Genomic DNA, 286,187 nt, shown 5'->3' on the forward strand with positions numbered 1-286,187 from the left:
CACCTACAATAGTCTTGTCTATATTAGGGAGGAGCTGGCATAGCGTGTTCGGGGGCAGAGGCACTGGATCTGAAAGTGGGGTAGGCCACTGAAATCCACAGCTCCCAGTTGATGAATAGCTTCTTTTCAGTTGTCAGTCCTTGCAGACCTAGCCCGTGGAAGTGTCTAGGCCATGGTAGGGCACCCTTGTCTGGTGCCCTGCCTCTTGGGAGCTTGAGCTCAAATGGGGCTTAATTTGAAGCCCTACTGAGATGTATATTAGAAGATTACTGCTGGTCTTGACACTTCTGTCTCTTGCCTTTATCTTGCCATCTCTGTCAGGAATTGTGAGCAGCAAGACTGATCAGGACATTAAGAATAGAGCTACAGGTAGCTGTCTGCCACTATCCCAATGTACCCAGACCTGTCCCTAGATGTGCATTTGTGATAACGATGTCTCTCACCCACATAGAATGGGATAGGCATTGATTCTATCTCTGTCATCCCCAGTCTTGTCAGGGCCCAGAGATAGAACCAAGGTTTTGCTTTCCAGACACCAGTCAATGGGCACTTGCTGAGTTCTTTGGCTTAGCAAACATTGTGGGGAAATATTATATAAAGCTTCTTTTCTAATTGAGGGAATTTGTAATCAGTTAGGAGATATAATATTTATTCAACAATTAGAATATCAGAGATCTTTACCATGTCGATTACTGAAATAAACAAAAAGCTGCGTTTTAATACCATAGGGAGCTTTCTTGGAAGAGGCTGGATTTTTCTTGGTTTTTGGAAGTTGGGTGGAGTTTCTTTTTTAGGGGGGGAAGAGGTTGTATTTTACTGAAAACATTATTTTCTTTCCTTTTTATTTTTTTAGGTGATGTTTACATAGTCGATCAGGGTGGGAAGGATCTAGGGTTAGAGAGAAGTGGGTGTGATCATTGTTTCCAAGCTTACTGTATCTTCTTCCCATTTCAAGGGGGAGGGGAGAGACAAGGGCATAAGCCATATGCAGCCTCCCCACTCTCCCAATATCCGAGGATGGTGAAAGTCCACCTGATGTCAACCCAGGGTCACAATGGCACATGTTCCGAGGGTCCTGCCCAGGTGGGTGCGACAGTTTCAAAATGCTGTTGATTTCTCTTGATCTATGGATGAGGAATCCTTTCCAATATCCATTGGCTGACACCATCGACTTTATAGTCTCCAATCACTCAGATATTTGCTGTCATCATTTGGCTGGGGTAGTTGTCCATATGTTCTGTTCTCCATTCTCTGCTATGGTACCAGATGTCCTCTGCAGCCCCCAATGAGCTACCATGTCCTTCATGTGCACCATGGTCTGTCATCCAGTACTCCATCCTCTACACTGAGGAAGATCAGTTCTTCTAGGTGGGCTCATGGATCTGAGCCAGGTGACCTGAGCCATGCTGGAACCCCCACTGCTGGGGTTCATGGACCCAGCTCCCATCACGTAGGTGAGCTTGGTGACCTGAACCAGGAGACCTGGACCCCTCCAGGCCTCCTAACCCTGGGGCTCACAGATCTAGCACTCAACACAGGTGTGCCCAAGGAGGCTTCTGAATAGGTTTTGTCCTGCTCAGGATTGATTAGCACCTAGTGTCACCCAACTGTCCAGACTTTTCCCTGACCCTATACTTTCTCCCCCATAATAATTTAGTCTTTTTTTTATTAATAAAATTTATTTTGACATTCTTTACATACTTAGTTAGAGTAAGAAGGTTCAAGGGCTACAGGAAAGTGGATAATATTAGTATGTTTTCCATATTGTTACCTTCATGTTTAAAAGGGGGGTATTAAGGGAGAAGGCCCACCCAATTTCCCACCCTCCCCAAGTCCCAGGTGTAGGGCATGCTCTGAGGTTCTTGCTCAAGTGGTTTTGATATTGCAACAGTTATGAATCGCTGTCAATCTTGCCACTCCAAGCACTATGAGGTCTTTGAAAAATCCACTGATTGACATAGTCCATCATAGCTGAGATGGTTGGTTGACCCGTTCTGTCTTCTCTCTTTTCTTCGTTAGGGTTCTGAGTCCAGCATTTAGATTAGGAAGATCTCCAAAGAAACTTCTTGTATGTGCTAACAAGTACAGGGTCTGGCACCATCCATCGCCCCAATCAGCTGGTGGTTGCAATTGCTGGGTAGGTTCTGTTTTCACTCCCGACTTCCACTGGAACCAATGGGTGTTGCGGTCCAGCCTGGTTCTGCCCCGCACATACTTGGCCCTCACCTAAACCAGTGGGAGCTGCAGCCTAGTTGGAGCGACCCACACTAACCCCCACCAGGACCGCCCCTACCCTGATTTGCCAGTAAGTGTAGCAGTAATCCAGTCTGTCCCACACCCCATTCCACCCCAGCCGCTGTTTAGTTTTATGTCCTCCCGTGGAAGTGGTAACCCAAGAGGGATGAGCCCACTATTACCCTCCCAGGCCTCTCCCACTCCCAGATTCCAATTGATGCTGCCCAAACAAACCTCGCCCACTTTAATTCTGTTTGCACCAGTAGGAATAATCCGCCGAGCCCGGCTTTTCCCTAATCTAGTCCACATGAGGCGCACAGGTGTGGTAGCTCTGCCTAGTCTGGTCTGCCCCCATCCCAGCCCATGCTCTCCTACGGAAGTAGCTATCCTGCAAAGGAACCCTCCCTTATTCACCTGCTGGCTCTGCCTACTTCCTTTCTTGTTCTCAGGCTGGTTGGATGCTGCGGTCCCCTCCGGTAGAGGCAACCTCACCACGGCATTCCATATTGTGCACTAGTCTTTGTCGCGACTGAACCTGGGTCGACCCACACTGGTGCTTGGATTTGCCAGTGGATGACATGGACAGATTCAGCCTGGTCTTGCCCCCACGTCTGCCAAGTGTATGCCAGTGGGTAGCTTTCCATGGCCTTTTCTGGGCTGTTTCCTATCATGTTTCTTGCGCTTTCCTGCCGGGTCTGTGTCCTGCCAGAGGAGTTGCCCAGGCTCCTCCATCAGAACCTCTCCCAATGCCAGGTTACACGCTTACCAGTGGGTCCATGAGCCAGCCCTACTCAGTCCACCTCCTGTCATAGCAGGAAGGTGGCTTTTCCTGACTGGCCTTCCACCCAATCTGGTTCTTGCTGTTGAATGTTCCAGCCCAGCCATGATTTGTCCATACCTACGTATGGCTCACACATGGCTCAGTAGGGGTTTGAGACCTTGCCTAGTCTATCACACATCTGCCCTGGTCCTCCAGAACACCAGGGGGAGTCGGGGTCCAGCCCGGTTCGGTGCATCCAATCCCAGTCCACACTTGTGCCAAGGGAGACTGCAACTGTATCCAGATCAGAACGCAGCCCCCCCTTCCAGGCCACGCGCCTCTTTGTGGGAACCTCAGCCCAGCTAGGGTTGTCCCCTTTGCTCCCCAACCGGGTCTGTTCCCAGCCATAGCTCACTCGCATGCCAGTGGTTGCTCTGACTCAGCTTGGCACAGCTCCTCACCTGTCCCAACCTCTGCCTTAGACATTGTGGCTTCATATCCCTGGCTCCCGCAGAGCAGTAGGTACAAGAGCCTAGCTTGGAATGACCTTTGCTCCCTCCTGGTTTCTAGTTTTACTTGTGGGCTAAGGTTTGCTCATTCGTACCAGATCTACTCTGTTAATAATTTAGTCTTTAAAAACACTGCAGGGGGCCCGGCGCAGTGGCACAGTGGTTAAGGTCCTTGCCTTGCACGCCCGGGATCCCATATGGGCGCCGGTTCTAATCCTGGCAGCCCCGCTTCCCTTCCAGCTCCCTGCCTGTGGCCTGGGAAAGCAGTCGAGGACAGCCCAAAGCCTTGGGACCCTGCACCCGCATGGGAGACCCAAAAGAGGCTCCTGGCTTCGGATCGGCATAGTATCGGCCCGTTGCACTCACTTGGAGAGTGAATCATCAGACGGAAGATCTTCCTCTCTGTCTCTCCTCTCTGTATATCCGCCTTTCCAATAAAAAAAAATAATAAAAATAAATTAAAAAAAAATAAAAAAATAAAAACACTGCAGGAGCGAAGACCCAGATTAGAGCCTGCTTTCCATGTCTACTAAGGATGAAGATCATTTCTGACTTGTGAGAGTTGACCTAAAGTATACGCACTTTTTCATTAAGTATCTCAGAGATGTCCCGACTCTATTTAGAGTTCATCCAGTTTGGCTTCGTTTTTACAAATAGAGAGATTGAAGCCAAGAAAGGGTAAGGGACTATTCCCAACTCACAAACAATTTTGTGTGGAAAGCCTCCAGACCATATCGACAGTTCTGCAGTTGAAAATTGAGAGTTTTTAGAACCACTGGATAAGGGTTTGTATATGTTGGGTCCTTGTGGTTCTGAGATTCTCAAGAGTACCCAAAAATGATGTGTATGAAAGAGAGTGAATTGGGCTTTTTGATAGTCTGGCTAGTTTCCTGTATGGTGCTTTACTAAGGAAATTTCATGAGTAACTTGACTGTGCTTGGTCTTTATGTACTGCTGACCACCAGACCTCATTTTTTGTCTCTTTCACTATTTTTCTTGTCTCATTTCCTGCCTTCATTCTCCATTTCCTCCACACTCATCTGTCTGGTCTAAATAGCTTTATGTGTTAGCTTAGCTTGGTAAAACTCAGACATGACCACAGCGGAACACCTTGAAAGATTCTGTTTTGTTTGTGTTCCTGTGTGTAACTGACATTCAGGGAGCCTAGACAGGATTGGGAGTCATTCTAGATGTTTCCTCCCCTCCAGAACCAATCGTCCTCCAAGTTCTTAGGATCATCCTCCTTTGTTTCCATTCTCACTGTCTCAAGTTGCGAGAGGGGAGGCAATAGACGGAAAGGGATCAGGCAAGGGAAAGAAAAATAGAGAAGAGGGTCCCCTTGGCTGTTCTCAGAAGCATCCTGGGGAGTGTTCCTCTGGAAAAGTTTCTTGTGCTGCTTGTGCTAACCCCAAGCAGATTCCCCACAGATCGGCTGCACGGACTCAAGACAAACCAGAGAATGGCTGTTTCCTGGGACCAGGACAGACTGTGCCTTTGCCTGAGGCCGTAGTCCTGTATATGACTGTGGTGTGCAGCCATAACCACTGAATTGTGTTGCTGAAGGTGAGCAGCTGTGTATGCAGGCATTTGTGGGAGACGAAGCAAGAGATACTTGGCAGAAGTGAGGTTCCGTGTGCTTTTCCTAGCTTCAGTGGTCCTTTACCTGCTCTTAGTCAGACCCAGCCACTGTGAAGGCAGCAGCTCTTTCTAAAGATTCTTGAGGTGACACACTTGGCAGTGTCCGTCGTTGAATGTGATTGGACTTGTTCCTTTTTCTTTCTTTCTTTTTTTTTTTTTAAGAAACATACACTTGTGACTTTTTTAAAAAAAGATTTATTTATTTTGATTGCTAAGTCAAATATACAGAGAGGAGGAGAGGCAGAGAGGAAGATCATCCGTCTGATGATTTGTTCTCCAGGTGGCTGCAACGGCTGGAGCTGAGCCAATCCGAAGCCAGGAGCCAGGTGCCTCTTCTGGGTCTCTCATGCGGGTGCAGGATCTCAAGGCTTTGGGCCATCCTCGACTGCTTTCCCAGGCCACAAGCAGGGAGCTGAATGGGAAGTGGGGCTGCCAGGATTAGAACCAGTGCCCATATGAGATCCTGGTGCGTTTAAGGTGAGGACTTTAACTGCTAGGTCACGGTGCTGGGCGCTGGACATGGTCTTGATGTCTCTCCCAACTGCCACCCCCAGCTGTGTGGGAGCATTCTCACACAGAGAATGTTCCTCTGTCCTCCAGATACTGTTGCTTTGAGGCTCCACTTCCTCACCCCCAGCAATAGGTATTTAAGGAGGGCATGGACCACATGCAGAGTGGAGGAAGGATGTTTGGGATTTGGTTAATTGTTCTCATCTGGAAGGTTCTTCCCACTCTCCCCTGCCCATCCCTTCAGAACAGCCCAGGAAATCAGTCCTCAGTCTCTCCTCTGAGCCATCCTTCATAAAAACATGGCTCCTGTCAGACAGTGGCAACACAAACCTTCAAACCTCCCAGCCCCTCATCTTTGCCTCAGGCAACCCTGGCAGCCGGCTCTGGATCTCTAAGCCTCCAAGTTGGGCTGCTAGCTCTGCCTGCTATGCTTGGTGAAGCTCTGAATATACAGGAGGTAGACTGATGGAGTGCAGAGAGTGTTAGATCCAAAAGATCCCCAAACCACAAACAGACAAGTTCCATGTGCAACAATGCAAAAGCAAAGAAACTGCATTGCTAACTCAAGCGAGGGTCCATGCCTCATCCATCACAGTGGAGTCTTGACAAGGACCCCGCTTGTCTCTTATTCCCTCCTAGTCACGTATAACATCTCCAGCAAGCTGTGCAGTCCTTATCTTGGTCACGTATAGCTTGTACTGGTGTAGGCCACATTCCACTTGCAGATGTTCAGATGCCCCTGATTGGTCCATCTCCAAGGTTTCTGCCCCGTGCCCACTCCATCACTCTGAAGAAAATGAAACTTTGAAGTGAAGTGAAACTTAGGGCTACTCCCCAACCTTAGGCCTATCATGACGTCAGTCCTGTTCTTTATGTAACAAAGCCAAGCAACAATTATAGAAGCCAAATATAGCGGTTATGTACTATTTACCCCCAAATAACCTGTTAACACTACGGTTGTTAAGAGTAAATCCCTGCCACCCAGCCTTGTACCCCCAAGTGCACCCCCAAGAAAAGAACCTCACCTTGCTGGGTTCTCCTAAGCATCCCCTCGCTCCTGCACCTGTCAGCTTCTGTAGCCTCTTCCTCAACAATGCGGGCCGTGCCTTAGTGATGGCAGGTGGTTGACTCGTCTTTTCAGTACCCTCAGGACTGCAGAATGGTTGCCTTCCTTTGTTTGTTGGGATCTGAAGTAAGCTGCTGTCTCCCAGTTGTGGCATCTGGAGTCCACAGCCTAAGAGAGGAAGCTCTTATGTTGGCATTTGTTGGGTGGGAACAGTAATGCTTGATCCTTTGCTCTTTTCCCACTGTTCTTCTCCCAGTTGTTGGCAGTCACATGGGGAATAGGCAGTCATGATACCCCAGGGTAGAGACTCCTAGACATGAGAGAGAAAAGGTCCTTCTGATACCCAGCATTGTATCTTAAAATCCCAGAGTGCTCCTTCCAGGTCTCCCACATGGGTGCAGGGTCCCAAGGCTTTGGGCTGTCCTCCACTGTTTTTCTAGGCCATAAGCAGAGAGCAGGATTGGAAGTAGAGCAGCTGGAGTATGAACCAGTATCCATATGGAAATTTCCCATATTTGCTATTCTCAGACTTCCCATCAGATGGCCAAATGAGGCCCATGTCTCACTCTGCTCCATTCTAAAGTTCTTTTTGTCCTTTGGGCTTTTAAACTGATGTTGCCTCCGACCTTTCCTTCCAAAATCCTCTTCTCATCTCACCCATCTTCCCTTCCTTGTGGTCCTAGAGGTCTGTTTCCTTTCAGTGTATGTGTTCTACTCGGTTGCTCCTTAAATAAATAGACATTTTTTTCTTTTCACATTTTTTAAAGATTTATTTATTTTTAGTGGAAAGACAGATCAGATTTACAGGGAGAAGGAGAAACAGAAAATTCCTCCATCCGCTGGTTCACTTCCCCAAATGGCTGCAAGCAGCCAGAGTTGATCTGATCTGAAGCCAAGAGTTAAGAGGTTCTTCCAGGTCTCCCTTGTGGGTGCAGGGTACCAAGGTTTCAGTTCATCCTCCACTGTTTTTTCCAGGCCATAAGCAGGGAGCAGGCTTAAAAGTGGAGCAGCTGGATATGAACCAGCACCCTTATGGAATGCCAGTGCTTGCAGTGAGGAGGATTAGCCAGTTGAGCCATTATACTGGGACCAAGTAAATGAACATTTATAAACACCTCTTCTGTACAAAAAGGCAAACTGGTTCTGTTCTGCAGAGGGAAAATATTTGCACTGGGTATATATTAATAAGAAAAGAGTTAAATGGTATCTGCATTCTAAATCTAAGTTCCAAACCTCAAGAAAAGGAGAGTATTTGAAAAAAAAAAAAAAAAGAGGCATCTTTTACGGGATATTGCAGTTTATTTAAATGACACTCATCTGGGCACTAAGGCCACCTTCCATGTTCCAAGTTCAGGCATCGGATCTTGAGGAGCCCCTGCCCTTCTCTCTTGCTTAATTCTTAGGGGGAGTGCTTCAGTCTGCAGTGCAGGAGACAGGCTGATGTGTCCATGTCCCAACAATGTCCGAAGAAGCTGCGGCACTACATTCCTACCAGCTAATGTTTCAGTTACCATATCCAGAACCCTTGTCTTGGTTCCCAAGTGGCTATCAGATGACAGCTGAGTATAGAAAGTTAAAGCTCCCCAAGAATTCTCTCTGCTGGTTAAAAATACCCCCATGCGATTCTGATCATCGTGACCCAGGGTTGGGGGAGACAGCATCAAAAATTGTTTGGATTCCTGCGCTGCTCAACATCCTTGCCAGGGCTCTGGAGGCCAGAGCCCCTGGTTGGAAGGTTTTGATGTGAGCAGCCAGAGGGACCAAGGGCAGATCAAGCAGGGCTCAGCTGTTTTTTTCTTTGTTCTTTTCTTTCTGTGAGCATTCTTAACCTCACATAGTTCCCCAAGAGATGACTCCACTGGGATAAATGTGGCTATCTTCTCTCTCCCTGTTCTGCAGGAGGACTTAGGGCCTCTTTAAGCAGACCTTCTCTCACTCACAGTGTAATGGACACACACACAGGCTCAACTTCTGTTTTTCTTTAGGTATACTTGCTGGCCCCTGTGAGCATAGTGGGTATCTCCTGGAAACACTTCTGTTCTATCAGAATGGAACAGAGCAGGACACAGACCTCGTTTGATCTGAGCTCTGTAATTAGCTTCCTTAGCTAGATTCCAACTCCTTGGCCTCATCAGCTGACTAATGGGGAACCTTCCCACAAGTTTTTTTTTTCATTTATACCATCTTAATCCTGTTGTCATGCAATCTCCCCCCTCAACTTAAATGGAAAATTACACATTTTGTCCTTTAAGAATCTCATCTTGTTATGTTTAACTTGTGACTTTCAGGTTGTGGAGCCCTTTTCACTGATTATTACTAGTGAATTAATTTTTCATCCTGACTTAAACATGCTTAATAGGCATGTCATCCATCTCATTTACAAAATGACATGACCATACTAGAAATCTAGAACAACTGGGAAAATAACCCATTTGCACAAATAACTCAGATGTAGAAATCCTCAGCAAAACACTAGCAAACCGAGTCAATAGCATACTGAAAGGATTGTGCACCATAACTGAATGGGATTTATCACTGGAATACAAAGCTGGTTCAACACATGCCAATAAGAAATTACATGGGAAGTGCTCAGATTTCTAGAAATTTTAGAGAACCTGTTTCTGGGTAATAGTTACTTATTTTCTAGCATCATTGGTGCCTAGTTATTCTGAATTATCAATCTGTCTAGCTGCTTGTGTATCTCTTATTTTATCCAAAAGATGAAGAAAGAGTTTTTTGAAGTCTAAATCCAATGTTTTTGGCATCATTTCCCTCTTGTTTATGTGTATACCTATGTATGTGTATTTATATGTAAGATATATAATATGCAAATATAAATAACATAAATATGGATGCATATTACTGGAACTTAAAAAAAAAATCTGTGTGAGAAGTGAACATGCATCCAGATAGAGAGAAAGCTTCTATCCATCTGCTGATCCCAAGATGCCTGCAGCAGCTTCTGAACGGGGTAAAGCCTGGAGCCAATGAATGACAGGAACCCATGCTACCTGAGCCATTACTATCACTGCCTTCTACAATTTCCCTAGCAGAAATCTGGAATGAGTAGCCAGAGGCAGGCATTGAACCCAGGCCCTCCAATAAGGGATATAAGCATTCTTTTTTATTAACAATGTGCTTTTTTTTTTTTACTTTTTTTAATTGCATTTCATTTTATGACATCATTTCATAGGCTCTGAGGTTCCCCCAACCCCTCCCTGTACCCTCCCCCCATGGTGGATTACTCCACCTTATTGAAGTATTATAGTTCAAATCTAGTCATGCTTGTTTCATTGCAAGCATGTGCCATGCATAGAGTCCAGTATCTTATTGTCCAGATAAATTCAACAGTTTCTTGGGGAGACCATCTCTGGTCTAAAAGCAGAGCTGGCAGAATATCGTCCCGACCAATTAAAAGCCATAACATAACATCAACAACAGTTTACAACATTATGGAGTTAATTGACATGGTATTGAGTGACTGGTATGTTAGAAATGCAAGTTCTTAACTACATCCTGTGATTACTTCATTGACATTTCAATTTCCGTTTATATATAACAGACTTCTATCCACCTTAAAATGGCTATAGGATACTATTCAGCTGTCTCGTGTCTATTTTCATGTTTGTATTTAGCAGTTTATTGTATTGAAGCATAATTTTTACTGAACTTGGCGGATTTTAGGATAGTCCAAACTGGCTTATAACTTTAACAAGGCATATGTCAACAGTTGAGGCACAGAACAGTTTTAGGAGGGGTGTGCAGAGAAATCTTCAATTCCCCAGTGAGGAGTAACTTATTTTCGTGTCCTACCTAGTAAGGTATATGTGAGTCCCCGCTGACTGTTTCCTGTCTGGTTCTAAGCTTTCTTTGTTGTTCTCTGTCTATCTCTTCTAATTTTTGTTGTTGTTGTTGTTTTGTTTTTAGGGGTGGGGCTCCAGGACAACCCTGATAGTCATTGCAGGAAAGGGTGGGGATCCTAAGTTGGAACTAAGTAAGGACCAGAGAAAGCTTTCCTTAGTCCTGAAGGGAGTTTACTTTTCTGTTTCTGCGGACCATTCAGGGCTCCTGGCTGTTGTTCCGATGACATTGAACCCTGTGAGGAAGGATTTGGGCTTCTTCCAAGGTATATAAGCATCGTAACTGGCATCTTAACAACTAGACCAATTTTCTATCCATATTTTTATGTATGTATATATGTAAGATGGAGGAAAGGAGAGGCAGCAATCATTCCATATCTGCTGGTTGACTCACTAGATATTCCTCAATATCAGCAATGGCTGAAGCTGGGCCAGGATGAAATCAGAGCCCAGAACTCAGACCAGGTCTCTCCTGTGGCAAGTCTAGCTCAGTTACCTGAGCTATCTCCATTGTCTCTCAGGGCCTGAGTTAGCTGGAGGCTAGAGTCAGGAGCTGAAGCTGAGTACCAAATCCAGGCCCTCTAGTCTGGTACACAGTCTTCTTAACCTGTGTCTTAACCACCAGGCTAAAACCTTCCTTGCATATTAATATTTTCTGCATATTAATTTTTTAGATTCTAGAGTTTTACCATGCTATTGCTTATTTAAATAAACATTGAGGGCCCGGCGCGGTGGCGCAAGTGGTTAAAGGTCCTTGCCTTGCACGCCCGGGATCCCATATGGGCGCCAGTTCTAATCCCGGCAGTCCCGCTTCCCTTCCAGCTCCCTGCCTGTGGCCTGGGAAAGCAGTCGAGGACGGCCCAAAGCTTTGGGAGCCTGCACCCGCGTGGGAGACCCGGAAGAGGCTCCTGGCTTCGGATCAGCATAGTATCGGCCCGTTGCGCTCACTTGGGGAGTGAATCATCGGACAGAAGATCTTCCTCTCTGTCTCTCCTCTTTGTATATCCGCCTTTCCAATGAAAAAATAATAAAAATAAATCTGTAAAAAAAAATAAATAAACATTGAATCAAGTACTTGATATGTGTAAAGAAAGATGCTGTATTAAAGCTTATTGGAGATTCAATGATGAATTAAAAATGGTCCATTTGCTCAGAACTTATATTTAGTTAAAAATATGAAAGGATGAACCAGTGGTCTACTGAGGCGAAGGAAGAAAGGAAAAAGAACACCAAAAGGAATGATTTGCTGAAACTAGCATACCTGCCACATGTTAGAAGCCATCATGGTGGTGTGGTCCACATTAGTCTCTGTGCTGAGATGGAAGGTATTCAACTAATGGACAGTTTTAGATGTTATCCCAACACCATTTTTGGAGGGTCTTCCTAAGTCTGAAATCACAGGCATGTTCCTGGAAAGGGAGGTAGTGGTGGTGCTGGCAGGTGTCTGCTTCTGAAAGTAGGATGTAAGAGTTAACACATAGATCTGAGAATTAAGCCAGATAAACCATGGCATGCTAAAGTACAAGTTGGAGAAGTCTGAATGACACTGGAGTGGGAGACTGTTGCAAGGAATACAGGAGAAGGGATAGAGAATCCAGCCCAGCCAGGGAAAAACCAGGGCCCATAGACTGGGGAAGGTTTCAAGCCCTGGGCTCACACTTCTGTGGCCTTGTGCTGATCGTACTCTGAGGGTTACTTCTTCCACAGACTCGGGAATTCTTCTGGTTAGATCTTGGAAAAGCAGCTTGAGCACACATTCCTCTGTTCCTCATTTCTTCCATTACCTACTACTTTGTACCCTATCTCCAATCTTGGGTGAGTTCAAAGCCATGTCAGCCTTAAAAGCCCATGCTGAAAGGATAAACTGGTACTGTCAGTGGGAATCTTAGATATTGCTTCCTTTGTCCAGTGTTTCCTGGCCCCAAGCTTGTATTCATGGGACTGATGTTAACATACTCAGACTTGGGGCTGGTGTTCTGGCATGACAGGCTGTTTCTAGCTGTGATATTGGCATCAGAATGGATGCTGGTTTGAGACTTGACTGCTCCACTTCAGATCCAACTCCCTGCAAATGTGCTTGGGGAGTAAGTGTTTGGGACCCTATATCCACATGGCAGATGTGAATGGAACTCTAGGTTCCTGGCTTTCGTCTAGTTCAGCTCCAGTCATTGGGGCCATTTGCAGAGTGACTCTTTCTCTCTGACTGTTCCTGTCTTTGTAACTCTTACTGTCAAGTAAGTAAAATATTTCTTAAAAAAAAAAAAAAGAAGAAGAAGAAGAAGAAGAGATAAACTAAGGCCCAGCACAGTAGCCTAGTGGTTAAAGTCTTCGTCTTGAACATGCCAGGATCCCATATGGACACTGGTTTATGTCCCAGAGGCCCTGCTTCCCATCCAGCTCCCTACCTGTGGCCTGGGAAAACAGTTGAGGACAGCCCAAAGGCTTGGGACACTGTACCCATTTGGGAGACCTGGAAGAACCTTTGGCTGCTGGCTTTGGATAGGCTCCGTTCCAGCCGTTGCGGCCACTTGGGGAATGAATCATCAGATGGAAGATCTTCCTCTCTGTCTCTCCTTTCTGTATATCTTTATAATAATAATAAAAAAAAACCCCTCATATTTGAACATTGTGACAGCTACTTCAGCTGAATGAATCTAGCTGAACCTTGAGCTTCATAGTGAGAGCTGTGAGCTAAGTGGCCAAAAGGACCAGAGGACTGGCCAGGTAAAAGAGAGGGCTCAGCTCATTGTGAAGATGTCCAGGAACTGTCTTACCACGGGAATGTGGGACAGAATAATTGTAGGCAGAATTACACACACAGAGGCTTACAAACATATCTACATGCCTACATCAGAGCCTTCTGGTCAGAGGTGTGGATCGGAGGGGGGCTTAGTGGCAGTGGATCGGGGAGAGTAAGTGGGGGAAAGCAAGACACAGGAAGTGAGGTCAAGAGTAGGGACCTGGGAACATTTCTTATCCTGAAACATCATAACTTGAACAGAAAATATGTATTTCTCTCTTGTCCTTAAAGAATGTCAAGTGAAGTATGTGGGGCAGTAGCTGCCAAGCTGGAGGTCTTGCCAGATTCAGCTCCCTGGCAGAGAGGAGGGCTGGGACTGCCAGGCAGAGGGACACCTTCATTGTGTTGATCCAGTGCTCATAGAGCCCTGTAAAGACTGCTGGCTGTGCAGTAACAGATTACCTTTAAGAGAATTTGGTTGCTGTTTTGTAAAGGCAGGTTTGTCAGCTGGGAGCCGGGGTGAGTCCCCAACAGCGGCTCAGTCCAGTTTCAGGCACTTTGCAGGCCATTTCCAAAATGTTCCTATTCTGTGTTTGACGTCTTTCTTTCCTCTCCAGCCTTCCTCAGGCAGGAAGCCTAGACCACCCATCTTTTCCTCTAGGAACAGCTGTGTTTTGTTGGTGATGGTCTTCAGTCTGATCCAGACAGATAACTCCAAAGTCCCAGGCCAAGAGCTCTGCCGAAGGGATTGAATATAGGAGACTCGCAGACTTCGTGGCTCATGCCTGAGAGTGAGAAGTCCTTCTGTGGCTGAGACTTTGGAAAACTGGACGACTGCAATAGGAAAAGGCAATAGAACATTCACAGTAGGAGGACTCCTAGCAGATAGCTAGTCCAGCTCTCTTTATGGGGAGGACAAAGCAGGGACCCTAAAGCAGACAAGGACTCTGGCAGACCTTCCTACTCCAGAGAGTCCAGAGAGTGGAAAGCAAGACTGAGCTCCCCATTTGCTGACACTGACTTTCTATTCTCAAATTTAAAAATTTCCCCTTCTAACCACATTACTATTCACAGGCAGAAAGGGAAAAATTTTGAAGTCCTGAGGGGCTTTTATATAAATAGCCAGAGCCCTGTGCAGTATAAATGGTGCGGACATGTCAGATTCTGCCGTTTTTTAGAAGGAACTGTTTGTCTTCGGTGGAGATGCTGTAAGACCCCAGATGTAGGGGCACTGAGATCTAGGCTCTTCAGATGCATCTCAAGGTAGATATCTCTTAGGCAACGTAGGATCCAATCAGCAATAGGTGTACTACAAATTCACTACTCTTATTTTTTTAAGGATTTATTTATTTACTTGGAAGTCAGAATTAGAGAGAGTGGGGAGAGGAGAGAGAAGAGAGATCCTCTGTCTGTTGGATCCTCTGTCTGTCTCCAGATATGCCTCAGCAGCCGGGCTGAAGCCAGGCTGAAGCCAGGAGCATCATCTCGGTCTCCTGTATGAATGGCAGGAGCCCAGACACTTGGGCCTTCTGCTGCTGCTTTTCCTGGGCCAATAGCAGGTAGTTACATTGGAGGTAGAGCAGCCAGGACACAGACCAGCATCCATAAAGGAAGCTGGTGTCGAAAGCAGTAACTATCTGCTACAATGTTGGCCCTAGGCTTACTGTTTTTAAGATTGATTTATTTTTATTGGGAAGGCAGAGTTACAGAGGGCTCTCCATCCACTGGGTCACTTTTCAAAGGTGCTGCAACGGTTGAAGCTGGGCCCAAGGATTTGGGCTATCTTTCACTGCTTTCTCAGGTACATAAGCAGGGAGCTGGATGGGAAGTACAGCAGCCAGGACTAGAACCGGCACCCATAAGGAGTACCTGCATTGCATCTGGAGGCTTAATCCACCATTCCACAATGATGTCTCCAGGATTGAATTAAAAATATATATATCTCTATATATCATACATAAATATTTTATCTATATATCTATATCTATCTATCTATCTATCTATCTATCTATCTATCTATCTATCTATCTATCTATTCAGGGCCCGTTGTGGTGGCCTAGCACCTAAAGTTCTTGCCTTGAATGCATCCCTTAAGGGCGTCGGTTTTAATCCTGGCAAACCTGCTTCCCATCCAGCCATCCAGCCATCCAGCCATCCATCTGTCTGCTTGTGGGCTGGAAAAGCAGTTGAGGACAGCCCAAAGCCTTGGAACCCTGTACCCATGTGGGAGACCTGGAAGAGGCTCCTGGCTTGGGACTTCAGATTGGCTCAGCTCCAGCCATTGCAGCCACTTGGGGAGTGAATCAATGGATGGAAGATCTTCCTCTCTGTCTCTCCTCCTCTCTGTATGTCTGACTTTCCAATAAAAATAAACTAATTTTAAAAAAAGAGAGAGAGATATTCAAAAGGTAGAACAACGGAGGGAAATGGGGATTGGGGAGCAGGGTGGGCTCAGGTCTGTGGCAGAGGTAAGTGTGTAACTTGGCAGTGCTGGAGAAGTCAGCACCATGGTAAAGGCATCTTTCAATTGTTGGCGACTTGCAGAAGAGAACGATTCTGCCACGAGATGAAGAAGTATTTCGCAGAGTGATGATACCTGAGTTGGGCCTTGAAGGCGGTTAATACTTGGTGAAAGAAAGGCATTGAGGTGAAAGAGCATGAGCAATGGAGGGAGAGAGGAAAAGCATGGCAGATGGTAGAGCACCGGGCTGGGTGGTAGGTCATACCTGTCGTGGAGGGAGGGCATGGGGCGCAGGAGGTGAAGCCAGGAGGGACTGCAGATTTGAGAGGTAATTCAAGGGGAGCTGATCGCACTATTGTTGCTCTTATCTAAGCCTTCACTATTGTCCCCCAGTTTTGAAAGAATACTTTAGCAGTAAAGCCCTTTCCCACCCCCTAAGCTTTTGATGCCCATTTCCAAATTAGAGTGACATGAAATGATTTTCTTCATTTAAAATGCTTTTTTTTTTTTCTGGTGACATTGTGGCTTACACAGCTGTGGTGAGAGGAAGCATTTTTGTCCCCGGATAGAGCTGACCTGAGAACCCTGTCATGGTGGGAGTTGGCCCATGCCTGCAGCCGGCTTGGCTTGGCAGTGAATGACAGAGTGGTGGTGGAAGGCCTATGTGTGGGCACTCCAGTAACAGGAGAGGCTATAAAACCCTGGAGTGCGCCCCAGGAGCATGACCTTATGGGGGAAGTTCTGGGAAACAAACCACATGGAGACTTGACAGGAATTGCTGGTGGAACCCACAAGCAAGGCACAGGATGAAAAGAGATGTCATTACAGCTTGTAAGTCTATGAAAAGATACAGTGAGTGGCATGACACAGCTGTATGTAAGCTGCTGCTTTCTGGAGCAAAGGAAGCTGTGGGTTTTTATGCATTGGTTCAGCACGTAGTGGTCCAGTCCCTGCTGTGTGAAGGGAAGATGACAGCTCAATGGTGGAGGTTTGTGCTCTGGAGGCCCTTCTGGGGACAGACTGACCCCAAGGAAACAGTTGCACCAAGGCATAGTGACAAGTCCTACTGAGTGGTACTGAGGGTCAGGTTGGGGAGCATCACTCAGACTGGAGGGGTGTAGAGCTCAAGTGAAGCTGGGACATTGGGGACTAAGAATTACCCAGACCGACTGTGCACCAGGGAGTGTCCCAGACTGAAGGAAACAGCCTGGAGAAAAAACTGGCACTTTGGGAGAGCTAAAAAAGATTCTCTGTGGCCGGAACACAACTGGGGGAAGGGCAGGAAGTATGTCCAGAGGAGGCCGGGCCTTGCAGGGCTGGGTTAGAAGTTTGGGTTTGTCCCAAGCACACTGGGAAGCCACTGCAGTGTGTTAGGCAGGAAATGACATGATCCCATGTAAAAAGGGAGAGCTCTCTGGAGAATGCATTTGTAAGGGTGAGCTACTGTGAACTGTATATTTGGCCTTTGTCCTGTTTTCTGGAATCCTGGAATATCCAGACACCGTGTCTGTGTGTGTGTTGTTGAGTTGACAGATGATTGGGGGCTTCTGCACAGCCTCAGGCTGGGGCCTGGTTCCCAAGGGAACTAACTACTTGATTAGGGAATGAGAACTTTTTAAAGTCCCATCCCCCTTCCTTTAAGGAGGGGAGAGGGACTGAAGGATAAGCTGATCACAAATGATTAGATACAACTGATGATCATGCCTGTATAATGAAGCTTTCCTGAAAGCCCCTGGAAAGACTGGATGGCCAGAGGAGGTTCAGGGAGGGCAGCTTGTAGGAGGCAGCTTAGAAGCTCGGTGCCCCTCCCCCAGAGCTTGCATTATCCCTCCTCTCATCTGGTGTTCATCTGTATCCTTAACACACCAATAAACCCAAGTTAGTGTTTCCCTGACAAATTAACCCAACCCAAGGAGGGGATTGTGGGCATCCTGACCTAGAGCTGGCTGCTTAATAAGAAGCACTAGTCAAATGACCTGGGGCTTGGGGCCAGTCCTAAAGTAGAGGGTGGACAGTCTTGGGAACAGAACCCTCAATCTGTGGGATGTGGCTTTACCTTCAGGTGGTGTCAGAGCTGAGTTGAATTAGAGAACACCCAGCATGTGATGGCTGCAGAACCGATCACTTGCATTGGGGCGGGGAATCCTCTGTCCGCACCCACAGTCGCTGTTGGAATTCTGTTTTGAGTGTTGAGTGAGAGTAGAGGAGAAACTGAGTTTGATTTTGTCCTGTATCTTCAGAGAGGGCAGGAGTGGGAGCTGGGGCAATTAGGAAGTTTATGTATCTAACTAAGGTATGCAATGTGAAGCAATGGCAGTGGAGAGAAAGGACGTATTTTGGAAGCAGGATTGTTTGGAGTTGGCATGTGCATTGGATGTGGGGAGAAAGAGATGGAGAAATTTGAGGTTGTCTCCCAGGTTTCCGGCTCAGTTTTGCAGGTGAGGCTCTCAACAGATGAGGCTGTCTGGGAAAGGTCCAGGAGGACTGCCCTGCAGAGGCAGCAGTGGGGTTCAGCTTTCCTCTGGCTCTACTCAGTTCGAGGAGTTCCTTGCCCAAACAGGGACCACCGTTCTCCCATTAATGGTACCTTTTCTGGGTTCCTACTCCTGAGGAGGATGAGGCCCTGAGGAACCCTTCTACCCCAGCACGCCACTAGGGGGAGCATGGCCTGCATGCCGTGCCTGGTCTTGAGGGCTTGGATGCTGACTGTATGAGCTTTAGCGCTCAGCGTCTGAGCCCTGGCCCCTCATGCTGCTTAAAACCCTGTCTGACATGTTAGGTGTCCAGTAAATGTTAGTGACTGCTACTGTTACACAGTGAATACTGTGTTATAAAACTGGGTGGGATTACCTCTTTCTCAGAGTGGAGACTAGGAAGGTGGAATGTGCTCTTTGCAAGAAGAGCAGAGGGATGCCTGGTTGAGTATGGGGAAGGGAAGTTTGGGGATTTTGTGATGTCACACATCCTTGCCGGCTCATTTGCCCTTGTTGACCTGAGGCAGTAGGGACTCCTGAGCTGGGACTTGAGTGAGATTGGACATTGAAAAGCTCTGGTGGCCTCCGTGAAGCAGTCGCACTAATCCTTAAGAGTTTGTGCCATCCCATCACTTCCTGTTGCGTTTTTGAAACACTTATCCTACCTTAGCTTTGGTGCTTACTTATGTTTTAGAACTCAAGGCAATCAGAATCTCATTCTGAGAAATTTTGCAATATACAGGAGTCTAATAAAAAGGAACACTGAAGAATTCTAAGGGATGATTGCCTGAAAGAGCCCATTGCAGTGCTGCTCTGAGCAGCAGCATTGGGCTGTGTCCTCCTTGAGCCTGTCTTTGTCTGAAGGGGATGCCACGACCCCAGAGCATTTTGTTGGCCTCTGGTGAGGAGCTGCAGGGATGAGTGAGGGTCGTATCTCAGTGCCTGCCTGAGTTAAGCACAAGGCTTTCATGAACAGCAGTGTCTTAGGTTGAGAGGGTCCACTGGTAGACGCTGGAGGACAGGTGCCTTGTCCATCGGCTGGGAGTTAGTGGTGCAGTCAGGGGCTGCCAAGGCCTTCTCATCCCTGGGGCTCCTGTTACCCTTTCAACTACTCTGCATACTGTATGCCAGAGAGTTGGCTGCATTTTTAAAATGCGTTATTTCCTGGTTCTATGACCCAGGGCAAGTTATTTTACCTTTGTTGTAGATATTTTTATTTGAAAAAAAAAAAAAATCTGTTACAATTAGTATAATGCCAGTCCTAACCTTTAAGCCTCTTGTGATAAACAGATAGATGAACCAAGATTTTGTAGAATACTGGCGCAGTGTATTTCAAAAGGTGATAAGAATCAAAGTCATATCTGTAAAAGAATGTTACAAAGCAGGAATAAATGTCCCCATGTCTGTGTGTCTGTGTGTTTGTGTGTAGGGGAGGGGGCGATGTTACTAAATAGAGTCCGTTCCCTTACCCAGCCTTTGAGAGTTAGCGCTGTGACCTGGCTCCCAGGAAGCCTGGCTTTCCAGCTGCTGATCCAGAATGGGGCCAAGAGGCAGGCCTGTGTTTCTATCAAGGTTGCCCTCAGGGCTGCAGGGGCTCTTCCTGGTCCTGACCTAGTGTCTTTCCTTTGCAGGAAGATGAGAGACTGCTTAGGTGCCAGCACTAGTACCATGCGCCCCGGTACTGGTTAAAACCACCGTCGCCACCTGGAGACAAGGTAAGCAGAGGCCAGTCCAGGCGAGCTCTTGGGATGGGAGTGCACTTCCTCCCCAACTGCCGACCCGGAAAATCCCAATGCACAAACAAGTTAAGGCGGTGGTGCATCAGGGTCCCTCCTCCCGGGCTCCCAGACCCACGGGAGGGGCCAGCTCCCCACTCCAAGCACTCCAGCTCGCTCCCGCCCACCCCCCCCAACACACACCCCGCTGCCAGATTCTTCCAAGTTATAAAAAAGAGACAGACTGACAGACACTGGAGGGGAGGAAAACAAGCCCACTCTCCCTCTCCCCTCTGAACTACTGGAGCAAGTTCCCAGGAGCAAATCCTGAGCCCTTGTGTGACGGGAGAGGAGTTAGGAGGAGCGGAATGCTTGCAAGACCGAGCTGATCCACAGACAGTGCTGTCCCACGGAGGCCTCCTGGAAGTGAGAGACAGAGAGACTGGGAGGAGAGGAAGAGACACCGGAGGGGGAGGGGAGGCGGAGGGCGGGGAGCGCCTAGAATGTGCGCGCGCCTGCTGGCGCTGGAGAACCGGGGCGTGCGCGCCGCGGGGACAGGGTCTCCATGACAACTGGCCTGGCCGGCCAGCCGTGCTGGGCTCACTTGGCTTGGAAGGAGCAAGCGCCACGAAAGGTCAGAGGAAGGAGTCTGTGGGAAGCCCGCAGCAGGTATCGGAGCTTCAGCCAGTGGATTTGGGGGGCCCCAGGGGCTCCCTCACCGACTGAGGTGTGAGTCCGACTCTGCCGAAAATGGAGCGGACAGGAAAGCACCGGGACTTTCAGGTGAGCGGCGGCTCTCGGCTCGGGCAGTGGGATGCAGTGGGGCGCTGGAGTGTTCCCCCTCCTTCCCCGGCCCTCTCCGGCTGTTTTCTGGGAGGCAGATGAGTGTCTGCTGCTCCCCGGGTTCGGGGCTCAAGAATGATGTCATGCTCGACAGTTGGATCCTATTAGTGTCAGGAGGAGGGAAGCAGCCAATTTTCTTGACTGCAAATGGAGTTGATTTCACTCTTGATGAGTCTGAGGTGTTGAGATTTAACTTTGGCAAACTTGGTTTGACTTTTCCGTAGCACGAAAAAGGCACAGCGTCGTTGTGCCGGAGGAGACTTTGAGATAGAAAAGAGCTGAGTGCCGACAGTTACAGCTGTGTGTGTGTGTGTGTTTCCTACACGGGAAACTCCAGGGTCTTTTTGAGTCGCTTGGTTCCTTCCAGGAAACACTTTGTTTTATCATTTGATGCTGCAATGTCTGACCTATAATAATAATAGTAACAGCAACATCAACAATAAAAGCCAGTTCAGCTCTGTGAAGAGCCTGTGGTGAGTTCCAAGTCCCTCTGGCACTGGGAGGGGAGCGTATTGGGGGGAACAGGTCATATGGAGCTTGCCACAGGGATATCTGAACTGAAGGTTCGCTCTTCCCAGAGGACTGGCCTCCATCAGTCAGAAGGTTGTTCACAGCCACCATCCCAGGGCAGAGGGCGGGGGGCAGGAGGTAGCAGAGGGAGGGATCCCTTGGAGTGGGGGTGCCTGCATAGAAGGATCTTACCTGGGGTAAGCTGCTTAGAACGGGGGGAGATGCGAGGCTCCTTGCCTATGTTGTGTGGATTTCCTTGGTTAGTGTTTGCGCCTCATCTCAGGGCACATGCCGACCCTACAGCATGTGCCTCCAATTCGGGTGGCCCCAAGTTTTGGGGAAATTGGTTGTGGCCAAGAGGAGTGGTGTTTGTGTGTGTGTGTGGGTGGGTGAGAGAGAGAGAGAGAGTGAGTTCAGTGTGGCCTTGGGCTGGAGACCTGCCTGGCAGGCAGTTTTGTAGGTAGTTGGGGGGACAGTAATGTGGGGAGGAATACGAAGGTGGCAGAGCCCGCCCGCAGGAGAGACCACTTCCGAAGTGCTCCCGGAGAAGTGCTCCCAGCCCTGTCGCCTCTTAAACCTGCTCTTGACCGTAGAGCTCCGTGGATGCCATGGGTTTCTGTTTGGGGTGAGGGAACAGCTGCTGTCTGGTGCTCTTCGGTTTTCTTTCTCCAACCTCTCCAAACAGAATGCCTTTTGTATTCAGGAAGACAAGGGAGGGGGCCTCCTGATTAATTTCGGGTCGTCCTGCCAAGGCAAGCACTGTGTGTCCCCAGTACTGACTCCCAGAACCCATGTGGGTTTGCAACAGTGTTGTGGCTTGAGAATCCCCACCAGGTGGAAGCTCTGCATGGTGCAGCTGGGGCACTTGTTACTGCTTTTACTGCAATAGGGAATGGGATCCTTTGCTTGGTGGAAATCCAGCCCTGTTAGTATTAAAGAATGGGGACGGGGAGCCGAGAAGGAACCAGTGAGCCCTCTGTGGTGGGCCATGTAAATCAGAGTGGCATGTGGTCTGTGGTTGAATCTCCCGTTTTATCACCTGTATTTATAAAGACTAGCAGAATGTTTCAGGAACTTTTTATGTTTCAAAAAGAGCAGTGCTTCTGGGGTGAGAAGACTTGAGTCCATGGCCAGGTTTTACTACTTGCAAAGCAAATTCCCTAACTAATGTGAGTGTTACATGATGTTTAAAAATATATATTTATTTGCTTGAAAGGCATGATGACAGAGAGAGATCTTGTATCTGCTGGTTCATTCTCCAGTGACTGTAATGGCCAGGGCTAGGCCTGATGGAAGCCAGGAGCTTTTTCCTGGTCTCCCACCTGGGTACAGGATCCCAGGCGTTTGAGCCATCCTCTGCTTTCCCAGGTGCGTTAGCAGAGAGCTGGATCAGAAGTGGAGCAGCTGGGAGTTCAGCTGATATCCATATTGCATGCCAGCAGCCTGGCTCTGAGCTTCACTTTATTACTGGTGAGATGGAAATGACAGTAACTGCTTCAGGACTTTTTGGGAGAAGCAAGTGAGATGATTTCCATGAAAGTTTTAAACAAGGGGAGTCTTAAATAATGTGACAGTGTTTCCAGTTCCAGCCTGCAGAATGACCTAAGTTTCTCCTGGAAAGTCACTTTACCCCTCTTAATCCCCCCCGCCTTGCCCACATTATCCTCCCCCCACCCATGAATTTCTAAATAAAAGTGAGCAAACCCATAAGGGACTTCTTCAGTGTATTTAAGGACACATTTTGCATACTTTGGGTTGGGAAGTTGACTATGAGTGATGTTTAGGGTAGACTTTGAGCTTTCTGAGGGGATCCTCCAGAGATGATGTTTTCCTTGGACCACCATCCACTTACTTCCCACCCCGTCCATCCTCATGTGTTTTGGTGTAAAGGAGAGGGGTTCCAGGAGAGCCTTTTGCCGCTCCAGTGTCCAGCAGCCACTGTGGTCATGGTGTCAGGACTGCAGTCACTGCAAGAGAGGCTGAGTGCCAGGACCACTTCCCTGGTTCTGCTGGGTTCTGCCCAAAGCTTGAGTGTGGCAGGGGGATCTTTCTCCTAGGTCCAAGGTTTGAAAGACTGGGTTCTAACTGGTAGCCAGTGTTTTTGCTCTGAAAAGACTCCTTAGGGGATAGGCAGTTCTTTCTGGAACATGAAGACTACACAGCTTTACAGGGAAACAAAAAAAGAAACAAGGAAGTGGGAATTCCAAGGGCAGATACTTGATATGCTGTGGGACTGTGCCAAGGAATGGAATAGCAGGGGCGGGGAGACTCCAGGCAAGGGCGTCCCAGATCTGCCCTCAGCAGGTCTGTGGGCTAATGGCATACTGGGGCACCTGTACGCAGCCTCACCCTTCACTGTGGCTCAGGGGAAAACCTGCTCCGTGTACCCCGTGGTCATGTCTGGGAAAAGCCCCTGAGCAGCCCAACATAGACAGATTTTTTTTTTTTAAGCAACAGAGCTTTCCTTCCAGGTGAGATGCGTCACAGCAGCCTCTGAGGCCTGAAGGAGAAGTTGCCTACAGCTTGGATGGGACTACAGCTGTTCCCCACACCCCAGCAGAGTAGCTTTAGCTTCCCAGAGCTGACTCACTCATTGGATCCCTCTGTTCCTTAAGGATTAAAAAGTAACATTCTTGTTCTCACTCCCTCTCTCCCCCCTTTTGCTACTCCCTTTCCTGTGCTCTCTCCCTATAGGATCCCTCTCTAAAATTAGAATAATCACTCACTCAACCAAGTTGTAACTTGGAAATACCTTGGAAAAGGGCATCCTCATATTTGTCAGCTGGGCATCTGGGGTGTCCGGGTTTTTTTTTTTTTTGGTGGTGGTCTTTGGGAGAGCACCCCAGACTCCAAGTATCATGGTCACACTGCTGGCCTGGAGCTGGGAGGTTGTGACCTAAGAGAGGCAGTCCTCCACTTTCTGCCTCATCTCCAGGTGAGAATTACTTCCGGGAAGTGCTTAAGGAAGGAAGAAGCAGGTAGTACTGAAGAGACAGTCTTCTACCTGCATGTTGCTTTTCTTTCTTCCTTCCTCTCTATCTTTCAAATTATTTATCTTTATTGGAAAATCAGATCATATTTACAGAGAAAAGTAGAAACAAAGAGAAAGATCTTCCATCTGGTGGTTTACTCCCCAAATGAATGCAATGACCGGGGCTGAACTGATCTGAAGCCAGGAGCCAGGAGCCTCTTCCAGTTCTCCCAGGTGGGTGCAGGGTCCCAGGGCTTTGGCCCATCCTCTACTGCCTTTCCAGGCCACAAGCAGGGAGCTGGATGGGAAGTGGAGCAACTGGGACACGAACTACTGCCCATACAAATCCTGGCATGTGCAAGGCAAAGATTTAGCCATTATGTCATCAAGTCAGGCCCTGTATCACACTTTCTTTTAAGATTTAGTTCTTTTTATTTGAAAGGCCGAGTTTCAAAGAGGGAGAGAGAGAGATCAGCCTTCCATCTGCTGGTTCACTTCCCAAATGGCTGCAAGCCAGGATCCGGGACTTCATCCAGGTCTCCCACATGGGTGCTGCTTTTGTAGGCCATAATCAGGGAGCTGGACTGGCAGTGGAGCATCTGGGACTCGAACCAAGACCCATATGAGATACTGGTGTTGCAGGTGGAGGTTTAGCTTGCTCTGCTATGATGCCAGATTCCTGTCGCTGTCATTGCCCTGATGATTCCTGATTCCCAGTGTTGGGCCTAAGAGTTTCCTGAGGGAGCTGAACAAAGGGGGTGGGGTGAGGGGCACATATCTGAGCTGGAGGCCTGGCTGGCATCCCTTTTGCATCTCTACATCGGTTTGAGCGGAGTGTGTTTCGGGAAGGCTGGGGAGAGAGAATGGGGGCAGTCTGCAGGCAGATAATGAAGTTCTTTGACAGAGGGACGGTGAAGAGGGGAGCAGGGCCAGGAGGGCAGGAGAAAGAGAAAGAAAAGACCATCTGGCACTGTATGCAGAGATTTCTGTTTGAAGCCTGTGGGCAAATTTTGAGGGTATGCCTTCTCCTGGCGGCAGGCGGGGAGGTCGTGCCTCTGTTTTGTGTTCCAGGGCAGGTTCTGTGTGCCTCTGCCCCAGTAGGTGTGTTTGAGGGATGCTGTGTACATCTGTCTGCATTGTATACAGTATTGCACTGTCAAAAAAAAAAAAAACCCTGGGGCTCTGTAGTTCTAGTAATGGGCCCAAAAAACTGTGTGTGTGTGTGTGTGTTTCAGGGGAGGATGGGTGTTACTTGAGTCTAGACTACCTTGCCTCTTTCACTTCTCATACAATGAGTACACTGTTGTTGGGGGCTGTTGGAACTGTCGTAATACCCATCCTCGTCCAAACACTGCCTGACGGTTAGATTTCACGTCCCCACGAAAGGCTGAATTATATGCAGTCACAACAGAAATCCTTCTGAACCAAAGTGGGCCTGTTCCCAAGAGCTTATCATGAAGCCACTCCTGTTTCCCCCAAATCCAGACTCTTCCGTGTGACCTGTTTTGCTTTCGGAGTTTGTGTGTGAACCTAGAGATGGACAAATAGGAAGCAGCCTGTTTGATCAGCAGACTGTTTGATCCTGGGGAAAACAAGATATAGTGAGTGTTATGGGAGGAGACAAAATCAGTGACATGAGAAAGACCAAGAGGGAGGGGATGAGGGGAAGCCAGTGCTCAGGGGAAGCAGGCAGTGACAAATGGAAGGGCTGACTCAGGAGGTCTTCATCATGTGCTGGCTGGTTGGCCATATCCGAGGCACTCTGGGATCTGCTGTGCTGCTTCTAACAAGCATTGAGAGTTGGGGCGATGCGAGTGACTGACACTGGGGTTGCCTCCCCTGCCCAATTCATTTACTGTTGTGTTCAGAAGCATCTGGAATACTAACTTGTGTTCTCTTGGTCCATGGACTCATTTAGTCAGTGAGAACAGAGCATCTGGGCCAACAGCTAGGGAGGATCCAAAAAGCATGAAGAATGGAGCTTACTCTTGTGAGTGTTGTCTTAGATGATGTGTTGCAGTTGAGGCAGGCTGTCAGCATCTCATGGTGGCATTCTGGATTCTGATGGCAGTTGGTAACATCTCACACTCTTAGGATGGGGAAAAGGGGGAGGTCCAACTCGTAGTCTGGATTAAGAGTATTGTTTGAATGATGGATGGGAACCAGTGAAAGGACTGGAGATCTGAGAGGGTGAAGGTTCTATGTCTGTGTTCTCAGAGTGTCAAAGGAAGAGGGGCAGTGTGAGAGGTGATAGGAAAAGGGAAATGGGAAAATTGGAGCACTATAGAAGTCAACTGGCTTTTGGAATTTTTTAGCTTTGTTCAAAGAACCAAATTTTAATCGCTTCTTGGCCCTTTGGCTAAAATCAAGTGTAAATAACTAAATTTGTTGTGTCTCGCACCCAAGTTTTATAGATTGATTTTTTTAAAATGGATTAGCCTATGGTGCGTGTGCAACTTTCAGTAACTGTTAGACATCAGTGAGCATGTGGTGCTGCCTTGGGTGGAAGCCTTTGCATGCAATGTACGTGCGTTACATTGCAGAGCTCTGGTGAAGAGCTGGGGCTCAGAGGTCTGACAGCCTTAGGTTTGTGAATGGGGGCAATTATTTCATCTCTGTGTGCTTTAGTTTTCTCTCAGACATCTGTAAGAAGAATATAAGCTTGTTAGAGTTGTGGTACTAAATGATACATTTATCTACCAACGGCCCAGTACCTGGTACCTAATGAATGCGCAAGGCTTTCTGTTGTTGTTAGGAATTTAAAGCAGCATTTTGAAGAGAGGAATGCTGGTCTGTCTCTTCAGGTTGGGGTTACTACCTTATAGGAACAAACCAAATTCTTTGAGAAGTGGCTTATCCTTTGTCTTCTGTACTCTTTCCTTCACAGGCTCAGCTTTTTCTTATAGGATGCTTACGCTCTCTCCAGGTAGGAGGAGAATTCTAGAATCACTTCCCATTTGCTCCTTTCCTGCTAGCCAGCCTAGAGAGGACCCCTTAACTTCTTTAACCTTGCCAGTATCATGCAACCCTCAGTGGCCTGACATACGCTTCGGTCCCCTCACCCCACCCATGTTAGGTTTAGTATCTATGTCTTCTTCAGAACTTGGGTTAGTGCACAGGCTTTGCAACCTGCTCAAGAGGTGCATCATCTTACTGTAGTTGACCTCTAAGCCCCTGAATCTTCCTCATCCATAAAATAGGTGATAATGTTGCCCATGTCAAAGAGCTGTTGTAAGAGTTAAATGGTTTTAAATCTGTAAAGTATTCAACTTAGTTGTGGGAACTGATGTGCTGTCAGTAAATGTTTGCTGTTGTGTTAGGCATTTGCCTCCCGTCAGTGCCTGCCTGCACACAGCAGAACGCCCAGTCAGCTGGGCAGCAGGTCTGAATTCTAGTTCTGACTCACTGGGTGACCTTGAGAAGGTGATCTGACTACTCTAGGCTTGAGTTCCCTTATCTAGAAAGTAAAAGGTACAGATTGAATGTTGCCATTGACCTTCTATCTTGACTTTTCAGCTATGTTTATCTTAACTTTCCAACCAGCCTCCTTGAAGTTCTAGGAAACTGGGAGTAATTTTATATGCTTAATATTTCCTAAATGAACAACATATATAGTCTGTGCTTAAAAATATGTGATAACTTTTTGCAGTCCCCATCAATTGGATTTTAGAAAGCATTTAAACTTGGTTCACAGAACTTGGCTACTAGAAATTTGTTCTCACACGATCGGTTATAACTGCAGGGAGGGCCTAGCCCTTAGTAAGCCAAAAAATCTTCTAGGTCAGTAAAAGCGGATTGGGATGCTTACTTATCTTACAGACTTAGAACAGCTCTACGAACAAATAATGCATCTGTTTCTGTTTTTAAAACAGTTTATTTATTTACTTTTTTTTTAAGATTTATTTTTATTATTTTTTTATTGGAAAGGCGGATATACAGAGAGGAGAGACAGAGAGGAAGATCTTCCATCCGCTGATTCACTCCCCAAGTGAGCGCAACGGGCCGATACTATGCCGATCCAAAGCCAGGAGCCTCTTCCGGGTCTCCCACAAGGGTGCAGGTTCCCAAAGCTTTGGGCTGTCCTCGACTGCTTTCCCAGGCCACAAGCAGGGAGCTGGAAGGGAAGCGGGGCTACCAAGATTAGAACCGGTGCCCATATGGGATCCCGGGCGTGCAAGGCGAGGACCTTTAACCACTTGCGCCACCACACCGGGCCCTATTTATTTACTTTTAAAAAAGATGTACTTATTGGAAAGGCAGATTTGTAGAAGGAAAGAGATACAGAAAGATCTTCCATTGACTGGTTTACTCCCCAAGTAGCTGCAACGGCACAGTTGAGCCAATCCGAAGCCAGGAGCTTCTTTCTGGTCTTCCACGTATGTGCAGTGTCCCAAGGCTTTGTGGCCTTCCTCTACTGTCTTCCCAGGCCACAGGCAGGGAGCTGGATGGGAAGCAGAGCAATCAGGGCAGAGATCTGCACCTGTATGTGGTCCTAGCACATGGGAAGGTAAGGCTTCAGTCAGTCAGCCATTGTGCTGGGCCCAGATTTATTTATTTATTTATTTTATTGGAAAGGCAGAGTTTTTTTTAAAGATTTTATTTTTATTTTTATTGGAAAGTCAGATATACTGAGAGGAGGAGAGGCAGAGATGAAGATCTTCCATCTGATGATTCACTCCCCAAGTGACCGCAACGGCCGGTGCTGAGCTGATCCAAAGCAAGGATCCAGGAACTTCCTCTAGGTCTCCCACGCGGGTGTAAGGTCCCAAGGCTTTGGGCGGTCCTTGACTGATTTACCAGGCCACAGGCAAGGAGCTGGATGGGAAGTGGAGCTGCCAAGATTGGAACTGGAGCCCATATGGGATCCTGGCATGTTCAAGGTGAGGACTTTAGCTGCTAGGCCATGGCCCTGGGCCCAAAAGGCAGATTTTATAGAGAGAAAAGATAGATTTTCCAACGGGTTCTCTCCCCCAAATGGCTGCAACAGTCAGAAGTAACCCAGTCTGAAGCCGGGAGCCCAAAGCTTCTTCCAGGCCTCCTGCACAGCTGAAGAGTAGCAAGACTCTGGACCATTTTCCTCTGCTTTCCCAGAACATTAACAGGGAGCTGGATGGAAAGTGGAGTAGCCAGGACAGGAACCAGCAACTATGTAAGATGCTGGCACTTTCAGGTGGAGGATTAGCCAGTGAGTCATAGCTCTGATTCCTATTTCTTCTTTTTCTTTTCTTTCTTCCTTTTCTTCCCTGCCCTTCTCCCGTATGTGATGTCATACTGCATGGAGGATTAGCCAGTTGAGCTATTGCACCGATCCCTGTTTCTTTCTTTATTTGAGGAACTGGCAGAATTTTATTTTTCTTTTATTTATTTTTAAAATTTCTTATATAAGGAAGGGCCTGGCAGGATAACCTAGTGGCTAAATCCTCCTGGCTCCTGGCTTCGGATTGGCTCAGTTGTGGCTGATGCAGCCACTTGGGGAGTGACTCATTGGATGGAAGATCTTCCTCTCTCTCTCCTCCATCTGTATATCTGACTTTCCAATAAAAATAATAAATATATCTTTTAAAAAATCTTCTTTAAGAGTCAGAGAGGGAGAGAGGAAGATAAAAATATGCTGGTTCACTCCCTAGATTCCTGTGTTTTGCCAAAGTTGGGAGCCAGCAAAAAACCCATATAGGTTTTCCATGTGGGTGGCAGGAGTCCATGTCCTTGAACCATGACCTGCTGCCTCCAGGGCTTGTATTAGCAGGAAGTGGAATCAGGATTGAACTGAGACTTAAAGCCAGTCGCTTGCATCTTTACTAGCACCTTAACCTCTGGGCCAAATACCCACCACAACAGAATTTTCCAAGTGTCTCTCCTTTAGAGTTTAATGTGAGCCAGTTGAGTCCTAGAAAGAAATCTGCTAGAGGAGCAGTCCAACAAGAGAATGACATTTATTTAGAACCTGAGCTTTGGAATGAGACTGTTCAGTTCAGAATTCTGCCTCTCCCACTTACTGGTTCTATAACCTTGTACAAGGTACTGAGCTCATCTCAGTTGCTCTTCTATAAAATTGAGACAGTTGTAATAAAGCCCAAATGAAAAGTGCTTAGAATAGTTGTCCCTACCTTGTTGCGGAACAAAATGTTAGCAACTAGTTGTATTTAATGATTCTCTTGTAAACCAAGCAGTATCTGTTTCTTGTAAGCTAGTGTGTTTGATTGGTTTTGCTAAGTGTGAAGCTACGTTCTCTGTACATCCTGGGCGAGTATCTGATATCAGCAGAGCAGGTGTAAGTGTCCCAGTTGTAGACCAGAGTTTTTCAGTTTTGTTTTTGTTAAGAAATAGATAAACCTGAGGGGGAATCTAGTTCTAACCAAAAGACGATCTAGGCTGAAAGGCCCATGTCAGTAAGTAAGAAATGACACTGAGGTGGGACATAGGGAGGTGGGACATAGACATGATGAGAGTGGAGGGTGCAGGTGGAAGAGACAGGGTATTGGTGGAGAGAGGATGCTCCAGGACAGAATGAAGTCGTCAGTATTGAAGAGTGGCAAATGTCTCCGGGCCAAGTGGTTGAGGTGAAGACAGTGAGCTGCCCTTGTAGACGACTTGGTGGCCCTTGATTTTACCAAGGAGCCATCTGGATCCCAGCCCCAGGTAGGACTTCCCTCCTGGAGGAGTGATGGTAAGAGTTGAAGAGGTTCTAATCTGTTTCTAAGGAAAATGAGTAGTTCTTATCTCAGAATATAATTATAAAGAGATTTCCTTTTAACTTCAAGAAACAGGAATTTTGGCTGCCAAATTTAGCAGTGTGTTTTAAGTCCCTCAAATCTCCTTTTGAGTGCAACCAAAGCTCTCAGCTTTGTTGTTATCTCTTGTTGAAATGTAGTCTGGAAAGGTCATATCAACAGTGCCAGTTTATGGGCCTGCTGAACCCAGGCAGGCCTAGGCCGGGGGGCGGGGGTTGGGGGGAGTTCTAGGATTAGGTGCTTCACACATTTTTTTTTCTTCAATTGAAGCTATTTATAATTTAAGGTTCTCTGCTTTTTAGAAGACCAAACTCTGCAGATCAGGGTGAGACATTCTGGTTTTTGTTTGTTTGTTTCTGCAGGGTTACTCCTGTAGGATTCTGTAGGCAGGGCTGAGATTCTACAGTGACTTGCTATCTAATCAGGAGAAGGTTCCCAAAATGGCACCCCATCCTCTTTGTTGGAGGTAACATTTCTCGGTGCGAAAGTGTGCCATGATCTTCCTCCTGTGTGGTTTCTGAGTAGTTTGTGACCTACCTTGTGTTCTGATGGAGTGACTAGAAGCTGGTAAAGATGTTGATTTGTAGAAACCACAGGTGGAATTTTGTATTTATTTTCAGATCTGAGGATAGGAGGATCAGACATAGGTGTATACACTTTGTCACCTGGGGAAAAGGAATACAAACAAGGAAAGGAAATTCAAGAACTTGAACGACCTTGCAAACTATACAAAGATGGGGTAAGCATGTGTGATAGGAAAGCTGAGAAGATCTTAGCAATAGCAGTTACCTAGGTGGCAGTCCTTGGCTTGACTGACTAGCTATTCTGTTCACAGGATGAAGGCTTTGGATTCTAGAGTACTAAAGTTCCCTCTATTTTTTATTTCATTTTTACTGGAAAGGTAAATCAGATTTACAGAGAAAGAGCTGTCTGATGGTTTACTCCCCAAAGGGTTGCAATGGCTGGAGCTGAGTTCATCCAAAACCAGGAGCCAGAATCTTTTAGGTTTCCTTCCAGGTCTCCTACTTGGGTGCAGGGTCCCAAGGCTTTGGGCCATTCTCTTCTGCTTTCCCAGGCCATAAGTGTTTTTGAATGAGAAATGGAACATCTGGCACATGAACTGATGCCCATATGGGATGCTGGTGCTTGCAAGGTGAGGATGTAGTCAACTGAGCCATTATGCTGGGTCCTGAGGTTCCCTCTTGTCTTTGCCTTCCTTTAGCCTCCTGAGTTGTTCATTGCTTTGGGTTTCAAGGATAATGAATGAACCACACCCCCTGCTCTGGGTTGGTGTCGTCACTGCCACTGAGTTGAGCCTACAGCTAGCTCATGTGTGCTAGTAGAGCCAAGCTGTGAGGGTAGTGAAGGTAAGAAGGTTGTGGGGTTTGTTAACTCTCAGGAAGTGCCCAAGGGAAGTAACAGGAATCAGGTTAGAAAAAAGAATATATAGGGCCCGGCATGATAATGTAGTGGTTAAACTCCTTGCCTTGAAGTTGCTGGGATCCCATATGGGTGCCGGTTCTAATCCTGGCAGTCCCACTTCCCATCCAGCTCCCTACCTGTGGCCTGGGAAAGCAGTCGAGGATGACCCAAACCTTTGGGACCCTGCACCTGTTTGGGAGTTCTGGAAGAAGTTCCTGGCTCCTGGCTTCGGATAGGCTCAGCTCCAGCTGTTGCGGCCGCTTGAGGAGTGAACCATTGGACGGACAATATTCCTCCCTGTCTCTCCTCCTCTCTGTATATCTGACTTTCCAATAAAAATAAATAAATCTTTTTTTAAAGGAATATGTGAAAATTTCAGGGTTTTTTTAATCTGAATTAAATTGAGATAAATAAAGGTATATGTTTTTCAATTCAGAACTCATCTGTTTGATAAATCCAGGTGAGCCTCAAAAGCAGTGCTATCCAGACCACACCTGGAAAGCACCCAAGGTCATATGTCTACAGTGGTCTTGCTGGAAGAAGTTGCGTTTCTTCTGGGAAGCTCTAGAAAGTGAAGCAGAAAACCATGGAGGCTACAGTGTCTGATGGCTTTCTGGACGCCTGCTTGCAGTTCGTGTTTCGTTCGAGCAACCTTTCCTGCTTAATCTTTTTCCTTTCCCTGCAATCCCATCTTCTGTTGTCATCAGTTAGCCAGAGAAGGAAGGGGGAGAGTGGGATCTTTCTGTTTCAGAAACTTTGGATTTATTTACTCATTCTCTAAATATTTATTGAATGTTCTTTCTGTTCCAGCTGCTATTCTGAACCTTAGGCATGTAGAGATAACCAAGAGAGCCAAGACAACCAATAATAAAGCAATATGGTAAACAAGTAAACACATCAATAAATGGCAGAAAGCCAGTGCTATGACCTAGGAAGGAAGCAATGGTAATGCAAAGAAGAGAGCAAGACTATGAGATTAGGAGAGGGCTGTCTGAGTTTCTGACTTTTAAGCTCAAGAAGCCAAGGATGTGCAGATCTGGGGGAAGAACATTCATAAAAAGGGGAATAGCGCTGAGGTAGGAAAGAACTTGATGTCACTGTTATTAGATTATAAGAAGAAGAGAATATGGAGACATAAGATGTTGGGACAGGCTGATGAAGATAGAACCCTTAGGTCATTTTCAGGGGTTTGGTGAATGCACAATTGGTGGTATAAATTCTGTGCCCAAACTGAGATAAGATATGGACGTTTGAGAGTAATGGCTGGCCGAGAGGAATAGTGAATATTAGTTGTGCAGGAAGAAAGAAGATGTAAAACGGGAGGAGGGTAAGTGACTAAGATTTAAGACATGCATATCCTGCATTGGCATACTTAGGTTTGCCACCTGGCTCCAGCTCCCCATTCTAGCTTCCTGCTGATACAGACCCTGGGAAGCAGCAGTGACGTCTCTAATGACCGAGTTCTTGCCACCATGGCTGATCTCTGGATTGATTCCTGACCCACACCTCACTACTGGAGACACGTAGGGACTGAAGCAATGACTGAAGCTCTCCTGGCCTCTCAAATAAGTTTGAAAAAAATAAATGAAAAGAATATGGGAAAACAGTAGCTCTGGAGTAGGGATTGTTCTGTGGCCACTCAGCTAAGAGAACTTGAATGATTATATTCCACATTATTCTTGGGATCAGATCATAGATTTCACTAGTAAAATGTTAATTTTATATCAGACATCTTATATCATTTTAGTAAACCCTTACAGTAATCTGAGTGAATTTAAAAAAAAAAAGCTTATTGGAAAGACAGACAGACATCAATATCTGTGACCTGCTAATTCAACTCTGTAAATGCTCATAACAACCAGGAACTGGGCCAAGAGAAGCCAAGAGCTGGGAACTCGGTTTGGATCTTCAGTGTGGGTGGCACTTGAATCTTCAACTGCTGCCTCCAGGGTGTACACTTGAAGCAGGGCTGGGACTCCAGCCCGGGCATCCCAAGAAGTGTCGTAATGGCTGTGGCAAATACCTGCCCTTACAAATGAATTTTTTAAAAGAAGACTTATTTATTTGAAAGGCAGAATGACAGGAAGGGAGAAAGGAGAGGAGGAGGAGGAAGAGAAAGAAATATTTTTCATCAACTACTGACTCCCCAAATACTCCCCAAATGGCCACAACAGCCAGGACTGGGCCATGACCATGCCAGAGCCTAGAACTCTATCTTAGTCTTCTGTTGTCCGTGGCAGGGACACGAGAACTTGAGCATGGTTTCCCAGATGCATTATCAGGGAGTTGGATTGGAAGCTGAGTAGCCCACATTCAAAGCTGCACTCATTTGGGATTCAGGAGTTCCAAGGGGAGGTTTTACCTACTCTGCCACACATGCCCATGACTCTTTCATGACAGGTGTCTGTCGGAACTCAGAGAAATCAGCTTGCTTGAAATGGAAATCTAAACCTGCATGATTGCAGAGCATAGCTGGCTGTGATTCATGTGGTTTCTTTCCTAGAACTGTTCTGTTATTTACTGTCATATCGTCATTTCTATGCCTAGAAGTTAGAATGAATTTTGAATGTAGAGTTGAGTGGATTTCTCTCAGCTTTTTCTGAGAGCAGTACCCGCTACTGAAAATGTCAATGCATATCAGAAGTTGGGGACGGAGAGGGTGTGAGAAGACTTAGAAACAGGTCACCTGAATTACCTGTTTACCGGCACCCTAACTGCTAGGCTAGATTCTTGTTTTAAACTAGCATTTTTAACGATAGGTGTATTCTTTTTTATTTGAAAGACTGAGTTGCAGGGGAAGGAGACAGAAATCTTTTACCTGCTGGTTCATTCCCCAAGTGGCCACATCAGCCGGGGCTGGGCTGGTTCGAAGATAGAAGCCAGGAACTTCTTTTTTTTTTTTCCATTTTTTTTTATTGTTATTAACATTGTATTATGTGATACAGTTTTATAGGCACTGGGGATTCCTCCCACCCCTCCCGTACCCCTCTCCCCATAGTGGATTCCTCCACCTTGCTGCATAACCTCAGTTCAAGTTCCGTTGAGATTCCTTCATTGCAAGCATATACCTAGCATAAAGTCCAGCATCTTATTGTCCAGATAAGTTCAGTGGCCTCTTGGGGAGACCTTCTCTGGTCTGAAGATAGAGCTAACAGAGTAAAGTTCCGGTCAGTTAAAATCCTCAACAAAACATTAGCATCAATATACAACATTATGGAATTAATTGACATAGTATTGAGTAAACAATATGTTAAAAATAATGCAAGTTCAATTCTTCAAAACATCTGGGTTGAGACAGTATCAATGACAGGTTCAAAAAATAACAAACCACCAAGCAAAAATTACAGGTTAAATCAAGGCAAACATGTGGTATCTAACCTTTTGGGCTTCACTCATTTCCCTTAGCATTATAGTTTCCAGTTGGGCCCATTTAGCCACAAAGAACTGCATTTTGGTTTTTTTTTAATAGCTAAGTAGTATTCCATGGAGTAGATGAACCAAAGCTTTCTTATCCAATCTTCTGCTGATGGGCATTTCGGTTCCTTCCATGTTTTTGCAATTACTGATTGTGCTGCTATGAACACAGGAACTTCTTTTCTAACTCCCACGTGGGTGCAGGTCTCTCTAAGCACTTGGGCCATCTTCTGTTGCTTTCGCAGGTCATTAGCAGGGAACTAGATTGAAAGTGGAATACCTGGGATTCAAACTGGTACCCATATGGGTTAACAACACTATAGGTACTGACCACGAAACTAATATTTTTAAGTACTCTCTGACTTTCCAATTTACAGAACTCTTCTAAGATCTCCAAAGGTAGTTGAAAATATTTGAGAAAACAAATTGATCAGGCCACAGCTTTATTTCTTGAAAAATTTCTATTGGTACTTCATCCTTTTTCTGAAGAGACAGATCCTGTTTGGATTATATAAACCAAGGCCTAGGATTCTGTACTGAAAATTTGGAAGCTGTGTATCAACTCTCATCCATTGGGTTCATGGGTTGTTCGGCCTCACCAGCCTGCTTAGATGAGCTAGCTGGTGAAGGACAAAGCAGGATCCTTCAACTGTGTGTGTGTGTGTGTGTGTGTGTGTGTGTGTGTGTGTGTGATTTCTTCCTACACATAGGAATTTCTTGTAAAGGTGACTGGATTTGCCTTTCCTGTTTCCCCATCCCTGTCTGTTGCAGTAGCTACTTTGTTTCTGTAGGAAAAACAAAAACAAATAAAAAACATGGTTGGGAAAGAGTCATTTAGAAGATTTTTTTTCAGATTATCTTTATCCTTGACTCATTGAGCAAAATATCAAATGGTTGCCTGCCATGAGCAGGGACATACAAATGAATTATGAGATGAGGCTGAAAAGATTAGCTGAGCTCAGATCTCAAAGGGCTTGAAATGCCCAGGAATTAGGGAGCTGTTCTATTACAGAAAGCAGGAAAGAAACACAATGGGATTTGGTTTTAGACAGTAAACCTGTGAGACCATGTGGAAGATAGAACTGGAGTAGGAGTCTTAGTAGCCTTGTATCTTATTTATTGTGTGTGTATGTGTGTGGAGGGTGATACTCCGGTCTCTCCAAATTCATTGATAGTGGAAATAAAGGATGTCTGGGGGTGGTAGAGGTGGGACAGGTCTGACTCCAGATAGCAAAGCACTATGGAGCCTGTCAGGTGTGATTTTCACCTGGTGGCCATGCACCAGACTCCATTGGAGAGCTTGTTTCCAATTCAGGAGACCTGAAGTGGGGCCTGAGAATTTTCATTTTCAATGTTTTGAAAGCACTGCTGCTGGATGTGGTGGTGGGTGAGAACCCTACTTGGAGAGCCGCTACCTCAGGAGGCTTTGCAAGAGTGTGTGCAAGGGCCTCAATGCTAACTGTCTTGCTTGCTTCTCCTAACCTCGAACTTGATGTCTGCAGGTGCACACCCCTGACATGCTAGGGTGGCTTGCCCTGTGACAAACAAAGCCTGGGAAAGGTGTGTGTCCTCCCTGATGATAACTCTTCCCATGCATCCACATCCCTTCCCAGTGAGATTTCCAGACCTGGGCTTCTCCCAGAGCAGTGTGCGCTCTGATTTTTGGAAAACAGTCATCCTGGGCCCCAGTTTGATTAGGATGGTGACCTTTATTCCAGGAAAAACTCCCCGCTGGCCTAGAGCACAGCCTCTTGACTGGCAGGACTGTTAGAGGGACAGCAAGCAGGCTCTCGTGGAGTGCAATCTGTTGATTTGCCAAGTTTACACAGGACATGCCTGGGAGATTATCTCTTCAGCCCAGGAGTTGAATTTCAAGGGCAAAGTCCACTGTTGGCTGAGAACACCTGGAAGAGAGGATTTCACTCAACTTTCACTAAATGCAGGCCTCAGGGCTGCTTCCCACAGAGGTCGGGATTTGTACTTGTTGCAGCCCTGAAAGGGTGACCTTGGGGTATTTCTGGAGGCAGGTGGCATGGCTCCAGGCATTGCTCCTTACTGTTCATTTCAGTGCCTTTTTGCATCAGGTGTGACCTGGGTTGTTCATTCTCTCTCTTTTTGGCATTCTCGTTTATCAAATCCTTTCCTGGGCTTGCTTCTTCCTTTCATTGCCTCTTCCTAGTTGTACAGTTGTGTCTGAGTGGGAAGGGATGTTAAAGGTTCTATGACCAGTGCTGCCCAACCACATTGTTGTAAGGCAATAGGGGGAGGGGAAGCAAAGGCAAAGCTCCCAGCAGGCGGTGGTGACAAGCCTCAGTGTCCCCAGGGCCAGAGCAGCTCTCGTGTCTGTGCAGCGGTAGCCCATCTGGTCGTGCTGCCTGAGAATTCAATTCCAGTTTTAGATACTTCAGAGTTCACAGGCACCTAAAGTGGCAAATCTAGCTGGAACCTCCATCCCTTTGCTTGAGCTGCTTCAGACTAACCTTGCTGTGTGCCTGAGAACCATAATGTGTTTCCAATTAGTGAGCTTGTTTGAAACTGCCCCGGGGCTAAGGTTGTTTTGCTTTTGTTTTAATAACAGAAGTAACACATGTGTCCCAAAAACTTCATAAAATGGAGAATATATGTGAGCATTTGCTATAAGACCATGCCATATATATATATATATATATATATTCATTGTGTACAATTGGGCAACAATAAATTTATTATTTTATTGTTATTGTTAAGTTATGTATTAATTTGAAAGGCAAAATTAGAGAGAGGGAGATCTTCCCTCTGCTGTTTCACTCCTCAGATGGCAGTGGTGGCATTAGCTGGGCCTGTCTGGAGCCAGGAGCTTCCTCTAGGTTTTCTGCATGGGTGCAAGGGCCCAAGCGCTTGTGCGTCCCCTGCTTTCCCAGGCGCATTAGCAGAGAACTGGAATGGAAGTGGAGCAGCAGAGAGTCAGAATGGTGCTATATTGCATGCTGGTGGTACAGGCAGCAACTTCATCTACTATGCTACAGTACAGGGCCCAACGATACTTTTTTTTTTTACATGGCATATTTATATGTACCTTTACTTTAGCTTCTAGAAATTGTGTTTACCAAAAGAGGCACTCTAATTAAAAATTAGCAGTGAAGAGAATGTAGAGAGGTTAGAACCCTCATACACTGGCGTCAAGATTGGAGGTGGTAACAGCTATGGTGAGAAACAGTCTAGTTGTTCCTCAAAAAGCTGAAAATTGCCATTTGGCCCAGACATTCCATTCCGAGACATATACCCCAAAGAACTGAAAACAAGAACCTAGGACCTTCATGTCGGTGTTTATATCATACCTTGGTTCACGTAGTCAACAGGTGGGAATAACCCAGGTATTCACCAAGCCATGCGTGAATGAGCAGGGTCATCAGTGCATACAGGAAGTGCCATCCTCACCTCTCGTTGCATGCCACAGCACAGAAGAACCCTGAAAACATTGTGGTAACTGAAATAAGCCATGTATCGTATACTTGTGTTTATGTAAAATGGCTGGGAAAGGCCAGATAGAGATAGAGAGTAGATTAGAGGTTACCAGGAGTTTGGAAAGAGGGGAGAAAGGGGAACTATTGCATAATAGTTAAACAGAGTTTCTCTTGGGGGTGAAGGAAAAGTTCTGGAAATTACTGGTGGTGATTGCACAACACAGTGAAGGTGATTAATGGCACTGACTCATGCATTTAAAAATGATTACAATGTTGGATCTTACATATATCTTACCACAGTGAAAAAAAAATGCAATTCTTTGTCACTGAAAATGTTTTCACTTGTAATTGCCCCTAGGTTTTCATTCCCCCCCGCCCCCTTGCCTGTATATTACTTTTAACAACATTGTGTTTCTGCAGATGGATGTATTGGAATTTATTTAACCGGTCCCCCTGCCAACGGACATTTAAGTTGCTTCCAGTTTTTCTAGTGTAAACAGTGCCACAATAAACAGCAATATATAGCTGTCTTTCCCTGCATGTTCCACTTCTGGTATTTCCATGGGCAAAATTCCTGGAACGGTATATTTGCTGATCAAAGGGTATGCTCTTTTAAAAGTTTAATAAATATTGCCAAACTGCCTTCCAAAATTGCATCATGTCAATGGCATATAAGGTGCCTGTTTGTACCACACCCTTCCCAACATAGGTGGAATAAGTCTTTGTATTTACTCTTCGCCGATCTGATGAGTAAAGGAGGATTTCTTACTCAATTTTTTCTTGAGGATTTGTGAGAGCTTTGCTTCTGTGTGTTCATTGCGACTTACTGCCATCTGTGTTGCTGGTGTGTTTCCCCCCAGTTTAAAGTTTGTTTGACTTTGTGCTAGCGTTTGCCTTTCACATGTCTAAGATTTTTATGTAGGCAATTGTGTGTGTTCCTGCATGGCATTTTCCCCCTCTTTCATGGCTTTTGAGTTGAGTCTTATGTCATACTGTGAAAAATTCTCTTCACTCACCAGGGTTTTACAAATAATTCATAATTCTTTCTGATGTTTTTATGCTTCCAATTTTACATTTTGCTCTAATTTTGTTAAAAGGAATGAAGTATTAAGTTTACTGATAAATCCCCTATTATTTGTTCTTAATGAAAAGTTTTCAAGTATCTTTAAAAAAATTTTTTTTGAAGATTTTGTTTTACTTGAAAGCCAGATTTACAGAGAGAGAAAGAAAGAGATATTCTATCCACCGATTCACTCCCCAAATAGCCACATTGGCCAAAGCTGGGCCGGTCTGAAGCCAGGAGTCAGGAGTTTCTTACAGATTTCCCAAGTGGGTGTAGGGGGCCAAAGGCCTTCAGTCATCCTCTGCTGCTTTCCCAGGCCATAAGCAGGAAGTTTAATCAAAAGAGGTGCAGCTGGGACTTGATCTAGTGCCAAAGTCGCTGGTGTCGACTTCACCTGCCACACCATAGCACTAGCCCTCTAATCCTGGATAACTGTGTGTGTTACATCCAGATAGCTTTTCTTGATAGCTGGGGTTGTTCATCAGTCCCCTCTGACCTGCTTTATAATAAATCCTGTATGCAGGCATCTGGACACTTAGATGCCAAGTCCTGGGCACAGAAGCCTCCTTCAGCTTTGCGTTTGTGGAATGCAGGGAAGGGCGGGAGAATTCAGTGGTAAAGATGCCTAGAGGAGAGTCAGCCGCCCAGAGTCTGCAGGACCCTAAGACCCTGGAGGGAATGTGAGTCTGGGAAGCCAACAGCAAGAGGGAAGAGTCAGAGCTGCTTGGATTTAGGGAGGCTTTTGAAAGGAGGGAAAACAGAGGAATGGTGTTTATTGCAGATGTACTTATATCCCAGAAACTGAGCTTGTTAGGGCTCACCTAACATATATTTTAAAATGGAAGCTTTCAGTGCTGGATCAACCTAAGGTTGCTGTTACCTAAGGGTCATGAACCCAGAAAAGAAAACCTCATTCAAATGCCAGAGTGGAAGTAAAATCCTGGAACTGAAAGTTGGGGTGTGGGAGACTGAGAGCAGGAAAGAGCCAGCCATCACTGCTAGCCTTGTCAGCAGTTTAGACAGAAATATTCACGGAAACATGCTAAGTATGGAAGCAGAAGGAGAAACTGGGTCATCAAGCATTCATTAGGGGCACGCATGTAGGCATACAGTCCATACCATAAGGAACTTAGTAGTTCAAGTTCCTGATCAAGATATAAAGGCCAAGCAATGTGGTGCAGTAAGATTTATGGATGTGTGCACTGGTGAGAGGAGAGTGAGGAGGATGGGGGCAGGGTCTCACAGAGGAGATGGTGCAGATACAGATTCAGAAGGATGTGTAGTCACTTGTCAGGTGGACAGACAGGGAGGGACATTCCAAGTGGGAAGATGCTGATGTGCAGAGACAGCGGAGTGAGGCCCTCAGTGACAAGAGTGCAGGGAGCTCCCGGTCGGTCACGTGTGCCATCCTTAGCCGGGGAGAGTGGGCAGTGTACAGTACACAGCAAGGCTCTAGACAGAAGCAAGCCTCTGGGCTGGCTTCACCAGTGTCCTGCCTGAACAAGAACTACCCCTCAAAAACAGTGGATTAGAACAGTAGCCTCATGATCATCTTTCACGGTCCTGGGGGCCTTGTGTGGGATCTTCTCCAGTACTTTTTGTGAGATGGTCCCTGGTGCTGGAATCTTCTGAAGGTTAACTTGTGCCCATGTTGGTGCCAGGCCTGGAAAAACTCAAGCATCCAGGGCTCCTCAGGTCACTTGCTCTGCCCTCTCCACCCCCCTCCCCATCTCCCATCCCAGTTAATGCTCCTTATAGTCTCTGGTCGGCTGCCTCAGAATCTGAAATGCAATTCCTCTATAGGAAGAGTGGGCTCAGAACAAACACAAGTGGGATTGTAAATTCAGAACACCTACAGCAGGCTAATTTTAAAGTTTTGAATGTCCTGCACATTGTAAGTGTCCAAATGGCACTTGGCAGAAAGAGCCAATTCCTTATACCTACCTTAGAGACTGGCAGAAGTGGGGTGGTCTTCACCGTGTATCCTCACGAGCACCAGATTCTGTGTCTTGAAGTCATCACAGGGGTCCCTGGGTCAAATTTTCAGACTTGTTTAGAAATTACAACAGCCATATAGAGAAATTTAAACTAGAGGGTAGTTTTTTCCAGACTTACTTCATTGCTTACTGATCCTTAGAAAATTACCATAGCCTCTTAATAATGCCCAAATTGGGCCCGGCATGGTGGCTTAGCAGCTAAAGTCCTCACCTTGCACACGACAGGATCCCATATGGTTCATGTCCCAATGGCTCCGCTTCCCATTCAGCTCCCTACTTGTGGCCTGGAAAAGCAGTTGAGGACAGCCCAAAGCCTTGGGACCCTGTACTTGTGTGGGAGACGCAGAGGAAACTCCTGGCTCTCGGCTTCAAATCAGCTTAGCTCTAGCTGTTGCAGCCACTGTTGCTGCTGTTACAGCAGACAGAAGAATTTCTTTCTTTCTTCCTCTGTGTATCTGACTTTGCAATAGAAAATAAATAAATCTTTCAACAAATAATGCCCAAATTATTAATTTTTTAAAGCTTTGTTTATTTTTATTGGAAAGTCAGATTTACAGAGTAAAAGGGAGACCAAGATCTTCCCTTCACTGGTTCACACCCCAAGTGGTCACAATGGTCAGAGCTGAGCTCATCAGAATCCAGGAGCCAGGAGTGTCTTCCACATGGGTGCAGGATCCCAAGGCTTTGGGCCATCCTCAACTGCTTTCCCAGGCCACAAGCAAGGAGCTAGATGGGAAGTGGAGTAGCTAGGATATAAACCAGCTCCCATATGGGATTCCTGATGCATGCAAGGCAAGGACTTTAGCTACTAGGCTACTATGCTGGGCCCCAAACTATTTATTTTTAAGAGATTTATTAATTTATTTTGAAAGTCAGAAAAGGGACTAGCACCATGGTGTAGATTAAGCCTCAGTAGGTTAAGCCTCTCTCTGTAGTTCTGGCATCCCATATGGGCAACAGTTTGAGTCTTGGCTATTCCACTTCTGATCCAGCTCCTTATCCAGCTCCCTGCTTATGTCTGTGGAAAAGCACCAAAAGGTGGCCCAAGTGCTATGCCCCTGAACGCATGTGTGAAGCCAGAAGCAGCTCCAGGCTTTGGATGGGCCCAGCTCTGGCCATTCCAGCCATTTGGAAAGTGAACTGGTTGATGGAAGATTTCTCAGTGTTTCTCCTCTCTCTACAAATCTGCCTTTCAAATAAAAATAAATAGATCTCAGAGAAAAAAAAAGTAGAGGAAGAGATAGAGGCAGAGATCGTCCATGTGCTGGTTCACTTCCCGAGATGGTCACGGTGACCAGTGGAGGGAAGATCTCTCTTTCTTTCTGTATAATTTTGACTCTGAAATAAATGAATACATCTTTAAAACAAGAAAGGAGTGGAGCAGCTGGTACATGATTGGCTACCCCTATGGAAGCCAGCACAGGCTTTGACTTTTGCTGCCGTGCCACCATGCTGGCTCCTGCCCAAAACCATTACTGACATAATATTTTCAGTCTTTCATTGTCTCCCTGAAATTTATTTTAAAAGGAAAAGTTATTTTGTTTCTTGAGTATAAATCAGTATTGACTTACCATAAGCAGAAAGTAACTTAAAATAAATACAATGAATGAAAGCAAAAAAAAAAAAGTTTAAAATTGTACCCATATGCTACTACATGTGAAAACTTTCTCTTTTTGAAAGATTTGTAAGTACTCCAGATTAAGACAGCCACAAGTGGGGACTTTCTCCTTAGTCTAATGATAAGGTTTGAGAGTGGAAACCGTAGTGGCTTATCCGGTTGCGATTTCCTGCTCTCAGCTGCTGTGCAAGAACACTGTACCATGTGTCATATGTGGAGTGTTGTGGTTTTTCCTACTGCATTTTGGGAAGCATTGCTGTGGGCAGTTTCAGCAACCAAAAAAATTGGAGCCCTGGGTAATAGGGTCCCATTTGCATTGTGGAAGTGTAGAGAGTATACTTGGAGGCAGTTAATCTGGAGCAAAGAGGTCGTTTCTAGGGGATTGTTGCAGAAAGTGAAGCAGTTGAGTGAAGAGTGGCAAGGGGGGCAGACAGTGGCTCTTGGAACTCAGGGGGAGCAGGATGTTCAGTGCTTGGTGATATATGGACCTGGGGTGAAAGTCAGGGGTGACCTGCAGAGACTTGCCGCTGGAAGGAGGACAGAGGGGAATGTGGCATGAACGGTGAGGTAGGGGAATGGTGAGTTTACTCTTAGACATTCCTGTTTTGTTTTCAACTAGAATTTGCGTTTCACATACAGGGTTGGTTTGATTGTTTCTTTGAAAGGATTATTCAGGTTGTTGTTTTTTTCTGTGTTTTCTCTGAACTGTAAATTAGATACAGAAGCTTGATTACGTTCAGGTTAAGCATTCTTTTTTGAGGAAGGAAACCCATTATAAGTGATGTAGAAGATTAGAGGTACGTAATCTCTAATTGTGACACTATTGTTAGTGCTAAATTTGGTAGGGCCCGCCAGATTTCTTCACTGTAAAATTACAGTTTCCATGTTATACTTAGCAGGTAATCTGTGGGTGGCCTTTGGGCACTGTTTCCAGTTGATCTTTCACTTAAGTGGTTTTATTTTTAATTGTTTTATAATGGAAGACCTGAAACATATACATAAGAATAGGAAGAATAGAATATACTTTATATCCCACCCATCGCTTAAGCTCGACTTTTATCAGCACATGGACCAGCTTGTTTTGCTTCTGTCGTTATCCACTCTTCTTTTTCACTAGGTTTTAAAATAGATTCCAGGTCTCATAGCTTTTCATTCATAAATATGTCAGAGTATATTTCTTTTAAGATTTATTTATATTTTTTTTGAAAGTCAAATTTTACAGAGAGAAGGAGAGACAGACAGAAAGATATTCCATTTTGTTTATTTCCCAAGTGGCCGCAACTGCCAGAGCTGTGCTGATCCAAAGCCATGAGCCAGGAGCCAAGAGCTTGTTTCAAATCTAAAACGTGGGTGCAGGGTCCCAAGGCTTTGGGCTGTCCCCTGCTGCCTTCCCTGGCCACAAGCAGTGAGCTGGAAGGGAAGTGGAGCAGACAGGATATGAACCAGTGCCCATATGGGCTCCTGGGGCACGCAAGGTGAGGATTTTAGCCGCTAGGCTACTGTGCTGGGTCCTCAGAGTATATTTCTAAACGACTTACAGTTTTCTGATTAGCATTTTCATTGTAGCAACAAGGGATTGGAGAGTTCCAGTGGTTGAATTTCTCTGGAGTTAGTGCCTTATAGGGAGGTAAGGTGGAAGGACAAAGGGTCTGTGGGTTTTGAGTAGGATGACTCATGGACTATAGTTTGAATGCTGGTGTAAACTGGGGGAAAGAGGAAGCACTTAAGGCAACAGGAAGCAGGCCAAATTCAAAGAGCAGCTGTTGGATGGTTAAAAAAAATGGGCAATAAGGGAAATTGTGATGAGATACTAGAGTCTTACAGGACAGGATTTTGAGATGTGTTCTTGGGTGATGATGAGGTCCAAGGCAGATGGTTATGGGTGACTAATGCTTAAGTCAAGGAGTCAGCTGAGAGACCAGAGTTTTTGGTGGATCCCTCTAGACAGGTGTTGAAGTTGCTGGTGACATGGGGTCAGGAACGGGGAGGAGGGGCAGGAAGGAAGAATCTTCAGGGAGCACCCGGATTGTGGGAGGGCAGGAGAGGATTCCTGCTTCTGTGAAGAGTTTGAAGATGTGCAGAGCAGCTGCTTTGCAGTAGAGCTGGAACACTCTGCAGTAGGCTGGAAGCTGGTGGGAGAAGGAGGGGTGAGAAGGACATATAGGGAGGGCATCATTCTCCATACTTAAAGAACTGTGATGTGTGGGTGGCAGTGCAGCAGGAAATTCTTTGGAGCAGACAGACTTGTTCACTTAAAGGGCGCCAGCATTAGGGAGGTTGGGCAGGGAACTCCTGCTTATAGTTTTATCCTTGAGGAATGCCTTCGTGAAGGAGCTATTTGGTATTTTTTGAATAAGGCTTGTGCTATTAGCCATTATTAGTGAGCCTTTATGTTGTGTTCTTGATACTTTTGGGTGAGGGCAAGTTTGGCGGGAGGACTCCTATCCCTGCATATGACAGTGGCCCAACACCTTTTTTTTTTTTAATGATTTATTTATTTTAACTGGAAAGTGAGATTTACTGAGAGAAGGAGAGATAAAGAGAAAGATCTTCCATCTGCTGGTTGACTCGCCAAATGACCACAATGTCTGGTGCTAAGCCAATCCGAAGTCAGGAGCCAAGAGCCCCCTCTAGGTCTCCCACATGGGTTCAGGGTCCCAAGGCATTGGGCCATCCTCTGTTGTCATAAGCAGGGAGCTAGATGGGAAGCAGAACAGCCAGAACATGAACTGGCACCTATATGGGATGCTGGCACTTGAAAATGGAGGATTAGCTAGTTTAGCCATCACACTGTCCCCCTGCAAATATCTTTTGTTGCTGGTTCCCGGTAGTCTCTGAGACTTCCGATAACCCACTGATGCCCACACCTGGACAGTGAGTGATCCCTCTTCTGAGCTTACTTTATTCTGAATTTTGTCTCTGACCTACTAGGGAAGTATTTTTCTCCCAGGTAGTAACCATCAAACTGGGAAAGAAGCAGAGTTTTGGAGAGCTTTTCGGTTTGAAATCATGGGTTTACAGATGGAGTGTAAATGAAAACTTGTTACCGTTATTCCTCCTCTTAAATGTGGTGCTTTTTGAAATAATGTTTTGATGGCTGTCATCACCAAAGGAGAGAGATTAGACGTGAATTAAGAGAAAAGAGCTAGGGCCCGGCATGGTAGCCTAGTGGCTAAAGTCTGCCTGGCACATGCCAGGATTCCATATGGACATTGGTTTATATCCTGGCCACCCTGCTTCCCATCCAGCTCCCTGATTGTGGGCTGGGAAAACAGTTGAGGACGGCCCAAAGCCTTGGAACCGTGCACTTGTGTGGAAAACCTGGAAGAAGCTCCTGGCTTTGGAACAACTCCGCTCCAGCCATTGGGCCACTTGGGGAGTGACTGAAGATCTTGCCGTCTCTCCTCCTCTCTGTATATCTAACTTTCCAATAAATATAAATAATAGATCGTTGAGAGAGAGAGTGCGCTAAATACCAGCTTTTCTTCAAGTCTGAAATAAACAAGAGTTATTCCTAGAAGTGGTTAGATGTGGGAGAGTTTCTCATTCTATTACCAAATGTGCACGTTGAAGGAAGTGACTGACGCATGCACTGCATGTTTTATTCTAACACTGGGAGAAGTGTTTCTGCTAAGTTGTGTTTGGATTTCATTTGCTGCTGACTGCTGGGTTGTGTGTGTGTGTGTGCTCCTGTGTCTGCTCTGTTTTATCTGTTTTATGCATTTTCCTGGAGGATAATGTCCATGCTTCACAACATGTAAAACCTTTGAGTTTGTGTGCCATGATTTATTTGTTTATTGGACTGCCACAGAAGCTTGGAGCTGGAAATTCATTCCAGGCTTACATGTGGGTGGCAGGAATCCAGTTACATGAAACCCTCACTCCGCTTCCCGGGATCTGCATTGGTGGAAGCTGGAAGCAGGAGCTAGAGCAGGAGTGGGACCCAGGTGTCTTGGCCTCTGAATTAAATGCCACCTCCTCAATTCTTTGGGAAGGGGAATTGAACAGGATAGTTTATAGAACACACAATGAAGATAGTACCCCCAGTGCCTCCACAGTGGAAGGAAGGAGAGCTTTGAAATCAGGTGTGGTTTGGATGTTTGCTCCTGTTTTTCATTAGCTGTTTGACTTTAGGCTTTGGTTTCTGGTTTGATAAAGTTGAATTGGAAGCATTCATCTCATAGGTTTATTATGAAGCATTAAATGAATTAATATAATTAGTACATGGGAGCAGTGTTTGGCACACAGAGGGTCGTTGGAAAAGGGAGACTTTAATCATGTTAATAACGGATTATTAGCACCAAAGAGGAGAAGAGCATGCAAATGCCTGATCTTGTTCATTAATGTGATTGTCTTAAATGGCCTTATGATCCTGACTCAAGTTCCTTGGTGGTCTACATACCAGTTCTTGGAGCAGATGAAATCTGTCTTTTCCTTTTTAAGATTTACTCACTTTTATTTCAAAGCAGAGAAAGAGAGTTTTCTGTTCGCTCCCTAAGTTGCTGTAATGGCCACAGCTGGGACAGTGCAAAGCCAGGAGCTTTATCTGGGTCTCCCGTGTGGATGCAGGAGCCCAAGGACTTGAGCCTCCTTCCCCGGCTTTCCCAGGTGCACTAGCAGGCTGCTGGATCAGAACTGAAGCACCTGGGACTTGAACCTGAGCTCCTATGGGATGCCAGTGCCATAAGCAGCGACCTCACTTGCAGCTCTGCAATGCTCACTGTTCTTTCTCTTTTTAAGCTTTATATTTTAAAAAATATAATGATATATATATGTATTTTAAAAGATTTATCTTTTATTTGCTTGAAAGGCAGAGTTACACTGTGAGAAGGAGACAAAGAGTGAGAAAGAGTGATCCTCCGTTTTCTGGTTCACTCCCTAAATGACTACAACAGCCAGGGCTGGGCCATGCTGAAGCCAGGAGCCAGGGTCTTCATCTTGGTCTCTCATGTGAATGGCAGAGGCTCGAGCACTTGAGGCATCTTTCATTGCTATCTCAGGTATATTGCCAAGGAGCTGGATCAGAAGTAGATCTTGCAAGGGTATTTCAAGGTCTTGCAAGTCGTGAACCTGTATGAGATGCCAGTAATACAGGTGGAGGCTTAAACTGCCCTAATGCCAGGCCCTAATTGTAATTATTTTTAAAGCCAGGATTATTTTATTATTTTATTTCTTAATACAAATGTACTGAGTTTCCTTACCATTTTTTAATGGTTTATTTAATTTTCATTGCAAAGTCAGATATATAGAGAGGAGGAGAGACTGAGAGAAAGATCTTCTGTCTGATGATTCACTCCTTAAGTGACTGCAACGGCCAGTTCTACGCCAATCTGAAGCCAGGAGCCAGGAGTTCTTCTGGGTCTCCCATGCGGTTATGGGTCCCAAGGCTTTTGGCTGTCCTTGACTGCTTTCCCAGGCCACAAGCAGGGAGCTGGATGGGAAGCAGGGCTGCCGGGATTAGAACCGGTGCCTATATGGGATCCCAGTGCGTGCAAGGCAAGGAATTTAGCCACTAAGCCACCATGCCGGGGCCCATCTTTACCATTTTTAACAATAGGAGCCAATATTTATTTTTTTAATTTTTAAAAAACATTTATTTTTATTGGAAAGGTAGATTTACAGAGAGAAGGGAGAGAAAAAGATCTTCCATTTGCTGGTTCAACCTCCAACTGGCCACAAGAGCTGGAGCTGCTGCTGAGCCTATCTGAAGTAAGGAGCCAGGAGCTTCCTCCAGGTCTCCCACATAGATGCAGGATCCCAAGGCCTTGGGGCCATCATCGACTGCTCTTCCAAACCACCGAAGGGAGCCAGATGGGAAGTGGAGCGGCCAGGACACAAACTAATGCCCAAATGGGATCCCGGAGTATGCAAGACAAGGATTTAACCACTGAGCCATCGCTCCAGGCCACAGGTTCCTTGCTATTTTTACAACAAATACTTTGAGAAGTTTGGCTTCTGCTGTTGTTTTTGTATGTCCCATGGTGTTCATGAATGTTGCAAGCTCAGTGCCCACGCAGCAGTGTGAGCGGTGGGGCCTTTACTGGGTGATGAAGCCACTAAGCCTCTGTCTTCATAAATGCTTTAATGCCAGAGAGGAGTTCAGTTATCACTGAAGTGGCCTTGTTGGCCTGAGAGTGGGTCCCTGATCCAGGGTGCATCAGGTCTGCCTTCTCTCGCCCTTTCTGGCAGTGCTTTCTCACCCTCTGTCTTCTCCCATGAGATGACACTGTCAGAAGCCTCTCAGCAGATGTGGCTTCTCAGTTTCAGTCTTTCTAACCTCCAAAATGGTAAGAAATACATTTTTGGGTTTTTTAAAATGAGCTTACAAAAAAAAAATAACCTAAAAGCCCATTCTGTTAAAATGGGCTTAGACAGCTTCCTGCTAGCAGCTTAGAGCTGTGTAACTTGTACGTGGCTTTTCTTAAAACATCATTTGTCTATAGTAGGCCTGAGAGGAAGGGAGGCCAACTTGATGTTTACTTGATTCATCAGTACCATATATTGGACTTTTGCTCCATGTTTGAGTGGAAAACTGATTCAGTGCTGAGAGATCAGGTGAATAAGCTGATTGCATTTCTTCTTTTTTGTCTCCTCCCATTTTTGGTCATAAATGTTGGGCAGAAATTGCACTGTGTGTTATCTCTGACTGCTTGTGGACTGGAAATGGCTCTCATCACTCCTAGATAACAGCTAGACCTGGGCATTTTCTGAGTGAAGTCCAAATCACAGATAAATCATAGGATCGTATTAGCAGGGGTAGGGAACCTCTGGCCCATAGGCCATGTAAGTTTTAAGTTGATCGTTTTGTATGGCTTACAACTGATGTTTTGAATACCCAAATAACAACAATAATAACAAAAGGTACCCTGGATTCTAGGGACTTAGGGGGAGATCCTAGTTAAGAGGGGAAGGTTATTCCAGAAGGTGAAACACTACAGGACATGCTCCTTGGTCTGTATCATCCAAGAGAGAAACATGAGCCACAGAAGAAAATGTGCGGGTGTATTCTTTCATCCTCTTGTGTAACGGCGATCTGAAAAAAAAGGAGGAGAAGCTACTGTGATTATTTTTTAATTAAAAGTTTTATTTGATAAAGGGGAGAGAAAAGAGCCTTCCATCCACTGATTTACTCCCCAAATGCCTGTAACAGCCAGGGCTGGGCCAGGTTGAAGCTGTGAACTCAGTGCAGGTATCCCAGTAAGTAGTAAGGCCTTAAGTATTTGAGCCAACCTTGAGTGTCCCCTGGTTGTGCATTAGCACAGATTTCATGAGCGAGAGCCCGGAATTGAGCCTAGACACTCTGTGACAGACACTGGTGTCTTAACTGCAGACATTCACCACACTGTCAGGTTGTCATGTAAAGAAAAGCTAATGATAGTTTTTCATTGACATAAGGCAGATTCAAGCCTTGGCCCGGCAGTGAAGCTGACTATGGAAATGTAGGCTGCTGGTTCCTTGGATGAGATAGCGGATGCTGTGCCACAGAGCCAGCACAGGTGCAAAGTAGTTTAAAATCCATGCATTGTTTTCCATAACACTGGTTTTCCGTGTTTTTTTTAAAGAAGACTCTACCTGTGTATGGTGTGTGTGTGTGTGTGTGTGTGTGTGTTTTCCCTGGCCCCAGTTGTCCCCTGGGACAAGTGTATGATAGTGTCCACTTTACTATACCTTGCCTGACTCTAGCAATGTGCGTTTTTTTTTTTTTTAAATGGTCTTATCCAGTAAGATAGATACTTACCTTTGCTTTATACTTTTTCCTTGAGCATCTTACTTCTTTATTACAGCTGGATTTCAATTTTCCTTATCTCTCTCTTTTTAAATCAATTTTCCTCATTGCTCTCTTTGTTATTTTCTCAGACTTTCTTGAAATATCAAAGTATCTGAAATATATGCTGCAGTGATACTGAGACAAACCACAGACAGGAAGAAAGTAACCGCAATCCAGTCCATGTAACTGACAAATGATTAAAAACCAGAAAATACAAGAACTACTAAAATCAACTGAAAAATAAGTAAAATGATCAGAAGAGCCAGGGCTAGTCCCAAAGCCAGGAGCTTCATCCAGATCTCCCCTAGGGACTGTGGGGATACGGAGGGACCCTAGAGGTCTAAGTACTTGGGCCATCTGTTGCTGCTTTCTTAGGCAGATTTTCTGGGAGCTGTGTTGGAAGTGTAGCAGTTGGGACTCACATCAGTGCCCATGGGTTGCCAGTATCATAGGGAGCTTAACCTGTCATGCCACAGTGCTGGCTGCTTCTCACCTCTCTTGTGAGCTTCTCCAGTGAAACTCTTTCACCTCCTCCCATGACTCTCTGGTCCCCATCCCACCTGGTAACCTCTCCCTCTACAAGTCAGTGCCTTTTTTTCACTTCCAGCCTCTTCTCATCCTTGCCTCTTGGCTGTGCATTAATTGCTTGAATCTTCTCGCATCTGTTTTCTGGCATAAGTAGGATTTATGGGCTCGTGTTGAGAAACCTTCAGTGCTATGACTTCACAAAATCCTGCAATCTTTTCAAGTCTGAGGATTTCATCTTTCCTTTAAAAAATATCTATTTTTATTTGAAAGGTGGAGTTTAAGAGAAGAGATACAAAGAGGTCATTCTTCCATCCACTGGCTCACTCTCAAAATAGCCACAAAGAAAGTATCTGAGCAGATTTGGAGTCAGGAGCTTCCTCCCAGTCATCTATGTGGACACAAGGACCGCAGGACCTGAGCCATCCTCCGCTGCTTTCCCAGGCCGTAAGCAGGGAGCTCAATCAGAAATGGAGTAGCTGGGACACAAGCCAATGCCTATATAGGATACTGATGCCACAGGTGGAGGCCTAGCCTACTGTGCCACAGTGCCAGCCCACAACTTGTTTTCTTTTAAGGCACCAAGGCATGGCCATACTCTTGGCCTTATCATTTAGAACAGTTCTACTTTCAGGATCCCAAACACTGAGATGCCCTTCCTTCCTCCACCTCTGGTCTGTTTACACCTCTTCCTCTCTGGTTACCCCTTCCCAACAGCTGGCTCTCCAGCTGTTCCCTGCTTGGACAGCCTCGGCTGCCCTTGGCTGCCCTTAGCTGCCCTGGGGACTGCCCTATTACAGTTCTGTTTAGCCTGGACCTCAAAGATAAGAATTTCCATCATATGATTGTGTCCATTTCTTCCCCTCTCCTATCTTTCCTATAACCTGTAAACTTGGTGGGACTGTGTGATCGGATTTTTCTGGTATAGCCTCTAGACTGCTGAGTGCTTTCTCATCTTTCAGAAGCACATTTTGGATCCATCCTTCTTTTCTCAGAAAATTTCTGTGATTTCCCAGAGAACAGATAAGTTCCTAAAAGCCTGTAGGATCTGATATTCCTCCCTTTCCAGCTCCTTTTCCCTTTTGTACTTTCGAGTAAACTCTCATCAGATTGTCTTGCTGGTCTTTGTATGCCTTCTGCTTTCCTGCTCCTAAGACTTTGCTTCATGTAGTAGTTCCATTTGCTCAAGAATGCCCGTTTATTGTTTGATATTTGGTCTTTCAGGTCCAGCCCAAGTTCACCCTCTCTAGGAAGCCTTCCTAATCCTTTAGTTGAAAGTAATCCTATACTACCTAAATCTACAACATGTCATCTCTAATGGCATGTCTCCATAATGACACGTAAAATCGGCTTCCTGGGCCAAGTGTGGTAGCCTAGCGGCTGACGTCTTTGCCTCGCCGGAATCTCATATGGGCACCAGTTTGTGGCAGTCCCACTTCCTATCCAACTCCCTGCTTGTGGCCTGGGAAAACAGTCAAGGATGGCCAAAAGCCTTGGGACCGTGCACCTGTGTGGGAGGACTGGTGGAAACTCTGGGCTCCTGGCTTCAGATTGGTGCAGCTCTGGCCATTGCGGCCACATGGAGAGTGAATTGACAGATGGAAGATCTTCCTCTCTGTCTCTCCTCTCCTCCTCTCTGTATATTTGACTTTACAATAAAAAATAAATAAATCAAAAAACAAAATAAAATAATCTTCCTTGTAGTGTTCAGTTTTACTTGTGTGTTGTATCCACACTGCATTGGGCACATTGACCAACACAGGGTTGCTGTTTGGTATGTATTGGTTGAATGTACTCATGATTGTGTGCCTTCAAGGAAGAAAGATGGCTGTCCTGTCCACCAAGAACTATACTGGAAACCTTATCCTGGCCATTTCTCCTGTTCCAGTGAGTAAAGAATTAGACTCTAGCTTGACCTGAGCCAGCAGATGAGTCCAGGCTTATGACTCACCCTGAAGCTTGTCTTATCGTATGAACAGGAGCCTTGGGACCAAGCACTCCATCAGGAGATGTTGGATTTAGAGAGTTAGGCTGGCTGCACCGTGCCTGTACCCTATTTGTGGAGGAAATGTCAAAGTGGTTCAGAGGATAGAATGAGCAAACCTGTTCTGTACAGAACTGGATGCATTGGGACTGGAGGGAGAGCCAGGTGACTCCAGTGAGAGTTTTGTTTTCACCAGGTTGGCCCGTTTCTTTCCTCCTTAGCCTTAGTTAGATATGGGAAAACACTACAGGCCTGATGTTTGCTGTTCTCCTTGCTTTGTGACCCCAAGTCATCTTCCAGCTCTTGGTTTCAGACTGCCTTCTGTCTCATTGTATCCAACTGCTGTTTGTCCTTTACGGCCTGGCTTTCGTTTTCTCTCCCCTCTGGATGCTCATCTGCCCCACCCATTATCTTTCAGGGCCCTTTGAGTCTCTGTCCCTCACTTGGTCAGTTCACTGCTCTCATTTTTCTTAATCTGTGAGCTCTTTGAGTCTGAGAATCACTGTTCATATTTTCCCCTTTCTCTGCTGACAACAAAATAGCGATCAGTGATTCCTGCTGTTTTTATTGAGGAGCCTGATCTTGGAACTTAGAAGATTATCAGCAGAAAAACTAAAACTGGGAAAGGGCATGAGAGTAGTTAGCCTTGACTAGTTCTCCAAGGTCTGGGTCTGGGTTGCCAGTGCCTGTTGGCTTTTATAGTTTGTTGGTGTCTGAAGGAGGTCCTGGATTCTGACTTGGGAAGCTTTGCCCTCTGGCAGTAGTCAGTTTCTAGGCTGGTGGAGTGAGGTGTTAAAGGTGTGGCTTCCATGGAAGAAGAGTGAGGTGCCTGGGCACCCCACAACAGTAGTTGACTTGAGGGTGAGTGAGCACCGTGAGTCCTCCCCCTACCCCCAGGCTCCTAGTCCATGGGCACTGTGGTTGCTTGGAGGTGGACTCAAGCTAGAAGGATCTTTTACCATCCTTTTTTCCTGAGCTGGAAGCAAGACAGGGAGCAGTGAGCCAGTTGGCAGACTTGCCTCTTCTGCCTTAAAGTACTTTGTTCCTGTTGCTAACAACAGACATGGGTAGTGTAAATAAAACCCAGACACACAGACACACATGTGGAGACTGAAAATTTGAGTTGTCTGTATAGCCAAGTCCTTGAAGATGCTGGCTATGTCCCTGGTACTCTCTTTGGTCCTAGTGATGGGCCTACCATCACGGGCAGCTGGGTAGGAGGGCCTTCCAGAGGCAATTGAGAGGTGCCAGTGTCTGGATGCGACAGGATTGGAAGAGGTTCAGACAGATCACAATGAAGGTGGCTGTGAGTACTCCATTGCTGCAGATGCAAGGAGCAGTGGGTTAATTGTTCTCCCTCCTTTCCTTCTTTCTTTCTTTCCTTCCTTCCTTCCTTTCTTTCTGGGTTACACAGGGATCTAAAATTAGGCCTGGATAGTCTCTTTCAATTTGAGGAGAAAAAAAGTAACTATATTGATAAAGAGTTTTAGAGCTCCACAACAGGTGTGACTTTGAATTCATGGTTTGAAGATTCTCTGGCCCTGGGGATGAATATCCGAGGCTGTGAATGTTTGAAGTAGCTCTTGTCTGGGCTGTCTTCGCTGACTCACTGTTTTCTTGGGCCATGTGTGACAGGCTTGAGGCATGTCTTGCATATCAGTAATAAGTCAATGTCAGTTTCAGTCATTCAGAAGCAGTGAGACTCCAGTCCTGTCTGCGGGATGAGACGTGAACACGTGTGAGTATAGTAGATGAGCTCGGCACTGAAGTAGAGCATCTGTTTCCCCTGGGCAGGGAAAAGGGAATTAGGAGTGTGCCTTGGGTTTTGGCTTACAAATCTGCCTTCGAGTCTCATTTTTTTCTGACAGCCTTCCTGGGTAATGTAGGTGGTGCAGGCTATGACACATCAGGAGCTGGCAGCAGGTTGTTCCTCCTTGGCCATGTGAGGCAGGCATCCCTTGGCATTTGTTGGTACAGGAGTTACAGGACCAAGGTACATGTGAATGAGTTACCAATTTTTATAAGTTAGAAGGTATGCAATATTGTGCCTATAGTGATAGCTATCTGACTCAGATAAACTGTCTTGGATAGGTCAGAGCAGGGTGGAGTTACTGTCTGAGACTTGTGTATTGCCCCAGAAAACGTAAGAGAGTTGGCTCCCATGCTAGCCCCGTCACCTCTGTAATCAAAATGGCACAACGCCTGGGAATCTCTAAGGAGATCAGTGGTTATTGTCTTTCTGTTCCCAGTATGAAGCCCTGTGCCTGGACTGGTCCTCAGGAGAAGCAGTTGGTTAGCACTGTTATGGATTGGAACTGCTTGCAGCCTAACGCTGAAGCTATATCATCTGCAAAGCAGGACAGGGGACAGCGTTGATGCAGGGTGGTCGGAAAAAAAATGGTCTTGTACTGGAATCAATTTTAAACCCCCAGGCTTAAGTGGATTGTTAGAAAGTCTGAAGAGGAGGCAGAAAGACCTCATCCAGCTGAATTCCCCTGGCCCCAACCTCTGCAGTTTACGCTCAGCAAGCTTCCTGGCAAGGAAGGTTACTGAAGCCCCTCCCACTAGTCAGGAGCTGGGAGAACCACATCCTTTTCTTTCCTGTTCTCCAAGACTGGCGTGCCTGGCACAGAGGAGGTGCTTGGTCATTGTGGAGCAAGTGGTTTTCCAGGTTGAGTTTAAGGAGGACTTTGCCCTAGCTTTGGATCATGAATAGATTTTGGGTAAGTGGAGAGGAAGGAGAGCACACTAGGTTGGAGCACAAAAACATGGAGCAAAAATGGACACATTTGGAGCAGGGAGCTGTTCTACCTGGAGAGGAGATGGAAAGTAGGAGGAGGAGGAATTGGAACTGGGGAATTGCAGGTCTGGTATAATTGGAAATTGAGGAGCCTAGAAGAATCGAGGTTAGGAGCTGCTTCGCTTGTCATTTTGGAAATGGGAGGATGAAGGGGAACTAACAATAAAATAGTCATACACATTTATTTTGTGTCTCCCAGGGGCTAGCACTCAGAAAAGTGCGCTCTGTATAAGCGGAGGCCACTGCAGTAAACAGCATGAGGCGACAGCCAGAGGAAAAGCTGCAAAGACTATGGTGTAGTCAGCATCTTCATACTTGGCTATATTTGGGTCTTATGTGGTTAAATAAGAAATGCCTCCAAGGACATCTCCCTGGGCTCTGCTTCCTTAAACTTGTCCTTGAGCCTCTGGGACTGTTATCTGGACTCACTGGGGCAGCTGAGCCTTTGCATATTCCCTGCCAGGAACTCGTGTCCTTGGGCTTCAGGGTGTGTTCCTCATGCAGCCATCTGGAAGGTCAGAGAAATCAGCCACTAGAATGTGCCCATTAGTGCTTGGAGGGGTTGCAACCTGTCAGTAGAATCTTGATCCTGGGAACTGCTTCTTTCACAGGGCTTTTCAAAATTGGAACAGTGCTGTCCCAGCACTGACTGCTCCCTTATTTGGACACTAAACTTCCAGGGTGAAATTGGACTTCTCCTTTGTTAGGGGCAAGTTTTAAAAGTATCTACTATCCTTGTGATTGATTTTCAGAGACAGCGTTGACATCAGAGCCATACACCATTTCACATGATTTTTTTCTTCAGCCTCTACCTATCTCGTCCACTTAGAAGTGGTCATCCACTTACAAGACCACTGAGGACAGAGTTCCCCAAATGTCTGCTTACCTCTTTGTGACTAGGGGAGAAGTGGATGATATGACCATAAAGCTAAGAGACAGAGCAGCTGAGGCTTAAGAGTCTAGCGGCAGGGGCCTGTGCTGTGGTATAAATAGTAAGTTAAGCTTCTGCCTGTGGTACTGGGGTCCCATATGGATGTCAATTCGAATCCCTAAGTGGCTGCTCCACTTCTGATCCAGTTCCCTGCTAATAGCCTGGTAAAACAGCAGAAGGCGGCCCAAGTTCGTGGGCCCCAGCACCCACATAGGAGAGTCCCAGAAGAAGCTGTAGGCTCCTGGCTTCAAACAGACCTGGAGCCAGCCATTTGGAGAGTAAACCAAGGAATGGAAGATCTCTGTCTCCCCTTCTCTCTCAGTAAATCTGCCTTTCAAATAAAATAAATAAATGCTTAAACAGAACAAAATAAAACACAGAGTCTTGCTGCAAGGATCAGAGACAACTTCACACCCATCCTTGCCGCTTATCTCTTGGCTTTGGGAAGCTTGCTGTGCTCGTTGCCTTGATCAGCCAAGCTTTATGTGGAGCCAGGGCAGGAAGCAGAGTGTGAAGTGGTGGCGGGTGGGATTGCCACTAATAAGGGGGAAGAATCTTTTGTGACAACTTAGAGAGAATGCATGCCCTACCTGTCTCCACTCCCATGGGTGGACAGCTGCATCTATTAGAAGCCCAATTGAATCAATCTTAGTCTTTCTTTCTGATTGATCCCCTGCAGGTTCTCAGGAGAGTAGTTCAACTGATGACAATGACATTGGATCCTAGAGGAGGAAAGAAAAGCAGGAAGGAGAGCATGTTTCTGTTAGCAAAGGTGTACTTTTACCAGTTGGAACCTGCTGTAGGGTAACCTTCAGTGCCTTGGTGATTTGTGTGCTTTGAATGTTTTCAGTTTTATTTGATGTGAAAGGTAGAGAGGGGGAGATGCTGTGGGAGGGTTGGCCGTGGACTGGAAGGTGGTGGCCAGAGAAATGGATTGCTATTCCCCTGAGCATAGCAGCCGGGGCCTGGCCAGACCAGCTGCTGCCTCCTGGTGAACATGAAGTTAAAACCTGGGGTTCAGCTGCTGCTCAAATCCAGATACTCAATTATGGGCTTCAGGCATCCCAGGTGGCTTCTGAATCGTCATGCCAAATGCCCACTGTGATTGCTGTGCCTGGGCTTAGAGCGTTATGCTGAATGCAGGAGAGGCTGTAAATTGTAAAGGCAGGTTAGAACTGAGGAATGGACGTAGGACCTGCCACTGCACTTGTTATAAAGACCCCGAACTGGGCAGTTGCTTCCTCCCAAAGGGAAGGCTCTTTCAACAGCGCCCAGTCCCTTTCATGTGATAGAGTATCTTAATCTCCACACATAGTGTTTGGATTTTTCACAAGGGAGGAAACTGAAGCATAGAAAGATCAGGTAACTTGTGCAGAGCTTTGTGCAGAGTTTCACTCCCAAGGCTCACTCTTTTCCCATTATTCATATTAGAGGAAATCACAACAAGCCTTTTTTTTTTAATAAGTAAGCCATTTTTTAAAAGAGTAATTTTAGATTTACACATAAGTTGCAAACTATTATGCATTTTTTTTTCTTTTCTAGTACATTTTATGGGAATTCATTGAGGGATAGGGAACAGATTTGGAGTGAAGACATTTTTTCCAAAGATTCCAATTTGGTGAATTTTCTAGTGATTTTTTTGTTTGTTTTTTGTTTTAAGATTTATTTATTTGACAGCCCAGCACAGTAGCCTAGTGGCTAAAGTCCTCGCCTTGAATGCACTGGGATCACATATGGTGCTGTTTCTAATCCCGGCAGTCCCACTTCCCACCCAGCTCCCTGCTTGTGGCCTGGGAAAGCAGTCGAGGACAGCCCAAAGCTTTGGGACCCTGCACCCGTGTGGGAGACCCGGAAGAAGTTCCTGGATCCTGGCTTCGGATCGGCATAGCACTAGCCATTGTGGTCACTTGGGCGTGAATCAGTGGACGGAAGATCTTCCTCTCTCTGTCTTTCCTCCTCTCCGTATATCTGACTTTGTAATAAAAATATATCAGTCTTTTAAAAAAAGATTTATTTATTTGAATGATAGAGTTATAGAGAGGGAGGGAGGAAGGGACACAAAGGGAGCAGGGAAAGAGAACAAGAGTAAGAGAGAGAAACAAGGAGAAAGAGAGAGATATTGATTGATTGAGGTCTTCCATCCACTGGTTCACTCCCCAAATGGCCACAGTGGCCAGAGCTGGGCTGGTCTGAAGCAAAATGCCAGGAGTTTTTTCTAGAGGTCTCACATGGATTCAGGGGCCCAAGCATTTGGGCCATCCTCTACTAATTTCCCAGGCAGCATCCAGAACTTGAACCAGTGACCATATGGGATGCCAGCGATACAGGTGACAATTTTACTGCTATGCTACAGCACTGGCCCCTCAGTGAAAAATTTTAAGAGTCCAATCAGCACATATTATTTCCTCCCCATTTACCTTCTCTCTCAGCTCTACTTAAATTCTGCCCTAAACCTGGCTTTCCCATCTAGGTTCACAGTCAGCTAAGCTGCTTTCTAACTTAGTGGGGTTGAGTAGTAACAGAGTTCCAGAGAACTGAGAAAGGCAAGTAATGATGGGGAGGGTCTTCAGCAGCCTGGTTTCTGGACACTCTTCTGTCTGACGGGGCAATTACAGGACAGTGTTAATATTTTCAACTGATGTGGGGTGGCTGGGAGCCAGAGACCTCCCAAGGGACAGAGGGAGCGTCTAAGCTTTGAGGCCTGTTGACTTACATGCTCTCCCGAGTCTAGCCTTGTTTGGTGCCAGAGTAGTTTGCGGTGGTCGCTGCTGTGGGCATTTGCTGCGATGTGCAGGCAGGCAGGTGGCCGTGAGCAGGCTGATGCCCGTGGGCAGCTGGTGCACTTAGCTTTGGGGCCCAGGCACCTTCTCCATTTAAGGGAAAGGGGTCTGCAATCATTTTGGCTCCGGGTGTGAATGGGCTGGCCTGCAGTTTGCTCGTGGCCTTTGCTGGATGTGCTTTTTCAATGAGATCATTCCAGAATTACATTCCTATGAAATTATATTTCACTCAAGACGTGGAACTGGATTTGTGTGAAAGCATTGGCACTAAAATTCAGGGATCAGCGTAAAGCAGAAAGGAGCACAGATCATCAGATCTGCTTTAGAAGGTGGGGCAGGACAGAGAGAAAACAGTTGTTAAAGGATTTTGCATTTTAAGTTGGTACACTATAAGCATACCCAGGGAGTCAGGATTAGTGTTCATTTAGTCCACAGAAGAAAGGCTCCACATTTGTTGTCCCAGCTGCCTGCCACTCCCGGGAGTGTGGGCTCCAAGGTGCAAACAGGGAAATGTGCCTAGTCTAAGGTTGATGTAAAGTACAGGGAGCCCAGCTATCTGCATGTTGTGCTACTCAAGGCCCACACTTGTCTTTCTAGCCTCATTTTGTCCAGCCTCCCACAGTTGGTGGGTACCCCTCTCCCCCAACACACACATGCACACATACACACACTTGTCTACTGCTGCTATGATCTATTTATACTTGGCAACCAAATGTGTGGGTTTCCCCCAACCCCTTAAATGGCAGTTCTCCAGCTCTGAACATTAACTGGATATCTACAATTTAATCCAATTTTGACACTAGCTACTCAGAGTTCTCACAAACCCTATAATTTTAAGGGTTTAATCTGCAAGATTGACCTTACTTCAGATCCCAAACTCAAATTCAGGCTTCTCATATTTCTGATTGACTGTGAAGTTCAGAGGGGAGGCTGTCCCACAACTCCCTCCTTGAGTTTCATAATTTCCTAGAACAGCTTGCTGAACTCAGGAAACAGTTTACTTGCTGTTCCTAGTTTGTTATTATTTTACTTTTTTTTCTAATATTTTGCTAGAGGGGTGACAGGAGAGTAACATTTTCATCCACTGATTTATTGCCCTCGTGCTCACACCGGCCAAGGCTGGGTGGGGAACACCACCCAGGACAGAAACCAAGTTACTGAATCATCACTTCTGCTTCCCAGCTGGAATCAAAAGTCAAAGCTGGGAATACAGTCTAGCTAGGCACTCTTGGGCCCACTCCCCACCAGTTGATTAAGGATACAACCCAGGAACAGCCCAGTGGAACAACCGAATGGAAGAGGTGGTGGAGTAGGGTACCTGGCTTCCAGGCCCTGTGTAAATGTGATGCCTTCCCAGGGCCATGCTGTTTGTCCACCAACCTGGAAGCTCCCCAAACCCTCCAACATTTAGGAGTTTGTGTGGGGATTTTATAAGCACGATTGCCTAAATGATTGGTCATTGGTGATTCATTCAATCTTCATTCCCTTTCTGTTCTCCAGAGGTCAAGGGTTGAGGCTGAGCATTCCATGTAATCATCAGACTTTGATCTTTCCTGTACCCAGCTCCCATCTCCTCACACTCTAGGGGTCCACCAGAAGTTACCTCATTAGTAAAACCTCCTGTATGATTGACAAGGGACTGTTTATGAATAACAGAACAGGCTCTTCCATCACTGAGGAAATTCCACAGGTTTTTAAAGCTCTTCTTCCAGGAAGAAGACCAAATATTTATTTCTTACTGTATCACAGTAATACACACCCAAAGAGCCCCTGCATGCTGGTGCTGTGATGCCTTGTATCCCTCTGTTTACCCCGTTCTCTTAAAGGGCTAAAATGTTTTCTCCCACTGTGTGCTGAGAGCACTCCAATCACCTTCAAACCCACTGCAGCGCTGTGCTCCCTGAATTCTTCTGTGCTACCATGCTGTGTTTGCCCCTTGGTTGGCTTGTGTGTTTTTACAGATCCATTTTTTTAAAAATTTATCGAAAGAGTTACAGAAAGAGAGGGAGATTGAGAGGTCTTCCATCTGCTGATTCACTCCCCATTATAAGCAGGGAGCTGGATCAGAAGTGGAACAGGCAGGTCCCAGAGCAGTATCTGTATGGGAATGCCATTGTTGCCATTGCTCACAACCTGATAGGCCATGGTACTGACACCTATGCACCATCCTGTTATTCCTACACTTCTTATTGAGCGTGCTTTGGAGGACAAGGAAAATTACCCTAGTTCCTAGCACAGGGCTTGTTACAGAGTAGATGCATATAAAATTGTCGAAGGAGATGATCTGGATATAACTGAGTGTCATGTACGGCAGACAGGACAAGCCACACCCTGATGAGTAACATAGTCTAAGTATCCTCAGAGGTCAAGAGACCAGCTTTAACTTGTAGAAAAGGTGGGATGGGTGTGGGTATGGGTGTATTTCCCTGTGTCTGTGGGTGCAGAGAAGTCTGTGGAGTAGCAAGGTTTGAGAGCTTAGTGAGCTCTTAGTTCCATAGACAAATTTCAGAGATTGGGTCTAGGCTCAACTCAGCGTAAGATGAACCTACTTGCTGAGCAATATCTGCAGAGCTTCAGCAAGGTGGAGTGAAAAGAGCTCTAGGTTTAGAATTGAAGATTGTGGGAAGCGTTGGTGACAGTAGTCTTAATAATGTTAACAACATGGGAGCCAGCACTGTGATACAGTGAGTTAAGTTGCTCCTTTCAGTGCTGCCATCCTGTATCCGAGTGCCGGTTCAAGTCACTGCTGCTCTTTCACTGACTTGGCTTCCTGCTGATGTGCCTGGGAAGGTGGTAGAACATGGGTCCCTGCCACCCACATGGGAGACCAGCAGGGAATACCTGGCTCCTGGTTGCTGGCTCTGGTTTGGCCCATCTCTGACTGTGATAGCCATTTGGGGAGTGAACATTGGGTGGAAGGTCTAATTCTTTTCTTATGCCTTTCACATTGATAAAGCAATAAAAAAATTTTTTTAATAAATAGTGATGACAACAATAGCCTTTGCTATAAACAGACAGTATTCCGAGCACTTCACATGTGTGAGCTCATGTATCCTTATGATAACCAGGTGAGGTAGATGCTACTATTTGTTGACGTATGACGAAGCTGAGGTGACAGAGCTATCAAACAGTTCCAGACTTGATTTTGCAGCTACTAATTGAGTTGTCTTGGGACAAGACACTTAACCGTCCTGTCCCTGCCAGCCACATCCCAGCTGCCTCTTTGTGAAATGGAAAAAAAAAAAAACCTAATGCGTTTAATTTTGGGGGGTTATTGGTAGGCTCAGATGAGATAGCAAGTAAAAAATGTGTTCAGAGGGCAAAATGATTGCAGTTTAGACACTGGACTTACACTTAATATGTAAACTGCTGAACATGGACCATAGTTGTATTTCACGGCTTGCTGGTTAGCTAATGGCAGTATCTCTGAATATATTAGAATCACGCTTTTAGCTGCCACTTCAAAAATCAAGAAATTGAGGGTGGGTTGGGAGGAGTGGTTTATTAGGGTGATCTGCAGCCTGCAGTTTTGGTATCCTGTATAGGCCTCAGATTGAGTCCTGCAGTTTTGGTATCCTGTATAGGCCTCAGATTGAGTCCCAGCTGCTCCACTTTGGCCCTAGCTTCTGCTATTAGCAGCTGAGGATGTTTCAAGACGTGGGACCCTGCACTCATACGAGAGACGCAGAAGCAGCTCCTGTTCCCAGGTTCAGATCAGCCCAGCTCTGGCTGTTGTGACCATTGAAGGATTTGAATCAGTGGGTAGAAGATTCTATTTTTCTCTCTCTCCCTCCTTCTCTCCTTCTTTGTAACTCTAATTTTGAAGTAAAATATATATTTTTTAAATGAAGAAACTGATTTTTATTGGAGGCAAATGTGTGCATGAGTTGTCAGATTGTCAGTGGAGCAAATCTTGTATACTAAACCAGCACACACACAGAGATAGAACAAGGGGGGGGGGGGAGAGGGAGGGAGATAGGCAAGCAGGGGACAAGCAGGGTGGTGAGCAAATATTTACATGGGCAAGAATTACTGTTAGGTCCTTGGGAACCGTGAGGCCATGTAATAGCTAACTGCAGGATGTAATGGAGACTGTCCAGCAAAGTGACCTGTGGCTGGCACTAAGCACACAAGTGTGCAAACACTTGGGCTTCAGGAGTGAAGCTGTGCTCAACTAGGCACTGTGGATAAGAAGGAATAAACTGGATGGAAGGGTCAGTGTCTCTGTGAACAGCCAAAGGCAGGGAGGGCAGTGCTGTCCTTCGGCTGAGGCACAGTCACTGCTAAGAGTGTTTTTTGGACCTTCCTCCAGCCAAGGAGCTTCCTCTGTGAGGTCTGAGCTCATCATGCCTCGAGGCCTGAGAGATGCTTGGATGGGCTGTGATGCCTGTGTGAATAATTATAGATCACTAAACAGAACCACTAGTCAACTACATCCCTCAAAAATGCTTAATTGTAGGCTACAAATATGAAAATATACAAGAGCTTAGCTACATGTCATCCATCATTACCAAAAGCAATGGCATGAGTCAGCTGTGACTTGGGTGGCTTCTAGTGTGTTGGGAGCTGCTGGGTGAGCTCCGGCTGGCTAGCCTGGGAGAGGGAAGAGGCGCGTTCCCCAGGAGTACAGAGAAACTGCAGAGGGTGACCACAGCCTGCTGCTTGCACCTGCGGTTTCATGGCTGAGTGAGTCTGGCTATCAGAAGGTAGATTTGCCCCCTCTTGGGAAGTTGTCTCCAGAGCCTGTTCACAAACCACATTAGTGAAAAGCATGTTTGCGTTGACATTTGTGAGTCTAGTGTTTTTGAACTTAATTGTTTCTGATATTCCTGAGAGCCTGTGACACGTGGTCATTGATAGATAGACAACACTCAGGAATAAAGGTTCAGGCCTCTCGGGACTATTTTAAAGGTGATAGATAGCCTTTGATGTATCTGTTGAAAATCTGTTTTGTTACTCCCAATTACACTAATGCCCTCAGGTGTTGGAGCCAGGCCTGAAGCCAGAGCACAGCCCAGGCATAGGAAGATTTTTGAATAATTTCCTTGCAGGTTGTTCAGTAGCAGTTGGGCTGTCATCCACATGGTCCTTAGCTGGACAGTTGCCTAAGGCTAATAGGGACATTTTAAGCTCCTTAAGAGGATCTGAAACACCTTTTCCCACCCAGCTGGATCATGTTTATTTCTTGCTGGGTTTAAGAGTCCAGGTTTGTCTGGTGGTGGGGTTGGGGCCTTGACAGAGGCCCAGCCTGATTGCTGACTGGTAGTGCTGCTCCAGACTCCTCCATGAGGAAGACCTCCAGGCTTGCGGATTGGGACTGGGTGAGGGGGTGGAGGGTCTGTGGCCTGTGGATCCTTACTCCTTTCAATTTTAAATTTTTTAGTCAACTTGAAGAGTAGAGAACTATAAACACTAGAAGGCATCTGAAGTGGTACCCATGCTGGTCTGCCGTGGGGAAAGGAGAGGGAAGTTGGGGAACCAGCCCTTTCTGCTTTTTTTTTTTTCGCTGTTGTATTCCCATATGTAACTGAGTGAGTACAATTAGGTAGAGGATGAAAAAAATGCTCATGGAAATGAGTGTCTGCAGCTACAAGGCTTGTATCATTACTGAATTTTGTTCATTTCCTTAATCCATAGCAATAAACTCCTTCCATGCACCATTTATTCTTATATTCTGAGATACCATAATGAGCAAGAGAGTCCATATCCTCAAGAACTTTATGAGAAATCAGAAATTAAAATGCATTTATGATTGGAACTTAATGAAAAGTTGTTTCTCATTTGGGCCTCTCAGGATCTGTTTGAAGATTCCTAGAAAACATAGCTAAGCCCCCGTTTACCCATGAACCTTTCAGAGTCTTGTGGACGGTTACCACTGTGCCCATTCCTGATGCCAACCTCTGGTCTCCAGGGTAAACATGTTCAATTGCTCCCTGATCTGTGTCAAAGTACCCACTCTGTCCTGGTCACTGAGCAGTCAGTCCACCCTGACGGGGCTGTCCCTCTGTGGCTATGGAGTCCAGCTCCCCAAAACAAACTGCCAAGGAGTTCTGCAGCCTTCAGCCTCTCCTAAGAGCTGGCCTTTCTCTATCTCCCCTGGACCAAGGCAGAAGGTGTTCGCAAGAGAGGATCCTGGGCATGGCCGAACTCAGCATCTTCATATCTGGCCTGTCTTGGAACTGAGAATGCATTTCCTTTGTCTTCTGTGTCCCCTGTGCCACCACCCCTCAAGATAACACACACTTGGTGTGGAGGAATCTGTACACAGCCTTGCTGCCAGTGGCTGGCCTTTCCTTTTCTGAGTTAACTGCCCTTCCTTAACAGGGAAATTAGCATGAAAAAGCAAGTTCCAAGAGTGTAACTATTCTTTTGTCACATTTTCCACTCCAACTCCCCTCTCGCACCCCATCCCCAAGCTGCAAAACTTGAGTTCTGTGACATTGCAACAGTTGACTGTTGTATCAATAGCTGTGATGTCACCAAATGGAAGGAGGGAGTGTAGCTAACTGAAAACCCACCTAGGAACAAAGGAGTGATTTTCATGCAAATCTTCACCTTAGAAGCCTGCCTGTCCATGCTGGAGCTGTCCCACGAGCGCTCTTCTTGGTTCTTTCCCATTGATCACTGTCTCTGTATTGTTTGGTTTGTGAACATGTGTGGAAGGCCCCTGCTGGTCTTCTGGGCAGGCTTTGGGTCTTATTCATGAAGTCCTGTGCTGAACAGAGCTTGCTGGAGGTTGTTCAGAAGGGAGCCTGGGAGGAGATTGATGCGGATGTGCATGGCTCCTGGGCCAAGAGGAAGCTGGTGCACAGCCACTTCCTGGGCAGAGGAGCTGTCTGCCAGCTACTGGAGGAGGCTCTGGGTATTGGTGCCTGTATGCTTGGGGGGCAGAGTTGGGCCTGCCCTGGGAACTCCTGGTCTCCTTGACATAGGCTAGAAACATTTGCTACAGAGGCTCACAGGCTTTTTCAGTCCATGGGCCTTAGTGGTTCCATAAATTTTTTTGAAGTGCCCTGGGGTCTGAAGAAAAGCTGAAGATTAATTTATTAAGTAGCTAAGCTTAAACAATTTAGGGAGTATTTACACCCTATCGTAACAACTGAGTAGTTGCTTGAAAATAATTCTGCACACAAATTGAGCAGGAAAAATTTTTTTTCATTCTTAAGTAACTGCAGTTACTCAAGGATACTGTACAATGTGTCAGACTTGGGAATCAGAATGACTGCTACCACCCACATTTCCTGTTCCACATTGCTTTTCACATGGTACTCACATTTTATCACAGCAAAGTGCTGAAATCCAGATCCACAAAGAAATGACGTTATCAAAAAGAATGCAGTGCACTATAATGCTGAAACTGAAGTCACAGGGTGTCTGACAGATGTCCAATATGGCTTTGTTTCCCTCAGAAGTCTTCATTATCTTGCAGCACCTCTGTGTGTGCATCAGGGCACTCTAGGGCAGCTCAGCATGCACTTGGAGACCTGCGCTTATCAAGAATGAGGAATTAGAGGCAAATGTTGCTCCCATCACAGCCCTCAAAGGAGTTGGACAGGTGGATGGACAGACTCCCCTCACCTGCGTTCTCAGCTCCAGCACCACTGCCTTGTTAAGGGGAAGCCTTTCTGGGAGTAGGGCCCTTGTTAGTGAGCTCCTCCTGTCCACAGATGGGGAAGAATAATGATGAGTACCTCTTCATGTTTATTTTGTGTGGATTCAGAGGTGTCTGAACTACCCGACTTAACAGAAAAATGGGAATTTTTCATACCAAGAATTTGGGGGACCTGACATTAGATCTTCCCTTTTTATTCAGAGGGCTGGGCTAGAGGGCTGTACTTGGGTTAGAGTGTGTGGTATTTGTGATGCAAAAGATGAGAGACCGGAGGCCAAGTGAGCTCTGGCTGTCACTTGTAGACTCTTGATAGCCAGACCCTGGAATCTGCAGCTTAGCTGAAATCCTGAGCAAATTACATAGCTTCTCTTTGCTTCAGTTTAATAATAAAATAGTGACAGCTGTCTCATAGTTGTTACAAAGATTAAATGAGATAAATGCACGCATAGAACCGACAGAGCATGGCCACAGAAGCATGCTTTGTTCTGCTGCTTTTCAGAATTGAGAAGCAAAAAAAGCCAAAAGGAAACTGAGCCCTAAATGAACTCACAAGACTTACAGTTAGAGAGTTACTATTTGCTACTACTACTTTTAATTTTTAAAAAGATTTATTTTTATTGAAAAGTCAGATATAGAGGAGGAGAGACAGAGAAGATCTTCCGTCCGTTGATTCTTTCCCCAAGGGGCCACAATGACCAGAGAGTTGCACTGATCTGAAGCCAGGAGCCTGGAGCTTCTTCTAGGTCTCCCAAGTGGGTGCAGGGTCCCAAGGTTTTGGGCCGTCCTTGACTGCTTTCCCAGGCCACAAACAGGGAGCTGAATGGAAAGTGGAGCTGACCGGGATTAAAACTAGTGCCCAAATGGGATCCTGGTGTGTGCAAGTTGAGGGCTTTAGCTGCTAGGCTATCATGCTGGGCCCATAGTATTCCTTTTAATTATTTAAGTAAAATTAGTACCTTTAAAACATTTTGCTTATTTATTTACATAGTGTACTATCTGAAAATCAGAGAGTCAGAGACTGGCGGAGATCTTACATCTGCTGGTTCACTCCCCATGTGGCTCCAATAGTTGAGACTGGGCCTTGAAGCGAGGAGCCAGAATTTGCATCCATATTTACCAAATGGGTGGCAGGGACCCACGGACTTGAACCATCACCCACTGACTGCCAGAGTGCGATAGCAGGAAGCTAGAATCAGAAGCAGGGTGCAGACTAGAAGCCAGGCCCTCTATATCCTACACAGACTGTCCTAAGCAGAGTTGTGATGGTTTCACCAAGCACCCATTTGGTAACTTCTTGATCTGTGGACCTAATGTGCTATTGAACTCTGCCTTCTGTGTGCTGTTTTAAAATGTTTTACTGAAGTTTATCATGCAAACAATAAAAGTACATTAGCTATCTTTAAAACACACACACGGAAAATGTGTATTATGAAAAGCTTAGGCATGGATTTCAATGTTTTTGCATCAAAATAAACATTTGTTTTAATTCCATTTTCTGTGATTTGTTGAAGTACCCATGCGTGTGTACTCAACAAATGTTACAACTGAACCCTTAAAATCAACACCCAGATTAAGAAGAGAATATTGCTGATATCTCAGAATTTCACTCCAGTCTCACTTTGGTAAACCACCCTCTCCATGGGTAACCACTACTCTGACTTCTGATGTTAAGAGATTTATTCATGTTATATGTAGTGGCAGTTTGTTCTTTATAATTGTAGTATAGTATTTGTTAATGCAAAAATGCCTTGAAAGTTACTCCGCATTCTGCTGATGATGGGCATTTGGGTAGTTTTCAGTTGGCAGCAATTGTGGGCTGTGCTGCCATAAACATTTTCATTTAAGGGGATGTATAGTAACTGTGTAATGGAGACTATCATATCTAGCAGCATGTTATTTAACTTCATGGTATTGTAAATTTCTGTTTTTCTTCCTGTTGTTGATTTTGTATTGTGGCTTTTTATTTAAGGGGTTATATAGTAACTGTGTAAAGGAGACTATCATATCCAGATGTGAGGATACAATGTAGTATGCATCTCTACTTCCAGACAAAGATGGACTTAGAATGAAACTGTTTACCATATCTTGACAATAGGGTGTTGGACTCTCTGTCATTGTCCGTACCCACAATGATGGACAAATGATTGTATATGAAGAACTATATTATAGTAATGATATAGGGAATTCAGTGAGGGGGGATGGAATTGGGGAAGGGAAAAGGGAAATCCCACAATCTATGCAACTGTATCATAAAATGATAATGATAAAAAGAAGTAAAATTTTGAAAAACGTTGACATTTGAGTTACATATTAAAGAAAGATTAGACTGGGGCCAATGGTTTGGTGCAATGGGATAAGCCACCTTTTGTGACATTATCATCTTGTATTAGAGTGCCAGTTCAACACATGGCTTTTCTGCTCCTGGTCCAGCTTCCTGTCAATGCATCCTTTAAGGCAGCAGGTGATGGCCCAAGTGCTTGGGCCTCTACCATCCATGTTGGAGACCCAAATGAAGTTTTTGCCTCCTGGCTTTGACTTGTGCTAGACCTGGCTGTTGTGACCATTTGAGGAATGAACCAGTAGACAGAATATCTCTCTCGTCCTGTCCCTTTTTGTCACTCATAAACAAATAAACCTGAGGGAGGGAGAGAGAGATGCCCAGAGGACATTAAATATAGAACTGGTTGAACGAATGTTTGGAGGGGTAAACATTCCTGGCATGTGCAAAAAATAACAACTCTTGCAGTTTGATGTGGCTGAATGGAGAGAAGGCACTGATGGAAGATAGGGTTGTGGCTTTTGAATCATCATTATAATTAGGGGACTCAGCATCTTGCTAAGTGAAATAGGACAGTGGTTAGTCCTTGGGAGCAGGATTCTTTGTGGGACAAGCCTCCATTCTGTTGGCTTTTTCCAAGTGATGACAAGTCATTGGGCAGAGTGAGCGCCATCCTGTCCACAGAACTGAGAGACCAAGGTGCCAAGCTGGCATTACGGCCAAGTCTAAACCACCTTGGAAGCAACTGGATTTCCTGTGGCCTGGAGTTGCCCAGCAAGCCCTCAGTCCAACTTGGCCCCTCAGGAAGTGTTTAAACCAGCTTGAAACCTCTCCAGAATCTGCGCTGAAGTGGAGAAGGACCATCTGGCCGGAAAGGGATTGAAAAAGGATTGAGGTTGAAAATCCAAACATCAAGGGCTTTCTTTGCGGAGGAGGGGCTGGGAAAGAGGATGTGGGAGTAATAACTAAACAGCACAGAGATAGAAAACATTTTTCTTCCCCTCCCCCACATTATTATTCAGCAATAGTAAAAACAAATTCTTTTCCTCTGTGACTTGTTGAGGTAGATCTCAGCCTTGTCGGAACCTATTTTTAAAAAAAACGTGATTCTGACCTCCCAACAGAGTAAGAGATGGCTCATGTCCGCATGACACAACTTTTACACTTGAAGAGTTCTATACGACACAGACTCATAGGACCTGGGGCAAGTAGAGTAGGAAAGATCCAAGATGTATGAGGTATGAGGAAATAGTGCAGGAGAAGGAAAAATGGAGTGCAGAATTTGGGAAGGAATGGGATCAACCTGAGAAAACCCTTCTAGGGTACCCTTTTGTATAGCCACTGTCTCTACTTGGCTTTTTTTTTTTTTAAGATGTATTTTTTTTTTATCACTTCTCGGCCTTTTGGCTAAGATCAAGTGTATTTATTTTTATTGCTAAGTCAGATATACAGAGAGGAGGAAAGACAGAGAGGAAGATCTTCCGTCCGTTGATTCGCTCCCCAAGTGGTTGCAACAGCTGGAGCTGAGCCAATCCGAAGGCAGGAGCCTCTTCCTGGTATCCCATACAGGGGTGCAGGATCCCAAGGCTTTGGACTGTCCTTGACTGCTCTCCCAGGCCATGAGCAGGGTGGGAAGCAGGGTCTTCGGGATTAGAACCGGCACCCAAATGGGATCCAGGTGTGTGCAAGGTGAGGACTATGGACGCAATTGACTGCCATGTCAGGCCCTCTCCTTGACTTTTAGAACCTGTTATTTTTAAGCTTGGAGGAACCAAAAACAAGGCTAAGGGCATATAGCCAGCAGTAAATGAATTTGGAAAGAAGGAGAAAAAAAGACAGATGCTGAAGGACAGTAAACCAGTACAGGAGCCATCCCCTGCTCTTCCCAGGGTGCATGTGAGTAGGAAACAAACTGGAAGCTGAGCCAGGACTCCACGCCAGACACTCAGATGTAGGAAATGTGCCTCCCAGGCAGTGACTTAACTGCTGTGCTGATCATCTGCCCCATCTGCGTGGATGTGGCCAGTTGTGTGGAGGGGTTCATTTGAGGGAAAGGAGGGTCTGAGAAGTGTTTGCTGAGCAGGATGAGCAGGCAAATGACCCCAAGAATGGTCAGATGACGATTCCACAATATGCTGTAATTGTGCTGTCACTGCATGGTTCGCAGTGACCCTGGTTATAAGCGAGTTCTCACAGCACATACAGAGCTCATTGCTCTTGGAAATCAGGAATTCCATCCAGGTCTCCTACATGAGTGGTGGGGGCCCAAGCATTTGGGCTCTCTTCTGCTTTTCCAGGCACAGTATCAGGAAGCGGGGTAGGAAGTAGAGCAGCTGGGTCTCGAATCAGTGCCCATTGCCCAGTGCTGACCCCTGAGCTGTTACTTTAAGCCACAGTTTGTGATGTGTCAGTAGAAATTCTATCATGTGGTTTCAAGGTTTCTTTCTCACCTGGACCAGTAACACAGAGTGACTGGAGTGACTTCCTCTCAGTGGCAGGTTTAACCTCAGTGGGACAGGAGACTTCCATTCTAGTGTTTGCCCTCTCTGACTCTAAGGGCTCAAATGCCTCCTTATTTAAAGACAAGGAATGTTGTCAGATTCCTACCTATACCTGCCAGGTGGACTTTGAGAAATGCCACCTAAAAAGGGGGGGCAGGACTTCTGTTTTGTTTTCTTTGAGATGCATTTAGACATTTGAAAGGTGGAGAGAAATATTGAAATTTATGAAGAGGTCTCCCATCCGGTGGTGAGTTCCTCAAATGACTGAAACAGGCAAGGCTGAACCAGATTGAAGCCCGGAGTCTGGGTCTCCATCTGGGTGTCCTGTAAGTGGCAGGGCCCAACTATTTGGGCCATCTACTGCTGGGACTCAATACCTGAGCTCCTATAGAATGCAGATGTCACAAGTGGCAGCTCAACTCTCTGTGCCGTGGTGCTTGTCCCTCTTTTTTTCTTGCTGCAAGATAGGTTAGAATCTGGGCATGCCTCAGAAGGAGAAGGTTTCAGTGACTGACTGATTGGTCTCCTCCGGGACCTTTGGGAGAGCTTCTGTGGACCAGCTGGTGGGACTGAATAGCAGAGAGAAGGAGCACTCTAGATGCTGGAGAGCAGCGGGGAGCCTCGCAGAGGGGCTTTCTTCTGTGAAAGTGAGGGAAATAGACGGGGTTTCCAGCAGCCAAAAGACTGCCCTGCAACTCCTCTTCCCTTGCAGTGCTCAGCCCAGCCAGCCCCCCAGGAGGTTGGTGTAATTGCTTGCCATAGGGCCACTGATTCATGTCCTTGTTGCTCTGCTTTCAGTTCCACTCCCTGGGAAGGCAGCAGAGCAGAGGATGGCTCAGGTCCTTCAGCCCCTGCATCCACACAGGAGATTCAGAGAAGGCTCCAGTCCCTAGATTTGGTCCAGCCCGGCTCCTGCCACTTAGGGAATAAGACAGCTGTTGAAATATCTCTCTCCTTTCTCTGTAACCTGCATTTCATATTTAAAAAAAAAAAAATCAGATTCTGGCTTCTCTTTGAGAACTAGAAAATGTGCCATAATTGTCTGCCTTTTTGGGAGCTCTGGCTGGAGCCAAGGACAAGTGGCCCACCTGGAAGCAGTGCGCCGCCTCCAGCACAGCACTGTTCCTTTGGCCCCAAGCCTCCACCCAGCCAACTTCCCTTGGCTGAACTTACTTGCCAGGTGGTTCTCTAAGCATGGCCCAGATGGGGAAATGGAGACATTGTCCTCTAAGTGCCTAGCAAATGTAATCTGGAAGAAAAACTGACAGTGTGCCAGCCATCATAGTCATGGGAGGCGGGCCATGTTGTTACTGTTGTTACAGTGACAAATTGGGTCTCAAAGCTCTTTGACTCAAGGTCGCATAAGTAGATGCTGACAGACATGGATGGACTGTGGCCTGGGTTTGCTGTGCTTCCCACTGTATCCCAAGTACCTGGGACTGTGTTCTCTTTGTGTGAGTGCAGGGCTTGCAGCAAAGTCCCCACAGCACTTTACTGTGTTCCTGTCCCTGGGTAGTAACTCTGCTGCCTGTCATTTGTCAGAGCTCGAGTTTGGAGGAGCTTGTGATAGTGCCGTTAGTGGGCCTGCAAGCTAGCGGGTGTCTTCTCTCCTTCCAGCCTAACTCACTGACGTACCAAACTGAAGGCATGGAGAGGTGAGCTCCGGGGAGCCTTTTGGGACCTGAGCAGGCACATGACCTAGGGACCCAGCATGCTCAGGGCATGCATGCCTGCACTGCAGATGTAAAGGGACAGATCCTGTTGGATCTGGGGCAGTCAAGGGTCCTGGTGGGGAGGATTGTATGTCACACCTCTCTTCTAACCTGCTGGGTCCTTCCTTTGGAGGTTTTCAGCAGCATCTGCCGAGGATAACTGCATTATGGGGCTCTTTCTGAGAATGGCATCTGCATTCTTGCAGAAATGGGACTAAGGGGCCCTGCTGTGGACTGGGGACCCGTGCTGTTCCACTCCCCTCTTGATTACATTTTAGAATTTTTTTCTTGGGCCAATGTCAAAATCAACTGCTTTTTTTGGTCGTCATTCCCAAGTTGACTTTCTGTTTTCATATGTAACAACACAATAGCATTTCAGAGCAGTGAGTCTACTTTCCTCAAACTGGAAATTCAGGGCAAGAAAAAAAATTTTTTTATCATGTTTTTGAATATATTTCAGTTTCTGGTCTACCCATAGTTGCTCTTTCCCCAAGTACCTGCTCTGGACTAAGTAGGACAGCAAGTGTTGTCTTAATTTGATATTTATGGTTCTTGGGATCATCGCTACCATGAGCACAGTTGAAAACTGATGTGTAGGGCGTGGCGCCGTGGCCTAGCGGCTAAAGTCCTCGCCTTGAACATGCCAGGATCCCTTATGAGCCAGTTCTAATCCTGGCAGTTCCACTTCCCATCCAGCTGCCTGCTTGTGGCCTGGGAAAGCAGTCGAGGACGGCCCAAAGCCTTTTGATTCTGCGGTTAATTCACGGAGTTTCACAATCATTGCCACTATCTAATCCAGCATATTTTACCATCTCCCACCCTAAAAGCCCCAGGCTGCCACCCTGGATCTGTCCCTGGCAAGCTTGGTTTACTTTGTCTCTGGAGGTTTGCCTTTTCTGGACATCTCATAAGGGTGGAAGGAAGATGAATCCCTGTTGTAGGATGCATCAGTCCCTCCTTTGCTTTCTGTGGCTAAATAATATTCCAGTATGGATACACATCACATTTTGTCTACATATTCCTGTCAATTGATGCACATTTGGGTTTTTCTTTTCCTGTTTTTAGGAACTGTGCTGCTTATTTGAGTATAATTTTTTGAGAAATTCCCAAATGGTTTTTAAAAGTGGGAGTGGGTACCATTTTACATTCTAGTTTCTCTTCAGTGTCACTTGTTAATCTCTCTTGTTTTATTGTAGTTGTCCTAGTGGATATGAAGTAATATCTCGTTGAGGTTTTGATTGTTTTTCCCTAAAGACTAATGATGTTGAGTATTGTTTCGTGTACTTATTGGTCAATTTTTCCCTGACAAATTTTGTTTATTAAAGTTTTCAATAGAATGCTTGCTAGTTCAGAGAAGAAGGACTAATTCTAAAATAATTCAGTTTAAAACAATTAATATAATAATTGTCTAAGTGTTCTCATATTCTCATATTTGTATCCTAATAATAAACATATTACTGATTTGGCTAGAAAATATCAATATAAGATACACAAAGTATAAATAGATGTTTATGTATCTAGAAAACAAAAGCAAGGTCCATCTTGACTCTGGCAGGGGAACACTGTTGTTTGTTCCTTAAACTGCTGGCTAACTCTGAAATACAGTTGGAAGAACCAGCAAAGACATTCCGGAAAAGCTATGGCTGATGCTGTGGAATAGTGGGTTAAGCCACTGTCTGCAGCACGATCATCTTCTATAGGCACAGATTTAAGTCCTGGCTGCTCCACTTTTGGTCCAGCTCCCCAGCTAATGTGCCAGAAAAGAAGAGGAGGTTGGCTGAAGTGCTTGGGCACCTGTAGACATGTGAAAGACTCAGAAGCAGCTCCTGATCCTGGTTTGGACCTAACTTGGTCCCAGTCATTGTAACCATTTTTCGGGGAGTGTGAACTGGAGAATCAAAGAGCTCTCTCTGTCTTTCACTCTTTCTCTCTGTAAATATGCCTTTTGAATAGATAAATCTTTTTAAGTAGCTTTCATATATTCTAGTAGAATGCAATTATGATTACTATTAATTTACTTATTCTTCCACAAAACTCTAATTTGCTAAGAAATTATTATGATATATAAGTTTAATTCAACCCTTTTTTAAAATAAATATTGCCTTTCTCATAACTGCACTGAAACAAATTTGTCATAATTACTCAGTACTCAAATTCTGACTCAGATTATTAGATCATATTTATAGAGCCTCACTATTTTGCTACTTCTTTAGGAAAAAAATCTATTTTTACTTTGAAGGCAGAGTTACAGAGAGGCGAGCTAGAGAGTGATCTCTGTCATTTGCTGGTTCATATCCCAGTTGGCCGCAACAGACAGAACTGGGCCTATCTGAAGGAACCAGGAGCTTCTTCCAGGTCTGACACATAGAAGCAGGGCACAAGTACTCAGGCCATTCTCTGCTGCTTTCAGAGACTGTTCACAACTGAATCAGAAGCGGAGCAGCAGCCAGAACCTGAACTGGTGCCCATTTGGGATGCCAATGCTGCAGGCAGAGGTTTAACCTAATTTGCCACTGTGCCAACCCAAACTTTTTCATTATTATTTTGACTGTAGGATCAAAATAATGGTATAATAAAGTTTGGATCTGGTCAGCAGCGTTGAGTTACAGAGCCAGTATATACTCTGAACATGAGAAAACTTCCAGAATTACTGCAAATTTCATCATGTTCCATAATTTTCACATACTTGCACAAAAATATTCCATGTATTTGTGTTAATGTACAGTACAAATATATTAAATATGCTAAGCCTTGTTCTCTTTTAGGCTCACAACCTAAAATGAGCAATAATAAGAACAGATTATCTGAAACGGATATTAATTAATTATGTGTACATGTTAAAAGAACTAGAGAGCTGGAAGAGGTGTTAAAGCATCACGACTGACCGGCTTCTGTTTATCATATCTGCTTAGTAGAATGTCTCTCCTTTATTTAAGGATTTATCTATCATTTTGATACAGTTCTTGCTTCACTAATGTGTTTCCAACTCATCTTGATTGTTCTCTGGAAGATTTCTCACAATGAACTTTCTCATTCTGTTTCTATCATACTCGCCCTTCATGTCATTCTTACCATTTATATGATTTTTTCATCAAACTTACTGTCACTTCCACACTTGTTCTGGTCTAGAGAACCAGGAACAATATGAAATACATGCACAGACACATAATACTGGCCATTTAAAAATTTTTTTTGAAGTGTCTGTTCAAATTCTTTGCCTAACTTTTAACTGAATTATCTTTCTTTTTATTGTTAAATTCAAGAAGTCTTTATATATTCTGAAAACAAATTCCTTTGAAGAGGTATGCTTTAGAAATAACTTTCCCCAATGCTCTGGTTTCTCTTCAGATCGTATTTATCTTTTGCCTTTTACAAACAGCTTTTCCCGTTCAGTCAGTTGTCTTTTCACTTTCTTGAAGGTGTTATTTATGAAATTAGACTTTTTGTTTTGATGTGATTCAGATTATCTTGTTATTGCTTCTGCTTTTGGTGTCATATCTAAAAAAACACCATCTAATCCAGTGTTGTTAAATTTACTTGTGTATCTTCTTTGAAACTTTGCTTATGTCTTGATAGCGCTTACGTTTAGGCCTATGGTTTATTTTTATTTAGTTTTTTGACATGTGGTGTGAAGTTAAGAGTCTTGCTTTACCATATTGTATGTGGATATCTCATTTTCTTAGTGCCATTTGTTGAAAGATTTATTTCCCCCTCCTTGTTGAAAATCAGTTGACCTTGGGACCAGCACTTTGGCGTAATGAGCAAAGCCACTGCCTGTGTCACCAGTATCCCTTATAGGTGCTGGTTTAAATCCCAGCCACTGCACTTCTGTTCCAGCTTCCTGCTAATATGCCTGGCAAAGCAGCAGAGGGTGGCCCAAGTGCTCGGGCCCTACACCCATGTGGAGACCCAGAAGAAGTTCCTGACTCCTGGTTTGGACTCAGCTAGTTCTGGGCTATTTGGGGAGTGACCCAGCATACTGAAGATCTCTCTTTCTCTCTCTTCCTCCTCCTCGTCCTCTCCCTCCTCACTCTCTATAACTCTGCTTTTCAAATAAACACATCTTTAAAAAAAAAAAGAAAGAAAAAGTTAACCTACAAAAGATGTAGGGGTTTATTTCAAGATTCTTAATTCTATTCAGTCATTTCTATTCTTATGGCTGTATGGCACTCCAATGTGTAGTAGCAGACTGGATCATCTAACTTTACTCTTTTGAAAAATAGTTTTGGCTGCTCTGGATCCTTTGCATTTCTGTAAAATATTAAGATCAGCTTCTCACTACAGAGAAGCCAGCTTGGGTTTTGCAGGTATCTTGTTGACTCTGTAGATCAGTTTGAAGCATATTGTCATCTTCAATATATCGTCGTGTTCTATAACCATGGTGTGCCTTTTTTGTCTTTTCTTTCTTTATACAGTATTTTGTGATTTGTGGTGTACAGATTGTTTACTTTTTTAAAAAATTATTTTATTTTTTCTTCTATTGTTACTGAAATTTCTTAATTTCATTTCAGTTTGCTCTCTGTTAAGTGTATAGTAATAAAATTGATTTGTTAGTATTGCTTTTTTAGATTCTATTTTTTTAAAAGGATTTATTTTTATTATTTTTTTTATTGGAAAGGCGGATATACAGAGAGGAAAGACAGAGAGGAAGATCTTCCGTCCGATGATTCAAATATGCCAATCCGAAGCCAGGATTCAGGAACTTCTTCCGGGTCTCCCACGCGGGTGCAGGGTCCCAAAGCTTTGGGCCGTCCTTGACTGCTTTCCCGGGCCACAGGCAGGGAGCTGGAAGGGAAGCGGGGCTGCCGGGATCAGAACTGGCGCCCATATGGGATCCGGGCATGCAAGGCGAGGATCCACTTAACCACTTGCGCCACCGCGCCGGGCCCAGATTCTATATTTTAAGAGATTTATTTATTTGAAAGGCAGAGTTATAGAGAAAAAGAAAGTTAGCTATCCATGTATTGGTTCGCTCCTCAAGTGTCTACAACAGCTGGAGCTGGATCAGCCTGAAGCCAGGAGCCTGGAACTCCATCCAGGTGTCCCCTGTCAGGGGCCAGGTCCCCAATTCCCAGACCATCATCTGATGCCTCCAGGTATATTAGCAAGAAGCTGGATTGGAAGTGCAGGGCAGCTAGGACTTAAACCAGGCATTTTAATGTGGTTGTCTGAGCAGTAGCTTAACCCACCTCACTACCACGCCCTTCCATACATGTTTGTATTCCACCCCTGTGAACTGTTTCAGTTGGAACTTTTTCTCCTTTTCATTATTTAGCATATTGTGTTCCCCAATGGATGATGTTTTCCAATCAGTGATGTATCAGCTAACTATACATGGTATGTGAATGGGCCTTTTTTCCTTTATAAATATTTAAATGCCTTCATGTTTGTAAAATCTGTTTCAAAGAGTGTTAGAAGAGATATTCTTGACCCACAATTTCCAGTGTCTGCTCAGAATTGTCCTTGTGAAGATCCCCCTTCACTTTCCTTCCTTCAATTTTCCCTTTATGTCACTTATCATCACCTCACATATCATGCACAAATGTATACGCACAACACGTGTGTGGGAATGTGCTTGCTCTCCATTTCTCTCCAGTGTGATGGACGCTCCATGTGGAAAGTGACTTTGTTTTAGTCTTTGTGGGATCATATTTGCCTTTGGACATGGGTACCCAGTAAATATTTGTTGAATCAATGGTTGGTTGTTTAGAACATGGCTAATTTTTAAAGCAGTTTTTAAAATGTATTAAGATAGACAGATGTTGCACTTCTGGTTTGCTCCCTAAATGTCTGGAACTCCTGGAGCTGGGCCAAGTTAAAGCTAGGAGCTGGAGTTTTAACTTTGGTCCCTCTTGGGTGGTAGGCTCTCCAGTACCTCCCATTGTATATATCCACACAAAGCTAGAATCAGAAGTGGAACCAGGACTCAAATCCAGGCATTCTAATGCTTTTTAAAAATATTTGTTTTTGTTTTGTTTTAAAGAAAAGGAAGTCAATTTCAAGTTTAATTTAGAAAAATACTAAATAGTAGGTCAGGAGGTATGCAATTGTGGCAAAAACTTAAAGTTGTTCGGAATGATAGTAGTTTAGAAGTTCCAACTTACGGAATGAGGAGAGGTGAGATGAAGTTTTTATCATTTTCTGTAAGATGAGAAGTTACCTGTTGGCTCCCAAACCCCCTTGGTACCACAGGTGACAGGTCTCTTGAGGCTCTTAGCCAGTAACATGTGGAATTAGATATAAGTGAGACTGTGGCTCCTATCCCTTGCCACAGAAACCCTCTTGGCAGTTTTGGAGGTGATCTGAAAAATACTCAAGATATTTTGGCTGGCATGGAAACTTGATTTACAGGCTGTATCTTCTTTGCAGGGCTCTGGCTTTGCAGGGAGCCGAAATGACCATGACTGCCAACAAGAATTCCAGCATTACCCATGGAGCCGGAAGCACTAAGGCCCCCCGGGGGACTCTGAGCAGGTAGGTGGTGGAGAACATTGCTGAGGGATGACATCAAGCCAAACAGCTGCAGTCTGCCAGAATGTACATCATGGGCATCATCATGACTGTGACCATCATCCAGCTGCCTGGGCTGGGCCCAGGTCATGCTCCCCATTAAGTAGATGTATTCTCAATATATAAATGCCATTTTTTTAGTTCTATAAGTGTGCAGGTGTTACAAGCAGAAACCCTAGAATAAGCTTTGCCTTCTGCTCTTGGAGGTTCCTAGCATTCTGGGAATAAGGCTACCAAACACAAATAATATTCTTCTGGTTGTACCTTCTTCCAGGGTGGGAAGGTTCTAGGCTTGTGTAGATGTAGGCTGCAGGGTAGTGAGAGGTTGGCCACACTAGGGAAGGGCGACTGGGCAGTTGTGCATATTAACACATGATAAGCAACTTGGGCGGGGGGGGGTGGGTTAGTCTGTATAACCTATAATCCACTTTTCTGATTTTGTTTCCTTTTGTAAAGTAGAACTGCAAAACTATAGAAAAACCATGGGTTTGAGATTCTTTAGAAAGGTTAGTTTACTTTTACTTGAAAGGCAGATTTAAGATGGAGAGAATGAAAGAGAGCCTCCATCTGCTGGTTTACTCCCCAAATGCAATGGCCACAGTAGAGCTGGTTTAAAGCCAGGAGTTTCTTCCGGGTCCCCGACATGGATGCATCCTAGGTGTTGGGTGATAAGTGGAGCAACTGGGATACAACTGGTACCCATATGGAATGCCGGCATTAGGACGAGAGGAGGCATTAGCCTATTGAGCCACTGAGCCAGCCCCAAGTTTTGGAATCTTAAAGAATTGGATTCATACGCAACCTTTACATACCAACTCTGGAGATTTCAGAATTTTTTTCCTGTGCCCCTAAAATCTTGGTCACCTCATCTATAATATATTGATAATAAGGTAGTGCTTATCTCAGAGTCTTTGTGAGGATTAAGTGAGATAATGTATGTCATTGTGTAGCAGAATGGCCAGTCTAAAGCTATTCGGTAAATGTTAGCTCCTTCCTTACAATAAAAGCTTGCAGAACTGGCAAATAGATATACAATGCTCTCTTACCAGACCACCTCAGGTTTTGGCTAAAGCCAGATGCTAATGTGTGAGAAGATCCAGGCACCTATTTAGAGCCAGTTAGCTTTCATAGCCCCTTCTGCTATACCTCAGGTTGACACATTTGGGCTTGGGACCCATAGCCTCTAGGATAGGCAGCTATGAGAAAGATGCTGTGCTTCAGTAGAATGGGGGCTGCTTCCTTCCAGGATATCTGGGCTGTATAGGGCTACACCAAGCTCAGTGGGGTATGGTACACTTAGGTCTGGCCAGAGGTGGTGGTAGATACTTGCCTCGTCGAGTTCAAGATAAAGTTGGGGAAATAGGGAACAAGATGTAGCCCCTGGGGAATTGTTGGCATGGTCGAGGAGGGATTCCCCGTAATATACACATAGGACTTGGTCCCAGTAAAAACATTCTAGATAATCTATGCTAGATAAGCAGGGATTGGTAAACTCTTACAGATGACTTGTTAAGAACACAAGCGTTTGGGGCCCAGTGCTGTGGGGTAATTGGCGTCCCATATGGGTACCAGTTTGAGTCCCACATGCTCCAGTTCCAACCCAGCTCTCTGCTGCTAATGGCCTGGGAAATAGAGGAAGGTAGTCTAAATGCTTGGGCCCCCACACCTGTGTGGAAGACCTGGAAGAAGCTCATGGCTCCTGGCTTTGGACCAGCCTAGCTTTGGATCGAAGATTGACTCTCTAATCCTGCCGTGTAAATAAATAAATCTTTAAAATAAATTAATTAATTAAAAAGTGCTTAGGACGTAGGCAGACAAACTAAACTGAATACCAGGAACTAAACTTCTCTACCAGGAAGACCAATTTTAAAAACCCCTATGCCTGTAACCCTTCTGATCTATAGTGGTTTCATAGCATACCTGCTTTCCTGACCTGGATGGGGCTGAGATCTGCAAAGACCAGCAACTTCCTAGCTGGACCAAGTGGAGGAACCAAAGTCTTCCACAGCACATTGGTTGGCCAGGCAGAAACAAATCTGGATTTCAGTCTTTGTTTCTCGTTGCATGCTGGTGGGACCAACCTTGCTGGGCCCTCGTGCCTTGTCTTACTCAGTCTCACCATGATTGAGCTGGCAGTCAGAGACTCAGAATTAAGTTTCATATGGCTAGTTGCTTTTTTTTTTTTTTAAACATCAGCCTCCTATAGTGGTGAACTAAACATATGTGACTGCATAAGTTTAGTTTTTATTTCAGACTGATGTATTTCTGATGTATTTTAGAACCTTCCTTGGAGACCACCATGCCCAGAAGCCCTCCAATGCTTTATTCACCTTTTTCTTGCAGCTTGCACCCTGCAGTGTTGAGGTGGGATGGAGTGTGTGGGAGTGTGGGAGGTGCAGTATGTATATCAAGTGTCAAATCAGAATCAACACTTGTGCTAGGAGCCCCAGTTTCTATTTGGAATGCATGCCACCCTGTTTCTAAATGTCTTCAGAAGTTGTTCCTTTAGCTTCCCAGCAAGTGTACTGGGCAGTGTTTGTAAATATATGAGTCTCAGATGTGCCTAAAAAAAGCACCCTGCAGCTTCGGCCTTGTAGGTCTTCACTTGCTTCCTGCCACATTGCTGTTGCTCTGCCCCGCTCCCTCCCTCCCTGGGAACCTGGCCTTAGCCAGAGAGTCACAGCGCTCTGTGGCTAGCCCCACCCTTTTCCCAGAGGCTACCCCTTGGCTGTAGGTGTCAGGTAGGCATTATGGTCTGGTGGTTTCTCCACCACATCCAACATGTTCTTTGGTCTGAGTAAGGCAGTTAGTCACCGATTCATTTAAAAGTCGTTGTCCGTGAACTCCAAGGGTCCTTCTTGGTGCCCAGGCTGTTTGCGACACACTGGGGAAAAAGAAATGATCTGGTCTGTCTCTCCAAGCATTTACAACTTGGATTGCTGATGTGGCACCTCAATTTCCTAGTCTGAGCTTTTCAACTGAGCTGTAATCTGGTGCCCTTTTATTATTGCCAGTTTAGGAATCCATGGAGGAGGTGTGGGGGGAGGCTCCTTGCTGTGCTTGGAGCTTTGGTTGGGGAGGACAGTGGTGCCAGAGCTGTGGAGGGCTGGACCTGAGACTGCCTGCCGCTTTGGGGACCTCCAGGTCATCTCTGTACAGAGGAACCCAGGGGCACTGACAAGCTTTTTTTTTTTTAAGATTTATTTTTATTATTTTTTTATTGGAAAGGCGGATATACAGAGAGGAGAGACAAAGAGGAAAATCCTCTGTCCGATGATTCACTCCCCAAGTGAGCGCAAAGGCCGATGCTATGCCGATCCAAAGCCAGGAGCCTCTTCGGGTCTCCCACGCGGGTGCAGGGTCCCAAAGCCTTGGGCCGTCCTCAACTGCTTTCCCAGGCCACAGGCAGGGAGCTGGAAGGGAAGTGGGGCTGCCGGGCCAGAACCGGCGCCCATATGGGATCCCGGGCGTGCAAGGCGAGGACCTTAACGACTGCGCCACCGCGCTGGGCCCACTGACAAGCTTTTAGTTTAGCGCTTGGGGAAGGGAGAGCTCTGGGACGTGGAGAACTGGTAGAGTTGATCAGATGGGACCCTGCGGAACATTCAAGAGATAAATCTTGGCAAAACTGTATCCTTATTTCCTGAAAGACTTCATCTGGGGCTATAATCAGGCCATTCTGGGTTTAAGGTCCTGGATCCCAGTCACTGGGTTTTCACAGATGTTTCAGTGATGTATTCCCTTCTGTTTCCTTCATGGTCCCACATTGGTTTGGCAGGAACATGGTGAACTGAAAGTGATGACTGCCTAAGTTTGTTCTTTGCTGTGCCTTGGTCTCCTGGAGCAGGTTTCTCTCTTTTTTTTTTTTTTTTTTAAGTGAGGGGGAATGGACATGTGACCTTATAACTTACCTGCAACAGATTTAACTACATCCAGCTCTGGGTTGGGGGATGGGATTCTCAAGGCTCCTGCGGATTCCAGGTTTTACTGTACTGCTCTTGATTGCCTGGGGTGAAGCCAGAGGTCGCTGGGTGACTGGCAAATAAGGAAGTATTCGGATTAGAGCTGATTCACCTGCTTCAGTGGGGTGACCTATGCTGCTTGCTGATCTTCAAGACTAGCAGACAGCATGGGCTCTTCTCAGAAGAGCTGCTTTGTTAGCTGGTTCCTTGCCAAGCTCTTCACTGTGTGTCTCCAGCACCTGGGTCCCTGCCTCTTGGACGTACAAGCTGTCTTGGGTTTAGGAATCTTGCTTCTGGCTATGGGTCTGGAAAACCTGGGTAAGAATATAGGCTTCCTGCATTCTATATTGACATATATTTTTAGAGCCCTGTTTGGCATGTAGGAGAAATGAACTAATGTTGTGGTACAGCGCATTAAGCTACTGCTTATAATGAAGGCATCTCATTTGAGCACCAGTTCTGATCCAATTCCCTAGTAATGTGCTTGGGAAAGCAGTGGGTGATGGTTGCAGTGGTTGGGCCTGAACCTGATGGAGTTCCAAGCTTCTGTCTTTGTCCTGGCCCAGCTTTGACCTTGTGGCCATTTGGGGAGTGAATAAGCAGGTGGAAGGGCTGTTTTTGTCTCCCTTCTATCACTCTGCCATCCAAATAAATTAATTAATCTTTAAAAAGAAATAAATAAAAGACCAGTCAGACCATGGAAAGCTTTACAAGACAGATAAAGTTTAGTGGCCACTTAACCCATGGCACCACCATGCTGGTCTCTGGCCTTTCCTTCACTTTTATCTTCAGTGTCCTCTAATATGAACTTCCCTTTCCTGCTAGTCTAGATGTAAAAATGACTGTCTCCCAGTGTCTTTCTTGACCACACAGCTAAGAAAGTTCCTACACCTCTACTGCATTGGCTTTTACAACCCTTGCTTTGGAACTGCCAAGTGATATTTGTCTTATAGTACCCCACAGGGTGGATATCTGTGTGTCTCGTTTCCTCAGTCACCTGCCTTTGGAGTCTTAGCACGGAACTGCTGTTGGAATGTTGAAGGTAGGAGGGATATTGACAGTTGTCTGGCTTGGTTACTTATCACCACATGTGAGGACACTTAAGACCAAACAGCTAACTGGCACCAAGGCCATAGTTTCAACTCACATTTGAAGATTTCCATGCAGAGGGAGCCGTCCATTTGTGATACGATGACATCTGGAGATGTCTTGAGGTTCCCCAGCCAAAGTGAGTCTAGATTTGGACTCTGGATCTTCGCTTACAGCAAGATGGGAAGAGCTTTCAGAGAAGAAAAATCTGAGTAAAAGGTTGTGTCAGAGCCTGTCTTGGCCATGGCAGGCTACGTGCCAGCACTGAGACCTTCTTAGAGTCGTACCACAGTGCTGCCAACACTAGTGTGGTTGTTTATTCCTTTGTAACAAGTGGCACCAAACTTAGTGGCTTCAAACAATGACTCTTGTTTATTTTGCTCACAAGTGGAGGCTTTGGGGAGAGCTCAGCAGGCAGGTTTGTCTCTGTTCTTGCAGCACCTGTTAGGGTGGCTTGAAGGTTGGAAATGACTCAAGTGCTAGAGACCAGAATCTCCTGAAGGCTTCTATATCTGACAGTTGGTGCTGGCAGACAGCTGGGACCCTCCCTGAGGAACACCTCAGGTTCGTGTGTCCACAGCATGATGTCTGCATTCCAAGAGAAAGCATCCCAGGGGAAGACAGAGAGGCCGGGCGTCTGAATGACCTAGCTTCAGCAGTCTCATGGTGGTCTTGTCTTTTCTATGCTGTGTTGACAAAGGCAGTCACAAAAAGGCACCTGAATTCAGGGGCAGACAGATTAGTTTCTACCACCTGATGGGAGGAATGGCAGCAACTCCTTGTAAGAAGCACGTGTGGGATGGGGTTGTGTTGCCATGGCCAGCTTGGAAAATGCTGCTCTGCAGTCACAGCAGTTCACAGCCTTCCCAGATGCAAAAATGCATGGATATGGATCTGTCCTCTAGGATCCCAGTGCTTGAAGTCTAGGGTCCTGTCACCAAAGTCAAGTCCAGGGGACTGGTTTGTGCAGGTTAACCCTCTCAATGTGATATTGGCACAGCAAGTTGGTTCAGGTTCTGCCTACTCTACACATGCAGCTTTGGCTTCCTGAGAGATTACTCTGGGTAGAGCAACACTTCTCGGGTCCTGCGATCCTTGTTGTCTACAGTAAGCATCCGCAAGTCCTTCCCCTATGGCACTTAGAAGGCCTTTGTCTGTAGGCTTCTATGAGGTAATGCTTTTAAACAATGACTGTATAATTTTTTTTTGCAGATTTATTAAGGGATAATGAAAATACAATAAGCTGCATAATTTAAAATACATGGTTTGTTGAGTTTTCGCACACACACACACTTAATAAAACCCTTATCACAATCTGGAAATTTTTTCTTAATTTGAGAATTTTTTTCCTATCCAGAGACACTAGGAATGAAAAACAATTTTATTTTCTGACTCAGTGAGCTCTTCCTCATTTTTGTCTACTTTAAATTTTGTTTGAGGTGCTGACACTGTGGCATAGTGGGTTAAGTGTCCCCTCTAGTGCCAGTACCCATATATTCACTGGTTCAAATCCTGGCTGTTATACTTCCAACCCAGCTCCCTGCTAATGTTCCTGGCTTGAGTGCTTAGGCCCTTGCACCCATGAGGGAGACCTGGAAGGAGCTCTAGGCTCCTGGCTTCAGCCTGGCATATGCCTGGCCATTGTGACCATTTAGCGAGTGAACTGGTAGATAGAAGATCTCTCCTCACTGTTCTCCCCTGACTCCTGTTCCCTGACACACTTCTAACTCTGCCTTTCAAATAAATAAAAAATTTAAAAAGATTTATCTATTTTTTTATTGGAAAGACAGAGAGAAAGATCTTTTCTTCACTGATTCACTCCCCAAGCAGCCACAATGGCTGGAGCTGAGCCAATCTGAAGCCAGGAGCCTCTTCCGGGTCTCCCATATGGATGCAGATTCCCAAGGCTTTGGGCTGTCCTCGATCGCTTTCCCAGGCCACAAGCTGAGAGCTGGATGGGAAGTGGGGCTGCCAGGATTAGAACTGACACCCATATGAGATCCTGGAGCATTCAAGGTGAGGACTTTAGCCACTAGGCTGTCTCGCCAGGCCCTTAAATAAATTTTTATTAAAAATTCCATCACCACCCTCAAGAAGACAGTAGGTTGGCTATAGAACCTCTAACTTCTGTATTAAAAATATTTTTTAATTGTTGCTTGAAAACAGAACGGTTCCTTTTTAGCACATCTCTTTTCCCTTGAGCAGCTAGAAGTCAGATGGTTCCTTCTGCACTTTGCCTGAAAATCTCCTCGGCTACTTCATCAAATTTGTTAGTTAAAATAGTTTCTATTTTCCATGCTCCCACAAGTGACAGAATCACCAAACATCGTAATGCTCCCAGGATTATCTTCTTTGCTCTAGCTTCTAATAACTTATTCCTAGTTTTCCTTTAAGCCCCTCTTGAGAGCCTCAGAATGAATGTCATAACATTTTGTTTCAGCAGTACCCCACTTACAGGCCCCAAAATCTGCTCTAGTTATTTACTGTGAAATAACCACCCCACCCCCAAAATGTAATTGTGTAGAATTAGCATGTTATTATACTCCCAGACACTATAGGAGCAGCGCATTGCCGGACTGGCCTGGCCCTGTTCCTGATGTCTGGGACCTGGGACCTGATGGATAAAGGCTCATGTCACCTGCAGGTGTCTGAACTCACATGCCTGGGAGTGGATACTGAAAGTTGCAGGGACCTCAGTCACCGCATGGCCCAGACTTCATTGGTCATGGCATGGGAGACAGAAAGCTGCCAGTTTCTTTTGTTTTTTTTTTTTATAACTTATTTTTATTTGAAAAAGACTTACAGAGAGAAGGAGAGAAGAAGAAAGATGTTTTCCACTTGCTGGTTCACCCCCTAGATGATTGCAACTGCTGGAGCTGGGCCAGTCTGAAGCCAGGAGTCAGGAGTTTCATTCAGGTCTCCCATGTAGATGCAGAGGCCCAAGTACTCGGGCCATCCTCTGCTGCTTTCTCAGGCACATTAGTAGGGAACTGGATCAGAAGTGGAGCAGCTAGGATATGAGCCAGTACCCGTATGGATGCCAGCACCACAGGCAGAAGCTTGCCTACTATGCCATGGTACTGGCCTCAGAAACTGCTAATTTAACACCTGGGCCTGAGAAGTGGCACAGCATCATTTAATGAAAAAATACCTCTATCTATCTATCTATCTATCTATCAATCATCTACTAGAATCCCTAACACCCCAGTACTATAGAAGCATGGTCTCCACATTCTCTGATAAACTTCCCTGTCAAAATATGATTTTTTTTCTCTCTCTTTTTTTTAAAAGATTTATTTTTATTATTTTTTTAATGGAAAGGCAGATATACAGAGAAGAGAGACACAGAGGAAGATCTTCCATCTGATGATTCACTCCCTAAGTGAGCGCAAAGTTCGATGCTATGCCTATCCGAAACCAGGAGCCTCTTCCGGGTCTCCCACGCGGGTGCAGGGTCCCAAAGCTTTGGGCTGTCCTTGACTGCTTTCCCGGGCCACAGGCAGGGAGCTGGATGGGAAGCGGGGCCGCCGGGATTAGAACCAGCGCCCATATGGGATCCCGGGCGTTCAAGGCGAGGACCTTAACCACTTGTGCCACCGCGCCGGGCCCTTCTCTCTCTCTAAGGTTTTTTTTTTTTTTTATTGGAAAGGCAGATATATAGAAAGAAGGACATACAAAGAAGATCTTCTGCCTGCTGATTCACTCCCAAGTGGCTGCAGCAGCCAGAGCTGAGCCAATCCGAAGCCAGAAACTTCTTCTGTGTCTCCCATGTGGGTGCAAGGTCCAAGGCTTTGGGCCATCCATGACTGCTTTCTCAGGCCACAAGCAGGGAGCTGGAAGGGAAGTAGAGCAGCCAGGATACAAACCAGTGGCCAAATGGGATTCCAGGAAATGCAAGGCAAGGATTTAGCTACTAGGCTACTGTACTGGGCCCCAATTTCCTCTCTCAAAAACTGGGCTTTGTGATTAGTTAAGCAATAGATGGAGTTGAAATGGGGTGTTGGGGCGCAAAGGATTGCACATTGCTTGTGATGAGCACCTCCCTTATATGTGTGCCTGACCCAGGTCCTGACTGCTTCACTTCCAGTCTGGCTTCCTGCTCATACTCAACCCAGGAGGCAGTAGATGATGGCTGTTTGTGGGCATTTGAAGAATGAGCTAGCAGATGGAAAAGCTGTGTCTCTTTGCCCCATGCCCTCTTTGCCCTTCAGGTTAAATAAAATAAATAAGATAATACACATTTTTTAAAAAGAAGAAGAAGAAGACTGGCTTTGAGTCAAACAAGTATGTACTTTTCAGGGGTGACTAGGTTACTTGATTTATGCTCTGACTGTAGCTGCCTTCCCACTTACCAGATTAGCTGTGGCTGACCTGGAGGATCTATAGACAGTAGCCTACATGTAGCCCCCATTTGGAGCTGAGCCTACCCTGGATTCTGTTAAGGCTCCTGGTCATCTGAGATGAGACCATCTGGGAACATGAAGGCCAAGTTGTGTCACCCTGGCCTTTGGGTTTTTATTGGGACTGTTTTGGAGTGGGAGGTCATCAGGATTTACTGGGCGAGCCTGAATGCTCTGGGCTGGTTTACAAACTCCAGGACTTGCTGACCAATGCCTGGGCAGCCCTCCGGCTTTTCTCCTACTCTGTGTTTGGAGTGCGGCCTTGGGGCCTTGGGTCCCACACTGAGGATGTCACCCTGAAGAAGGGGGACAGGAGGAAGAGCACACTGTGTGCTGAGCCAGCTGGACCTACCTGAATTGAGAATCCTGAGAATCGGGGATGGCCAGCCATAATTGTGTCTCATTAGAAGCAAGCTAGGATGGGCCCGGCGTGGTGGCACAGTGGTTAAGGTCCTCACCTTGCACGCCTGGGATACCATATGGGCTCCAGTTCTATCCCTGCAGCCCCGCTTCCCTTCCAGCTCCCTGCCTGTGGCCCGGGAGAGCAGTCGAGGACGGCCCAAAGCTTTGGGACCCTGCACCCGCGTGGGAGACCTGAAGGAGGCTCCTGGCTTTGGATCGGCATAGCATCAGCTTCGGATTGGCATAGCATCGAACGTTGCGCTCACTTAGGGAGTGAATCATCGGACGGAAGATCTTCCTCTCTGTCTCTCCTCTCTGTATATCCACCTTTCCAATAAAAAAAATAATAAAAATAAATCTTTAAAAACAAAAAAAAAGAAGCAAGCTAGGTAACTACTTGATAGGGGTGAGAGATGTTGTGGCCTGGACCCTGTATTACCTTTACCCAAAGACAGACATTCCTCACAGCACACATTACAGGACCTGGTGCCTCTTTCCTGAACTACTTTTAATGGCACAGGCCACCAAAAGATGTACAAATGGAAAGGTCACCAAGTATCTGAAAGCTGTCTGATTACAGAAGCAGTGTGTGCCATTTGTCATCATAATGATCGGGTGGGTAGGTAGGTGCGCACAAGCCCAACAGTGGGGCTGGACCCAGGGTTATTGGTCCAGGAAGAAATCTGCTTGTGATGCATATGCTTAACGATACAGAGCACTTTGCTGAACTACAAGGGTCTGGCTGCAGCCCCTGTCAGAGAACAAAGCACCCAGAATGCACTCACCGTACCTACAGAGCTCACGGTTGGATTGTCCTGCATACTTGTTCTCCGTGCCACAGAGATGATCCTCCCCTAGGAAGAGCAAACTGTCTCCAAATGATGAGGGGACAGAAGAGAAAAGATATCCCGAAAGAAAGTGACAAAACAATGGTGTGGGAATGAATACAGCATAAAAGAAATGCAAATAGGGCCTATCACAAACGCTCAGGGGCTAAAATCTTTGCAAGTGCCAGGATCCCATATGGGCATTGATTCCTGTGCTGCTCCGCTTCCCATCCAGCTCCCTGCTTCTGGCCTGGGAAAGCAGTTGAGGACGGCCCAAAGCCTTGGGACCTTGCACTTACTTGGGAGACCTAGAAGAAGCTCCTGGCTCCTGGCTTTGGATTGGCACAGCTCCAATGGTTGCAGCTGCTTGGGGGATGAGCCAGTGGATGGACAATCGTTCTCTCAGTCTCTCCTTCTCTCTGAAAATCTGTCTTCCCAATAAAAATAAATAAATCTGTAACAATGCAAATAAAAAGAAAAGAGGTCAACAGTGAATTCTACTACCTTCAGCTAAGAATTTCAGTCTCCCACAGGCAAGACCTTAAGCGCACTGTTCCCAGTTTGTCCCAGGGACCTCAAAGTGACTTATTGCTCTCTGCATGAACCCAGGGATGCCTGGGCTCCAGGTCAGAAGAATTGGCTCCTGTTTCTATCTCAAGTTGTTGGAGCGTGTTGGACTTAGCCTGTGTGGGCAGGCTGGGCAAGGGCACCACCTGCATCCATGTCCTTTGGCAGTAGTGATAATGAAGGTGGGAACATAGAAAGGGCCAGTGTGCCCTGTCCTTCATGGCAGGAGAGAAGCAGATCCAGGCAAAGCAGGCTGGGCACCAAGGAGAAATGTTTTAGCCATGCCAGAATCCCTAAAGGAAATTAAAGAATTACTGATTCTTGAAACATGCAGAGATCCAACAGACCACAGGTCAGCCATCCTTCTTTCCCATCTGCAGGAGCCGTGCCCCATCCTCGCGGAAGTAGTTGTAATTTGCTGGGCTGGTTAAGTTTTCCCTTTGAGGGCTGGGCAGAGCCATCCTTAGGAGAACATAAAGTAACTGCATTGTGGGTAAGGCACATCTAATTTAAAAAGGTTTCCCAGGAGAATTTGAGTCTCCTTAGATGTTTGCCTGTCATTTCCCACTAAGATTTAAACTTCATGAGGATAAAAGTTTTTCGTTTGTTTTTTGTTTTTCTCTGTATCTAGCACCTAGAACAGGGTCTAGCATCTAGGAACTGGTAGTTATTGAATGCATAAATAAATGATACAGCTATCTACTAGATGCATCTTCCCTGTCTTCCATTAAGAATAACAGAGTTCTTTGAGTGGTAGCTCACACACTCATTTGCTCCAGGAGCTGGACTGATAACCTTTCCTTGTGTAGTTCAGTAACATGAGAGGTCTACGGCTTATGTCAGTCAGGATCTGGTGAGGCTTGAGCCTGGCACACTGCCCTGCCTCGGCCTGCCCTAGGGAGGGCTCTGTTCACACCTCCTCTCTAAATGGAGTTTCTCCGGCCATCGGCTTAGCTGGGCACTGAATTTCTCTCATCTGTGCCCATGTTCACGTGGGATGGCTCTTGTTTGACTTGTCCTTTTAAAAACAACTTAAGCACATTGAGGTTTCCTGTTGATCAGGGGCAGCCAGAGGCTATGACCCAACAGGGAATTGGCAGCCAATCTCTGACTCACTGGAGCTCGTGTTTTCTGTGTGTGAGCAGGCAGTGACAGCAGCCTGGCTCAGGAGCAGCTGGCTGCTGTCCCGTGGATGGCATGGCATTCTAGAGCCTGGGAGGCTGGGCAGCTCAGGGTTGTAGGCAGTGTCATTAGGGTCAGGTCGGACTTTGCAGCATGTAGTTTGGCAGAACTTTGCTATCTTCTACCTAAAACCATTTGGAAACATTTGAAAGTTGACTGTGATCAGTCCGGGAGACAAGCTGGAAATGTGCTAGGGAGGAAGAGTGCTCTGGGTTCTCTGCAGTCAGCTCGCCTGTACGTTTTCCTTGCTTTCTCTGTTCATCGCTCAGTGAGGACATTCCAGATTATCTCGCACTACGGGGTTTCTACTGGACTATGGTGTGGGGGTCTTGCATGGTTCACAACAATAACAAAGACTACTGCTGCTGCTTAGGCAACATTATATACAAGTTCATGTCCTCGTCAACTACCAATTGAATGACCTTGATGAGATGTTTAACCTTTCTGTGTGTGATTGCTTTTCATTTGTAAAATGAAGATAATAGAGGGATCAGTGGTCATCTATAACAAGTTGAGCCTCTGCCTGTCGAGGGCATCCCACATTAGAGTACTGGTTGAAGTCCTGGCTATTCCACATCCAATCCAGCTCCCTGATAATGCACCCAAGAAAGTCTCAGAAGGTGGCCCAAATCCTTAGACCTCTGCCACCCACATGAGAGACACCAGTGGAGTGTCAGACATATATGTAAAACATTTACTTTGGACTGTTCCTGGAAGTCACTACAATTTATAAACAGACAAGGGTCTGAGAAATGGCTGGTGCTTGCTAGATGTGATGCCACACCACTGACCTCCTGGTTGGAGAGAGAGTGGGAAGTGCTCCTGATAGTGCTTTGCCAGCATTGTTGCTTCCAAAGCTCAGCCACAGTAAGACTGTTTGCACCACAGAAGCTGGCAGGCGCTGTTGGTCTGTGCTTACAGAGAACTGGTCGTTAGGCACTTGCCAGTGCAGGCTGGGCCTTTGGTCTCCTTTGGGCACAGGTGTATTCTTGAGATACTTCTGTTCATCCCAGAGCAGGCTACTATTGCAGACGTTGTTGGGGAGCGTGTCCAGCTGTGGTTAGGGATCTCCTGTTCCCTGAGGGAGTGCTCTGGGACAAAGGACTTCTTAGCTTCGGGGAACTGATGCTGAGCTCTGTAACCTGGGCCCTCCAGTGGGTGGGCCGTGCACTGCCATCTTCTTTTTCTTTTTGCATTCTGTTTTGTTTTGTTCCCAGGTCTCAGTCCGTCTCTCCACCTCCAGTTCTCTCTCCACCACGGAGTCCCCTCTACCCACTCAGCGACAGTGAAACCTCAGCGTGCAGGTACCCTAGCCACTCCAGCTCCAGGGTGCTCGTCAAGAACTGGCACCTTCGTGATCCTTCACCCCAAAATCCTCAGGAACTCTGCGCAGACACATCACCGCTTGGCTGTGCCCTCAAGGCCAGCAACTTTGGTTCCTTGGACAGAAGCCCTTCTGTGTACAAGAGAGAAGACCAAAAGGGGAGCGTGCAAGACCTGGCCCAGGATGTAGAGGGAGTAGCCTCCTGCCTCCCCCTTGCCCAGAGCACTCCATTCCTGGGACCTGGCTCCCGGAGTGCCTTGCTGACCCGCACTGGCCCCCGGGCCCACAACCTGGGCATCCGGGAGAAGATATCAGCATGGGAAGGTCGCCGCGAGGCCTCTCCCAGGATGAGCATGTGTGGGGACAAGCGGGAGGGCTCCGGCGGCGAGTGGGCGGTCAGTGAGGGCTGCCCAAGTGTGGTGCCGTCCCCCTGCAGCTCAGAAAAGACTTTTGACTTCAAGGGCCTCCGGAGGATGAGCAGGACCTTCTCCGAGTGTTCTTACCCTGAGACCGAGGAGGAGGGAGAGGTGCTGCCCAACCGGGACTCTCTGCACCGGCCAGAGAAGCGGCCAGGCCGGAGTGAGCACAGTGCCTTCCTCAGGGCACATGGCAGCAGGAAGGAGAGCTCAGCTGTGCTGAGCCGGATCCAGAAGATTGAACAGGTTCTAAAGGAGCAGCCAGGTGGGGGGCTGCCCCAGCTCCCCAGCAGCTGCTATAGTGTAGACCGAGGGAAAAGGAAGACCGGAACCTTGGGAGCCCTGGGAGAGCCAGCAGGCAGTGCGAGTGTGAGCGCCAGCAGCAGGGCAGCAGGAGTGGGAGCAGGTGGCGGGGAGGCGGGCCCACCCCTAGAAAGGGAAAACAGTGGTTCCACAAAACCAGGGACCCCTGGAAGTAGCCCCAGCTCCCAGCTGCTGCCCTCAAAGAGCTCCCATGATCCCGCAGTGAACCCTGTCCCCAAACCCAAGCGCACCTTTGAGTATGAGGCTGACAAGAACCCCAAGAATAAGCCAAGCAATGGTCTACCTCCTTCGCCCACACCTGCTGCTCCACCTCCTCTACCCTCCACCCCAGCCCCACCAGTTACCCGGAGACCTAAGAAGGATATGCGTGGTCACCGCAAGTCCCAGAGCAGGTAACGCCAAGTCCCCTTTCTGGGTCTTCTTGCTGGGTATGGTGGCTTCCCTTTCCATGGAGGATGTGAAAGATGTTGGCCTTGTGGGTCACAGTCAGTAGTGCTGTAGAAGCTCTGAAGTGTTGGGTGCCTTTGAGAAAGTAGAGATGAGATGGCTGTGCTGCTTGCATGCAGAAGACTGGAGCACGAGTTGGGAGGGTGAGGTACTTCTTCCCAGTATTGTGCCCTGGAGTTAGGGTCTGAGTGGGGCCTTTGGAGTGGAGCCTGGACTGTGCCCCAAGTCCTGTCAGTTTCCTTGGTCCTCCAGTGGAGGTTCAGAGTTAGCCTACTCTTAGGCGCTTAGCCTTGCTACTATCAGAAGTGCCCACACTAGAAAATGATTCCTCTGAGTGCAGTGTTGTCTGAGTACTGCACTTAGCACAGTGGTGCTGGCCAGTTTAGCAGGAGTTTGTACTTCCTGAGGGCCTCCAGGCTACACAGGGATCCTGGGGCCGCTCTCCATGAGATTGTCTGATTCTGAAAGAGGAGATTGATGGGAAAAGGACTGAAATAACAGTTCACCTGTTTCCTGATCGTATCTGAGAATGACTTGTTCTAGGGTTCCTGTTGGTTTCCAAATCAACCTCCTGGTGCTTGCTTTGGCAGCACATATACAAATCAGTCTCCTGTTTCGAATCCTGGACTACCAGGTCCCTCTCTCCACAGTGATGTGGGCGCTGGAGCTGCCAGACTTGGTGATAGATGCCTGTTGGGCATCTTCTTCCCTGGATTGAGGTGGGGTGGGATAGAAGCCAGCCTCATTCAGACACCTGTGTTCATATTCATGCTGCCTTTCTTATGTAATCCAAAGTCAGGTGGACTTTTAGGGTTTCTTCACTTTGGATGTTCTTCAGTCTGTTTCCATACTTCAGGTTTCATCCAGAACATCCTATCTCATAGACAGACTTTCATCTATGGGCAGAAAGGAAAAAATCAAAGTTCAAGTTCCTGAGTCAGATAAGGCCTTGGCTAAGGGGTAATTGTGGTTTGCTGCATGCCCTTAGCCCTCTCTACCATGCTCACTGGCCCTTTAATTCTTTAGAGGTCTTCTAAGAAAGTTTGCTTTGTCCTTTGCTTATTTGTTTTTATAAACACTATCCAGAGTTTGTGATGCACCAAGCCACGTACTGACCAGGAGGACACAGGCAAGGAAGAGGTGGGTTGTTTCTTTGAAGGACTGCCTGGTCTGGTGCACAGATAAGTCATAAATACTGTGATGTGTACCTCAACCCATGTCTGCACAGGGTGCCACAGAGACCTCAGAAAGGAGAATCTAGATTAGACATGGGAGAGAGAGGGAGAGGAGGTAGGGTCCTCACGGAGGCAGTTGCCGAACTCTCAAGTTTCCATAAACAAGGAGCAATTCACTTGATGACTAACAGGCATATGGGAAGGACTCATCAACCTGAAGGTTGTACACTCCTTCTTGTACACATGGCAATTGTGTATAATAACACAAACACATACACCATCTGTGGTGGAGCCACTGCGTATTAAAATTCACATGGCAAGATTTAATCCGTGCTCTCAAAGAAAAACGGAGAGGCTGTTCAAATAACGTGTAGGCTGTGCTGTCTCCCTTCCTATACATCAGCATGTTCCCCTGAGTCAGGGGGGAGACACGCTGCTTTCTGTGGTGCCGGGTGTGACTTTATATTTAATATGCTTTTTCATCTAAATGAATGCAAGCCAAATATTTCTTCTGGTATTCAGCCAAAGACAAATCTGTTTTAGAAAATCTGAAGGAAAGACTGTGTTGGTCTTGATGCAAGTCAGCAGATCAGTATTCCATGTGATTACTTTCCTGAGAGATTTTCAAGGATAATTTGGCTGAATGCTATTTGTGTGTTTTTAATTGATGCTGGTATTGCCTTCATAAGATGCTGACTCCACTGCATATATCAAGGAAAACCTGGTCTCACACAATCATCAGCAATATAAGCCAAACACTTGGGAACTATTGTGCTCAGCCATTGGGTATTTAACTAATTTTGAGAGAGGTGGGTGTTTGGGAATCATCAAAAAATAGATAGCATTGACGGTGATGGCCCACTGGTGTCTGACTCCTATGAAGAACAGAGTGAGACAGAGTCCTGAAGATCCAGCTCTGAGAACCTGGGACTTAAAAAGCAAGTGGGAAATAAGAGTCCCTCGGCAAGAGTCAGAAATTGCTGCTGGGGAGGTGCCCTGGTCACGTGCCCAGCTTATGGGGATTCCATGTAAACTGGAGGACACTTTTGGTCCCGACTTGCACCCCAGGCGTCTCAGGAGGAGTTTGTTCAGTAAGCAAGCGGGGAAGGACTTCTGGTACCCAACTGAAGCAGGAGGTATTGGTGGATGAGAGAGGACATTCAGTTAGTACTTTGCCTTCTCTCCCTCCCGAGGAGCTTTCTGGGCCTCAGACAGGGTAAGGAGTGTTAGATGAAGGCAGTACCTAGCCATAAAAAGAGGAGTCCCTAGTACTCCTGGAGTAGTACTTCTGGAGTTCAGGGGAAGGTGACTGGGGAGAATGAAAAGGAGCAGGCTCTTAGCTGAAGAGGGGCAGGATCCTGCCAATGGTTTTGGGAGCAGATTTCCCTAGCTCCCCACCTCAGAAGTGTTCTGATTTGCTTTGAGGGCCCTACCTTTCCTATATCTACAAGTCACATGATGTCATCTGCTTCCCCGGGAGCCCTGTCACAGACCTAGGCATGACCCTTCCAATACTGGACCCACCGACTGCTCAGTGTGGCGGGCAGGAAACCCCAAAGGGACGCAGAGGGCTGGGGACCCTAGGGGCAAATTAAGTTACCCATTCCTGTGTTGGCCAAAGGTATTTGGATCTGCCTGATCTGCCTCTGGAGTCCTGATGAGCTTTTCTCACCAACTTGGCTTGTGGGGAGAACCTTTGAGATCTGCTATGGCCATGACCGTTCCCCAACAGGGCAGCAGGGCTATGGCTCAGCTGGAATGACTCTTGCTCTTGTTACCCACAGAAAATCCTTTGAGTTTGAGGATGCGTCCAGTCTCCAGTCCCTGTACCCCTCTTCTCCCACTGAGAATGGTACTGAGAACCAACCCAAGTTTGGATCCAAAAGCACTTTAGAAGAAAATGCCTACGAAGACATTGTGGGTAAGCAGTGGCAGAGGTGCTGGGTTAGGTCAACTCTGGGGGTAGCAGAACAGGAATGAGGGGAGGTGCCCCCAGGCTCACCTGATGTGCTGTGAGCAGGTACAATCCCAGCTCTGGGAGCTCCTCCTTTAAATGGGCTTCTGAGGAGACCTCTCAAAAGAGATGAGGCAGTGAGTGGCTCTAGCCTGGCCATCAAATAAGCTGGGCCCCAACAGGGAGTGCCTGAAGTGGAGGGTGAGGGTGGGGAATGTAATTTTCTTTTCTTTTTTGGAGGCTTGAGAGTTCAGAAGCCTAACTCTTCCTTAGCGTTATGTCCCCAGCAAATCACCTACCTCGTGCCCAGGCTCTGTTTCTCTTATTAAATGCTGGTGATCTGATGACATTAATAACAGCCATAGTAATGGTAACACTCCATAAGGTTGTTAGGATTTGATAAGGGAAGAGTAAGGAATGGGTGGATCCAGTGTCTGGCAAGGCCCTATTTCTAGTTCAAAGCTGTGAGGTAGAAAAGGCAAAGGGGTCCCTGGGGTCCGTTTTATAGGGCTTTTATGAGGCTCTGCCCTCCCAACAACCCCATCCACAGATGCCTACACACTAGAGATTACATGCTCATGGGTGAATTCTGGAAGGACACCGACATTCAGTCCATAGTACACACTGGGTATCATCACCCGCATTGCACAGGTGCAGCATGAGCTTCATGTTCACGAGTCCCACAAGGTAGTGTGGCGGAGGCTGAGAGAGGTTGTGCACACCGTGGGCCATATCCCTGCTCATAAGACCAGCCTGCTCTAAAAGGAGACAGCATCTTTGTCATTCTGGCCAGGAAACCAATCTCCCTGTCTTCCAAGACTTCTTGCTTTAGACACATCCTTGAGAATACAGTTTGGAGCAGTCCCTTGCTCTGTCTAAAGTTTAAGACCACATAGACAATTAATTGTCTTTTAACAAATAAGGAGAAATGTTTTTAGCAAACTTGAGTTCAGGGGTCTTACGCCAGATTAGTTTTGCCTTTTTAAAAAGTTCTAATCAGTGGGGATTGCAGCCTTGGCACAGAAGGTTAAGCTGAACTTGCAGCATCTGAATCCCATAAAGGTGCCTGTTAGAGTCCCAGCTGCTCCCGTTCCAGTAAGGCTCTCTGATAATGTGTCTGGGAAAGAAGCAGAGGATGATCCAAGACCTTGGGCCCCTGCACTTTCGTGGAGGACCCAGATGAAGTCCTAGCTCTTAACTTCAGCCTGGTCCAGCTTTGAATGTTGTGGCCATTTGAAGAGTAAACCAGCTGTTGGAAGATTTCTCTGCCTCTCTCTCACTCGAACTCTACCATTGCAATCAATAAATCATTTTTAAAAGATTTATTTATTTATTTATTGCAAAGTCAAATATACAGAGAGGAGAGACAGAGAGCAAGATCTTCTGTCCAATGATTACTCCCCAAGTGACTGCAACGGCCAGTGCTGTGCCTATCTGAAGCCAGAGGCCAGGAACTTCCTCTAGATCTCCCACATGGGTGCAGGGCCCCAAGGCTTTGGGCCATCCTCTGCTGCTTTCCCAGGCCACAGGCAGGAAGCTGGATGGGAAGTGGAGCTGCCGGGATACGAACCAGTGCCCATATGGGATCCCGGCATGTACAAGGCGGGGACTTTAGCCGCTAGGCCACTACGTCAGTCCCAATAAATCTTTTAAAAATATGTGCTTACTAGTTTATTTGAGAGGCAGAGAGTGAGTGTACCTGCTAGTTCACTCCCCAGATGTCTGCAGTAGCCAGTGATAAATGGGTGTGGGGAGTGGTGGCTCGGCCAGGCTAAAGCTGGGAGCAGTCCTATGTGAAGGGCAGGAACTCACCTGGGTCATCACTGATGTTCACCTGAGCAGGAAACTAGAGTCAGGAGCTGGATCCGGGGACCAGTCCAGATACACTGATGTGGAGTGTGGGTGTCCCAGGCGGCATCCCAGCTGCTGGGCCAGATGGCTGTCCTAGTGTTTGTTTTAGTTCTGCTCTCATTGTCTTCAGTGAGGGACTTTCTGTGGCATTGAAGAGGATGAAGGCAGAGTCCCTGGGTGCTGCCTTGCTCCCCCTGTCTCAGGCCTTGAAGCTAGAGGACGTGATGTTAGTTAACAGCAGAGAGAGAAGTGGCCTCTGTAGAGAGAGCCCTGTGGATTCTCACGAGGCTGGGAGTTGTGAGGAGAGGACCATTCAGTCGCTTGTTTGGCATGAGCTCTCCTTGCCTTGCTTTTCTCCTCCCAGCTGCCAGGCCAGCATCCTTGGTGTACAGCAGCCATGCTTGGGTCCACACATAGGGTGAAACTGTTCTTCCTGGAATGGAGGGTGCAGTGTGCAGCCGGGCACAAGCAGTCAGAGCAGGCAGCTGTGACTAAGCAGGAGTCCTAAACCAGCAATAGAGTCAGGATTGGACCATCCCCCTTACCACTAGGAAAAGGCAGCTTTGTATCACAGGCCACTCAGAGCTGAGATCAAGCACTCAGGAGATTCCAAAGTGAGGACGCAGTTAAAAAAGATGTCCCAACAGCAGCCTTACCCCCCATGCATCCCTAGAGCTGGAACTTGTCTGTCCAAAAGGCTTCCAGGCTTCCTCTCTGTGTAGCAAAGTCTTCTCCAGTGAAGATGCTGTTACCGCATCCTCTCCGCCATCTCATTGCAAAATATGCCCTAGTGTTCTCTGGTTTGATAGGAGTTGCACTGTATGATAGCTGCCTGGGACTCTTGGGAGCACTCCTGGTGTGGTTGCCACAGTGTCCAAAGAGGGCCATTTCTGCTGTGTCCCCACCCCAGTGTACCTCCCTGGTGTCCTGTGATCCTTGCTGCTCTGCTCTCCTTTGTTTGGCAAGGCACAGGCAGCCTTCTGAGCTGTGTTCTTGCATCAGGTGTACCTGGTCCCAAGTTCACAGTTTCACAGTCCATGACCTTTATGTTGGAGCCAGTGTCTAGGGAAGATTTTTTGAGGCACCGTTCCCAGGCCGTCTTCAGACAAGTTAGAGAGAAGGAAAAAAGCAGATGAATGTTGCTGGGCTTATGTCCCTTTGCTCATTAGAAAGGACCTTGTCCCACATGGGATGATGCATGAGCAGACAAGGAAACACCAGAGCGGCTCCGATGCACTGGGGCTAAGGGCTGTGTCGAGGAGGTGGGAGGTGCGTTGGACTTGGGGCATCTTCTTTAAACACTCCCTTCATTTCTGGATAGGAGTCAGAGAAGAGGGGGAAGCTATAAGAAAGAGGCAGGAGGCTACCCAGTCACCTGTTTGGGAGAATATATTGGATATTTGGGTCTTGCTTCCGCCTTTTGGCATGGGAGTGGGTTTCAAGAATCTAAAGTTAGGACACTTGCTTGGGGTTTTGCTTCCTTCCTTCGGACTCCTCAAAAGCAATCTGGATCTCTAGGTCCTGACCAGGGAGGCAAGAAGGAAATACAAGGGAGAATAGTCTCCTCCTGTGAGCATGTGGTCAGTTTACCTCTTAATCCTTCTCTGGAGACAGGCCCAGGAATGTGGAGCCTCCCTCCCCTGTCTTTCCTCCCTCCCCCTCCCCTTCCACCTCTTCACCCTCACCAGGCTTCAGAGGTTCTCTGGTGGTTTGGCTCCGAATGTCAGCTTCACTTTTGGCCTCACAAGGACTAGTAGCTCTGACTTCCTGGGGGTCCTTGCTGTCGCGGCATTATCCAGTCTACATTCTGTTGGATGAAGGTTGTTTCTCATGTTTGCTGGACTGCCCAACCCTGTGCTGCTTCACTTCCACAGGGACAAACAGTGCTTTGCTCCAGGCGTGTGACTGTGGGGGCCTTGGGCAGGGGAGGGGAGTCAAAGAGCAGCCAAGTTGTCTCCTCCCTACCAGCTGATTGTGGCTCCTGAGCTCTTCAAAGCCAAAGCTGAGGGCCAGTGGGTCCCAGGACTAACATGTCTTCATGTCAGCAGTGGATTTAAACTGGGGGCCAAGGGAGTTTGCTGGACCCCTGCTCACCCTGGGCATGATGCCTAGGGTGCTGGGTATAGGGGATCTGCCAAGCAGGCTGAAGTTTATTCTGCTACTGTACAATAGGAAGAGTTCAAGAGGAAAGTTGCTGTCTTGCTGCTTTCTGCGGCTGTTCATTCTTGTCTGTCTAGTTTGACATCTGCTCTCGGAAGATGCTGCTATTCGGCTAAGCCTTCAACTCGTTTGCATTCTCAGTCTGACATTTAAAAATGTACCCGAGGAAGCAGCTTGTTAGGGAGTTATGTAGAGTGGCCTCGGCGCCGGACCAAGGAGACTGAGCTGCATTCCTGCAGATTCCCGTTCCCATCAGCTAGCTCAGGCTGACGGAGAGTTTCCAGGAACTTCTGTGGGATGCAGGCTGGGGACCAGGCCAGTGGCCTGTACTGCAGAGCGTTTTGAGCCTCCACTCTCTGCCTTCTTCTCTCACTCACCACCCAGGCTGGGAAACAATCAGGCACAGAGGGTACCTACCAGGATGGAGGTTGCCACAGGAAACCAAACAGCTAAGAGGGGTTACCCGGGAAGGGGGTTGGGTTGGGAAATGGGGTCAAGACTTGAAGGGTGGGTAACAGCTGGCCTGGTGGGGTTGGGCTTGAGCCTGACTTTTTTTCTCTGCTGCATGACAGGGGAGGAGAATGCTGCAAACCAGGACAGCAAACAGTTGATGGGAACTAGAGTCTCAGGGAAGGAGGCTACAAACTCCAGGACATAGCCATGGGTGTGACCCAGGAAGCTGGGACTGTCCAGTGCGCACACACACACACACACACACACACACACACACACACACCTTCCCTAAGTGATTCTTTTAGGTTGGGGATGGGGGAGTGGGTGTTGCTTTATGGTTACCAGGAGTGATGGGAAGGAGGTGGGGCAGGGCCCAGTGGGAGGATCAGCGCCCAGTGGGAGGATCAGCAGGCTGACTCTGACAGGCCTCTTTTAGAAGAGTGCAAAGCGGACATTCTTGGTGATGCCCTTGCCCCTTATCTCATCAGCAAAGCTGGGAAAGGTTGAGACCCCTGGCTTCCTCAGCGAGGCTGGATGAGAGAGGGCTGCACGGGGCCAGGCCTCCTAGGAAGAGGCCGTCCTCCATGTAGACTGTTCTGAGGAAGTTATGTGGGCAGGAAGGCAGGTGAAAGTCTTGCACTGCCATCTGCCAGGCTTCCTGTCTGTCTTGCTGTCCCCACCAAATCAGCCCCGCACTTCCCTGCCTGCCTCGAGCTTCTTCCAGTTCCCTGGAGCTCTGTTCTGAATACTGTTCCCCAGCTCTGCTGCTCTCCCCACTCTGACCTGTTGACTGGGTGTGTTCATTTGCTCTCGCAGGTCTGTTTAGTAGCTCTGGGATCCCACATCCACCTGGCCTCTGCACATCCTCACACCTCTGCACCCTGGGCATGCCCACTGCCTGGAGATGTACCCTAGAGACAGCTCCTAAAGGGTTACCTGGGGCAGTGTAGGAAGCAGGAGAGACAGGTAGAATGAGGTAGTGAGAGTTTTAGCTGGGGTCGGTGTCAGCCTTGGTTCCTAAAGGAGTCACCAGAGGCTTGGTTCCATCAGAGAGGTACCAAATATTGCTGGAGAAGGAAGAGCCTGGCTTTAGGCCCTGGATAGGAGCCAGCATTTGATACCTTCCTGAAATCAGGGTCCTGCAGAGAGACAGGGCCAGCCTTAGGAACATGCTGCTCACAGCTGTTTGGCCTTGCGTGGTCGCTGTTGTGCCTCAGCACTGAGCGTCAGACTGTTCCTTAGCCTTGGAGCCCTACATTTTGTGATGGGGCTTTGGATTTATTATCAAAATTTAATGGCTCTGATTCCAGGGAAGGAAGGAGGGAGTAAGGAGAAGGGACAGAGGAAAGGATGGAAGAAAAGAGGGTTAGCCTTGGGTTTAGCAGTAGTTGCTAATAGCAGGCAATGACTTTCTGCCTGCTTTTTTGCTTCCTTCCATTCTTTCCATTCTCCCTAAGCCACCACCCCCGCTTTTTAATATTTTTATAATGATTTATTTTATTTATTTGGAATATAGAGTTACAGAGAAAGACAGAGAGGTAGAGACACTAAGAGAAAAATCTTAGATCTACTGATTGACTCCCTAAATGGTCACAATGGCCAAGGCTGGGCCAGACTAAAGCTAGATGCCTGGAGCTTCTTTCAGGTCTCCTGTATAGGTGCAGGGACCCAAGCCCTTAGGTCATCCTCTGTTGCTTTTCCCAGGCACATTAGTAGGGAACTGGATTGGAAGTGGAGCAGCCAGAACTCAAACTGGTACTCATATGGAATGCCAGTATTGTAGGCAGCAGCTTAATCTACTATACCAGCCCCTGTCTCCCTCTCATCCTTGGCTCTACCCCAAAGGGGCTTTGATCCATGTCTGAAGACATTTGTAGTGGTTAGAGCTGAGGAAGTACTGATGTCAGCTAGCAGATTGGATGAACAGGATGGTCCACCACAAGCATTATCCAACCCCAAATGTGCAGAGTGTCAAGGAACCCTGAACTGGAGGGATTGAGACAGGTCTTCACCTTGGTTGTGGCATGATGACAAAAACACTGGCTGGTCTTCTAGTCTGGGGGCATTTGGGTTTGCTGTACTCAGAATCAACCTTCTCCCTATAGCCATCTGAACGGGGAGGCTCTTATCCTGCTTTCCAGGATCATAAATTACATGGACGTCACCACCTCACCCCTGCAGAAGAATGGGATCCTGCAGTGCCTTCCTGCGCAGCCCCCAGCGGGATGGGCTGGAGAACAGGGCCTGCAGTGGAGATGCATCAGCAGAACCACGTTGCAGGGATAAGTCAGCTGCATTTCTGGGGACTCTGCTCAGTGTTGGGCATCACTTCATCCAGCCCCAAATTCTTTGCCACCCAACTTGGACTCCTGAGTTCACAGAGTTGTATTGCTCCTGCTGTTGTCTCTCCAGCTGTGACTGAGATCCTCCCTCCCCCAACTTCCTTTGGGAAGGCATTTCCGAAACTCATTGTGGTTTCTTACAGCAGCAGTAAGATGCCACAGTGTGGTAGAACTTCAGCTATGGACATCGAGGAATCTGAAAGCATATGGGGATGAGTTTTTCTTCACCCTATCTAGGAAAGCTTACTCTCTGAGCAGCTGTGTTTGTATGGCAGTCCTCTAGCTTGCTCTTCTGCCTACTCCCCAAGGAGTGGGGTCTGGGCTCTTCTGGGGTGGCTAGGCACATGCAGGCATATGTAGGCAGATGGCCACGACCCATGCTGCATTCTGCTCTCACCAGGTATGCCCGCTTCAACAGAACCTTACTCTGTGCCTGGTAGCCAGGTCCCAATTCCAAAGGACATGAAGAAGCAAGGCAAGTAAAGCAGAGGACTCTGTCCACTCAAGGTCCGTTGGGCCTTGTCCCTACTGCTGTTATGCCACTAAGACTGGTCTCAGACTGCACTGGTTCGTGATTTCTTGTGCTTTAGGAAAGTCTAGGTGTATGTTGGAGGGGAAGGAACAGGAAGATATAGCCTGTGGGAGGGGTCTGTCTCAGAATCACTCTTCATGGGCAGTCTCTGCTGAGATTTCTAGGTGGTGCCAATATAATGCCAACTGCCAGGAATTTTAGCAAGAACTCTCCCCACCCTTCTTACCCCTGTGCCTTGGCCTAGAGTCCTTCCAAACCTTTCACAGCTCCCTGGGTCACAGCAGGAGAGTTTATTCTAAAAGAGAAATGAGGATGCTTCTTTTCTGCTGTATTCAGCTGCAGAGGAAATGGTCTGGCTTTGCAGTTAGTACAGTTCATTGAGCAAGGAATTACTGCATACACACTATTTGCTAAGCACTTGTTCTAGTGCTGGAGTTGCCTCCATGAACAAGACAAAATCCCTGGACACATTGAACAGTGGAAAACGTGAGAGGGAGGCTTCATCAAGCCCCACCTCCATACTGTTCCTGTCCCTGGTCTTCCTTCAGAAGAGTGATCCCTAGTGAGCTGGGGAAAGGGACAGCCATGTGACCCTCTGAACCCCTTTCCTGCCTAAACTCCTTAGCTCTAGGACTTTAGCAGCCAAGGAAAAACTCCTGGTGTTGGCTTTGTCCTTCGACTGGGCACAGGCAGGGGTAGCTGAGCCCAGTCTTGTGCAATCTCTGCATTTATAAGGCAGAGTCCCGAGGAGGCTGAGCTGAGCTGCACTGGAGGTGGGGGCGCTCCACTTCTGGACTTGGAGCCAGGATCTGTTTGTAGCCCTCCCACTGCAGATGGGCAGCTGTGTGACTCATGAGCTGCAGGGGCCAGGCAGAAGCCATTCTCTTTGGTTTGGAAGACTTCTGCCTCTCTCTCTCTCTGTGTGTGTGTGTGTGTGTGTGTGTGTGTGTGTGTGTGTGTAGTTCCTTCTTCCCTTCTCCCACTTCTCTAATCCTTCCTCCTCTGCAGGAGATCTGCCCAAGGAGAATCCGTATGAGGATGTGGACTTAAAGAGCCGACGAGCAGGCCGAAAATCCCAGCAACTGTCTGAGAACTCGCTGGACTCTTTGCACAGGATGTGGAGTCCTCAGGACAGGAAGTACAACAGTCCACCCACGCAGGTAACGCAGCCTTGACGTGGGCTGGTGGGGTCAGCCTGAGAGTGGCAGCCAGGTCCTGTCTGCTCAGGTGAGCAGCCAGAAGGCAGGGTCCTGGTTGGTATTCTGCAACTCAGGGGTGACCTCCAGGTCAGCCTTTAGGGATGGGTATAGGCCCTAAACCAGACATACAGAACCAGGCAGGTGTGTGCAGCACCGGAAGGAAACCACTTTCGCTTGAGGAAGTATGAATCCATAGAAAATGGACTGAGACAAGGCAGAATAGATGCTAGTGTAAAGGGTGAGTTAGGTTCAGTCTGGTCTTGTACAGGAGCTAAGAGGAAGTCATTCCAGTTCTCTGCAGATGAGGGACCTGGATAGTTACCACATTGGCCAGAGTGTCCAAAAATTATTTCTTCTGCCTTTGGAATGATATAATTTCTAATACTAAAGATGTATTTATTCTTTATTACAGTTCCAACAGGCTTGCACTGAATTTGTATTTCCAGAGCAAGGGTAGAAGGAGGTTATTGAGGGGTTGGAAGGAAGCAGGATTTGCTGACAAGTGGCTAAATGAGGAGAGGCAGTTCAGATCCAGATAATGGGTGGACATCTGCAGGGACCCCCACCTGCCCAGCTGTGATTAGGGCCCACCACAAGCAGAGACGCGGGAGACAGAAAATAGATCAGGGTTGAAGCCCTGGGGCAGCCCAGGATCTCACATCTGGAGAGCCAGTCAAGGGTGAGGCGTGCCTTGCCCAGTATTGGTCAGAGCCCAGATTCCTTGGGCTGTTCCAGGAAGAAGTCAATCCTGGTTACCAGGCTTACCCAGACAGGCAGGCCTTAGTGAGTGGCAAGTATTAATCTAATCCTGATTGGCAGCTCAGATCTGACAAGGGCAATGTGGTCAGTGGGAATCCAGGGGAGGACAGTGCGAGGATTGGGGCTGGGGGTCAACCAAGTCGCTTGGTTCAATGATTCTTGGGACCCAGGCACTCTTATCCTGTCTAGTTTGCCAGACCATGGCTTCTCTGTCAATGTCCTAGCATCAGGTTCTGGCAAAGGAATCCATGGTTCCTCCTTGGCTCCTCCATCATATCCTCTCTTTCTCATACCAGCTCTCCCTGAAACCCAGCAGCCAGTCCCTGCGCAGTGGGAACTGGTCAGAAAGGAAGAGCCACCGGCTGCCACGATTACCCAAGAGACACAGCCATGACGACATGCTGCTGCTGGCTCAGCTGAGCCTGCCGTCTTCTCCCTCAAGCCTCAATGAGGACAGCCTCAGCACCACCAGTGAGCTGCTGTCCAGCCGCCGGGCCCGCCGCATCCCCAAGGTAGTCTCCTAGAGAGTGTGCAGGGGCTGGGCAGGTGGGCAGGCAGGCAGGCAGCTCTCTGGCCCCTTCTGTCCTTCCTTCCTTCTGTCTTTCCTTCCTCTCTCTGTGCTGCTTCCTCAATTCCCTTTGAATGAGGTTAAGGTCCATGACTGGATTTTCATTTAGTTCATTTCCTTTTCAAACCAATGAAGATGCATCCACTGATCTTGGTACTCAGATGTTAGAGAAAGGCTGGCTGAGACTCTGTGTCAGTGAGGGCAGTGTAAAAATGTTGGGGGTCTTTGTGCACACGGAAACATTTCCAGACAGTCCCAGGAGCTGGGATCCAACTATGATCTTCCTTTCTTTGATTCCCCAAGATCTTAAAATAATTTTTAGCAATGATTTGCACATATGGACAGTCAGGCTCAAACCCCCAGCCCAAAGCAGCAGGATTTCTCCAGCTGGTATTTATAGCCTGCAAACAATGCTTGGGTATATTGGGAATTTAGCTTCTTCCTGTCAGGGCCCCAGGTTATGGCCCAGAGGGGAAAGGCTAGAATCCTTGTTCCTGTTATTGCATCTGAGAAGCTCTTTGTCTCAGTTGGTTCAATGACTCTTGGGACCCAGGAGCTCCCATCCTGTCTAGTTTGATCACAGTTCCTTCCTCTGGGGAGCTAAGTTTAGTGTCTTGGTCTTGGGGCAGGAGACCACTCCTAGGGGAGCAGGCAGATGGAGAGCAACCAGGCATGGCTGGTGAGTCTCTACTGGAGGACAGCTCATTAGGAGGACCAATGCTAGGCCCAGAGCTGTGGGGTACAGAAAGCTTGCACCAATTAGAGAGTGAAAGGAATGGACAGATTTACCTAGTTGGAGACTATTGAGGTCACCTCACCTTCCCTCCTTTTCTCACCCAGCTTGTTCAGAGAATTAACTCCATCTACAGTGCCAAGAGGGGAAAGAAGAGGTTAAAAAAGCTCTCTATGTCCAGCATTGAGACAGCATCGCTAAGAGGTAGGCTGCATCTGAACCTGTTCAGGTGTCTGGGGCCCTTGGGCATGAGGAAAGGGGAGTATAGCATAGACCGGCCTCACTCTATGGGCCAGTCCTAGGGTCTTCCTGTCATCCAGGGCAACAGAATCCTTCCAGAAAATACCCACGTTAGAAGGGTAGGCCAGAGAGCACAGAAGCTCCTTGCAGATGAGGTCCTTTAGGCTTCAGGCTGTGGGGCCTGGGGTCAGGGGTAGGTGTGGAACTCTGCTTCTGGCAAAAGAAGTCAGACACAGGGCACAGCGGTCTGTTTGCCATTTCATATCTTAGCCACCCAGAGGCAAGGCCCTGGTGTTTTAGGCCTGTAAGCCTCTCAGCTGGCTCAGTTCCCCTACCTGATCAGGCCTGGATAGGGATTTACAAATAGATAAGTACCCACAGTTTGGATTCTGATGGACCCTGAGCCCAGTTCACTCAGCTGCCACCCACAGATGCCTGACAATGGGCCCATAGCAACCCAGCGTGGGTACAGGTCCTTCCTGTGAAAAAGAGTTGGGAGGGACATGGAAGAAAAACGCAACATGCACTCCTGCCATTCCTTTTCCAGATGAAAACAGTGAAAGTGAGAGCGACTCCGATGACAGGTTCAAAGGTGAGGCCTGACTCCCCAACTCCTTCCCAGCTTTGGCTGCAGGGGATCCGTCCGCCCCTCCTTCACATATGCAGTTCCAGTGTGCAGCAGCCAAAGGCAAGATAACCAGGCCTACAAAACAGGGAGCTGTAGGGCATTCCATTCTTACAGATGTTTGAGCTCAGCCCTGTAAGGTTAAATCCACCCATCTCCCTTTGCCAAAGTGAAGGCAAGTGATCCTGGGAATCATGTGCTTAATTTGCATGGTTAATGTCACTCTAGAGGGTCAGAGATGGGTTCAGATTAAAAGCACCTCTTCTGGTTGCAATAATTGTAATCTCAAAGGCTGAGGAAATCAGTCCTCTGGAGGCCACCCCATAGATGACCCCATCACCAGAGGAGAGATCACTGCCCTCCCTGAAAAGGTTCTGTGACCTTCCCATTCCTGGGGACCTGGGCAGGTCTCTGCTGTGAAGCCCTGCCTGGCCCTGCTCGGGTGATTGAAGCGATACAAAGCTTGCTCCCTCCTCCCTTCCTTCACTATTGGGCCCTAGGCAGTTGGGCAAGTGGACTTCTGAGGGACAGAAGCCAAGAGCCCAAGGTCAAGGACTCTGGTAGGAGCCCCGGGCTGAAGCCTCCGCAGATATTTATATTGTCCACCTCTGCTGGCACTGGGATAGCATAGGTGCAGTGACTCATCCCTGGGCTTGCCTGTTTGGGCAGTCCTGTTGGCCCCAGTTCAGCCTCCAGCAGCTCCAGAGGACTAAGCTAGTGACGTCCCATTCAGGGACCTAGCTGGGGAAGGGGAAGCCCGGGAGGCTCGTGTGCTTAGAGAAAATCCACAGGGAAGAGCCCTGGATCAGAGCAGAGTGGCTCCTGGGAGGCTGTGAGGGGCCAGCCTGTGTGTCCCCTGATGTGTGACCTGCCCCCAGCCCACACACAGCGCCTGGTCCACATCCAGTCAATGCTGAAGCGCGCGCCCAGCTATCGGACCCTGGAGCTGGAACTGCTTGAGTGGCAGGAGCGGGAGCTCTTTGAGTACTTTGTGGTGGTGTCCCTCAGGAAGAAGCCATCCCGAAACACCTACCTCCCGGAGGTCTCCTACCAGTTTCCTAAGGTAAGGCGCCTCTGCCCCTAAAACCCTGCTCCCCCCTCTGCAAGGCCCAGCAGGGGAGGACTAGATGCTGTAACTTGTTTCAGCTGCTCATTCAGCTGCAGCCCTGAACTAGCCCCCTCCCAACTGGAGGGCGGGCTGGGCCTCAGGGGAGCAGAGGAGCAGTAGGTGGGTGTGGGCCGGTGCTTACTCTGAGGTGCAGGGCTGAGAGACCCCCACCCCAACCCCGCCCCATCTCTGTGCTTCCCATGAAGAGCAAGTTATTTGCAAGGACTTCAGGGTCCAGAGGGAGGACCCCAGCTCCTTTTCCCACTTTAGCCACTTCATTGAGATAGAATTCACACACTGTACAGGTTGCTCACTGGAAGTGTAAAACTCGGTGATTCTTAGTGTATTCATACCACAGTCAGTCCCACAACTTCTCTGTCACCCCTCAAAGAAAGCCAATAGCCAGCAGCAGTCACTGCCTCTTACCCACCGACCTTGTCTGTCACCTACCAGCGGCCTGGCCTCCTTGTCTCCCTCTTTGCCCTTGCGTCAGGTCCTCCCAGGCACCCAAATGCATGCACCCCCTGCCCTGCCCTGCCCCCTCTGCCCCATTACTGTGCTCCTTGCCCTCATGCACTTCTGAAATGCTATTGCTGCTGTCCCTCACCCCTGACCAGAAGGAGCAGGGCAAGGGATCTTGTCTGTTTTGTTCGCAGCTGACAGTCCCAGCAAACAGCACATTGTCAGGTACAAGGCCTGTGTGAGAAGCAGATGTGGGCAGGTTGGCCGAGAAGCATGCCCATCAGTGGGCTGCTCTAGAGCTCCTGGGAAGACAGGCTTCCCAACCAGTGCACCCTCCCCTGAAGTTCCAGGTGGTCTTTTGGTCATTTGTTCCCGATCTCCCTCTTCCCTGCAGCTGGACCGACCCACCAAGCAGATGCGGGAGGCAGAGGAAAGGCTCAAAGCCATTCCACAGTTTTGCTTCCCTGATGCCAAGGACTGGCTCCCCGTGTCCGAGTATAGCAGGTGAGGTTCAGCCTGGCCTTACTGGAGGGTGGAAAGGGGTACATAGCCTTCCTGCCTGCACAGTACAGGGCAGCCACGTGGGGCCTGCAGCAGCTTGGTCCTTCTTCCCACCCCTGAGGCTACAGTTTCTGTTCTTGGGACTGTTTCCTGGGTCCCCTGAGACCTCCCTGATTCCAGGCTTCTCCCTGTTCCAGTGAGACATTTTCTTTCATGCTAACCGGAGAAGATGGCAGCAGGCGCTTTGGCTACTGCAGACGCTTACTGGTGAGTAGGCCCATTGGGTCCTTGAGGGCTGGGCCAGGAAGTGTGTGTGTGTGTGTGTGTGTGTGTGTGTACACGCACTTGTACATGTGCATGTGCATAAATGCACCTTTTGGCGTTTCAGCTTGTGTGAAGTCCAGCGTTGTGAGGCCACCCTTTAGCTGGGCCCCAGGATGCAAGAGCATCTCCAATAGGAAGAGAGAGTGGACCCACTTCTATGATGCTGTCAAAGCTTTTTTAGCCTTTCTGTGCTTTTCCTTTTCATTCAGCTGTCTTGGAACCCTGAGCTGTGGTTTCAGGGTCCTGCCACCCCAGTAGTCCATATTCATGCATCAGATTTGGTGGAGGACGATCTTTTTCACCCCCATAGCAGGCCAGTCTGGTCTAAGGAGGGGTCCTATCCTTGGCCTCACCAGGCTAGAGGTCAGACAGGGACAAATGCCTTCTCTGGGAGAGACAGCCTGACCTTATGAGAAAGGGATTTGGTTTTGAATACAAGCTATTTTGTAAGGAGAGAAGTCCTTTTTCATCTGCTTTCCCTGAAAAATAGATTGAGGTAGAGTCCTGAGTGCCAGAAAGGACCTGGCCCAGATCTGGGCTGTTGTTGCACACTCCTCTGGGGCTCCTTGTTTGGGCGACCAGCGGTCTAGGCCTTCCAGGTCTCCGTGCAAGAAGCCCTCAGCAGACACCAGTCTAGGGACAGATGAGGAGAATCCTAGACAGGTGTACTGTACAGCAGGAAGCCTAAAGGAAGAATTCCAAGGCACTGATTCATCAGAAACACACTTACACCTGCTAAGGGTCAGGTTCTATGATGAAGGTGTGTAAAGAGCCCACCTGCAGGGAACGTGAGATGGGCTAGTAGAGGAGGCTGGATTTTGAACCTAGAGGGAAAGGGTTGAAGAAGTAAACTTTTGTTAAGACCCTGTCATGTTCCCAGAAAGATACTCAAGCGTGTCTTTTCTGTTATTCTCACAATAATTCCAATGGGTTTCATTATCCTTGATAATGAAAGTGGGAGTCAGAGGTGCAGTGACTTGCTCAAGGTCACACAGCCAGCATAAGACAGAGTCAGAATTGACCTCAAGTTCTTGATTACCGGTCATATAGACAGTGGTCTGGGGGCAAAGGATGATGCCCAGTGCATGAAGACAAGGAAATGCAGAGCAGTCCCAGGTGCCAGATGGGGAGCAAAGCAGAGGCCAGCATGCTCCATGTCCCTTGGGCCTATGGGGGAGCATTCCAGGCGCTGCCTTGGCCAAGCCCCCATGGGGGAGAGCTGCTGCTTTGCAGCAGGCCGGCCGCCCCCAGGGAGGAGCGTGTTTGTCCTGGCGCTGTCAGAGAAGGCCTGGGCTGGGTCCCTGCCATGGGGGCTGGCACTAGCTCGGCATTCCTGCAGATTGGACACAATGATTCTAACCCAAATCCCACATACTTGATTTAATCACTTGGGGCTTTAGGAGAGGCGGGGGAGAAGGAAAGAGAGAGGAGTGTGTTTCAGGCCAAATATGGACAAAAACAGATCCTGCCTTCTGTTTAGATCTGGGACTTGTGGCCAGCAGGTTTAGAGACTGAAATAGCTGCATCTGCATTTGCTTAGCAGCCTGCACAAGGGGCCAGCACCTGCTGGTCTGTTCCCTCCCCACTGGGCCCTGCCAGCCCCTTCCTGGAGAAGAGACTTACCCAAACTGCTTCTGGGGGCTTGAGGCCAGGACAGCCCCATGCATACAACTCCTCCAAACTACCTACCTTTTCTTTTTTTTTTCCCCATTGTTCCTCTCTATACTGTAGCATTCCTCTGTCCTGTGTTTTGGGTCTCCTTGCACTTCCTTCTTGTCAGAGTGCAGCTTGCTTTGGAGGACAGCTTTGGAGGCCAAAGCAGACCCTGGCCTCCTTGACCACAACTTCCAGAGAGATACTTGACACCTCAGACAACAGCCTAGACTCTTTTAAACTCAGTTGCCTCAGCTGGAAGACGGGGGGAGTAACAATGTGTCTTCTTAAGTTATTTGGTTGATTTGTTTTTGTCTGAAGCCAAACCCTAGGACTCATAATGTAGTAAACCTTCAAAGAACAATAGTTGTGTGCCCTTTTCTGTTTTCCGTTTGTCCTCTTAGAGTGAAGGTGGGTCAAAGAAAGGAGGACAGAAAAAGCAACCAAGAAAAGGGATGTTTTCTAGACTGTCCCCTGTGGGGGCCTAAGGCCACACTGCCTCCTCCAAAGAATGTACACAAATCCTCATCAGTGTCACATCTGCTGAGGCCCCAGCCTTAGCACAAATAACTCCGTGGCTTTTGTCAAACTGCTCCATCCTTCACCAGCCCTCTCCTGGGAGGATCAGGGCGCCTGCACAGAGCTTCGCAGGAGTCAGGGCACCTGGGGGGCTGAAGCCTGCGCCTGTCCTTTGGCAAGGGTTTGGGGGGTAGGGGTAGAGTTTAGAAGAGGCCTGGTGTCTTCCTCCACTAGAAGGGTGGTCCTTAGTCCTCAGTTCCCAAGGAGAAGGAGCCATGTAATGATTCATTCTCTGTCTGTCTCTTCTTGTCCCATCCCGGTCCAGCCAAGTGGGAAAGGGCCTCGGTTGCCAGAGGTGTACTGTGTCATCAGCCGCCTGGGCTGCTTTGGCTTGTTTTCCAAGGTAAGAGGCTCTGGCTCAGTTCCCTCCTGCTCCCCCACCCCAATCAGCTGACAGCTTTCACAGGAGTTTGTAGAGGCAGCTTAGATGAAAAAACCACCTGTGTGTGAGAGCAGGCAGGAGAAAGAGGACACAAGAGCCAACATAAGTAAACTCTGTTTCCCTGCTGATGCCGAAGCCTGGCTCCCTACCTGGCTGGCTGGCATTTCCCTAGCTCCTGTGTTGGCAAGTGCCTGTTCATGTCACGACCCAGTCTGGTAATGGACAAACCCCAGAGTCCCTGGGGGAAGCCAGGAGTGCCCCTGGGAGTGTGGGAGCTGACTTTCAGATGGTATTTCCTCTACCTGACTGCTCTCTGCCTTTGGGGACTGAAATGAGGCCAGCCTGGGAACAGAGCTGGGCGCTGCTCAGGTGTGACAACCATGGCCAACTAGTCCTCTTGTCTCCCAGCATCTGGCCAGATGCCAGGCTCCCCTCTTGCCTGCCCAGGAGGTGAGGAGAGCCAGCCTCCTGACACGCCTCCTTTTGTGGGCACAGGTGCTGGATGAGGTGGAACGCCGGCGTGGGATCTCTGCTGCCTTGGTCTATCCCTTCATGCGGAGTCTCATGGAATCGCCCTTCCCGGCTCCAGGCAAGACCATCAAGGTGAAGACGTTCCTGCCAGGGGCTGGCAATGAGGTGGGAATTCGTGCTGCCTCTTCGCTTGGACTGCAGGGCCGGGACAATCCAGGTTGCAGTAATTGGGAGGTGACACAGCACACACCACTCCATTGCCCCTTTGTCTGATACCTAATCCACAGAGGGTGGAAGCGTTGCCAACTCTTGCTCTTCTGAGGGGCTTTCCTGACTCATTAGGGCTGAGCTGCATTCCACCTGCTTTTCTTCTGCTGACTCAGGAAATACTTCTGAGTCTGTGCTCTTCTCACAGCCAGAGGATGTTCCAGACATTGGGGCAGAGTCAGAAAGTTAGAGAGGGAACACCACTCTCTCCTTGTGGAGTTTGTAGTGTAGGATGAGGGTGGGGGATGTTTTGTTTTTCTGCCAAGGGCCACTTGGAGGCTTATGATGTCATCTGTGGGGCCTACAAAGTTGTCAGCATAAAAATTAGACTGCTATGGGTTTATTGAATTTCAGGTCCCACCTGGGATAGCCTTGGCAGGGCCAGACCATACAACTTCATGGGCCTTATATGGCCTGCAGGCCAGATGCTAGGCTAGAGGGGCATGCTAGTATTGAATACATCTCTCTCTTTCTCTCTCTCTCTCTCTCTCTCCATAATCTGTAATGTGTTAAGAGGTAAATGAGGGAACACAGCCTACTGAAAGTATGTAATGAGAGACCTGCTTTAGGTTAGAGGTCTTGGGAGGCCTCCCCGAAGAAAGTGACAGGGAGTGCCTGGGGAGAAGACATCCTGTTGATTGAATAGCAGATAGTGAAGGAGAGTGGGAGGAGGGAGACTGAAGGAGGAAGGTGTGAGAGTGTGGGTGATCCCAAGTGGAGGAAGCAGCAAAGGCAAAGGCTGGGAGAGTGGTAAAGCAACTAAGGAAAGGCCCAGATGGCTGAAAGCGTGTGGAGCATGGCGGTGAGGTAGGCAAGAACCAAGCCCTCACCAGGTTCCCTGTTCCTGCAGGTCCAAGATCAGGACTTTAGATGTTATCGCAGCACTGTTAAGATAAGATCTGATTCATGTTTTTAAACTTGCTGTTGACTGCTCTAAAAATAATGGCTTGGAATGAGTACAGAGAGACCAGCTCAGATACTGTTGCTGTAGTAAAGGCAAACGATGACAGTGGCTTGGACTGAAATGTAGCAGGAGAAATGAAGTGGATGAAGTGGAGATGTAGTTTAGCAGTAGGAGCAACAAAACTTTGCATGTGCTTGGAAGTGGGGAGTGACTATTAACAGTGCTTGTAAGGTTGACTCCCAGTTCTGTGGCATGAACCACACAGGGTAGGATGGAACTATGTCCAAAGATGGGAGCTCCAAAAGCAGAAGCAAATGATAAAGAGGAAGAGTTCAGTTAGGTGCATGTTAGGTTGGCGATAGCCATGAGATGCCTACGAGAAGGCATTTAGTAGAGAGAAGTGTAGCTAAGGAAGGCAAGAGAGCCCAGAGCAGAGTACTCTCCAGCCCAAGGAACCCAGCAAGTAGATGACATAGCAACACATTCAGGGTGAGGGGCATACTCGGAAGCCATGGCAGCAGGTACCTCCTCAGGAGTGGTGGGGCCCATGTGGGGTGAATTGAGAATCTTGCCAAGACTTTTGAAGAGAAACTGGGAAGGGGCACCAGGTGAAAGCCATGGTGGAGCCGGGGAGTGTTTGTGAGGGCTGGTAGGCATGGCTCCAGCAGAGAGAGAGGGTAACCACACTGCACTGAGAAAGCACAGGGCAGGCTGCATGCAGACACTGGTTGTTGGCCAAGAACAGGAAGGGGTGCTGGCCATCAACTAGCGGCTTTTGGTGTTCTCAAGTTAGAACAACAAAATCAACCTGTGAGAGTCAGAGGCCAGCCTTGGATCCTGGGAGGGGGAAGAAGGGATGAATTTGTTGTTGCAGAGTGGGCAAGGGGACTATCTAGAGAAGCATACTGGGCTGTTTGACAGGGGTAAATACCCACCTGGGATGTTTTTTGGTTTTGTTTTTTACCTGCTTCTCCCCTTCATCATTTGCTATGGGGATTGGACAACTGTCCCATCCTGAGACCCCATAGGAATCCTGGGGGTCCATTGGGATCTGGCCCTGGCATCCTCACCATACTCACTTCTCATCACTCTAACACTCCCTGAGCCCCCATTTGCCCAGAAGGCACTGTCTGCTCCTCTCTTTGGGTACTCCAAGTCCAGCATCCTGTGCACCACAGTGCTTACCTGACCCCACCTGATTGTTGTCCTCCCCAACACCTCCCAGCTCCTGTGTGGATCTTCACCATATCTTTGTCCTGTCCATCTTAAGGCTGTGCTGTGGAGGCTCCTTGAGCCTGCTGGGCTGTGGTCTCCTGCAGGGTCAGGGAAGGAGAAGCTCTCTGTCACTGGGTAGCCAGACACAAAGGGTAGTGGCAGTGTAAGGCTGGGTGCTGGAAGACAGAGCTTGTTGAACTGTACAAACAGGGCTTTTAGGAGACAGGGTCGGTGGGCTTCCTGTTAGGGTTGCAGAAGCCTCTGACATGACTGTCAACGGCATTCCATCCTCCATGTCCACTGCAGCAGGGGCGTAGCCAGAACTGCCAGTCACTGAGCCTCCTAGCCATTCCCTGTCCTGCAGGAAAGGCAGCCTGGGAAGTCACAGAGCGATCTGGGGACTGGAGGGATCTCTGGTGGGTTGGCAGTCAGAATCTCTTCAGAGATCCTGAGAAAAATGAAGGCTATGTGGGGTAGAAGCCTCTTAAGAGAGTTAACTCTGATAGAACTATAAGAGAGCATTGGCTTCCCACTCCAGTTCTCAAAGGCTGCAGGGCCAGGAATGAGGCTAGGGAGGGTGCAGTTCATGTTCTCCCTGCTGTGGCTGGCGGTTGTCATTCTCCATCCTCACAGCTGTGCCCAGAGAAGTGGCTGCTAGAGCCATAGCACTGACCTTGGGAATGGCCATTGCAGGGAAGAGAGCTAGGCCTGGCTCTACGATGAAGTCAGTCCTGCTTCCTGGCAGGACCAAGGAATGGCCAGCCCTTTCCTCATGTTGTCTTTGTCCCTGATACAGGACGGGGTGATGGTGATAAGGACCAGGATGACAAGTAAACATAACTTCTGGAAGGAAACTTTCTAGCAGGAAAGGGAGGGGACATGGCAACAAGGACAAGCAACACTGCCCATCCAGAGATGGCTGAGAACAGAGGTGTTGGTCTTCCGGTGGGGTCTGGTCAGGCTGGGAAGATGGACAAGAGGACCGGCAGGACCCTACAGATAAGGCAGGCTGTGTGGCTCCTCCTCCTTTTCATGGTTCTCCTCCCCTTCTTCACAGAGCCTCCCCAACTGTCACAGGTAGCTCTCTCACCCCCATAGTGGTGGTTGGCTAGTGTGAAACAGAGCTGTGGTCTGGGAGACAGAGCCTGGCTCACATTGCACAGTATGGCAGAGCAGAGGTCCTTTTCCTGAGGGATGGAGGGGAATATAACCTCTGGGTACTTTTCCTGGGGCCCCACTTTCCCCGTGCCTCTCCTGCAGGTGTTGGAGCTACGGCGGCCCATGGACTCACGACTCGAGCATGTGGACTTTGAGTGCCTTTTTACCTGCCTCAGTGTGCGCCAGCTCATCCGGATCTTCGCCTCACTGCTGCTGGAGCGCCGGGTCATTTTTGTGGCAGATAAACTCAGGTGGGGCCCAGCAGGGCAAGGGAGAAGGGGGAGATCGGATCATACACCCTCAGATCAGTTAATTCCACAAACCCCACTGTGTGCCACATATGAAGTAGAATTGGTGTGTGGGGTGGGGGTGCGCTTGCACATGTGTGGTAAGATAAAGCCTGTATGAAGAGGGGAAGGTTGGCACACTGGGGCAGAGAGGATGGCTGAGACACACGCAATGGCAGGAATGAGAACCCAGTGGAGGACTTAGCCTGAAGGAAGGGGAGAGCCACGTCTGTCCTTGCGGGGGCCAAGCACGCAGGTGCAGGCAGCCTTAGAGAAAGGTCAGCAAGTGAAGTTTGTGGCTGAGGGCTGTGTTTTCACTGGAGGGGGAGGCAAGGCGAGGGGCATCGTGGTGGGCCGCTGAGTTGGGAAGGAGCAACAGAGTTCCAGAAGAGCTGCTTTGGGAGGCACCGAAGCAGCCAGCGAGAGAGCCCGAAAGAGGTGTGGCCTGGAGCAGGCAGCTGATGGGAATGAGTCAGAACTGAGCACTCTGAGAGTTGTAGAGGAGGAGGGGTGTTGAGGGTGCAGCTGCAAGGCAGTTGGCCACAAAACTTGGAGGATGATCTCCAGAGTGGTCGGCGTGGGAGCAGTAAGGAGAGAGTTGGACAGATGGCCAAAACTGGACCTGAGCATCTGTGTTTATGATTTCAGGGGGGGAGGTGTGAAGGAGGGAAGAGGTGAAAGCTATCCTAGGCAGTTGAAGACTTACAGAAGAATGTAAGGGGTGTGAAGAGGGGAATAGGCAAGGAGAGACGGGACCCTGATGTCCAAGAATCCATCACAGATGGTGGCTTTTCCAGATTGGTGATTGGGGGAATTAATTCAGTCATTTAGACAACAGCAAAGGTTCCTGATCTGTGCCATGCCATGTCATCTGCAGAGAAGAGGGAACTAAAGGAAAATTCTCTTCCTGGATCAATTTCCAGTATGGGGGTGCTCTAGTAGGGCCCTGGGGCAGGAGCCTAGGGATGGAGGAGTAAAACCAGAGCTGCTGGCTTTTCCAGAGAGGCCCTGGTTTAGAAATGAAGCTGCCCCTTACTTGTTCCTATCACAACCTCAGTGCCTCTGTATCTCACTATTCTAGATGTTTCCCTGGGCCCCTTTTGTAGGGGCCGCATGGCAGCGGGAACTAACAGTATCTGGTGCCCACAGTGGGCCCCGGCTGCCCAGACCTCAGGGGCCTCTAGCAGGACCTGTCCCTGGGGTTTCTTCTCCTGAAGGATCCCACCCTGCTGGCCCAGGGTTGTGCCTCCTCTATGCCCCAACCCCCTAGCTCAGCTCCTGGAGGATTGTGAATGCAGCCATTGTTTGCTGTGGCCATAGCTGCCTCTGAGCACATTCCAGGGCCATTCTAGGAGGAAAACACCCCAGGATGCTGTTCTTGGCCTGCTCAGACCTAAAGCTGTGCCAGGCTTGGTCTTCACTGACTCTCCTACCTGAGGCTGGCCTGTGTCAGGACAGGGGAGGGACAGGCAGCCCCAGAGATGGCGCATGGAACTGGACTGGGATAGGTCCAGCCAGCTCAGGTTGTGTTGCTTGTGTCTGAGGTTTTCATGTCCTCAGTTCCCCTGGACCTTGTTCTGCGTATAGTGGTGGGTCTCCCAAGGCCGGGGGTCATGGAAAACAATGTGTCCCCACCCTGGCAAAGCCTTTTGCAAGCCATGTGTCCTTGAGGGTATGAGGAGCTGCTGTCCCCAGGGGAGGGACCATCCAGGCCAGGGCACCCATGTCCAGGCCCAGCACCATGTTAGATGTCTGAGTTGGCAGGAAAGCCAGGTGAGCACTGACAAATACTTGGACATTCCAGAAATTCTTTGAGAAAAGGAAGTTTATTCTGTCTCAGAAGGGATCCGTGTTTTGTCATATGCTCAAGTCCCTGCTAGAACACCTGGCACTTTGATGGGTGATTGTGGGGTCTACGCTTGCTTGTGGCAGAGAAATGAGCCCAGAAAGTGAGCTGGGCTTGAGGCCTCTGTGTTCCTATCTGTGATGTCATCCCTGAGAGAGAGCCTCTGACTCAGCCCCAACACATGGAGTCCAGCCAGGCAGGTCTCCAGCATCCCCTAGAATCTGCTCTGCCCCTCAGCACACATGGGGACACATGTTCACTTCTGTCCATCCCAGCTGGCGCCGTTGGGATTGTTCTCCCTTTGTCCCCTCAGTCATTCTGTTTGGCGGCCAGGCCCAAAGAAGGCTGACCTTTCCCTTTACTTCCCTCCCCCAACCTGCAGTTACTTTGAGAGGACAGATAGAAGGTGTCCCAGCCTGGCCAGGAGGGTGCCGACCACCTCCCCGTGTGATTTCTCTGCACTCCTTTCTCACTTCCAATGCTGTGTCCAGTGAAGCAAGAGCCACAGTAACACTGCACTCTGCTATGGACGACTAGACAGGCACTGGGTGTCACCCCAGCTGTGCACTGTAGAATGGATGCAGTGACACCTCTGGGAATCTATGGTCAGCTCCTGCCTGTCTCCCCTTCTGTTCTCCCTGAGCTGGTCCTTACACACCTGCTGAGGCCATGCTCTGAGCTTAAGTGTGTGATTTTGTGTGTACGCAAGTGCTGAGGCCTTCCTTCATGTTTGTAAGTGAGGATCCCCCACAGGAAGGTCCTGTTGTCCTTGTGGCCTTGAGCAACAGCAGCTGGGGGCTTCACTGGCCCAGGGGGTCCACCTGGATACCCAAGCCCCATAAGCATTTTTGTTGTGCTGGAGGGTTTAATATCAGATGTCCTGAGCCCTTGGCGAGCTCGGACAACACTTCCCCAGAGCTGCTGGGCCCGGGCTCAGGGGTCTGTGTCTGTCCTTTGGCAGTACCCTGTCCAGCTGCTCCCACGCCGTGGTGGCCTTGCTCTACCCCTTCTCCTGGCAACACACCTTCATTCCTGTTCTCCCGGCTTCCATGATTGACATCGTCTGCTGCCCCACCCCCTTCCTGGTTGGCCTGCTCTCCAGCTCCCTGCCTAAACTGAAGGAATTGCCTGTGGAGGAGGTAGACTGCCTGGGGACCTAGCTTGGGAGAAAGGGGGAAGGAGGGGAAGGGGGAAATCAAAATCCCTGGGAAGGAAGGGAGGTGGGAGAAGGTGGAGAGGCTCCTGGGATCTTATCTGTGGCCTGGGGTCCTCTCTTCCTCCTGCAAGTCCTTTCCTCCAGTGCCACTCACCCTGTTCTGTGGCCCTAGGGCTGCGGGGAGTGTGGAGGCCTGGCAGAGGATGCTGAAGGACTCAAATCCTGAGCCTTGTCACTAATGACTCCTTTTCTCCTCAGGCACTGATGGTGAATCTGGGATCAGACAGATTCCTCCGCCAGGTAAGCGTGGCACGCCTGCACTAGGGTGGGTGCTTCTGGGATACAAGCTCCCAGCATTCCACACCTCCTTCGCAGAACACTCAGCCACAATTACCTTTGTTGAGCTCTGGACTCCATACTCTAGTCCTTCACTTCAGGAGGATCATGCCTAGTCAGCTTCCAGAAGTCAGTACAGGAGCACAGCCTGGATGTCCAGACCTGACCTCTGGGCTCTGCCCGCTCTGAGCCATGTGGTCCTGGATAGGCCTCTGGATTTCCCTGAGCCAGAGCCCTTGCCTACAACAGTAATGGTGATAACAAATGCTGGGAACCCTTGCTGAAAGATGGGGTGAACTACTGCGGCATGCTGACATGCTACAAAAGCCTACAATCTCTGCTGTTCACCACTGAGCTGTGGCTAGTCATGGAAATCCTCCTGGCTCTCCACAGAGGAGCGCAGCTCAACACGAGCCCCTCTGGGAATGGACTCTGCTTCCACACCGCTGATGCAGCCAAGGTCTGCGGGTGCAAGGCCCTAACCCAGAACATAGAGACAGCCTAAGCTTCCCCCGGAGACTCAGGCTATAACTCAGCCTCTCTGCCCCGAGCAGAAGCGGCTGAAGGGGCCAGAATCATGGCGACTTCATGAGGATTGTGGGAATAGGAACCCAGGCTGGTCCTGGTGAGAGTGGGTGGTGAAGGCCACTGTCCGCTGTTTTTTATCTGAATAACTTTGGACAAGTTTCTTAACCTGTGCTTAGTTTCTCGTCTTAAAATGAAGCTGACGGTTGTGTCAGAACTATTGGGTGGAGTACATGAGATTATGTATTTAAGGTATTCGCACCCAGCAGATGTCTGCTCATCACTGCCCACTGTGACAGCTGTCACTCCTACTGCAGATGGACGATGAGGACACGTTGTTACCTAGGAAGCTCCAGGCGGCATTGGAGCAGGCTCTGGAGAGGAAGAATGAACTCATCTCCCAGGACTCGGACAGCGACTCCGACGACGGTGAGGGAGGCCAGCCTGGGTGCAGTCGGCTCTGGTCCCAGATGCCTTCTGCTCTCAGTCTGGCCCTCATGGGGGCTGGTACGATGCTCTTGTGCACCTTACCCTTTCAAGCTTACGAGGGCCCAGGTTTGGGACCCCGCTTTAGCATCTTCTCTACTCCAGGAGATTTGGGCAAGACAGCCCAAAAAGGTAGCAACCACTTACGACCTTTGTTGCTGACAAGAAACAAACGATTCCTCTCTGTCAGGCCCCATCTCAAGCCTGATAAATGGAACCTCCTTGTCCTGGGAAGGCAGAACAGTCACTTCAGGCCAGTGGGAAAAGTGGTGTTCTGGTCTCTGATTTCCCTTTCGTTCACCCAGCAAGGATTATTTGCCAATTCCCATGTGCAAAGCAGAGCAGCGGTGCTGGCCGCCAAGTGTTCTTGGGGAGAGGGAAACTGTGCCTGTTGGGGTTGGGAGTGCCTTGCAGGCTGCCGAGCTGCACCCAAGAGCCACTCTTTCCCTTTCTAGAATGTAATACCCTCAACGGGCTGGTGTCGGAGGTGTTCATCCGGTTCTTCGTGGAGACTGTCGGACACTACTCCCTCTTTCTGACGCAGAGTGAGAAGGGGGAGCGGGCCTTCCAGCGCGAGGCCTTCCGCAAGTCTGTGGCCTCCAAAAGCATCCGCCGTTTCCTTGAGGTTTTTATGGAATCACAGATGTTTGCTGGCTTCATCCAAGACAGGGAGCTGAGGAAGTGTCGTGCAAAGGGTAAGGCTGGGAGAGCTTGGGTGGACAGCTACAGGCCTTCCCTGGATTGAATGAGTAAGCCCTGTGATGGAAGCTGGAGGGTGGCAACGAGCACCACGCTTTCTCTGCTTAGAAAAACTTCCAAGGAATCTGTTTTTCCTTCTTTAGTCCCAGTGAATGTCTCCACAGAATAAGTCCTGCCCAACCAAGATCAGTGTGCCATCAGTGCCCATCTCCTCCCCAAATGCCCTTCTCATTCTTAAGAGACCAGCTGAGCAGTTGGTGGGGCGTGGGATTCTGAGAACCCAGGACTTGGGCAGTGCCTCAGGGAGGACCAGGCTTGAAGTCCTACTTTGGTGGCCATCCCTATTCAAGGCACACTTGATTATGTTGTCTTGCTGTTTCATCAGTTTCATTCTAGAGTTTTGGAGTGTCAGGGTTGTCTTTCCTGTCCACTAATACTAAACATTTAGGGCAACAAATATAACTGGAACCACACGGTATGAGTCTCCTGGAGGCATGGTTGTTAAGATGCCACTTGCTTCAGCCACATCCTGTATTGGAGTGCTTGGGTTTAAGTCGCAGCTCCACATCTGGTTGCACTCCGTGCTGATGCATAGGCTGCAAGCCAGTGAGTGATGGCTCAAGTCCGTGGGTCCTTGCGTCTATGTGGGAGACATGGATTGAGTTCCTGGTTCCTGCCTTTGGCCTTACCCAGGCTGGTGGGCCTTTAGAGATTGTACTGTGAATGGGAGACTCTGCCTTTCCACAACTCTCTGCCTTGGAAATAAAGGTTTTGGTTTTGTTTATTTAAAAAGTGCTCTAAAGAAGCTCAGGTTTTCTAGTTGGGGCTGCTCAGAAGCAAGTGGCATCACCACCACACTGCGGTTCAGGACTGCGCACTGGGACTTCCTGCTGTGTAGAGTGAATGTGAGATGCCGCTGGGTATCATTTGGATACACTGGCCTAAATTTTGATATGATGCTGCCAGTAAATGAAAACCCCAAGTGTCTGATGTCTTCTCCTTCGGCATCCATGCTCCAGGATCCCCCTCCTTTCCCCAGTGACAGTTCTGCTTGTCTTCCTCCTGATTCCCAGGTCTCTTTGAACAGCGAGTGGAGCAGTACTTAGAAGAACTCCCAGACACTGAGCAGAGTGGGATGAATAAGTTTCTCCGAGGTTTGGGTGAGTAACCCTGTGACAGACGGAATACCTGGCAAGGGGACCTATATCCCCGACTGCCCTCAGGCAGTACCAACAGGTGTCTGTAATGGGGCTGCAGCTAGAACAGGAGAGACCTTGGTGAAGACACTGTTCCCTGCCAGTGCTCTGGCAGCATTTAGTGGAGATTCTCACAAAGCTCAGCTCCCTGTGACTGCATTCCTCTCCTGGGAGTGTGAGAGCTGTTGGAGCCCCTGAACTGTCCTCTGGACCACAGGGGTCCACACAAGTCCAAGGGGTTGAGGGCACTTCCTGTGAAGTTCCTGGAGCTCAGCCAGCTACATCACTGGATCATAGTGTGTCTTCAAGGGAAACTGAGGCCACACAGGTTAAGTGGCTTACCTGAAGCATATAGTGACAGGTCCTAGCATCCTACTTTGTTTTCACTCCCCTGGATCACATCTGCCACAGCTGTGCTCAGTCTTTCTAATCCATAGGCTCCTGCCAAGATGGTAAAGTAGCAGGAAGGAGAGGGTTGGGAGGTTGGAAGCCATGGCATTTGAAGCCTTCTCACTTTTGCCCTCTCTGGCCCACAGGCAACAAAATGAAATTCCTCCACAAGAAGAATTAAAACTCGTGTCCCAGGTCATGGACTCCAGTGCCTTGCAGAGCCTAGAGCCAGGGGAGGGGGCCCAAATGGGGACCCTTGGGACTGCCCCTTCCAGGCCAGCCCACCTCTGCCTCCACTATTATCCCAGGATACTGTTTGTAAATAATCTGCTGTAAGCTTTCTTAACTGTTTTATAACAAGCAAAAGAGTCTGGTAAATATTTGTATATTCCCAAGGGGCTGGGTGCTTTCCGGCCCTGCCTGAGCACGAATGAAGTTTCATTGGGTGCTGGTAACTGGCCAGTTCTGTGCAGCTGACTGTCTCAGCCAAACCACTGACCTTCCGGGAGCCTTGGCCTGCCCCCCGCCTGCCTGCGACCCCTGCTGCCAGTCTTGGGTCCCTGAGAGCAGGTGCTATCTTGTGATGTACAGCAAGATTTTTTTTTAAAGTCTTATTAGAGTTTCTATTTTTGTCCTGAGTGGCCCCCTCCCCACCCCCTCTGTTTTAAAAGTCAAAAGCCAATCAATCCACATTTGCAGCATAGCACCAAGGCTCCTGGGCCTTTCTGAGATGGTCAGTGAGTCCCCAGAAGCCCACCCTACAGCTCTGCTAGTGCTGTAGGCTCTGTGGGCCCAGCTCCCAGTCAGCAGTGGCCATGATGCGGTACAGGGCATCCCCCCTCTCTCCCACCTTCTACAGCTGTTCTCAATAAACAGTGTACAGTTGTTGGGGCCCAGAGTCCCCCGTGTCCTTTGGCTTTATTATCTATGGAGTTCCCTCTCCAGGAAGTGGCCCTGAGAAAGGCCAATCAAGGGAGTCCCCACCATGCGGGTAACTCCATACTTCAGTCAGGGTCTGGCTTCAATGTGGTTCGCCGGCCTCCCCTGAAATCGAGTTCTCTGGGTTGATTTGCATGACTGGTATTAGAGTTAGAAATACTAATCACTGTTCAGCTTTGCTTCCCTCTGGTAGCCAGCTGTGCAGACTAGTTAAGTATTTCTAACAATGGAAAAAAATGCTCTTTTCCCTCTGCCTCCATTATTGGGTGAATGTCAGCATTGTTTTCTGTCTGAACTTTACCAGTAGGCATGCTGAGTTGGGTACAGTGAAGCCCAGCTAGTGCCAACCTAAGGCAGAGCCCTGACCCCACTGCCATGTCACTGTATGGATAGTGTTTTTCATTGGAACTCTACATTTACATGCAGAATGTTCATCCACATTCCATGGAAGAAAGAAGCAGCAGGGGGAAGTAAAGGTTTTAAGGTCTTGAGTAGAACAGAGAACTTAAAACCTCCTAGAGGTAAGGCGTGAAGCTAAACACTCCTCCCTGGCAGTGGGTCAGGCAGGATTTGAATGGTGAAGGTTGCTTATCTTTCCACTCTTGCCCGTGGAAGAGGCATTTCATCCTGGGCTGCTTGCTTTCCTCTATCCATGCTGGAGCCAGTACAGTCCTCAACCTCCCTCATAGAACGAAGGAGAATGTCGGCCCTCTTGGAAGACAAAGTCATCTCCTCTGGAAGAGCCTCCTGCATTGCTGGCCTTGAGTGTTTGTCAGCAATAGGAGGGCAGGGATTGCGGCCATATGCATTTCAGTTTCCAAGTTGGAGAAGGAAGATTTTAACTAGAAAATTTAGAACTGAGTGTAGCTATCTCGAGAACTCATCACTGTTAACTCATCCTGGGTTGGGCTTTTCTCTGAATGGCAGTGTTGACTAACAGGCAGATGCCTTCATCAGCCAGGTCTGGGCCAGGCTGAAGTCAGGAGCCTGGAACTCCAAGCCACGTCTCCCACGTGAGTGGCAAGGGCTGCAGTGTTGGGGCTGTCCTCTACTGCATCCTCTGGGCACATTAGAAAGAACTGGAAGGGGTCTGGTGTGATAGGCTAGTGGCAAACCCTCACCTTCCAACTGCTGGGATCCCATATGGGTGCTAGCTCATATACCGACTGCTCCACTTCCCATCTAGCTCTCTGCCTGTAGCCTTGGAAAGCAGTCTAGAACAGCACAGAGGCTTGGGACCCTGCACCTGGGCTGGAGACCGACCCAGAAGAAGCTCCTGACTCCTGGCCTTGGATCATCTCAGCTCGTCATTGCAGCCACTTGGGGAGTGAACCAGGAAACTAAAGAGCTTTCGATCTGTCTCTCCTTTTCTCTGTATATCTGCCTTTCCAATAAAAAAATAAAATTGGTCTGGCACAGGGGCACCATGGATTCATCTTCATCTGTGATGCCAGCATGCCATATGGGCATTGGTTTATAAACCGGCAGCTCTGCTTCTGATCCAGCACTGGGATAGTCTTGGGACCGTGCACCCATGCCAGAGACCCAGAAGAACCTCTTCCTGGCTCCAAGCTTTGTATCAGCTCAGCTCTGGCCTTTGGAACCATTTTATTTTGGGGGAGTGAATCAGTGAATGGAAATTCTCTCTCCCTATTTCTTCAAGTAAAAGCAAATCTTTACTACTTTTCCAGTTTTTTTTTTTAGAGCATCCAAGACTAATCCACAATGCTGCCTGCTTCCGAAGCGAAATACTTAAGTTTCCCAGTTGTCTTTACCCTCTTTTTAATGTGGCTCTAAAAATCAGTTCCCAAAGCATACAAGTGTAAATTCCTTTTCGGAGGGCAGGGGGTTAACTGCTATCTTTAAAATACTAAGATACTTGAACTGTATGGAAAATAAAATAACAGGGCTCTGCAACGTCTCAGTGGCTAAATCCTTGCTGTGCAGGCACCGGGATCCCATATGGGCTCCTGTTGAACTAAAAGATCCCGGTGGCCCATGGTCTTCCAGAATGCCCCCAGGCGGGCACGGCGTTTTCTTCTTTAGCTCAGGATACCCAGGGACATGACGGAAACAGTAAGAATTGTTTATATCCTCACCATGCTTGTCCTTTACGAAGGGGAGAGCTCCGAGGCCGGCCGGCCCGGAAATGCCTCTGCGCCTGCACAGCGCGGGAAGCCCCGCCCACCCCCGGATGTGGTTGAGGTTTCTAGTGACGTCGCTTCCGGTGGGGAAAGGTCCGTGCCCCGGAACCAGAGCGCGGAGCCCCCAGGAAGTGACTCTGGGCACGCCGCAGTGCTGTGTGGACCCTGCTGGCGGGAGGCCGCGCCCCTGCAGCTACGGAACCCTCAGCTAAGGGGCCTCTCGGGCGGACAGGCCGGCTGTGCAGCGTGGCCTGCCAGCAGCCCAGACAAGCACAAGCCCCTCGCTGTGGACAGAACCTGATGGGCTCAGCCCAGTGTCACCGAGGAACCACCACCACCTGGACTAACCAGCTAGCTCAGCTATGCCTGCGCAGGGAACGGATGGCCCGCGCTCTTGTAGCATCCGGCTGCAATCTGTAATAAGCCCACTCCCAGCCAGCCAGGAACCAGGTGTGCTCAAACCCTACCGTTTTCTATGCTAATTTTCACTTTCTTGGTCTTGCCAGGCCCTTAACTCCAGTCACTATTTTAAACTCACTTATCAAGTCCAACCCACCTCTCATATCTTAGAAAGCCCAGGTTTATTGGCAGCGGTAATGGTACACAAACCCAGGTGACTCGGACAAGATCATGCACCTGGGTCCTTGAAGTTTTGCTTATTCTTAGACACAACTTTGACAAATTTACCCCACAACCAAGCTCCCCAGCCCACATACAACACCCAGCAATATCAAGTATCACATTAACTTTTCGCCCAGTATTCTAAATTACAAGTCTTAAGAGCCTTTAAAAAAAAAGGCGCAAACCCGCGTTGCAATCCCATGCACTGGCTGAACATTAGCATGGTCGTTAAAATAGGAAATACTAAACCCAATCAGACCAGATCAAGTTCTAACACGAGGATTTTCTGTGGTGCTTCCCGCTAGGGCTCACTCTGCAAGGTGACGGTGACTAGCATTGAGCTCTGGCTTAACCTAAGCCTGGGATAGATATGGCTGCTATAACCACTGGGAGTAACCCAGCAAGACACCTCTCCTCTTCCCGCACTAAAGGAGCTCTCCTTTCCCCACACATGGAGCTGCTGGGAACGGCGAGGTGGGTTTCTGGCAGAGAAGTGAAAGAAAGCGCATCAGACCAGCAGAGAAGCACTTTAATGAACGGTGGCCTCAAGCCACCAGCACACAGGCTCCCCCAACGCCCTTAATCTTCTCCTCAGCTCTTCTACTGAAGAATTTGGCCTTGACAATGACTGGGAGCTTTGGGAGCTTTCCTTTTCCCAGAACTTTGTAGTAGCCCTGGAAGAACAAAGGAGGTTTGGAGAACACCCCACACCCCAGCAGGCACCCACCAAGTCCTGAAAGGCGGAGTCCCCTAACCCACCCCTTCAGGCCTGTCTCTGATCTGGGCACTAACGGGCACACTGCAGGCCCCCGCCAGTGAATCAAGACCAGCAGATTCTCTCCGAGAACTCTAGCACACCAGGACAAGACGTGTCGGGATGTGACTCTAGTCTCGGCCAACCTAACCCTCCTTTCCTGCAGTGACAGCAACAGCTGTGCACGGGGATCTGGTCTCTGCCTCCCTAGGACCACAGCTCTCCACGGAAGATCCTTCCAAATGCAGCCAAAGCCTTCTGATTACAGGAGCCCCATTCTGGCCATAATTGCCCATGGTAATCCCATGAAAAGGTGAGTGATCTGGTGGGCATCTAACCAGGCAAGTTAGGTAGTCTGTGCGGGAGGGCACGGCAAGGCACTGCAGAGGACAGCAAACATGCACTCACCGACCGCACTACGTCGATGATGGGGGCTGCTCCTGTCTTGTTCTTGGCAGCGTTCACCCGGGTCTGCTCACTGACCAGTGTCCACAGCTTATCCAGGTTGACAGTTGGGCAGAAGCTCTGGTTCCGCTTCAAGTGGTAATGCCTCATACCAACTTTCCCAAAGTAACCTGGGTGACTGAGAGGAGAAAGCCACTGCTTTCATAACTCACTGAGGTTAAGGCTGACCACCTGTTCTCCCCTCCCGCCGCAGTATCAACTGGTGTATTAGAATGCAGTTTATAAATTTGCTAAGTCCCTCAAGGGGTACCAAGTAGAGCAGGCTAGCGTTATTTCATGAAGCACATCACTAAGGTCAGAGGGCCGGGTCTCAATCCTGCAGCACACGGGAGACAAGCATGTGTCACTAACCTGGTGACTGACCGTGCCACGAGGCCCACAGCCAGTGAATAAGGTCAGCAGTTACTCTCCGAGGACTCTAGCACACTAAGGCAACAGCCAGTACCCAAGCGTGACTCTAGCCTCGATGGCAGGCTCGCCCTCCTCCACTTGCCGGCCCACACACTCACTATTTGTCGAAGTTGATCCTGTGGTGATGCATGCCGCCAGCGTTCCCACGGCCTCCCGGGTGCTTCCGGTGCTTTCCTGCAAAGACACGGAGCTGGGCGGCTCAGCCCGGGCCAGCCTGTCCCCCACAGCCCGCGCAAACCTGGCTGCTGCTTCAGCACTCGGGATTCTCATCACAGCACTGCCCCGGGACCCACTGACGTCAACTCACGCAATACTGCACCCCAAATGCTATCCCTTCTGATATACAATTCCCTAAAGCCGTGTGCGCGGGAGGAGCCAGGGAGGGGGAGCCCCGGCGTCTGGACTCGATCCTACAAGCGCTGTAAGCCTCGCCGGGAAGGGCGCGCGCACGGCCCACCTGCAGGGCAAGGCCGAACTCACCGATGCGGCCGTGGCCATGGCTCACGTGGCCGCGCAGTTTCCGCGTCTTCCTCAGTCTGGATGGCTGTACGGAAAAAGCAGCTTGGTGGCAAGGCCCGCGGGAAGAGGCAGCACGGCGCCCGGCGCTTGGCACTCGCACGGGCTGGGAATACGGCGGCCTCGCGCCCCGTCCGCGAAGCCCGAGACCCGCACGCCGGGCCCAGCACGCGGCCCCCGGCTCCCGCCCAGGCCTCCCATCCCGCTCCCCGGTCGGCCAGGCGCTGCCAGGAAAGCTCGACCCGCGTCGAAAACCAGCGGCCGCGGAGCGGCGGGAACAGAACCGGACACCCCGGCCGGCCCACGAGCCAAAGGCCAGAAAGCTCACCTACCATGTCGGCTGCCGAGCGGAAAGAGAGAGGGCGGTGCGAAATCTCGCGAGGTAACGAGCTCGGGGCGGAGCCACGGACCTCACGTCCGGCCAGGGAGCGGCGGGCAGGGGCGGGGCCTGGCGGACTTCTCTTCCGGTGTGTGGCCGTCGTCATCACGACCGACCCAGTCCCCGGTGATGGCGGGCGCTTTGTGTCGTGGGCTGTTCCGCCCTCGGCTCGCGGACTAAGGGCTGCTGAAGGATGCGGGGTTTGAGGAGCCACGATTCGGAAGCTTCCGCGGTCGAGGGTCCGCTTCGCCGGCCCTCGGCTCCTTCTCAGACGCCGCTGCCTGGAGCGGTGCCCCGCGTCTCCCCGGGGTTCTCTTAGTGTTCTGTTCGGGCCTGGCCATCTGACCAGGCGTCTTAGGAAATGCACGTCCCCCCCTTGCCGGGGCTCCCCTCTGCCACACTGCTTTCTCCTTTGTCCTTAAGCTGCTTTTGTAATTGAAAGGGTGTGCGGTGCTTCGGGGAACGAATCGCCATGTTTGAATTTCTTCCCCCGTATGAGAAGGCCACGGTCCAGCCTACATCCAAGTGCAGACATCTTTCTGGAACCACCTCTCGCTTCCCTCCTAAAACACTCAGCTTTTGGAGCGCCAACCTGTGTGCTCACGGAACCTATTCACGAATAATTGTGAAAGGAATGAACTTAACTCTTAATTGTAGTGGAACAGCCATCCCTCATTTTTTCTTTAATTTTTTTAAGATTTATTTCTTTTTATTAGAAAGGCAGATGTACAGAGAGGAGGAGAGACAGGGAGATCTTACATCCGCTGGTTCACTCCCCAAGCTGCCGCAACGGCCGGAGCTGAGCATATCTGAACCTAGGAGCCTGGAGCCTCTTCTGGGTCTCCCATGTGGGTGCAGGATCCCAAAGCTTTGGGCCGGCCTCAACTGCTTTCCCAGGATGCAAGCAGGGAGCTGGATGGGAAGTGGAGCAATCAGGATTACAACTGGTGCCCATAAGGGATCTGAGCGCGTGCAAGGTGAGGACCCTAGGCACTAGTTACTTCACCGGATCCAGTCACTCCTTGCTTGAACTGGGTCCTTCAGCCAGCGTCTAATTCTTATTCAGCGTCTTATTCCCTCACTTATTCTGTGTGTGAGTGGGCATTTGTTCCTGATAAAATGTATTTTAGCTAAAACGTCTTGGATTCCCTGTTGACTACTAACTACACTTGCTCCTTACAGCCATGCAGACTGTAAGTGTGGTCTGCACATCTTGTCTGCTCACTTACTCCTGTTTAGGTGTCAGCCACACTAGATGCTTCAAGGAGGTTGCCCTTCCAGCGTCCTCAGGGCACCAGCTGCTGACTTGAGCGAGCTCTTCCCCTGCTATGTGTGTTCTTTTAATTGACCTTTACTCCTTTGAGGAAAACCCTGGGCCTTCCCCATTTCTGTAGCAGTTCCTCTCTTTTCAAGTTTTTCTTTGTCCATCATTTAAGTGTTAGTGTTCTTCAAATTCCTGTCTGTATGTTTTTTTCATTCTAAGTGAAATTTATTTTCATGCATATAATATATGCCAATTTATTTAACAAAATTCATATATGCCACGCATGGCTTGTAGAAAGTTTTTAATTTACTTTTTATTTGTATTATTATTATCATTTTATGATACAGTCCATATTTCTAAACTCCACATTTTCTGTAGATTGTAAATATTCATTTGGAAGGTAAAAAGAGATCTGCTCTTTCACTCCTCAGAGGACCCCAGGCCCAATCAGGAGCCTGGACCTCCTCCTGGTTCTCCCACATGGGTGTCAGGGACCAAGGGCTTGGGTTGTCTGCTTCCCCAGGCACATGACAGGCAGCTGCGACTGGAACTGGCACACCTACATAGGATGCGGGCCTTGCAGCAGGCTCCAGCTTAGCTCACATGCCACAATTCTGACCGCCTCCTTTAATTTTATTTATTTATGTATTTCATTTCAAAGGCTAAATGAAAAAGGAAGACATACAGATAAAGTCTGGACAAGTCAGATCCAGGCTAGGCCGAGGCTCTGAGCCAAGCATGCCCTGCCGTCCCCTACCCCTTCTTCCTTTTAAGCCCTCCTGCCACTGGTTTCATTCAGGCCCTCGTTATTTCTCCTGGCTGGAGTTTGTCACATCCTCCTGTAGTTTGCTTGCATTCTGACCCTTCCCCACTCTATCCTTAAGCTCTATCAGGTTGGTGTTCCTACAGGACCTTGATTCTTCTGCACCCCCTTTTACCAACAGTGCAGTCCACCTGTCCTTCCAGCTTTGCCTCAGCTTTTCTCCTACACAAGCATTTTGCTGTAACCACACTTGGGACATCCACGCTGTGAGCCGTTTCTTTTGTGGTCTCTTCCTGACCACATTTTCTTAAGTCATCTTCAACCTTCAAAGGTCCACCTCATTCATCCAAGAACACTCTAGTTTATAGTGCTGATAGTATTTTTGGAGCAACTTGCACTTTGCAGTGTCTCTGCCCGTCTTAGTTGATGTTTGAGAAAACATATGCAAGATTGAGGAACTGAGCTGGGGTCTCAGCCAGGGGTTGCGCCTAACCTGTGGTCTGTGTCTGATTCTCCTTTGTTTTTACCTCAGTGACCACGCCCCTCTCTGACTTCATACATGATGGCCATCATTGGTTCAACCTTAATCACAAATTGCCTATGAGCAGCAGTTAGGGGAGTCTTGAGAGAGAGTGGGGCCAAGTGTAAGACCGTCCTCTCTTTGATGTCAAAACCAGCCAGCAAGGGATGTACAAGAAACTGCCCTGGGGAAGGTGATCTGTCGATGATGGTAAGCCTGGCAGAGTCTTGGGGTAGGGGTGAGGGTAGGGGGAAACCTTTTCTGAGTGGCTTGCAGAGTTGCTTGCTTGTAGAAGAGCTACATCTTGTCCCTCCAGCCAGGTGGCTGAAACAAAGGCCAACTCGAGTAGACCCAGTATTGGGTTGGAACAGAGTTATAGAGTCATAGAACCCAAGTTGGGTTCCATGGTCACCTGACGTTTTTCTCATCAGTGCTGTGATCTCCAGGGTGTTGGGAGTGCCCTAGGCTTTCTGATTTCCCAGCCAGATCCCTTTCCTTCATAAGGCTACTGTGTCACTTAAGCATACTTGGCGCTTGTTCAGTGCAGGGCAGTTTCACTAGGTTACTCAGCTCTGAGAGGGCAGGTGCTCTGAGTACTGTTGCCCAATTGGATAGCAGCCAGATAATAGGCATTAAATGACTGCCCCCTCCTATCAGGCACACAGGGCGTGGCTTTGGACACGACCCCCAGGAGGTGTCCCTCTCTGTGACATCTCTTCTGCCACAGAGCACGGCCTTGTGATATCTCAAGAGCCTCATAAATGACCTGTGAGGTGCACGGAAGGGAGGCCATGGCACACAGCAGCCTGGTGAGACACGTAGATACAGGGCTGATTTTTTTTTTTTTTTTTTGCCACCCTAGGCCTCTCTCCAGGTGTTCTTGAGGACACACTACATCCCTGACATGGGATCTGCTGCTCCCTCTCCTTTCCCCTCTCTGGGTTCCTGAGTTTGCCATCAGGCCTGCAGGAGCCAGCCTTATTTTCCTCCTCTCCGTCTACACACTGGACACTGGGATTATGCTACGGCGCTTTCCTTTTTCAACTAGAAGACTGTTAATTTAAGATGAGAAGAGCCAGGGTTTCTGTTCTTTTCTATGAGTTAAACTCAGAAATTCAAATGTATGTCAAAGAATTAGAAAATTTGGGGCCAGCACGGTGGCACAGGAGCCCAGTTCTTGCCTGTGGTGCCAACCATCTCAAATGGGCACTGTTTCATGTCCCGGCAATTCCACCCATCCAGCTCTGATTGTGGCCTGGGAAAACAACAGAGCACAGCCCAAAGCCTTGGGACCCCACACTGACGTGGGAGATCCAGAGGAGGCTCCTGGTTACTAGCTACCAATCACCTCAGCTCTAGCCATTATGGCCACTTGAGCAAATAAATCAGCAGATGGAAGCTCTCTATCTGTGTCTCTCCCTTTCTCTCTATAACTCTGATTTTCAAGTAAAGTTTGAAAAATTTGCAATTGAAAGGATAGTATAATATTAAAGAAAATTTTCGAATTATACCATCCAACTTCTTTGCTTTCATTTCATTTGTTCCCTTTTTTTTTTTTTTTTTTAAATTGTCTGTTTGAAGGGCAGAGCTACAGAGAGAGGAAAAAGAAGAGACCCATCTGTTAGTTTGCTTTCCAAATAGTTGCAACAGCAAGTCCTGGGCCAGACTGAAAACAGGAGCCAGAAGCTTTCACTGGATCTCCCAAGTGGGTGCAGGGGCCCACACACCTGAGAAGTCCTCTGATGCTTTTCCAGGCCCATTAACAGGGAGCTGGATTCCAAGTGGAGTGCCTGGGAGTTGAACAGGCAGCTGTTTAACCCAGTATGCCACAGTGCTGGGCCCTCTGTTTTCTTCTCTGTCTCTTTCAGCTTTTGTCTGTGTAGCGAAGCTGGCCTGCAGGATCACAGTGATCATAGCAAATGCATCCTTTGGGTTCTGCTTTTCACGTAATGCCATCGCTTAATGTCATGGTATTTTTCTATATCATACTATCTACTCTTCATGTTTACTATTAGTAGCTGGAGTAGTTCTTTGTCACCATATGCTATAATTTAACAAGACATTTCTTGTTATTGTTTCCATAGTTTTGTTCTCCTTGTATTCTTGACTATCAGAGACAATGCTGCAGTATTTGTATCTCAAGTGTTTTTTCTTCTTCTGTTGAATAACTTGTAGAGGATAAATTCCCAGGAGTGAGCTTCTTAGTTTATTATAGAGTATAAACACTTTTTTAAGATAACATTTTGTTTATTTTTATAGGAAAGTCAGATTTACAGAGAGAAGAGATAGAGAAGAAGATCTTCCGTCCACTGATTCACTCTCCAAGTGGCCGCAACGCCTGGAACTGAGCTGATCCCAAGCCAGGAGCCAGGAGCCTTTTCTGGGTCTCCCGCATGGGAGCAGTGTCCCAAGGTTTTGAGCCGTCCTTGACTGCTTTCCGAGGCCACAAGCGGTGAGTTGGATGGGAAGCAGGGCTGCTGGGATTAGAACCAGTGTTCATATGGGATCCTGGCCCATGCAAGGCAAGGACTTTAGCCACTAACCTACCGTGCTGGGCCCTTTTATGATTCATTTTATGTTGCAGTATATTTTCCCAAGTAGATTATAACAGTTTATGCACCATCAATAGGTACAGTTACCAGTTGCATTTCAGCTTTCCAGGCTTGGAATTTTTTGTTTACTGTTTTTTTAATTTTTATTATTTTTTTATTGGAAAGGCGGATATACAGAGAGGAGAGACAGAGAGGAAGATCTTCCGTCCAATGATTCACTCCCCAAGTGAGCACAACGGGCTGATACTATGTTGATCCGAAGCCAGGAGCCTCTTCCGGGTCTCCCACGCGGGTGCAGGGTCCCAAAGCTTTGGGTCGTCCTTGACTGCTTTCCCGGGCCACAGGCAGGGAGCTGGAAGGGAAGCAGGGCTGCCGGGATAGAACCAGCGCCCATATGGGATCCCTGGCGTGCAAGGCGAGGACCTTAACCACTGCGCCACCGCGCCAGGCCCTTTTGTTTACTTTTATGGGCAATTTTTTACATGGCATTCAGAGAGAAGTACATAGGATCACAAACTTCTTATCAACACAAAGTATGAATAATATAATTTCAGAGTTAGAAATTTCTTAGACTTTTTCTTAAGTTGGATGGATTTTTAGAAAGGTCTCATTTGTACTACATGGAAATTATATGCCTAGAATTTTTTCTCAGGTTATTATTCAATTTGTAAGTATTGTACAAATTCTAATAGTTTAAATGGTGTATATGACCAATAGAGACTTGCATGACGCTTGCTGGAGTTGTGTGACCGCACTGGTTTGTCAGACTCCTTTTCCTTGCTATTGAGAATGACCTGGGTCTCCAGGAGGAGTGAGGGTTTACACTGTATAAAAAATGGCACTCCTTTAGTTTCAGGAGCATTGTTGATTATTTAAAAATTAGGAAACTATCCCCATTGTTACATACAGAGAAACAGTCCCAGAGCGGTTCCATACCCTGCCTTAGGTGAGCGACTGAGTGGAAAGCCAGGATCCCAGTGCTGTCTCGCCCAGGTTGATGCCAGAGTGGAGGTTCAGTGGGGATGGGAATCTAAGGGATTGACTCCTCTGACTCCAAAGATGAGGCAAGTGCTGTTCCCTGCGAGGCCCTGGTTCCAGCTCAGCAGGTCAGGGAGGACAGCAAGGAGCTGGGCAGCAAGGAGCATCAGTCCCTGACCCCCCACCTTATGATCTGGCAAGCCAGAGCTGATCACTTGGCTGGAAATGCAGTCAGGTGCAGTTCTGAGTGGAAGCAAGACCTGGACTGGAACTCTTCTGTCGACCAAAGTAGAAGGAGCCCAGGGACAGACAGGGACACTTGGTGCCCATATGCTAAGTAGTTGGAATTTAAGACCTGCAGTACCTGAGTCATCTGTGTTCTCCATAAACGACACTGGGCCACCTCTAGCCTAAAACAAGGATTTAGGAGTGTTCATGATAGTGAGCTCCCAGGAGCAAAGGAAACATTGTGTTCAATGGGCCTGCCATCTGCGCTTCTCCCTTAAATGGGGATGGACTCAGACAGTAAACTCTGGAGTTTGTAAAAAAACAAAAACAGGGCCCGGCGTGATGGCGCAGTGGTTAAGGTCCTCACCTTGCGCGCCCAGGATACCATATGGCCACCGGTTCTAATCCCGGCAGCCCTGGTTCTCATCCAGCTCCCTGCTTGGGGCCTGGGAAAGCAGTCGAGGATGGCCCAAAGCTTTGGGACCCTGCACCTGTGTGGGAGACCCGGAAGAGGCTCCTGGCTTCAGATTGGCTCAGCTCCAGCTGTTGTGCCCGCCTGGGGAGTGAGTCATCGGACAGAAGATCTTCCTCTCTGTCTCTCCTCTCTGTATATCTGCCTTTCCAATAAAAATAAAAAATAAATCTTTAAAAACAAAAACAAAACAGCAGCAAAACTTTTTTTCATCTATCTGAAAGACAGAGATCTTCCATCCACTAGTTCTCTCCTCCGTTCCTGCAACAGTCATGGCTGGGCCAGGCAGAAGGTAGGAGCTTAGAACTCCATCCAGGTCTGCCATACAGGTGGCAGGGGCCCAAGCACATGAACCATCATGTGCCTCCTGGGATGTACATTAGCAGGCAGCTGGATCAGAAGTGGGGTACCCTGGACTTGAGTCCTCACTCTAAGGTATCACCTTAACACACTGTACCACAGTGTCTGCCCCATTTTTGGTTTAAATTTGTTCTATTTGAGAAATGTAAGGACAGAATCCCTAGAATTTGAATAGTTAAGCCCCAGTAAAGAGAAAATCACAGTAGGGGTTGGGGGCAGCAGCTAACAGTGAGTGGACAGCAATGGACAGCTTACTCCATGCTAATGACTGCATAGCCCTGTTTCTTACTCAGCGCAAAGTGCGCCTCCCCACCTTGCCTTCCAAACTCTCCTTCCTGCATTGCCACGCCAAGCGTTTCAGCATCCGGCTCCCTCTCCCTGAGGTCCCCTGGCTGCAGTCTGTGGTGGGGGACACTGCCATGCAGGCAGCTCAGTTGGGCCTTAGCTGCTAGTCCAAATAGTCCTTGGCCTGCAGGATTGTCACCTCATTGACTTAGTCATAAAAGTGAACTCAAAACAAAACAAAAAAAGCAAAACACATCCTTCTGCAGAGCCTGGATGCCTGCCTGTGCCTCACCATATCACGTGTGATGTCCTGTAGACAGGGGTGTGGTGTGCTGCATCTGTGAACAGCACACAAAGTTAGGCAGCTTGGAGCCATATGTCTCTGGGAGGCTGCCAGCCACGTGGGTGGCATAGTGTTCATGCTTTGGGGCTTCAGGGATGCTGATTGAGGTGACAATTGCTCCAGGAACTGGCACTTGTCCATAGACTCCACACGGATGGGGTGATCCCGAGGCCTGTGGGTCTGGCTCTGCCCCTGTTTGCCTGCAGCCCAGCTGCAGGCCAGTTCTCCAGCCCCAACACAGCTGCTACTGCCTTAGCTTGTCTTCTGTCACTACCCTTCTGCTTCCACCCTCTGCTTCTACAAGTTCTGTTGGGTTTAAGAATGAAACCCCAAGCCCCCACTATTAAACTCAGAATAGCAAAACTGTGAAGAGCGGAATTCTAGGATATCTAAGAGGAGTTTATCTTGTAATACAAGTGAAAGGAAAGCTGAAGATTGGTTTGATTTCCTAGTTGTATTTTTACAAACCAAATGAGAGCAAACAAAGAGCATATTGTCTTTGAATCTGTTTTCTTGTCTGTATAAAAAATGGCACTCCTTCCTTCATTTTCTAAATATTTATTAAATGTGTACTGTGTTTTAGCTGGTGTATAGGTGCCAGGTAGTGAGAGGCAAGTACAGTGGTGAACAAGAAAGACCCAAGTCCTGCCCCAGACTGTGTCTAAGACAGAAAATGAACAAGCAGGCAAATGTAGCGTGTGCCACATAGTCCTTAAAAGAAGGGGTGCTTTGTTGTTACCTAGTGTTTTTTCCTAAAAAAAAAAAAAAATACTATTTGGATTATAGTGAGTTCTGTAGATCTCTGTGAAGAGTTCTTGAAGGGTTTGCTCTCTGCATGCTCTGGAATGACTTGTTCCATTATTCCTTGGCTAATTTAAAGAAATTCAGTAGCTGATACCCTTCCCTCAGATTCCAATGTGGTATGATGTTTAAAAAAAAAAAAAATGGAGGTGTGTCCTGTGTGCGAATGTGTGTTTTCCCTTTTTCAGGGATTCAGATTTCTCCATACGGTCAGAGGCCAGTTGCTGCTAGTGTTTGTTGTTTGACTCACACTATTTTCCAAAATTTAATTAGTTGCTGGGCCCAGAGTGATGGCTCAGTTGGTAAATCCTTGCTTTGCATTTGCTGGGATACCATATAGGTGCCAGTTGATGTCCTGCCTGCTCTACTTCCCATCCAGCTCCCTGCTTATAGCCTGAGAGAGCAGTAGAGGATGTCCCAAAACCTCGGGACTGTGTACCCACATGTGGGACCCAGAGGAAGCTCCTGGCTCCTGGCTTCGGATCGGCACAGAACTGGCTGTTGTGGTCACTTGGGGAGTGAACCAGTGGATGGAAGATCTTTCTCATTGTCTCTCCTTGTCTCTGTAAACATGTATTTTCCAATAACAATAAGTAAATCATGAAAAAAAAAAAAGGAAAATTCTGAAGCCAGGAGCTTCTTCTGGGTCTCCCACACAGGTGCAGGGTCCCAAGGCGTTGGGCCATCCTCCACTGCTTTCCTGGATGGGAAGCAAGGCTGGCGGGATTAGAACCGGCCACCATATGGGATCCTTGTGTGTTCAAGGCAAGGACCTTAGCCACTAGGCTACTGTGCTGGGCTCAGTGTGGGGTATTGTTACTGGATTGACATTTGCACTAATGGCATCAAGGTGTTATATATAAAACTACTGATGGTTCAGCCAACAAACCAGAAGAACATGTTGTATTCTTCACCACGAGGCATTTGCAGGGGGAGTAATGAGTTGGGGAATATCCTTGATGAGTTCTTCCTTTCCACCTTGAACCCTACAAGATGATACCCCAAAGAATGGTGCGGAGAAGAAGGGCTGTTGTGCCATCAACAAAGTGGTAACATTCAAAGGGAATCCATGGAGTAGACTTCAAGAAACAAACTCCTCAGATACTCAGAGAGCTACAGAAAGTTGCCATGAAAGTGATGGGGACTTGAGACATGCGCAGTGATGACAAGCACCACAAAGCTGTCTGTGCTCAAGGGCTAAGGAGCATCCTGCAGCACACCCACTGGAGACAGTCCAGAAAACGTCCTCAAGACGAGGATTCACCAAGCAAGTGCTACACTTTGGTCGTCTCTGTACCTGTCACCATTTTGAAAAATCTGACGATGTGAATGGGAAGTAACTACTGATTAAAATTACAGAACTGCAACAAATTGCCAGAACTTAGACAATTTTAGGATGATGTTGGAGTTGATATTTAAAAGTGTGATTTTTCAATATTTGGAACATCTACCTAAGTCATTGAGCAAATACTTCCAAATAAAATTCTACAAAAATTATAAAATTAGGGCCTGGCGTGGTAGCCTCGCGGCTAAAGTCCTGGCCTTGAATGCGCCAGGATCCCATATGGGCACCGGTTCTGATCCCAGCAGCTCCACTTCCCATCCAGCTCCCTGCCCATGGCCTGGGAAAGCAGTGGAGGATGGCCCAAAGCCTTGGGACCCTACACCTGTGTGGGAGACCCGGAAAGAAGTTCCTGGCTCCTTGCTTCGGATCGGCACAGTGCCAATCACTTGGGGAGTGAATCATCGGACGGAAGATCTTCCTCTCTGTCTCTCCTGTTGTCTTTTCCATCTGTATGTGATGCTGTGTTTTCTTTAATATTGTAAGCAAAATAAAATATCAGGTTGGCTGCAGAAGCAGGCACCAGAATTCACTTGTCTATTACTGAGTTAGATATGAAAATATGAAAAAACAGTTTCACTGTAATCTCTATATTTATTTTTTGAATAAGGTTACTTTTCCTGAAAGTATGTTTCTCATGTCACTGTATATAGCAAGTTTATTATTTAAAAAGTAAATTAATTTTACATTTTTTCAGTGTCAGTTTGTAATGTGAAAAGCAGCAGTAACTATAACACATATAAACAAAACCTCTTAAGGTTCCTCAATAACATATAAAAAACTCTAAAGAGGTTCTAAGACCAAAATGGTTTGAGAACTGTTATTGGTCTAATGACCTGGGCTTAGCCGTCCTTAAGCCTTGGGATAGCGACCCGTCACCTCAGCTGGGGCTGCTATCTGAGCCGCACATTACAATCCAGATTTGAATTCAATCATTTTTATTTCATTTCTTAAATAAATACAGATAAAAAACAGGCAAAACTCTTCTGTTTTTTAGCCTGTATAAAATTCAAAGTGTGATAGTTTACAAATTCTAATTATAAAATTAGATTGCATCAAATTAATGATGTTGATTTCAGATGTAGATACTGCTTTGCTAAATTATATTGCCAGTGTGACCTATATGTGGTGCTCCTCTTGGAGCGAAGTTCTGCAGGTTGTAAATGGTGGCTGCATTATTCCCCCTCCTTTCTCTATTCCAAACACTGAAAACTTGGAGTAGTAACATTTAGACTTCCCCTGGTGAAATTCCATAACTTACGTTTTGAGTCTGGCCCTCTCCTCATTAGCCTGATACAAGTAATGCTCATTGCGAACTACATCCCAAGTTTTTAACACTGCATCTAAAATCTTACTGTGGTTGAAAACATGGATGATCCTTAATATTTGTACCTGAAACTCTCTTTATATCTTCAAACTTTTATATCAGAAGGAAATACTGATTTTGAAAGTTTTGGTAGAGAACGTAAGTGGACTACCACTTGAGGACATCTCAGTAATTCCAAGTGTGGAGTCCAGAAGTAGATTCACCTGGAACTGAGTTTGAATTTTTACTGGCTCACCATACATCACCCAACCCTCTCCTCATTTTTATTTTCTCTGCCTGTCCTTCATGTTTAATTTATAAAAGTAACATAATCTCTGTTTCACAGGATGATTGTGAGGATTGAAATGAAGTATTTGTCGTGAAACTGGCACTTACTAAATTTCCTTCCCTTTCCCAAATGAAAATCTTGGTTCGGTCTCCACTACCAAATAAGGAGGGGCCACAAGTGAATCTGGGAAACTTTGGAAAGTAAATCAACCCTGTTAGAGGCACACAGCCCAACCTACACTGCCAGTCTTCATTTTCCCCAGCAGAGATGTCATTTATGGCTGGGGCATGAACCTCCAGGCCTGCATAGACACAGTTCAGATTTCTGAGGCCTCATTGGCCTGTCCAGGAACTTCCTCTACTCCCAAAAAAACCTCTGATTCTGCTTTTTGCTTCATTTACAGGGAGTGGAGCTTGCTCGCTCTACATGCTGCTTCATGCTTGAGGATATCAATGGAAAAGGCCAGGGCATGGACATACAGATGACCATGGGCCTGAACTTTATGTGGCAGCAACTGGTTGACCAGAAACATAGCCCTAGGAATGGACAGATAGAAGCTGTGGTGCTGAGCTGTTCATTGTGCCAGCAGGACCTGCAAAAAGTGGGCTCTCTACGGCTTCCCTGCCAGCATTTGCTCTGTAAGGACTGTTTCCAGACCCTCATCCAGGAGCTGGGGCACATAGCCAGAGCTCACGGATCTGTCTCAGATGGTAAGTACAAGAGCACCATAGGTTCATCTCCTTGTGCAAAATAAGTATCTTTTTGTTTTACAGGAACTTAATTGTAGGTGCACAAATAATCAGAATTTAAATGCCCAAGAGGTATTATTGCTAAAAGCAACTGTTTGGGGTCTCAGTGAGACAAATGCAATCCTCCTGGTGTCTAATATGTATGCTTTATAAGCCAAGACTTCTCATGCTTGGGGGTTCCTTAAACTGGCGATAAATGAAGAAGCCCAGATTGGTTCATGGTTTGGCTGACTTGTGAAATGACAGAGGGTATGTCCTCTTTGAGGAAGAATGGCTGACTGTGTAATGTTGCTCAGAACTGATTCTGAACTGAACCACACTAAGGTGCTGTGCAGTCTGGAAGCTGGGCCCAGCAGGTGGGGAGCCTGTGTCTTGACTCCTAATGTCTGGTTTCCTTGGAAATAATTCTGTGGAGAACTCTGAAATCCTTGATGACAGGAAGCAGTTCCCTTCATTCAGCATTCTAGCACAGGCCATATAACAGAGGTACAGGTTGGTATCCATTTAATGAAATCGTGCATGAGAAAGTTAACTGTGTGGCACTAGTTAGAGACAGTTAAAGTTCATCAATCCACTCCCCAAATGGCCCCAATGCTTGGAGCTGGGCCGATTTGAACCTAGGAACCAAGAGCTTCTTCTGGGTCTCCCACAAGGGTTCAGAGCTCCAAGGCTTTGGGCCATCCTCTCCTGCTTTTGCAGGCTACAAGCAGGGAGCTAGAATGGAAGTGGAACAGCTGGGACATGAATCAGTGCCCATGTGGGATGCCACACTTGGAGGTGGAGAATTAACCAGTTGAGCTATTATGTTGGCACCACTTTTTTGTTGTTTGTTTTTTTTAGATGATGATTTATATAGTGGATCAGGGTGGGAAGGATCCAGGTTAGGGAAAAGTGGGTGTGATCTTTGTTTCCAAACTTTCTATTTCTTTTTCCCATTTTTTTGGAGATGGAGGAAATAAGGGAAGAAGCCGTACCCAGCTTCCCAGCCACCCCAGTACCCGGGGATGGGGAACAACCACCCGATATCAACACAGGGTCCTGATGTGTGTGCATGCCGAAGGTTCTGCCCAGGTGGATGTGATAGTTCTGAAATGCTGTCGTGCCACCGATTTGTGGACGAGAAAACCCTTTTGTTGTTCATTGACTGACACAGTTGACCTTAGTGTCTCTGTTTGCTGAGATATATGCTGTCATTGTTTGTCTGGAGGAGTTGTCCAATACATTCTCTTCTCTATTCTCTTTATATGATACCAGATGTCCTCTGCAGGCCCCAATGAGCTACCATATCCTCTTTGTGCACCAAAGCCTGTCATACACCACTCTGTTTTTTATACTGAGGAAGATTAGTTCTCACAGTTGAGCCCATGGACCCAGGCCAGGTGATTAGGGCCCTACTGTACCCTTCACCCCAGGGTTCATGGACGCGGTACCCACCATGCCAGCGGGCTCAAGGACCCGGGCCATACCTGAGAGGTGGGTGCTGGGTTCATGAGCCCCAGGGGTAGGGGATACAGTGGGGCTTGGGTTGCCTGACCTGGTTCATGGGGCTGGCCTGTGAAGTGGGTGCGAAGTTCATGAGCCCTGGGGGTGGGGGTTCTGGCAGGGCTCACATTGCCTGGGCCTGGTCCTTGGTCCTGCCCATGAGTGAAAATGGCATAGTAGTAGACGCAGATGCTGATGTGCATGGAGAATACAGCAGCCCATTTGGTACCATTACAGAGGAAGGCGAACAGAGTAAATTCAACAGCTACCTCTGCAAACAATGATAGCAACCAATGGACCTTGGGAGGGTTTCCTCACCCTTGCATAAGCAAAATCAACAGCATTTCAGAACTATTCAAGCCACTTGATCAGAATCCTCAGAACATGTACTGTAGCAGGACCATGGGTTGATATTGGGTGATGGTTCCCCATCCTTGGGTACTGGGACATTTGGGAAGCTGGGTGTGGTTTCCCTCTTTATTTCTCCCCTTCCCCGGGATATGAGAAGAAATGGAGAATTATGAAACAGTGATTTCACCCACTTTTCCCTGATCCTCGTTCCTTCTACCCTGGTCAACCCTGTAATCACCATCAAATAAATAAAATAAATTTGGAAAAAGGACCCAGGCCAGGTCACCTGGACCCCCTGCTGGACTCCCTGCTCCTGGGGCTCATGAATCTAGCACCTACCTTGGATCGAGTTGAAGAACCAGAGACAGATGACCTGGACTCCACTGGACCCTCTGCCCCTGGAGTTCATGGACCCGGTACCCAAGGTGCAGGTGGCCCTAAATACAAGAGATCAGCTAGGGGCCCGGCGCGATGGCACAGTGGTTAAGGTCCTCACCTTGCACGCCAGGGATCCCATATGGGTGCCAGTTCTGATCCCAGCAGCCCGCTTCCATCCAGCTCCCTGCCTGTGGCCTGGGAAAGCAGTCGAGGACGGCCCAAAGCTTTGGGACCCTGTACCCATGCGGGAGACCCGGAAGAGGCTCCTGGCTTCGGATTGGCTCAGCTCCAGCATCTGCTGTTGCTATCACTTGGGGAGTGAATCATCGGACGGAAGATCTTCCTCTCTGTCTCTCCTCTCTGTATATCCGCCTTTCCATAACAAAATAGAAAAAAAATCTTTAGAAAAAACAAGAGATCAGCTAGGACAGAGCCAGGCGTAAGCCAGGAAGCAGGAACTCAACCCAGAGCTTTCAAATGAGTGGCAAGAATCTGATTATTTGCATGATCACTGCAGTTTCCCAGGATTGGCATTAACAGGAAGCTGGAGTCAAGAACCAGAGGTGCAAGACTTCAGTGTCAGGCCTGGCGCAAAAGCGTAGTGGTTAAAGTCCTCGCCTTGCACACGCGGGGATCCCATATGGGTGCTGGTTCTAATCCTGGCGGCCCTGCTTCCCATCCAGCTCCCTGCTTGTGGCCTGGAAAAGCAGCAGAGAACGGCCTAAAGTCTTGGGGCCCTGCACCCACATGGGAGACCTGGAAGAGCTCCTGGCTCCTGGCTTCGGATTGGCTCAGCTCCAGCCATTGCGGTCACTTGGGGAGTAAATTATCAAATGGAATATCTTCCTCTCTGTCGCTCCTCCTCTCTGCATATCTGCCTTTCCAATAAAAACAAATAAATCTTAAAAAAAAAAGACTTCAGTGTCTCAACCTGCATCTCAGCCATTAGGCCAATGCTTCCTCTATTGATTCAGCTTACACTGAATATCATGATGTTGTGAGCAATGCTTCAGTGGATATGCAGGTGCAGATGTCTGACATATTAATTTTATTTCCTATTTCTGAACCAAGTGCAAATCCTTAATTAATACAACTATAGCCTAGTTGAGATTCTCTCTTGCTGCTCCAGGACACTAAGTCTGTATCACCTATAAGGGTCTAGGAAGACTGGCTGGGCATGATCTTCAACAGCTGAAGGGGTGGCAGGGATCATGGCACAGGTGTCAGTATGCTTGGTACATAATGGCTTTGCCATATAGTTGGATGGCAGGATCTGCAGACTGTGCAGAAGGACTAATGATGGAAGTTGATCTACACAACCACTGAGAATATTTATTTGGGCTGCTCCCTGTTTAATACACTGCAATTTATGATTTTTTAAATGTTAAGATTCTGTGAAAGAATACCCATATTATCATTCTGGGTTTTTATTTTGTTTTGTTTTACTTTTAATAAAGTTTTCAGTAAACCACATAAGACATCCAATACTTTATTATAAACTTGTGTTTGTGTTAGATGGTTCTATCCAACTGAAGGTTGATATAGTGTTCTGAACACATTTGATATAGGCTTGGTTGGGGCTGCCCTCTGCTACAGCAGGTTAAGGTGAGGCTGAGACACTGGCCTTGCACACAAATGACAATTTGAATCCTGGCTGTTCTGCTTTCAGTTCAAATTCCTGCTAATGCGTCTGTAAAAGCAATGGAAGATGACACAAGTACTTTGGTCCCTGCTACCCACGTGAGAGACCTAGATGGAATTCTAGCTTTGGCTAAGGCTGTGACCATTTGGGGAATGAATTAGCAGATGGAAAAATATGACTGTCTCTCCCTCTGTAACTGTGCCTTTCAAATGAAATCTTTTTTTAAAAAAAGGCTAAGCAGTAATATTCAGTAGGTTGAGTGTATTAAATGTATTTTCAACTTAATGATATTTTCAGTTTAATATAGACTTATCAAGACACAACTCTAGCATAAGTTGAGTAAGGTATGGATATACTTTTAAGTCTTAATTGTAAATGATTGCAAGTCAAATTCTATCTGGAAAGTTGGCCATTGAATACTAAAGTGATATGTTAAATAAATGCAGCAAGCTCTGAAGGGGTCCCTGGTGTCCTTGACATTGACATCTAGTATGTACCAGCTCCACCTTCAAGATTCTCAGGGTTCCTGTGATTTTGTTGTTTTGGGTGATGGGGGAGGAGCACAACTAGTTGGATATTTCCTATGTAAGTAAAGCAGGCATTTTTAATTTTCCTTTTCAGGTAAACTGAATGTCAAATGGTAGCTGAGAGACTTTGATTCTCAGATCCAAATTCTAGAATATATTTTTTAGTATTTTCCTTATTTTCGAAATGGGAGATGCAGTTGGAATGGGAAGAACCCTGGTCTGGAAGTCATGCGGACTCCAGCACTGTCTGGCTGGGCAATCCCTGGTCCTCTGTGGCTTTCAAGGCTGGCCTTGATGAACTCTGAAAACTCGAATAACTACTGTTAGCCCATCCCTCTGCTGAGAGTAGAGGGGGACAGCATGTCTCTGGTATACTCAATGCTGAAAGGGAAAGTAATCGCTCTCCCTTGGTGGGCTGCCTTGGGGCTTTGGGAGGATTCAAAGAGAGGGAACTGATGCAAGATGCTACAACCTCGGAGTCAGAGAGGAAACACTATCTTAATGAGCAGCTCAGCCAGCTCAGCCAGAGGGGCTGTCACGGATTCAGATGAGAATAGGAGGCTGGGGGTAAAGTCTCAGCTTCTGAAACGTGGAAGGCTAGTGACTGCTGTTGTTTCTTTCCAGGTGTTGAAAAGCTTGTCCAGCTTTGGTGGGATATACTGTGGGCAGTGACCTAGGTCTCCCAGCTGGAGGGCAGCTGCTGAACTGGGCTGCGGGTGTGCAGCAGGTGCGGAAGCCAGAGCTCTGGAGCCCTATCAGTGGGGCAGCTTTTTTAGTTCATGTACGTTTCTCTCACCTTAATTGGCTCTCTGGGGCCCTGCGAGTAGTGCTGGCACCTCAGAAAAGCACACGTTACTGGGAGAGTAATTCCCCTGGTGTTTTAGGAAGGAGGCAGGCTGTGCTGTGGGGGATGTGTGTATTGGTGCCAGTACTGCTTGTATGTAGCCAGTAACACTGCAGCTAGGATGGAGTTGAGCGAGGGACTTTGAGGTGGTTGTAACTAGTAAATGGTGTCTGAGGGGGTCTGTTCTACTAGAACACTTGTTCCAGAGGGATCTGCCATGGTTGAGGCCTGTGAAAACCAGAGAGCAGGAAAAGCCCATAGAGCTGATTTCCAATTGCTGGCCATGTAAGTGAGGTGTTGGATTCCCAAAATGGATAGGATTCTGCTGATGGTTGCATAATTGCTCACTTGCAGCTCTAGGAAAATAATGCAGTACCCTTTCCTAACAGTACAGGGTTTGACTATGCCTGAGGCCAGCAGAAACTGCGATATTCTCTGTCTCCTGGCATGGTTGGAAATGTGGTCAGTGCATTGCATGACAAATGTCAGTGCATCAGTTTTGGGGGTGGTTCTTGAGATTGGGAGTAAAAAGAGCTAGTAGTGCTGCTACCTACATCAGTGAGAGCCCATTATATGAGATGAGCTCAAACTCAGGCTCTTGTACCTTCTCCCTTCCACTGTGGATATTCTCTTGGCACGGAAAGGCTAGTTAACAGCTAGGTGGTTCCTGGGAGCATGAGCTCGGAAGGCTGTGGACTATGTATCCATCTTCAGCCAGGCATCTGGCTTCACACATCTGTTCTGACTCTTGGCTCAGTTCTGGTGTTGGCCTGCCTCTCAGTCCCTGAAAACTCCTACCTGATCTCAGTGAAGTCTCTATACCTGTTTCCACTGTGGGTTATGCTCAATTCTGATCATTGCTTCTGTGCTTCTATTTGCTTAAAGTTTAAAACAAAAAATTAGCTCTTCCCAATTTCCCAATAAGACTTTTTTTTAAGATTTATTTTTATTGCGAAGTCAGATATACAGAGAGGGGAAGAGATAGAGAGGAAGATCTTCCATCTAATGATTCACTCCCCAAGTGAGCGCAATGGCCAATGCTGCACCTATCCAAAGCCAGGACCCTTTTCTGGGTCTCCCATGTGGGTGCAGGGTCCCAAGGCGCTTGGCCATCCTCCACTGCTTTCTCAGGCCACAAGCAGGGAGCTGGATGGGAAGTGGAGCTGCTGGCATTAGAACTGGTGCCAATGTGGGATCCTGGTGCATTCAAGGAGAGGACTTTTAGCCACGAGGCCACCACGCCAGGCCCCCCAATATGACTTTTAACTCGTTTCACATAATCATTTCCTGCCGTTACTCTGCATGTTTTAGCCTTCACAGTGTTTCCCTGAAGAAAGCTCACATTTTGACATTTATAATCCTCCGTTCATGCCATTCCTTCCTTATGAATGTCCTATTTTTGTTGATAATGTCCTCAATCTTGAAGGTTCAACTCAGTTGTGTAGCAGATTTCATAGTTCACAGGCCTGGGAGTAGGCTTTGAAATAAGCAAGGCCACAGTTATCAGACTTGAACCTCAAAGGGAGGAGTGAGAATAATTTTAGAAGCTGTTGCTTTGGACTTGTTCTGTAAAGGACTAGATAGGAAGGATCTTTGGTTTTGCAGACCATAAAGTCCCTGTCAAAACTGTTTACCTCTGTCATGGTAACACAGAAACAACCAGAGACATTATGGAGATGGACTGGCAATGCTGTGTTTCAGTACACTGTGTTCTTTATTTACAGAAACAGAAAAGCTGCAGTTTTAACCCTGTTTTTTAGGCTCTATTTGGGGAAATTGAATGGGTTTGAACATGTGGTTGGCATCAGGTAGGATTAACTGTGCAGGAACCGTACAGAGCCAGAAAAATATAGAAGAGAATCCTAGCTGGGGTGTGGTATGAGCCTCTGGCACTTGGAGGAGAGGCAATAGAAAATATTTGGAATAAGTTAATTTTAGGGCCTGACATGGTAGCCTAGCAGCTTAAGTCCTTTCCTTGCACGTGCTAGGATCCCATATGGGCACCTGTTCTAATCCCAGCGGCCCCATTCCCCATCCAGCTCCCTACTAGTAGCCTGGGAAAGCAGTGGAGGACGGCTCAAGGCCTGGGAACACTGCACCTGAGTGAGATTTCCAGAAGAGGCTCCTGGCATCTGGCTTTGGATTGATTCACTCCAGCCAATGTGGCCACTAGGGGAGTGAATCAGCGGACGGAAGAGCTTCCTCTCTGTTTCTCCTCCTATCTGTATATCTGACTTTCTAATAAAAATAAAATAAATCTTAAATTTTTTTTTAAAAAGTTAATTTTAGGGTCTAGTGTAGTGGTGTAGTAGCTAAAGTCCTTGTGTTGCATGTGCCAGGGTCCCATATGGGCACTGGTTCATGTCCCAGCTTCTCTATTTCCCATCCAGCTCCCTGCTTGTGGTCTGGGAAAGCAGTAGAGGATGGCACAAAGCCTTGGGACCCTGCACCTGCATGGAAGCTCCTGGCTCCTGGCTTTGGATTAGCTCAGCTCTGGCCATTGTAGCCACTTGGAGAGTGAACCAGCAGATGGAAAATCTTTCTCCCTGTCTTTCCTTTTCTCTGTAAATCTGACTTTCTCAAAACAAAACAAAACAAAACAAAAACATAAAGACAATAAAGACAAATCTTATAAAAATCTTCAGTGTATCTCAAAGCCCACACAACAGCTTATCTGGGCTAAGACCCTGCATAAAATTTCTATCTGAAAAAAAGTTCCCATTTCCCTTCTGTAAACATCTCATACCACAGGCCTTCCAACATTAACTTTTTAAAAAGTGAAATATGAACAAGTATGTATTTAAAAAAATAGTTATCCTGGCTCAGTCTGAGGGATTATTAGAGGAGGCAGAACCTGACAGAAAGTTCCTGTAGCTGTCCAGACCATTCAGTTAGTAGACTTTGAACAAAACCTGGCCTCAATGCCTAAGGAGTGTTTGGGGAACTTGTTTAATACAGTACCTAGTCTGCAACCACAAGAGACTTGGATCAACAAACGGAGGATTTCTAGCAAACCCTCCAGGTTTTTGGTCTGGGCAAAAACAGAATGAGGCCTGATTTATTTTTTTGAATATTTGCTTTTTCGAACATCAGAGTAACCTAGAGAAAGTGAGAGAGACAAATATACATCTGTCTACTATTTTACTTTCCAAATGGCCGTAACAGCTGGGGCTGGGCCGAGCTGGGCCAATGCCAGGAGCCAGGAGCTTCTGTTCTGTGTGGGTGGCAGGGGCTCCAAACCAGGCACAACAGTAGCGAGGTTAATTGGAAATGGAACAGCCAGGACTCAAACTAACAGCTGAACCTGCCGTGCCACACGCCCACCCTGAGAGCTGAGCTCAGGTGGGCATGGTTCTTGAGAGAGTAGGACATAGGGAACCTGGGATGTGGCAACTGTGGTCTTCCTCCTGCTCCTCTTAACTGTACCTGCTCAGAACAACCTACTAGTTGGCTTTTTTTTTTTTCATACCACTGCTATATATGAGCATCCTATTTTGATCACATCCTTTTGGTTTCTTTTGAATCAACTCTGCATCCGTTTGTTCTGATGCTGTCCTCGTTCAGGAGTCCGCTAATGTTCATTTGCACAGGTTTCTTCCCTGACCTCCCTCTTCCCTAGTTTTTTAAGATAGAAAGTTCAGCTCAGCTACTTTGCAGAACCTTATTAGGCTGTCTTTCTGCCCTTTCCACCCACAGCACGCCCCACAAGCTAGAATTCATGTTCCTTAATGTAACATTCAGGGTCTTTCAAGAGCTTACCCCCTTGACATTCTTTATAACGTATCCCTTCCACCTCCCCCAATCCAGTTGTTCTGTGATTTTGAAATTCTCCTGTAGATGCAGTCTTGTCCCATTCTGAAGCTTTTCCTCCCAGTCAGCCCTGTTTTCCTTCCCTTTCTTCCTCCCTACTAGTGTCTGACTGTTATCTCCCTGGGGGGTAGATTTGCTGCCGGGAGACACCTCCCAGGACCTTTGTGTGTCTCCCCTATCTGAAGTCCTAATCCTCTGCTTGTGACGGACAATTGGTCACTATGGCAACTGACTGTGACGTCACAGGAGAAAGACTTCAGGTGAAGTGGCAGGAGCAGGTGAGTGTGTAGGAGACAGATCTTAATGTCTGTCGCAGGTATTCCCCCCGACCCTCACGCCCTCCTTCAGTGCGGGGGGGTGGGGAGTGGGGAACCTGGAGGGATATCTCGGGCTCCTGCTGTTTTTTAAAATGATGCAGTGAGAGTGTGTGCCTGGCATCTGCGTGCTGCAGCAGTGTGGGGCTGACAGAGTGTGTCAACTTGAGCTCTGGCTGTGCAGGCACCGCTGCTGTGCGAGCCTGTTAATTCCATTCTGGATTGCTATTTTGATATCCAGATTGCATCATTCTTCCTACGTATAAACAGGGGGTCCCCAGGGCCCTGCAGCTACTCACTTCTCCACCACCACTGTTGTTATGATGAGCTCTATTTAAATGAGCTGCCGGATCGGGGCAGGTTCCAGCCACACATGAGCACTGTCATTTTGGGGAACATGGAGGGCTGAAGGATTTTTGGATCGAGTCCTAAAAGTCTGAGAGTGATGGCCTCCTGAGCTGTGCAGAAGGCGGCAGAGCTAGTTCCTGAAAGTTGAAAATCTTGTTTTCTTCCTTCTGAGCCTCTATTCCAAGGCACCCAGAGGATTAGGAAGGAGATGCAGCTAGGAAGAGAGTCGCCTCTTTGAGGTCTGCCTCTTGCTGTTCAGTTTGGGAAAACTGCTGCAGAGCCTTCGAGATAAACAGGAACAGGAGGAGTCAACCAAGCTCTTTCTTGAAGGAGCATCTCAGGTGAGCTAGAGAAACGCAGCCCTGGCTGAGGGTGCTTCAGGAGGAGAAGCTCCAGGCTGCTTCCCCTACCCCATCCAGGACCCAGCTCCCTGAGGCATAGGCCCTGCAGCCCAGCTGGCTGCAGCATGCGGGGCGGGTGTTGCTGGGCACTTTGTATGCAACATCCTCCAGGACCTGTGGTGGTCTCACCTGTCGCTCCTCTGACATCTCTCCTAGGTGTTGTTCTAATCCCAGGACAGCAGGGCCACAGGTAAGCCTGCTGGCAGCCAGGGGCAAAAATAGCAGTCACCTAGCTGTATGTCGTGTCAAAATCTGTCTTTCCAGCAGGGACTAGGCATCTGGTGGATGGGATGGGGGCATAGTGTTTCTCGAGGGTGATGTTTCTCTGCAAGCTTCAGGGGCATGTGTGGTGTGGGGCCTTTATCTGGGGCTGCCCTGGGCTGGGAGGGCAGGAATGGTTAATGAGGGTGGCTAGCCTGCCAGAGGGTCCAACCAGGTGCTCTCTCCCCCGCCATGCCGCCATGCTTAGTGCCTGGCAGAGGCTGAGGGATGTAGAGTCTTGCTTGTGACTACAGAAAGGATCCGGGACGGCTCAGTGATTCAGATACCATCTGTGCTTTATGAGGGCTCTATGGCTTTTGGCTAAGCCTCTCCCTCTTGTGGAGACTCCATGCCCCTGTCTGTGTGGTAGGGAGACTAGAGGAGCAGTGAGTCTTGGTCCCTTTGGCTCTGCAATGGGAACCAATGGAGGAGCTCAGGCTGCTCCAGGAGACGGCGCTGCTCTTGTGGAGTCCCAGCTACAAGGTTTTTTGGAGCTATGGACAAGAGCTGCAGAATGAAGGGCTTGCTAACTTTGTTAAGTGCTGGACTAAGGCTTCTGCGTTTAAGGTGTGTGTGTCTTCACATGTTGGCCTGAGTTGACCCATTGCCTGCTTTCTGAGAACTTTTTGGGATAGTGCCCATGTTGCCTTGGCCTGCTGTGCATGTCTCAGTGGTGGGCTATGCGGTCTGGGCCCCTTTCCTGGCTGCCCCACTAAGTCCTGGGTTCAGCAGTTTTGCTAGGTCTGAGCTTTACTCTTACTGCCGAATTTCAGCACGTACCCTAAGCCTATTTTGGTTCCTTTAGTTGAGCTGAGAGCATGGAGGTAAACTCAACACCAACCTCCAGGTACCGGGTAGCAGGATACCATTCTGGCTTTTGGGAATTTGCCTTGCTTGCCAAAGTGAAATGTGTTTTGTGGTTATGTTCAGAGTTTTTCTTAACTTGGAGCCTTTTTAAGTAAAAAGGCTATCAGACCATCTTTTTCAGCTTTACGGTACAGGGGAAGAGCTCTGAGGCTCAACCTCGGAGGAGGTGTTGATTTTCTCAAGGCTACTGGTCCTCAAACTTGTCATATGTTGTGATCACTTGAGGATTTTTCTTTTTTTGTAAATAATGCTGTCTGGACTCAATCTCCTGAAACTAATTGATGTGAGGATAGACTGGGTGTCAGGATATTTAAAAGCTCCCCTTATGATTTGAATTTATAGTAGCTAGAAAATAAAACTGCAAATTTATTTTCTCTGGGCAGGAAAACTTCACCTGTTTTTGTTCCAAAGTCATAGTTCTGAAAACCTCCAGTAAAGCTGGAGCTACCTCCAGCTTTAGTGTTCTCAGAGCTGAGAGCCAAGGACCAAGCTGTTATTATATTCTGATCATTGAGATGGAATATGTTATTTTTATTTTTTAAGATTTTTTTTTTATTGGAAAGTCAGATATACAGAGAGGAGGATCTTCTGTCCAATGATTTACTCCCATGGTGGCCACAATGGCTGGAGCTGAGCCTATCAGATGTCAGGAGCCAGGAGCCTTTTCTGGGTCCCCCATGCCGTGCAGTGTCCCAAGGCTTTGGGCTGTCCTCAACTGCTTTCCCAGGCCACAAGCAGGGAGCTGGATGTGGAAGCGGGGCAGCTGGAACATGGACTGACACCCATATAGGATCCCAGTGTGTGCAAGGCGGTCACCTAGCCATTAGGCTACCACGCCGGGCCCAGAGATGGAATATTTTGTTTATAATCAAATGGTTAATTAGAGGGAAGTTATCTTGTTTGTTTACAATTGAATTAGGAATACCACATGTTAGAAAGGACGTGGGTTTTTGAGACTGTATTCTTGGGTTCTAGTCATGGTTTTGCTTGTGTCTTCTCTGATCTATGATGGGTGACAGCTTCTTGGAGCCTGAGTCTCTCCAATTGTAAAATTAGGACAAGGCCTATCACTCAGAGAAGGTTTGATAATTCAAAAGATAACATCTGCAAGGAATCTGGTATAGAAAATGGTAGTAAATGGAATTGAATTTGTTCCCTGTCTGCCAGGGATGAGAATCTTTTACCACTGTGACTGATGGATTGGATTTCCTCAGCTTTCTAAGCTGTTCTCAAGGCCTACCAGGAGGCGTTCTGCTTCTGTGATGTCCTCATTTTGGAAGCAGAAGCGCCGCCTCCATTGAGGAGAGTCATGTGACTCTGCTTCTCAGTATTGATGTTTCTTTGTGGAAAAAAAAAAGCTCCAGGCTGTTGATTTGCATCATCCAATTGGAAAGAGAACCCAGTACATGTTAAGTTTTTTATGGTATAATTTAAAGATGTACTTGTAACTAAATTATTATTATTATAAACAAATGTTGGATAATTTTATATGTGTCAGTATATATGAAATATCCCTGAGAGTTTATACTTTTTTATTTATGTTACCTGAAAAGAAACTTCATTTGGGGATCCTCAGTGAAATATGAGAAAAAAGCCCATTGACACAGCTTGATGGGGGAGAGGGGAGCCTCTGCAGGAAGAGGAGACAGAGCTGTGTATGACACAAAGAGCACAAGTCCTCTGTGTCCCTCCTGGCCCGCAGCCTCCCTGGGACAGTGCCTGTGCTGTCGTGTGATGTTGCCTCTTTACCCTCTGCTGCAGCTGCCCCTGTTCAGACGAGTGCCTGTTCACAAGCAGCCTGCCCCTCAGCCATAAGCCTGGCCCCTAACCTTCTGGCGAGGATCATAGCAAGTGGCCCAGGGGGATATTTATGAAGCATGGCTGCCATAGGCAGAGACAGATGATCCAAAAGTTCAGAGAAAGGGGGTGATTTGCTCTAGGTTTATGCAGTCATATGGACCAGACCTGGACTAGAACTCACAAATCTCAATGCGTAGCATTTCACAAGCACCGTACTTCTGTTTTCCTTTATCATCCTGGGCTGGATTATTTTCCATCACTCAGAAAATTTCCAGGTGGCTTCTTACTACTTTTGGTTGCTATGAGTACAAGAAATACACATGAAATGCACAAATCCAAAAGAAACGCAATTCTCCAATCTGTTGAAAAACCAGCCAGCATCCTTTAATGCCAAGTGCGAGTTATTTTTGTGTACAGACATACGAATGAATAGGTAAAAAGCAGTGTGATGTTTGTTGTACTAGAAGGATGTTCAGGGCATTGTGGAGTCCCAGAAGAGGGATTAATTAGCTTGTCTGGTGGGAAATCAACCCTGCTTCTCAAGGGTGGAACATTTGACCAGGTTTGAAAGGATGAATAGGAGTTTATCTGAAAGGGAGGAAAGCAAGAAAGAGTATTGCAGGGAAAGGCACTGCACTTTTAGAGTCATGTAATTGGTATGTTCAGGAGATAGGAATATTTGACACTGTAAAAATAGGTGTGTGGCAGATGAAGTTAGAGGTGAGATAGGGCTAAATTGGAAAAGGCCTTGTGTGTGCAGCTAGGGATTTTGGCTTGAAGGTCAAGGGAGGTAGTAGATGTGGAAGGAGGCCTTGACTGAACTTTTTCAGTTGCTTGCTCCTTCCTTCCTTCCTTCCTTCCTTCCTTCCTTCCTTCCTTCCTTCCTTCCTTCCTTCCTCTCTCCCTGAATGCAGGCATCTGAGGATATTTTTCCATTCCACCACTCAGACTGCCTGACTTGAAAACTGAAGTTATTGCCTCACCACGAATGAGATGGTGAGAAGTCCTGGATTGCTAGTCCACATTCATAGAGGACTGCGCAGTTTTTGAAAATTGTATGTAATTTAATCCTTATAACAAGTCTTATTTTCCCTTTCTGGTGTCTATAAAGAAACTGGAGAAGTAAGGTTAAGTGATTTCACCCAAGATCTTTGGATGATAAACATGGTATTTTGACTTAACATTTGTCTGACTGCAAGTCCAATGTTATCATTATTTTCAATTTTGATGAGATGAGGCAGAGAAGCCTGCAGTGGACCTGATGCATTTACTGCCCAGGCCAGCCCCTTCCTGGGTCATCATTATCCCAGGACACAGGTGCATTGTTTTGTCCAGGAAGCACAGTTCCATGTTCCCAGTGGGCTGGCTGCTCTTGGGGTGGACCTCAAGAGTCAGGCCAGTCTCCATTGTGGCAGTCTCATGACGCTTCTATAGTTCAGAAACACAATGCTGAAGAATGTGTTAGATGGTTATATTTTTCTCGGGGAAGGCATAGGTCTAGCTGTCACAGGTGAAATACACCTCTCCTGCCTCCTGGGAAGATTGTCCAGCAGAGGACCAGCTGAGCCCCAGGGGCAGGTGGATCACTCCTGACTGTTCCAGAAGAAAAATACCTCCTCCTGGCCCGGCATGATAGTGTAGTGGTTAAAGTCCTTGCCTTGAACACGCCAGGATCCCATCTGGGCACTGATTCTAATCCCAGCGGCTCTGCTTCTCATCCAATTCCCTGCCTCTAGCTTGGGAATGCAGTTGAGGACTGCCCAAAGCTTTGGGACACTGCACCCACATGGGAAACCTGGAAGAAGCTCCTGGCTCCTGGCTTCGGATTGGCTTAGCTTTAGCCATTGTGGCCACTTGGGGAGTGAGCCAGCGGACAGAAGATCCTCCTCTCTGTGTATCTGACTTTCCAATAAAAATAAATACATTTAAAAAAAAAAAAAGAAAAAGAATTCCTCCAGGAGCGGGTCGTTACAGTCTCCTAGAATCCCTGGTTTTGACAGCTTTATAGTAATCCTGCTGTTTGGTAATCTCAATGATCCGAAACTGTGCCCTGGGTTAAGCTGACATTCTGGAGCTTGGTCAGTGATGGGAGCTAGGCTCTCAAGGTGTGGAATGAGAAGTGGGAGAGAGCAGCAGAAAATTATCTGGTTGTCAGAGCAGAGTGGAGATTGAGCCTGTAGTAAAATGGCTTGGTGAGAGAGGAAGAAAGGTAGGAAAGGGCAAAAACAAGGGCATGAGGAGATCAGATGGGGCAGGCTCCTGATAGGATGGCCATGTTCAGAGCACCTATGTGCACCTATGTACAGGCTGTGGTATGGAGTGGAGCTCATTGTATCCCAAATGAGTCTTGACACATGCCTTAGTGTGCTTTGTACCAGAAAGCCTCCTGCCTAGGCTTCAGGTACAGTCTGTGGTGTTGTCTTGATTCTGCTTTTTCTCTTCCAGAGCTCATCTCCTGTCCAGGGTGCAAGCAAGTATTTCTTACCAGGGATGTAACTGAGGATTTTTTTCTGCAGTGCGTTGCTACTGGGCAACCCAAGATGGCCAGGGTAAGTCCAGATGGGGAAAGCAGGAGCTGCTGCCTTTCAGGTGTCTCCGATGCTTCTGTCCGTATGTCTGGCTTCATACTCTCCAATCAATTTGCCCAATCATTGACCCATCTTTCTATCTAAAAGAAAATGAAAACTTTTGAAATGGGGATAGCCAAATAGGGGTTTTTTATTAAGTGAAAATTGCAGGCTGTTCCATTTTTGTTGTTGATGATGCCCTGAACAGAGGGGAAATATATCTCAAGGTATATTAAGTACCACTTACTATATCTGAGTGTTTTTCGCTCTCTTAAAGCTCTTACTGAAAAATGCCAGTTCTGGGCTTTTATTTTCTCTTTTCTCCATCTAAATTGAAACTCATGTGAAAAGTTGGATTAAATGAGCTCATAAGTCTTGAATCCACTTGACAGTTACGTTTGTCCCAAATTTCTTAAGTTTCACATTCTACACTGAGTGATGCCCCTTCTGTTACTCTCTGCTGTGGTCTCCTTGCTACTGTAGTTTGTTCACTCATTGATTTACTAATTTGTTCCATGTCTAATGATTATTGAATGTGTGCCTGTGCCAGCCCCTGTGCTGGGTGCTAAGATGGTGCCATGTACCATAACTTCATGGAGTTTAATTTGTAAAACTTTGAGAATCAGCATCAGTTTGGTGGTCTGTATGACTCAGCTGTTTCCAGATCTCCCCCTCTCATGTTTCTGCATTAACTCTGCAAGATGTTTGCTAACCAAAAGAGCAAACACTCAGACAAGGGACTCTTAGGTCAGGAAGACCTCAGGTGTGGGAATGCAGCTCTGAAAATTGATCCGTACTTGCTCTTTCTTAGCTGTATTTGATCATCTCTCTGACTCCCATGTCTGGGACTTTCTCCCCTCTGCAGGCGGGTTGCTTTTTCTGCATTGACCTGTGTTTTGCCCCTTTGGTAACATTGTCTGCCTGGGAGTCTACCTGTCATCTAGTATTCAATTCATATGTTACCTGTTTCTGGAAACTTTTCTGGCCACTGCTAGACAGTTCCAGGAAGTTACCTTTGCCTTCTTAGCACTTGTATCCTTTAGGGCTAGTTGAATGGGTACCACCTGCCTAAGCTGTATGTCCTTGGGGCAGGTCTTTATTCATTTGGGTAGCCTCTGTTTCAGAATGGGACATATGTAACCAGCTCTTCTACAGTCACTGCTCATTTAGTTAGGAAAGGATGCTTGGCCTCTCAATCCCTTGCATGCCATTCCCAGGCAGCTCTCCAGAACAGACTGTATCTCAAGGTAGTAAAGGAAAGCCATAAAGGACTGGAGCCTAGAGAGTTGTCATTTGTAGAGGTGGGCCATAGTGAGGAGACATTATCAGTAATTCCACAACTCTGCTTCCAGAATTGCTCCGAGTGCAAGGAGAAGAGGGCGGCGCATATCCTGTGCACATACTGCAATCGCTGGCTGTGCAGCTCGTGTACCGAGGAACACCAGCACAGCCCTGCTCCTGGGGGCCCACTCTTCCCTCGGACCCAGAAAGGAGCTCCAGGTACCACTGCTGCCACACCCTAGATACATGCTGACGCTATAAGCCCTGGAGAATAGCTCTGACCTTGTTTCCCTTCTGCGAAAGAAAGTAAGGTTAGGCTTTTCCCAGAGGAAGTTTCTTTCAGAGACTAGCCTCTTCCCTTTTGGGAGTGGGGGTGCATCAGTCTGATGAAATGGTGTATGGAGAATAGTTCTGAATTACCATGGAGGCTGGGTGGGTTCCATGTGTTCCATTTCTCTTTGTAGCAACCATGCCTCATTTCTGGTTAGTTACTTGATTAGCTCAGCAGGGCTCCTCCATTTTTCCACTCGGCATTGTCTGAAATGACAATCTTCCTGGAAGTCTTCCCACATGGCTCCTGAACTGTGGGAGGGGTCTTACATTTGTCAGACACATGGGAACTAAGTTTGTGATCTTTATGATGTGGCCCAGATCTTGGCCAGGCTGATAGCTGTTTTTAGCCCTGCAATAACAGAATCCTGATTAATAAAGAGATGTACTTTAGGTATGAAAGACTCGGTATTCTGCAGTAAATCCACATGCATCAGTAGCAAACTGTGTCCTCACCCCCTGGCAGGTGGTGGGATGCTGGGACTTTGACAGGACAGCTGAGCAAACCCACCTAAGCTATACCTGAATTCCTTATAGTGCTCACAGACCCTCACTGCCAAAGATGGGCATCTTCTCTCAGTGTCATCTTCCCACAAGCTCTGTGTTTGTGCAGTGCCCATTAAGAACCAAGGGCTGTTTTACAGGATCTAGCTGCAAGATCTACCCTCACTATCCCCATGTTCTCCGGCAGGAGTGAATGGTGGTTCTGGGGACTTTGCCTTGTACTGTCCTCTGCACACACAGGAAGTGCTCAAGCTATTCTGCGAGACCTGTGATGTGCTCACATGCCATAGCTGTCTGATGGTGGACCACAAGGAACACAGGTAGGGTTGGTGACTGCCTGAAGTGTGCTTGGGAGGGCTCTGGACTCCCGGTGCGTCCAGATCTTCTCTCTGCCCAGGCCAACTTGTAGCCACTAGGTGAAGCTTTGCTCTGCTCTTGTAGACGTCCCTGGAAAATCCCTAGCAAGTCAACCTCCTACAGGGCCTTTGGCCTTTCCTAGATGTCCCATGGCCTCCACAGGCCTGACTGAAGCAGTATGCTGTAGGGTGTATTCAGATTGGGACTCAGGTCTCCTCTGCCTCTTGCTTGCCTCCTCTCTAGGTGCAGACATGTTGAAGAAGTACTGCAAAACCAGAGGATGCTTCTGGAAAGTGTGACTACACAGGTGGCCCATAAGAAGTCCAGTCTACAGACATCTGCTAAGCAAATTGAGGACAGGTAGCACAGGCTAGTCCTTTGCTGTTGCTAGAAATACTATTTTCCCAAATCCTGGGTTCAGATACCAGACCATTAGCTGTAGTGCCTATGAGGAGAATGTGTGTGTGGTTAAGCCGGTGTAGCATGTATCTTAGAAGACATATGTCATGACTGTGGAGTCTCAGGGCCCTTAAGTGGTCCTCAGGGCATGATTTGGTGATTTAACCCAATGTACATCAGAGCAGTTGGAGGAGTCTAGGCCATAGTGTGTGCCTTATGACTGAGGCAGGATTAAGTGCTTGAGAACAAGAATACAGGATAGATAATACAGGAGAGAATTCTGTTTATTGTGCAGGTGTATAGCAAGTTCATAGCAGTCACACTTTCCTGACATTTTCCATACAAATTTACAAATCATGTGACTTTGTTGACATGTTTTTTACAGGAAGAGGGATTATTATGTAATGATAGCTCATCACGTGGCATGCACTGGCTTGAGCATCATATGTGCAGTCTTTTGTTTAATTCTTTCAGTCAGGAACAGTCTCTCTTACAGACAAGGGGACTAAAATTCAGAGAGGTTAGGTGATTTGACTGAGCTGGGCCTTAAAGCCATTGTCTATGGCGACTTCAAAGCCAATGCTTCTTTTTGGTAAAAAAGAAAGGTCTTCCTGGTGTACTTCTCAAATGGCCACAACAGCCAGAGCAGAGTCAATCAGAAGACAGGGCCAGGAGCCTCTTCCAGGTCTCGCACAGGGATGCAAAGTCCCAAGGATTTGGGCCATCCTCTGCTGCTTTTGTCGGCCGTAAGCAAGGAGCTAGATGGGATGTGGAGCAACCAGGACCAGAACTGGTGTCCATATGGGATGCAGTGGAGGATTAGCCTGATAAGCCACCAGGTTGGCTCCCAAACCACTTCTGAAAATGTACAATTCAGTGGCTTTTGCTATATTCACAGAATTGCATAATCATACATAATTATTATCTGTTTTTAGAACATTTTTGTCCCTCCAAAAGCAACCCCATAAACTAGTCACTTTCCATTTCTGCTAATGTTTCCAGTCCTCAGAGATCACTAATCTGCTTACTGTCTTTTTTTACCTCATGGCATGGTTATTGTAGTGTCTTCCTGGTTCCAACAGGTAATTACAGGACCTCATGCCTTCTGTGTTGCCTCTGACTGATGAGCCTACTGCGTTGACCTGGATAGGGGCTTGAGGTTTATGTGGAGGAAACCCAGTTGTACTTAGCCTACTTAGAGCACGTGTGCCTGGTTGTGCCAAGGATAGGGAGGATGAGGAGTGTTCTCTTTATATTTGGTGCTTGCTAGGCCCTGCGCTAAGTGGGCAGCCTCCTGGTTGTAGACTGGTAGATTTGCTTTATCTCAGCCCTCACAGGCTGGATGGGAAGGGTTCACTGTGTTTATTATGTTTACAGGATTTTTGAAGTGAAGCATCAGCACCGGAAAGTGGAAAACCAAATCAAAATGGCTAAGATGGTGCTGATGAATGAGCTGAACAAACAGGCCAATGGACTCATAGAGGAACTGGAGGTATAAATGCACACATGGAGTGGATGGGTGGGTTCTAGGCCCTCTATGGGCTGAGAAACCAGACGCATTTCAGACTGGTTGTAGGTCCTGGAATTCGGATTTATAATTTTCTGTAACTCTCTACTGCTTCTTGTATCTTAAAAAGTTTAGCCTAATTATGGGAGGGTGGCTCACAAAAGACTGGGAAATCAGTTCATATTCTTATCAGTACTGTGGATCAGTACTTACCTCTTTGACTGTGTAGGGTTATAGTCTTGGAAGATGCAGTCATGAAACAACTGGCCTTCAGAAATTGTGTTCAAGAGACACAGACATTTGTTCATGCATCATGCATTCCCATACTTGCCCTGTAAAGTCTTCCACCATCTCTCCCTCCCCTCCTCCATCCAACAGCAGCTCATGACAACACACTCTGCCCTGCTAACCCCCTTCTCAGGGGTACAGTCTCATCCTATTCCATCATCGTCCACACTGATTTCACACAGGTCATCCTACTTTCCAAGCAGGTAAACTGTCCTCCAGGAACAGGAATCAGGGACTCTATCTTCTGTCTCTATACCCAGGGCATAACTAATGAGAGAAAGCGGAAACTGGAGCAACAGTTACAGAGCATCATGGTTCTCAACCGTCAGTTTGAGCATGTGCAGAATTTTATCAATTGGGCTGTCTGCAGCAAAACAAGCATCCCTTTCCTTTTCAGCAAGGAACTGGTAAGAGAAATCCCCAGCTTGAACCTGTTGGAAGCACCATCTCTGTCACAGGGATATTAAGACTGTCCTTGTAAATGCCCCTTTCTTACGTTGGAAGGAGGAATAAGAAAGCAGCTCCATCCATTCTTCAACTTTATACATTGTTTCTGGGTTAGAATCGCATCTCCTTGCAAATCCCTTAAATACAAAGAATTCAGTAGCTGAAATGGTTCTGTCTCCTTCCCAGTAACTCAGCTGGGAAAATATGTAGTTCTTTGTTTTAGCTCATGGGTTCAGATGTTATCCTGGACATGAACAATGTGTTGAGTATTGCATAGATGCTGCCATAGTCTGAACAGGGGCCTAAGAGGGAAGGAGGAGTTGAAGATGAGGTTGAAGGTGAGGAGTTGGAGGTGAGGTTGGGCTTGGAATGATGGTGATGTCCAGGACAAAAAGGAGGAATCTGGGTGAAGTTGGTGGGGTTTTTGTGCCAGTAGAGCATCTAAAAGGATTGTTTTATTTAGATGGGTCTGAAAGTCCAGGGAGACTTTTAGTAGTCACTGAGATATCAATACTGTTATGGTGGGAGAGTCTGTGGAAGAAGAATTTGAGAGGAAATCTCGAATACCGTAATTTCATCGTCAAGGAAGAAGTTGAAGGAAGTACAGCTGGAGGCAATGGTCAGAGGTTGGTTGGAGGAAAGACAGAGAGGGTGGTGCACAGACGGTAACTGATTCTAATTTAAAGTGGTGGTTGTGGTCTGGGATACGCAGGCGAAAGAGGATAAATAGTAAAGAGAGGGCTTAGATCTTGGAGTCACTAGGTCCTTGATGATCTTTTGAAAGAAGTTCTGAGACTTTAAGAGAACCAAAAACCACAACAGGGAGCCTAAGGGTGGGAGATGAGGGAGACACATAAATAGAAGGGAAATACAAATAGCTTGAGAAGCAGGAGAGTTGGGGAACTTTGTATTCATCAATATGGGAGAAGAGGTTGAAAAAAGAGATGAGTTGGCGGAGTGAATACTCTGAAAAGGCAGGAAGAGAGGAGACATCTAGAGTGAACTGGCTGACAAGAAGGGAACAGTGTAATACAGTTAACTTTGGAGGTAGGAAGGGTACACACTAGGGGGAGTTTTTCCTTTATGATGTATTTTTTCCTCTGTGAAGTGGGAGGTAATAATAAGAGGCACTGAGTAAGTGGCACTGAAGTGAGGATTTAATAAAAATATAGGGCAGTGAAAGAGGAAGCTGACAAGAAAATAATTGACAAAAAAGAAGGACTGAAGAGTCCATTACTTATCATTGAGATGTCCCTAGATAATGTGACTTTGAGATGGCAGGATTGGTCAGGGGTAGGAAGAGGTGATAGGGAGAGGATTTGAGTGCTATTGATGTGTTAATGAACAAGATAGAACGCTGGGAAGACCCTGTGGCTGGAGGGGTAGGGCTGGGAGAGTTCAGCGAAAGTTCATAATTGAACTAGTTTTGAGCAGGGAGTAAGTTGTTGGACTTTAAGGTCTCATGGGTATGGATGGTTTTAGACAATGAATAGGATAAGGAGATGGTGACTGAACTGAGCCTAGAGTTGAAGGTGATTAGGAGCCGAAGGAAATTAGAAGCCAGGATATTAGTTAACTAGATTATGTCAGGATAAATTGGACACTTAGATAAATGAGAGCCAGTGGTGGGAAACAGATGAACGTACTGAGAGAGGAAGATGAAAATTGGTAGGTGGAAGGATACCAATAGGACACCTGGAGAATATCTGCCTTATCTAGGCTTCTGAATTGAAGTGATTGTAGAATGAATGAAGCTGCTAGGTAAACGATGCCCTGGGAGAGAATTAGAAATCACTTGTGGCCTGGAAGAAAAAAAGATGATTAGCAGTTCTGAAAGCCAAGATAAGGGGGAAGGGGGATCTTGTGAGAGGCTCAGCAAGCCATGATAAGGGGGGGGATCTTGTGAGAGGCTCAGCAAGAAAGAAAGAACAAATTGAGGCGGGGGGGGGGAGGTGGTGGTGCCCAGTGCAGTAACTTAGTGGCTGAATTCTCGCCTTGTATGCACTGTTATCCCATTTGGGCGCTGGTTCATATCCCAGCTGCTCCACTTTTCATCCAGCTCCCTGCTTGTAGCCTGGGAAAACAGTAGAGGATGACCCACAGTCTTGGGATTCTGCATCCATCTGAAAGACCCCGAGGAAACTCCTGGCTTCAGATCAGCTTAGCTCTGGCTATTGTGGCCAGTTGGATAGTGAACCAGCAGACAGAAGATCTTTCTGTCTCTCCTTTGCTCTGTATATCTGCCTTTCCAATGAAAAAATAAAATGTGGAATAAATTTTAAAACAGAACAAATTGGAGGAAGGGGGGTTTACAACAGTGTTAAGTATCTGTGACTTTGAACCCTTTAGCTTTCCCTAACTGAGGGAGAGGGAATTTCATTCAAGCATAAGATATGCAAATAAATAATCTTTGGTGGTGTTGTCAGATTGTGTTTCAGATGCAGCGATTACTGGAGACGAGTTGTAACACAGATCCCGGCTCCCCTTGGAGTATTAAGTTCACTTGGGAACCTAACTTCTGGACCAAGCAGCTGGCTTCCCTTGGTGAGTCAGGGCCCACCCTGTAGCCTCTGATCTAATTGCAAATAAATATAGAAGAGTAGGTGTTTGGCCTGGCAATTAAGATACAGGTTAGGACACCCGTACCCCATGTCAGAGTACCTCAGTTTGATTCCTGGTTCTGGCTCTGACTCCTGACTCCAACTTTTCACTAATACCGTCACTAGAAGACAACAGTGATGGTCCAAGTAACTGGGTTTCTGCTACCCACAGACAGTTGTAGGCTCCCAGTTTTGATCCAGACCCGCCCCTTGCGGTGGGCATTTGGAGAGGTGAACTAGTGGGTGAGATTTGCCTGCCTGTCAAAGAGATTAAGAAAAAGAAAAAAATAATGGCTATAGAGCATTTGCTAAACTTACTGGGTAGGTCAGCATGTGCTTAGGGTTAAACACATCTTAAAATTGTCAGTGGTCATGAATTCACTCTGTAAGCCATATTTTAGGAGTGAATAGCAGTGAGCGAGTAGCAGTATCAGTACAGTACTTGGTGATAGGATCATTTCAAATATGGCTTTCGCATTATACACAAGTGTCCCTGTTACCTTGGTCATGCAGTTATATGTGTGTAGACACCAGTAGAGGTATGTAAGCAACAGTGAGGGCATGCATGTATGTGGTATGTGTGTGTGTGTGTGTGTGTGTGAGTGTGAGAGAGTGTGATACATACTTCCTTTGGAGTTGAGATGTTGGCAGATTATTCATGACCTTGTGCATTTTCCCCCCTGCTGCAACATTTCACTGCCATTCATCTTTAAGCAGTGTGTAGACAACTCAAAGTTGTACCTGTGTTAACATTTTAGTGAGCTAGTTAAACTAATAGCTAACTGCTGTCTTCATTTAAAGCTGTTAATCTTACTTGAACTTGAAAAGTAATGGATAAATAAATTATGTTTAGGTTTTTTGCTTGTTTTCCTCATCCCTTTGATCCAGTTCAGCAAATCTTTAAGGGGCACATTCAACAAAGGTAAACAAAGTACACCCTCTGCCCTTTAGGAGTTCAGTCTTCCCCTAGGTAAACCTCCTCAAAACAATGAGGTTAAGAAGCCCTTAGAATGACATAGCCGTACATACAATCTGCTCATGCACCAAGGACCTAGAAATCTTAGAGGGTGATGCTAGTACCTGGCACTGGAATTCCTTTTCTCTTTCATCCAGTTAGTGTGAGACATAGTTCCCTAGCCCCGTACCTGGAGTCTTGTATTTGGAGCACCTGCTCATTTGTCCCAGGGAGGACTCTCCATCGTTGGCTACTTTACAGCTCACTCCTTCCCCACCTCTGTGTATTTATGCTTTTTGTTTTGTCACAGTTTCAACTGGAGTGTGATGTTACAAAAGGAGCAGGTGCTATTTGCAGGAGCCCAGGCTTTCCCTAGTGGGATAGAAAGGTTCGAGGCTGAGCACCTGGGTAAAAGTTGAGCTAATTTCTCAAATGGTCCAGGCCCCCAAAGCAGGTGCATACAAGTGCTGTTCCTGGCAGCATCTCTGAACTGAGTCCTGGAGATCAGGGGTGGGATTTCTTAATGTCTGGGCCTGGTAAACGCTTGTTGAATGACATCCTTTGGTACCAGGAGCAAGCAAGAGCAATGAAAGAACAGCTGCTGGTTACCTTTGGAACAACTCTCTATTTTGGATTTCCAGGCTGCATAACTACAGAAGGCGGACAGCAGTCTCGGGCAGACACTCCTGCTTATGGAGGCTTACAGGGGACACCATCCTTTTATCAAAGCCACCAGTCCCCTGTGGCTCAGCAAGAGGCTCTCAGCCACACTCCTCACAAGTTCCAGGCTCCGACACTGTGTTCCTCATCTGTGTGCTGTTCCCACTGCACCCCAGTCTCACCCTCCCTCAAAGGTCAGGTGCCCCCACCCAGCATCCACCCAGCCCATGGTTTTAGGCAGCCCTCTGAGATGGTGTCCCAGCAGTTGGGGCCACTGCAGTGTCCCACCCTGCAACCTAGGGAGAAAGAGCTGACCTGTGGTCCGCATCCACCAAAGCTGCTTCAACCCTGGCTGGAAACCCAGCCCCCAGCAGAGCAGGAGAGCACATCCCAGCGGCTGGGGCAACCACTGACTTCCCAGCCCGTGTGCGTCGTCCCCCCACAGGATGTCCAGCAAGGAGCCCCCGCCCCACCCACCTTGCAGACACCCTCTATCCAAGTCCAGTTTGGCCACCACCAGAAGCTGAAGCTTAGTCACCACTATCAGCAGCAAGCACAGCAGCAGCTGCCACCTCCCCCGCCTCCGGCCCCGCAGCAGCCACCCCCGCCTCTGCCTCCATCCCAGCACCTGGGGTCTAGTCAGCATGAGGGCCCTCCTGGTCCTGCCTGTTCCCAGAATGTGGACATAATGCACCACAAGTTTGAGCTGGAGGAAATGCAGAAAGACTTGGAGCTTCTCCTCCAGGCTCAACAGCCCAGCCTGCAGCTGAGTCAGACCAAATCTCCTCAGCATCTGCAGCAAACCATTGTGGGGCAGATCAACTACATCGTGAGGCAGCCTGCGCCCGTCCAGTCCCAGAGCCAGGAGGATACTGCTCAGGTGAGGTGCAGGGTGGGGCTTGTTTTCTCATCCTCAGGAGGCATTTCCTCCCCAGGCACAGGGTGTCATAGGGACAGTTTCCTCATCTTAGAGTGCCCTTCAAGTCATCTCATGTTTTAAAAGTCACCTGGACCCAACTTCTCACCTCAGGAAAGCTTTAGAGAACACAGACCTGGACCCAGTGAGGATCTGGTCTTGGACATCTCCCCCCCACCCCCCCCCACACACACAGAGGTGTGGCTTAGCTGCTCCCTGTCATTATGGATGACACTAGGGATCTTGCCCATAAATAGCATCTTCTGAGTTGTCTTTATGGCCTCTCAGACTCCCTTTCTGGGAACTTAGGAATCCCAGATGTGGTGAAGGGGCATACTTCAAGAGTGGATTGAGGGAATGCAATAGATCCTGAAGGGGTCATACTGTTCAGGCAAAGACTTTATTTCACATCTGCTGAGCTAGATAGAGGAGTTTAATGTGTGCTGTATTACTGATCCTAACAATAGCACTTTGAAGCATTATCATCTGTGTTACAGGCACAGAAGTCAGGGTTAGGGAGGACAAGCCATCTGCTTAGAAATCATCCAGCACTGGGAAGTAGAGCTAAGGCTTGGATCCAGCCTGCTGGCTGCCCTGGAAGGCTGCAGAGGGGCCTTGTTCTTTTCCTGGAGGATATTGAATATTGCTCCTCCTTTTTCTCATCTGAAGGACAGTTGAAAATGTATAGTTTGTACCTTCGGAATCTTGGAAGCATTCCATATTTTCATTTGTAGCTTCTGCTTATTTTTCTCCCCAGAACCTTCTACTGTAGTCTTTGCTCCCTACCATTCCCCCACCTTTTTCCTCAGTATTGTCTTGTTTAGATCTATAATCATGTATATATTTTCAAATTAGTTCTGGAGACTTTTGCTTTGTTACAAAATGCAGTGTCTCATGTTTACGCTTCATCACTGACAACTTCAGATAATGCTACAAATGTTTTCCCCTGAGGCTTCCTTAGTTCCTTTGAGGGAATATTTAGTAATCTCTCTCATTACACAGGACGGGCTAGGGTTCATGGAGAACGGCAAGCTAAATAATAATAATAAAAAAACAGTTATGATTGCTCAAGTGAATGTGATCAATGAGTTCAACGTTCTCCTAGGTTTGGGTTCAATCCTGATACTGTCATACTAATATTGATTCTTAAGAAAAATTTCGACAAGAACATTTTCTGCCAGTGCGTAGGTAGTGACAGTGAGCAAGGCAAGGGGACTAGCCTGCCCTCACTGCTGCTTATTGTGTCTCTGCTGCTCTCCATGGTGAAATACACCCAGGTTTGTATTTTTTCTTCAGGCTGCAGATGAGTCCCCTGCCTCTGAGGGCCCAAAGCCAGCTCTCCCAGTTGACAAGAATTCTGCTGCTACTGCTGCTGCTGCTGCCTTGCCACAGGCACCTGGGGAAGAAACTCCTCACATTGTCCCCCCAGGGGATGGCACCATCCAGCACTCCTCTCCCAGTGTGGTGAGAAAGGTACTAACGGAGCCTGCTTTCCCTGATCACATGGAACCCACTGCCAACCAACACCCCAGGCCCCTGGATGAGGCTGATGGGGTGGGGGGTGGAATGTCCCCATCGCATCCACGGATGCTACACAGCCCTGACTCATGCCTTCTGTCCTAATGAGTCAGCTGTGTGGGTCCTCCTCCATCCCTCTTCCCACTCCTACATGTGTGCTTAAAATGAACCTGCTGGGCTTCACTTAGAGTAGAATGGGAAAGGGAAAGAGATCTAATTTGTTGAGCCCTCATTTGGCATGTGGAACTGTGTATGGTGTCTCACAAGCATTATCTCATTTAATCCTTCCAACATCTGTGTAAGATGGACTCTGTATAGCCAAGAAAATTGAAGTCCAAGGCCATACTACTAGTGGAATAGATAATTGAGATACATTTTAAATGAAATAGGTTGAAATAAAGAGCCTGGACTTTTTTTCTCAGTAATGAAAATGGGGGAAATATTTTATTTAACTACACAACCTGAAGTTGCTTGGTTTAGAATTTGAATCAATAGAAGCTGCTGGTGAGTGGTCTACAGGAATATCCCCATAGAGTTTGCTGAGCATCTAGAAACATTTAGATCTCTTGAAAATGAGCAATTGGAGGTATTTCTATTCCCTTCCTTTCCAGCTTACTGAATATGTTCATTTATTCTGGTAAGAACTCCAAATTCCTCAGTTGTCTGTTCTCATTCTGCCCATTAGCCCTCAGTTCTGTGATTTTTTAGCTGGGACTTCGGCACTGTGATATGATATCTATCTATCCCTCCCTAGGTTTCTTGGTCCTGTTCTAGTTAGACTATTGCCTTCTCTGGCAGGTTAACCCGAGCCCTCCTGATATTTCCATTCAAAATACGACTTGGAGCTCTGTTAGCTATTTGATACCTTCCCAAACTATACTATTGACTTTGCAGTGTCTCTGTGGTCTTGTAGTCCCAACTCTGCTGGCTACTCAGTGGCTACCCCTTACCAAGTTTCCCCAGCAATAGCATGGCCATTTAGGAGTATGTCTTAGATCACATAAACTTAAGAATCAAGTTTAGAAGAGGAAGGGATGGTACTGACACTGTGGCACATTGGGTTGGGCCACTGTTTGCAGTACCAGCATTCCATATCAGAATTTTTTTAAAAGATTTCTTTATTTTCATTACAAAGTCAGATATACAGAGAGGAGGAGGGACAGAGAGGAAGATCTTCCATCTGATGATTCACTCCCCAAGTGAGTGCAACGGCCAGTGCTGTGCTGATCTGAAGCCAGGAGCCTCTTCCGGGTCTCCCACGTGGGTGCAGGGTCCCAAAGCTTTGGGCCATCCTCAGCTGCTTTCCCGGGCCACAGGCAGGGAGCTGGATAGGAAGTGGAGCTGCTGGGATTAGAACCAGTGCCTGTGTGGGATCCTAGTGTGTTCAAGGCGAGGACTTTAGCCACTAGGCCACGCTGCCAGGCCCCCATATCAGAATTTGATTCCCAGCTGCTATAATGTACCTGGGAAGAGTAAATGGTGACCCAAGTATTTGGACCCCTGCCATCCACGTGGAAGACCAGAATGAGATTTTTGGCTCCTGGTCTAGCCCTGGCTATTACAACCATTTGGGAATGAACAACAACAACAAAATGGAAGATATCCGTTCTTCTCTCTCCCTCTCCCTTTCCTTCTCCCTCACCCTTCTCCCCCTCTCCTCATTACTCTCTGCCTCTCTCCCCACCAAAGTAAAGAAATAGAAGGGTTAAGGCCCAGCGCAATGGCTCAATTGGCTAGTCCTCTCCCTGCAAGCTCTGGAATCCCATATGGGCACTGGTTTATGTCCCTGCTGTTCCACTTCCCATCCAGCTCCCTGTTTGTGGCCTGGGAAAGCAATGGAGGGTGGCCCAAAGCCTTGGGACCCTGCACCTGCATGGGAGACCTGGAAGAAGCTTCAGGCTTCAGATTGGCTCAGCTATGGCCATTGTGGCCATTTGGGGAGTGAACCAGTATATGAAAGATTTTTCTCTGTCTCTCCTTTTCTCTGTAAATCTGCCTTTTCAATAAAAAATATATATAAAAATAAATTTTTTTTTTAAAAAAAAGAAGGGTTAGCATAAATGACAACTTGGCAGTTCCTGACAATGCTTGAAGTTTCAAGAAGCCCTAATATAATTAATAGCTTTTTTTTGGTACCTGTCCTTGAGGTTTAACTTCTTATATTTGACTCAGCCACCTGTCAGCCCATTTATTTATTTATTCAATGTAAGAAATGTGTTGAGTATCCTTCATTCAGAAAATTGGGGATTTTGATTAAGGATGAGACCCAAGTATAAGCACAAAATGTGTTTTGTGTATACCTTTTTAAATTAAAAAAAAATTTGAAAGGCAGAGTTAGAGAAAGAGAGAGAGAAGAATCTTTATCTACAGTTTATTTCCTAAATAGCCACAAGATTATAAGCCAAGAGCCTAGAACTCCATCCAGTTCTCCCAGATAGAAGACTGGAGCCATCTTCCACAGCTTTGTCTGCTGCATTATCAGGGAGCAAGATTAGAAATGGAGTAGCTGGAACTCAGACTGATGTTTATATAGGATACTGGCGCTGGAGATTGCAGCTTAAGGTACAATGCCACAAAGCCAACCTTTCATGTATGTACCTTATACACATAGCCTTAAGATAACCTTATATAGTAAAAATACTAAAAATAGTTACCTGTGTTTTTGCTACTACCCATCATATGAGATTAGGTGTGAAATTTTCTATGTGTGGTGTCACTTGGATTTTGTATTTTTGGATTAAGGCTATTCAATCTACATGTGTGTCTGTAAGTATTTATGTGTACACACTAACGAATAAAATGCTCATGCACTGGAGCTTACCATTTTGTGGGAAAGGGAGTTAACTAGGCAATAGCAACAGACTATGATAAAGTGCTATGATCGTCATTGAGGTGTACCCCAGTGGTGTTCCTCACTGTGAGAGAAGAGGCTGTTCATGCAAGATGTGCTAGAGAACATTTTTGTTTGTTTTTATTATTCAGGAGGCATAGAGACAGACAGCTGTCATCTGCTGGTTCACACCTCAAATGACCACAGTGGTTGAGCCCAGTCCAAGTCAGAGCTGGGAACTCCATCCATGTCTCCCACTTGCGTGGCAAGAACCCAAATCCTTAAGCTACCACGACTGCCTCCCAGATTGCACTGGCAGGAAGCTGAAGTCGGCAGCTAAAACTGAGTATTAAAACCAGGTACTCTCATGTAGGATGTAGGGGTACTAACAACTAGGTCAAATGCCTAACTGGAGGAAATGCTTTTAAACATATTATTGTGAGTGTGTGTGGCATTATGGTATAGTGGATTAACTTACTGCCTGTGATGCTGGCATTCTGTATAGGAGTGTAGTTTTTGAGTCCTAGCTGCTCTGCTTCTGATCTGGCTCTCTCCTAAGGCACACAGGGAAGGCCTTGGACCTCTGCCACCCTGTGTTGGAGACCTGGATGGAGTCCTTGGGTTCTGGGAGACTTGGATGGAGTTCTTGGGTTCTGACTTTGGTCTGTCTCAGTGCTGAACATTGTGCTCATGTGGGCAGTGAACCAGTGGGTGTAAGATCTCTCTCTCTCTTTCTGTGTCTCCTTTTCTTATACCCTGCCTTTCAAATACATAAAGCAGATATTTTTTAAAAAATGAGAGGAGGGGAAATTGGCTTAGTGAAGAGGGAAGAGATGGGAATAAATGGTTGAAGGGGAAGGCAAGTAGGAATGTCCAAAAGTGAGAGAAAGCCTGGAACACTTAGTGGAATTTGGATAATTTAGCTTGGAAAGAACAGGTAAAAACCCTGGGGATGGAGAGTGATTCAAACTGGAGAGGTTGGAAGACCTTCTAAATTATGCTTTGAAGTTGGGCTTCAGTAGTAGAGGCTATGAGTGAATGAAGAATTTCCAGCAAGGAGGGACATGGCTTAATTTCAAAGGTTTCTTGTGCTGTGCTGAGGGGGGTCAGAATATAGAGGAATAGAAGACTAAATGCAATTGGTAGTGATAGGAATGGAGACGAGGATCTCAGCAGGTCAGGTCCCAGGAGCGTTGGATTGTGTCTGATGATAGGAGATGAGGCAGAGGAACTACTTTTAACTCCGCACTCAGGTCTCTCTTGATGGGAACACGGGGGAAAAGGCATGTTTAAGACAGACTGTGTTAAGTTTTAAGCTACTTGTGTCACCTCATGGAAGACATCTCAGAAGATGACTGGAAGGATATAGTTGTAGCTGTAGGTGTTGGTAGTTCAGAAGTAAGTATGGAGCTTGGCAGTGCTCAAGGGCTCATGGAAGCCATGCTCTAAGTGATCATCTGATGAAGCCCAGTGGCCTTCTGGCCCACAGTATGGAGGGAAAGGGGTGAGGGCTTAGAAGCGTGGAGTCTGTGCTGCCTGTGTGAGTGGTCCACAGTACATTCTGAGCAGCAAGGGTTGACCATGGGGTCAGCAAAAATCCTGGATATGAAATTCTTAGTTTTTGTTGCCCTTGATCTTATTGATTCAAACTCATGCAGAGGGCTGTAGATAGCCTGATATGTTTCAGTTGCTTGTAGGTTTCTTCATGGCTTGGACTCCTATGTTTAAGGAAGTTTTGTGGCCTGGAGGACGCTTTGCATTAAGAGGTCAGCCTTGACAGAGAGCCACTGGTTATATCCAAAGTGACTGCATTGAGAAGAAGGGCTTGGAGCTGGGGCCAGGTAGAGGTTTGAAGTCTGAGGCTACCTAGCAACATTTCAGAACCTCTCTTCATGGAATGACAACATTTTGTGCAGTATTTTTCTTTTCATTGGTTTTTACATAGATTATTCCATTGCATTTCTTTGTGTATATTAACATGACTGTGAGGAAGCCACCATACAATTCCCTTTTGAAAGATGTGGAAACTGAGACACAGAGAGGTTAAGTGACCCAACTAATGTTACACAGCAAACAATGGGCCATGTTAGAGCCAGGAACCAGACTGCATTCCTGCTTCAAGCTTGTGCTCAGTGCCTGGGTTAGATTGCCTCTCTGTGCACTGCAGTAGGGGAAGTAGGGCTCCATTTCGTCTCCCACCTGCTGGATTTTCCTGTCTTTATATGAATCTTTAATTAGCCTGAGACCTTGCTGAAGGGAGATCTTAATACCTAACATCTGGTAGGGGTTTTTTGATCTTCAACCTGTGTTGGCCTCTGAGTGTTAGGAAGTCAGACACCTGTCTAAAGGTCACAGACCGGAGGAACAAGTGGCCCCGACGTGTCTCTGTGTGTCCACGCTAGCTCCCTGTCAGCACAATGGAGGCTTTGGTTAAAGTGGAATATCTCCCTGCAAGTATGTTGGAGCTGGTTCTGAATGCTCATTGGTGAAAATAGATTGTGACTGAAAGCGGGATGTGAAAATTCTCGAATGTGACATGAACTTTGAAATCTCAGGAGAAGCTTATCCCACCACTTTGCCTGAATCCTACAGGATATTTTTGCAATGAATTTGGACATTTTGATTATACTAGATATTGCCCACACCTTCTAGTCTTGGTTCAGCCACTCTGAAGGAAAATCTTGGTTACAACTGTACAAAAGACTCCCTCACAGTCCAAATGAAATTAGAGGACATTTTGAGAGCTTCATTTATACTCATGAACTAGTCAACTACTGAAGAATACACCTGATTCTTTATCAAAGCTCCCATGAAACAAAGCTGTATGCATCACAGAGAGCTGCGCCTGAGCCACAGTTCAGCTGCGAGAACGGCCTCTCCTGCTGCTCATCCTTTAGCCCCAGATCGTCAACAGAAGACTTTGGGACTTGCGAGAAGCTGTGCATTGCTCAGGAGGAGTCTGGAATCTACTTCCAGTAGATAAAAGTAAAGTGGTAGGATTCTTGTGATGCAGAATATTAAGAATGATCAGAAGAGGAAAGGATGACGACTGAGGTAGATGGTGTTTTATGCCTGGATGCCTGAGCTCTTCATTTGCCTCTTATGACAGCTTAGTGAGATTCACATTAAATCTGTTGGGGTAGGAAATTAAATCCCAGAGATGTGGAAATGACTTGAAACTCATATGCTGAATCCTGACGTCTATGAGAAAGTTCTTGTGTTGAGTATCTTGCCTTCATAGTCTCCAAATACCTGGCTGCTGCCAGGTCTTGTCGTTCAAGGACTTAATCATTTAATTCAGTTCAGCTCTATCCTTGTGTCCTCATCTATTTCCTCAGCCAGAGTGAAGGACTTCACTTTGTTTCCAAGGCACAACTCTTAAATCTTTGGTCCCGTCTCCCACTGCACTTTTACCCACTGGAACGAAAACCTGAAGCCAGAGGTGACCAGGAAGAATTTGGGAACAACAACAGACACAGATGTCATCAATTCCATGCATTATAGTCCGTGTGAGGTCATAAGCCCCTGTCAGGTACCCAGTCAGCCTTATTGATCCAGCCTGCTTTAGTATATGGTTCTCTTTGTAAATTTCTGGTTTTCCTCCATTATAGAAACAGCATGTTGGAAGCGTGGGGCTAGGACTTCTATAATAACAGATAACAACAAACACCACCTGGGAAAGTTCCATGTAGGATGAGGTCATTCAAGGAAAGGATAAGCTAATGCCTGGATTGTGTTAAAAAGCAGTTCAGTAACACTGACTCTTGCAACGCTGATCAGATGGGACTGGAGTAAAGCTTATGGGGCTTCAGCTCTCTCTCTTCCAACTTAGTTAATACACCCATCTGGGAGCTAGACACCAAGCCAGGTTCCAGTTAGCAAAATGATAACATTTCCCAGTGTTCTCTAAAACACTGGTACTTTCTAACACATGTGTTCTGTAATCCAAATCATGATCAGCAATCATTTTTTTGCTAAAATATATTCTGAGGGAACAGAGAGGTAAGTTAAGATTAATTGTCATTATAAAAAAAAAACAAAGAAGGGGGGGAGGACAACCTAAGCTCTGCATTCTGAAGTTTCCAAAAGCATCATTGAATTACTTGGTAGTTCAGCAAAACTTCATGATGTCACTCAGGAATATCCTCACTGGGCTCGATGTACTCTATTTATTAAGACAGGATAGTAGATGAAGTGTTTTAGAAGTACTCCCATTTAAAATAATGTAAGCCATTTGTATTTTGTGTTGAGTTATGTTTCAGATATCTGCAAAGCTAATTTCTGTGGAACACTGCTCTACCTGCACTACTTTATCCTCGGCAACATTATCTAGCTGTAAGAATGTGAAACTTACATTAAACTCAGGGCATGTGCACTAAGTGTCTGTTTATTGACTTCTCAATTGTTTCTTACTAAGGGCCTAGCTTTCTCGCTAGTGGCACAAAATCAGCCAGCAAAGTTTCAAGATTGAGTCTGGATTCCCAGTGTTAGGCTTGTGTGAGTTTGGGAGATCTGGGTAATTGCTCTATGTCTCAATTTCCCTTCCTGTTACACATAGAAAAAAAAAAGAAAGAAAACAAACCGCACAGTATCCATTTCTGAATTTTGGAAATGCCTTTTGGTGGCAGTCTTTAGAATAATAATGTCAACACATAGAACTCCAAAAAGGTGCTGAGAGTAAGGAACAGAACAGCAAGTAATAGAGCACAGACCAGCTGGAAGACAGCTTAGCTAGAGGAAGGGTTGCACGGGTAACTGGTAAAAGGAGTTGAAAGACAATTTAGGGAGGTTATAGATCGGGCAAGTGATAAATACAGGTAGGTGGAGTAGATTATAGGTGAGAGAATTAACTCAGGCAAGTGACAGCTTAGGAGAAAGGGATAAACATATGAAAGAGAAGAGGAAAAAGAGAAAGAGGAAATGGCCAGTTAAGGGTGGGAAGAGGAGGCTCTTTAGGCTCCAGCGGTCTCCTTCATCCCCCAAAGATGACCTGAGCTGATTATCAGTGTGACTTTTTTTTTTTTGACATTTTGACATTTTGATACTTCTGTCTGAACTAGGGAACCATTTCTTGTTACTTGGCAAACCTCAAAATACATATTCTCCTTCATAAAATCTGAAGGTTTTATACATGAAGGTGAAGTCCGTGCATCAGTTGCATAGTTGATAACTTGGAAGGGTCAGTGATCCCTGGATACAGACCTTAGAGCTAGAAGCACACTCCGGTCTGCTCCCTTGTGACCTCTGAGCAGTGCTGGTGCTGGACAGCAGGGGCGGCAGCAGCATCCTTGGCAGATGAACTCCTTCTGTATGTGAGGTACCAGATGTCAGCCACTGTGGCCAAGTTCCAGGTCCTTCTCCAATTTTAGCAGGTCTCCAGAAGTCCTTTCCTTATTTCCAGTTCTTAGAGTCTTAGCTTGCTTTCCTTGCCCTAAGAGTTGGAACTACCCTTGATCCCACTCACCTTTAAAACAAAATGTATTTTAGAGAGAGACTCAAAATGAGAGAAAGAGAGGGAGAGAGAGAGTTTCAGCAGGCACTCTCATTCATCGGTTTATTCCCCAACATACCTGCAACAGTAACAGGCCTGATAAGAGCAAGGCTGGAAATGCAATCCGGTATTCGCACGAGGGTGTCAGGAACCTAGTTGCTTGAGCCATCACCCTTGCTTCCCAGAAGAGCTGCATGGGTGGGAAGCTGAAGTTAGGAGCCAAAGCCAGGGATTGAATCAAGCATTCTAATGTGGGATGTGGGCATCTTACCTGCTACGCTTAAGGTTAGCCTGCTCCTAACTTATTTTGTAGCCCTGACAACAAATATGATAGAGACTGTTCTCTGTTTTTTTTTTTCCTGTACATTAAAGAAATGCTATGTTTTCAGTAGTTTAATGTTTTGTAGCGCTTCACTGCAGAGCCACAAATGAGGTAGCTAGGATAATTACAGACAACAGATTTGATCAGTAAATCCTGTTATGTTTATGTATATCCCACAGAAATGCTGGAGTGAGGCAAAAGAAAGAAAAAAGAAAAAGGAAGGAAGAAAAATTTTAAAAAATGAGGAAGGGAGGAAAGGAAAAAGGGAAAGAAAAAGGAAGTAAGCAAGGAAGGAAAACTCTTGAATCCCATCTCCTGTGGCGGTTTCTGATTCCTGCTGCTTCCACCTGCACTGCCACACCCCTGATAGCATTGACTTCACTGTAGATGTGAAGACGAAAGAGATCAGTCCAGTGTGATCTGGTTTACACTGTGTTTCTGACTTTATCCTGTCTTCTGAGTGTTACGGGAGCCGTTTCATGCTGCTTATCTTAGATTAAACCATGGCAGGAGTGAGTGTTTGGCCTAGAGGTTATTCCCCCAAATACCTGCTAAATTTGGAATCCCACATCCCATGTCAGAGTGCCAGACTCTGCCTCCTGAGCGCAGCCTCTTTGCTAACACAAGCAGCAGTGACAGCTCAAGTAGCAGGGTCCCTGCCTGGATTGAATTTCTGACACCAGTTTTGGCCTCAGTCCATCCCTGTGCCGTTGTGGGAAATTGGGGAGTGAACCAGTGGGTTAGAGTTAGTGTGCTCTCTCTCATAAACAAATTAGTCAATCAATTTATTAAAAACCAAAAGGTACAGCGTTTCAACAACACAGTTTGCATGTCCTTCTCCTTTCTTGTGATATTTATACCTATCTCATGATATGCAAAAATTAACCAAGTTATGAAAGTTTCTATCCCACAAATGTGATCATTCCTGCTTATCTGGGAAGTTTCACCCATTGAGATTTTATTTGGTGCCCGAACTGTGATATACAGTGCCAAATGTTGTTATTTGGGTAGGCTCAGATGAATCTTGAAGTGTTAGAGCAAGGATTGTACCAAGAGACATCTATGTGTACATGAAATGAGCATCAGAATTGCATTAAATGTACACATTCAACAGAGAAAAGACGAAAGAATCTGGCTCATAGGATTAGACTATTATATATTGTGAAAGGGAATGCAGTCATTGTTATTCTCATACATAGATATGGAACTTACTGTAGAATTTTAAGAAGCTATGGCATCATACAACCAGGAGAGCAAGGGGAATGCCTGGGGATGCTTTCTGGACATGTTTGCCATGACCATTTATTTCTAGACTCAGTCCCTCAAACTGAACTGCATGCTCCATTTACCCAACTTGGATTGAGCATTTTTATCACCCCTCCTTTTCTTCAGTCTTTCTTATTTTGGAGCATAGACTAGAGAGAAAATTAAAGCCTTTTTTTTTTAATTGAAGACTATTGAACTGCTAAGGAAAATATTAAAAGCAAACCTTTCTCTGGAGAAATAAATAAGAGGTATTTAAGTCATCTGCTTTTAAAATAGGGAATTAAGAATAGAAAGTGTAAGCTTGACTAAAGTAGTTAATAAGGAAAAGGGTGAGCAGACAGGTAAGAAGGAAGGAAAAATAGGAAGAGAGAATGAGAAGATGTGAGGTAAAGAGGAAGATGAGGGAAGGGTCAAGAAATTGTAGAACAGAGAATGAGAGATGGTGAAGGGTAAACCCAGGGAACAAGGACAGAGACACACAGGGCAGAGCTGAAGGTGACCTTGGCACCATAGAACTAAATTCTAACTTCACAGAAAGTCTATATTCAGTATACTTTGTAGTGGAACATTGAAAGGGGCCTTTGAAAACAGAAATGAGACCCTGCTGCCATCACTGTTTCTGTTCAGCCTCATTTAAAAGTCTTAGAGAAGTGAAACAAGAAGAACAAGAGTAAGGAAAGCAAGAAGTCACAGATTACATGGCTACGTGCACAGAAAATCCACAATAAATTTTTGGAGTGAGTTTATCAAGCTTACTGAGTACAAGGTCAACCTGCAAAACCCAGTTCTATTTTTGTACTAATACAGTTAGTCATACAGGCACAAGTGAAGGCAAATGTAAATTTGCAAGATCCTGTTTTATATTAGAATAACAAACCATATGCCTTTCTCAGCTTCACTTTTCCCCCTCAAGTATAAAATAGGAGCCACAACAAAATATCAGTGACCTTGACAGCAGCAGTAGAAGCTGGGATTGAGTACTTGCAAGATTCCAGCCAGTGTTCTAAATGTTTACATGGATTATTCCTTTTAACCTTCACAACAGCCCTTTTATGGTTATTGTGAGGATTAAATGAAATTAGTATATGTAAAACATTTAGCAAATTGCTTTGCCTATAATGTATTCTCCATATATTTTAGTTATATAAAAATAACCGCTACTTCAGAGAGACTCATGGACTCAGCTTTTAGTAGAACTAAACTGTTGTTCATTTGGTTTAAGATTTGTGGAATAAGCAGTCACATATTGTTATTTTGAAATTTTAAGTAGCTCATTAATTCATTCATTCAGGCACTGCTCTTGCATAGACAAAATAGACAAAATCCATGCCCTAGGGGAATTCACATTTTAGTATGGAAAGAAGCAAATTAACCAAAGGATATCAGAAATTGTGCTGTGTGAGACTAAAAGAACAAGTACAAGGCATTATGAAAGCATCAAGGGGAAGACCCTAGTGTGGCCAGAGAATGAAAGAAGGCTTTGTCGCAGAAAATTGCAGTTGAGCTGAGTCCTGGAGGCTAAGTGGAGTGGGGGGTAGAGGGGGAGAATGTTCCACACACAGGAAATAGTCTCAAGAACTGGGGGTTCTGGGTGGCGGGAGGGCTTGGCGTGGTTCAGGAGCTGAGTGACTGGAATTCAGAGAAAAAGGGTTGTTGTATGAGTTGAGGCTACAATTGGGGCTGGGGGTCAGGTCACTGGTAGCCTGGCAATCCTTGTAAAGCATTTTTACAGTTCTCCTAAAATGAATGGAGTGCTCTGCATGGTTTTATGGAAAGGAGCAATGCCATTATATTTGCATTTTTAAAGTAATTTTCCACTGAGAGGCTTCTGTTGTTGTCTGGGGAGACAGAAAGACAGGATAGACCTTCAATAGAGAGAGGAATCTGGTGGGTCTATCAGAGAAATGTTTAAGGGGAGAGTGGTTGGAGCTTAGGTATGGGAAGAAGGGTGCTCACCTGAAGGCTTCCTCCTGGGAAGAAGTAACGTACTGGACTTGGTAACAAAGTGCGATGTCCACTGAGCTGAGGACAGTTTCTCTTTGCCGTGATGCACCTTCACTATGTACTGGTTTGAAGTGTGCCTTTTACTATGGAAATTTGAAGACCTCATACATGGGGAAAAGAATGGCCAATTGGTAGGGATGTTAGAAGCTTAGAGGTGCTTGCTCTCTATTTTTTCCATTTGATTTTCAGAGATACCAAATTGTTACTGCCTTTTAAAAAGAAGGGCAGAGTTATTAAGTTTAAGCATTCCTGAAGATTCTGTTTAGAACCAATTACCCACTCCCCTCCACCAAATCTGTTTCTTTTTCCTTAAAGATTTATTTTATGTGTTTGAAAGGCAGAGTTATAGAAAGACAGAGAGAGGTCTCCCCTCCATTGGTTCACTCCCTAAAATGGCCACGGTGACTGAGTTTGCCCCAGGCTGAAGTCAGCAGCCAGGAGCTTTATCCAGTTCTCTCATGTGGACACAGGGCCCAGGTCTTGGGCCTTCTTCTGCTTTCCTAGGCACATTAGCAGGAAACTGGATTGGAAGTGGAAGCAACCAGGACTTGAATTGGTGCTCAAATGAGATGGCTTAATGCTGGCTCTTAGGTCTGTTTCTTTTTTCTGAAAATCGGTCATTTCAATGCAGAAATCTATATCTTTATTGTCTCTATCACCCTTTATCAACCAGTCTTTTATGTGATAAGTAGTTAGGTGAGGAGAGAATTATCTCCTCCAGTGATTGGAATCATATTAAAATGCGACAGCTCTGAAGTTCACTGCTTCAGACTTGGAGTGCCTTTGTGCCTGTACACTAGGCTAGAACATACTTTCAGATGCCTCAGTTAGAGCCTGCATCAAATGCTTCAGGTGCTTGGAATTGGTATGAATAAGCCTTTCAAAATGCCCTGGAGTTGACCTAGATTCCCTAAGACTGATTGGGACTCCCTGAGTCAAAAGGTCTTGAAGCAGGTAAGAATGTGAGTCTTTAACCCCTTAGCATTTTTCTGTAGCATAAAGTATTCTATAGGTCTCCTTAAACGGAAGGGAAGCTACTAACAGTATATTAAGAGATGAACATGAAATTAGAGGGTAGTCTGATTTTGACCCTTAGTACACAACTGGGAGTCGGGGTGTGTGTGGCTGGTGTGTATACACATACATCCTTCAGGTCAGATCACAGTGCCTCTCCCAGCCCATTTACACACACACCCCGCCCTTCCACATCTTTGGCCTGTGCCTCCTGTTCTGTGTCAGAGCCTAACAGCCTCCTTGGTGTAAGGAATGGAAATAGGACTTTCCAACTGCTTCAAAACTTCTGGACTCTTGTGGGCAGGGTCTCCTTTCTCCCCGCCACCCACCTTTCCCAGCTGCCATCTGATTTCATGCTGTTTGTACTCCTGCAGCATTCCACCTCAGTCAGCATCATGGGCTTCTCCAACACTCTGGAGATGGAGGTGTCATCTACCAGGCTGGCAAGGACTGTGGAGCCATCACAGATCAAGGCTGGGAGCAGCCTCACCACTGCACCTCCCCAGGCAATACCAAGCCTGCTGAGTGGCACCCCTCATTCTGTGCCAAGTCTGATGAGTGTTCAGAACCATGCCATGCCGGGCCTGACAACCAGTCACCTACAGACTGTGCCCAGCCTTGTGCGTGGCACTTTCCAGTCCATGCCTAACCCAATGAGTGAGTCCCCCCAGGCCACTGCAAGCCTCAGAAGTGATCACTCTCAGACCGGTTCCAGGCTGATGTCTGGACACATGCAGGCTGTGTCCAGTTTGGCCAGCCGTCCTCTGCAGAGCGTGCCTCCAATGCCTGAAAAGCAGCCAGAAACTGGGTCCAGCTCCAGCTCCAGTCCTGGCTCTGGTCGACCAGCAGGGAGCCTGTGTCCGGGGGATGGGGCTGACAGCTCCCTAGTGAATGCCCTGTGTAAGGTAAGTCTTGGGGAATGCCATTCAACTTCCCCTGCTTGTCACTGGGTGAAAGGCTGGCCATTGAAGGCTGAATCCTGGCCTTAGCCTAACCACTCTAAGATTGCTTATGGCAAAAATGACTGACTTTGATTCTTCTTGTTGTTTTACCTTTGAAAGATCGAGAGTGAGGATTCTACCAGCTTCACTGACTTAGCGGGACAAGGCCCTCTGCCTTCTGGACTGGCTCTTAAGGACTTGGCTATTTCCTCAGAACTGGAAGAGCCAATTAACCTGTCTGTGAAGAAACCTCTCCCAACCCCAGCGACCAACACATCCACGGCTTTGCAGCAGTACCGGAACCCAAAAGGTGAGACCGACACCAACAGCCTGCCTTTCGTGTGGCCCATAGGCTTAAGCAGTCAGACTCATCACTTGCAGGCGAGATAGGGGCCAGCAGACAGGCTCCAGGCCTCAGAGAATACTGTTCCTCTGGAGGCTAAGTTCCAGTCTCTTCTTCACAAGTCAGGCTCTGACACCTGTTCACTCATTGTTGCTGGGTGGCTCCTTCGTGACCTTACCTAAGTAGGAAGTCCTGGGGGGGGGGGGGTGTGGGTTAAAGTTGGGGCAGGGGAAATGCAGATTGTTCTAAGAGAGCTAGCCCTGGGGGAATGTTACAGGGAGAAGAACATGGCAGACTTGCCATTGGAGGGGTTATTATTTCATGGAGAAGAGTGTGTGTGTCTTAGAGCCAGATAGATCTAACCTTGAAAAACAGCTTTGTTTATATTTGATCCTGGGCAAGATACCTAAAATCCCTGATCTGTTTTTCTCTGTGAGTGGAGCTAATCTTACCTACTTCATAGGCTAAGGGGCACAGATTACTGCAGGGAAATCCTTTGATAACCTCTTGTGTGATAGCAAGAATTTTCCTTCTACTTAACAAGTTGTGTTGCTCCTCATTGCAAAGGGAGTTTAGACCACTGGAGACTGGCTCTTTTCTTTCTTTCTTTTTTTCTGTATTATTTTTGCCCCTTCTCAAGTAGGAGTATACTAAGGTTTCTCTCTCTGGTCTGATTGGGAGCTTGGAAGGCAGCTACCTAGTATCCATTTGAGACTTGTTCAATTCATTGTGTGATGTGTCTTTAATTTGTAATGACCAGTTTATTTACTATACATCTAATAATTATAAACTAAAGAAATAGATTTTTTCCTATTTTTTTCACACTAGAAGACAAAAAAATGATTGATCCTTCCTATACGCAGTCCTGTATAATTAACTCTCATCCACGGCATTTCAATGTTAAAAGACTCTGCTTTCTCTTGATTGCTGCCAAGATGCTGGCTGTGAGGCCTTTCCTGAGCCTCCAAGTGGGACGGTAGCTTAGCTAGCCCTTGTCCTTGCTGCGAGGGGCCTGTGAATAGGCTCAGGCAGTGCTGTTACCTGAGCACTTGGCTAAACAGGCAAAGCCTGGACTGGAGGATTCTCAAGCAGGTGGCGCCAGTGTGCTGGGAGTGATGATCTGTGTGCTGATGGTGAGGGTGAGAAGCTGGCCCCACAGCGCCTGATGCTGCACTTGCCTGTAGGCAGCCTGAGTGTTATCCGTGCTCACCTTTTTAAAAGCAGGAGGCATTTCCCCTCTCTCAGGAAGGAGATCCATGCTAGGAATATTACCATGACGAACGACTACAATGTAGGTAAGAATTTGTGGCCTGAAGTATAGACAGCACATGCTAGTGGAAGGTGTGTGTGACAGGGCGTGTCATCACAAATGCATGTTATGAATATTTATTTGTTTATTTGCCTTAGAATTTGAGAATTTTGAACAAGGAGCCCTAGAACTGGATACAAAAAAGAACCAGAGCATCAGGTAACACAGAGACCCTGAGCCAGCCTCGCTCTGCTGCCCCCAACTTTAGGTCCTCTGAGGCATGGGAAGTAAGCATGCTGGATGACTTAATGAGAAACAGATGTCAGCCTCAAGCTGTCTTCCAAAATCCTGAGGCTCTTCAGTGGAATGCCCAGGGAGGGGTGGGAGGATGTCCTGGCTCCTGCTCTGTGAGGTATGAGCCCTGGGTGCAGGCCTGTTTCTTTAGGGAGCTCTGTTCTTTGCCCGGAGGCTGCCTCAAAGGGCCTCAAGTGGCTGATTGGGCCCGGCCAGGCAGGGCCTGGCAGCAGGGCAGAATGTGGGCCTGCAGAGGGCTGGATTGAGGAGATCTTGAATGGGGGCCAGGGGTGAGCCTGACTTACAGAGGGTGGGGCCAAAGGAGGCCCCCATGGAGATTCAGGGGTGTGTCTCTTGCCACAGAGCCTTCCACAGTGAGCCCAAGATTCCTTATGTGAGGCTGGAGCGACTCAAGATCTGTGCTGCCTCCTCAGGAGAGATGCCTGTGTTCAAGCTGAAGCCACAGAAGAGTGATCAGGATGGGAGCTTCCTGCTGGTTATTGAATGTGGCACCGAGTCCTCCAGCATGTCCATTAAGGTGCCACTTCCCCAGTCCAGTAGCCTCTCTCTTTTCTGGGATTCTGCTGTGGGGCGAGCCTGGACCTCTTGAGGGGGGCTGTAGCATGGCCAGACTTTATCCCTTACTGCCAGGGGCCTGTGAGGTGCACATTAGGAGGAAGCTGTCCATGCAATTAGGAGCTCTCAGAGTAGGTGCTCAGGGCCTTTCAACTCCCACCTTGCCTCTTTCAGTGCCTTCTTTCTCTGCTGTGTTCTGCCTCTCAGATGCCCTTCTGCCCCCAGGTCAGCCAGGACAGCCTGCCTAATGCCATCCAAACTGTAGGCCTGGGGGGCAGAAAGGTCACTGTCACTTCTTTGACTGGGCAGCGGCCACCAGAGGTGGAGGGCACATCTCCTGAAGAACATAGACTCATCCCTCGAGCCTCTGGAGCCAAGAAGGGACCCCCAGTCCCAATCGAAAATGAAGACTTCTGTGCTGTGTGCCTCAATGGGGGGGAGTTGCTGTGCTGTGACCGCTGCCCCAAAGTATATCACCTCTCCTGCCATGTGCCAGCTTTGCTCAGCTTCCCAGGGTGAGTATTGCCCAGTTTGGGTCACCAGCTGCTGGCAGGGTTATTTTCCAGAGGTGACGACTCCTGGCCGGACCCACAGAGCTCCCAGAATGGGCTCACTCCCCTCTTGTGGGTATACATGAATTGTAACGTGTCAGTTAAAGGGCCCTACTACACTGTGTCTTCTGCACACAGGCGTAGATACTTGTCTGACTTTGCTTCCTCTGTTCTCAGCTTCTTCCCTCATATACATTTGTCCTAATATTCCTGCCCCAGCCCCTTCCTAACTCCTATCATTCTGGGTTCACTAAATCCCGAGTTTCTAATGTTAGCTGGGGACCCTGTTTCCTGTGCTATCGCCATGCCTTTGTCTCAGGGCTGAGGGACAGGGAAGGGTGCTCTTGGGTACCGTATTGAGGCCTAACACAGCTTCCCCTGCCCGCACAGGGGAGAGTGGGTTTGTACCTTGTGCCGCAGCCTGAGCCAGCCAGAGATGGAGTATGACTGTGAGAATGCCCGCTACAGCCAGCCTGGAATGCGGGCACCTCCTGGCCTGAGCATATATGACCAGAAGGTAGGGAGGTGTGTGAGGGGAGCAAAGTTCCCTTCCCAGGGTGGCTGCGGCTGTGCCCATAGGGGCAGGGGGCTTTCAGCGGGGAGGAGAGGTCTCTGAGGACCTTTCTCGGGGGCCATATCTGACAATTTGGCCCGTGGGGGTTTGTGTGATTTTTCCTTCTCTCAGTAGTTTCCCTCTAGCCTGGGAGACTGACCTATACTTTCTGCCAATTCTGATTTCCACAGAAGTGCGAGAAGCTGATCCTATCCCTGTGCTGCAACAGCCTCAGCCTGCCCTTCCATGAACCCGTCAGCCCTCTGGTAAGGAAGGCCTCCCTCTGCCTCCCTGGGCTCAGAACATGGCCACTGGCTGTCATGACGGCGTTAACTGTGGGCCATCCAGGGAACCCTGGGCGCCATGACCACTCCAGCCAGCCTCCCCTCCACAGCTGTGGCTACACCAGATGTAACAACTGACCTGGGATACAGTCCTGCTTCTCTGTTTCTCTTTGCCTTCTTTCTCTGTGCTTTTCTTCCTGCTGCTCCTCATCTTTCTCCTGTTTTTCTTTCACTTACATTCTGACTCACTGTCCATCTCTCCTCCCTCCAATTCTGAGGGAAACTTTTGCCTCCCTCTCTGCCTTCCACAAGGCCCGGCATTACTACCAAATTATCAAGAGGCCCATGGACCTATCCATCATCCGGAGGAAGCTGCAAAAGAAGGACCCCGCTCACTATACCACCCCAGAGGAAGTGGTGTCCGACGTGCGTCTCATGTTCTGGAACTGTGCCAAGTTCAATTATGTATGTCTTGTCCATTTCTCTCCTGCTCATCTCCAGTGACCCTAAGGCTAGTGTGGCTGGGTAGCGGTGGGTGGGTCAGTTTTGATGCTGGGCCACCATGAGGACCTGGGAGCAGACTGCTGGGCGTACTGTGACATGTATTTAAAAGTTTGCTCCCATGCCTGAAATTTGGCTTGGACTAAGAGCAGCAATATGGAGGTGCTGGTGACTGGCCATCTTGAGCTGCCTTCTGAGGTCACCCTAGGAGCTGCTGCCAAACTGATTACTCTGAGCCCTGGGATAAAATACCTGGCTGCAGACATCCCAGGATGAAAGGGCAGGATGGGCCAGCCAGGTCTTTTGCTGTCAGAATAGCATGTGAGGGAGCTGGAGGAGAGGGGCTGGTGGGACCAGGCCAGACCTTCTGTTCTCCTGTCCCATCAGCCCGATTCAGAGGTGGCAGAGGCCGGCCGCTGCCTGGAGGTGTTCTTTGAGGGCTGGCTGAAGGAAATCTACCCAGAGAAACGGTTCGCTCAGCCACGCCAGGAGGATTCTGACTCGGAGGAGGTGTCGAGTGAGAGTGGATGTTCCACTCCCCAGGGCTTTGCATGGCCCCCTTGCATGCAGGAGGGCACCCAGCCCAAGAGGCGGCGACGACACATGGTAAAGGTGGGCAGACAGGGGACTGGGCAGGTGGGAGGACACCTGAGCAGCACATGTGACCCAGAAGTGAAGCCCCTCAGGTAGCATGAGAGAGAGCAGTGCTGATGAACCCTCATTCCTAAGCCCTAGAGTATGAGGCAAGTCAGGACAGCTCAGGGCCCCTTAACTCTAGTTACTATTGAGGGGCACAGTTACCACCCCGAGAGGCCTATAGTACCCTGCAAATCAGCAGAACGAAGAGGTGCCCTGACTGTAGGTGGGTGCTGGTGTTATTGCGCTGGGATGTTCATGCCCGTAAGAGAAGCACTTGGTGCTAGTGTCTGTTGTCTACTTAGGTTTAAGGGAGAAAAGGAGGATTTTTTGAAATGTGTTACTGAGGCTGGTGCTGTGGCACAGAAAGGTAAGCCAGGGCTTACAATGCCAGTGTACCATGTTGGAGTACCTGTTTGAATCCTAGTTGCTCCATTTCCAGCCCATATTCCTGCTAATGTTTTTGGGGAAAGCAGCAGATCATGACCCCAATGCTTTTGTCCCTGCTTGCCTGGTCCTTAGCTATTTGGTCAGAAACATCAGTTTAGTGCTATTAAATTCTATGATACATAGACTGCCTCCTATGTGCCAAGGTTGGATCAGCCCATCCCAATTCTTTAAGATACTATTAGCATATAACACAATGACTTTGGTGAGTTTTGTTGTTGCTTTTGCTGGTGTAGAATAAAACCATGTTGACCCTGGAGAATGTTCATCTTGACATTTAGCCTTTTCCTGTCACCAGATTGTACATTTAGCTGTGCTAATTCCAATGATACTTTTTTTTTCTTTCAGGAGAATGAGAAAGCAAAGAAAATGTCTTTCCGCCTGGCCAACAGCATCTCCCAGGTGTGAGGAAGGAGCCTGAGCACTCTGGTAGCCAGCACTCTGTCCTGTTGACTATTTCTTCCCATCTTCCAGCTTATTCTCTTCAGAATGTGGATATGACATGAGTCTTGTTGAGCTGTGTAGTGGTCTTTGCCATGTGCAACTAACAGCAATTATTTGAGAACCCTAGTTCATCTACTACCAAGAAGAATTCAATAATAAACAGGACAGAGGGAGGCGTTCCCTACCACCATAATAATCAGATGTAGAAGATCCAGTGGACAAGAACACACCTTTTCAGACCCAGGAGGACCTATGCTTCCTTGGGAATTTTTTCTGCTGAGGAAAGCAGAGCTTTCTTACCTTTCAGTGTCTAAGGCTCAGGAACAATACATACATTGGAGCTCTTCTTGGGCTCAGAATGGGATAGAAGAAGGGACAGAGGTTTGGACATATGGCAGGCCTGTGATTCCTGGCCCAGCCTCGCCAAAGACTGCCACTGTTTGCCTTTGCTTGTCCTGTTGGGGCGGAGGCACTTGCTGGTGGCAGAGTGATGGAGGCTTCTAGATACCATAGGTCTCAATTGGTGCCTGTTTGGATTCTAACGGTTTTCAGGGTATTTGTTTTTGACACCCACCCCCATTTCTTGTGTTAATTTAGGTGACGTCTGTGAAAGTGCTATGGGTGGGCTGGTGTTTTAAACAGCTGGATCAATTTCAGCTGAGATTTCACCTTCAGGGCTAGAGACTTCAGCTTCCAAGTCTGTCCTCAGTGCCACCTGTTGGGGCTAATTGCTCTGCTTTGGTGTCAGAACCTGCCTCCCTAGAGGTGATTGTCAGTAGCTGCCTCTTCATCCTCTCCATTCAGAGACACAGATCCTGAATTTTGTCTGGGAAAACTGTGAGGCAGCTGCTGTCTGCTTTAGGTACAGAGTTCCCTGGACAAGGAGAGTGACTCCCAGCCAGCTCACTCTGCTGGAGCTCTCCTCCTACTTAGTTCTCAATGTCTCTGTCCTCACCGAGCCAAAGATCTCAAATCTATCTTCTGAACAGTTTGCTTCCAGGCTTCCTACGGTCCAGAAGAAGCCAGCTCTTTGTTGATCTGAGAAAGCCACAGAGCCCAGCAGGTACAGACCTAGGCATTGGTGGGGAAAGTTAGAACTGAGTTGAAGGAGCAGAGAAAGTAAGATAGGAATCCAGTGTTCTTTAGTGTCCCTGAAGTGGGACTTGGTTCTCCTAGAATGTAGAGAAAGGGGTTCTAGAAGCCTTGGAACTTGAGGTCCAGGCTATATGTCTAATGAATCCTCATGGTCCAGGCAGGATGTTTGTGAGGTGGGGTCATGGGCACGTATTGGGGGTCAGGCCACCTTCCAAGCAAGGGCTTGGCTGAGAAGAAATCTGTGGCTGATATTGTATGGACCTGGCTTTAGTGACATGGACTGGAGGTAGCTCTGCCTGGTCTTGTTAGGTTCTAGTTAATTTCAGGGGAGGCTTAGATCATGGCTTTATTTTTGTGAAGGAGTAGAGTTTAAGGAAGTTATTATTTGTAGAGCTTTATTCATAAGCAATTTTTAAAAAGATTGTTTGTATTTGAAATGTAAGGTTACAGAAAGAGAGAAATAGAGATCTTTCATTCACTGATTTACTTGCTAAATGGATACAATATCCAGGGCTAGGCCAGGATGAAGGCAGGAACCTGGGCCTTCATCAGAGCACAGGGGTAGGGGCCCAAGCACTTGGGCCATCTTCTGCTACTTCTGCTACCTGCCGAGGTGCATTAGCAGGGAGCTGGATCAGAAGTAGACCAGCTGGAACTTCAGCTGGTGCCCAGATGGGATGCCAACGTTGCAGGTGGTGTCTTTACCTGCTGCAACACATGTTGGCCACCATGAGCAGTTTTTTGTTTGTTTGTTTTTAACGTATTTTGAAGTAAGGGTTATGAAGAAAGATAGTTGCAAAACCTGGGCCAGGCCAGAGATCTGGGAGCTTCTTCCAGGTTTCCCACATGGGTGACAGGGACAAAACACTTGGTCTATCCTCTGCAGCTTTATTTCCCCAGGCTGTTAGTAGGGAGCTGGGTTGGAATAGAGCAACCGGGACACAAACCGGTGCCCATATAGGATGCTGGCATTTCAGGCAGCAGCTTTATCTTATACCACAATGCCAGACCTAAGTAATTCTGTCTTACTCAGAACACATTTTTCCATCTCCTTGTGAATTGACGGTACCTGCTCATTTTCTTCTCTGCCTAGACTGAGAGATCATCCTCATTTCAAAGCAAACTGTGCTCATTGAGTTGTTGTTCGCTTAGCAGCATACATGGAGCTCTTGTAAGTGCATGAGCTTCCATAAGCCTGATTTCTAGTTTGGAGTTACTACGTCTTCTGTGTACTACTTGGTCAGGCAACCTTTGGGTATAGGCCTCTGTTCTTTGTCATACACTGACTTTGTAGTTTGTGCTCTGGCCATTTCTTTAATTTTTTAAAAATATTTTTTCCTCTGATTGGCTTGACAAGGATTCCTCTCTCACCAGTTCCTGCCTGAGTCGTCTTTCCTTGTGTGGCCCATATTCCCTTCACCCTTAAAGAGCTTCATCATGTTTGGTGGAGATTCTTCTACAGGGTCAACTAGAGATCACAAATATGAAGCAGAAATGCCTGGTTCAAATCTTGTCTTCCCAACTGTTAGCCACTTTCCCAGCTGGGGGTGGAAGCGATGTTGCATGCTGAGCTCAAGGATCAGCCTGCTGAGCCAGGGGTCTTAGTAGTGTGGTAGAACCATATATCCCTCCTCCATCATAGGGACCTTGCATGCTGAGAGGCTCCCATGCTGGGAAGGGTGGTCTGAGCCCTAGCTACCACATTGTTCCAACAGTGATTATCCTGTGGCACTGCCTTCTCCCTGCATTTTTCTGTATACCTAGCACTGATGGTGTGGGTCAGGGTTTTATTTTATTTTTGCATGCAGAAAACAGAACATGAATTTTTAGCAATTAAAAATCCTATTGGTCAACTGATGGCCTCTAGTGGCTCTTTGCTAGTATTTGAGCAGATCCTGCTTTTGACTAGTTTGCAGAATGGCCCCATTTTGAATCAATCAAGTCCTTTAGTTTTTGATAAAAGTTCTGCAATAGAAATACAGTGAATTCTGTATTCTTCAGGTATAGCATGAAGTCCTGGGAAAGCAGTTGGCTTCTTTGATATGCTGAGAAATAGACCAGTAGAGTAGCTTCTGTTGATACAAAGGGGATTTTAGCATGAAGATGTATACAGGGTGAACTTGGGGAGCATTCTTCCACAGCATATGGTTGGTTCTACCCTGCCTGTCTTCTAGCAATCAGTGATTACACATCCTGCCAGCCTCTGGTCCCGCCTCTGTACATGGGCTGTGTGCCATAGCACTCCCTGCCAGCAACCCTGGTGGGCATTCCGGGTAGCAGGTCTTTGCCTGGCTCTGAAGCCCCAGGCCCTTCCTGTGTGTCCCTGGGCTCTGCTCCTCTCACTCCATGTTGCTGGCTGCAGTCTTCTCATGTGGGCTCCAGGCCCAAGGCTTTGCTCTCCAAGCAACACATGCTCTTCCTCTTCTCCTGCTCCCTCCCTCGCTGCTGCTGCCATTGCCCTGCTCCTTCATGCCATTCCTGTGACCTCTCCCTTCTCCAGTCTTTTAGCCCTCTCCTAGACTTCCTCCTTTTTCCAGCCTGAGCCCATGACCAATCACCTCCTGACATTTTTATTGAATCTGGAACCTTCCCATCCCCCTCTGTCCCCCACTTTGTCTGCACTCCCCACATCACCCTTTTTCCTGCTTCCTCTTTTGGGCTGCTGATCATGACAGGTTCATAACTGGTAGCCTTGTTTGGGCGTTCAGTGTTGACTCGATGTTCTTTAATTGCTGTTCTTCTTTCCTACCCATTCCGCTCTCAGCAAATGACTGATCTTGCCTGCTTTATAGATTAGAGTTCCCAAAGCTGGGACTTCCTTGCTCCCTGCTTCTCTTCCCTCCCATGTGTCCCTCCTCATCCCATCTCCTCGTTCTCCCTCTTAGTTGTCTGTTTCTTGAATCCCTCTGTATGTCTTCTAAACTTTGCTGCCTCATTTGTCCCACTCCTCCTGGTTCCTGGGGTCAACAACCTCCCTCTATGTTGGGGTTACCTCCAAAGAGTCTGCAAACACGCAGTTAGCCCCAAGATTAAAGAAAAATTTTGGAGTCTGCTGCCCCCTATACCTTTTTCCTTGTTAACCAAGTTCTTTTAAAAAACATTTCCACTGATTCTTCTTCGTAACTCTTTTTTTTAAAGATTTGTTTTATTTTAATCAGAAAGTCAGATATATACATTCAGAGAGGAGGAGAGACAGAGAGGAAGATCTTCTGTCCAATGATTCACTCCCCAAGTGAGCACAATGGCCGGTGCTGAGCCAATCTGAAGCCAGGATCCAAGAACTTCTTCCAGGTCTCCCACACAGGTGCAGGGTCCCAAGGCTTTGGGCAATCCGTGACTGCTTTCCCAGGTCACAAGCAGGGAGATGGGTGGGAAGTGGAGCTGCCGGGATTAGAACCGGCACCCATATGGGATCCTGGCACATTCAAGCTGAGGACTTTAGCTCCTAGGCTATGGTGCCGGGCCCTGATTCTTCTTCTTCGTTATTCTTTAACGCCCTGGAGTCATTCATCAAAGTCATCAGTGACCCTCTAGTTGCCAAATTAAATGAATACCTTTCAGTCCTCAGCTGGTCTTGAACTCCACACAGGGTTTCACCCTATCAACCACTCCCTCCATGAAACACGCTCTCCACATGGGCCCTCTTACTGCTTGGCTGCACAGGCTGAGTCTTTTTGACACGCAGACAAGAGGACACTTCTGAGCCTATCTGTTATTTCCTCTTTAGAAGTTGGGAAGCCAAGAAGAGGCACTCCCCTCATGCTTCCCTCTGCCCTGGTCCATTTTCTTCGAGTCCTTTCCTTTTCCTAGACTTGGTTCTCATGCCAAACATGTTGAGCTCCTGCTAGGAAGAAAGCACCAGGAACCTCTTCCCAATGTTCCCCAGTACAGTTTAGAGACATATTGTAGTCATGTCTGCTAGGAGGCCCCATCTAAATCAGTCCAAGAGCATGACTTGGGTCTTACAAATGTGAGCAGCAATCTGAGTAAACTGTGTTATAAGGCTGCTGGGCTGCTGATCACCCATTGCAGCTAGACTCTGCTGTTTGTAAGGAGCCTGGAATGCAGTGCAGTGTGATGCACACATGCCTCAGTGTTACCCACCAGGAGGGAAATCATGGCTGAATGGGTGTCTGCCTCTGATAGCATTCTGTTGCCAAGAGACTGGAAAGTGCTGTGGTTCCTCATGTGCTGGCTCCAGCTGGGGTCACTCTAACTCCCTGCAGTAGGGTCTTTCTCACTGGGCTGTTCCTTGCTACCTGTTTGTTCCTGTTCCTGGAGCTGAAAGCAGATGTTGGCTGCTTTCTTAGAGGTAAGGAGATATAGCAGAAAAACACTTGAGCTGTGAGACCCTAGGGCATAGCTATAAAGGTGTTGTGTGTGTGTGTGTGTGTGTGTGTGTGTGTGTGTGTGTGTGTGTGTGTGTATGCATGCATGCACACAATGAGAACAGTGGTTCAGCTTAAAAGGTGATGCTGGTGCCTTTAATGCTGGCGCTTCGGCCCTTACGAGGAGCATGGACATTCTCGTGGTGGAACACAGAGAAGGCTTCACCAGGGCAGGGCAGAGGAACCACAGGCTACACTGAATTGCTTCAGGGAAAGTCTCCATCAGCTGAGGCTGCTGCTTGAGCCGTGTGCCTGTTCCTCAAGCTGTACTCACTTGCGGGATTTCTAGAATGAGTTCCTCTTAGGCCTTTTCTTTAAGCACTGCATTGGCTCCAAAGTGGTAAGGGGCAGGAGGGAGGAATAATGTAAGGGTAAGTGCCACATTTTAAAAAGACCTACACATCCAAGGAGAAATAAAACAATAGCATTTTTATTTACCAACAATTGTGTCCTGGAGTGTTTTTCAGCGAAGACTGTTGAATCTACTGTGTACGATTTTGCCTGTGGACTTGAGTATCACTAATTACAAGGTGGGGCTGCAATAAACTGGTTACCCTTTTCTCTAAGGAAGAACTTGAACCTGTCCTCCTCCTCCTCATCTTCCCCATCCTTCCTTGTAAATTTATTTTATTTGAGAGGCAGAGAAATCAAAGAGCCCCCCACCACTGATTCACTGTACAAGTGCTCATAATGCCTGAGGTGAGCCAGTGCCAAAGTTTGGAACTAGAAGCTCAATCCAGGTCTCTCCTGTGGTGGTATAAACCCATTTTCTCACCATTGCTTCTACATCAGCAGAAGATAAAGTTAGAGGTTAAAGCCAGGAGTCAAACTTAGGCATTCAGATGTGGGACGTGAGGGTCTTAATTGTGAGGTCAATTTCTACTATCCGCTATTGGCCTTTTTTAAAAAAATATTAATTTAGTTGAAAGGCAAAGTTATAGAGATAGAGAAAAAGATCTATCTGCTGGTTCATTCCCCAGATGGCCGTAATAGCCAGGCCTTGGCCAGGCCAAAGCCGGGAGTCAGCTTCATGCATATGTTCCACCTGGGTGAAAGGGTCCAAGGAGTTGGACCATCTTTATGCTTTCCCAGGCTAATTAACAGGGAGCTGGAAGTGGAGCAGCTGAGACTTGAACTGGCTTCCATACGTGATGCCAGTGTTGCAGGTGGCAGCTTAACCTGTTGATGAAAGTCATGGACCTCCTCTTCTGAGCTCCATGCCCACATATCCTGTGACCTTCAGATACCACTTGTCTCAGTGTCACTTGACACTGGACATTCTCAGGCTTCATTAAAATGTAATCTTTGTATATTCCCTATTTTTACAACTAGGGATGATTGTTATGGAGAAGATAATGCTTCAAGAAACAATGTTTTAAGGAAAGATGATCAGTTTTCATTTTATTTGTAAATTAGAGCAATCTTCCACTGGTTCACTGCTTGAATGGCTAAAGCAGCTAGGGCTGTACCTGCTAGGAATTATCGCCACAAACCCACATGCCAGACTCAGTGAGTCACACAGGAGGTCTTTATTAGAGCTGAGAAAGATGGCCAGGGGAAGAGAGTACATGAGGGAGCATGCGTTTATGCAAGGGTGTTGGTATCGGGAGTATGGGGAGTATGTGAGGGACTGGTGGATAGGGCCATATAGAGGTATCAGGGTTATGGAGCCTCAAGGGATTAATGGCTAGGGCTGTAGGATACTGGGCCACAAGGTTACAGCAGATTGGTGGAAAACAGGGCTACAAGGTTCAGATATCTAAAATGGCACCTGACCTAAAATGGCGTGAGTGCTGTCAATCTTTGGGGCTGACATTTGAGCAACTCCTCACAGTACCGGGCTGAAGCCAAAAGCCAGGAACTCCATCTAGGTCTGTGGTATTCATGGCAGGAACTCAAGCATGTGGGTTGTCTTACACTGCCACCCCAGGAATGTTATTATTGGAAGCAGAACAAATGGTACTTGAGCTGGAACTCCAACAAGCTGCAGGCTGTGCCACAACACCAAACCCTGGTCATCATTAATGTGTGAGACAAGATCTCAAAATCACTGACCATCACCCTTGTCAGACAGGCTCAGGTACCTGAAACCTTTTCCCTTTCTGCTCTTTATGTTTTTGTTTGTTTGTTTAAGATTTATATTGGAAAGTCAGATATACCAAGAGAAGGAGAGACAGAGAGGAAGATCTTCTGTCTGTTGATTGATTCCCCAAATGGCTGTAACAGTCCATGGCTGGAGCTGAATTGATCTGTAACCAGGAGCTTCTTATGGGGTCTCCCACGTGGGTACAGAGTCCCAAGGCTTTGGGCCCCTTTGCACTGCTTTTCCAGAACACAAGTAGGAAGCTGGATGGGAGGCAGGGCTGCTGGGACATGAACTGGTGCCCATATAGGATGCTGGTTCAGTTCTTGTAAAGCAAGGACTGTAGCCCCTAGGTTATGGCACCAGGCTCTCTGTTGTTTTGATCTTATTATTGTTACTAGATCCAGTGCTTCTGTGGGACCCAGGAACACAGTGCCTCTACTACCATTCCTCGTGCTACACTGGAAGCTGCAAACTACACTCACTCCCCAGGAGAGTCAGTCCTGCCATCACAGGTAAGTCTGTAGCCTGGTCTTTTCTTCTTTTATACCTGGTCAGTGGGTTATTTATTTGGCATGGAGTTTTTTGTCAAGACTATGCAAAGTCCTGAAAAAAAAAAAACTATAAAGTGATAAAGCAAACACCAAGAAATGTCTAATTAGCTACCTAAACTGTACCATTATACTAAGCCCATTATATGAAGTGCTATAAACATTTTTTGTTACGCTCAAAAATAAGGTTCTCAATTAACAAGAAACTGTAGGTATTTCAAGTGATTACTAAGAATTTGAAGTTAATGTACATAAAGTGAATGACTATAAGTCCTATAAACTAAAAAGCAATTTATAAAATAAATTCAAAGACAATAAAAACATCATGCACTGACTGTGGCAAGTGCATGTTTATGGTTGATGTGTGTGTGGTGTTGTAGGGCCTCCTTGATTGAGAATGCCTGGTCTCTGGGGGGAACCTGCATCCAAAGCCCTGGTGCTGTGTGGGAACATGACTTTGTCCTGCCAACACTGACTCCTGAAGGCCCTGTCAGGATATGGTATGGGAAATGACACTGTCTAAGGAGTTCCTAGAAGCAGTTGTAGTGACCACTTGATTTTTGCCAGTGTCAATCTTCTCCTTTTACTTTTTTGTCATCATCATCTCCTTTTCCTCCTTTTAAGAACATTTATTTATCTGTGAGACAGAGTTAGAGACCCACAGAGAGAGGTGGAGGGAGAGGGAGAGACCAAGCTAGCTGCCATCTGCTGTCTCACTCCCCCAGATGGCTGCAAGGTCAAGTCTAGGAGTTGAGGGGGTCTTCATGTGGGGTCCTCATTCAGATCTTTCATGTGGGTGGCAGGGGCTTAAGCACTTGGGTCATCTTTTGTTGTTTTACCAGTGCATTAGCAGGGAGCTGGACTGGGAGTCAGGCAATCGGGGCTCGAATAGACACTCCTGGGCTGCAGATGGAATTGCAGGCAGTGATTTAATCCCACAATGTTGCCCCACCTCCATTTTTTCCCTTAATCTTAGTAATGGTCCCTCCCTCTGTTTTGTAACCTCCTCTATAGCTGAATGTTGTTTTTGGTGCAAGTTTCAGCTGAGGGGTCATAGAAAGCAGTGATAACTTCCAGGATGTTTTCTATGGTATTGTTTATTCTCCAGACCCTCTCTACCTCTTCTTTCTAGATGCTAATGGTCCTCTGTGATCACACAGATGAGGGTGATATTTTGGACAGTGGTAAATAAGAAATTAGAGGCTCATGACAAGCTCATGAAGCACAGCTATCCACCTGCCTTGAACAATCTGCTTATCTCTTTTGACTATTGCCTGTGGAAAAAATACCTTGGAGTTTGTTTCAAAGCCATTTAATTTTGAGACTTCTTGTTATTATAGCAGCTAACCCATACAATAACCAGTATTCAAAAAACAGAGCATTATTTGCCCACTGGACTTAGAGGGTATTCCCAAGCTACCTAGGAAGTTGCTGTGGAGCTGGCGTCCGGCTCTGTTGGAAGGTTAAGATGTGCTGAGGCCACATTCAGTGCTGATTTAAAAGCTCAGTGTCTGCCCCCTGCTTGTGGCCATGCATGCCACAGCCTCAACCTTGCCCCCACCTAGTGAAGCAGTTGGACTCATCTGGGCCTCCCTATTTGAGCCAGGGATTCCCAAGTGAGGCATGGCCCATTGATAATGTCACTTCCTGGCAAAGGTTTGTCCTGCACAATGCCTCTGTAGCTTCTGAAATATATTAGTTTAATGAAACCTTCAACCTTCATTGTGAATTGAATCTCTGGGTAACCAAATAATTGATGAGGGTAAGTTTCTCTTTTAGAAGTATTCTACTAATAATTAAAGAAGGCATGACAGATTTGGAATCTCACCATTTTTCAGCTCCTGGTGAAGTAGTAGGTCTAGGCAATGGCCGTCACTGGCTGCTCATCTCACAGAGAGAGACAAATGGATGTTATTATGTTTCCTGAATATGTCACCTATGAAATGCTTCCAAACAAATGGAATGCGAGCCTAATCAAGTCCTACATTTAACCACCTGTTTACAGGTTAACTTCTGACTGATAGGAATGCAGACAATAGAGAAACTCCTTAAATGAACTCATAAATGTCTGGCAGCCCAATCTAATCCATGAGAACCAGTCAGATAAATGGCCTGCTTTACAATGCAAGGAAAAAGCAGGAGTGAGGTGCAGGGGAAATCTACAGATTTAACATGCTTGAAAAGCACAGGAACCAATTACAGTACATGAACTTACTTATATGTTGGTTTAAACATACTAAGAACATCAAAAGGATAATTGAGAAAAGTTGGGAATTATCTGTACATTTGGTGAAATTAGAATTTTTTAGGTGTGATCAAGGTGTGCAATGGTAGACAAATAGAGATTGAAAAACAGATAATGATTATACAGTAAGGTAAAATGTATAATTGTGTTTGAGGACTCTATAGATTTTTGCTTTAAATGAGACAAAGTCTTTGAATTAAAAATACAACAGAGAAGTACAATAGTAAATAGAAGGCAATTGCAAAGTCCTGATCTGAGAAACTTCTCAAATATTTTTAAAAAGTACAGGTGTCAGATTTGGTAATTACCAGAACAGTAATAAATTAAGACAACCAAATTGGTAGATTAGATTTCCTGCTCTAATTTCTGTGTAAATTTTCATCCCCTCAACCTTCGACAGTTGGATAAGCTTGTCTAATTTATTTTTATTTATTTGTATTTACTGGAAAGGCAGATTTGTAGAGAGAAGGAGAGAAACAAAGATCTTTCATCCACTGTTTCACTCCCCAAATATGTAACTGCCAGAGCTGAGCTGAACTGAATCCAGGAGCCAGGAGCTTCTTCCAGGTCTCCCACACAGATACAGGGTCCCAAGGTTTTGAGCCATCACCCACTGTTCTCTCAGGCCACAAGCAGGGAGCTGGATGGGAAGTGGAGCAACCAGGATGGTAACCAGTGCCTGTTTGGGATCCGGCACTTGCAAGGAGAGGATTAACCAATTGAACCGTTGCGCCAGGCCCAAGATTGTCTAATTGTTTAGTGGTGTTAGAGTTGGCTGATTTTCATGAGCCATTAGTGTGGCCAGAGGTTTTGAGAATTAACCCTGACATCTTGTAAGTTAACTCAAGACAAAATTGCCTGCTGAAGAAGCAGGAAGTGTATACAACATAGTACAAGGCAGCTAAATGAAATACCAGGTCTTTGATAGACACTAGATCAGGAAAAAAAACTGGTTCCTTTCTCATTACTGGGCCAAATGAGAAAATTTAAATTTAGACAATGTTAAATGATGGCTTGGACCAGTGTTACATTTCCTGGGCAGAATTATTTGGACTGTGGCTGTGAAGGGGTTGGTCTTGCTTGCAGGAAGTACCCACAAACCAAAGCGTTCAGAGATGAAGGTTTACGAAGTCCATTGCTACTCTAAAAGGCTCAGGCAGTTCAGTGCCAACTGAGAAGTGAAGGTGTCATGTTTACCTCCAGAGTAGCTACATGGAACAAGCTTGTGAGATAATGCTGAATTTAAATAGGCAGAACGTAGGCAAAAGAAAAGCGATAATACAGAAACAAACATACTGAAACAGTACTGGTGAATACATTTTCCTTTTTTTCTCCGAATGTGGTGTTAAAAGGTTATACTGCCTTCAGATTTACATACTTGTCCCAAGTGGCCACAATGGCCAGAGCTGAACCCATCTGAAACTAGGAGCCAGGAGTTTCTTCTAGGAATCCCACGCGGTTTCAGAGTCCTAAGGCTTTTGGCCATCCTCTACTGCTTTCCCAGGCCACAAGCACGAAGCTGGATGGGAAGTGGAGCAGCCAGGATATGAACCAGCTCCCATATGAGATCCCGGTACATGCAAGGTAAGGACTTTAGCCACTAGGATACTAAACCGGGACCTAAATTATTTTTAAGATATTTGTTTATGTACTTCAAAGACACAACAACAAAGTGACAAAAGGAAAAGGGTGAGCCAGAGGGAGAGACAGAGAAAGAATCTTCTAAATGCTGGCTCACTTCTCAAATGGCCAGGACACCCAGGGCTAAGCCAGGTCAAAGCCAGGAATCACGAAATCCATCCCAAGATCCTACAAGGGTGCAGTGCCCCAAGTACCTGGGCTTGGGCTGTCTTCCACCACTTTCTGAGGTGCCTCAGCAGGAGCCTGGATCTAAAATATAGCAGCTGGGACTCAGACACCCCAATATAGGATGTGAGTGTCACAAGTGTTGGCTTCCCAATCTGCTACAGCACACCAGCTCCCACAAGATGCTTTTAAATCATTGCTGCCCTCAGGAAGATAAGAGGGATTATAGTGGGCAAAACAGTCTGAAGAACCTAGGGCCAAAATACTATTCGACCCTCCCTACTGGGAAGCAAGATAAATTTTCAAGAAAAACAAAACCTGTAAGCTGAAACTGGAGCAGGAGGTCGGAGCTGCAGACAAGCTGAAAGGCCAGTGTCCCTATGAGCAAATCTTACTGCCAGCACCAGATGCCAAAGCCAAGCTCATGCCTGTCTCAAGGTGGGAGAGCTGAACCCTGAGAATTTACATTAAATCAAGACCCTGAAGGCAGTGAGCTGTAACAGTCATAGCCTCTCTTTTGAGTAGAGGTGAATGTAAACCAGGAGGGAAGTAACACAACCCTCATTTCCAAAAAGTATAAACACTCACCAAACTCTTGACTAGCCTACACATGGAAATAAGCCACTGTGGGTGAGAATTGAAGTAATAATGAACCCCAGATGTGAAACCTGATAAGGAAGAGTGATTAAGAGTTAGAGAGGGGACAGCAGCACAGTAGCCTAGTGGCTGAGGCCCTTGGCTTGCGTGCATCAGGATCCCATATGGGTGCCGCTTCTGTCCCAGCTGCTCCACTTCTCATCCAGCTGTCTGCTTGTGGCCTGGGGAAACAGAGGAGGATGGCCCAAAGCCTTGGGACCCTGCACTCACATGGGAGACCCAGAAGAAACACCTGGCTCCTGGCTTCAGATTGGCTCAGCTCCAGCTGTTGCAGCCACTTGGGGAGTGAGCCAACAGATGGAGTCTTTTTCTCTGTGTCTCCTTCTCTGTAAATCTGACTTCCCAATTAAAAAAAAAAAAAGAGTTGTAGAGGGTAGAGTCTCTTCTCACATGTTTACTCAGTACAAAAAATTGAAGAGAAACATTTGAAGATGCAAAACTGCCCAGAAGTGATGAATGACATGAATTTAAAGTTACAAGATGTAGAACTAAATGTTCTAAGGAATAAAGATAAAAAGAAGCATGTAGGGCTTGGTGCAGTAGCCTAGTATCTAATGTCCTTGCCTTGCATGCGTTGCACACGCCAGAATCCCATGTGGCCACCAGTTATAATCCTGGCAGCCCCACTTCTCATCCAGCTCCCTGCTTGTGGCCTGGGAAAGCAGTTAAGGACTGCCCAAAGCCTTGGGACCCTGCATCCATGTCAGAGGCCTGGAAGAAGCTCCTGGCTCCTGGCTTCGGGTTGGCTCAGCTCCAGCCATTGCAGCTGCTTGGGTGTGATCTTCTCTCTCTGTCTCCCCTCCTCTCTGTATGTCTGACTTTGCAATAAAAATAAATCTTTTTTTTAAAAAGACGCATGAATTGTAATACATGAAACTGTCCAACATGGAAGAGAAATGTTCCACTCAAGCAGAGGGGTGATTAGGCATGTCCTGGGCCAGTGTGTCAACCTCGTGTGCTTCAGTGCCTGGGTAGATGCCACCATGTCACACTCTTTGTTTTAAGTGTATTTGTGAAACATGATTTGGCTAATGAACTGCGAGGGGAAGAGATGTAACGAGTAGGATGTAAAAACCAGTGCTTGGCTCTTTGTTCTTTTCCTCTTCCCAGCTCTGAGAACATGAATTGAGATGAAGGTGCCTGAGGTTCAGCAGCTAGCATGCTGTGCTGCTATGTGAAGAGCACATGCCTTGGAGTGGGGCCTTGGTGTTGTGTTAACTCAGGGAGAGTTGTGTTTCATTACTGTAGCAACCGACTAGCCTCATATGTACAAAGAACCTTGGTTTTCATTGTGGGAAAAAGCAAACAGAAGTGAAACACTGAGTTCCAAGGCACTGACTTAGGTAGTGGGAAAGAGGCAGAAAACAACATGGGTAATGTGTGCTGATTTTCTATTGTTTAGTAAGATAAATCAAAACAGTTCAGAAAGAACTGGCCTGCCTGTAAGCAGGAGGCAAGGAAAATGGAATTCCAAAATCCAGGGACTCAAAGGTTCTTAAGAGGTTAATTGCTTCTTGACTGCAAAGATATAATTGGATAAAAGATAAAATTGACAGAGCCTTTGCATATTGCAAGCCCATGACAAGTCAGCCCTGAGACAAGGATCAAATTAAAAAATATGGACATTATTATAAAACTTTGAATGGATTAGAGTACTTCAGAGAAAGTATCAAATTAAAAGTTCAGTGCCCAATAAAATCCTAGTTGGAAAAAATTCTGAGGAAAGATGTCTGGGATGTGGGTTTTCCACACGGAAACCAGGGAGGAAGGCATAAGAGATAAGAAAGAGAGGCACTGGCCCGAGAACCAGTCCTCAAAGGTTACCACAGGGAGCACCTTGGCCCCGGACGCAAGGAGAGCATCGTTTCCGCCTTCGTGGAAAAGATTGCCTTGCTGCCTGAGAACCCTGAGCCTAGACCAGCAGGAACAGCTGCTGTTTCCTTGAACTTGAGATGATGCTCGGGTCTCCCACCACCTGGACTGGGAACACGTTTCCCACCCGCCTCGCCAGCAGCTGGAACCTGGAAAAGGGATGACAATTGCAGGGCTGAACCAAGCACTGTGAGCAACCTGGACAGGGACCAGAAGTGGATAATAACAAAAAATCCCATGCTGCCCAGCTGGAGTGCAGAACTGCCCCCAACCAAGGGCTTCTCCAGGTCCCCCATTCTTCCTTGCTCATTTTCCCTCTCTCTCTCTCTCTCTCTCTCTCTCTCTCTCTCACTCTCACACACACACACACACACACACACACACAACCTCTTCTTGCTACACTTCAGGAAGTCTCTCCCCACTAGCCTCAACTTCCCAGAGAACCAAAGATCTGAAAGTAGATAATGTATTGAAGACCTAAACATCCTCCACTCCTTTCCCTCTGCACCAAAAAGGGCTTGGAGCCAGGCTAGGTGCCCTGTACCCATTGTCCTGGCTCAACCTCCTTCTCAGAACCCCTTCCCGGGGCTTGGAGCAGTGCCTGCACAGTTGCTCAGCAAAGCTTTGTTGAATGCACATACCTTAGGCCCTCATCACCCTGTGTCATTGTGATCCCTGAAGCCTGGAGAAGTCCTTCACTGGGGTTCCTCACCAATTAGGGGCTGCGTCAGAACTCGAACCCTAGGCTGCATAGACCCTTCTTTCAGACAGCTCCCACCAAGCAGCGGATACCAGGCAAGTGGTGGGAAAGGCCCACGTTCTTGTCAGTTCCCAGGTTGCAGTCCACCTAACGCTCCAAAGGTGGCGCCAGTGGCACTTATTTAGGTCCAGAGCTTGGGTCTGGGCTAACTCGTCAGGGAAATCTTGATGAACAAATTACATGCAGTCTGCAGTGGCTTGTCCAAGGACCATTCATTTGTTAGTTGTAGGGAAAAAGAAGTGAATGAGTCAGCATCTGGGCTGTGTGAACGCATAAGCAGGACGAGGTGGGCGGGGGGCGTACTTACCGCGCGTGGAAATGATCCCCTGAAGAGGACTCCTCAGCTACACAATACGGTGAACAAGGCTCCTGAATCTAATCACGGAGAAAGAGCCATTAAACAAAGAGGCATTCTAAATAAGGCAGGGGCACATGGCACTGCATTCTTCAAAAATGTCCCTGTCATTTGAGTCAGAAGCTGTGAACACATGGCAGATTACAGGAGACTAAAGAGACCTGACTACTGAGTGCAGCCCCTGATCCCAGACCGGGTGCTGAAGTGAGGTGGACATGCCATAAGGCCGTCACTGGGTCCGTGGGCAGCATCGGGATGTGGATGGCTGGCAGCGGATGCGCCAGGGTTAAATGTGCTGAGGTTGATAGCTGTGGTTATGTGGTAGAACACCTTAAGGGAATCAGAAAGAAAAGTATTTACAAGGAAATATTGAATATATAATACTATATTATTTAGAAGGAATAGTTCACACTTGACAGAACTTATTCTCAAATGGTACTGAGAAAAATTCTATAGAATTTCACTAATCTTGCCCCTTCAAGTGCTGAGATCCCATATGGGCACCAGTTTCTGTCCCAGCTGCTCCCTTTCAAATCCAGCTCTCTGCTTATAGCCTAGGAAGGCAGCAGAGGATGGCCCAAATTGGCCTTCAGACCCTGCACCTGTGTGGGAGACCCGGAAGAAGCTCCTGGCTCCTGCCTTTGGATTGGCTCAGCTCTGGCCATTGCAGCCATTTGGGAAGTGAACTAGCTGATGGAAGATCTTTCTCTCTTTCTCTCTATAAATCTGCCTTTCCAATAAAGGTTGCCTGTAGCCTAGTGGTTAAGATGCAGCTTGATGTGGCCAGCATTGCTGGTGCAACAGGTTAAACTATTGCTTTTGAAGCCAGCATCCTATATGAGAGTCTGAATTTGAGGTCCAGGTGCTTTGCTTCCAGTCCAGGGCCCTGCTAATGGCTTGGGAATGCAGTAGAGGATGGCCCAAACTCTTGTACACTGCCATGCAGGTAGGACACATGGACGAAGCTCCTGGTTCCTGGCTTGGCCTGGCCCAGTCCTGGCTGTTGTGACCATTTAGGGAGCAAACCAACATTTCTGTTCCCAAATCAAAGTTTAAAAGATGTGGATGTGTATGTATAGCTACATTATAAATATTTACAAAATGGTAGTAGATGAATCTAGAGAAAGGATGTGTGAGCATACTTTTCACTATTTTTTGTTTTTGCAACTTTTCTGTAACATTGGAATGAAAAATTAAGGAAACAAAAATGAAAAGATCGTGATTCCAAGTGTCCCCTTTGCCCATCTTCCCCTGTTACACCACAACTCAGAGCTGGTTCCCTGCCGAACTAATGTGTGTGTGTGTTTATTTTAAAACATTTATTTGAAAGGCAGAGTTACAGAGAGAGTGACAGCAAGAGGAAGGGAGGGAGAGGGAGGGAGAGAGAGACACAGAGATAGAGACTCTTCCATCTGCTGGTTTACTCTCCAAATGGCCACAACAGCCAATATTGGGCCAAGCAGAAATGGCTGGGGCTGGGCCAGGAGAAAGTCAGAAGTCAGGAACTAAATTTGGGTCTCCCCCTTGGGTAATATTTTCCCAGGCACATTAGTGGGGAGCTGTATTGAAAGTGGGGCAGCTAAAACTTGAATCAGTGCCTATACAGGATGCCAGCACTACAGGCAGCTGCTTTATCTGCAATACCACAGCCTTGGCCCCTCAGTGTGTACCTCCTGTTGTCCCCTCCAGGCATTTCTGCTGTGAAAGGCTTGTGCATGGTTTCCTATCCCCAGGAGAGGCCAAAGCCAGATTGGGCAGAGCTGTTGTCTATGACTAGAAAATGCTCTGAAATGAAGCATGAATGTAAGGGAGTTGGGAGAGGCAAGCAGCATAAGGCGGGGTCCCCGACAGGTAGCTGGTGGCTGAGGGGTCCAGCAAGGTCAAGTGGGGTGAAAGCCTTGGCAGTGTGGGGACAAGGAAGATTTCTCTGTCCTTGCCTGTGCTTTCAGGTTCTTGGAAGTGACATAATCCATCTTCTCTCTTGAGTCTGAGCATGCTGAATGCCTCTGAGTCCTCAAGAATCCTTCCCATCTTCCAATGATTTATTCTTCATTAAATCAGCAAAATTGGATGATAAGGTGACAAGGAGGGAGAACTTCTGATGGCTTCCCTCTCTTGCTCCCTGCCTGGCCTTCCAACTCTTCTCCTGTGAATAGAAGGCACTTTGTCCCTCTGTCCCTCGGTCCCTCTGCTGGATTCCAGCATCACCTGACCCACACCCAGCCTTTGGGCCTTTAACCAACAAGGTCAACATACCCTGGAACAAAACGTGCTGATTGCCTCAGTGTTTGGTTATGTTGACAAACCTCAATTCTGACTTCTCTTCCTTAAATGTCAAGCAGCTTGATATGGCACTTTAATGATGTTACCATAGAGCGTGCCAGTAAGCAGCATATAACACGAGTTGCCGTGATGATGTGACTACTTACAGGATCAGAAGGAAAGCAGACCATTGGGTGTGTAGCAATGACCCAGAATGAGCCCTTTGACTGTGTGAAGAGTTGCCATGTTAGTGGCTGTGCTGGTGCAATCATTATCTTACTGAAAATCTATGACTTTCGCTGTGTTAACTAGCCACAATATTTAATGTGGCTGCCTTGAGCTACCTGAATATTTTTAAAAACACTTTTTTTTTTGGTCTAAGGTTTTACTTTCCCAAGTTTCTTTTTCTTTTAAAGATTTATTTATTTTTATTGGAAAGGCAGATTTACAAAGAAGAAGAGACAAAGATCTATCCATTGGCTCATTTCCCAAATGGCCACAGTGGCCAGAGCTGAGCTGATCCAAAGCTAGAAACCAGGAGACCTCTCCCAGGTCTCCCACATGGGTGCAGGGTCCCAAGGCTTTGGACCATCCTTTACTGCTTTTCCATGCTACAAGCAAAGAATTGGATGGGAAATAGAGTAGCCGTGACAGTAATCAGCACCTGTATGGGTAAAGATTTAGCCATCAGAGTATCATGTTGGGCCCCCAAATAAACAAATCTTTAAAAGCAAAAACTGATATGTTTCTCCCTCATGAAGAAAGCAAGTCATGAGATGGATCAAGTTTTTCTTTTCACCTGGCCATGCCAGGCTGGACCTCAGCACCCACTAGTACATGTGAGATCCGGGAAGGAGGGGGGCGAGCCTGCTTGGCCACTGCTCCCACTGACAAACCTGAGAACTGGGACGGGGGAAGACCATACTGGGAAGGGCTACTATACTTATTGGCTTGGGGATAGGGGGATAGCCAGGCTGAACTAACCAACTGTATTCACTGCAAGAGTCAGAGTAAGGGCAGGCTGGTTGGGCTTTGCAGCAGGACTGGCTGGCAAGTGCTGGGACGGAGGGCAAATCCTATCAAGGTAGACTGCAGAACCACTTGGAGAGGCTTCATCTCCCACCAGTGAGCATGATAACCCGGTCTGGGGGTGAGTTTGGCTAGACAGGACAGTACCTCTGGTGTGAGTATAGGCTGGATACTGGGGTCAGTTGGGTTGAACTAGGCTCCAATGTGCACTGATGTGAATGAAAGCTGAGTGGGATGTGAGACAGAGTGCTCACCTCCTGGCAAACACAGGAACCAGGGCTGGGGTGAGCCTGGTGGGAGTTAGTGGGGGTTTCTCCAGCTAGGCTGCAGTTCACGCTGCTGTTTGTGAGGGCAGAGTGTGTAATGGGTTGGGTTGGTCTGGGCCATGGTATCCATTGTTTTGCATAAAAAATGTGACTGGGGGCCCCAGCACAGTAGCCTAGTTGTTGAAATACTTACCTTGCATGAGTTGGGATCCCCAATGGGCACTGGGTTGTATGCTATTGGCCCCTTTTTCTATCCAGCTCCCTGTTTGTGGCCTGGGAAAGCAGTTGAGAATGGCCAGGGGCCTTGGGATTCTCATATGGGAGGCTCAGGGGGAGCTCCTGGCTCCTGGTTTGGGATTGGCTCAGCTCTGGCCAATTGCAGCCGCTTGAAGAGAGTGAATCAACAGATGGAAGATCTTTTTCTTTGTCTCTCCTCTCTGTATATCTCACCTTCCAAAAAAAAAAAAAAAGTAAGCCTTACAAAAAAAAAAAAAAAGAAGAAGATGAATGTGGCTAGAGAATAAACTGACCCAGCAATTGCAACTAGCAGTGTATGCATAGGCTGATGACACTGATGGACTGAGCCAGACCCCATACTGGCAAGTACACACAAGGGTCAGGTCTGGGATCAGCTCAGACAGAGTTTCTTTGGGGATCTCCCCACAACTGAACTGCTAGACTGAGAACTTGAACCAGGGTGAGAACTGCAGGATTGGTGGACTGACCATGAAGCGCATATGTCAGAACTGGGCCACTGGGTCAGTGGATGGCATGCCCAGATGCACATGGAGGATATGACAGTTCATTGGGGCCTGCAGAAGACATCTGGCACCATAGCAGAGGATGAAGGACAGAATGATAGCAAATATCTGGGCGAATGGAGACTGTAAGGTGGACTATGTTAGCCAGTGGACCTTGGAAATATTTCCTTATCCTTAGTGTGGTGAGCTAGACAGCATTTCAGAACTATCAAAGCCACTTAAGCAGAACTCTCGGAGCATTTTCCACATTAGGGACCCTGGGTTGTTATTGGGTGACGGTCCCCATCAGTGTCCCAGGCACTGGGGCAGTTGGGAGGCTGAATGCAGCTTCTCTATTTGTCTCCCCCCTTCCACCAAATATGGGATGAAGAAAAACAAAATTTGGAAACAATAGTCTCATCCATTTTCCCCTAACCCCCCTAACCCTCTATCCTTCCCACCCCAATCAACTATGTAAACATCGTTTTAAAAATGAAAAAAATTTACTAAAGAGGCCTTCCCACTTGCTTGAGTTGTCATTGGTTCATCTACTCCATGGAATACTACTCAGCTATTAAAAAAAACAAAATGCAGTTCTTTGTGGCTAAATGGGCACAACTGGAAACTATAATGCTAAGGGAAATGAGCGAATCCCAAAAGATTAGATACCACATGTTTGCCTTGATTTAACCTGTAATTTTTTGTTTGGTTGTTTGTTATTTTTTGAACCTGTCATTGATACTGTCTCAACCCAGATGTTTCGAAGAATGGAACTTGCATTATTTTTAACATATTGTTTACCCAATACTATGTCAATTAATTCCATAATGTTGTATATTGATACTGAGGCCTTGTTGGGGCTTTTAACTGACCGGATCTTTACTCTGTTAGACCTATCTTCAGACCATAGAAGGTCTCCCCAAGAGGCCACTGAACTTATCTGGACAATAAGACGCTGAACTTTATGCTAGGCATGTGTTTGCAAGCAATGAATCTCAACTGAACTTGAACTATGGTTATGCAACAAGGTGGAGGAATCCACCATGGGGGGAGGGGTATGGGAGGGGTGGGGGCAATCCCCAGCGCCTATAAAACTGTACTACATAATACAATGTAAACAACAATAAATAAAAATTTAAAAAAAAAATGAAAAAAAATTGTACTGGATGCTATGATAGGATCATGGTGCAGGTTGTAATAAACTTCATTCTTAAAAGAATCTCTCAGGAGAAGGCATTGTGGCATAGCAAGTAAAGCTGCCACCTGTAGAACTAGCATCCCATATGGACACTGGTGCGAGGGCTGGCTGCTTCACTTGCGGTCTTCTTTGCACCTAATGAGCCTGTGAAAACAATGGAAGATGGCCCAAGTGCCTGTGCCCCTGTGCCCACGTGGGAGACCGTGAAAAGGCTTCTGGCTTCAGCCTGACACAGCTATGGCCACTGGGGCCATTTGGGGAGTGAACCAGCAGATGGAAGTTCTCTGTCTCTCCCTCCAACCCCTTCTCTGTTTGTCTTTCAAACAAAGCAAATCCCTTTTTAAAAATCTCTGGTAAATGCAGAAATATCAAGAGAATTTTATAAATTTAATAATGTCTCTTGCAGTAACTCCCTAAATCATTAGATGGCATAAGGCTGGAGCATGGGTTGGTGCAGGCCTTTTTGCAAGGGTGAAGGCCAAGCTGGTACAAACATGAGCCTTTTGATTACCAAGCTTAATCCTGGATGCAGGTTAGTCTAGTGATTTCCAGTTTGGTTTGGTAGCAAACTCACTTGAATTCCTTTTAAAAATGGTTTCATGGGTTCTATTTACTCAGAATTGTGGCCAGAGTAATCTGAGAGCCTGTGACATGTCTCTGATGCGCATGTGTGGGCAGGCTCTAGAATCGCTGGGTGCAGACCATGAGCTGCAGACCCTGCGGAGCAGAGGTCCTCACCCCTTTCCAAGCAATTATCTCTAACTGCAGTTTCTTATATCCAGCTTTTCTTAGGCCAGGTAGGTGCACTCACTTCCTGGAAAGGGGCTGCTTGTGTAATGTCAAGTTGTGCCCAGCTTAGCTAAGGGAAGCCAAAGGTAGAGTTTTGCCCCCTTTGTGGTCATGGTGGCACTGACACCCTGGGCTGGAGGATCATGGGGCAGAGCGAGGAGGGTCATCGCAGAGGGACTCTTGCGAGACAACAGTCCTCAACCTCTCTGGTTGAGATGTGGCCAGAGCCCCACAGGTCTACAGGACAAGGTCGGCTGGGGGAATTATTTGTGCTTGACACAATTGCCTAACTGAAACCACATAGTGACACACACCCCTACACCTTTGCAGAACAGAGCAAGGATGAAGTGGTTGCCAAAATGAACCCCTATCTTTAAGCTGCAAAAGGACTCTTCACTCCGCTGCACTAAGTTACAGGCCATCACTCAACGGCATTTCAGAGGACATCTGCCTCCAATTGTTAGTGTATAACCCGGGGGAGTTTCATTCCCCCTTTCCCGCAAGAGCTGCCTGCGCCCCGGAGCCAAGCTGGAAAAGCCATTGCTAGTTGCAGTCAATAGGTACATTAGCATACAGCTGGAGGCTGTGATGGCAGGGGGCGTTCACTCCCCTCCCCCTCCTCCCGCGGCCCCATGGAGGTTTATGTTTGAGACATATTCCTGGGAATTGTCTTCTGATCTGTCAGGAGCCTGCTCGGCCTCTGTGGGACGACAAAAACTCTTTGGTATTTTTAGCCCAGCTCCGCAACCACCGCCGCACCAGGCACGCAGCCCCCCTCAAGCTTCTACCGGCTGGGCCTCTGAGTGCGAAGCCTGAGGTGGCCGTGCGCTCAGCACCGCGCGACGGCGGTTATAAAGCTCCCATTGTATGGCACCGGTGGGCCTTGAGACCGGATTCTCGGCTAGGCGCTTCAGGAGAAGGCGCGAGGTCGCCTCGCACTGCGCCCGGGCCACGTGCGCGCCGTTGTGCGCGCCCCGCGCCTCCTCGCCAGCTGGGCGGCGGCCAGCAGGGGCTGCGCGCCCGCCGCCGCTGTGTCCCCGCGCGGCCCCCGTCCACTCCCCTGCGGGTGCGCCCGCCGGCCGAAAAGTTTGTCTAAGGTGCGGGATTCCGGGCTGGGCCGCCGCCGGCGCTGAGTGTGAGTGCGTGTCCGAGGCCTGCCCGCCGCCGCCCGGGGTGAGTGGTCCCGAGGGTCCCACGGGAGGGGGCGGCGGCTTGGAGCGGTGTGCCGGGCTGTTGCTATGGCGACTCGCGGGGCAAACGGGCCTGCGAGCCTCCCGCCACGGCTTGGCTGGCTGCCTCCTCCCCGGGCTGAGGAGGGACGGGCCCAGGCCCCGTCGGCCCCTCCACGGCCCCGTCGCTGGGACCCCATTATTCCCTGGGGTCCGGCGTGTGGGGTGGGCCGTGACTGCCCACGTTCCTCTTGCCCTCACTTCCACCCCGATTTGGGACGTGAACCGTTTTGAAATTTGAAGTCAAATGTTCCACAAGGGTGAGTGTGTGTGGAAAGTCACACGTGCCAGTGGTCTGAGGTTCTGTTTTGTTGGCTCTTAGGGCCTCCTTCTGTAGTAGTTAGGTCTGTTCCTGCACCCAGTGGGTGCACACAGGGGGAATGGGATGAAACAAGAGCAGGTCCCTCTGCGTTGGCTCTGTGGATGGGCTAGTTAAGCATCGTGTCTCGGTTTCCCAAATGTAGATGGAGAATTGTGCTTGAAGCCATCAGCAAGCGGGCCTTGTGATGGGCCAAGGTCGAGGGTTGATTGAGTCCATCCACTGTTAGCTTCCCAAATGGCTGCCAACAGCTAAGGCAGGCTGGAATGCCATCCACTACTTTCCCAGGTGGGTTAGCAGGAAGCTTGCTCAGGAGCAGAGTAGCTAAGATGGGGACAGGCGTTCTGACAGGGGATACCAGTGTGGTCCACAGTGGCTTAGCCCGCAGTGCCGGTATTGGCCTCATGCCACCTATTATTTTTTTCAATAGGAGAATTTTTCATTTTTGTTTATTTTACCTTGATTGAAGAGGCAAAGAAACAGTGGAAGAGAGGTAGAAGCAGATGGAGAGGGCTTCTGTCTTCTGGTTCATTCCCAATTCCCTAGAACAGTTGGGCTGGGTTTGGCTAAAGTCAGGAACCGGGAACCCAACCCAAGTCTTCTGTATGGGTGGCAGGACCCAGCTGCCTCAGCCCTCATCTGCTGCCTCCCAGGAGCAGGAGCAGGAAGCAGATCAGAAGTGGAGTGGCCAGGACTTTACCCAGGCACCCTGAAGTGAGATGTGCCTGTCCTGAGAGCCACCTCAAGACTGCACCCAGCACCCAACCCATCCCCTCATCTTTGTTGTCTCCATAGTCAACACTATGGGTGCCAAAAGATTTCCTTGAAGCTTACTTACTGCTGGGGATTTGTGTTTTAAATATAAAATGTGACAATGAGTAGCTTTGCGTTCACATCTTTTCATAACATCTTTATTTCTAAAGATTCATTCTTAAAAATGAATTACTGCGTTCAAAGTGCAGGAGCATTGTTAATGCTGCAGAAATATGGGATCTTGTTGCCATACTGTCTTCAGCAAGCTTACACCAACTTACAGTCTCACCTTCAGTTGTATAAAAGCCTTGTTAACATTGTTATTATTTTTTAAAAACCTTGCTAATTGCACAGATCAAAACTATATCTTTTTAAAAAAGATTTGTTTATTTTTATTGCAAGTCAGATATACAGAGAGAAGGAGAGACAGAGAGGAAGACCTTCCATCTGATGATTCACTCCCCAAGTGACCTCAATGGCCGGAGCTGCACCCATCTGAAGCCAGGAGCCATGAGCTTCCTCCAGGTCTCCCATGTGGGTGCAGGGTTCCAAGGCTTTGGGCCATCCTTGACTGCCAGTAGGGAGCTGGATGGAAAGCAGGGCTGCCGGAATTAGAACTGGTGCCCACATGGAATCCCAGTGTGTTCAAGATGAGGACTTTAGCTGCTAGGCCACCACGCCGGGCCCTATATCTCTTTCTTTTAATTTACACCTGTCATTATTAATGTGTTCCGTCTAGCATTAAAAACAAAACAAAGAAACAACAAAAAACCAAAACTCTTGTCGTCAGCTATTAGATATTTCTTTTCTGAAACAGGTCTGTGTGAGCCCTCTGTTGGTTTTTCTGTAGGTGGCTCTTTTGTTCTTACCAATTGTTTAGCTTGTTTGATTTTTGCCTTCCCTAGCCAAGGCAGGAGCTGGTACACTGGGCTTCTGCCACTGTTAGTTGAACAAGGTGTCTCTGGGGCCTGGGGCAAGTTGTTACTTGCCTGCAGGCTGCCAGACCAAAGAGAAAAGGCATTTCAGGGGCTGGAGCTGGGAAACTGCTGGCATTCCTGACCGTGCTGCCTGTTCCTCTGGACCTGGCTCAGACAGAGCTTGGAGGGAACAGGGCCTCAGGTAGGAGGCGGAGGAGAAAGGAAGATGGCGGGAGGCACCCTGAGCAGGAACCCTGTGGGGAGAGGTTGTGGGGACAGGGCGTGGTGGAAGCCGGGAAAGCTGGGGCCACTGCTTTGTGATACTCGTGTTTGGCCTGGCAGGTGGGGCACTTCTCCTGCACTGGCCTTTCCACCTGGTTTATGATTCCTGATTCATAGAAGTTAAAATAATTTCAGTGTTGTCTGCCTACTAATCTTTTCCTTTGGGATTCATTGCTTTTTTACTTAGAAAGTTCTTTTCTTGCAGAGACCAGTTTCCTTTTAAAAATGTTTCTTTAAAAATGTGACTTTGTGATGTCAGCAAGTCAAGAGGTAATGGGACTAGGTAAAAGAGAGGCACGTAGTTTGATAATCCACTACAAAACCTGAAAGATGGTGGTACAAAGGCTGACACTCATGCCATCCTGTGTTTCTTTGAAGAAAGAAGAAAAGCGAAATCGAAGAATGCTCGATCTCTGCCAGTGTCTGCTGCACACTGTGAACTTGTAGAATGTTATTCGCAGAGACTTCTAGAAGAAGTGTTTTTCTAAAAGGGAAGATGTGACTTTGGGAGGGTTATTCTACTTCTCATGGTCCTAGCATTTCACTCACAGTTGATAGAAACTGGGAAATCATTTCCCTGCTTTTTAAAAAGGAGGCTTAAGAGTGTAGCAAAATCAATGACCAAGTTTGTTGCCCTTGATAAACTGGTGTATTTTAAGATGGGTTTCACTGGAATCTTCCTTCCTGCTGAACTCTATCCTGTATTAATGTGGCTAATTGTATTTTTGCTTGAATTATTCTTAGGGTTCTAGAATGTGAAGAATGGACACCTGTTGTTAAACTCTATTAATGCATTAATGTATATTTTTAAAAATTAGAGTCTATTTTTCCAATTAAAAGTTTAAAAAATTTTACTTTTGATGATGTTTACTTTCCTGTATTTAAACAAAAATTATTTCAAAGGCAGAATGACAGAGTAAGAGACACTCAGAGTGAGAGATCTGTGTGTGGCTTATTCCCCATGGTCATAAAGCTGAGACTGGGTCAGGCAGAAGCCAGGGACTGGTAGCTCCACCCGGCTGTCCCATGTGGATGGCAGAGGGCCGGGCCCGCGGGCTGTCACCCCCGCTTTTCCAGGCACATGAGGGAGCTGGAACAGACTGAGATGCCTGCACCTCAAACCAGCAGTCCAATGTGGATGCCGGGGTAACAAATAGTAACTCAACCTGCTGTGCCACAGTGCTGGCCCCTTCTTAGTCTATTAACTAGAATAAATTGTAGAATGCATGAAAGCTTTCAAATCCTTGCAGTTTTATTGACCTGAGTTGTTTTAAGAAAAGTTCATAAGGTGAGGGCTAGTAACTTTAGTATTAATTAGGATATCTTTTCTACATGTACTAGACTGTATCTTTCTGTTTTACTATTAATGACCATGTGATATTAATATTACAATAAAGTGAAGAAAAAATTTTTCTGTTGATGAAGATAAGTTGATTTGGAAATATTGTTGTCTCATTTTTAATCTAAATTATTTAACAAATGATATTAACTATTATAAACGTTCCTTTGGCATTGTGATGTGCCATACAAAGGTCTAGAGTATTGCTATCTTTCCAGTTTTATACTCAACTCTGGTGTATGAAAAGTTCGTTTGTTATTCAGCATTAACTTAAACTTATGGTTATTTGGAAAAATGGTCATTTGGACTCACAAAAATACTTCAGGGACAATTGAAACTATTATCAGAAATGTTTGCTGAGTCCCCAAGGCTGAGCTGTTGGTTGGTAATTCAAGATTCTTCCTAGTTGCTTGGCCGTATGGTGGCCATTGCCCATCTGCAGCTCAGAGCTCCCTGGCAATGCATTTACACTTCCCAAAGGTGGCACCTGCTAGGCTCAGGCTCCTAAAAGACCTGCATTCTTTCAGGTTTGATGTTGTCAGAAAATCCAACATAGAGGCATTTTTAACCTTAGATATTTTACATGGAAATATAGTTTTCTTCTTAATGTTCTTTGTATTATATTGCTCTTCAGTTTATGGCAATACAATTCGGTGTTTTTTGAATTTGTTGTGAAAATAAACATCAATGTTCAGCTGTGACTTTAAAGCTAACTCTAGAAAAAAAAATCTATTTTTATTGGAAAGGCAGATTTACAAAGTAGAAGAGACAAAAATTCTCCATCTGCTGGTTTATTCCCTAAATGACCACAATGGCTAGAGTTGAGCCAGAGTTTCTTCTGGGTCTCCCACATGGGTGCAGGGACCCAAGGCTTTGGGCTGTCCTCGACTGCTTTCTCAGGCCACAAGCAGGGAGCTGGATGGGAAGTGGAGCAGCCAGGACATGAGCTGGAGACACCTATGTCATTTGATGGTATCCCATAGATCCTGATCATTTTTTAAAGTTCTTCTTCTTTTTTTAATCTGAGAATTTTCTAGAAACACAGTAATACAAGTTGGGTGTGGTGTTGCTGCTGTGGCTGCTGTCAGTAGGCAGAGTGGATGATGGATCTGGGCATTGTGTTCACAGTGTCAGTCCTGGTCACCAAGTGAACCAGATAATGCATGGTCAGGAGTGAGCTCCTGGTTCCTGCACGCCTCACTGCCCCAGGTCCACTGGCCCACTTGGTAGTATATCTCCCCCCGCCCGCCATGAGATCTGTCCCCAGCTCACAGGGAACTCTTAACTTTGCAGTTAGGTCGTGTGGTTGTATAGGAACCCAGACACAACGAGTGTCCCTCTCAGTTCTTTGGCTTGTGTGCAGAATTCCCACAGTCCCAGGGGTCCAAGGATCTGCTCCCCACTCTGTGAGCTGCCCCATCCCTCACACCAGCTGCCTGCCATTCCCTGAGTCAGCACAGAATGAGAACAGAGATGGGCTGCAACTTCCCCTCAACACACGGAGCGGGGAGGAGAGAGAAGCAACATGGTCCCTCTTCACTGGGTATTTTCTCAGGTGCTGCCAGTTTCCCAAGCCCAACTCAAAGCCAGTGAGGACCGTGGCATTCACCCCAGTCCCAGCCACCAGGACGTGGGCTGTGGCAGCCTGTTTTCTTGGAAGACGGTGCTGTCCAGCTGGGCTCCGGGAAGTGTCCATAGGATTCCTTGGTGCTCTGTGCCAGCGGCCCTGTGACTTCCTCACACTTCCATGCATCACCAAGTTTGTGTTCTGTTCAGTGCCCTGGGGAACATGGCCTGTCCTTTATGTTTCTGGGACCTGTCTGTGGCGGAGGTCCCTGTGGCTTCTCCCTGTTTGGCCACCTCAGATCTCTCTCAAGTTCATTTTTGTGTTGGGATGCCCAAAATAATTGATTTTTGTGTGCCTATACAGTTGCCCCAGCACTGCTTCCATATGTCCTGCTTAGCTAAAGTCAACTGGCCAGTCATATCTCAGGGAAACAAAATGTGGCTGATTCTTTATCCTCCCCATTAGACACCACCATCCTCCACAGAGGACATTTAGACGAAGAATCATTCTTTCTGCTGGACTTTTGGCTCACTTTTTGCTTCCCTCAAAACTCATTGTTTTGAAGTCTGTCCAGTGTGATGCTATATGGAGCCTTTGGCCGATGGGATGTCTAGGAGATAGTTAGGTCTTGAGGGTAGAGCCCTAATGAGTGGTGTTTCTGCCCTTAGAAGGCATCACAAGAGCACAGCTTTCCGTTCTGCACCATGTGAGGACACAGCAAGAAACTGGGCACCTGCTAGAGTCTCCTCTCTAGATCCCAATCTGCCAGGACTTTGGGCTTGGGCTTAGCAGACTCTGCCACTGTGAGGAACAAGTGTCTGTTGTTGAAGCTACCTGGTCTGGAGTTCTGTTAGAGCTGTATGACCTGGCACTGTCAGCCTGTAGGCGAGGTGAGCGTCAGAGCTTCTCCTGATCTAACTTGAGTCCTCCAAGGAGACCCACTGCTTCTTCGTCATCTTCTCTGAATAGCATAACTGGACTCACGCTTGGCTTCTTGGGTACAGGGAGGAACAATCGACGGGCTGCCTTCTCCCAAGGCAGGGGGATCTGCCTTCCAGCTCCCTGCTGGGAACAGACGGTGCCAAGGGGATTTTCCCACCAAGAAAGGTAGCACACCAGTAAGGGAGGACTGGACTTTGCTGTCGTGATCCGTTCTGCTGGAAGCCCCTGCCCTGGGAAGGTGACCCAGTTGGGCCTTCCCCCACCTGCAGCTCCTGCGCCTCCCCGGAGAAGCTTTGGAATTGGGGTTGGGTTTCCTTGGGTTCAAAGCATGCCTAGCTTCAGTCCCTTTATAAAAGTGAGACTTATAATTCTAGTTTTCCAGTATTATGAAAAAAAAATGTATGTTGAAGTTTCTAAATAAGTGTAGAGCCCTTCAGTAAATGGTAGTTTTCTTTTTCTTCCCACATTACTGGGAAATTTGTTTAAGCGCAGTTTAAAAAGAAACTCAGAATATTAGCCGTGGAAGGGATCTTCATCCTCATGTCTAATTTATCCACTTGGTTAATCAGGTTTTTTTTTTTTTTTTTTTTTTTTTTTTTTTTTTACTGGTTACTTCCTGTGCTTCAGACACTGCTTTCCGTGTACCTGTTGCGAAGTCCTGGGGGAGAAATGTGAGCTGTCATCATTCAGAGCCAGGCTCAAGGCTGTCACTCGTTGCTCCTCAGTCTCTTTGTTTGATTCATCCACTGACTTATAAACTGGATGCTGTGCTAAGCTTTTGCGATACAAAATAAAGAGAATTCCTGTAATGTGTTCTGGGGGAGTGCTGTGCCCGACGCCTGGCTTGGTGCCGTAGGAAGGGGAGGTGGGCACTGGAGGGAACGGGCAGGAATCTGGGGCTCACGGCGCAGTGGGCTCAGCAGGCTGGGGTGGGAAGTTGGTAACAGGAGAACCATGGGAGGCAGTGACTAGACAGGCCAGCCCTGCCAGCGTGTGAAGAACCTGTCACACTGGGCTGAGGACTGAGGTTGGTTTGGGTGAGGATGATGGAAGCCTGATTTATAGGTAAGACTTAACATTTGTCTTGGCTTTATTGTTATTATAAGACCCCCCACCCCCACTTTTTCTCTCTCTAAGATTTATTTGAAAGGCAGAGTGGCAAAGAGAGATCACCCATCTGCTGGTTCACTCCTCAGATGGCCGTGACAGCCAGGGCTGGGCCACATAGAAACCAGGGCCTTGACTCTCCACCCAGTTTTATCACGTGGGTGGAGGAGCCCAAGCACCTGGCCCATCACTGCCTGCTTTCCCGTTGAAGCCTAGGTTTTTTTTTTTTTTTTTTTTTGAGGTTTATGTTATTTTTTGAGGTTTATGTTATTATACTGTTTATGAGATTACGTTATGTTATTTGAGGTTTATGCTGTAATGGAAAGGCACATATACAGAGAGAAGCAAAGACAGATTTTCATCTTTGGTTCATTCCCCAGTGGCTGCAATGGCTGGAGCTTAGCCGAACTGAAGTCTGAAACCAGGAACTTCTTCTAGATCTCCCATGTGGTTGTAGGGTCCCAAGGCTTTGGGTTAGCCTCTGCTGATTTCCCAGGTCACAAGCATGGAGCTGGATGGAGGTGGAGCCGCCGCCAGGACACGAACTGGTGTCCATATGGGATCCTGGCACGTTCACAGCAAGGACTTTAGCCACTAGGCTACTGTGCTGGGCCCTAAACCTTGCTTTTTAAAAATGTCCTTTTGTCTTTAACATTTTTCTCAAGCATTTGTTGCCTTCCTGATTCTTTTCTTGTAGTGTCTTACCCCTTTTCACATCATCCTCTTGGGTTGCTTGCCCATTTGCTTTGGGGTTATGACCTCCTAACTCAGGGAGCGCACGATGTTCTGATGCACTTTGTCTAATAGTCTCTCTCTCTGTTTGGAGCAGCTGAAGGTTGAGGCGGAGTCCCGCAGCTCAGGAATTCTAGTCTTCTTGGGGACAGCTGTCATCTGTGTGTCCAGTAATTTGTCCCCTAAGGGCATGCCTAAGCTGTCCTTTCAGACATGAAAGAATGTGTCTGAAGTTCCAGAGGTCAGTTAGGTAGGACCTTGTTCTCGAATCATCGAAGAAACTGGCTTTGAAAAGGTTGGGTAGAGGTCAGAAGGGAAGGTATGACAGCTGTTCTCAAATATTGTAACGAGTGTTCAAACATAGTGGACAAATCCCCAGTTTTTGGTTTTAAATTGGGGACCTGCCACTTTCCAGTTTTTCTTTTTTTCATCCAAATTCGTTTCAGCCAAAAATACTTCTGTGATTAAACATAACATGCAGTGATTTTTCTGATTAGATAGGGATTCTTGGGGCAGATCGGGCTGTAGCATTTTAGCTAGAGTTCAGCCACCAGTGGATTGACATTGTAATAGCTGTATTTATTTTACTCAGAGCTGAATGAGTTATTAATAAGCTATTCCTTAGTCCCACATTATCTCTGCTTTACAGACTAATTTTTAAATAGGATTTTCTTAATTGTATCAAATGTTTCATTCCTAGGATGCTTAAAATGTCTGATTGCTATAATCTCCAGGGAAACTTAAGTCTTAATTACATCTCGTATTTTTTATGTCATCTGATTCTTTAGATGAGATTAGACATAACTTACTTTAAAGGCTATGACTGCTCTCCTTGTGATTGTGCTTCCTGTCAATTTAGGAAGTGTTGATCATCTTACATTAGATTGCCATTCTCTCCAATGATCTGGGTTGTGGGTTAGCATATAGGATGGTTATTAACTTCTTTCAGAATGAATACCTGAGGACACTGTTTTTTTCTTTTCTTTCTTTTTTTTTTTTTTTTTTTTGGCTACCTTCTCTCTATTTTCCTTATCCTTTTCTCTGGATAGCACTGATTTCTGTTTCTCTGCTAATCTATTTATTTTCACAGGTCAAGGCTTGCTCCCCAGAAGGCACAGTGTTCTTCCATTTGACCCTTTCCCGAGTAGCAGTGCATGTTGGTGATCATTTGTGGCCCAAGGCTTTTAGTTCTCAGTGCTGCTTTTCAGGAGTGATATTGACAAACGCAGTTTCACCCAGAGGATGAAGGGATTGGGATTGTGAGGGTCAGCAAATGAACTGCAAGAAGGCTGAGGATGCTGGAACTGTAGAAAAGATGATGGATGTATGACTAAGTGGTCCTGTCTAGCAGGCTGAAATCTGTGAAGAAGGTCTAGGTTTGTCTGTAGGAGGAATGCATACGGGCCTGACTCATAGAAAGGAGAGGATTTGGGTTCATTAGGAGAAGAAAACTGTTATAGGTGTCCAGCGACATCCTGGAAACAGTAAGAATGCCTTCCTGTGCCTGGCCAACCTGAAGCAGTTTTCTCGCAGTTTCCGTCTGATCTCTGTGAAGGAAACCTCATACTGTACCAGGTGCCCGCGGATCCTAACTCCAGTTCCTGGCTTCCGTGGTCGCCTTGGCCTGGTGCTGGCATGCGTCTACTTTCCTACTCGGGATTCTGCCCTGGGGACCCATATTCCTGATCATTCTGTAGCCAGGTGGGCTGCGGTGTGGTAGGTCAGAGCTGTCTGACATTACTTTTAATTTTAGATAATTAACAAAGTGAATAAACTCATATGTCATGGGTTCAGTCTGTTTACATGCATACACACATTTGTCTCGTAGCGTTACGTTGTCCTTTTTAGTTTTGTTTTCTGTCCCTGTTATAAACGCTAAGAAGCTGTGTACTGTAGTGATCATTGAGTATCATAGGAATATGGTTCCTTATCAGATTGATTTTTCTTTTTTTTATGAAAAAATAAAGCTCAGTTAAGTCTTTACAGTGGAACCCCTCTGCCTCTTGAAAGAGAGCCTCTGCGGAAGGAGGAATTTAACAATGTTGGCTTTGTTATGAGATTATTTGAGAACGATCAATACATAAAATAGTATGGATATTCAATTAGTAGCTCAGATATTTAAGAGTAGGAAATAGGAGCTTGATGGTCATTTTGGGAAATTGTGTTTTCAGAGTCACTCACTGATTGGATTGCTGAGTACTGCGTGAGTGTTTTCATGTAGCATCACATTTCATGGCCGTTCTGACCTGAGGTAATAGATGTAGAGGTAAAGTGAAATCCATCTTCCCCAAGAACTAACTGCTGGTTGTATGAAATGATTAAATTTGATTTTAAAATAAAGCACAAAGTGCAGACCACTAAGAGTTCAAAAAATGACTCACAGGTCCCATGAAAGACGATTGAATGCATTTAGCTTCCAAACAGTTTGCTCATTGTAGATGAAATGCTTTTAAATTGATGCCAGTTTGCTCATTGTAGATGAAATGCTTTTAAATTGATGCCAGTTACCATGCCAATAAATTAATAGGCTGGGGAAGTTACTTGTCTTCCTCCATCTTTCAGGGACAGACTTCTCTTTTAGCAGACTTCCTTCTGAAGTGGTAAGATTGCATCTCAGTGTTTGACCTCTTTTTCCTGAGCTAACGGAGGAATCTGTTATCTGGGATGTTGAAACCTTGATTTGGTACTGTGAAAAGGAAAGTCATCATGCTGGGAAAAGTTTCCTTGGTGACAAAGATACAGGTTTTGTAGAACTTTTAAAATTCTTAAGTGCTTGTTACTTTAAGCGCCTCAAAACACTTGTGACTATAGCAAACTATGTCTTCAAGATGGCCCTGCAGCCTGAGCCTTTAGTAGCAAAGAATGTAGGGAGTGTCTTCACATTCCTGGAGCGTTTGATAAATCCTTGGCAGCCTTGGGAATAAACAGATCTATGTCTCTGCTAAAAATAAATCTTTATCTTCCACAGGATAATCTTTTCATCTAACCCCAGCCTGAATGTTATGCAGTGTAAATAGTTATTTTTAATGTTGAAATGATTGTTTTTTTAGATATTTGAGTATCTGATACGAGTACTGAACACTACTATTTTCTGAACATTTTAGAGTAACATTGCAAAGTAAAAATATGACCAAGTTTATGTTGATCCTATCTAGCAGGGATCAGCAGCATCTAGCATGGGTGTTGGTTTAAGGCCTAGCTGCTCCACTTCCCTTCCAGCCCCCTGCTAATGGCCTGAGAAGTCAGCAGAAGGCTGGGTGCCTGCCAGCTGTGTAGGAGACCTGGGAGAAGCTCCTGGCTCCTGGCTTTGGTCTGACAAAGCCCTGGCTGTTGTGGCCATTTGGGTAGTCAACCAGCAGGTGGAAGATGCTTGCTTGCTTCCTTCTTTCCTTCCCTCCCTCCCTCCCTCCCTTCCTTCCTATTTATTTCTTTCCATTGGAAAGGCAGTTATACAGACAGGAGGAGAGACAGAGAGGAAGATCTTCCGGCGATGGCTCACTCCCCAAGTGGCCGCAACAGCTGGAGTTGCACCAATCTGAAGCCAGAAGCCAGGAACTTCCTCCAGGTCTCCCGTGCTGGTGCAGGGTCCCAAGGCTTTGGCCCGTCCTTGACTGCTTTCCCAGACCACAAGCAGGGAGCTGGCTGGGAAGCAGAGCAGCCAGGACACAAACTGGTGCCCATATGGGATCCTGGTGCTTGCAGGGAGAGGGTTCAGCCGATTGAGCCATTGTGCCTGGCCTAGGTATCTCTCACTTTAAATTGCCTGTGTGCTTCTGCATAAAGTGTATTTTTTTTTTCAAGTTACGAAGCTTGTTTGTTGAGTGCTTTCCTCATACAATTCAAACTCTTTAGCTGGTTCTTTGGGTACAAAGCCAACATCTAGTAATTATAAAATGGATAGCCATGGCTGAATTCCAGTAACTTTTTTTTTAAAGATTTATTTATTTTTTATTTTATTTTTTATTTTTATTGGAAAGGCAGATATACAGAGAGGAGAGACAGAGAGGAAGATCTTCCGTCCGATGATTCACTCCCCAAGTGAGCACAACGGTCCGATGCTATGCATAAAAATCCGAAGCCAGGAGCCTCCCACACAGGTGCAGGGTCTCAAAGCTTTGGGCCGTGCCATCCTCGACTGCTTTCCTAGGCCACAAGCAGGGAGCTGGATGGGAAGCGGGGCCACCAGGATTAGAACCGGCGCCCATATGGGATCCCAGGCGTGCAAGGTGAGGACCTTAACCACTGCGCCATCACACCGGGCTGTCCAGTAACTTTTGAAGTAACTAACACAACTTGTACATGGAGAGTAAGAAAGGTGAATAGGGCTGTGGATGACTGTCATTTTGTGATTTTTCAAGTCTGCAGTATGATTTAAAAGAGAGCAGCAAGTAATAATGATTATGCTGATTGTGTCATGAGTTTAAATTGATTTGTTGCTAATTAGTGACCATCACTCACATTTTGCAGATGAGGCAACTGGGCTTGGAGAACTTGCCTAGGATTACACCCTGGTGAATGGCAGAACGGGACTTCACCACAGATCTTCGCCACAGAGCCTCCTCATGTAACTATAACCCTAAGTATTTAAAGTTTAGTTTTTAGAATAGGTAGTAGTTGTTCTTGGAGTCTAATTTAAAACCAGAAGGCTGAATATAGTGGGAAGAATTTGTTTTTGTCCATATATCTTTGACACCAATTTCCCCTGCCTGTGGACAAATAGCACTAAGATGTTCTGTAAGTGTAAATTAAATATACAAAGATATTATGGACATGGCAGTTATGAATAGATTCTGCCCTTGTTTTGTGCAGATGATAATACACTGTCGATATTACCACACATCTTGATTTTTTTTCTTAAACATGTCTTGGGCTTTGTTTCAGTTATTATTTAAAAAATATTTCATCATTTCCAAAAAGGCTGCATAATATTCTGCTGTGCTGATGACCACAGTTTACACAGTTTAATTATTCTCCTGCTGAAGGGTACACGAACGTTTTTGTATTTTGCTGTTACAAGCATCCTGTAATGGATGACACTGAATCTGAGCGATTATGATACGTGTGTAATTTTGCTGTATATGCTAAACAAGAAACCATGGGATTTCTGAGTGTGGGTATTTCACTGTAGGGAGAGCTATACTTATAACTAATGCAGAAGTTGTAAAAATTGTAAATACAGATGCATGATATACTGTAAGTATGTGAGTATTTTTCTATCAGATGGGCTCCATAGCATGCCCTGTGGTCTCTCTCTCTCTCTCTTTCTGTCTCTCTCTCTCTCTCACACACACACAAGTTCTAGTAGAATTCAAACATGAGAAAAAGGAAGATTATGGCATAGTTGACCTACAATGAGAGTTGTCTGCATATGAGCAGATTTTTCCTAAACAGCGAATCTTCCATTCCTAAGTAGCAGTGACATTACCAGGTGGAGGGACTTCTCTGGAAAAGCACGGGTACGCCGGGCGGGTATAAGGATTACGGTGTGGTTCATGCTCAAGAGACAAGGCTGTGTAAAATGGGCTGTAACAGCTCTGTTGCCAGGGAGTGTGTCCAAAAAATGGGACAAATGGAATTAATATTTATGTAAAATGGGAGACAACCACAGTAGGCATATGTGAAAGGAGGCGTAGAATTGCAAGATAGAAGAGGATGCGAGTGGCTTGTACTCTCATCTGCCTGGCTTCTGCGTCAGTGGGCTGTAAGGTGACCATGAAGAGAAGTTAATATTGTAGCACTTCACATTTCTGCATGTTATTGAGTGGAAAATTGCTGTGTCCAGGTGTGGTTCTAGGTATGTTGAAGAGCACATATGTGTAACAGAAAAATAATACACACCCAGATAAACAAGCTCAAAGAATGTGACCTGGCACTCAGCACATTTAAGGTTATTCTTGCAGCATGTTGCATAAGCAGTCGATGATAAATCGAATTTGTGAGACGTTAACTATAGTTTTTTTTTTGTTAGTTTTTAAAGTCATCTAGATTTTTAAAATGAGTTAAAACTGAGTTTGATTTTACTTCCTAGTGATCTGCTTTTTAAATGGTGCGTTCTTGAAACGTCAGTCGAATTTCTTCTTGGCTGTTTGCTGTTTTGTTTTTAGCTGTAGAATCAGTGTTTCATGAATTTGATACAGAATAAACCCACCTTCGTTATTAAAATTCTTATTTTCCTTTATCTGGAAATAGTTGTCCTTAGTTTATTTGTATTGTGTTTGGTACAGCGCAAATGCGTGTAAAAGAGTGATGCTGCCGTGTTTTTTAATTGTATCATGTTATTTATTGCAATAGTCTCTGATAAGCCTTAAGTAGACACATTTTAGGTTCCTGCACTCCTGAATTTTCTTCTAGATAGATCTCTGTCTCCGGTAGTTTCACTGTGTCATACCTTAACGTTCCTGTCGATGTCCAATACCTGCCTTGGAGTAGGGTTGGCAAACTAACTTGTCCCCTTTTCAGCAGTTTAACGACTCAGTGTTGTTTGGTTCATGAAAGTGCAATGATTAGATATGCTCTTTGTGTAACACTTGACTGTGTTCTAGAGCTACTACTATTTTCTCTCTGAAGTTACTTCTCAATCTTTTCTTCCCTTCTTTAAGACTTACTTCTTTATCTTATTTATTTGGAAACTCTAGAGAGAGAGAGAGCTTTCATCTGCTGATTTTCTCTCTAAATGGCCCAGGTTGGGCTGTGTAGAAGCCAGGAGCCAGGAACCCTATGTGCGTCTCCCATGTGAGTGGTGGGAACCCAGGTACTTGGGCCACCATCTGCTACCTTCCCAGGTACCGGGCAGAGGGCTGGATCGGAAGCAGATCAGCCAACACTCGAACTGGTGCCTTGATGTGGAATGCCGGTGTTGTAAGCAGCAGCTTAATTAAACCTTCATGTTTCAACACTTACCTTCAGCATCCTCTTCACCTGGACGGAAGGTGGTTGTGGTGTTTTATTTGTTTTTCTCTTGACTTATCTGTGTCTTTACTTTTTACTTTGTATGTTCAGCACATTCTCTTATGCTGAAAAAGGAAGGAATAAAATATGAATTCCCATCCAATTTTAGAGTGTAATCACAAGACAGCTCATTGCTATTTCATTCAAGTTTTGTGGATTGTGGCTTTCCTATGGAATGCTCACATTTATATTTGGTCTGATAACACATTAATCCATTTATCAAGCACTATTAAATTAACAATCATTACAAGATAACCATGTCTGAGTCATGAGTTATTTATTTAAAGATTTATTTATTTTTATTGCAAAATCAGATATATATATATATAGAGAGAGAGGGGAGGAGAGGCAGAGAGGAAGATCTTATGTCCAGTGATTCACTCCCCAAGTGACTGCAACGGCCGGAGCTGCACCAATCCAAAGCCAGATGTCAGGAGCTCTTCTGGGTCTCCCACACGGGTGCAGGGTCCAAAGGCTTTGGGCCGTCCTCGACTGCTTTCCCAGGGCACAAGCAGGGAGCTGGATGGGAAACGAGGCTGCCAAAATTAGAACCAGTGCCCGTATGGGATCCTGGTGCTCTTAAGGTGAGGACCTTAGCTGCTAGGCCATGGCACTGGGCCCATATTATTCATTTATTTATTTTAAGATTGATTTATTTTGATCAGGAAGGCAGATTTACAGAGAAAAAGATCTTCTGTTCACTGGTTCACTCTCCAGGTGGCTGCAAAGGCCTGAAGCCAGGAATCAGAAACCAAGAGCTTCTTTCAGGTCTCCCATGTGGGCACAGGGTCCCAAGGGCCATCCTCTACTGGTTTTCCAGGCCATAATCAGGGAGCTGGATGGAAATGGAGCAACCAGGACATGAACTGGCACCCAGATGGGATCCCAGGGCATACATGGTGAGGTCTTTAGCCCCTGTGCTACTGTGCCAGACCTCAGGCATTGATTTTAATACAGTAGAGAAATAATTGAGCTTCTATTTTGATATTCATACTGGTATTTAGCTATAAAGTGGGAAACACTAAGAGTTTGGAGTTGGACAAGCAAGAGCTCCTGGAATTGACTTGGTACGGTAGCGTCAGTGCGGCCTCTTTGATGAGCCTCAGCACCTTGTGTGCTCCACTCGTTGGTGGGTGTCATGCTTCGCAGGCTGCAGCTCGGGGCTTAGGGTGCCGAGGGGACAAGGCTCGCTCAGGGTTACCCAGTGTTCAGCAGCACAGCGCAAGTGGAATCAGAGTGTTGTTCCAGCCACAGGATTGTGTTTCTCTTTGGTTAAGTAGTTTTAGTTATTGCTATTTAAGTATCTTCTTTGTTCTTTGTCAGTTATTATTAATCAAGAAGTAGTATGAACCACAGTAATTTGTATAAAAATTTTTATTTACTTGAAGTTAAATTGCATGGAACAGTATCACTAGTTTCTTTCTAATAAATTTGTCAAAGTGACATAAATTTAAAAAAATTTTTTGTTTTCTGACACCGTTTAATAGACATTGGGGTTCCTCCTCTTCTCCCCCCATTGCTCTCCGCTCTGGTCTTACACTAGGTGTCTTCCGAGTGCCCTCAGAGTCCATCATACTGCCCCTGAGCTGTCTCCCAGCAGTGTAGGGACTTAGCTGTTGTTTCGCTGTGAGTCCATCCTTGTACAATTACAGGGATAGACTTCTCTCTGTATATACTTCTGCCTGTGGACATATCAGTTCCTACTGCACTTCCATTATACCTTCCCCTCCTTGGGTTGAGAGGGGAAAAAAAGAAGGGAAAATAAGTAAAATGAAATAGTGACTCTTCATCTCCATGGTGTTGTCGATTTAAAAAAATACAAGAGTCTAGGCTTATTTTTGCTATTCTCCCCAATAGCTTTTACATTCTGAAACTTGGGAGATATTTTGACTTTGCAGTTAAATTAGCAATTTTACCTCCTAGTTGTAACAATGCTTTTTAAAAGTATTTAACTTAGTGATTAAAATGTTGTTAAGGGGCCCGCATGGTAGCCTAGTGGCTAAAGTCCTCACCTTGCATACCCCAGAACCCCATATGGGCACCAGTTGATGTTCTAGCTGCTCCACTTCCCATCCAGCTCCCTGCTTGTGCCCTGGGAAAGCAGTCAAGGACGGCCCAAGGCCTTGGGACCCTGCACCCACGTGAGGGAGACCCAGAAAAGGATTCTGGCATCTGGCTTTGGATTGGTGTAGTTATGGCTGTTACGGCTGCTTGGGGAGTGAATCAGGCTTGTGGCCTGGGAAAGCAGTTGAGGACCGGCCAAAGCCTTGGGACCCTGCACCCGCGTGGGAGACCTGGAGGACGTTACTGGCTTCTGGCTTCGGATCAGTTTACTCTGGCTGTTGCGGGTCACTTGGGGCGTGAATCATTGGACAGAAGATCTTCCTCTCTGTCGCTCCTCCTCTCTGTATATCTGACTTTCTAATAAATAAATAAATCTTTAAAAAAAAGATTTATTCTTATTTTTAAAAGATTTATTTTATTTTTATTGCAAAGTCGGATATATAGAGGAAGGAAAGACAGAGAGGAAGATCTTATGTCCAATGATTCACTCCCCAAGTGAGCGCAATGGCCGGTGCTGCGCCGATCCGAAGCCAGGAGCCAGGAACTTCTTCTGTGTCTCCCATACGGGTACAGGTTCCTAAAGCCTTGGGCCATCCTTGACTGCTTTCCCAGGCCACAAGCAGGGAGCTGGAAGGGAAGTGGAACTGCTGGGATTAGAACCGGCGCCCATATGGGATCCCGGTGCGTTCAAGGTGAGGTCCTTAGCTGCTAGGCCACGCCGCCGGGCCCAGAATAAATCTTTTTTTAAACATGCTGTTAAGCTGTCTGTATTCTGCATTTGAGTGCTTGGGGGTGACCCCTGGTTCTGGCTCTGACTCCTACTGCAGCTTCCTGGCAGTGCATACCCTAGGAGGTAGTGAGGGGTGAAGTGGTGGTATTGATGCCACTGGTGTGGGAGACTTGGCTTGACGTCCTAGCTCCTGGTTTGGCTCCAGCCCAGCCCCTGTGGACATTTGAGGAGCAATCCAGGAGATGAGAGTGTGCTCGCTCGTTCTCTCTTCGCTTCTGGATCCCCCTCTCTGCAAACCAAACATTTGCCCCAAAAGAAAAAGGATACTGTTAACCTTGTTTTGTTATACAAAACAAACAAAAAGCCTGAAATTCTTGTTGTTTCTGTTGCTGTTTCGCTTGCTTGCTTTCAACAGTATCATTGGCTGACAACTAATTTTCATTTTTTTAAAGATTTATTTTTATTATTTTTTTATTGGAAAGGTGGCTATACAGAGAGGAGAGACAAAGAGGAAGATCTTCCGTCCAATGATTCACTTCCCAAGTAAACGCAACGGCCGATGCTATGCCGATCCAAAGCCAGGAGCCTCTTCCGGGTCTCCCGCGCGGGTGCAGGGTCCCAAAGCTTTGGGCCGTCCTCGACTGCCTTCCCAGGCCACAGGCAGGGAGCTGGAAGGGAAGCGGGGCTGCCGGGATAGAACCGGCGCCCATATGGGATCCCGGGTGTGCAAGGCGAGGACCTTTAACCACTTGCGCCACCGCGCCGGGCCCAGACAACTAATTTTCAAATGATGATGATTAAAGTACCTTTAGAGTTAGATCACAGATTGAGATTACAGATAGCTCTCATCTGACAAATGCATATTTAGTAGTTTTTCTACCTAGAACCCTCAGGGTGCATTTTGTTCTTTTTGACCAAGATTAGTTCTTAGATTAAATCAGATGGGTTAGGGCATGCAATTGATTGAAAGTAGCTTGGAACATTCTGATGCTTCCTGAACAAGAACCTAGCATTTACTGCATTATTTACTTTTTTAGAAAACTTTTTTGTTTTGAGATAATTGTATAGTTACTTGCAGTTATAGGAAATAATGCAGATTAAGCTTGTGTTTGTAAAAATAAAAGGAAGAAAGGAGGGGGATTGAAGGAGGTAGAGAAACAGGGAGGGAGGTATGCTTATCTTCTTAGAATTGTGCTTATGAAATAGGTGAAATCTATTCTTGTTATAGTCATAAAAACAAAAAATAAGGTTACAGGAGTTGATAAATATAACACATGTGGCAAGTAATACGGAAGGCGAGGACATCTAGCCTGCACTTTTCACCTTGGAGTGTCTGGATGTGGTTCCCAGCTCTGGCTCCTGGCTTCAGCTCCCTGCCAACGCAGATCCTGACAAGCCGAGTAGTTGGTGACAGCCCAAATAGTTTAGCTGAGTCCTTGTGTCCCATATGGGAGACTTGGATTGAGTTTCAGTCTCCTGGACTCCGGCCTGGTCTTGCCCTAGCCGTTGTAGCTATTTGGGAGTAACCCAGGGAATGAAACTGTTCTCTTGCCCTTTCTCTCAATTGAAGAACTTTTTTTTTTTAAAGGGGTCAGCAGCCTATCACAGTAAGTTAAGCCTCTATTTGCAGAGTGGGCATTCCATATGAGTGCCAGTTCTTGTTCCAACTCTTCCACTTATGGCCAGCTCCCTGCTTATAGTCTGGGAAAACAGGAAGTGATGGTCCAAGTCTTTGGACTCCAACACCCATGTGGGAAACTTGGAGGACTGCTGGTTTCAGACTGGCCCACTGCTGATGGTTGCAGCCATCTGGGGAGTGACCCAGAGATGGACAGTCTCTCTTCCTGTGCTGTTCCTTCTCTCTCTGTAAAACTGCCTTTCAAATACATATAAATAAATTTTAAATAATTAGACCTTGATCATTTACATGACTTGTGATATCCATAAAATTGGACTGTTAATTCATATGCCAGGTGATAGATAAACTTTTATTAATGATAGAAAAAGAAAGAATGAAGAGAGATTCTCTGGCCCTTCATTCAGTTTCCTTTAATGGTAACATCTTATGCAGCTCCAGTGCAGTGTTCCAGCCAGGAGCTTGTTTTTTTTTTCACATTTTACATTTATTATTATTATTTTATGATACAGTTCCATAGGCTCCTGGGATATCCGTTATCCCAGCCCCAATTCCCTCCCCCACGCCTAGTTCCTCTATATCATTAAGTATAGTTCTTCATACTCAGTCATATGTCCATCATTGCGAGCATGGACAATGGCAGAGAGTCTACCATCCTATTGTCAAGATATACCACACAATTTTATTGTAAGTCCTTCTTTGTCTGGAAGTAGAAATGCATGCTACATTGTATCCTCACATCTGGATATGTTAGTCTCCATTTCACAGCTACTGTACATCCCCTCAAATGAAAAGTCATAATACAAAATCAACAATAGAAAGAAAAATATAAATTTACAATGCCATGAAGTTAAATGACATGTTACTAGATATGACAGTCTTCATTACACAGCTACTATACACCCACTTAAATGAAAAACTACAAAACAAAATCAACATCAGGAAGAAAAAAGAAATTAACAACACCGTGAAGTTAAATAACATGCTACTAAATGACTAAAGTATAGCTGAAGAATTGAAAATTAAGAACCTTCTTACAGAAAATGATGCTACTATATGATGTATGAGTCATTGAAAAATTTAATCAGAAGAAAGTGTTTTGAAGAGGTGAAACTAACGAAAACATCAAAACTCATGCGATATAGTTTCCGCCGATTTTTTTTTTTTGGTGAAATATGTCTCATTAGACAACAAATAGATGAGTTTTGTTTTTTAAACCAGTGTACTATTCCATGATGTTTGATTGAGCTTAAGCCATTTACATTCGGGGTTAACATGTATGGGTGGTACTTTGATCCTGTCATTTTAGGAATGGGTTGTTAATTGATTTAGTCTTCTGTTGTCATTTTACTGGGATGTTCTTCCCATTTGCCTTTGGTTTTGGTGGGTGCTATTCCTCTTCACTGTCAAGAGAACAGCTTGAAGTATCATTTGTAGGGCAGGTTTGAAAGAGGCAAATTCTTTTAACTTTTCTTTACTGTGAAAGGATTTTATTTCATCTTCAAAGACAAAAGAAAGCTTTGCTGGATGTGTTATCCTAGGCCAACAATTTTTTGCTTTTAGAATCTGGAATATGTCACTCCATTCTCTTTTGGCCTGTAGAGTTTCCTGTGAGAGATCTCCTGTGAGTTTAATTGGCCTTCCTTTATAGGTCAATTGATTTTTTTCACATGCACATTTAAGGATCTTTTCCTTATGTTGGACTGATGAGAGCTTGATGATCATGTGTCTTGGTGAAGATCTCTTTTGATCAGGCCTGTTGGGAGTTCTGTGCCCCTCCTGGATCTTGTTTCCCAATTCTTTCTCCAGATTAGGGAAATTTTCCTTTATTATTTCATTAAATACATTTGCAAACTCAGCTTTTCTCTTTCTGCACCTTCTGGGACTCCCATAACTCTTATATTTGGCCTCTTAATAGTGTCTTTCAATTCTTGGATACTTTTTTTGGTCTGATCCAGCTCTGCTTCCAGATTTTTGTTTGCTTCCCCCTGATGACAGGAAATATCTTCCAACTCTGAGATTCTTTTTTTCTGCTTGCTTCATTCTATTTTGGAGACTCTCCATTGTACTTTTAATTTGCTCTACTGTGTTGTTAATTTCTGATATATCAGCCTTGGTTTGCTTTATTGCTGCTATTGCTTTTGTAAAATATTCCTTGAATTCTTTGAATTCTTGTATGTGCTTCTCATTGTTGATCAGAAGCTGTAAAATGACTTGCTGAATTCTGTGTCTCCCATTTTCTCAATGTCTTCCTCAGTTAATTCTGAGGTTGGCATAGGGTTTTGATCCTTTGCAGGGGAGTTTTCAGTAATATTCATTGTGCCTTTGTCTCTTCTTTTGCTCTTTGTCACTGTACTTCTGTTTAGCAAAGTCTTCTCCTTGGGGCAGGTTTCTAAGCTGTGTCACCTACAGGTCTACAGTTTGATGTTACTTAGTGCAGTTGGTACACAACTCTTTGCTTGCAGCCAATTGTGCCACTCCCTCCAGCAAGTTCCAGGTCTGAGTTCTTATGTTAGATTTCCACAAAGAACTCCATAGCCCCAACTCCTGGTTCACCAATCTCCACCTCCTGTGGTACCGTGCTGAGGCTGCACCGTTGTCTCTGCAACCTTTCTACCACTTCTGGTTGGAGCAGTTCCCAGGATTAAGAAGACATCAGGTGTCCTATATAGCTAGGTTGTTGTTGGTGGTGATCTTGCTAGAACCTGTTGGACGTTAGGTCTGGGTGCCACACAGACTTATTTTGACCGGTATGATGTCATTGTCGGTATTATTTTCCTGTGGGCCCAGTGCAATCCACGAAACTCAGTGAGTTCTCCCGAGCTCAGCACATGCACAGTTCACTGTTGTCCCCTGCAGTCCTAAAGCTGTTGCCACACTGTACAAAATGGCACCTAATGTACCACTACTAGAGTTCTTGATCTGCTGGCAGTCAGGTCTGAGGGCTACCCAGACCTGCCTTGGGTGGAACCTGTAGAATGGCATGTCAGTGCAGTTCACTGAGTCAGAAATGAGCTCACTCCCAGCTCAGTGTATGCTCAGTCCTTTCCCTTGCCTTTGCCTCCTTCGCAAAATGGCACTCAATTCAGCTCTAGGGGGCTGCCTGGGCTATGAAATGCATGCTGTTCTTGCACTGTCTGTCTGGGATCTGCTGCTCTGTCTCTGCTCCTGGTCAATCAAATGGACCAGCAAGACAGACAGTTCTTTGTCTGGGTTCACCTCCCAGGCTCCCAGTGAAAGTCCCTTCCTGCTTGGTTGCTGGTGCAGTTCCAGCTGATGGTGGAGTTCAGATCGCCATTAGCTGAATGCCACTGGGATATCAGTCAGTGCAACACCACACCGTTGTGTCTGCTGTTTTCTTCTGTCAGTCCAGGTACCCCTCTGCTGTTGTTCTGTCCTCTCCTATTTCCTGGAATGTGTCCTCTCTGCTTCATCCTGATTAGATGTTTCTCCGTCTGCTTAAATGTGTCCTACCCTATTCTGCCATCTTGATTCTCTCTCACAGCCAGGAACTTGTTAATACAACCCCATCACTGGAGTCAGGTATCATTCAGTATATCTGCTTTTTCGTGTGTGCCCAGTCTCTCATGCCATTAGTACTTCCCTCTCGTCACCTTCCAAATCCTCCAACTGTTCTCCATCTCTGTAAAGCTGCCATGTTGAGAATGTTGTACCTGTGCAGCTTATTATTTTTCTGTTTCATTTGCATGGTGTCTCAATAAAAGAATGAATACCTGAAAAAGGACAAAAGAGTCTTAGTATTTACTTGTATATTATTTGGTGTTTGGTTTAAAAAGCTATTTTAATGTTTAGCAGCTAAGTTATTTTCCTTAGATAAATTACAGTTTGCATATACTAAAATGATAACATATTCAATTTGTATAGCCAACACACTCAGAGATACCTGTAATTCACTTTTCAGCTTGAGCATCAACTTTGATGAGAGACGTTTACAAATGTATTGTTTCAGAGGCAGGGATACAGAGACCAAGCTTTCACCTGCCGGTTATTCCCAAACACACCGACAGAGTTGAACCTGGGAGCAAGAGCTTAAATCTAGATCTCTCATGTGGGTGGCATGGGCCCCTCGACTTGAGACGTCACTGTTCCTGAGGTCCATAGTGACAGGAAGCTAATGTCAAGAGCTGGAGCTGACCTTGCAGCCCAGGCTCTATGACAGCCCACGCCATGCGTGCTGCTGGCAGCTTAAGGTCCCGCCCCGAGCGGCATGTGTTGGTTACTCACACTGAAACCTCTCTCTAATTACTCCTCATGTCCATGGTGTCTTTGTCCATCTCTCTCTCTTCATCCTTCCCATCCTTAGGAAGTAAATTGGAATCTTATTTATGTTTTCACTTTTTCTGTCTGGTACCAAGGTGCTCCCATACATAAAATGTTGCTGTTGAATGAAATATTGTCATTCAATAGAAGAGAAACTGAAAATCCATTCTAAATCTGATTTTTTTTGTTAAACTTGGATCATATATTTTAATTTTTATGATGTGTAGTACTGAAATCACTTTGAGAATCATATTCTGTAACATAGTCAGCTATGTACTTTTTGCACCGTTTAACCCACGGAGGCAGAGCAGCTCTTTCATGCCTTATTCAGGGCTATTCCAGGTTATCCGATGATCTTTCGTGAATTGATGAAACTTCAGAGCATCTGTCACTTGTTTCATTTTTTTATAAGCACACTTCTGTTAGGAATTTGGCTAGCTGCAGGTTTCCTGGTTTTAAAGCCATTTCCTGTCATTTGTTAGCTGTGTAACCTTGTACAAGTTACCCAACCTCATCTCTGTCTTAGCTTTATCATTTGTGAAATGGGGATAATGATAGAACCCATTTTATAGTGTTGTTACAAGAATTGAGACAATATCCCCAAAGTACTTAGCCTGGCACGCGAAAGATGCCTAGTAAATGTTAGCTGTTATATTCAGTATGAGGAAGTTAATATCTGGCATATTCACCCATAAAAACAACTGAAATAATGGATTTTGTGGCATACACGTAATCAGGAAGATGGTAATGGATCGTAAGAATTTTTTCAGTTATCTGAATGAACTTCAGGTTTGTTTATTTCCTCTTACTAAATTAAATGGTTTCATAGACTTCAGATAGCTTGGAAAGTGCTAAAGGAAAATAAAATGTTAAAGACTAAATAAAAGAATAAATGTCTTCAGTTTGGATTGTAATTCCTGTTTTGAATGAAAAAGGTTGCCTCAGAACTTGTGCCTGGGCTGTTCTTTTGTGATCCATGCAAGCTATGATGCTTTATGACTGACTGCCTGAGAGGGGTCGACCCTGTGGTTTTCTGCCTTCATCTCCCCTCGCTCAGATGCCCAGCGTCTGCCTGATGCCCTCTGGTGCACATTTGCCGCACGCCATCGCATCTGAAGATGTCACTGTGTTCCTGGTTGGCTCACTGATTGAGTTAACCACCTTGCCGTCTGCCTTCTGACGCCTTGGCAGGGAGTCTGTTAGTCTCCAGGCCTGAGCTTCCTGAGGCTTGTGAAGCAGGGCGGGACTTAGGCTCTGTCACCCCCTCAGCAGTGAGACGGCCTGTTGTTACGGTGAATTACTCTAACATTTTTAAATGTTAAACCAACCATGCAGTCCTAGAGTGAACTTTATTTGGTCATTATGTATTATTTTTTTTAAATTGTGGTGATATATATTTAATCTCTCTTGATATGTATGTTATATAATTATATGCCAGTTTAATTACTTTCACTCATGATTCAGTGACATTAATTCACATTCTTTTACTCTCATCTCCACTGTTTTCAACATCTTGAACAGAAGCTGTAACATGAAGCAATGACTCCTAATCCTTGTTTTCCTCTAGTCCCTGGTCGCTGTATTTACTTTCTGTCTCCTAGAGTTCGCCCATTCTAGTTGTTTTGTATTGAGTGAAATCAGACCACGTTAGTTCTTTTCTGTGTATTCGCCTAATTTCACTTAGCCACGGTGTTTCCAATGGTCTTCTACCTTCTGCCTTGCACACATTATCAGCTCTTAACTGGAGACTCACGTGGACTTTTCTGCACATTTCAGGAATTCTCTTTTTCTGTACAAATGACCTTCCCACTGTTAAAGTGGCTTTCTGGACCTTTGGCAGCCTGGGGGTGGGGGAACCTCCTCCCAGGGCTCTAGGTGAAAGTTGGTCTAATAGAACTCATTGTTCGTTTTCTCCTTTCTTTTTTCTAACTCTAGTTATAAGTTATATATTTGTATATCTATATGCACAAACACATATACACAGAATGACCATTTTCTCATATTCTCTGACTTTCCTAGTCATTTTATTAATGAATTAAAGGTCTTTTGGGGCTTACATCACAGCTCAGAGTTTAAGTTGCCACTTGTAATGCTGGCATCCCACATTGGCGTGCTAGTTCAGATCCTGACTGCTTTGCTTCCAAGGTAACTCCTGCTGCAGCTCTTGAGAAGGCAGAATCTGGTGGCTTGAGTGCTTGGGCCCCTGCAACCCTGATAGAATACCTAGATGGAGTTCCTGGCTCCGGGCTTTAGCCTGGCCCTGGCCCTGCCACAGCTGTTACAGCCGTTTGGGGAGTGAACCAGCAAATGGGAGATCTCTCTCCCGCTCTGTCACTCTGCCTTTCAAAAGGTATTTTTTGAAGATATTTTTTATTTTTAGTGGAAAGATTTGGAGAAGGAAGGAAGGAAAGAAAGAGAGAGAGAGAGATCTTCCATTCATTGGTTTACTTCCCCTGTGGTTGAAATGGCTGGGGCTGGGCCAGTCTGAAGCCAAAAGCCTAGGAGCCTCTTCTGGGTCTCCTATGTGGGTGCAGGGACCCAAGACCCTGGGCCATACTCAGCTGCTTTCCCAGGCCATAAACAGGGAGGAGCTAGATCAAAAGTAGGAAGATGATGGACACACACAATCATCCACATGGGATGCTGCTACTGTAAGTGGAGACTTACTCTACTATATTATGGCACCTTCCCCATCAGGAAAATATTTTGATGAATAAATAATGAACACTTCTCCTTAAAGGACCTTTCTGTCTTTTTAATCCTTTTAAGGATTTTTGTTTATTTGAAGGGTAGGATAACAGAGAGATCAATTTTCTATCTGCTGGGCCACTGCCTCCAATGGCTGCGATGGCCAGAGCTGAGTTGATGCAAACTGGGAGCCCGGAGCTACTTGCAGGTCTCCAAAATGGGTGCAGGGGCCCACGGACCTGAGCCATCCTCCGTTGCTTTTCTAGGCCATAAGAAGGGGGCTGGATGGGAAATGCAGCTGGGACTCAAATTGGTGTTCATTGGGATATTTGTACTACAGGTGGAGGATTAGCTTGCTGAGCCATCACACTGACATTTGTTGTTTCAATCTTCAGAACGTAAGTGCTGATATTATACAAGAAAAGTAAGAGGGCAGTATAGTGAAGAGTGTCAGAGGATGTGCAAGATAATGAGTTTCCTTTGTAGTGTCAGACATGATACAGAGATTAGGGAACTATTCAGGGTAGTTCAGTGACTATACTTAGCAAAGTACCAGGTGCTATAATAAGTGTCTGCTTCATTTTTGTATTTTCTATTGTGCATTTTCTAAACTTTAGAGTCTATTTTTTGCTATCTTGAAATAGATCTTGAGATGTTCTAATAGTGTTGCATTTGATAGTAGCTGAATGAATAATTACAGTATGTATAATGCTTTTTTTTTTTAAGAGAGAGAGACAAACATTGGGAGAGTGAGAAGGAGAGGAGAGGGAGGGAGAGAGCAAGAGAGCGAGAGAGACAGACAGCTATGCTGTTTCACTCTCACTGCCTGCAATGGCCAGGGCTGAGCCAGGCTGCAGCCGGGGGGCCTCAGTTCACCCAGCCAGGCCCAGCCGGGGGTCTGCTGTGCAGGTGGCCGGGAATCAGCCCTGTGAGCTATCAGATGCTGCCTCCCAGGGTGCACTTTGGCAGGAAACGAATCAGGAGCTGGGTGTGTCTTGAGCCTGAGCACTCGAGTATGGGATGCAGGCTTCCCAAACTGCATCTTCCCACCTCCCTAGATTATTTAAACATTTTATTGAAATACAGCACACATGCCAACAAATGTATATACATGGACAGTTTTTGAGTTTTTGGTTCTCTGAATAATAGCTTAATAAAAATAAAAAAGACTAATACCCTAATTAAAGTTTTTCCTTTTTCATTTATGTTCTTTTTGTTTTCTTTGTTTTTGTGTATGTATATATATGTGTGTGTATTTTGTAGATATATATTTTGTGTATGTATATGTATAATGTATAATATATATATAAAATAAACTTATTTTCTTTCTGATGATATTTATATAGTTAAATAAGGAAGTAGGCCCATGTGGACCACCAGTTAGCGTGGGGAGGACCAAGGAATGGGGGAAAGTGGATGAGGCCAACTGTTTCCAGTCTCTTTTTACTTCCTGTTATTTGGAGAAAGTGGGGAGAGAAGGGGTGAGGGCCACACAGCCCATCAGCATCAGTACCCGGGGATGTGGGATGGCCGCTCAAGCTCATCCCAGGGTCCCTGATGTGGAGTGTGTTTCAAAGGTACTGCTTAAGTGGTTTTGATAGTTCTGAGATGCTGTTGAGTTTTTTTGTTTGTTAGTTTGTTTTCCTTTTTAAAAGATTTATTTATTTTTATTGCAAAGCCAGATATACAGAGAGGAGGAGAGACAGAGAGGAAGATCTTCCGTCCGATGATTCACTCCCCAAGTGACCTCAACGGCCAGAGCTAAGCTAATCAGAAGCCAGGAGCCAGGAGCCACCTCTAGGTCTCCCAAGCAGGTGCAGGGTCTCAAGGCATTGGGCCGTCCTTCACTGCTTTCTCAGGCCACAGGCAGGGAGCTGGATAGGAAGCAGAGCCGCCGGGATTAGAACTGGTGCACATATGGGATACCAGCACCCATACTGGATCCAGGCGCATGCAAGGTAAGGACTTTAGCTACTAGGCTACTGCATTGGGCCCAAGCATTATTTAAAAAATAAAAGATTTATTTATTTTTATTTCAACCCCCAGTCCTGGCTTCAGTGTACTGGCTGGTGAAATGGCCCGACTTGGCCCCTCCTGCACCCCTTCCAAGTTCTCAGATCTGCCAGTGGATGTTATGAACTGTCCCAGCCTGGCCCACCCCCTGACCTGACCCACATGTATGCCAGCAGGTACTATAACCCTGTCTGGGTAGAGCTGCTCCTCTCCTTGGTTCTTGCGCTCACCTGCAGGTACTGCAACCTGACAAAGGAATTCACCAAACTCTATCCAGTCTCCTCCCAGTGGCAGATCTTGTGCATACTGGTGGATCCCTGGCTCAGGTTAATTTTGTCCACCTGTTGCCCTGCCAGGAACGATATCTTTATCCAGTTGGCTCTTGTTGGTTCTTACTGTTGGGTATTACAGCCCAGCCACACCTAGTCTGTGCCCAGACACAGCTCTCACATGGTTCAGCGGGAGCAGAGACCTATCCCAGCCCATTTAACACCCACCCTGACTCTCAAGAGTACCAGTGGGTGCTAGAGTTTAGCCCAGACCAGCCCTCCCCAGACCCAGGCTACACCTGTGCCAAGGGAGATTGAAGCCATGGTCAGCCCAGGCCAGTGCACCAATTCTGACACGTGCATTCACTGATGAGAATTCCAGTCCAGCAAGGGTTTCTCCTTAGGTTCCCAATCAGCCCTATTCCCAACCACAGTACTTGCATGTGCCAACAGATATTGCTGTTCCATACAGATGAGCCCACACACTGCCTTGTAGATTCTACCCCCAGACTTGATTCACTCATGTATATATTGACTTCACAAGCCAACCTCACAGAACCTGTGCTCTTTTGTGACACTTGATGGGTTCCATGTTGTAGCCCTTCAAGTAGAGTGGCATTGTCCATGGAAGTTCCAGAGAAGTCATTCCTTACCTGGACCTGAACCTTAAGGTACTTGCTGATCCCCACTTATGCTGTCTCTCAGGCTCCCTGTAAGTCCTATACTCCCAAGATCCCAGAGCTCATTGCTAGGTGGCCTGCTGGCTTGGCCCACGCACCATTGGCTTGGGTCGCCCCAGCAGCCGCCACGTGGATGGGGGAGTTGAGCATCCGTGCCTCTAGCTTCAGACTCACCTGGACTGCCACCACTAAGGTGGCAGTAGTGGGCAGAGTCAGGGTCCTGCGTCTGTCAGGATCCAAGCACAGTGTAATTACTGTGGGAGGGGTGTTTCTCAGACCCTGGGACAAGCTCAGGATTTGCCCACCACCTGGCAGCAGTGGCTAGGACCCTATGCGTTGAGACTGGCTCGGGCTGGGTCCGCCCAGCAGCCGCCACATGACTGGGAGAGTCGAGCACCTGTGCTTCTATCTTCAGACTCACCTGGGCTGCCCACACCAAGATCTGTTTTCTGCACGTGTTTGATGGTGGACACCGTGGTTAATTCTGTGATTTGAGTATTGTGAAGAGTGACATTCTACCTGTGGTGGTGCAGGTATCTTTGCGCAGTGTATTCATGTCCTTTGGAAATTTATGATTTTTAGGCTCTCTCCATATATTAGCTCCCACAGATAAGAGAAAACATGCTATTTGTCTTTCTGGGTCTAACTTTCTCTGACACAGCTATCCCACTCCTGGGAATATAACCAAAGGAAATGAAATAAGCATATCAAAGAGATACCTGTTTATAGCAGCTCCATTCACAGTAACAAAGACATGGAATCAACCTAGATATCTATCAGCTAGTGAGTGGATAAAGAAAACGTGATGTGTGTGTATGTGTGTGTGCCTCTTTATCTGTCTATGATGAAATAGTACTCATATAATTTGGTATTTAGTTTTAAAAGAAGGATGAAATTCTGACATTTGCAACCAAGCAACATGCTAATCTCTATTAGGCCTAGTGCCCACCCTATGGGTGATGTTCTCTAGAATCCATCTAATCATATTGTAGCATTCATTTTTCTAATTGTATGCTTTTTAAAATATTTATTTTATTTACTTGAAAGGCACAGAAAGATGGTTGATATTAACTACCCCAGCTCAGTTTTCCCACATGTGCTGGTGCTTCAGCTTGACCCTTAAAGGTCCTCCAGTTCCCGCCTTCAAACTGCTGACCCCCTTCAAACTCTCAGACCCCTTGTTTACCGGCAAATACATTGGCCTTGTCTATGAAAGTCCCTCAGTAGTCATTTCTCACCTGGACCCTTAGGTCCCTGATCTCCCCAACCTGCACCATCCTCCAGGCACCCTGTAAGCCCACCCTCCATGTCACCAGAGTGTGCCACTGGGTAACCTGAGGGCTTTGCCCTGTGCCATTGGCACCTGGGCTGCCCAGGACTTCCCCTCTCCTGGGGAGTTAGGCCTGGCTCTCTGCACCAGTGCCAGTCCAAAGAGCACCCAGGTTGGGATGGGGGAGGTGGGGCCTGAGAAAAGTATCTTTTGTTGGTTAAGCTCCCAAATGGCTTCAATGACTGGTTCAAAACCAGTAGCCTGGACTCCATCCTGGTCTTGCAACATGGATGTCAGGGGCCCAAATACTTGCATTGTCTTCTGCTGCCTTCCCAGGCACCTTGGCAGAACAGTGGATCAGAAGCAGAGCGTCTGGGGCTAGAGCCAGCAGTGCTGGCTTTGTGGGCTGCAGCTTAATCCACATAACCGCAGGATCAGCCCTGTATTATTTTCGAGGTTTATAATTCTAGAGTCATAAATTGTTCCTTTTAAGTCTCTTATAATACATATGTGTAAATGTTATGAATTAGATTTTAGAGGAACTTTTATGTCATCTTAATGGATTTGTGTATGTATTGAATAACTGAATTGCAACTTTTAATTTCAACTTGAAGTGTTCCCTGAATAAAGATTTGAATTACTGAAATGTGTTAGGGTATCTCAAGACTATGATAGAAAGTGCTAAGGACTATATTCATTTTATTTGAGTGATCATATTGTTTTATGGTAAAAACAGGCCGTTTTGTTCTGGGTGACAATTATTTTGTAGTGAAGAAGTACCTTGGAGTTACAGACCCTTTTTCAATTTTATGTGCATTTCTGTCAGCTGAAAATAATTGCTGATTTGGACTTTTCTTGGAAATAGAGATGAAAATTATATTATTAACTTTATAGGGAGGCATTTTTAAGCCATTAATCAGATATATTGCTCTAGAAGAGTGGGATGTTTTTCTGAAAAAGGCATAGGGCAATAAAGAAATAAGTTAATTATAGAAAAGCTGTGTTGTGATTCAGATAATCTGAGACTGATGGCTGATTCGTGTGTAGCTGAGTGCTAAATATATGTGCTGCAGTCATTCAGTGTAAAAAGATCCCGCAGCCGACCCTAACTCTGCGGGCTGAGGCGCTAAGTGGGTTTTTGGTTTAAAAGATGGCATCCTGTGTCCTTTGTCTTGCACATATGGGACAAGAAAACTTCGCAGCATTTCCCACAAAATGTATCCAGGAGCTTCCGATTGTTGCCCATGCTGTGTTTTACACACACACGCACACACACGCGCGTGCACACACACACACACACAGAGCTTATGTATTTCTGGGAGTGGGAACACCAACTGAACTGGTCTGTATTAGTTTGTTTATAGCTGAGTCTCTGGAGAAATGAGTTCGTGTAACTATACTTCAGCTTTTCTTCACATCCTCCAAAATTATGGTCAGACTCAGCCAAAAATAACTAACAATTTTGTAGCCCTGAACTATGTGTCCTATAATATTTTAGATCCTTTTTGTGTTTTAACTTACTTAATCTCCACATTAGCCCCATGAGTTAAGTAATACTCGTTTTCCCATTTTACAGATGGGGAGAGAGAAATACTACATACACAGACAGTGACAGAGGTAAAACATGGACCAAAGTGTCTGATGTTAACCCTCTAATGCATTTTTGGATTTATTAATAAATAATTTTCACTATCAGTGTTTAAACATTGTTTTATTGCTAGCATGGTTTATACTGCTTCTATCTGTTATACTTCTCCAAGCTTGTTTGATAATTTTCAAACTTTCCACTAGAGGTCAGTCTATCACCTGGCAATATAAATATTGTTGCCTTTCTGTTTTTCTAAGTGCAAAATTTTAATTATATGAAATTAAAGTATGCTACAAAAGATACTTGGATACCAGAATAATTTTTGAGTTAGGAACATAGACTTTCATCTCTGTACTAGTGAAAGTATATATGACAATTATGTGACCCACTCTTAAGTAGGATTGTCTTTGCAGAATTTAATCAAGATATCCTGTGACATGATACCTGCCAAGGAAAAAAGCTAATGACCTTGATCCTTATTTATCATCTCTAAATTAACCATATATTGAACATTGAACCATTGGATCAGTAGTACTCCAAGTCCCTTTTCAGGATTCATAAATTAATCAAGGATTTAGAATATACCCAGAAAATAATGAAATGGGGAAGCAAGTTAGTGTGTAGTAAGAGATATGCTGATAATTTTTGTAAGATTTTATTTGAAAGGCAAAGTGGCACGGAGAGAATGAGAGAGAGAGAGAGAGAGAGAAAGCATTCCATTTGCTATTTCACTCCCCAGATGGCCACAACTGGACCAGTCTGAAGCCAGGAGTCCAGAATTCCATGTAAGTGGCAGGGTCCAAGCACCTGGACACTTGCTGCTCTCCCAGGTGCATTAGCAGAGAGCTGGATCAGAAGCAGAACAGCACTCTTATACGGGGCACCTATGTCTCAGGTAGAAGCTTAACCCACCACAGTTAAAACCCATGATATTTTGATAATTTTAAGACAATATGGGGGCCCAGCACGATAGCGTAGTGGTTAAAGTCCTTTCCTTGCATACATGGGATCCCATATGGGCGCCAGTTCTAATCCCGGCAGCTCCACTTCCCATCCAGCTTCCTGCTTGTGGCCTGGGAAAGCAGTGGAGGACGGCCCAATGCTTTAGGACCCTGCATCTGCCTGGGAGACCCAGAAGAAGCTCCTGGCTCCTGGCTTCGGATCGGCTCAGCTCCAGCTGTTGCGGCCGCTTGGGGAGTGAACCATTGAAAGGAAGATCTTCCTCTCTGTCTCTCCTTTTCTCTATATATCTGGCTTTGCAATAATAATAATAGAAAAAGACAATATGGACCTAAGACTTTTTTTTTTTAACTAGCCCAGGTGCCACTACTGTGGCTTCGTGAGTAAAGCAACCTGTGATACCAGCAACCCATATGAGCAATTCAAGACTTGGCTGCTCCACTTCTGATGCAGCTTCCTGTTGGTTAACGTGCCTGGCAAAGCAGCAGAAGAAAATCAAGTCCTTGGGTCCCTGCATGCATGTGGGAAACTCTGGGGAGGTTGCTGGCTCCTGGCATCAGATCGGCTCACTCTGGCTGTTGTGGTGGTTTGGGGGGGGAGTGAACCACCAGATGGGAGATCTTTCTGTCTCTCCTTGTTTCTGTAACCCTGCTTCTCAAATAAAAATAAAATAAATATTTAAAAAAGTAGTCCAGACACTTCTATATCTCAGCTCTTAAGTTTTAGATAGCAAGGTAAGGAGTTAAGATGTAGAAACCCAGATACTCTGCTTAGGAACATTCCAAGGTAACTTATGTGCTTGCAAAGGAAGAATGTGATAATGTGAAGGGTTTGAATATGGTTATCGGGAGAGTCTGACGTGGTCCTCGGTAGAGAGTAATTTATCAGTTGACCAATGGTGTTAGTGATATGTTAAGTAATGGTTGTGGCTTCTGTAGGTTAAATAAACCCTTTTAGGCAGCCTTCAAACTGACTGAAACAAGATGACTTGACTTGAGATTTGTCACACTAGAAATGAATGGCAACATTTAGAAGAGGCTAGGACAGCGGGGAAAGTTACACAGGCAGGACAGCCCCTGTGGTCTGTAGATCTGGATGGGTAATAAATAAAAGCCGGGGATTATTGGGGAGTGAGGGACAAGCAAGTCCGATAGGTAGGTGGGTAGGTGGGTAGGTAGATATGGAAGCAGATAGGGTGGTAGACAGACTGCGTCTGAGAGCAGAGAAGTCTTCCAAGGCAGCAGGGAGGAGTAAGTGAGCTTGAAGGTAAGAGTCAGTGATGTCTCATAGGACTCCTCCGTTTTTGTGTACTCATGATGTGCTAGCTAATGTGTTAGGAGCTGTGAATATATTAGCTTGCCTTTTCCGTGTCCTGCAAGGCAGGTTCTAATCTCTTTTTATAGACAAGACGACTGAGGCTCAGATACTTTCAATAACATGCCTGCTAACATCTGGCTTATCAATGTTAAGACTGACATGGGAACACAGGGCAGTGGGGCTCCAGCTGTGTGCCTCCTGACACCAAGACCTGCTTCTTTTTAGCCTGATGTGAAAAAGTATTCATTTCTTGGTATTTATTTGAAAGAGGGGTGGGGATATATCTAGAGAGAGAGAGAGAGAGAGTGAGAGAGAGAGATTTTCCACCTGCTGGTTTGTTTTTAAATGCTTGCCAGGATGGAGCCAAGCCAGGAGCTCAGTCTGCATTCTCTCATGTGGGTGACAAGGATCCAAGTACTTGAACAGTCACCTGCTGCCTTACTTGGTGCTCATTCGCAGGTGACTGAAATCAAGGGCAGTGAGAGATGGGATGGGGGATGCTGGAAGGCAGTGTGACTTCTCACCAGGCACTTGCCCATCTCTGCCCCAGTTTTATGCTGCCTTCAGTGTAGGGATGGTTCTAGGCTTGCATTCAATTGCAAGTTAACCCATAGGTAAACTTTAATTACAACAAACGCAGAGGTTAGCACTTCTAAGGAGATGAGGGCAGGTGTATTTTTGTTACAAAAGTGAAGTTTCTTAACCTTTGCCTACGAATCACAATGAAGACCTATATTCCCCATGTGGTGCTGGTTAGATGGTGGTGAATTTGTCTTGTACTTCTCACTACTTTGTTGTCTTTTCTTCCCCCGCCTCTCCTAAAATCCACTAATTATCTTACTAGGTGTTCTCTCTGTTGGCTTAGTTTTTCGTAAATGACACTCCTGGAGGTGACCTCTCAAGGACTTTCTAGAGTCTTAATAGGAAGAGTAGTGGGCAAACCTAAAAGGAAGTTTAGGGATCACTAATTTGGTCTGTCAGTATACTTTTGTCACTTTATTTTTGCACCTGCAGGCAGCAGTGCTTCTGAGACCTTTGAGTCCTTTAAAGATAGCTTTGATCCCAGATCTCTTTCTGCTTGGGATATGTTTTTGAAGGGACGAGGACAGGATGTCAGCTTTCTTCTCCCAAAGGCACCCGTTGCTGCATTTCCCCTATAATCTAGGACTTTCATCATTTCCTACATGTTGATGGTAGCACTAGACCCGGGGAATAGCATTTGTCTTTTGTTTTTTGACCTAAGTGACTGGTAATGGGTGAAAGGTCCATCAGCTAAGAATGCTTTAATAAGGCCCTCTTCTTTTTTGTGGCCTAGCCAAGGTCTGTCTACAGCCAAATGCAAAAAGTATTTCCCAAGTTCCTTCACTTTTTTCTTCTGAAGTTACTTGAAGGTGATAGTTGGGAAGAGCACATCCACATGCTGCACAAGGGCAAGCAAATGGAAAGTTCTCTTTATATAGTGTTTAATCTCTTGGAGAAAACTTTGATTTATTTTGACAAAATAATACAGAATTCTTAACCCAGCAGTACAATTTCACACTGTGTCCGCAAGCACCAGAATTCCTCCTTCAGCAGAGAAGGCTCTGCAAGATTCTGTAAGGGCAGCAGGCCTATTTCTCTCCCACAAGGCTTTGGGATTAAATGTGCTCAATCCCTGTGTTTAATCTGTCCATGCCTCAAGTTGTCTTTCTCTGCTACTTGGTTTTTCATAGAGATGGAAGCTATTTAGTAGAAATTCCTTATAGTCAAATCTGTAAATTCACCCTTGCCCATCTATTCCTCTTCCAGTAGCTTTCCAGCTAGCCTTCCTTACTAGTCTGCTCTGGCCTGTAATAGCCTGTGGTGGAAGTCATGTTTTACCAATGTTGGTATGATCACACCACTCCTCTACTTAGATCTTGTCTAGTGCTATGAATTATCTTTAGGATACAGCCACAAATTGTTATTATAGCTTTTGAGGTCCTATAGAATGTGGCTTTTGCTGTCTTTCATTCAAGTTTGTTTACTTATCCATTTTTATTTATAAAGACAGGCGAGAAAAGAGAAAGAAAGAGAAGAGAAAAGAAAGGAAAAAAAGAAAGAAAGCAAGCAAGAAAGAATGAACAAGCTGTTATCCACTGCTTTACTCTGCAAATGCCCACGGCTGAAGCTGGGAGCTGAGAACTCAGTCCAGGTCTTCCACATGTGTGTCAGAGATGCAGTTACTTGAGCATTGTCCTGCTGCCTCGCAGGGTGTGCGCTAATATGAAGCTAGATGTCCCAGCCACTAGACCAAATGTTTGTCCCTATCTCAGCATGTTTTTAAAGATTAATTTATTTTTATTTGAAAGTCAGATTTATAGAGAGAAGACAGACAGAGAGAAGAAGAGAGAGAGAGAATCCTTTATCCACCGGTTCCCTCCCCAAATGGCCACAATGGCTGGAGCTGAGCCTAGCCTAAGGAACTTCTTCCAGGGACCTGGGAACTTGAGGCATCCTCTGCTGCCTTCCCAGTCTGTAAGCAGGGAACTGAATGTGAAGTGGAACAGCCTGTGCTAGAACTGGCACCCACATGGGATGTGCCATGGCTAAAGCGAAGGATCAGCCTGTTGAGCCTTTGCTCTGGCCCCCATCTCAACATTTAAAAAAAATGTTATATGTGTTTGTTTTTATTGTTTGAAAGTCAAAGTCATACATATACCTCCCCACCACACACACACACGGAGAGAGAGAGAGAGAAGAGGAAGAAAGAGAGGGAGAGAAGAAGGGAGTGCACTTCTAACTACTGGTTTACTCCTCAGTGCCTGTAACAGCTGGGGCTAGCTGAAGTTGGGAGCTGGGGATTTAGTTTAGGTATGTGCTGTGTCTCACCTTTTGACTGTCAGTAGCATCATTCTTCTGCATGGTCTAGCCACATTGATTCTCTTTAATTTTCACCATGCTGCCAAATTCCTTCTCAGATTTTTGGCATTCTTTGCTTTCTCTAGCTGACTGCTCATTGTCTTTTACATCTCTGCTGCCACCATTCTTTATGGACAGTCCCAGTGTAGTCATATTTCTTTTAATCATCACATCAGTTGTCTGTGTGTGTGTGTGTGTGTGTATTTTAGTTGCCTGAAAATTGTGTCTCCCTCTTGAGTGTCTCCTTTCACTTTGTGTGTTTTCTGAGAACCTGGGAGTTACAAAGGAGGGCTAGTTCAGTTCCATGTACAATTTGGAGAGTGAGCTAGAAGTCTGGTGAGTGCAATATAGCTTTCATTGGTAAAGACTGCTGCTGGAGAAGAATGGTTCTGTATAGCCCAGAGGGACACATTATCCACTGTGTTTCTGATGACCTGCCCCAGCCAGGGAATGTCCTTTTTATATTCATATTTGTGGGGATTGATGTTTGTGCACTTAGTCATTATTCCTCTAAGTATAATCTTATGTCAGGGTGGTTATAGGCTGCGCTAGGGTTGTTTTGGCCATGACCTGTTAGGCTGGCTGGAGCTTGGGTCACCAACCCAGAAAGCCATTGCTGAGAGTGCTCTGTTGGCACCGTACTTATCCTGGCATCGAAAGATGGAACAGAACCATGCGAAGTTGTCCTCCTCAAATTTAAGTCCCGTTGAACACTCCCAGTAAACTTAGAGGCTTTGCATTCCAAGGGAAAAGATGGTTATTGCCAGATTGAATACTCCAAAAAGATCTGATTATACCCAGCCTTGGGGTACTTGTACTTTTTGAAATTTGTCACTAAAGGAGGAGAGTTAGTGACTCTCTACAAAGTGAGCTCCATTGAGTCTGTGTTTCCTTGAAACAGGAAGTAACTCAGAGGTTTTTTTTTTAAATTTAGATAATGTAATCCATGCTTCTTGCATACTCTAATATCTACTTAAACAGCCATCCTTTTACTCATTCATTGTTCTATTATAGTTGTAATTATTTGTTTATAATAATGGTCTTCCCCCCTCTATAATATAAGGTCTAAGAAGGTAGGAAGTATTCCTTTCTTCTTCATGGGTGTGGCTCCAATTTTCTCAAAATGCTTTGCATATAGTTAACATTCCATGCATATTTGATGGGTGAATGAACTGTAAGTTTTCAAAAATTTTTTTATTGTATTTATGACAATCTTTACATAGTTAATTAGGGTAAAATGTTCAAGTGCAATAGGAAAGTGGGTAAGACTGTTATTTACATATTGTTTCCTTCTTGTATCTGAGGTAAAGGGGGATATTGAGGGAGAAGCCCCACCCAGTTTCCCACCCACCCCAGGTCCCAGATATGGGGCATGCTCCAAGATTCTTGCTCAAGTGGTTTTGATAGTTCACCAATTATGAATCGCTGCCAGTCTCGCCACTCCAAGCACGATGAGATCTTTGAAGAATCCACTGATTGACATAGTCCATCATAGAGTCTCCTTTTGCTCAGTACATGCAAAAATCTGGTCTGGAACACCTCAGACAAAGTTTCTTTGGAGATCTCCCCAATTGAAATGCTGGACTCAGACCCTAACCAAGAAAAGACAGAGGACAGAGCAAGTCAATCAACCACCTCAGCTATATGTTGGCAGCAAAATACTGGGCAAATGAACTGTAAATTTTCAAAGGGGAATTTCAAAAGTAGCTATAACGTTTAAGAATTCATAAGGTATTTAGAAAAAAATTGGCATGTTTGCCCAATATTCTTTATCATGGAACTAATTTAAAGTCGACACATAGAATGAAAAACAAAACAATCCTATGAAACTAAGGAATGTTTCAGTTCTAAGCTATGGATTGCCTTCTGTGGAGTATAATAAAATGTGGGTCAAATCAAAGGAGGGTGTCAAAGCTAGTACACACCTCTTTAGATGTAAGAGAGTGCAAGTGTCCCAGAAAGGGAGAAGACCCCGAGAAGCCCGTCTTGTGAGGTGTACTAGGAACAGAGCCAGTGTCTTATCTTAGAAAAGGGAGAGGTGAAACCAAGGGGACAGAAACTTTTTATTCTTTACTTCTGTTCCTTATCTACAAGGAAGTGGCAAAGAAGAAAGAATTAATGATAGTGAGTATTGTAGCAGTTGGCCAGAATTAAATGAACAGAAATGAGGAACCAATAAATTAGGAAGCAAAAGCTGACTACACTGCTCTATTCTGAGTATGCAGCCAAAATACATTTTGGATTAAGACTTACTTAAAAAAAACCACATATTTACTCAAAGAAATTGAAGGGGAACATTATTTTTAAAACCTGAAATTAAGGAAAGCAAGATAATCCCATGTGGTAGTGAGATGCATGGAATTTGAGGCTTTTGCCTGTTGCCAGGCACGTTTCCTGCCTTGTGGAGAAAGCTGGGCCTGTCTGTGACAACGAGCCGTACCACATGAATAGTCCCAGTGGAGATAGACAGCCCTGATGATGTTTAGGTCCATGGGTCCAGTTATCCTTAGGCCCAGTGCACTTTATTTACGTCTCCAAGGTAAATGAGATATTTCAGTGTTCCTCTAATAAATTCCTTTTATATAAGCTAGTCCAAGTTAGACTTTGACCATAGATTTGTAACCTAAGTTTTATCTAATGTAACATAGATAATAAAGATAGACTGAGAAGATCCAACATATGTGTCATGTGTCTGATAAAGATGGGAGAACAAATGACAGAAACATTTCAAAATTTAACGGATAATAAAGTCTTCAGAGATGGAATTAATCAGTAATCTGTGTATCAAAAAAAAAAAAAAACAACCAGAGGGCCTGTCACAAAGTCTCAGTGGCTAAATCCTCACCTTGCATGTGCCAGATCACATATGAGTGCCAGTTCATGTCCCAGATGCTCCACTTCCCTTCCAGCTCCCTGCTTGTGGCCTGGGAAGGCAGCCTTGGGACCCTGCACCCACGTTGGAGACCCGGAAGAAGCGCTTGGCTCCTGGCTTCAGTTTGCCTCATCTCTGGACATTTGGGAAGTGAACTAGAGGATGGAAGATCTTTCTGTAAAATGTGCCTTTCCAATAACTATAACAAAAACACAGAGTTTATGAAAAACTCAAGCAGGTTGACTAATATCAAGTGAACATGTAATAGTAGAGTGAGTTGTACTTTAGGATGGAAAGAAATCCAAGCAGAAAAAGAAAGTCACCCCAAAGGGGGAAAATCAGACTGGCCTCAGATCATGGTCAGTAGCCAAAACCAGGAGGTGGTGAACAGCTCCTAGAGCTCCAGTGGGAGTTAGTGTGACCCACAGATTTGATGTCTAATTAAGCTGTTGTTTATGCATAAAGATAAAAGACAAGATTCTCAAACATTTAAGTACCTCTTGCCTGAAAAAAATGTCTCATGAATAAATGAAGTCACCTAAATGATAAAGAGAAGTTATTTAAGAATGGAGAAGCGGAGGTATGAAGGGCTTGGTTAGGAGTTTATTTAAGTGTAGAGTTAGCCAAACCTAAGTAACTGTGAAAACAGAGGGAAATGCAAATGATCTAAAGTTACTGATGAGTAATAACAAAGTGGGAGAAGTGAGAAGAGGTAGAACCATGTTTAAGTGTGTGAACTCCTCTTTTATTTTAGTGAAAAAGGTCGGTAGATATAGCCTGAAGTTGAAGAATTTGCTGGTCTGAGTTGAAATCTTTTCAGGGATCCTGCTAGCTTGTGTAATTTCAGATAAGTTTGAATCTCATGTACAGTTTTAGAATCTGCATCTCTAGCATGGAGATAATGATGCAGCTTCACTGACTAGGATTGTGAAGATTAAATGTCACAATGTGTGCGAGGTGCTTGGAATAATACGTGGCTAAGAGTGAGCATTCCACGAGAACTGTGTGTTTATTATTGTGATTATTACCATTTTAAAAGAGAAAACACAGGTAGATAGTTTTATAATTTGGGACAGAGAAGGCCTTTTAAAGTTGTTTATCCTAAGTGATGATTAAGGATAAAACTAGTAATTTGACTTCATAAAATCTAAAATCTCTTGCAAGGCAAAAACATCATAAGAATCAATGAACACACACCCAGATGGGGAAGGATAATTGCATCATTTTTGATAGGGGATGGAATCATTTGGGAAGTCTACCAGGAAAAAAATGAGCAAAATCAGTATGAACTAATCTGCAAAAATTTACAGCAACAGATATTTAAAAGATAAGAACTTATAAATAAAGCAGTAGAATTAAAAATTAGATGTTTTTCATTGATTAAATTGACTGAGGGTGAAGTTGAAAATATCTACTCATGAAAAATAATGTGATGAAATACATATTCTCATATTCTTTCTTGAGAATTTGCCATTTATCATAATTGTAGAATGCTGAGGCTGCCATCCACCACCTCAGTGTCAGCATTCCACGTGAGCACTTTATGAGCTGCCTGTTGATTCGAGCCCTGGCTGCTCCACTTCTGATCCAGCTCGCTGCTAATGCGCCTGGGAAGGCAGTGGGCGATGATGACCTTAGTGCTTGGGCCTCTGCTACCATCTGGGAGACCTGGATGGAGTTCTAAGCTCTGGGTTAGTCTGGCCCAATCCTGACTGTTACAGCCAGCTGGGGAGTGAACCAACAGATTGAACAGCTCTCTTTGTCCCTCTCTTGCTCTTTTTAACTCTGCCTTTCAAATCAATAAAAAAAAAGTCTTCTAAAAACATTGTAAAGTCTGGCACGGTGGCCTAGCGGCTAAAGTCCTCTCCTTGAACTCGCCGGGATCCAATATGGGTGCCGGTTCTAATCCCAGCAGCTCCACTTCCCATTCAGCTCCCTGCCTGTGGCCTGGGAAAGCAGTTGAGGATGGCCCAAAGCCTTGGGACCCTGCACCCGTGTGGGAGACCTGGAGGAGGTTCCTGTCGCCTGACTTTGGATTGGCACAGGGTGCAGCACTGGCTGTTGTGGTCACTTGGGGGAGTGAATCATTAGATGGAAGATCTTCCTCTCTGACTCTCCTCCTCTCTGTATATCAGATTTTGCAATAAAAATAAGCAAATATTTAAAAACATTGCAAAATGCTCACAGACCTCTTTATTATTGCAGTATTGAGAATATGCTTGGGCCCGGCACGATAGCACAGCGGTTAAAGTCCTCGCCTTGAATGTGCTGGGATCCTATATGGGTGCAGGTTCTAATGGTTTTAATCCAGGCTGCTCCACTTCCCATCCAGCTCCCTGCTTGTGGTCTGGGAAAGCAGTTGAAGAAGGCCCAAGGTCTTGGGGCCCTGCACCCATGTGGGAGACCTGGAGGAGGTTCCTGGCTCTGGATTGGCTTAGCTCCGGTCGTTGAGGCCGCTTGGGGGGTGAATCATCGAATGGAAGATCTTCCTCTCTGTCTCTCCTCTCTGTATATCAGACTTTCCAATAACAATAAAAAAATAAATCTTTTATATAAAAAAAGAATATGCTCTTCTCTAACTGATGTTTCTTGTAGCTTTGTAATAGAAACAAATTGGAAATGACTTGATTATGGGTATGAATTTGCTAAATAATTTCGAGTGCTTAAATATAACATTCTGTACCCATGAAAACAAAAGATGTATAAATATATGAGGCTACTGTGTAACACTTATGGAAAGAGTGTGATTAAAAAATAAATACTTTGGTACGAAATTGTGAAATTATATCAAGGGTATTTAAGAGCAAAAAATTTTATCATGAGAAAAGCACATAAATCTCAAAAAATGCTTACATCAGAATAAACATTTTGATTCAATTATTTGACAAGTATTTTGAAATATTCTCATATTCAGTTTGCCTTTGTAGTCTTGAATTCTGTTTCCACAGATTCAGTCTACTGTCAATGAGAAATATTTGAGAAAAAGAATTGCCTGTATTGAATATGTAGGCTTGTTTTTCTGTTATACTTGAAGCAATACCCTAAGCAATGCATTTATGTAGTGTTTATATAATTTTAGCTATTGCAAGTTATCTAGAGCCGATCCAGAGTACTCAAGAGGATGTGTTGTAGATTATGCACAAGCACTGTACCATTTTGAATAAGGGACTTGAGCACCCCCAGATTTTGACATTTAGAGGGGATCATGGAACTGATCCTGTATGGCTATTGAACAACAGCTGTAAATGAATAATGGAAAAGTGATCAGGGGAAAAAGTGATTTACATGAGAATGGGTATAGTATGAGCTTACTTACTAGAATAATACATGTCTTTATACTTCTGTATGTGCATAGAAGATTTCTAGAATGTTATATAAAATAGATTGAAAGTATTTGACCCTGAGATAGGGACTGGAGATGCTGTGAATTTTTCATTTTATACCCTTGAGGTTCTTTGAATTCTTATTTTAACAATTCTCTTTTAATTTTATAGCAATTGAAACCAACAGGAATATTTCAATTGGTGGTTATTATATTCTTTTCAAAATGGAATTTAAGGGCTCAGTGTGATAGACAGTTTGTGTCCCAGCTGCTCCTTTCCTTTCCAGCTCCCTGCTTGTGGCCTGGGAAAGTTACAGAGGTCAGACCAAAGCCTCCCTGCACCCACATGGGAGACCCAGAAGAAGCTCCTGGCTCCTGGCTTTGGATCAGCTCAGTTCTGGCCCTCGAGGTCACCTGGGGAGTGAATAGAGGATAGAAGATCTCTCTGTCTGTCTCTCCTTCTCTGTATATCTGCCTTTCCAATAAAAATGAATAAATCTTTTAACATTGAGTTTAATAATTGGGAAATAAAGTTATTTTGAGTAAAAGGCAAAGCAATTTAGGTAAGTTCAACTAACATTTATTCAATGAAAATTTAGTAGGATTTCACTTTATATGAAGCACTTTTATGAGAGCTTTTACTGCTTATCAGCCAGTAAGATGTAATACTTGACAGTGCTATAAATAAAAGTTCAGTTTTGAGCTAGAGGTTGGGTTGTCCTAATTAAAACCAGAAGAAAAGAGTCTGTTAGCGAGCGTTTTTTTAAATTGCAAACTGCTGGGTACCAACCTGGAAAGTAGCATCAAGGGTAGGGAAACACTGCTGTTGCTAAGTGGTGTGCATCCAGGTCTGGCATTTTGTTGGCTTTACGCTTTGGTGGTTGTTCTGATGGCTGCTGAAGGTGTTGGGGATGTGTGAGAAATGATATTAATGCTAATGTTGATGACAGGAAAATAAGATCTGCCTTCTCAAGAGAAAGCTAGAAATGCTGTGTCTGCCCGTGATGTTATGTCACTGTTGTATGGTTATAAGGGCAGTGACTTTATGGAGAGTGATGTGCTTCTGTGCAGTCAAGCAGACCCCTTCCCCTAGCATTTTCTAGAGTTTGTCCATATGGTTTATTAGAAATTATGGCTTTTTTTAAATATATATTAGAGAGTCCGTGATTCTTCAAAATCTTGTGCTCAAGATATTTGAGCAATGGGAAATGATTGCCCTATTCTGTTGACATTAGCTATTTAGATCCGTGTATCCCTGTGGGCATTTCCGCTATTAACACTTACACTGACGTTGATGTATTAGGAAACAATTTGAGCATAAATGTACTTGTTTCCTAATGATCTAATATATGAAAAATCACACTGCTGTTTTATTAGGTTCTGTGTGTGTGCACATGTGTGTTTACATACATGCCATAGGTATTTCTCCCATATCTATCTATCTATCCATCTATCTATTTGTTCTATGTTTTATTTCATGTGCTATAGACATAGTGTAGTGATGTTTATAGGGCTGTAGGTATCTGTTTATAGCAAAAGTGTGTCTCCTTGAACAAATTATGTTGGTCAAAAAAGCAAAAGCTTTTAATTTAAGTTTATGCAGTCCATCTATTTCATAGAACTCAGTGTTTGCAAAAATATCTGCAAATGAATGATAATTATATTTTACCTCTTTTGTATGCATTGTATTGAACCAAGTTAATTCAGCATTTCCGATTTTATACTAGTTTCTGTAGTTCCTTACTGGTGGTTGATTAGGCTTTCCTAGTTCATGGGTGCTACTGAATTGGGTCATTTTCCAAGCTAGAATTTTGTGGAGGACTATAACTGGGAATAAAGTTCCAAATGCCTTGTGTCGAATTCCTTTGAATTTCTCAAAACTTGCTACACTGTGCATCTTCTGCATGTTTATTAAGATATGAAGAAGTCCTTACTTTGTTGTGACATTGAAATACATAAATATAAATGGCATGTGATTGAAGACCCAGGATTTACTCTTTGCCAATGGATTATTTGAAAAAGCCTAGCTGTCTCTGAGGGCTTTTTTCTACGTTAGCGATAATCTGAGTTCAAGTTAAGTCTTTTGAAGTTCTAACACAGTATGCATGGATTAAGGAGTTGTAACCAGTTTATATCACTTTCCTCAATCTGACTTAGGATACTCAGATTCTCCTCATAGCAGTCCACCTAGTAATTGTGTTATAAATTAGTAAAAATATGAGACAAAAATTGAGTATTTAATATTTTCATTGTGTAAATATGAATATTCTGATTCTAGCACGGGAATTCAGCTTTAAGTTGAAATTTGACTTCTTTGCACTTTTGTTTTTGGAAATAGAAAGTATTTTAGTTACTTGTACATTTTTCAAAGAGTGCAATGGGGGGCACCTTAAAAGTCTATGATTCTGATTCATTATTCATAGAACAAGTATTTGTTAAGTGCCTACTTTGTGCGGTACTGTGTTAGGCTCTGGAAAATGTAATAGCAAGCGAAACTATAGTCTTTTCTCTCACAGTGCTGTGTGTGTGTGTGTGGGGGGATTGTATAAGTGTTATGAAGAAAAAGTACAAATTTGAAAGAGAAAACTGGAGGAGATCAGTTTGGGTTAGCTATTTTGAAAGGCCTTTCTGAGGAAGTGGTATTGAAACAGAGATCCAAAGGAGGAATTTAGCAGAAGCCGAAAGGGTTGGAAGGAGTTCCAGGCGGAGGCAAGGGGTTCTGTGGTATCGTTTTATAGTCCTTATGACCTTTTTAGATGCTTATGTAATTAGGTACTAGTCTGTGAGCAAGACAGTTTATAGAGCTGTGTTACTGAAAAGATGCATATAAATTACATTTTTATAAATGAATTCCTGAATTCCTGCAGGCTTATATTATATTGACTGTGCTATATCATCTGAGCTTGATTGATGTTCAGTTGCTTCAACTACTGCTAGAGTGATCTTTTTAAAGCACAACTTTGATGATACCTTTTTCTGCTCAGAAATCTTTACCAGCTCCCCAATTACCCAGTAAAATCCAAACTTCTCCCCCTATGATCTGGCCCTCCTAAACAGGCTCTACTCCCAACGTTCTGTCTGATTCTGTGTGCAGTGCACTCTCAGCCGGCAGACCCTGTGGACAAGCGTGGGTGCTTTCTACTGTGTTCACTGGACTCACCTTGCATCTTTGCCTTTAAAATGTGCATACCTCTAAGAAGGTCCAAATTGCAGGTGTGTGTTCATGCCCATCCTGAACATTACAATGCAGTCTCAGTATCTTCCCTCATATCCTCAACTGGAAGTTACTTTTTTCTTCCTATTTCCTTTGACGCTTTGTTTTCACTGTTCTTGAGATATTTTCGCTCATTTTTTTTTTCAAATTGATTTTTTTTTTTATTAATTGCATTGCCTTATGTGACATAGTGTTATGGGCACTGGGAATCCCCCCACCCCTCCCCAACCCCTCCCCATGGTGGATTTCTCCACCTTGCTGCATTACCACAGTTCAAATTCAGTTGAGGTTCTTTCATTGCAAGTATTTACCAAGCATAAAGTCCAGCATCTTATTATCCTGGTGAGTTCAACGATCAAATTGATGTTTTAATCAATAAAGAATTTACGCATTATGAGATGTATAGTGTCCTGCCTTGATCCATGCAAACAGTGTGAAATGATTAGACAGCTAATTGACACATCTGTCGCTCCGTCTATTTTTTTTTTTTTGCAGTGAGACAGTTGAAATTTACTCTCAGTTATTTGAAAGTGTACGTTAAAATATATTATTAATACTTTGCTGTAAATAGATCTCAAAACTCTGTCTTCCTAAGTAAAACTTCATATCCTTTGACTAACACCCTTCTTCTCTCACCATTTGGTCCCTGGTAACCATGATTATTTCCACAGGGTTGAGATCACATGTGTTAAGTGTGATCATATAGTGTTTGCTTTTCTGTGTCTTGTTCATTTCAAAATAAGCTTAGTATAGTGTCTTCTTTGCTCATGCACTCTGTTGAAAATGGCAGGATTTCTTTCTCTAAAGGGATAAACAGTATTTGATTGTAAATATGTGAATACACCTGGATGTATGATGGGGTTATGTCCTGATACATTGAGCATAAATTAAGACAAAAAACCTCTAATACTCCTAACCTACTTAATGTCATACCTTATCTGAGCTCATGTAAATGTGCTCAGAACACATTTGCATAGAGTTGAACAAAGTCATCTAATTCAAAGCATTTAAAGAAAAAAGAAAATAGAATGTCTCGTGTAATTTATTGAATATTTACATAAAATGCTGGCAACATGGTATACTGTAGACATTGTTGTTTACCTGTTGGGTGTGTGGACAGGGAGCTGTGTCCTGCTGCCCAGAATGTGGAGCGAGTGTAAGGCCATGTCTTATGAGCCTGAGAAGAGACCAAAATTCAAAGTACATTTTCTGCTGAACGTGAAGCATTTTCACATATTGTAAAGTTGAAATATCATGAGTAGAACTATAGTAAGCTGAGATCCATCTGGATACCACATTTTTTATCCATTCATCTGCTACTGAGCACTGAGGTTGTTCCTGAATCTCGGCTATTGTGAATAATGATGCAATGAACACGGAAGTTTAGCTGTCTTTTTGACATATTGATTTCAATTTCCAGGAGTGGATTGCTAGATTGTATGTTAGTTCCATTTTTAGGTTTTCAAGAAACCTCTATATAATTTTCTAATATCTGTCCTAATTTATATTCCCACCAACAATGTACAAGGGTTCCCCTTTCTCTACTTCTTCATCACCATTTTTGTCTTTTTGATGAAAGCTATTCTTGCAGGTGTGAGGTGAAAGTTCACTGTGGTTTTTTTTTTCTAGTTTATTGATTTATGTTTTTATTAGAAAGGCAGATTTACAGAGAGGAGAGACAGAGACAAAGATCTTCCATCCACTGGTTCACTCCCCAAGTGACCACAGTGGCCAGAACTGAGCTGATTGAAGCCAGAAGCTGAGAACGTCTTCCCGGTCTCCCATGCAGGTGCAGGGTCCCAAGGCTTAGGGCCATCCTTGACTGCTTCTGAAAGCCACAAGCAGGGAGCTTGTGGAAGTGGGGCTGCCAGGACATGAACCTGAACCCGTATGGGATCCTGGCAGATGCAAGGAGTGGATTTAGCCACTAGGCTATCACACGGGAGCCCTCACTCTAGTTTTAATTTGCATTTCCCTGATGATTACTGATGGGTGTTCTTCATGTACTTGATGGCATTTGTATGTCTTTTTTTTTTTTTCCCAAGAAGTGTCTGTTTAAGGCGTTTGTTCATTTTTTATTGGGTTATTTGTTTTCTTCCTATGAAGTTGTTTGAATGCTTGCATCTCACAGATGTTAACTTCATTTTCAGTGGTTTTCAGGTTATTGTGTGGGATAAGTATACAGTTTAATTTTGTTCTGAATATAAATAACCTGTTTTTCCAGCACCATTTATGTAAGCTGTTCTTTCTTTCTCTTTTGATAAAGGTTTGTTTATTTTTATTGGAAAGTCAAATATACAGAGAGGAGGAGAGACAAAAGAGGAAGCTCTTCTGTCTAACGATTCACTCCCTAAGCAGCCACAGTGGCCAGAGCTGAGCCAATCTGAAGCCAGGAGCCAGGAGCCTCTTCCGGGTCTCCCACATGGATGCAGGGTCCTCTGCTGCTTTCCCAGGCCGCAAGCAGGGAGCTGGATGGGAAACAGGGCTGCTGGAGGCAATAACAGGTGCCTATATGGGATCACGGCACGTGCAAGGCAAGGAGTTTAGACACTGGGATACTACTACTCCAGGCCTGCTGTTCTTTTTTTTTTTTTTAAGATTTATTTTTATTATTATTATTTTTTTTTATTGGAAAGGCAGATATACAGAGAGGAGAGACAGAGAGGAAGATCTTCCATCCGATGATTCACTCTCCAAGTGAGCGCAACGGGCCGATACTATGCCGAAGCCAGGAGCCTCTTCCGGGTCTCCCACATGGGTGCAGGGTCCAAAAGCTTTGGGCCATCCTCAACTGCTTTCCCAGGCCACAGGCAGGGAGCTGGATGGGAAGTAGAGCTGCTGGGATAGAACCGGTGCCCATATGGGATCCCGGGCGTGCAAGGTGAGGACCTTAACCATTGCCACCGCGCCGGGCCCCAGGCCTGCTGTTTTTTATTTACTGTATGTTGTTAAAGCTGTTGTTATGAATGTTTGCATTTATTTTATTGGTCAATGTTTCTGTTCTTTCTTTTTTTTTTTTAAATGTCAGGACCACGTTGTTTTAGTTACAATATCTTTATAGTATGTGTTGAAAGCCAAGCATAATGCCTCCAACTTTGTTTGTTTGTTCCCCCCTCCAAGATTGCGTTACTTGCTTCCCTTCTTATTGTGAAGGTTTTTCTATACACATTTTATCTTTGTAATTCGAGTGATAAGCTTCTTGAGGTCAAAGCCTGTATAGATGAGTCTTTGCTTCTCATTATGCCCAGCATAGCCCCTTTCATGTAGTAGTTCTCCATAAAACTTTGTTGAAGGAGTTTGTAAGCTAATTGAGGGCAGTTAGGTTGCCTTTAAAAAGTAGTCATCTTTAAACAGATACATCAAGGGACTGTTAATATATGTAAATCTTGTAACGTTAGTAATTTTGAGTTCATGTTTTCTTAACAAAGGGATACTGTTTTATTGGACTGTTCAATTTTTTTTGTCCATTTCAGTGGCATTGAGTCACAGAGATTATTTAGATTCATAAATGATGCTGTCATTTCCATTTTTGCCTCTCTTTTGAAGGTTTGCATGCTCATTTAGCTGTAAAAAAGAATGAAAAGAACAAATAAACACTCTTCCTGGGTGCTGATATCCACTGGGGAGAAACAGATTTGAAAGCATGTCTAGGTAATGTATTTAGTTTGACTGTTTGGGGTTTTCCAAGTGCATGTGGCTTCAGATAAGTTTGGAATAATCCCAAATAGAATTTCCTTATTCATTGGTACATCTGAACTTTTGCTTCTGATAGACAACTTCCTACCTACAAGTTTTATTAAAAATCATTTTATTTTGAGAAGTTGTGCCCTTTACTTCTGACTGGATAAACATCTGAATAGCTGTTAGACTGCTCTTCAGCCAGAAGGGGTGGGGGTGGGTGGGACTAGGCTATGGTTTTAACTTACGGGGCTCTCAGGGTGCTTCTTAATGGAATAACATTATCCCTGGATGATATTGAAATACATGGGACAATGACTTATTTTTTACTCTCATCTCCAAGAACAACGAAAACAAAGCATAATGGTGGAACAATGCGTAAATGCTTGCGATTGATTTAGTACTTGATTTAACAGTATTGTCTTGGCTAGAAGTGCTTCTTTAAAAGTCACTTTCAGTTAAATTTACTTTTCCTCTCTTATATCAAATGGTTAGATTAATTCTGTTGTTCTGAAACTTTAACCCTAAAATAATGTATGATTCTGTATAAATTAATGAATATATGTGAATCATGGGATTTAAAAAGGTTTAAACAGATCATTCACTTTTCTTACAAAAATTTTTATCTATCTAATAAAACAATTGAAGAATTCAAAATCTGTAAAGAAAACCTATGAAGAAATAAATTATCCATCATTTTAAAAGACAGTCATCATTTTAGATATCTGTTACTAAATAAATCTTTAGGTCTAGGCCACAGTTAAGGATAATGTAGATGTAGGATTTTAAAAATGTAAACATAGATTTTCACTGTGGGGGAAGTTTTCCTATTGGATTAGATTTGGAACATCAGAGTTTTAAAAAATTGCTTTAAGGTCATTTTGAACTGGAAGTTGTGAATCATTATTCAGAAAGACCATATGGGCCTTTTGGCTGTTTCTGTTTTCCTTGTTCACATTTTGTTTCGTTTTTCATAAAGAAGAGGGAAAGGGAGACACACACACACACACACACACACACAACTAGAGAGAGAAAGTGCACATGCGCAGAAGAGAGAGAGAGAGAGAGAATGAGAGTCAGAGATACGCTGTTTGCTAGTTCATTCCACAAACAGTTGCAATGACTGGGGCTGTGGCCAGACTGAAGCCAGCATCCAGGAGCTTTATTCAGGTCTCCCAAGTGGATGCAGGAGCCCAACTTCCACTGCCTGCCCAGGCGTGTTAGAGTGATGCTAGACCTGGAAGTGGAACAGTTAAAACTCAGTGTTATAGGTGGCAGCTTCACAACTGCCCTTCACAGTGCTGGTCTCACATAATAAGTAGTTTATGGAGAATGTTATAATTTTACAATTATTTGGTTTTAACATACAAACTGCAGAGAGATTGATTTTTCATCAGATGTGACCAAATAAAATAATAGTGTTTTAATTTCTATAGTTAAAGCAAAACCTTTTTTGAGCTCCTGGAGAGTGAAGGTATTTGAAATACTTTCACCTGCTGACTTTAAAAAATATTTTTATTTCTTTGAGAGGTAGAAAGAGTGAGCTCCCGTGTCCTGGTGCACTCCACAGATTCCCTTGGTCAGAGCGAGTAAGGATAAAGCTGGGAGCTGGGAACATGATCTGGTTCCTTCACATGGGCTGGAGAAATTCAGTTACTTAAACCATCAACACAGTCTCCTAGGTTGGTATTGTCAGAAAGCTGGAGCTTGAGCTGTGTATTAGGTGGACCATGGGGTTCTTACCTGTTAGACTAAAAAGCCTGCTCCTCTTCTAATGTGAATGTCAATTACATGGACTCTAGTGTCTGTCTTTTGGAGTCCTTGGAGCCAGCTGGTATGGCAGTATCCCCAGTGAACGTGTGTGTTTTTATCTGCCTGGCCATATTTGACACTGTAGGGGATTCTGATGAATGAACAGATACAGATCCTAAGAACAGAAAGCAGGCTGTATTAGGCAGAATCAAACTGATGGGACTGCTAAAGTGTAAAATGTGGAAACTCATTCTTTTTTCATTTATTAAAATGCATTCATTCATAAAATATCCATTTGTTGTTCAAGTGCTTGGTATTAATTTTGATCAGGATTTCTCAGCCTTGGCACTGTTGACATTTTGGGTTGGATAATTCTTTGCTGGGGATGTTCTGGGCTGGGCAGTTCTATGAAATGTGTATGCTTAGCAGTGCCGTTGGCCTCTTCTTTGGATGCTAGTTGTACTTGTCCTGTTGTAAGAACTAAAAATGTCCCTAGTCATCGCTATCTGTCCCCTGGGAGAAGACATTGCCTCTGTCTGAGGACCACTATTTTAGATGACAAATAATGAAAAAGTTCATATTTATACAAAGGGAACAGATTTATTTATTTATTTATTTATTTTTCTTATAGATTTACTTATTTATTTGAAAGTCAGATATACAGAGAGGAGGAGAAACGGAGAGGAAGATCTTCCGTCCGATGATGTACTCCCCAAGTGAGTGCAACGGCTATGCCGATCCAAAGCCAGGATTCAGGAACTTCTTCTGGGTCTCCCACACGGGTGCAGGGTCCCAAAGCTTTGGGCCATCCTCCACTGCTTTCCCAGGCCACAAGCAGGGAGCTAGATGGGAAGTGGAGCTGCCGGGATTAGAACCGGCGCCCATATGGGATCCCGGGTCATTCAAGGCGAGGACTTTAGCCGCTGGGCCAAGATTTATTATTTTTTTTAAAGATTTATTTATTTTTTAAATTGGAAAGTCAAATAGAAGAGAAGGAGAGACATACAGGAAGATCTTCTCTGTTGATTCACTCCTCAAGTGGCCACAGTGGCTGGAGCTGTGCTGATCTGAAGCCAGGAGACAGGAGCCTCTTCCAGGTCTCCCACGCTAGTGCAGGGTCCCAAGGCTTTGGGCTGTCCTCAACTGCCTTCCCAGGCCACAGGCAGGGAGCTGGATGGGAAGTGGGGCTGCCGGGATTCGAACCGGCGCCCATACGGGATCCTGGCACGTTCAAGGCGAGGACATTAGCCATTAGACTGCCGTGCTGGGTTCAGGGAACAGATTTCATTTGTTTTATGCACCAGTCTTAAGAACACAATGATACCAGCTTAGCATCTCTGCCTCCCTCGCTCCAACCCTCCCTTCTAGTTTCTTATTTTTCTTTTAATTTTTATAATGATAGAATTTCAATTTACATTTGAAATATATTCTGTGTTGCTTTTCTGTTTTCGATTGTATGCGTTCCCTGTGATTTGGTCTGTCAGTATTTCCAGGGTGATTTCTCATTCAAAAAGGGACTCAGATTTTGTAACGGCAAGTGGCACAGTCCATGTTTACCTTAGTCACAGTGGAATAAAAAGTTTCCATCACAAGAAAACAAACAAACAAAAAATTAATCTAATCATGACTCTGTGCCATTGTGACACCTTCACTCCAAGACCCTACTACTTCTTGGTATTTTGATCAAGAACAAATTCTCACAAAGAAATCCAAGTCACTTTATTTTTCTTTCTTTAGTGATAATCCTATTCATCTTTTGTCTTAAAGGCTCTGTAGCGTAAGAATTCCATTACTACGGGGACTATTCTCTTTCTCTCTGCTGCATCTTTTTTTCTAAAGTTCTTATGAGAGACATGAAATGTATTCTGAAAATTCATTCAAAGCTTTAAAACGTATTATATTCAGGAGAGACAGATTTAAAGATTGCTGAAGTTTCTGGATGAAATACTTGAAGCAGAAATCCATACTCCATTAGCCTCTCTAACATGGTGACCTTAATTTTCCAGATATTTTGCCCTTTAAATTGAAAGTAGTATTTTAATGCTAATTTAAGTCTTTTGGAAAGGCTTATAATGTCACAGACTTAAGTTGTGAAACATTTGAAACAAATGAAAACTAAAATAGCAGCTGACTTGGGACCGTGCAGTTTTATATATTTCAAAATATACGGTGACACAAGATACACACGGAACAGTCTTAATGCACTGTAGTTGGTGAAAAAGCAGTCTAGATAGGACTTGCTCGTACTGAGCCTGAATAGAACTTCTTGCAGTGGATTTTTCTTGTCTCTGCCTGAGGAGTTGTGGTGAGGAGCAGTTTAGCTCTGTGAAAGGATGGCGTGGATGAAGCGACCGTGCACCTGGACAGCAGCTCCCGTGTGGTCTGCCTCAGCGGATGAAGCTGGAGGTTGAAAGCTGTCACAGTGGCGCATGTGCAAACTGAGAACCAGTTTTTCAGAATCTTCTAGAAGAGATGACGAATCTCTGGTCCTTTCATTAATAAACTAAGTCAATTTTTGAATAACATACTAATTGAAAATGTATACATTTGTCAAGTAATTGTTTTAATGTACTCTAATTCCTAAAATTATAGCAACTAAATTCTTTATAAGCTTTTGATTTCTTTATGTTTAGATGCTAAATAGATCTTTTTTTTTCTTTGTTGATTACATTGTATTATGAGACATAGTTCTATAGGTACTGGGATTCCCCCAGCCCTCCTCTAGCCCTCCCCCTATGGTGGATTCTTCCACCTTGTTGTGTAACCACAGTTTAAGTTCAGTTGAGATTCCTTCATTGTAAGCATATACCAAGCATGGAGTCCAGCATCTTATCATCCAGATAAGTTCAACGGCTTCTTTTTTCTTTTTTTAAGATTTATTCATTTTTATTAGAAAGTCAGATATACAGAGAGGAGGAGAGACAGAGAAGAAGATCTTCCGTCCGATGATTTGCTCCCCAAGTGAGCGCAACGGCCGATACTATGCCGATCCGAAACCAGGAGCCTCTTCCAGGTCTCCCATGCGGGTGCAGGGTCCCAAAGCTTTGGGCCGTCCAAGACTGCTTTCCCAGGCCACAAGCGGCGTGGAGCTGGATGGGAAGTGGAGCTGCCGGGATTAGAACCAGCGCCCATATGGGATCCTGGTGTGTTCAAGGCGAGGACTTTAGCCGCCAGGCCACCCCGCCGGGCCCTCAACAGCTTCTTGATCTTACAGTCTTCACTTTGTGGCTCACTGAAGGATGATACATCAAATATTATTTATTGATCAAGAACTGTAAAATTTATATTAGCCTCCTTTTGTGTATTTTCTTTTGAGTTAGCTGTTGAGTGTACTGTATCCTCACCAAGCTGCTTCCCCATATATTTGTTAGTTGCATACCATATAAATCACGTATTGTAATGCCAAGGAGCTATTTCATGAGTTACTAAGGAGCATTCTTTAATGTAAAGAAACAACTACATATTGATTTACCAAATCTTTCATTGTTCTGTTGAAGTCCAAACCTACTGTGTAGTTTATTTTATTCTGTTGTTGATGCTTTGGGATGCTCTGTTGTTTTACAAATGAAATGATTCCTACCTGTTTGTTTGCCGTAACCTGTTTTTTGCCAAGGGATTGCTTGTGACAAATCTCCAAGTCAGTTTTGAATCTGTGTGTTGGCCAACTGGCTTGCTCTTTTGCCTTCTTCACCCTCACATTATTGATTACTGCATTGAGAGAAGAAGTTGTGAGATGCAGCGCGGTGTCCGGAGTTGTCATCAAGCTTCTGGCGTCCTTGGGTTGGTAGCAGTGCAAGTCTCCATAATAATGGGCTCAGCAAAAGTCTTAATTTTTACCTGGATTTACATTTTTTCCAACAAAACTGTCTAAAATTTTATTTTTAAAAGAAAAATTTTACTGATTTTCCACTCCTCTGAATGCTTTGTCTTTAAACTTTCCGATGCAGCAGTAAGTCCTGACTAGATGTGATGTTTCTTGGATGTGACTACATCTATTCAGGGTAGATGAGAGTCTGGACAGCTCACCAACTTACAGATCCCCGCTGATGTCGTTAGAATATTTGGGAACATTCTTAACATTTAGACACTTCTTACTGTCAGAATGATAAGGTGGCCAGGCTACAGCCAGTTCCCGATGACTCATTCAGGGACTCTTCCTAAAAGAAGATTGTAATCTCTATCGTTGCCTTTTTAACATCTTGTAAGAAGAGTAGACATCCCGCACCTTTTTCAGAGTCTATACAGACAAGCAGTCACCAATGTGTTGATTGATTGATTCATCCATTCACTCAACAAGCATTCATTGAGCGTGAGAATGCAAGAGAGAATACATTGAGTTAGGCCACTCAGCAAGACTTATAAGAAACTCACCCACTTCCATTTTTATCTCCCACATGGGATAGAAGTCCAAATCCCTCCTCGCAGAGCCCAATGGCACCAGAACAATAACCAGGAGCCCTGTGTGGTCTACAGAAACAGAAGAATAATAAACTCCCTCCAAGACAGGGAAAGGAGCTTTCTCTGGTCCTTACTTAGTTCCAATACTGAACCCCCACCCTCTCTAGCAATGACCATCAGGATCGCCCTGGAACCCCTCCCCCCAACAAGACAAAACAAACAACAACAAAAAATTAGAATAGTCAGAGAACAACAAGGAAAGCTTGGAACTAGACAAGAAACAATCAGTGGGGATTCACACAGACCTTACTAGTTAGGACACGAAAATAAACTACTCCTAACCGGAGTATTTCTAACTCCTAACTGGAGGATTTCTCTGCATACCCCTCCTAAAAGTGTTCTATGCCTCAACTGGTGTCACATGTCTTGCTGGAGGTATAAGCCAGTCTAGACTATCCCAAAAACTGCCAAGTTCAGTAGAAATTATGCTTCAACACAATAAGCTGCTAAATGCTAAAATGAAAATAGACATGAGACAGCTGAATAGTATCCTATAGCCAATTTAAGATAGATAGAAGCCAGTTGTATACAAACTATAATTGAAATGTTAATGAAGTAGTCACAGGATGTGGTTATGAACTCGCATTGTCTAACATATCAGTCACTCAATACAATGTGAATTAACCCCATAATGTTGGAAACTGTTGTTGATGTTATGTCATGGCTTTTAATTGGTCGGAACGAAGTTCTGCCAGCTATGTCTTCAGACCAGGGTTGGTCTCCCCAAGAATTATTGAATTCAGCTGGGCAATAAGATACTGGACTTTATGCATGGCACATGCTTGCAATGAAAGAAGACTGGATTTGAACTATAATACTGCAATAAGGAGGAGCAATCCACCATGGGGGGAGGGCATGGAGAAGGGATGGGGGAACATCAGAGCCTATGAAACATTGTTATAAAATGAAATGCAAAGAAAAAAAAACTTATAGGAAACTTCCTATTTTTTTGAACCCATTTTTTTTCTAGAAAAATTCCTGTTGCTGGCTTTTTTTTCCCCTGTGAAAGGGCAGTCATGGCTATGGAAATGATAAAATTCATCCTTAATAGTTGTATATTGGGAAATAATACTTTAATGCAAATTAAAATTCAGTAATAAATCACATTATTTCATATTGTATATGCTTACAAGTCAGAGCTGTTGGGTTGTGGTGGTGGCCAAGGAGACAGATAGAGAAAGAGAGAGGATATTCCACCTGCTAGGTTACTTCCCAGATGACCATAATTCTGGCCCTAGTGCTTCATTTTTTTTTGTTTCAGATATACTTGAACCCCAAAGAGGAACTATTTGAGGGGTATGGTTTCTAGTCTGGAGGGATAATGGTCTTGTTGTACAAAACTTAGTGATATTTTTGAAGTTCCTAAATAAACTAGAACAATTCACAGTGATCAAGTGCTTTGCTAACACTTTAGGTGCTAAGTTCAATAACTGTCAATGCCTGGACCATGGGTGATTTTTATGCCAAAGCTTAGAAAAGAAGAGAGCACAGCACCAGACAATGTGGCAATTTGGACGAGTTACCCTCCTGATGTCCAGGCAGTCATGGCAAAGTCTCTGCTTTCTGTTTCTTTTGTGCAAAGGAAACAATATTTCTCTGAATAGTATTTCTCTCAAACTCATTACATGTCAGGCTGAGGGAGGAACTTCCCTACTTTTGCCTCCTTGCGATCTTTCTGGGTGCATAGGGAACTCCATTACCCCCATTATCTCAGAGGAATACCTGGACTGCTTTCACTCCTAGCCATTTTACTCAATATTTTGTCTTTTCCCAGGATGTGTTTCAATGGTAACCTCTTCTTAGTCCTTGGGCTCCTTCAAATCAATATGACTGTACAAAGGTACACTTTCATCTCTGAGTGTTTTAGATTACAGTTCTCTAATAATAGCAATTACATTTTAGTGGATCGTATGCCACTCAAACCAGTATACTGCATATCAGAACCACAGATCGCCTAATTGTTTTCAGTGGGTGATAATTTAATATGTTGAATCTTGGCCATCCACTGAGTTTAGCAGTCTTTCCTCTCTTAGGAGAGTGGCTTTGAAACTGTCTGACCCTGACCTCAGTATGAAAAAGATTGACTTTGCTGTACACATTCCCCTTCCCTCACATACACACAAACAACTGAAGCAAGCTTGAAGAAATAGTTCCTTTATGACCAGTGTCATACTTTTTTTAAGAAAAAGATTTGTTTTATTTGTTTGGAAGGCAGAGTGATAAAGAGAGGAGGAGATACAGATCTTCCATCCATTGGTGTAGTTTCCCAATGGCTGCAGTTAGGCCTGGCCGAAGCTGGTATCTTGAAACCACAGGAAGGTCTCCCACATGAGTAGCAGGGGCCCAGGTAGTTGAGCCATCTTCTGCTGGTTTCCGAGTTGTATTAACAGGAAGCTGGATAGGAGCACAACAGCCAGGACTCAAATCAGAACTCTGATATGGGATGCTGGCATTGCAGGTTGCAGTTTAATATATTGTACCACAATGCTGGTTCCAGTGTTACATTCTATCTTTCTCTCTATAAAAGATTTATTTTATTTTTTATCTGAAAGAGTTACAGAGAGAAGGAGAACCAGAAATACATATATAGAATCAAGTGTCTGCAAATGGCTGGAGAGGACTCATCCAAAGCCAGGACCCTCTTCCAGGTATTCTACATGGAAACAGGGCCTCAGTGATTTGAGCCATCCTTTGCCGCTTTCCCAGGCCAATAGCAGGGAGCTAAATGGGAAGTGGACCAGTTGGGACACACAGCAGTGTTCATAAGGGATGCTAACACTGCAGGTGGAGGCTTAGCCTACTATGCCATGGTGCTGGTCCCAGCAGTCTTCCTTCTTTGCTTGCTTTCGTATTTCCTACTTTTTCTTTTTTTAACTTACTTATTTATTTGAATGGCAGAGCTACAGAGGTAGAGACAGAGATCTTATATCTGCTGGTTGCAGCTCCAGATGGCACAATGGCTGGGACTGGGATAGGCTAGAGCCAGAAGCCAGGGACTCTGGAAGGGTCTCCTGTGTGGGTTCATGGGCCAAGCACCTGTGCTACCCTCTGCTGCCTTTGTAGATCTGTTAGCAGGGAGCTGAATCAGAAACAGAATAGATGGGACTTGAATCAGTGCCCATATAGGATGGCAGTGCTGCAGGTTGTGACTTAATTCACCATGCCACAACGTTGGCCCTTATACATTCTATTTTATTTTGAAACATGTGACCCACAAATGATCTACCATTTGTAAAACACTGGAGTATGGATTTTAATACTTGTTGGCAATTGGGGTGGGTAGATTTTGTATCCTTTCAGATTGCTGATGAAAGTACAAGACTCAGAAAAATGATCAGAATAAACACATTTTCAGGAGGGTCGTATTTTTAGGTATTTAAACGTGGGCTGTCTAGTTCTGTGTTAGATAAAATTTGGAGATAGGTCCTTGCATTCTGCTCTTCCTCCCTTCCCCTTGCTCAGCGTTATTAATATGGGATTCCTAGAAAAGTCATGTAGTAAATAAAGCCATAATAAATATATGAAATTACAGATAAGTGAAACCATACAGTACATAAAACTTAATCTTGCGTATCAAAATTAAAAGTCTTAGAGAATCTTTATTCTTCCTGTGTACGTGGTTGTCTTCCTGATGGCCAGTTTATATGGAACTGGGAGAGACAGTGCTTGCTCCTGGTGTATTAAGAGCTGTTGTGCCCTTTGCAGAATTGCTCCAGTGCATAGCAAGTGAAACTCTTAGCAACCGCAGGCTGAGTCCTTGGCCGTTTTCATTTCTGGGGGAGAATCTTTGTTGCACCAACAGTGCCTTTTCCACCTGTTCTGGATAACCACCACCCTGTAATTACAGTGGAACCACAGCTTTGTTGGATGTTTAAAAAGCTGTTTCTTTTTCGCCTTTCTTAACTTTCCTCCTTTGAATATGGAGTTTTCTGTATGTGCTGGGCTTTGTTCATTTGTGGGATGTAATGGTAGGAAAAGCACCAGGCCTGACTACCTGGCCAACCCTCACCTCACTCTTTAAGACCTTTCTGTGTCATTAGTTCTGCAGCGCTGTCAGTGTTGGTGGCAGCCCTGCTTGCATTCAGCTGTGGTGGCTTTTGGCCTTTGACTGTTTCCTATACACCTTGCACATTTTCATCTGCAATATTTCTTCTGCCTATGACAACAAACACATACAGATATCCTTCTTCAATTTTTCTTTTTGCTTAGGACAAAAATGATTTTTTTGTTTTAAATAATAATATAAATATGTAAATCTTAAGATGTAATTTCTGTTGTTGATGTGTTCTGGGCCACTATTTTGGTGCTAACATCATGGGAAAACAGTGTTAATGTGCAATAATCATTTCCAAAGCTTAGAGTTAGAATGGTTGAAAGATGTCTTAATAATAGGAACATTTTCAACTAATAAATATAGGCTCATAGCATCTGAAACATTATTAGTATTCTTTCAAGAGCAGACATCAATCTCAGAAATCTTATGTACAAACATGACAAAATTGGTCTGTATTGCACTCTGATAAAATTACAGATGGTTTTATTTTCTTGATATTTTTATGAATGTGAAACATTTGCATATTATTACAATAACTTCCACAGCTGTCAGAGTAAAATCTGATATATTGTTAATGATGCATTTTAAAATGGGGTGCATTCCATACACATTTTGTTGTACTTATCTTATAGTTTTTTTTTAAAATAAGCGTCTTAAACCTTGTATATATTATAGTCAGGCTCAGCAAATAGAGCGTGCACTGTCCAAGTTTCCCCAGGAGTGCTCGTGGTAGACATCTCTAATCCATCCGTCACTCTTGCCCACTGAGCTTGGGCAGTCTCACATCCTCTTCTGCACAGTGACGAGGCTGTCGCTAACCAAAGAGACAGTACCTAAAATGAAAGTTCTTTGTATTTAATTCATGTATTAATTCATGTATTAATTTTGCATCTTGTCTGTAAAAATGAATACATGAATATAAGATCCAAATTCTGATGAAGTTTGGAAAAGGGAAAACATGATGAACAAGGTGGTGGTTTCAGCAGCAGATGGCCAACTCTTGGTCAGAGGATAGAGTTGATAAAATTTGCAGACTGTTACATTCTCTGTTGTAACCTACTCAAATCTGCCATTGTGGTGAAAAAACAGACAGAATATATGGGAATATTCCAATACAATTTTATTTGTAAGAATGGACAATGGGCCTGGTTTGGCCACCATGCCGTAGTTTGTTAACTCCTGGTTTAAATCATTGCTTCTCAAAGTGTATTTTCTATGGGCAGGTGGTGCCAACATCATATGTACATTTTTGTTTGAAACATGAACTCTTGTTCTATAGTCCAAACTTTCTGAATCAGAGTAAGGGAATGAAGACTAGAAATATACACATTTACTCAATAGTGGGTGGAGTCTATGCTCATTAAAATTGAAGAGCCCTTGTTTTAAATAATATTGCACTTCTTCAAAAGTTATCTAGAATCAGCTGTGAAAATACTGATCTTTAATCATTTTCCCTATTTCTTCTATGACACTTGGTGGATGTAATCACGTTTTCTGCTTGGTTACACATTTACATGTAACTAGAAGATTAGCTACTTTCTCTAGGTTTGAAATTTGTAGCTGTAGTGATTTTAGGATGTTGCTCCATGATTTTTCGCATTCCTATCAAGGTGTGGGTTTATATCTAATCTCCTTGTATCTAAGGAGGCTTGTTTCTGTTTCCACTAACAGAATGTGGCAGTAGTGATGCTGTGTAGCTCCCAAGGCCATGTGACTACCCAGGTTTCAGGGATGCTCATTCTGGGGAAATCTGTGCCCAACTGAGATACGTGATTGTACTGATTCCATCGTGCCAGAGTGGCCACATGTCAGCATCTCTGTTGATGGCCTCAGCCTTTGAGCACCATCTATTGTCAGTCAATTGAGAGAGCAATACTGGAAAAACCATCTAATTTGAATCTTTAGATATCAGCAGCCAACTTGTCATCTCACTGTAGTCATGTGAACGATCCTGGTCTGACCAAGCCATTCCTGAATAGTAAATTATGTGACCATAATAACATAGTCATTGCTTTTAAGTCATTAAGTTTTGGCAGTAGTTTGTTATGTGGAAGTTTTGTAACTGGGACCTAAAATCGCAAGTACTGTTGCGTTGTTTTGTTGTCTTTCTTATCTGTGCTTATAGTATTTATTTCATATACTCTAATATTTTGTATGTTTGCTTTCAGTTTTCTTTGATCAGAATTGAGGGGGTTATTTTTATTAATTATTTCAAATAATCAGGTTTTTTTTCCTACTAGAAAATGAGGTTTATTTATTTATTCTATTTTCACTGATATATAAAATTTGTATATCCTCATGGTGTGCCATATGATGTTTTAATACGTGTCTCCATTGTGTTATGTGTGACTCAGGGAGAGCATCTGTAGCTCCTCAAACATCCATCATTTCATTATGATTAGAACATTCAAAATGATTTCTTCTCATTTTTGCTAATGTACAATACATTATCATTACCTACAGTCACCCTACTGTAGAACAGAATGCCCGAACTTCTTTAGCTCATCTAATTATAACTTGGTTCTCACATTTCAACGTTCCCCACAACCCTGTCCCCTCATTTTGACCTCTGCTCGCTGTCATTCCACTCTCAACGTCCATGTTTTTTAGAATCCACGTGTTAATGAGGTCAGTGTGGTATTTTTTTTCTGTGCCTAGGTTATTTCAGCTAATGTAAGGACCTTCAGTGCTTTCCATGTTGTTGCAGTTGGTAGGGTTTTATCCTTTTATGGCTGAATCATATTCCATTGTTAAAGGCACCACCATTGTCTTTAATTCATCAGTTGATGGGTATGGGTTGTTTTGTTTCTTGGGTATTATGAATTGTGTTGCAATAAACATGTGCGTGCACATATTTCTTTAACAGATTGATTGTATTTTGTGTGAGTAATATGGATTCTTCAAAGTATCCATGCCATGTAAAGTAGGATATGTTCATGTTCCAAAGATTAGGATATAGGTATTTTTGCGGGACCATTCTGTCCATCACAGAGGCCCATACGTGGCTCAAGACTAAGCTTTTTGGGACTGGCATTGGGATGTAGCCGGTATACACAAGACCTGTGGTGCCAGTGTCCCGTGTCAGTTGTGGTTCTTGCCCCTGCTACTCCACTTTTGGTTCAGTGCGCTGTTAATGCACCTTGGAAGGCAGCAGAGGGTAGTTCAAGTGCTTGGATTCCTGCACCTGCACTGGAGACTTGGAAGAAGCTCTGGGCTCTTGGCTTTAGTCTGGCCCAGTGTGGCCATTGCGGCCCTTTCTGGATGGACCAGTAGATAGAAGATTCATTTTCTGTCTCCCTTTCTCTCTGCCTCTCTCATTCTCTCTCTCTCTCTGTTTGTCCTTCTGTCTCTTTAGCTCTGCCTTTCAAATAAATAAAACAAATATTTAAAAGAAAAATAAGTGTTTCCCAGGAACTTTAGGAATTGGTTTCTGTGCTATGTCTATGTTTTGGCTTAGCAAAGAGAAAGTCCTGTGCTGAACTTTTTAACTGGGGCCTATTAGAGCAGCGGTTCTCCTCTCAGGCTCCAGGCCCTGCCTGCCCACTAATCCTGCAACAGACAGTTAAACCCCAGTTAGTAGAAGAGACAGCAGTTACCTTTTCTGGCTGCCATTACCTACGATCTTTTCTCCCAACAACCTATTTATTGAATAAATGACATACTTGGTAAACTTAGACTTCAACAGAGAAAATAATTTAAAGGTTAAGTTTGGATTCAGACTTGGTATTCAGATCCTAGTTCCACTGCTCACTGTGTGTGGCCTTCAGTGAGTCACATAGCCATACTGACTTAGTTTTTCATTATCTGAAAATAGTGATAGTGACAATAGTGATACTTGAAGTTTAAGTGAGCTATTAATAGTTCATAGCAAGTTCTTGCATTATTTGATCGAAGTAAAATGGACTTATATGCAAGCATTTCATTTTGTTTATCATGTGCCTTTTTGGATTTACCAGCTGGTACCATGTCCTCTAACCATGTCACAAAACTCATTGTGTAAGTTTTGAATTACATCTTGGGCTTATTAGAGATGTATGGCCAAAGAAGACCAAGAAACCTTATTCATTATTTTGGGTCACTGATTTATGTCTGAAGCCTTGGCTTTTAGTTTTAAAGGCTTATTACAAAAATAATCTTACCTGTGTCTCAGAATTACTAGGTTCAAGATTACAGATAGATTCAGAGAGATACCTGCTCCACCATGTTTATTGTGGTGCTACTCGTAGTAGTCAAGATATGGAATGAACAAGGTGCCTGTTATCCCAATCTATGGGTTAAGAAAATGTGGTATTTACACACAACGAAACATCACACATCCATAAAACAATGAAATCTTATCATTTGCAGTGAAATGGGTGAGATTGTTAAATGATAATAGCTAGACACAGGAAGAAACACTGCATGTTCTTCCTTGTTTATGGAAGTTCAAAAATACGGAACCTTGAAACAAAGTAGAGACTGGGAGGAAACGGGAAATTGGTTAATAGATGCCAAATCAGAGTTTGACTGAGGCATAAATTTCTAGTGTTCCTTCCATTTTATGAAGCAGTACCAAACAAAAATTTTTGTGCAAGGGTGAAAAATATTTTTTTCCTGATTTAGTCTTGGCAAAGCATCTATTTATTGGGAATTTAAAATTGTTCTTGATCATCCAGTTTACTGACATCCAATTATTTGTATTAATCCTTTATGATTCTTTTTATTTCTTTAGCATCTGTTGTATGTCTCATTTCTGGCATTATTGGAGTGTTCTCTGATTTTTTTTTTCTGTAGTGTAAGAGTTTGTCTATTTGTTTATTTCATATATCACTTATATTCTTATTAGTGTCTTCTGGTTTTTTTCTTGATTGTCTGGATGTGTTCTCTTTCTCTCTCTCTCTCTGTCATCTGCATGCGCATGTGCGCACACACAGAGACTCCCAGTTGATTTGAGTTCAATCTACTGTTGTGCTCACTTCTTGCTACCAAAATGTGCTAGTATTTATCTTCTTGATAGTTATTTAAAATCCATGACTCATACATTGGGTGTTTGGAGGCTCAGGTGATAAGTTTATATTCCTAGTTTTATTCATATCATCCACTCATGTCCCTGTTCTTTAAAAGATTTTAATTCTGTGTGCTAGGCATTATGTTTGCACTGCTATTTGTAGCAATAATCAGAGGTGATGTCAGTGATGTCAGCGACTCCTGATAAGGAGGATGTTTGTTTCTGCTGGCGTCTGATGGGGGATGGGGGTACAGCCAGTCCAAAATTCTGCCATCCCAGTTTGGAGACAGAGGTTGTTATTGGTCATAAGCCCTATAAGGGGACTTCCTGAGGCTCTTGGCTTTGTGGGTTTTCTACTGCAGTTGTTGTCTGCTTACCTGCAGGAGGTTGGAAGAAGCATGCCTCCACTTGTCAGTGGTTTGCTCAGGAATTGGCAAGCACTCTCCTTCCTGAATTGCCATTATTTCCCCCATTTTGGCCTAGTGATTCTTTCCTTTTATGTTAGCACTTTGAAGCCTTTAAACAGATTTTTTTGTCTTTTGGATCTAGTCTTTTTAGTTGTGCCCAGCAGATTAGCTGGTCTGATTTATCTAGTAGTACATCATCCAAATGTCACTTTCTTTGTAAAGTATTCTAATATCCCTAGGCTGAATTAATTACTCTCACCAGGACTTGTGTTGTATTTTACAGCATTTATTGCAATATGCTATGCACTTTACTTATATTTTCTGACTACCCTCCCATTACCACAAAACAACTCCAACTTTGTACCCGTCTTAATTAAGTTTGGCATTTCAGAAGATATTCCATAACTCTTTTATTTTGTGCCTTTGGCACATGAACCCATTATTTCTTTATAGGCAATTCCACGTTTTCAAGTAGTATCTATAAATTAACTTTAGTTTAATTTTTTTAAAGCTTAAATTTTCCCCAAAAGAGTAGTTTTAATCATGATGGCTGAGTTTCCAGGATAACTCACAAGAATGATTTAACCCACCATTGGATAAAACTGAAAAATTATAGAGAGGGTGTTAATAGTGGTTATAGTAATTAATAAAAGTGCTGTGATTAAAATAGTATTTAAAAATCTTGAGTACCTTTGATTGAGAAAGGTAATCTTAATTTTAACAGGGTAAAAAAGTAAATGGAGATGTAAGATTTTGAGAAGACGATGTGAGTGTGCAGCTGGTAACACCATCTTTATACGGAGCCTAATTTCAATGTCAGACCTACAGTTCTATTTGGGTTGGTCCAGTTGCAGGAGAGGGTGGGGATCCAAAGTTGGAACTAAGTAAGGGCCAGAGAAAGCTCCTCTCCCTAGTCCCAAAGGAAGTTTACTGTTCTTCTGTTTCTGTAGACCACTCAGGGCTCCTGGCTGTTGTTCCAATGACCTTGGATCCTGCGAGGAGGGATTTGGGCTTTTTCCATGCCATCTGGTAGATCCCAGTGGGGGTGGATGACCTCAGAGTTCTTGGCCTCCGAGGGCACTCCAATTCCCAGGGGTCTCCTTGGCAGTTGGGATGTAGTCCTTGGTGCCCGTACTGATAGTCCTTGGTGAGGATCTGGGAGTCTCACTGGTTCACTTTGTAAATGGCTGCAACAGCGAGGGCTGGGTCAGATCAATGCCAAAATACTGGAGCTCCATTCTGGTCTCTGAAGTGGATGGCAGAGGCCCAAGTACTTGTGCCATCTTCTGCTGCTTTCCTGGGTGTGTCAGCAGTGAGCTGGGTCAGAAGTACAGCAGCTAGGACTTGAACCAGTGCTCCTGTTAGATGCCTGTCTTGTAAGTGTGGGCTTAGTCTGCAAGATCAGCCTCAATTTTCTTATTTTAAAGGTATAACAACCATTTATTATTACTTACACTTGATCTAAACTTTGGTAAAATCAAGTTTGCAACTGATATATTAGATTTTTTTTGGTCATCCAAATTAGAAAACTTGTTCTTTTTGCTTTGTACCTTATTCCTTTGTTTTCTGCTTTACACTAAAATTAATTGTTAGGCTATATTGTTCACTTTAAGATCAAGGAGCTTATTATTTTGTTTCCTTCATGGAACTCATCATTCCTTACACATAGCAGAAGCTTGACAAGCACGATTAAATAAATAGATAGAACTGCCATTGGGATAATAGTAAAGTAATTTTAATAATGGTCCTACAAATATACCATGACAATATTTTTATTAAAGTAATGTCCTGAAGAACAAAGTTATTTTCTGGATATAATCAGTATGCAAGCACACAGAAACTAAATTCTTAGAAGCATGTTCATCTGGGAGATTCAAAATATTTTGGTGCTTGACAGTTATTTCTATCATAATTGGTTATGGTGTAATAAATGAATTAACTGTTAATTTACCTATTGAATGCAGATGAAACATGCATAAACAATCTAATATTACCTCCCTTTCTCTCTCTACAGAGAAGTTTTGACAATGCTTCAAAAGGCCATGTAGTATTAGGAAAATGGAAAATTGTGTGCCACAACTTGGGGCAAATTGAAGACTGGAGACATGTCTGAACACCTTAGGATTCTAACAGAGGCAGGCACTGTGAATACTTTCTGGACTGAGTGGGTGGGTACTGGGGGCTGTACCCAGTAGGTCCTCAAGAATAGTAGCTGCCAACTTCATGAAAGTGGAATAGGAAAGCTCCTGTCTGCCCCTTCTCTTGACCCCTGGTTTCCAGCTCTGCCACTTTACCAGGCTTTTGACTGGTTGCAATAGTCTTTTGTACTTGTTTGGATTTTGTTGTTATTGTTATAGTATAGAGAAGATAAAACATGGGATGGGGAATTTTTCTCACTTTAGGAATTCTTGTCGATAGGCAAATGACTATTTTTATCTATTAGGAACACAAGAAATGTAGCTTTAAAGCCTGTTGTGGGAGCAGATATTTGGCCCAGAAATTCGTATGCTGCAATAGAGTGTGTGGGTTTGATATGTGGTGCTGGCCCATGACTTCTGTTTCCTCCTATTGCAGACCCTGGCAGCCAGCAGTGATGGCTCAGTTGCTGGATTGCTGTCCCCCACACGGGATACCCAGAATCAGCTTCTGATGGCTCTTGCTGGCATTTGGGAAATGAACCAGGTGTTTGGAACTCTGTCTCTTCTTCTATCTCTCTTCCTTTCCAGTCATCAAAAAAGGAAAGCAATCCTGTTATGGAAGCAATTTCTATATAATTGCGTTTCAGATAATTTTTTTTAATTGCTGAGGGAATAAAGAGGGTCCAGTCCATTTGAAACTCAGAAGTCTGTTTTAGTTCAACATCAGGAGAAATGCTCAAAAGAGGAAAGAGCTACTTAGGGTTCCTTTATCCTGTGGACGAGGAGGTGGCTAGTTAGCAGATGCACAAGAATGAGGTCTACTTGGCAAAATAAGCGCAAGGTTGGAAGGTGTGGACTTGGAGGCGTCTTGAAGCCTCTTTATCCAGGAAAGAGAGAACAGCAAGCTGTAGTGGAACTGGCTGAAGGCAGAGAGAAGATCTGGCTCCTCTGAGCTGCAGCGTGTTGAAAGTTAGTACATTTGAGCTGGAGACCCTGCCTCCGTCACCCAGAGCCTGAGCAGATGGCACAGGACCAATATACACCTGACAGTGATGCAAGACAAGTGAGTTAAATGTCTCATAATTTTAAAAAATGTTTTTAATACACAAGTATTACATCAACATTTTGTCATTGTCAGTATATATAAATACATAAAGAATAAAAACATCTGAAAGATATAAATGCAGAAAGTCCCTCCTTCCCACTCTTGGGAGACCCAAAGTCCAGCCCCACCTCCAGGAGGAGAAGTTCATAGCCAAACTGTCTAATACACTATATATAATCATTAACTGCTAGCTCTCTAACATATGTTCATACATACAGTATAATATGATCATATTCCATCCACCTTTTTAAGAAGTTACTGTCTTAGATCTTTTAGTGTGACTATCTTTGTAACAGCTGTACAGTGTTTAGTAGTATGGATAAATTGTCACGTTATTGAACAGTCTATTGTAGATGGGCATATCTTTATCCCCTGACCCCTTTGTTTGCTATTAGAAGCAAGAATGAATACCCTTGTCCCTACCACTTAATATATGTTTCTGAGCATTTCTGTGCTGTCAGTTCCTACAGATACAGTTGCTGTTTATAAGACGTGTGTTTAAGATCTGTACAGAGGCACCTTCCTGTTGTGGGAAGGACTTGTTTTATTGGGCCTACACCCTGGTGTGGTAGGCTAAGCCTCTGTCTGTGGCATTAGCATCCCATATGGGCACCAGTTTGTGTCCTGGCTACTCCACTTCCCATCCAGCTTTCTGCTTGTGGCCTGAGAAAGCAGTGGAGGATAGCTCATGTTCTTGGACCCCTGTACCTACATTGGAGACTCAGAAGAAGCTCTTGGCTCCTGGCCAAGCTCTGGCTGCTGTGGCCAATTGGGGAGTGAACCAGGAGAGGTAGTGAACCGGGAGATGGAAGACCTCTCTCTCTCTCTGTAACTCTGTTTCAAATAAAAACAAAATAAATCTTTTTTTTTTTTTTTAAGGAATCTGTACAGAGAGGGATCAGCCAAGTAATGTGTAGTAGGTTAAGCTTCTGTCCTTGTTGCCAGCATCCCATAAGGGCACTGGTTCATGTCCTGGCCCACTCTGTTCCTATCAAGTTCCATGCTTATGCCCTAGGAAAGCAGCAGAAGATGGCCCATATCTTTATGCCCCTGCATTTACCTACATGGGAGACCTGGAAGAAGCTCTAGGCTTCTGGCTTTGGACTTGTCCAGCTCTGGCCATTGCGGCCATTTGGGAAGTGAACCAAGCTGATG

At 45.8% G+C, this 286,187-nt stretch overlaps 3 protein-coding genes and 2 non-coding genes across 14 annotated transcripts; 2 read left to right on the forward strand and 3 right to left on the reverse strand.

The window, feature by feature from the left end:
* The first annotated feature begins 20,569 nt into the window (after positions 1-20,569).
* On the forward strand, positions 20,570-127,755 carry DENND2B (DENN domain containing 2B). Of its 8 annotated transcripts, XM_040988964.1 has the most exons (20): positions 20,570-20,751; positions 81,241-81,345; positions 95,028-96,266; positions 99,281-99,417; positions 107,797-107,948; positions 109,043-109,258; positions 110,155-110,251; positions 110,835-110,879; positions 111,791-111,975; positions 112,877-112,986; positions 113,181-113,250; positions 115,805-115,882; positions 116,417-116,557; positions 120,039-120,187; positions 123,031-123,208; positions 123,484-123,525; positions 124,404-124,515; positions 125,028-125,267; positions 126,345-126,431; positions 127,004-127,755. In XM_040988964.1, exons 2-20 carry the CDS (start codon positions 81,266-81,268, stop codon positions 127,036-127,038), a joined length of 3,393 nt encoding a protein of 1,130 aa, XP_040844898.1. In that variant the 5' UTR covers positions 20,570-20,751; positions 81,241-81,265; the 3' UTR covers positions 127,039-127,755. The 8 variants fall into 8 exon arrangements, with proteins under 8 accessions (XP_040844898.1, XP_040844901.1, XP_040844903.1 ...); XM_040988967.1 differs by lacking the exon at positions 95,028-96,266; XM_040988963.1 differs by lacking the exon at positions 20,570-20,751 and having other exon boundaries at positions 81,239-81,345.
* A 3,319-nt stretch (positions 127,756-131,074) lies between these two features.
* RPL27A (ribosomal protein L27a) lies at positions 131,075-133,106 on the reverse strand. The gene is made up of 5 exons (XM_040989165.1): positions 133,040-133,106; positions 132,672-132,735; positions 132,290-132,365; positions 131,724-131,898; positions 131,075-131,235 (listed from the first exon to the last, which is right to left on the reverse strand). The coding sequence occupies exons 1-5, from the start codon at positions 133,040-133,042 to the stop codon at positions 131,107-131,109; spliced, it is 447 nt and encodes a 148-aa protein (XP_040845099.1). The 5' UTR covers positions 133,043-133,106; the 3' UTR covers positions 131,075-131,106.
* On the reverse strand, positions 131,329-131,457 carry LOC121162252. The gene has a single exon (XR_005884771.1). It is a non-coding gene; the product is annotated as a small nucleolar RNA SNORA3/SNORA45 family (small nucleolar RNA).
* On the reverse strand, positions 132,119-132,248 carry LOC121162253. Its single transcript, XR_005884772.1, has one exon. It is a non-coding gene; the product is annotated as a small nucleolar RNA SNORA3/SNORA45 family (small nucleolar RNA).
* A 27,702-nt stretch (positions 133,107-160,808) lies between the features above and the next one.
* Positions 160,809-192,526, forward strand: TRIM66 (tripartite motif containing 66). 3 transcript variants are annotated; one of them, XM_040988971.1, is made up of 19 exons: positions 160,809-160,912; positions 162,283-162,430; positions 163,233-163,365; positions 163,646-163,762; positions 165,179-165,293; positions 165,857-166,003; positions 168,470-168,587; positions 170,240-171,138; positions 172,471-172,647; positions 185,994-186,524; positions 186,681-186,870; positions 188,311-188,371; positions 188,810-188,984; positions 189,248-189,537; positions 189,964-190,090; positions 190,318-190,392; positions 190,723-190,875; positions 191,299-191,517; positions 192,343-192,526. In XM_040988971.1, exons 1-19 carry the CDS (start codon positions 160,904-160,906, stop codon positions 192,400-192,402), a joined length of 3,744 nt encoding a protein of 1,247 aa, XP_040844905.1. In that variant the 5' UTR covers positions 160,809-160,903; the 3' UTR covers positions 192,403-192,526. The 3 variants fall into 3 exon arrangements, with proteins under 3 accessions (XP_040844905.1, XP_040844907.1, XP_040844906.1); XM_040988973.1 differs by having other exon boundaries at positions 189,332-189,537; XM_040988972.1 differs by having other exon boundaries at positions 160,904-160,912; positions 185,994-186,528; positions 186,775-186,870.
* Positions 192,527-286,187: the final 93,661 nt, after the last annotated feature.

The sequence above is a fragment of the Ochotona curzoniae genome, unplaced genomic scaffold (assembly GCF_017591425.1).
Source record: "Ochotona curzoniae isolate NIBS_2020 unplaced genomic scaffold, NIBS_Ocur_1.0 contig_517, whole genome shotgun sequence".
Lineage (NCBI taxonomy): Eukaryota > Metazoa > Chordata > Mammalia > Lagomorpha > Ochotonidae > Ochotona > Ochotona curzoniae.

Coding starts and splice junctions, on each gene's coding strand:
- DENND2B (XM_040988964.1), top strand. CDS start 81,266: ATGACCATGACTGCCAACAAGAATTCCAGCATTACCCATGGAGCCGGA. Junction 112,987..113,180: donor CCCGTGTCCGAGTATAGCAG/GTGAGGTTCAGC, acceptor TCCCTGTTCCAG/TGAGACATTTTCTTTCATGC. Junction 113,251..115,804: donor GCTACTGCAGACGCTTACTG/GTGAGTAGGCCC, acceptor ATCCCGGTCCAG/CCAAGTGGGAAAGGGCCTCG.
- RPL27A (XM_040989165.1), bottom strand. Junction 132,366..132,671: donor CCATGGCCACGGCCGCATCG/GTGAGTTCGGCC, acceptor GTGTCTTTGCAG/GAAAGCACCGGAAGCACCCG. Junction 131,236..131,723: donor TCATCGACGTAGTGCGGTCG/GTGAGTGCATGT, acceptor TTGTTCTTCCAG/GGCTACTACAAAGTTCTGGG.
- TRIM66 (XM_040988971.1), top strand. Junction 188,372..188,809: donor AAAAAGAACCAGAGCATCAG/GTAACACAGAGA, acceptor CTCTTGCCACAG/AGCCTTCCACAGTGAGCCCA. Junction 189,538..189,963: donor GCTTTGCTCAGCTTCCCAGG/GTGAGTATTGCC, acceptor CTGCCCGCACAG/GGGAGAGTGGGTTTGTACCT.